At 40.8% G+C, this 287,479-nt stretch overlaps 7 protein-coding genes and 1 non-coding gene across 44 annotated transcripts; 4 read left to right on the plus strand and 4 right to left on the minus strand.

The window, feature by feature from the left end:
* Nucleotides 1–19,519: 19,519 nt before the first annotated feature.
* On the plus strand, nucleotides 19,520–19,592 carry TRNAT-UGU (transfer RNA threonine (anticodon UGU)). Its single transcript has one exon. It is a non-coding gene; the product is annotated as a tRNA-Thr (tRNA).
* Nucleotides 19,593–20,383: 791 nt separating this feature from the next.
* Nucleotides 20,384–40,146, minus strand: HHIPL2 (HHIP like 2). Of its 5 annotated transcripts, none has more exons than XM_075147151.1 (12): nucleotides 40,058–40,146; nucleotides 39,759–39,965; nucleotides 37,053–37,264; nucleotides 35,771–35,851; nucleotides 30,731–31,383; nucleotides 29,611–29,754; nucleotides 28,921–29,252; nucleotides 27,348–27,474; nucleotides 26,834–26,979; nucleotides 25,201–25,282; nucleotides 21,995–22,077; nucleotides 20,384–21,198 (listed from the first exon to the last, which is right to left on the minus strand). In XM_075147151.1, the coding sequence occupies exons 2-12, from the start codon at nucleotides 39,943–39,945 to the stop codon at nucleotides 20,825–20,827; spliced, it is 2,421 nt and encodes an 806-aa protein (XP_075003252.1). In that variant the 5' UTR covers nucleotides 39,946–39,965; nucleotides 40,058–40,146; the 3' UTR covers nucleotides 20,384–20,824. The 5 variants fall into 5 exon arrangements, with proteins under 5 accessions (XP_075003252.1, XP_075003251.1, XP_075003254.1 ...); XM_075147150.1 differs by having other exon boundaries at nucleotides 39,759–39,962; nucleotides 40,058–40,131; XM_075147153.1 differs by lacking the exons at nucleotides 35,771–35,851; nucleotides 37,053–37,264; nucleotides 39,759–39,965 and adding an exon at nucleotides 33,797–34,003 and having other exon boundaries at nucleotides 20,388–21,198; nucleotides 40,058–40,145.
* TAF1A (TATA-box binding protein associated factor, RNA polymerase I subunit A) lies at nucleotides 31,235–53,749 on the minus strand. 5 transcript variants are annotated; one of them, XR_012673160.1, is made up of 12 exons: nucleotides 53,396–53,749; nucleotides 51,840–52,009; nucleotides 50,533–50,646; nucleotides 49,406–49,604; nucleotides 48,473–48,603; nucleotides 47,421–47,579; nucleotides 46,205–46,271; nucleotides 44,819–44,939; nucleotides 43,280–43,440; nucleotides 41,945–42,094; nucleotides 40,058–40,152; nucleotides 31,235–31,383 (listed from the first exon to the last, which is right to left on the minus strand). XR_012673160.1 is itself a non-coding variant. In XM_075147156.1 (11 exons), the coding sequence occupies exons 1-10, from the start codon at nucleotides 53,514–53,516 to the stop codon at nucleotides 41,952–41,954; spliced, it is 1,386 nt and encodes a 461-aa protein (XP_075003257.1). In that variant the 5' UTR covers nucleotides 53,517–53,749; the 3' UTR covers nucleotides 31,235–31,383; nucleotides 41,945–41,951. The 5 variants fall into 5 exon arrangements, 4 of the variants coding, with proteins under 4 accessions (XP_075003257.1, XP_075003259.1, XP_075003260.1 ...); XM_075147156.1 differs by lacking the exon at nucleotides 40,058–40,152; XM_075147158.1 differs by lacking the exons at nucleotides 31,235–31,383; nucleotides 40,058–40,152; nucleotides 53,396–53,749 and adding an exon at nucleotides 52,539–53,389 and having other exon boundaries at nucleotides 41,783–42,094.
* Nucleotides 53,750–57,846: 4,097 nt separating this feature from the next.
* MIA3 (MIA SH3 domain ER export factor 3) lies at nucleotides 57,847–85,870 on the plus strand. 6 transcript variants are annotated; one of them, XR_012673161.1, is made up of 29 exons: nucleotides 57,847–58,062; nucleotides 58,801–58,934; nucleotides 64,238–64,324; nucleotides 65,212–68,161; nucleotides 69,092–69,376; nucleotides 70,985–71,094; nucleotides 72,378–72,509; nucleotides 73,737–73,758; nucleotides 75,922–76,010; nucleotides 76,165–76,242; nucleotides 76,331–76,441; nucleotides 77,293–77,364; nucleotides 77,580–77,684; nucleotides 78,483–78,605; nucleotides 78,719–78,842; nucleotides 79,701–79,756; nucleotides 79,838–79,928; nucleotides 80,061–80,199; nucleotides 81,938–82,039; nucleotides 82,139–82,199; nucleotides 82,290–82,325; nucleotides 82,417–82,484; nucleotides 82,777–82,874; nucleotides 82,981–83,112; nucleotides 83,314–83,382; nucleotides 83,511–83,587; nucleotides 83,727–83,798; nucleotides 84,413–84,606; nucleotides 84,988–85,870. XR_012673161.1 is itself a non-coding variant. In XM_075147160.1 (29 exons), the coding sequence occupies exons 1-29, from the start codon at nucleotides 57,909–57,911 to the stop codon at nucleotides 85,314–85,316; spliced, it is 6,063 nt and encodes a 2,020-aa protein (XP_075003261.1). In that variant the 5' UTR covers nucleotides 57,847–57,908; the 3' UTR covers nucleotides 85,317–85,870. The 6 variants fall into 6 exon arrangements, 4 of the variants coding, with proteins under 4 accessions (XP_075003261.1, XP_075003262.1, XP_075003263.1 ...); XM_075147160.1 differs by having other exon boundaries at nucleotides 84,450–84,606; XR_012673162.1 differs by lacking the exon at nucleotides 83,727–83,798 and having other exon boundaries at nucleotides 83,476–83,587; nucleotides 84,450–84,606.
* A 960-nt stretch (nucleotides 85,871–86,830) lies between these two features.
* On the minus strand, nucleotides 86,831–117,494 carry AIDA (axin interactor, dorsalization associated). Of its 3 annotated transcripts, XM_075147174.1 has the most exons (11): nucleotides 117,306–117,494; nucleotides 113,456–113,525; nucleotides 106,683–106,736; nucleotides 104,452–104,506; nucleotides 99,045–99,108; nucleotides 98,491–98,597; nucleotides 96,779–96,790; nucleotides 93,874–93,996; nucleotides 90,965–91,087; nucleotides 90,359–90,476; nucleotides 86,831–89,394 (listed from the first exon to the last, which is right to left on the minus strand). In XM_075147174.1, the coding sequence occupies exons 1-11, from the start codon at nucleotides 117,413–117,415 to the stop codon at nucleotides 89,298–89,300; spliced, it is 933 nt and encodes a 310-aa protein (XP_075003275.1). In that variant the 5' UTR covers nucleotides 117,416–117,494; the 3' UTR covers nucleotides 86,831–89,297. The 3 variants fall into 3 exon arrangements, with proteins under 3 accessions (XP_075003275.1, XP_075003276.1, XP_075003278.1); XM_075147175.1 differs by lacking the exon at nucleotides 96,779–96,790; XM_075147177.1 differs by lacking the exons at nucleotides 93,874–93,996; nucleotides 96,779–96,790.
* Nucleotides 117,495–117,504: 10 nt separating this feature from the next.
* BROX (BRO1 domain and CAAX motif containing) lies at nucleotides 117,505–133,498 on the plus strand. 9 transcript variants are annotated; one of them, XM_075147164.1, is made up of 14 exons: nucleotides 117,689–117,817; nucleotides 119,509–119,639; nucleotides 120,430–120,536; nucleotides 121,656–121,745; nucleotides 122,065–122,161; nucleotides 123,505–123,600; nucleotides 124,265–124,337; nucleotides 124,697–124,802; nucleotides 125,356–125,445; nucleotides 126,262–126,347; nucleotides 127,665–127,746; nucleotides 128,806–128,956; nucleotides 130,399–130,558; nucleotides 131,056–133,498. In XM_075147164.1, exons 2-14 carry the CDS (start codon nucleotides 119,539–119,541, stop codon nucleotides 131,140–131,142), a joined length of 1,326 nt encoding a protein of 441 aa, XP_075003265.1. In that variant the 5' UTR covers nucleotides 117,689–117,817; nucleotides 119,509–119,538; the 3' UTR covers nucleotides 131,143–133,498. The 9 variants fall into 9 exon arrangements, with proteins under 9 accessions (XP_075003267.1, XP_075003268.1, XP_075003265.1 ...); XM_075147171.1 differs by having other exon boundaries at nucleotides 117,725–117,814; nucleotides 119,507–119,639; XM_075147170.1 differs by lacking the exon at nucleotides 117,689–117,817 and adding an exon at nucleotides 118,016–118,462.
* An 18,515-nt stretch (nucleotides 133,499–152,013) lies between these two features.
* On the plus strand, nucleotides 152,014–245,751 carry DISP1 (dispatched RND transporter family member 1). 14 transcript variants are annotated; one of them, XM_075147181.1, is made up of 12 exons: nucleotides 152,014–152,174; nucleotides 155,092–155,289; nucleotides 156,346–156,485; nucleotides 183,626–183,815; nucleotides 209,939–210,475; nucleotides 220,974–221,039; nucleotides 228,872–228,901; nucleotides 232,975–233,098; nucleotides 234,350–234,477; nucleotides 234,919–235,016; nucleotides 237,110–237,207; nucleotides 242,096–245,751. In XM_075147181.1, the coding sequence occupies exons 5-12, from the start codon at nucleotides 209,970–209,972 to the stop codon at nucleotides 245,738–245,740; spliced, it is 4,695 nt and encodes a 1,564-aa protein (XP_075003282.1). In that variant the 5' UTR covers nucleotides 152,014–152,174; nucleotides 155,092–155,289; nucleotides 156,346–156,485; nucleotides 183,626–183,815; nucleotides 209,939–209,969; the 3' UTR covers nucleotides 245,741–245,751. The 14 variants fall into 14 exon arrangements, with proteins under 14 accessions (XP_075003282.1, XP_075003283.1, XP_075003281.1 ...); XM_075147182.1 differs by lacking the exon at nucleotides 183,626–183,815; XM_075147180.1 differs by lacking the exon at nucleotides 156,346–156,485.
* Nucleotides 245,752–276,726: 30,975 nt separating this feature from the next.
* On the minus strand, nucleotides 276,727–279,569 carry TLR5 (toll like receptor 5). The gene has a single exon (XM_075147192.1). It carries the CDS (start codon nucleotides 279,567–279,569, stop codon nucleotides 276,987–276,989), a length of 2,583 nt encoding a protein of 860 aa, XP_075003293.1. The 3' UTR covers nucleotides 276,727–276,986.
* Between the last annotated feature and the right edge of the window lie 7,910 nt (nucleotides 279,570–287,479).

Genomic DNA, 287,479 nt, shown 5'->3' on the forward strand with positions numbered 1-287,479 from the left:
CAAAACTTGCCCCCAATGTATTAAAATTTGTGTTCTGTAACACTAAAGTTCATAGACTCCAACCCTTGCAACACCCGAATGAAATAGTATAAGCATTTTACAGAATTGAGACCTATTTCAGCCTTCACACACTGCTCCAGAGCAGCACAGGGCCTGCATATATTTGTACAGTGCCACCATCTCTGTCCTTGGCACAGGAACAATGTCAGGGATGGGGGTGTGATTGAGGCATTCTGTGCTCCAGAAACAGAAGCAGCTGGGTAAAGCGTCTGCAAGAGCGCCCACGGGGGCTGCTCTAATTTAAACTGGCCCCTGAGCAGCTGAGAAGCTGAGGAATAGAAGCAGAGATGGCCTCAAGCCACTGTTGTACTCTCCTCCTGAAACTGCACCTTCTGAAGCACAGCAGAAAACAACAGCAGATTGTAAGAGAGCCAGGAATGAAGCTGGGCAGAACAAACAAAGTCTCTTCACTCAAAGTCTCTTTTACCCAGACACCAAAAACACCTCAGAATTGCAGCCCTGCTGCAAGCTAGCATTGCTTGCTGCATCACCCAAATAAGGATGAGGAAGAGGGAAATGGCTCAGCTTCCGATCATGTTTATCCCAGCTCTAGTACTGAATAGAATCATAGAATAGTTTGGGTTGGAAGGGACCTTTAAAAGTCATCTAGCCCAACCCCAACCCCCCCCCCGCCCCCCCAATAAGCAGGGACATCTTCAGCTAGATCAGGTTGCTCAGAGCCCCGTCCAACCTGACCTTAAATGTTTCCAGGGATGGGGCATCTACCACCTCTCTGGGCAACCTGTTCCAGTGTTTCACCACCCTCATTGTAAAAAATTTCTTCCTTATAGCTAGTCTGAATCTACCCTCTTTTAGTTTAAAATCTTTACCCCCTCTCCTATCGCAACAGGCCCTGCTAAAAAGTTTGTCCCCGTTTTTCTTATAGGCCCTCTTTAAGTACTGAAAGGCTGCAATAAGGTCTCCCTGAAGCCTTCTCTTCTCCAGGCTGAACAACCCCAACTCTCTCAGCCTTTCTTCATAGGAGAGGCGTTCCATCCCCCTGATCATTTTTGTGGCCCTCCTCTGGACCTGCTCCAACAGCTCCATGTCTGTCTTGTACTGAAATGTCATTTCACTTCCACAGCATTGCTTTTTAATTACCCCTAGGAAACCAGGAGCAGTGAGCCCCTCTTAGCACACAGAACTCAAAATTTGAGTTTTAATCTTGGGATCATCCCAGACAGTCAGAGCAATCACTTTTGGACTTTTCCTAATCAGAGGAAGAGGGTTAAATGGGTAACAAGCAAAGAACTCCACTGTGTCTTACAATTAATGAATCTTACTCAAGCACAGTGCACTGATAGCAGGACTGCCCATGTGTGATAGCTTAGATCAGTTGCATAAATGAAACTGTTCTTCCCTATTAATATATGTCCTCAATGGGAAGAGTTGGGAAAGGAGTAAGAAAGGGAGAGAGAGGGGAGCAAAGGGGAAGAAAAAAGCAATTCAACATTTGTCCCACAACATGGTGAATGTACAGAAGCTGAAGCAGGAAGCTGGAAGGTCTTCCGTGTCCCACGCAAGCTGTAAGACAGTCTCCTAGACACTCAGTCCTGCCGGTGAAAGATTCTGGCAAACCCGGAGGGGAGAAAAGCATTCCCTTCCGCCACTGCTGACTGCTGTACGTCTGACAGTGGGGCACAAGTTCTAGCTTAGCGGAGTTCATTTCTCATTTGGACTCTCTTACTTCGTATCTTAGAATTGGGAGGAACGGGATGGCCTCTAGATACATCTCCAGCTACAACTCAGGTTTCAGGACATGGAGAGTTCAGGATTTTATTTCAAACCAAATCAAAGTTAGGCTTCGCCTGTAAATTTAAAAGTGATTCTTTGGAAATTCAGGCCTATAGAGCCTTCTGTGATCCACAGCATTTCTGGGAAATATTGTGTATTCTTGGGCCTAATTATTGACAGATTCAAGCACACAAATAGATCTCTAGTCTCCAAGTAATTTTAAATAGAAATGCTTGGTTTATTGGCCAAAATCATCTTGAAAACTGAGTCTGCAGTGGCTGCACAATGCAACTGAAAGCATTTCTCTTAACTGCCGCTCTTCCCTTTCAGTATCGGTCACCCTGCCTCCCCTTGCCAGCACTGAATACAGATCATTACAAAAGAGAATGAAAACCTAGTGCGGAAGCTTTCTTATATGGAAAGCCAGCACCTTCAAACCCTCTGGGCTGGCCAGCACAGGGCACACTAAGCACACGATGAGAGGGCACAAATAAGCTCCCCATTGAAAGAAGAGCTTTCCTGAGCCCACCACACACCGTGTGCGCACACTTGGCCTGGGAACAAGAGGGGCCTCATGGCACCCAATCGCCCCCCGGGAATCTCTTAGCAAGTTATTTACTGAGTATCTCTGCCTTGGGGAAAGAGAGTGAGCACACAGAAACCAGCAGGCAAGAAACCAGCACTGAAGTGGCTTTCATGCAGCTGGTGTAGTCCTCAGTGAAAGTCACCTTCTCCTACATAACCTTATTTCTCTGTCCATCCTCCTGTTGCTACTACGAGGGTAACCATATTCCCTACATCATATGGGTGTTGCAAGAGGAAGCGCATCAAAGCTTCTAAGTGCTGTGGTAATCAACTAAACAAGTTTTAACTACCTAAAAGACAACAAGAATTTGTTTTGAAAGTGGAGTGGGCTTTGTAGATTTATAATAACAAATACAAAGCAACTAGATTAACAATGCTAATTTTTATGGTTTCAACTTGGAGGGGGTAACAAGTCTTTTTGCAAAGACAAGAAAGGCAAGAAAACTGTATTTTTAACCTGATTAATCAAAACTAATGAGCACCTAAAACCTTATGTTTCTCTCAATCAGCATACTATCAGCAGTGACACTATACTAGCCTTTCTCCATCAAAGAGCAGCCCAGAGGCCGTCTAATGACACTCCAGTGTGAGTGACTCAGAGTTTCTCCATAAAGTAAGGCTTGCCTAAATTTCCAGACCAGATGGTTGAACAGTGAGACAATCTGTCAGATGGCTCTGAAGTGTTTAATACAATTAAGGATATGCAATCTGGAAATGCCCTGGGCTCAGACAATTTGTCCACAAATTTCTGTAAAGCTTTCAGAAACAAATCTGCACAGTCTCCTTCTAAACAAGCTTAATGATTTCTTAGCCAACAGCAAGGGAATCAGCCATTAAGCGAAGCAAACAGAACCCCTTGCTAATGCCTTCTCGCCCCTGTAATGGGCAAGATAGCAAAGCAACAGAACATCAACTGTTGACAAACAAAATGAAACAAGATCATTTCTCAAGAGCAAACGCTTTGTGTGCACAGTGCAATGGAAAACATTCATTCTCTCTACACTCCTCAAAGACCTGCAGTTATACCTACTGTGCAGATAGGAAAGCTGAGGAACATTGCTCCACAGCTTGTCTTCATTCAGAAGATGGTAGGAGAACTGGGCCTGCCTGCCTTTTCCTCATTACTCACGCTCTTCTCCCTTTCTTTGGTTTCCACCTGCACTACCGTCAGCCTAAGTGAGCAGCTCCCAAGCCCCTAATGATTTCCCAAGCTCAGGAAGACAGCTTGCCTTTGACACCAGGAGAGACAGAGCACTCCCATTGGAGGGGACAAGCTTACACTTCTCACTTTAAAACAGCAGAGCTGAGTGGAGAGTGAGTGTGAACAGAACCACACCAATACATGGTCCTACCTACCTTTTGTCAGCCATCACACCAACAAGAGTATCTCGGTACCAGGAATAGGAGTACCTGGTAGCAACCATCCCACATGTGACACCCCCCACATATCTATTTTGTCTACTGTGGAGTGAAGGGAGGGACTTATTTGCCTAAAACATATGCCCACAGAGACAGGAGGAGGAAAGGAAATGGATGGAGGAGAGGCAGACTGAGAGGCTGAGCTGCTGTAGCACAAAGCTAAAAACTAGTACCCATGGGCTAGTTCAAGATTTCTTGCTTGATCCCTCGCACTGACCTTGCGGCCCACAGGTCTGACTCTTCCTACCAAAATGGTGCATGCCACACCGCTTCTGCCAAGCCCCATGGCCTCTTCTCTAGGCTCTTCATAGCACATAACATTTCCTTTTGACCCTGCAGCTCATGAAGGAGGCTGTTGTGTGGCCACACAAGTACCATACCTAGCACTGCTTAACAACCAGAGGGGAAAAAACCAGGTGACCGCGCAGTTGAGAATTGTATTAAGAACTGTATTTGTTGCACATGCTCAGGTGGACAAATGAAGGCCTTACAGATTAGCTTCAGCTCCTGCACCATCAGACTCCTGGGTGTTTGTTTTCATACATTTCTCTTCTGCTTCAGGATTTCCTTTGTGATATAACTATGTATCCACAGAATATCTTTTTCCATTGTGCAAGATTCCTAATGTAGCTATTCCTGATTAAATGGCTATGCACTACACAGCATACCTAAAAGCAAGTAAAAACCTACTACTACATATTTTATTATGTATAATAAATGGAAATTGTGCCTGTAAGAATAGAGGGGGGAATCTGATGCTAGAGTACAATCGAAGAGCAAACAGGCTGTAGAAGGTATTTCAGGGTGGAAGATCCCATATACCTAATGTCCCAGAAGGTCATAACTCAGTTCAGTAAGTCTATCTTTAAGAAAATAGGATCACCAAGCCTGAAAATGTTAATCAAGGGTACCTTACAGCCTTTAAAACCAGGGTTTGTGGCAGATCAAAACTAAAAAGATCACATGCATTACTGCCTTAAATATCATGTTTTATATCTCTCTCAGAATCCTGGGAGGATAAGACACAATGTTCAGTGTTTGGGGCGTTAGGCTTGCTGCTGAATGCAAGGCAAGTGCACAGGGATGCAACAGGAGCACCTACGGGGAGACTGCATGCCTCCTTCCTTGCATTACATTGCACATGAGCCCACATGAATCGGTCACTAGTTGGAAACCTCACCCGCTCAAAATGAGTTACAAGCCGCCTCATTCAAAGGCTGGGTATAGTATGAGCTCCCTTCCAGTTCCTACATCACAAATTCACCATCACACTTTGCTCGAGCTGGCAGATGCAGCAACAGACGCAAGAACTGCAGGAGCAGTTGATTGAAGTGTCACTGTTCCCACCAGAAGACGTTCCCATGCTTCTCCTGGAATCATTGTTGTACTAGACTGGCAGGTTTAAGGCGGTGAGAAGTGACCTGCTATGACCTTATATGTGAGCAAATTACTCCATTCTTTAGAGCTGTCAAGCAGTGTTAATACAGAGTTTTCACGCAGATTATTTGCAAATGAGTTCAATAGATACCGGAACTTTCTTCAGTGTTACAGTAGGCAGTTGCACAAAGCTTGGCAGAGCTTGAGATAAATTCTCCGATTTCTCTAATACATACTAGTAACCTTCTCACATGACCTGTCTCACACTTTGCTCACAAGCTCCCTGTGCTCCACATTCTCACCTCTCAAGATCTTGTCCTGCATGTAACATCTGCCAAAAAACCCTACACGCAGCTCCAGGTCCATTCTCAATCTGCTATACTCCCTCTCTCCCAAGCTCATGAAAAACATGGCAGCTGCTTCAAAGAAATTCTTGTCTAATGCTTTGATAAACAGCCTGTATTACCAGAAGGATGTATCTATTAGGTAGAATAACTGGTAATTCTGAGATAGGGTCCCCTGGTACACTTCCATAATGTTTTCTTACTGCTATTATTCAGCACAACTACTGATGAAAGTCAGTAGGATGATGAAGATAAATAGTAAAAAGCAAATAAAGTCTTCATGCATTGTGCCATGGTCTTTCTTTCAAAGACAGATAGCAACCTGCAAAATGCTGAGCTTCATACTATATGTGACCTAGTGGATTAGTGACACCATACATTATCAGCTGCCCAGGCTGAGGGCTGGAGGGTCAGAGAAAGGCAAGTGGGATTATATAGGGAAAAGACTTATTTGACCCCTGTGAGTAGTATGGAGGTCAGCAAATCACTTTATCCTGCTCTAAATCTGCAAGGTGTGACATTTTGGCTGACAAAGACATCTCCCTTATTTTCTTTTTGATAGCAACTTTGGACAAATTATCGTATGTGCAGTTTTATATATTCCAACTTTGGCAGTTTCAAATGATGTCCTTTCCTGTACAAGGACATTTTCAACTTCAGTGTGTAAATTCAAATCTCATCATTTCATTGGACAATTGCAGATTAGAGCTCTGAAGAGGTCTCACTTTCTTCCCCCTGCTTGAGATGAAAATGAAAGTCAGAGGGGAGCACTTGATGAAGATTTTGCTGATGTGATCACCTACAGTTTCCTCTGTTGGTACTGATCACAGCTTATAAATTCAGATATAAAGAATTATTTTTATTAAATAGCATCCCACAAGCCAAATGATTTTTCCATCCAGCAGCAGCTATGAGAGACAGAAAGGATGTTAAACATGAGCAGTCTAGTTTGAAATGTAAGCACCTCAAAAGAATGTCCCGATCCTGAATTACATGGCTCAAATTGTCATTTAAAATCATAGGCTTAGACTGTCACAGGCTCAGATTGTCATCTAGCATATATTAGAACAGCATAGTATAAGGCAGGATCTGGGCTTCACAGTGTAAACACAGTACACAACTTCCTCCGATTCGCTCCTAGAAGAAAGAAACTCTATGTCCTTCTCCTTTTCTGACCTGCTATGCAACTTCTGTAAATTGCTCATCCTCCACAAAGTACATCAATTGGATGTACCATAGCTCTCATGCAGGGACTAGTTGAACTCATGATCAGCTGTAAGAGCTCAACCTGCCATGTTAATTGAGTAAGAGATTCCACATTTACAATGTAGCATAATTCATGCTGCCAAGAGTACAAAGTGCCTTCACCTGTGCCTGTCACAGGAGCACCCAGAATCTAGGGTACACCCACAGGGACCTGCAAGGCAGCCACTGTCAGATAAGGTGATCATCTAAAGTCTGATAGCTACATCTAAGCGTAAGGAGCACTTAAGGAAGAAGCTTCCTCAAGGACAAAGTGTTGTGGCCTTCCACTGGTGAGGATTGATACCACAAATCTGGGACTCCTTGCACCAGGCAGTGCCCACCAGCACGAGTAAAACTGATGATATGGCATTCAAAACAGATGGGAGGACATACACTCTTGCAAACACTGTTCCAGCCTCTGAGACTGGATTTGGATACTAGGTACCAGAAAAACATCTGCACATCAATCCAGGCTGGACCACAACACACTCATCCACAGAAAGAATATTAGTCTTATTAATGCTCCTTTTCCAAGCAACGCTTAAAGAGAGAGAACATGAGCTTCGAGCTTCCTTCTATTGCACCACAAGAGAGAAGCTAAAATGGGAACTGGGAGAATGAGCCTGGAGAAGGCATTTAAGGGAATAACCCTAGGTCAGAGGGATGAGATAAAGGTTTTCAGGCTCTGCCAATTCATCTAAACAACGCTGTGGTCAGGGCCCAAGGGCCTTGGGATTTTCATCTACATAATCTTCAAATTTATTAGACTGGCAAGTTTTCAGGTTTTTTTTTTCTCTTGGCAAAGGTGTACTTGTAAAAGGAGGAGTATTCCAACTGAGGTGGAAAAGTGGTCCCTCCCTGCTTCCCCCAAACGCACACAGAGGACACTAAACACGCACTGCAGCAGCCAATAGCTGGTGTTACTGGTATTTTCTAACCTGTCCCCCGGCAGGTCAGGTGGAAAGGGTCACTCCGGGGTTTCTTCAGCTGAAGTTTGATTGATCAGCTCTTGCTGAACCAAATTGTTTCTGTAAGTGCTTCTGTAAACAAATTAATTAACAAACCCCTACTAGACTGTATTTAGTTTACACATTTAGCAGTGGCATCTGCACTAGCTAAATCAGACGGGAGCAAGCACACTACCTCTGGCACAGTATTTAGTGAAGAAAGCATATTAGAGTTCTTTTCGTTCACAATTTTTTCTCCTTCCCCTCAAACCCAGTGACCCTCTGTGACAAAGATTTATAGAACTAGCGGTTTAAAGGAGGTCACTGCAGAGCAGGCAAGCGTGAAATGAAAATGGAAGAGGTAACTGGAGATTAGCTTAAACCCAGATTCATGTCGTACTATTATCACTGTAAATTCAGGAGTTCAGAGGAGACAGCAATGTGCTATTACTTCTCACTAAGCATGTCAGAGTGATTTAGAACAAGTGACCATCAGTTCAGCTAGAAACAACAACTTAGTCTTGAAATTACCTTGACTTGCTACTTGCTGTTTTAAACATGAGCCGCAACGATCCACCTTCTGGTCTGCAATTCTGAATTCTCATGAGGAAGGACAGCAGATCTGAGATTTTCAGCAAGACATTTGTAAAAACATCCCTTTGCTGGGACTGCCGAGGAACATTCACTGGGGAAAGAAAAAGGAGAAATGAATACCAAAGAACAGAAATTCTCTTTGGATTGATTTATCCTCCAGTTCACATTCTTAGGCACTGAATTATCCATCTTCCATAAAAAATGATGTATTTATTACTATCTATTTTCCAGACAACCCACAATATATACCAAGAATTCTGCTTATAGAGAACTCTCAGCCCAAGGACACGTCTAAGGGGATGGGTACAAGCAAACGCTTCTTTGCCTTTCTTTCTCAGCTTAGTGCACTAAGGACAAGAGTGAGTCTCTCTACTCTTGCTTCATAGCCATGTTCAAGGACTCCAAATGTTAAACATATACGTGCAGCATAAGAATGGTTTAGGACTGACCATGTGCACTCCACACTAATGCAAAAGTATCTGGTGGACTGGAGATTAAACTAGTGCTTCTGCATTACTGCTGCTCCTTTTTCTATTCTCCAGAGAACTTTAAAAGTGTGTATATTTATTCTGGGAAGAATCCAAACAAGTTTCATTCACTTGTCCTATAAAACCACAATAGCTGAGTCACTCTTTAAAAGCATTTCTCTTTTTAGTGTTGTTTCCTTCACATAATACTTATTTATTTACCATAAATAGGAATGGATCAATTTTTATTTACTTGAAGATGTGACCATTTTTTTTTCCAGAACTGTTTGAAAGAGAGATTTCCCAGTCGTAATCTCTTGTACCATATTAATGGGTACTAGTGCCTTCAACACTGAAAAGTTAATTAATATTTTTTACAGGAAAACAACAATCCACCACTGGCCAGATTTATCCCACTGCCAGAATTGCTTCCACCAGAACAGCCAATTAAGCAAAAGGTAAGTGTAATTTTCAGCAAGTTTTTGCCTAGGTGGAAAGGTCACCAGAGCTGGGTCCTCTGTAGATAAGACACGTCATCCTTCCTTTTATGCAATTTTTCTGGAAAACTGATACAGAACTTTTCCACCGTGCAGAGGAAATGCTAGCAGGAAAACAAGAATGCCTCATAAACACACCCACAACACAATCCCACAATCCAGTAATGTCTTAACTGGAAGACTAAGAACATTTCATAGGTAAGCTGCTAAATTATTCCCTACTTTGTAAGGAAAGACGCGTTTGATAGCCCGGAAAGTATAAAGCCACTGTAAGACCTAACAAGTACCAGGCAAAAGGTATTCCATGTAATCTATGTTTGAATTGCCGGGCTGATAAGCAATGTGGTCTTAACACACTGGGTTTCATGCTGTGGGTCACAGCGGATGGCGCAACTGTTTCACAGCCTGTTCCTCTCCTCATTCTCAGTGGGAATGACTGTGGAGATTAAAAAAAGAAAAACAATCAATACAACAACAAACGAGGCTTCCTGAAGAGCAGCAAGGCATTACACCTCTCAGATGAAGACATACTAGAAGGCACAGAAAAGGACTACGGACTTGGTACAAGCCAGACATTTCAGCACACTTTTGAAAACCATTGAAAGAGACACCATTTAAATATTTTGCTGATCTGAGATATAAACAGGGTCAGATTCATATATACAAACTCTTCATCACCTCCTTTCAATCCCACTGGACATGTAGTGTCCTGTATTTACCAATATAACTTGTAGACTGATTTGATTATCATTTATTTGGCAGAAGTGCCTCTGCATCCTGACCCCGATCACTTCCTACTTCTGACTACACAGAAATATTGGCCCAGTCTTTCCATGGGGGTTGAATCAGTTCCACTCCACATTGCAGAAATCGTGGGCTTGATAAATCCACTTCCCTTCAACCAGTCCTGGCTGGAGGTTACAAATGAGTCACTTCTAAATTTACTGACATAATAGCAAAGTAAATTGGTACGAGCATTTCCCAACACACTAAAAGCATTAATACATCAGTTTCCTAAGTGAATTAAGATGCTTAAGATATCTTCTCTACCCTCTGGCAGGTTGAGGCATCCTTCAGATAAGTTTTGGTCAGGAGAAGAATGAATAGGCATGTACAAGCTTTGAAAGAGATCTGTCATGTATGAAGAGCAGCTGCTGATATTTATGCCCTACAGAGAAGCTCGCTTTGAGTTTGATTACAATAGTCTAATGTTCTGATTTGTGAATTACACTCAAGAACAATTTATCCCCTCATGCAGATGTGATCTAACCTCATCAGTCCTGTTGGACACTCTCAGTGGTGCTTTTAAAGCTTTTGGGCACATCTGATCATGGAGTCAGCTTGACAATTCTGCTTGAGGGGATTTGTCAAAGCCATCAGAGTGCAGATTGGATGCCAGTGTCTGAAGGATGTAGTATCACCTGCGTTAGCCTTCATTAGCTAGCCCAGACTTCAGTGACAGATATATCTGCGCTATCATATAGTGAGCTAATTTAAAAGAGACAAGCCTCAAACCAAAAGCTTTACACAAAGGTTAACCCAAATCCTCAAGATTCAAAACATTTTCATTCATTCTCTTCCCATTCATTTTCAGCTCTGCATGATGCCTTGCATTTGGGAAAGCCAAAGAAAACAGATAGTATCCTGAGGAAGGCTGTACTCTTAGTATTTCCAACCCAATCGAACGCAGGAAAAATGGCAAAGGAGACACAAACCCAACCACAAAGCTGAACTGTGGGTCCAAGCTTACTCAAAAGAAGGGAGGTTAAAGGGTCTGCAGACAGTTTGGTCCTTGAGAAGCAAAGGAGGGACTTGGAAACAGCCAATTACTCACCACTTTGAAAACCTGACAATACTTTGTCAGCAAAAGCATACTTTGAAACAGTAGCACCTGCCTAAAAACTGGAGGAGGTGAGATTTTCCATGCTCAGTAGGCAGGCTTATGGAAACAGTGTCAGAAGAGGAGCTGTTCGCTCGAAAGCTGGCCTTCAAACCTTTCCAAAATGTGGTTCAGGAAAGCTTTACAGCAGCAACTTTGGGAGGAGGGGCTTCTACCAATTACTAGCATAAGGCTGGGAGCAGAATCACAGCTTCCCAGCATTCAGGACTGGTCACTTCTCAGATTCTTTTCTGGCTCATTTCTAATGGAAACCAGGTCTGAGGAAAGGATACTCGGCTTGTTTATTATCCTGAAACAAAGCCATTGTTAGATTTTATGCAGTGAGGCTGCAGCATACCTATGTACTAGTTGCTATTTTTGTTCACCTCATAAACTGTAGATATTCATAACTTGGTCAGAGGGTACATAGGACCCTCAGCAGTTTGGCAGCTGAAGACAACAAAACCAGAGTACACAGGACTGCAGCCGCCTGCGCAATCCGTGTTCAAAACCTCGATCAGCAACGAGAACCAAGGGACTGGATTGCAGAGGAGGGCTTCAATATGACATGAAAATTCACAAGTGGGAAAGTATACAGAAGCCTTCCACCCAATGTTTTTCATTTCAGTTTGTTCTGTGGCATATGTTGGTCCAGTCCAATAACTGGGAAGATGAACGTATTCTCCTGGAACAGAACAGAGCTGCTGAGCAACACATTTCATCCACAGAACAACTGATACGCCTGTATGTAGACAGGACCATGCAAGTCCATCCAGCTTAACCCTAAAAACAGAGAAGGGAATCTGTAAATTCCCCTTCTCATTTGGTGTCCAGGGGCCACCGACCCTAACTGGGGACTGAAACACCTGGTCCCAGTCACTCCTCCAGACCGTGTTTTTGCTTCAGCAGAAATCTGCTGGGCTGCCCATCCTGGAGGATATGTCTCCCAACGCCTGGAGCTCGGAGCACGACTGTCCCCAGGCACACGAGGAAATGGGGGCAGGATATTATGAACTAACTGCACAGAAGAATAACACACGGTCACTTTTGTGACTAACTCACAAACTGTTGTCTCTAGCAGCAAACATATGGCAAAATCAGAAACAGAGCTGGGAACAAAACCATATTTTCAGTCCATTTACTTTCCCAGGAGGAAAAATACAAATCACCTAGCTCCAGTTATCATGTCCAGCACTTAAGCAACAGTTGGCTTTTCACAGTTTATGTATTATTTATTACACACACATCTTTCCTCCATCTACCTTAAGAGAGCTCCAGAACAAAGAACAATTTATTCCTTGATTAGCATAGAGACTGTCTGCCTTTGGGACTCAGATGTGTTTCACATGAAAGGGAATGTGAGCACTTGAGGAAGGTGCCTTATAGTTGTGACAGGTCTTTTATTTTGCCTTTCCCAGTAACTGAAACCCAGAGCAGACCCACACATTTGTGTCTCGCTTGGGTAGCTGCATCCTCAGTTGAGCCAAATATTCAAACCCTTGCAAACAGGCCATGGCTGAGACAACAGCCTCCCATCTACACCAGTGCTGGCCACACTGGGACACATTCCTATTTCCCCACCTCTCACTGAGCTTCAAACGGAACTTTGTACCTTTAGCTTTACCGCTCCTTGGAAGAAACCATCACAAAAAGTTTATTTAAAACAAGGATCCTGAATCTTATTAAGAAGTTTTGTTCCCTGCGTCTAAAAACAGCAACAGAAAAATGAACCTGTTCATATTTTTTTTTTCCAGAGGCAGGGCGTTTTGGGCCATCCTGTTGCTACATTTTGATTCCATTACAGCCCACTTGAAATCTTCTGAGCCTATTTTTGTGCTGATAATAAGATTTTGCATTTATAGAGCATGCTACAAACAAATGCATCTGCCATGCCTTTGGGAGGCTGCGAGGGAAGTGCTGGACAGCTATGGACACAGGGCACAGGGTTAAGTAGCAGAGTCCATATCGGAGTAAAGATGGGGACTCTGGATCCCTTGGTTCCTCTGCCTCACACTCATTCCTGAATTGTCTGTTTTCTAAAGAATTTTAAAAGCTTGCTTGGAAAATGTGATCAGTACTTTTTTAGCTTGGTTTTCCTTGGAAAAGGGTTCACGTAACAACACTGGTTTCCAGCCCCGCTACCAAGTAACTTTCAAATCTGTTAACTGGTTTCAGCCAAATTTGAGAGGCTTAACGGCCTCAAAGATAGTCCTACATTCCTGCACTTTTTGAAAACCAACAACTGAGCAGAGGCCTTCAGGTTAGTGTCTCCAGAGACAGAGAACACAGCTGCTCTAGGCAGTGCCTGGCAGCACAAGCATACATACATGTGTATATACATACACAGACATAAACATACATATTTAGTGACAGACGGATCAGCACATGCACAGCTACGGGTCAGCTGTTTCCTGCCTTGTGGACTTCTACAGGGGACATGCGAGGACAAGAAGCTGGGTGATGGCAGCACACAGCTTTCAACGTGCTGTCTCTTTTGGGCAGCTGGCATAGCTGACACGTGGACCAGGGCTGAGGGGCACTGTGCAGCCATGCTTCGTCTGCAGGGAGCTCTGGGTAGGTTCGACACAGTTCGGGGGGTGAAAAGCACACCCAGCCAGAGGACAGTGCATGCATCTTCACGGGTCAGAGCACGGCGAGACATGTGTTACAGCATTTTCTTCACCCACCTGCTGGAAGACGCTGATCCCTCTGGTGGCTCCAGGAGGGGAAGCCCTCCTGCTCTCCCAGAGAGACGAAGCGCTGGGTGATCTCTCTCTGTCCCTCCCCAGCTGGGCTCCGGGAGTGTCTCTGTCTTCAAGGCAAAGGCCAGGCATGGTCAAGTCCTTTTCTGCTCTTTGAAGAACACTATATCCTTCGGCTAAGACGCAGGCCTCCTAAATGTTTTCAACAAGGAGGAGATCTTTTTGATAGTAACATAAATAGATACAACTTCTTTTTAATTCAGGGCAGGAAAAAAGAAATATTCTAGCTCCTTCTCAAACTACATAGCTGTCATGAAAACATCTTTCACTTGCAGCCAGGTTAGCTTGGAGCAGGTAACATCTTGATTTTTCAAAGATGCTAAGGATCACCAGCTACCTTATTATCATAATCAGAAACACTTTATTATAACAAATAGCTTCAAATCTGATCTGGATCAGAGAAATAACTCTGAAGCAAACAAAATTAGATTACTCCTTCCTTGTTTCAGGAAGGAAATCATAAAGCATTTGAAGACAACATCCCTTCTGCTTGGATCCCCCACATTAAGAAAAGTGCATAAGATGCACGTTAGCATCAAGGAAAAAAAAAAGTAACTGTATCATGTTCCATAACAGGAGAGCACAATGAGGCAGAGACAGAACCGTTACTCTGGAGTATGACTTGAGAATGGTGATGGTTTCTCCACAGAAAAGTACTTAAATATGCTTAAATATGAGTGATGAGCACCTCAACACCCATTACATGAGCTGGCCTACGAGCAGAGAGATGCATGGAATATGATTGTCTTTACATTTCCCCTGTGTGCTATGTCACCTTTCTGAAGAAAAAAAAGAGAACTGAATTTTCATAGACACATCAGTCCCTGACTCCTCTTCAGAGCTGCACAAAATGCTGTTAGAAAGGCAAGAATTGTTTTTGCACATGATAATGGATGTTTGTCCAAAAGAAGATTATTAAGACTACCACAGTAATTTTGAAAGGTCGCTGTATCTGTTGCATGTTTGAACTTCTTTCCTATGGAAAGCAGAGTATCAGAGAAGGGGAAGGGTGCACACCAGTATCTCATGCTAGGATGGAGCAGGGATGCAAGCAGTACACAAGCTCAAACCTGGAAACAGCCTTCACAGCACCTCATCCAGCCTATGTAACACAAGGTTACTGTTAGTGGAAAAATCATAGGAGGTGAATTTTGCTGATTTTTATCTAGCTCTAGCTCGTGTTTTGTATCCAATGTTTCAAGGACAAGTGCATTGTTCCTGTGTAATTTGAAGAACAATGTTTTTTAAAAGGATTGATTGGGTCAAAACTGCAGAATAACAGGATATTTCCTCAGGCATATCTCAGTCAAACAGGACTTAAAGGTTCACATGCAGAAGAGAAGGCAGGCCTCAACCACATGTTGAGATCCTTCAATGCCTAAAATACCCCAAGGACCAGCTCTAAAAGCCACCCAAACTTAGCAGGAAGTGTTCCCCTGATTTTAATAACATTTTACCCAAAAAAACCCCTGCATTCGTACAAGACAAAGTAATCCATCACCACTTGCCAATTAAAATGAATACATTAAACTCAGACACCTTTAGGTTACTACAGAGTTTCTTTAAGAAATAAAACCAACAGTACTGAACCTGTCAAAAAATTAAAACGCCTAGAACATCCCGTTTCATAAAAAGACTGGAGCTGTGCTGCCAGTCCTTTCTCACAGAGGTTGAGAAGGAAAGGCAAGCATGCCAGTTTTGCTGATCTGTACTTTTGCTGAGATAATCCCAGGTGCACTAGGCTGCCCCCGGGACACAGAAAATCAGATGTGAAGAGGAGGAAGATAGGCAAGCCATGACAACCTGTTAGGAGACACACCATGTCTGCAGAGAAAACTGTTCCTATTTATTTCATACTGCCACAGCCCAAAGCTGGTAGCTGGTTTGTGCAACAAAGAACTGAATCGTGCAAAACACCAGCAAAACTGAATTCAGCAGGGAACTGGATGGCAAGCCAGGCAAAGGAGTTTAGAAAAAGAGAATACTATAGTATAAGAGAATTTCTAGGAATAATTCATGAACCAGCTGTCTGAAGAGTCATTCCTTTGGTTCACTTCTCTTGTTAGCATTTGAATGCAAGATATGGCAATAAGATCATATGGAATATGTATGAGATTAGCTCACTGCTCTTAACAGCAAGACGGATGTAAATTCACAGCAATACGGTTGACATCTGCAGACTGACACCAGCTTTACACACAGTTAAACACATATTTGTTCAGTGGGGCTGTTAAGGACAGTCATGGAGCTCATCAGGAACAACTGTCATTTTTTAATAACAGCCTTGGTCCAGACTGAGGGCAAAACTACATCTATTCTTACACTAGCCACCCTATTTTCTAGCTTGATGCCTGTCCGTGTAGAGAAGATCTAGGATGTATCTTTCAAATCCTGCTCCTTCTTAACAGCTTTCCTCAGGAAGGGGAAACTTTTCTGCATGCTGCTCCTAATAACCTTCAGCATTCCTCTCTACCTTGGGAGTGTCTGTCTTACAAAACTCTTCCAAATGAAAGAAAAAGCCAAATGTCTAACATCATCAAAGGGCCTGCCTGCTTGCTTTCACAGGGCCTTTACTAAACAGCTGCTATTAGCCCTCCACTTTTATCAGCATTAATTCACTGAACCAGGTGAATGCATGCTTGGGAAAGCCCTGATTTAGCAAGCAGGACACGCAACACAAGTTTAATCTTACTGCAAATCAGCAGAAATTTTACAGAGCATATATAAATGTGGATCTTTATGTGTTTGGCACATCTTTAAAGGTAAATTGTCCTACAGATTTTTTTAAAAACCTGTGTGGTAAAAATTCACTCTTTTCAGCATTTGAAGTCTGTTAAAACGTTTTCCTCATCCTTTCAGGCAGTACTTAGGTTCCACCTAGTGGCTTTCAACAGCAATAAACAGAAGACTAGACAGGCATTTTACTGCCTAAATGCTTAATTTTCAAAAATCTGTGTGTCTAGTTGCAGAAATATTCATAGGGTCTTCTTCAGACATGTAATTTATCTTGCCATGTCTTGGTCCTCTGATAGGAATTTTCCAGCTACAGTTATTCTAGTTTAAACATCTAAAGCAAAAGGGTATTAAATTAAACTAAAGCTTATTCCTGTGCAAATGAGACTGAGAGGACAGGCTGGCTAAGAGCATTAGCAGCTTGCAGACAGGAGCTATGCATGCTGCTGTGCCTGTTACATAAAGCAGCTGCTGTGGCCCTCCCCAGCCAGGTCTCAGCAGGGTACCTGCTCACTGGCAGAACTTAGTTGGTACAAACCTGTCACGCCCAGTGAGACGCGTCTTACTTAACTGCTGACATTTTCAGCATCGGCCCCCTTCACAGTCAACTGAGAAACGAGCACTTCTAGACTATGATTCAGATGACTTATTCTAGAGGTTTACCTTCAGGTGAGATGAATTGCATCCTAGAAGTGTCTCATTTCCTCATTTCCACTACAAAGAGAAGCTAGAGGGCTTACTGATAGCATGGTACCTCCGTCACACATCCTGAATCCCACCCAGGGTGTCTGACTAAGACTCTGTCTGCTACACAGCATTTGAAGTGTAGCCCACCTTGCAGGGAGCTCTAAGCAGGCAGCAAAAGGAATCTGGAAGCAGGGCAGCCACAGCAGTTACTTTGCACCCAAGTTAGAAAACAATAGTGACAGGTAGCCATACTATCCCAGAAAACTTGATTTCAACACTGTTCTGTTCTCAGAATGCGTCTCACCCTGCTGTTCAGCTCTGTTAGACTGATGAAGGTAGGTTTGTCTTAGAGCAGGAAAAGTATAAGACAGCTCTGCTCCTACCTACTTTAAGGTTATACAACAAGCTATGCTTGTATTTCAGTTCCCTGAGGCATTAGCAGAACACTCACCACAGACGTTTTAGCCTCTTTGGAAGGGCTTTACCAACTCTAAAGAGTCACTATCTTCAAAGGGAAGGGGAAAAAAGCAACCATCAAAGAAATGTGAAACTTCACGAATTTATCAGCTGCCACATTAGAGGTCAAAAGCAGGTATTTTAAAGTAATTTTAGTGTCTTACATAAACAAGAAGACAGAGTTCACCAGAACTGGTCTAGTTTGTCCACAGAGATCATATCCATTTAAAGAGAAGGTGAAATAAAAAAAAAAAAGGAAGTTGACCTAGTTCATGATTTGTGGAGTGTGGGATGGATGAAAGGTCTTTAACTCCTTAATGCAGCTTTTTCTGTCTATTCTCATTTCAAGGAGCTTTACTTTTGGTCACACGCAGTTTGAGGCTTGCACCCAGCAAATCATGTCTGCTTTTCCAGAATGCGACTCCAGTGTGCAGCAGAACTGCTCAGATTTATTATTCCATAGCGGTCTCTCTCAATTTCCTCTCCACAGCTTACCTTTTCACCTTCACCTAAACTTTCATGGAGGAGGGCTGCACGTGACAGACCGACTCTTTTATGCAAAGAAAAGGAGAAAATCTTCAATGGTTTCAAACTTCCTTGCTCTGTAAAAACAAAAAGAGAAACTAAGGCTACACAAACCTATCTTGCCATTGGGTTCATATCCTACTCAACCTAGACTTGTGGTTTATTTGCAAGATAATTAAACCTGTTTTTCTGTAACAGTTATTTCACAAAACCGGAGATTTACAACACCAAGGTGATTATAATCTCTCCATTTAACTGACTTTCTTTTTTTTCCCACTTTGCACAAAACCATATGTTGTACAGCCTTACCTCCCAAAATCTTGAATCAGTTCCCACCACGGGGAGCAACTGCTCCCTCTTTCACAGCACGGAGGACACTGCTAGATGGCCTGAGGGCTGGAGAACACAGCAGCGATCCTTCAAGCCATCCTCCCGTGAGCCTCAATTTGCCACTGAAATACTTCTCACTGCAATAGCAGTTTTACTCTAAATTTGCAGCAGGTGCAACCTGCCCATTGATAGAGGGGGGAAGGCCCCCTCTGTTACCCTTGGGCAATGGGCAATGCCGTACAGGTGAGCGTGCTGTGCTGGGGGGGGCTGGGATTTGATTCACACACACCTCCGCCATGGGTAGCTTTTCCCATGGAGGAAACGGCTGCGGGGGAAAATTTCAGGGGCCTGGCTCTGAGCTGGGGGTGTTGCAGGTGAAGTGTCCCCAGACAGCCCCGAGGGGCTGGAGGCCCGGTGGGGCCTGCCGCCCCTGGCCTACACGGTGGTGAGGAAACACGGGTGGGGCTTCCACAGCTTCGCCTTGGCTTGTGCCAACATGGGAAAACACCCGGGCAGGGGGAGAGGGGAGGCCAGGGCGAGGCAGGACACGGGGCGGGGGGCTGATGCCCACCCGGGTGGTGCCGTGGGCTGGGTTATTTTCACCGCCGGGGCCTGAGGCGCAGCCCGAGGCCTAGTGGGCGGCAGGCAAAGCCGCGGCTGCCGCGCAGCGCCCGCCCGGGCCCACGGGGGCCCAGCCGCCGCCGGGAAGACGCCTTGCCCGCCGCACCACGCTCATACAGCAAGCGGGGTGCTGAACCCAGCAGCCGCGGGCGGCGGCCGCCGCGTCCTCCAGTCCCCGGCCGGCAGCGCGGGCACCGCGCAGGGAAGCGGCCCGGGGAGAGGGACAGGAGCCGTCGGCAGGAGTGGTACTGATAGGCGGCTCCATAGCTCAGTGGTTAGAGCACTGGTCTTGTAAACCAGGGGTCGCGAGTTCGATCCTCGCTGGGGCCTCCCGAGCTTTTCCCTCTTTTTTTGTTTTCCTTCCCCTGACCAAGCGGAGAGTTTCGCTCCGCGGCCGCGGAGCCGCCTCCGCGGGGGCAGGGGACGGCGGTCAGCCGCGCTGGGTGGAGCGTTCCCCGCCGGCTGAAACCCACAGCTGCGGCAGCAGGATGCCGCTGCTTCTTGCATCCCGAAACGGCGCGTCCGGAGGGTGGCGGCAGGAGACAAACGTAACGTTGAGCCTGCAAAATGATGTCATTTGCTTTGGCTCCCTCTTGGGCCAAGGGTAGGAGTCTAAGCCAGTCTGCGGCTCTGCCACACAACTAAATACACTTCTCTGGAAAGGAACATTCGGGGTTTGTTACCGCTTCCCTTCTTTCCACCGTGGGTAATGCAACCCCGTGGTCCTCGCTCTCCCCGTTCTCCTTGCAGCACCCCATTGCAAATTAATTTCACAGCGTGCTCTGTGTACGAAGGAGCACCGCCACTGCCCGCGCCGCTCCCGGGGAAGAGAAGAGGCTCAGCCAGGGAGAGCTGCAGCCGGTAACCCTGCACCCGGCCCTTACCTGCTAGCCAAGAGGTGCTCTCCAGAAGGACAGCATCCAGCCTACGTTCAGTTAGAAGCCAGATGATGGTTCGATGCGATTGCTCAGCTGTAACTGGGATTTTCGAGGGTCACTTGGATTTTGTTTGTTTTTAAGATTTGCTGAACATTTGCAGCCCTTACTGAATCCTTTGGTGATCCATACCTTGAAAAAATACTGCTTTAAAAAAAAAAAGAAAAATCTAATTTCACTGTCTGAAAGACAACTACTCTTAAAATGTACTCATGACTGCATTTCAATTAAAGGAGAAAAAAAAAAAGAAAGGTAAGGTCATTGACATGGCTATTTCATACTCTTGGATAAAAGATGCAAGTTCTGAAAGTTGGAGGCACTTGGATTTATTAGATAGTCATACACAGCCAAATCTTACCAGTGAATGTCCATCAGAGGCTCTCATAACTACTTGTCAGAAAAGGACATCACCGCAGGATTTGCAAAGAAAGATAATATTAGGAGGCTGGTGCTGTTAAGGTTTAATAGAACATATAGAGAGAGACCGCTAACACTGACATTAATGGAGGCGCACCGGGGAGCACTGGCATAACAAGTCAGCTGATTCTCTTTTATTTGGTCACTATTCAAAACATTTGTTTCACCATCTTCCAAGTGACTTGCTTTTTTCTGGGGCGTCACTGAGCTTCAAAAGCGGCTTCTTAATCTACTCTCCTTCCTCCTCTTCTCCAGTTTTTCCTTAGCTAGTGCTGATTTCTTTGGAAGGAGTTTCTTGATTCTGGTTAGGTGGGAGCTCTTTTTTGGCAAAGGTGGTACTGGTGTAGTTCTGGAAGTGTGTGCAACCTTCTCTTCCTGCTTTGGCTTGTGAGGTTTAGCCTCAGCTTTGATTTTCTGTCTCTTTTTACCAGATGGAGCTGGTTTCACTGCTGATGCTTTTCTGTTGGTGGATGGGGTCTTTTTAGCTTTCTTAGAAGAAATTGTTGGGATGGCTGCAGTGGGGGTAGAAGATTTTTTTGGAGGCTTGGTTGTTGAAGGTTCATTAAGCAGCTCAAGGACAGTCTCTGAGGAAAGTAATTAACATGGTTCAGCATCCCTGCTTTAAGGCAAAAGGCTAATTCAGAGATACAACTGATATAAACTCTTATTAGAACTACAGTTAAGAAAAATAGCTGACATTCTGAAAGAAGAAATACACACTATATAAACCTCTTTTCTTCCATCAAAAGAGCGTTGGGTTTCTTGGAAATAAAATTTGTTTAATTTTAGAAATGATGAATGTATATTTAAGAAAAATAAATCCAGACAGAATATGATGAAACCTTACACACTTCTTTGGCAGACTTAACAACATGAATTTTTCATATTACACTAATATCCGAAAATCCCAGAAAAGATAACCTCAACTTGCTAAACACTGTTTCTACTCAATAAGATATAACCCCTGCCCTAGCTGCATCGGACGTAGGACAGAAAAAGGCCAGGAGAAAGGAAGATTGACTCCCCTAGAATTACAGAGAGGGGATTATTTGACTCGAGGAGTTTGTCACAGAGCCAGGGACAGGTGCTCAGAACTTCCCAGACCAAACCCAATGCCTGAATCAAAGCCATCAGTTCCCTTATGATGCCCGTTGGCACTATTACTTGGCAACACTTAGGGGAAAAAAAAAAATCAGACTGGGATTAAGAAAAGGCATGGCATCCAGTAGACAACAGAAGCACACATTAAATGTGATAACCTAACTTCAAGATTGCTCCTGCTCAGTGCTTTAGTTTTTAAGACTGCTAAAGATTTCAATCACATGCCTAAGAGATGGTTATATGTTTGCTTCTCAGCAAAATTAAAGCCTAACAACTTACTTGCACGTGGAACAAATGGTATCCGTTTACTCTTTGTTTTCACTGGAACAGGCTTGTATTTACACTTCCCTGGTGGAGCTCTCCTTGAAAAACAGAAAGCCATATGCAGACATCTGAGAGATTGTTAAGGAAGTTTATTTATTCCAGAGGCACACATCAATCCCCCGTTGTCATTTGCCTCTGTTGGAAGAGGCATGACAGCACTTTAGGCACCTGGAGTGCAACGGAAATGGAATTTAAGAGCCTAACTCAGGACTGCAAGCCATAAGATCCCTGTCTGAATAGCAATAGCAGCTGGAAGGCTGCAGCTTCTCTTCCACCATCCTTCTGGTCAACTTTCTGCCATCAGGCAGTCTGGACTGTCTTTATCCAGCATCGATAGCTGGTTGGTTTGTGTGTGGGATGCTGGCCTGCCTGCATGAACTTGTCGCCCACCACTGAATTCAAGGGTGCTGATTAGGCGTGTTCAGCTATACGTCCTGCTGCTGGAGGTGCAGTGCAACGCTGTTTCTAAAAGCCTGGTGGATGCATTGGTTGAACGTCAGATTATCAGTCACTTTGGGTTGTCCTCACCAATACTGTCTCGTGCATCCCACCTTGAACTGGAGGAGTCCCATTCCTGCACGTAAGGCTTGTAGTGACAGCGCTTTCCACTCGCTCGTGGTGCGGCGTAAGGATCTCTGTACACGCAGCAGAATATTCCCACACAGCCCCGCAAAAGTTAGTGTGACCTTCAAAGGGTGCCGTTTCGGACACAACATGGTGCTTCAGCAAGAGGGGTGAGAAAGGAAAGGAACAGGCAAAGAGGGAGGAAGCAACAACTGCAAAGAAAACATATCCGCGTTCCTCTCCTGCCGTTCCCTGACAGCTTCCCACAGTATAAAAGCACCCCCCCCCCCAAAAAAAAACACATTTTCCCTGAGGTAAAGCTGTCACATGTTAAATGGCAAGAAGGCGGGTACAAAGAAGAGCAACAGACCTGTGTTTTCTGTTACCCACCCAGGGAACTGCTGTAGGACAAATAAGAACAGGCTCTTCCAATTTGGCATGCTTGACAGCACAGAGCGAAGCGAAGCATGACCTAAGGCATCACATTCTCTTGTGATTAGCGTTCTCCTTCAGACAGGGCAACAGCCAAGTGCTTCCTCCATACCATTTCAATTAAAAAAAAAAGCTTACTAAGCTTTTTCTTGCCATTGCTTGTGGGGTGTTTTTTGGGGGGTTGGTGTGGGTTTTTTTCCCCTTCTCTCTCTTCTCTAACTTTCAAAGCACCTTCTAACACTTCTTTCCTCCGCTCCTGACTGAGGGGATTTATTGCCAATCCAGGCAGAGGCAGGCCAGCCACTCTGCTGTCCCCGAGAGCACTGCTGGAGAGGCGAGCTGAAGTGGGGACACGGGGCTCTGCTGCCATCCGTTTTCCCGGGAGGTTCCTAGGGAAGTTTGAGTTGCCATCAGGTAGATGGCAGTGGCCCTGCCACCGTTTTGAAGCAGGCGTTTTTGCGGCTTGCTGCCCTTGCCAGCGTCCTTGCTGAAGTGCGGGCAGGAAGCAGGGAGTGTCTGGACTGGGCAAACTGGGACTGCACCCATCAGAGAAGCCAGTTATCCCAGCCACCACTCACAGTGAGACGGAAATGGAATAATCCTATAAACAGCAAAAAAAAAAAAGCAAAGGAGAAAGGAAAAATCTCCACTTGTGATACAATCCGGAGGAGGGCAGAGTACAACGCAGGATCTGGAGGTGTTAGGACTCTCTGTTCCAGGGCCAAGCAAGCTCAGCAAGCTCCAGAGGAGCAGTCAGTGCTGTGCACACCCTGGACAAGCTTGCAAAGTGCTTAAGCAAACAGACAAGGGCAAAGCTGAGCAGAGCAGCATCCGGGCTCAGGTAAACAAGAGGAACCAGAAAATACAAGAATAAATTCCAAAGAGCCAAGGGAATAAGTGCCTGGTCCTGCTCTAGAAGTGGTGGTTATGAAGCTCCAAAAGCACAGGGAAGAGTGTTCCAGAAAGCCCTTCTGCGCAGTGAAACCATCGCACTCCTGGCAGGGGCTTGCTGCCCACCGTGGAGTCATCGTGACATGGTGCATTACTGCACACCAGTCCTCAGGCAGGCAGCCTCCTGGAAAGGCTCCGCAGGCTGCTTGTGAAACAGAAAGCTGCATTTCTCCTTTTACAGCAGGAAAGAAGAGGATTTATCATCCTGGTAGTCTTCATGGTGCATTAAGGAGTGGCATAGGGACTGCAGGGCTTTTTTTTTTTTTTGTGAAATAGAGCATGGTCAAGCTCTCGATGTTTATGCTAACTCACAAATTTTTTTTTTTTTTAGTTGAAAATGTTACATTTTGGTCAGCCACAGTTAATGCAGTTCAAAGGCTTCCTGGCAGACAATAAGCTGTTAAAGGCAGGAGTCTCCTCAAGTTACGGCAAGTAAAAGACTCAAGTTGCTATTCTCATCACCTTGGTACAGAGCTTGAGTTAACTATCTAGCTTTGGATTTAACTTCTCAAGAAAACATATCTTGTTTTCTTCACTTTGTTAGTGTCTGAGATCTTGGCAACAGCACAGACACATTAATACTGTATCTACTTTACAGGGTGATTTGAAACTCATTTAATGCTTTTTAGCAAGATCCAAAAACTTGGGAGGGGAAAAAATTACATAAGTATGCTTATTATTGTAAAAACAGACTTTAGCAGGATAACTGCTTAATGGGGAAAAAACATTTTGCTTGGAAAAACTCAGGTTCAGGCTCCAATTATTATTTGAACACTGCATGAACCACCAGGTTTCACTCTTCTTTGTTAAGAAAACTAAACTGTGGACTGCAATTTATTTATTTACATGAAAGGGCATCACAGATATTTGATGTCATGACCCTGAAGGATATGGATGGTCATTTTTAAAGCACCACTGTGCTATACTTCAGATATGCAACCAAGGAGACATTCTTTTGATCCTTACTGTCCCAGACCTTTAGGGTGTCTGAACTCTATTTCTGGGTGCACAGATATGATTAGTGAGGAATAAAATCACCAAAACTGATTAAAGTTGCACCAGATGTACAGTGGGTGAACAAATCCAAGGACTTGATGTGGAGGTCAGTGAGATTATGTATCAATAGTACTTCACATTCTTTCTACTGTGATAGCTGGGGAATGTATAGTGATTATAGAAGAATTTGGCATGGAAAAACATCTTTAATTACTAACCTTGCAGGATCAATAAACTTGTAGAGCGAGCCGTGTGGTGCGTAGGCACTGGGATAAGAAGTAGACATAAAATACAGCTCACCTAAATGGAGGTGAAAAAAGAAAACCAGTTTCAGATTCAAGTGCCCAAGCTGAATCCCACTTCTCCATTTCCCTCTCTTTCCTGACTCTTCACTAATTCACACGGTCAGAAAAGAAAACCCCTTCAGTCACTCCCTCAGTCGTGTCTTACTTTCAAGAAGTGGGCTTTGGTCTCACCCTTGCCTGCGCAGGTGGACTCCCAGGGACACCAAGTGATCTCCTGGTTGCAGCAGGGTTCCACGCAGAACCAGCAGCCCTCGATGGAGCGCAGTGCCTGAGCAGGACCTTCATTACCTCATGTCAGTGGCCCTCCAAAAGGTTACTTTCGTCTGTATAAATATGTATTTTTTTAATTTTGTTTGTACCAAAGAAGCAGCCAGAAGCTACAAATAGAGGGGAAGACCACACAACAAGTATTTAGCCATCTCACAGCCCTACCAAAAAAATTCAACAAGAGCTAAATTGACTAATCCATGGAAGACAGAAGCTTCTTTTTCCTGTATGGTTGCTGAGAAGAGCAACTATTCCTTATGCCTTCCCTTCAGCACCCACTAGAACAATATCCAGGCAAATTATAGTAGCTTGCAAAAGAGGCAAAACTGTTGTTTTTCAAGTCACATGATGACACCATATTGGTTTCTAAAAGAACAACCAGTAGAAGAGACATTTAATATCCACTCACTCCACATGTTGTTAGAACAGTTAAAAATTGCACATATTTCACAACAAAGCCTGCATCTCCCTGCATTTTTGACAGAATATGCTAGCTGGACCATCTAGGATCTTTTCATTACAAGCAAATCTCTTTTCTGCTAAATCGTGAAGCATCAGAGCTCATTAAAGCACATCTGGGCTCCCAAAAAATTTGCAGTTACTTTTTGTATTGCATAGCTCTTTGTCAGGAGACTAAAGTGTCTGTACAAAAGTGAACAAAGTACACCTTAGTATTTTCACCTTGGTGAGAGATCTGGTCATCGTGACCATAGCAATAATCCTATGCACTGAGACATTTCCACTCAACTTTCAAATTAGTGGCTTTCCTCATCCCCAAATAAAGCCTTGGTGTATAATCCAGTGTGAAGTGCTGCTGTGAATAAGACTGAGGAATTTCTACTAATGAAGAGGGGGAAATTCAGATAAGCTGTAGGAACTCAAGTGAGGATGAGCTGTTACAAGGAAAGAACAAACCGCATTGATATAGTCTTTCCATTAATGAAACAGCATAAACAAAGAACAACAAAAGGGCAGGGAAAGGCCGAAACCAACAGGAGTTCAAACTCCTTAGAGAACCTGGAGCGTTCAGACTGCAAGTTTATATGAAGATCTGTCTCCTGAGCTCTCCATCAAGCCTATCTGCAATAGCCTCACGGGGCAGGAGACCTCTCTGAACCCCATACCAACCCCGCCTGCCATGCTGAGATAGCCACAAACCTGCTCTGCAGTGCCCGCTCTCTAGTAGCATGCGAGGAGCAACATAGTTTTACACATTTGCCCCACAACACCGAACCGACAGTACAGTTTCCAATAAAGATATGGCTAGCACGATACCTACCTGCTTCATCCTCAGCAAATGAGATGATGAATTTGCTATAAGAACGGATCATTCTGGGGAAAGCACAAGCTTTGGTGCTCCCAATGCAGATATCTTGCTTCTTCCACTTATTTGTCTTCTCATCTTCCTGTAAAGCCATAAGTCGACTAGATGAAAAATAAAACCCTGTGTTTTATGTTTCCATTATCAAGATTAGTTCCTGTCAAAATCATGCATTACTGGAAAAAGGGATGTCAGTGAGGACCCTGACTGTTGACTGGCTTTAATGTTTGTCTTTTGGAAAAATAGATCTGAACAAAAGTAAACCTATCCTAAGGACTCTAAATTGGAGGAAGTTTAGATTCCAACCAAAATGTTGTTATAACGGCCAGAGCCCTTAATCTAATACACAGACATCTGGGATTCTCATTTACTCCAGCTGAAAAGGTTTCGGGATGCTCTAATATGCGTATTTGCCCAGTTAAGGCAAATGTGGGTGCAGAATGGGAGCTGCAGAGAAAACAATTCATCTCACCCGTTCATGAAATCACCAAAAATATAGAGACCGTTCAAGTTGGGCGATTCACATCCTCTGTATACATAACCTCCAGTGACTGACTTCCCCACATTGCGGCCATATGCAAATATTGGAAGAACGTCATCTGTTAAACACAGAAGAATAAAAAGCAAGAAAATTTACATCCAGAGAACATCAAAAAGTGATTGCTCAATGACACCAATGGGCACAAAAATGACTAGAAAGACCAGTACAGTTGAACAAACAGCACAGTTAAATTTCAGTGGGAATTCAGTAATTTGCTCCAGGACAGAACAGACCCAGGGGCTCTCAGGAGCTCTGTGTAGTTGCTTATCAAGACTTAGTTGTAATGAGCTTCCGTTACACATAGGACCAAGATTCTCTGCATCAAGCGAGCAATGCAGAAAGGTGTCAGCCTGCAGTAAGTATTATCTTACAGGTTTGTGATTGCACCAGTCATTTTAGCAGGGATTGTCGTTACAAATTCGAGTATTTTTAGAGAAGGGAATAAGATCAAACAATTGCAAGTTGACTCAACATCTTCATAGGTCTGCTGACGTTCTCAGCACAGAACATGCGTGAGTGTGCTACCTCCATTTTATGTCATGAGACTTATAAAATAAAGGCTTTGCCTCCAGCAATCTTAAAAATGAATTCATCCCTTTCTTGGGTTGAATATCAGATCACACAAAATTTTAGTCTTGTCCTCACTTTTTTCCCCTGGATCAAGTAGCTTGTCTTTAGTCTTTAATGATGAGGATAAAGATCACAAATGCAATTCGTTAAAAACCATAGATTAACGGCAAAATCTAATTCAGTTTTGTTGTTAATTGAGGATTGGGCCATTAAAAAAACCAACCAAACAAAAAAACTTAAGAGCTGTGTGGGTACCAGTATAGCAGAGGAGAAATGTTGATAACATACTCTACGCTTGCCTGCTCATACAAATGTTTCAGAAACATCTACAGGAGCTTGAGACCAGGTGTTTTCTTCCAACAGCTTAAGGAACATTATAATAATACCCAGTTCTTCTACCATGCTTTCCAAAGAGCTTTATGAAGACCATCAATATCTGCTCTTTTTTAAAGGCAGAAGTGGGTTTGTCCATCATGCCCAGTCAGACCCAAAGCACAGCTTTTGGGTGTTCTGCTGAGGCACCCTACTTGGTAGGACAGACTGCCTCTTCCACAGGATTTGTTTCAGGGTCTCAGCATCAGCCTGGCCCACTCTCCTTAGCCATAGCCTTGGCTCAGAGCTTCTGAAGAAAACACAATATTGCTTTCCTACTTAAACCCAATCCATTGCCTTCCTAACTTCACTGGGAAAATTCTGTCTGCAGAAGACACAGGCTTTGACCTTAAACAACTTGTCCAGTGCAGTGTATGACAGGGAATTCCCTGAATAAGCAGGGCATCATTTCATAACAACACCGCAGGGCTGGGGAGAAGGAGCATTCTGCTCATTTAACTCACAACACTGGATTATTTAGCTTCACCGGAAAAATGGAGCTATAGTCCAGTAAATACACACACATAATAAAGTAATCTTCTGTAAGAATCTTCGTCCTTACCCAAAGAGGAATTGTGGCAAAGCTTTGTGTCGTAGCATTCAAATCCCTCCTTCGCTCTCCAGCCGTAGTTCCCTCCTTTAACAACGATGTCGACTTCTTCAAACCTGTTCTGCCCGACATCCCCGCAGAATATCCTCCCTCTTCCCTTTTTCGTGACAGGGTCCCCTCTGTCAACTGCACAGCGCCACATATTCCTGACCCCATAAGCATAAACCTCAGGGCGGGCCTTGGGATCAGACACAAACGGATTATCAGGAGGGATGCGATAAGGCTTTCCATCGGGGCTTTTTCCATCCACGTCAATCCTCAAGACTTTCCCCAACAAAGCACTCCTAAAGAGAATGACAGAAAGAGACAAATCCCAGCATGAGAGCCAACTGAAAACGAACAATTCTCTCCCTCTTCTCCCTTTCCAAAGGAAAAGTTATCTGTCCAAAAGAGATAAACCAACAGCTGGTATGTCTTGCAACCTGTTGACAGTCACAGAAGACTTTTCCCCCTCTCAACAAATTGGGTTTCCTTAGCTTTCAAAATGTAAGATTTAAATTTTTGAAATACTGCATTGGACAGACTTGCAGATGCACAAGCACTTTTGGGAATCACTCTTACTTTATTCTTCCACATTGTCTCATTTTCAAACCCTGTGTCTTGGTGGACAAGCTCAAGGCTTTCAACTGCCCTCCTACTTACTTGTTCTGAGCATTCCCAAATTTCCCAAAAGGGTCTCCAGCTTTCCCTCCATCCCCTGTGAATAGATACATACAGCCATCCACACCGAAGAGCAGCTGCCCACCGTTATGATTTGCAGCTGGTTCTTCAAGTTCCAAAAGATTCCTAAAAAAAGAGAAATAACTCCAGATGTAGCTACTGGAAAGGACTGAGCATTCAGGTAGGCTGCAGAAATATTGCATCACTACTTCTACAGAAGCAAGCAAGATTTCCCAGCTGTACAGACCTGTCACCTTCGTCGAATACGGTGCCGAGTTGCATCCTGTTTCCCGTGAGCCTGCAGCATCAGGCTGTCTGCCTAGCTTACAGCAGAGCTCCTTTCAGTATGGCATCCCCTGAGGAAACCTGTTTCCCGGGAGCCGTGCGGCACTACGGCTGCCCCGTGCACTACAGCTCCGACCTGCACTGCATTAACACCTCTTGGGGTACAGAGCTCACCCACCGCCGTGCGCACAGGAGCGTCACAGCTCCTCTGAAAACTTAACTACAAATACCTAATGTGTTCATCTGCAGGGAACACTTGTTGTCCTTTAAACTTTGATTGCCACAGGTGGGTTCTGCTTTCTTACATGAGAAGGAGTTGGTGAATTTCAGGGCTTCAGAAGCATCTTAAGGCAATTGTGAAACTCTAGAAAAAATAACCGCTATTAACAAATTCTTCTCCATAACTGAGAATTAGCTTTTTTTCCTTAGTGGGGGGACAGGGCAGGGGCACACGTGTCAGATCAAATGAATGTATAGTACTGTAGCGAGGCATCCCTGTTCTCTTACAGTACAAAACTTCTAGGGCAGATGTTAATTCCACAATAGGCTTAAGGCTATTACTGCTCTTTAGAAGGCAAGAGTACAAGATAGAGAGAGAAGACAACCTGGAAGCCTAGATGCTGGGTCCTCTTTTCAGTTTCATTTCTAGCTTGCTGTGTGACCTTGAGCCAACCTGTCTCTGGTAGCTTCATAGCAGGCCAGTCACACACCTGAACCGGGGTGATGGGAATGTGCAGGTTCTGCAAGGGGGAAGGACAGGGACAAAGAAAAATAATTTCTCATCGTGGCATACAATAGCATTCAATATGAACTTTACCTTTCCGAGAGTGGATCAGCTTTGTTGACATCAGATGCCGAAACCTTCAATTCACTGATCCTGATCTTTTCCACTCGGTTCTTATCCATGTATGAGTAATAGATATAAAACTTCCCATTGTACTTGTACTTGGGGTGGAAAGCCATCCCCAGAAAACCTCTCTCATCCCCTATCCACGGCGTAGCCAGCACTATACTTCTAATATCCAGAAAGGGCTCCTCCAGCCGGCTGCCATCAGGTAGATAGACCCAGATCACGCCCACCTGCTCAGCTATGAACATGCGGTGGGTATGGTCATTCGCGTGCGCCATGAGCACCGGGTTCCGCAGGCCGTTGGCAACCTCGGTCAGACAGAGCTGGAGGCAGCCTTTGCGGTCCTCCACCACCGAGCCCAGGTTGCGGTTAAGGGCTGTGTTCTTCAGCACGTTGGGGAAGCAGTAGTCCTCATCGTGTAGGTGAAGGAGGTTGCAAAAGCGCGTCTTGTTTGTCTTGCAGCATTCGTGGATGTGCTTATCACTCGTCAGCAGGCTGATGGCAGAGCGGCAGTTGAAGTGAAACTCAGAGCAGTAGTCAAAACAAAGTCCTGGGAGGCTTCTTAGAGGGGTCCGGGGGTTTTCTGCGTCATAGAGATGTGCAGCGTATGGAGAACATTCCTAGAAAGTAAAAGAAACTAAATATGTGGCTATGTACACACATCCAGGAGAAGCCAAGACACCTTCATGGAAGCAAACCAGTTAATAAAATGAAAAATTAGTAAGGCAGAGAACATAATGAGTCATTTTTGAAACAGAGTAGTAGAAAGTCACTCAGAATATTGCTAAAGGGGATTTACAGGTCAGTAGTAGTTTCCTTTACCAAAGCAATCAGCTGCACCTAAATTATTCCCAACAGAAGTATGTCTATGGAAGCTGTGGATTCTCCATTACTAGGGGTTTTTAAGGAAGTGACAGGCAATTTCTTTCTGCAATCTCTTCTTATCTTTGCTTTTAGAAATCCCCCTTAGCTTCCCCTGCTAGATTTTGAACTAGGTACTTTGTAACCTGTTCTTAACAGATTGAGAGAAGAATTTGTTAACTCCCTCTGCCACTATGCACTGAGCAATCCTTTGCACTATATTAGCCTTCGTACTTCAGACTTCTCCAGACCAGCAGTCCTAAATCTGGACACATCTTTCACATCAGCCAGCATCACTGCCTTTTCCAGATGTATTGAAGATTTTACCTTGTTAAGCCACTTAAGCCCATACCTAGGTCTAATCAAGTGTTAGGAAAGAAAAAGAAAAACCAGGTACAGGTTCACCCACACCTTCAACACTATGCGCAGCTCTGGTCCTGCTTCCTAAAAGCAACATAGGGAAACAAATCCACAAGGACAGTCAAAGATACAGATCAGCTAATTAAGATGGGACTGAGCAGTTTTGCAAAGAGGTGATCAGAGTAGGGTAACAGCCTGACAGAGGTCTGTAAATATCACAAGTGACATTGAGAAGATGCATGGGGATCACTTGTTCACTCTTTCCCCCAGAAGAAAAATGAGGGAGGATTAGATAAAACTAGCAGGAGCCAGGTCAAAAAAGGAGGTGAAACTCCACCAGAAGAAAAATGAGGGAGGATTAGATAAAACTAGCAGGAGCCAGGTCAAAAAAGGAGGTGAAACTCCACCAGAAGAAATTGTAGGTGCTAAAGATGTACATTGCTTAAATGTAGAGGCTAAGTTAATCTTTGGTCTGATGCTGTAAAACTTCGATCATGTTTTTGCATGTACGGTATCACTGAAGCAGGCTGTAGTTGAGATTTAAAACTGTTTCAAATAAGTAGATATCATCTTATGCAATTCTTGTAGCTACCATTGATTCCATATGTGATCTTCAGGAAAAAAAATACCGCAGGCAACATTTTCAAGTGTTTTGTATCTAAAATCACGTCCCTTCAATATCATTAAGTTTTTAGCTGTGCAAAATATAGGTTAAATACTGAAAATCAGGCATTGAGTTTGAATTTGTACCTAAATTTGAACTCCTCATCTTGCAAAAATTCTGGGCCAGAATGTCTATAAAATATTTCCATTAAAATCCCACGTCTATTTTAATCAGCACAAAATTGCAGAAGTTAAAACAGAAGGAGCTAAATTCTGCAGAAAGATTATTTTGCTGGTTTTCATGCCAGCAGCCTGAAACAGTCTATCCAGAGTTTTTATTGGGCACATATGTGGGAAGGTAAGTACATAGACAGCCGAAGAATGAAGAACTACTACATTAGTATTTTTTCTGCCTCATTAAACAAGTTTGCTTCATTAAACAAATCTGGAGCAGTTATACAAGCACTGACTTTTTTTTTTGGTGCAAGTAGCAGCCTTTCCTGGATATTTAATGTGAAGGCTACAGACCTTCACTCCAAACTTAGCATAGCAAACTGTTCCCTTTGCTCACAGAACCCCCCGAGGGCTTTTGGCCGTACTAAGAACAGATATGACTTGTAAGTAGTAAAGCCCTTTCAACTCTTGGATGGTGTAATACGTTTCTCACTTTTCATTGCTGGTTATCAAGCTTCACAGAATGAGCTGGTTTCTGTTGCTTCTGCATCGCATCTGTAAGGAACCTCTCCTCTTCCCAAATCAAAAGTCCCCAGCCGGCAAAGGGGAGCCAAGTCCCCCAGGCCTGTCCTTGCAGCCTGACCCCAGCCCTAGATGGCAGAACCACACCATTTTTCCCCATGTTTAAGGTCTTCCCAGAATGAGGAAGGGCACCATTAGCCCCTGAGTGCCATCCCCAAAAGCCAAAGCTTCAGGTAAGTGTCCTTCTGTTCTCACCTTCTTGAAGGAGAGCAGCTTTGGTGCAGGCATTCAACACCACTTGGCTGGCATGTTCCTCCCCTGATGCTTACTGAGTCCATTAACCATTGCTCGCCCTCTCTGCTTTCACCAGTATACCCCTGAATATGTTGAGTTTCTAGTTTATCATAGTTTTCAAAATATGGTGCTGATCTCAAGTGACTAGGAGACAAGGAGAGGTGACAGCCTGATAAGGTGTCACTAAGGAAAAGCGGAGGAGAGTAGACAGAGCCTAACCTGTGTTGCATTTCGAGTCCTGGGCAGCTCCCCCATCCCCACTAACACGCAGCTGCAGCTGGCTCACCACTCCGTTGTGCACAAGTCACTTGCAGTCTAAAGCTCCTCTCAATTCTGTTCTGAAGTGATTACTTTATTAACACCTTTGAAAACATTTTTAATTTCTTTCAATAAGTGGGAACAGAGTCCAGCTCCCAGACCAGCAATCTGAGAAGAGAAAGAGAAAAACAGCTTCCTCTGAAACAAGGCAAATTCTCACCACCTCCGAGCTCCATCAACTCTGTTCTGCCAACAGTCTGCAGCATAAGGGTCTCCTACAGTTCATCCTCCTAAATAAGCATAGCCCCTGAGCAGCTGCCATGCTTTTCCAGCCGTTGGGCTTCCCCCACAGTGTTTGCCTGGCAAACAACGCCTGCAGCGCACAGACCCAGCAAGACGCATGAGATGGAGGCCATTCCCCAGGATTAGGTGGCCTTGCAGTCACTGTTGGTTTTCTGCTTTCATTTCACTCAAGCGTGCATGAAACAATACAATTAATCCCACTACTTCATAGAGTGGAATAACTAGAAGCTAAGATCAATTTGATACTTCTTTGCTGTTTTGTAAAAGTTTCTCTGCAAAAAGAGTGTGCATTCAGCAATCAAGTCAGGCCTCAGATTAAAACTGGCTTAAAAACTATGTTGCTTTACCCGCACTAGCTCCTATCCCATGCTAATATCATGGCTTTCAATCAGCTTGAACAAGGCTTAATTGGCCTTTTCAGTTTTTTAAGCCTCTCCTGTAGCAGTTTTCTGAACAGAGAAACATCCTCTGAGCCAGCAGCCAAACAGCTGTTCTAGTGCATGTAGCAAGGTTTGCATCCATGGCATTTTTAAAGCCATGCAACTTGCACACCTTCTTAAGAATATTACAGGCAGTTTTCAGAGTTCCATATCAGATTTTTAAGTTAAATCCTAGAACAGCTCAGCTGAGGGTCAGACTCTAAACCTACAAATGCTTAGAACAAGTATAGCTAGCAAAAATAGACCCAGATCTTGCCAGATGCAAGCTGAAGCAGCTCTACCAGCAGAGCCAGATTGCTTTAGATGCCTCTTCTAGCCTGTTAGTTTTCAAGAGAAACGTATCTGGCGTAGTGACAGCAGGAAATCCATGATCCAGAACACAACCCCAGCTAATCGTCTTCTATCTGTTAAGAAACACAGCTCCACCGCCAAGGGAAGGTGCACTCCACGGCATCCTTCTTGGGCTCTGTGGGACCAGTGAGACTGCTGCAGTCACCAAAACCAGCTTCCTCTGCTCAGCACGCCACTCGTTACCATATCAGGAAGGCTAGGAAAAAAAAAATTGTCTGTTTTTTTACTGTCTGCTGGTTTTGGCACTGAAGGAACACCTGACTCAATGAGCTGCTTTGTTACAACTCATCACTACTACTCTGATCTCTCCCAAAGATGTGAAATAATGCTGTTTTCACTAAATTAGAGCAGTTACTAATAATTCAGACTTATCAATAAGCACCTACACCTGTTTCTTGAAATTCGTTTTGTTCAAAAGACAAAAGCTAGTAATATTATTTTGTCTACCATTGCTTCTGAGTAATCTTTGTGTCCGTCCCAAGTTCTATACGAATAATATCAACAAAAGCACTTGTTACCAGCAGCAGTTTATCTGAAGTCCTGCTGTACATAGCGGAAATAAGCACTTGGCACAATAACATCTTGATCACATATATGCATCTGTCTTTTTGTATTTGATGTGGTACTAAGTATGTGTCAACGTTTCCCAGGTAGTGACTACAAGTTATCAGAATACTGTGGAGGTGGTAGAATGGAGATGTCCTCATTTTCCATCCCTTCCCATGAGACCATCAGTAAGAATTTGATCCAGCAGAGCTACATCACTAAAGCAAAACCATTTGGTAGATCTTTGCTCCTCCACGAATTCAACAGCCAAATAATATTTGCCAGAGAACCCAACCTTATTTCCATGGTTGTCACCAACTTGAACAGGAAGAGCAACACATAACACAGTCACAAGCTCCTTGCCAAAGATCTTACTCTAGAAAGAAAAGAAGAGTAATGGCTTATTACTTCGAAAATTTGTAATAAAATGTGTAGGTTGGTTTGTTTTTTTTGCTACAAAATACACTTACAAATGCAAAATTAAATTATGCCCTGCAGAATCAAAGAGGCAATAGGCACATTTTTATAGTGTTTTTTCTACCTGCAGCATGTAGAAAATCTTCATAACACCAACATCGGTGGTTCTGCTAGGACCTGTAACACATCTTTTTCTGGTGTAACAACTGTAAAATGACAAACAACACCGATGCTTTCTTCAGCCCTGGTGCTGAAGGGGTGTCCCCCCACACCTCAAGGAGATGCCAGAATCCTGCCAGCATCCAAAATGAACGGAAACATTTTTGTACACAGAAAATATTTTAGGGCAAAGGAAATACTAACTAGGAGCATTTTACATGTTCTTAGTAAGACTGTGTCTTTTGGCTGCTTTGTGTTTTGGCATGCAGTAAGTCCAACTCTGCATGACTAACAGTTGTTGAAAAGGCAGGTCAGTTCTGCCCTTTAATTATAGGGAGGCAGGGGAGCTCAGGAAGAAGAGTGCCTTCGGCCTTTTCTCACTGCACAATGCCCGTTTCCCTGAGCCAGGTGGGCAGTGGGGAGACAGCACGGATGAAAATGCAGTAACTGAAGCCTTGGGACCTTGCAGCAGCTGTGTGAAACCACTGCCTATTAAATTTTCTTCTACTTTAACAACCACATCATTTGGAGCATCCTCAGCAGGAACACAAGCAAAACACATCCCTTCATGGGATCCAGGGACCCAAACACTTTGCCTGATAATTCCCATATCATTTGATCCTGTAGAATTTGTAATCCAGCACCTAGTAGCTGCAAGCAGAAAATAAGTATTGATCTGTAACTCTCCCCTTCGTTATTAAAAAGTTAGCAGCGCAGCAGGATTCCCATCATAATCCGAGTTGGGCAATGCTTTCATAAATCATTATTGCTAGCAAATATCATTATATATTGCCAGATACCACAAAGCAATGCACTTTACACAAAGCACTTTGCAAAATGCATGCTTAGGATTAGGGACCATTACTTCACCAGCCCACTTTTCCCCTGCTCCCACACCTCTTTTCACAGCAACACAGCTAGCTATAAGAGGCTACCAGAACCACAACTGACCCCCAAATCAGCCCAAACCGTAGGATACAGATACTATTTTCCTGCCCTACCTGACACAGGATATCTTTGATATATGTTCCACACAGCTTATGCCCCCGGGGATCAATATAATCCATGATGTCCCAGTATTTTGCTGCAATGCTGTTGTCTCTCTCCTGGTCACAGCAGCCAAAATTTTCGTAGGCAGAGCAAAACTCCAAGTGAAAAGGGGGCTGGAAAGGCGGCCCGTAATCCAGACACTGAGGATGCCCCAGCAGACTGCCTATCAGGCATAATAAGGAGAGGCAAAGAAAGACATATGGGCAAGAAAAGGAAACTCCAGAGCTGCTGCTGCTCCTTCCAGTGCATGGCCAAACATTCACTTCCTTCAGTATAGGCTTCTTGAGGTCAAATCTATAGACATCCTGGACTTCGTGGTATGGTTCATTCATCCTCTCTGTTTTATTAATTGCCAGCCACAGAGCTCAGCATTCACACAGGTTTGCTTACATTCTCTCTGCCTTTTTCTCTCTGAAGTTTACTACTTGGGTGGAGAGAAACCCTCCGGGCTGCCTCTTTGGAATTTCACACGTCACATAGCTGAACCCTCCCCTCTGGACATTTCTCATGCCCCTAGAAGCACTTATAAATCTAATCCCTACATCTTAGTCTAAATTGGCTGAGAAATCCTTCACCAAGAAATATGAACAACAGATAAAAATACAACATATGATACCTATATACAGAACCTGGTAATCTCTCCCCATTTACAAAAACACAAGACGAGTAACTTTCAATTGCTAATTACTATTTTACTCGACTCAAAATGCACCAAACTGGGGTCTGGTTTCATAAAGACTGAATAGGGGTCATAAAATACAACCTAATTAAGGCAGCAATTAACCATAGGTACAGGTAATTTCAGACAAAAAGCTTTACAGATATATTGCTGTTACCTACAAATCCAAGTATAAATTCAGGGTTAAAATAAGAAATTCAGAAAGAGTGAAAAAGAAAACACATTTAAGGCACCAGAACGACCTGAGGTCAACTGATATTCTGTGGTAACCCTGTACTTAAGCTAATTGATTTTAGTGGGTTTTACCTCAGCTGACATTAAACTAATTTAAAGATGCACGAGATTTTTTTGCCCACTTTTCCCTCTAGTGAAGAATGCACGAGCAATCCCACCAGTCAGCTAGTGAAGTACAGCACCAGCTGCATACGCAGGCATCCCATGTTTGTAGACACTGTCCTCAGCCTGCCTTTCTGAGCACAACACTTCCCTAACTCCGCTCTTCCAACAAGCGGACCAAGAGCGCTTTGATCATAACCAAACTCCTTTATCACTCCACCAAAACCAAATGCTTTCCCCTGTTGTACACATTGCTACTCGTAACAAGGCACAAACCCACACGCACCCAGAGCGCTCATCACCACTGCGCTGTTACGCATCACGAGGCACTACACTTTGGTGTCCCCTGGCAATTGACTTATTTTGAAAGCACAATGAACAGCAAGGAGTGTAACAGTGAGTGAGGTTATTCACATACTCTTCATTTGTAACTACTGCCTACAAGTTCCCTATGCTTTTAATTCCTTTAGCATTACTGAGCTTTTTGGGGTAACTAACATTATCCACCCGTTCAACCCATTCCTGTTAAGAGAATGTAAGCGCTCCTCTCCCTTTCCTAGAGACGTGCCACTTGCAGACAAAAAACTCAGAATACTTATCTGTGTAGAGAACTGCACTTCCCAGTCACTTTGGACCAGGAGGCAAGAAGACTCCTTGCTGCTCTCTGATGAGAGCAGAAGAGCTAGAATAGCTGTACTCATTTGGCAAGGAGAGGACACATAAGCTCCCACAGAGCCTACTGCTCACATTACCCAAGGACTCCTTGCAGTGGGCAGGCTTTTTTTTCCTTCCTGACCCCACCTTCGGCCAACATACCACCTCCAGCCATTCTTTAAATGCAACACGACAAGACTTAGCAGAACTTTCCATTTACCATCGCAGATAAGAACACCAATTACAGAAAGCCCAGAAAGAACTGTAAATTCAAACCAGTACAAGGCACATCAACCCTCTGATTCTGCAGGGACTACTCCAGTGGTAACACACACACCTGTTTAGTGCTGACAATAAGCTTACACTGCTCTGAAAGCTAAGGCAAGTCCTGCCCAAGTCTCCAGTATGAGCCAGCTGCTCAGAATACAGAGAACATGGTGGGGAAGAGGAAGGAGGTCAAAACACACAGGGTCAACATGCTTTAAAAGCAGCTGACGCTTCATTAGCTTGCTTTTCTTGAACTTTAGTAAAGACATTTTTAAAACAGGAAAGCACAAGCAGGAGCATCAAAAACATGAATGGAACAACAGGGAAAGCAGAGGAGAGAGCTGAAGTGAATTGTGATTTTGTGTAATCATTATGTTAGTTTTTAATATTAAAAGTGCCAGAACAAGTGGTGGAATAACAGAAGGACAACAGACAGTGGGTCTGTGGACCAGAAGATGTGGATTCCATGAATAAGTTCCTTGCCTCTACATAAAGGAGATCAGCACAGAAGAGATGTAAGAGATGTGCTATTTGTTTCACGGAAGGAAAAAAAAAACCTCACAGAAGTTTTGCACACAGGATGAAGATGTCAAGTCATAAGAAAACCAAACCTAGACCACTGAATTCAGAGCCAAAGCAGAATATTCCAGTCCACTAGGAGTTACCATATTCAAAGTACAACACACAAGCTTGAAAACACAGTATGCACTGAATAACTTACACAGGAAATTCCACTCAGAACTTGTGATCTGCAGGTTTGTCTCAGTTGCAACTACTGTGGTGTCAGGAAACAGCAAATTTCTTGCAGGACATGAAAGAGCAATGCTTGACATAGTTATGTGAAAGCTGGGACTGTGCTGCTCTTCTACTTGCTTGCACATGATAGTTCTAGCACCAGGAGAGAACATGATCCCCGGCAGCAATCCTGCTTCCAGAGGTTATAGGAGAAAGCTGTGAGCACAATGGATTAACAGATTTTTCTCGAAGTCATCAAGCTCCTCTTTCTCTCATTCTCCTTACCTCCACCCCAATCTCTGCTGCTTTGTTTCAAATTTCTTCCTCAATAAAGAGATGGTTTCTCAGCTGCTGCAAGGCATACACATCTCCACAGGCAACTAAAGGGACAGAAGGAAAATTATATGGGAGCTCTCAACAAGCAGCAGGGGCTCTAGCATTCAATTTTTATGCTATTCTGTGTTAGGTTATATGATAAAAGCTCCTCTGCACACCCACAAAGGAGCACAGAGAGACAATGGAATGGGGAAGCCCAAATAACACCCTGCTGGGATGCTCCCAGGCCCATCACAGGAGAGTCACCAGCCCAAAGGCCTATCTTGCCAGCCCAGAGGAGCAGGCAGGAAGCCAAATTAAGGACTCCAGGGAAGGGACACCCTGCCTGGTTGCCTCCCAGGGCTGTCCCAGGAGAGCTTTAGCCCCATTGTCCAGGCATGAAACCTATCAAGATGAGTCATTGGGAGCAACAGTTTAGATCACCTTTTGGACTAAGGGGGGTTGTTTCCCAGGGGCGTGGGACACATTACAGGAGGGATGCAGGGCAAGACTGTTTTGAAACTTCACAATCTAAATTAAAACAGTCAAAACTTAGTTGAAGACCTCCAACAAAAAAGCCACACTATTACAGAATGAGGCAGCAGCATTCTTAGGGAGTCAGAACTAAACTAGCACACAGGTCTGGAATGACAGATAATTGCCTTTTTTTTGATAGAACATACAGTTATGGCAAGTAGCTCACTTAATGTTTAAGACACATTGTCTTAAGGCACATATCACAAGACCCATGTTAACCCAGACCAAAATCCCAGATAAACACTCAGCTTTTAAAAGCATAGCTGTACTTATCCATATACCACTATGCTATTAAAGAGATCTTTATTTCATTCCCAGAGGTAGTTCAAGCAGTTCATCCACCAGAGTTCTACAGACCTGTTATTAGAACAGAAGTAGTATTTGGAAAGCATTTTGTTGTTGTTTTCAAGCAAACTGGACTGCTAGTTTGTGACAACACCTTAACATTTGCTTTCCAAACACAGCAGCAGTGCATATTTCAACTCACAGGCAAGACTGCAAAAAGATTCTAGAAAGTCTCTTTGACCAGGCAGGGAAGTTTTCAGTAGCTCCATGCCTTTGCTCTTTCAAAGCACTGCAACACTAGCTTTCCTCTGTAGCCATGCAGCTACAGCAACCTTTCACTCTCTCCTACCAACGATGTGAAAACAATCCCTGAACTGGACACACAACCCATATGTATGATGTGGGAAAACTGCCTTTGAGTATGTTGAAGTGCATCACCTATTTGAACAAGCTGCAGTAGATCTTCACAACCTGTAATTCTTCTCAATATACAATGCAAAAAATGTGACACATGCCTCTCCATTTTCCATATACTTCAGGAAATGATCAGTTATAAGCAGCAAGCTATGTAACCTTTACAGGTTGAGAATGCATTTTCACACTACATCACGTACTGTTCCTAGGTTAAGGCACACCACCTATTATGAATGCCACCGCTAGTCCTGAATGGATTTTCAACTACATTCCAGCAGTCATTTAAATCACCATCCATGCATCTAAACGTAAGTAGGATCAACCCTACAATACTATTGGTACAGAAATTCCACACCATAATACTAAATATTTTTCAAGATGTATTTGAAATCAATGCTGTTTGCATTTCACACAGAAATATGGGGCTAATATTAAAGAAATTCCTCAACCTTATCAGTTGATTTATATTCATTTTATTATAAAAGAAATACAAACCAAAGCGTTTTTACAGAAATATATAAAAAAGTCTAGTACTGAGTCAATAGGGTCTGCCTAGAAGTTTTACAACACAGAAGTCAGTTTCACAGAGAGGAAAAAATACAGCAAGAACCTTAAGGGCACCTTCTAATCAAGGTTGTACAGAGGAATCTGAAAGACCAGATATACTCAGGTACGCAGGATTGTGCTTATTCACAAATTTCTTCAGTATCCGAAACCTTTTCACTCGAGCTTTGCAGCCTTGGTGTGATACATATTTAAAGTACTTGCAATCTAAGCAAAAAAAAAAAAAAAAGCACTGTAAGTTACACCATGATACAAGCAAATACAAAATGCTTTCACTGTTTAAATAACATGCAAATACCTAAGAAAGTTTTCAGTAATGAAAGGTAATAAAATAATCCAAGACATGCACATTAGAGACATAACTGCAGCATTAAATAATTTTTCCTCATTTGACCCATAAAACATTCTACATGTATATAACTGTATGCTGTGTTTTGCAAAATATTTTTTCTTTTGTTTTTACTTTTCAAATAGATTAGAAAGTAAAATTTCAAGACTGTAAAGCAGCATTGATTTCATACATTAACTTATTGTGTTGGATAAGGAAAATAGAGGCTCATGTTGACATCAATAAGCACAGAAACTTCATTAAAGAAAATTAGAGCTGGAACAATTTTATTAGCCATCTGGAACTAAAAGCTGGGAGACATCTGATAACATATTACTGAAAGCAAAAAAAGACTTTCAATATGAGAATTGTTTATGAAGTCCAAAAGATAAAGTTATAGAAAAGCTGACAGTGAACAAGTTGCCTATCAACCAAAAGTCCAAACTTGTATACGAGCCACGGCCTCCACACCATACTCTCATTTTCAATTTAGCAACTGCTTCTTGGCCTGATACTCCACTTGGTTTTGGCAGCATTTCAAAGAATGCTACTGAAGAGGTCATGATCTTCACCTTCTTATCAAACCACTGATGGTTTTCATCAAGATGCCCCCTCCTCCTATTTCCTGCATTACAACACCCCCATGGTCCTTAAGGGCCAGCTGATACCCAGTGTTTGCTGAGACACTGCCTAGACTGGCATCCAGCAAGCAAACTCTCCACAGTCCTCACAATATTCACTCAAAAGCATGTTGTGCTTTTTTGAAATTGTGCTTTGAAGATTAAACAAGATGATAAATAGTATTTTGACTGCTCAACAAGGCCAGATAAAACAGAACTCTAAAACAGGATAAGACAAGTTATGCAAAATACGCCCCACTGTCAAATATCAAACCAATTCAAACGTTTTTTCTCATGTTCAGCTTCAAAGACGACAATCTTTCCTAGAAGAAAGAAACTGCATTTCTTCCAGGGAGTAGATCAGCTGCATCCTGTCTCATTAGGGCTAGAACTAGACATTATTTCTGTTCTATGAAGTGAAAAGGAAAGAATATTTAGTATTACCCTTTCCCAGTAAGATTCCAGCCACCAGAGCTTTTTCACATGAAAGGCTTTCATTGTCCTGCCAATTCCTTTTTGCCAAGTAACGGCTAAAATGGAAGGCTGGCCACCAGTCCCTTCTGGAGTTCCACTCTTGCTTGATCCAGTCAAGATGCTTCTCAGAGCTGGAAAAAGGTAAAACAAGTTACAGAAAAGTTTGAATTGTGATGAAAAGATGATTAGGAGGCACTGAATTTTATAATCGGCTTGCTACAAGTCTCATAAATTGCTAGCCTAGACACACTGACCTTACATTGCAGACTGAAACACTAATCTAAACAGAAATAACCTTTTTTTTAATCCCTAGCACACTAGTGAGGCAGGAGGTGAACTCCAGCACTCTTATTTAGACTTGGCAATAACACAGATTACGGTGTGAAATGAGGCAAGCCTTTGACTTGTGTGCCAGTTTGTCAATAGTAATAAGAAAATTTCTTCAAGTTTGACAACAAATTAGTAGTATGAAGGGGTTGGTTTGTTTTTAGAAAATGTTTGTGTTACTCTATGCATACTCAAAGACTAACTTATCCCAAATACTTATCCCAATAACTGTTACGCAATAAAGACCTCAAACCAAGAATTTCAGAAATAGAAACTACCTACAACAAGGAAGTGATATTCCCATAAAACAAGCAAGATGCCCAGTATATTTCAAGATAGTCTGAAGTTGCATCTTCAAATACAAAAATGAAGGCAAAGTTAGAGTATCATACCATTTTTACTAACTCTATGCAACAACACTCATAGCTTTAATCCACTAGCTTCCAGACCTTAACAGCAGATGCTGTGTAGGTGGAGGTGTCAATAAAACAGCAAAAGGGGTCAAATTAAGTACTGAATTAATTTACTGTAAATATATAGCGCTTGAAAAACACAACACCCTTTTGGGTAAAATAAAGTCTAGGCATTAGAGGCCTTCTGGGCACAGATTGCCTGAGATGGCTCCTTTTGAAATCAGAGGCCATGTCTATCGGTGTTGGTGAGGACACATCAATCCCCAGGCATGTTGGCTCAGCTTTTAAGAATACACTGGCTGCGTTCTGTAACAGCTACCGCCATCACACCACACACCAGTCTATACAGCACCAGTCATGCCCCAATTGCAGTCCAGCAATTCTCAAACTAGCTTCAAATAATGTACACATAGTAAGAGAGCAGAAGATGCAACAACTTGTGTGTGTGTGTCCCAAAAGACAGAGATTAGTGATAGGCAGCAAATGCTACCCGAACATCTGAATAACTCTTTCTGCATAAGCACGTGACCTGGTAAAAAAACCCAACAACTTTTTTCAGGCGATGATAATACTGGAAATTTGGAATTCCCCTCAATAATTTCTCCTTTCCTCCCAATGAAAGCACACTGCAGCCAAGCACTGCCACAGAACTCAGGGTAGGCCAGAAGACAATGCTGAAGACAAAAGCTACACAGTGTCACTTTGTCAATTGCCCAAAGGTGGAGACTTGACACATTTGTTTTTAGCACATTGTATCAGAGATACTTACATTACAATTTGTTTCACCTGTCTTGCCAAACAGCTCCATGCTTTCACATTTTCCTTCCAGCCAGCATAATCCAAGGCTGCAAAAATAACTTCTAGCCCCAGACGACGTTTTTTTCTTTTCTCTGGAAAAAGATAAGGCTGATGAATGAATTACTTAGATCAGGCTGAACTCATTAGTAAGAAACAAGTGAAATACAGTTCTCCATCCTGCCTCCCCAAATGCCCTTACTTTCCCTATTATGAAGGCTTCCTCCATTGCCTTCTGTCTCTTCCAAGAGATAAAGTTAAGGAATACTTCCTGGCTCTAGAGCACAACTCAATACCAGAGACACTCTGTCCCTACTCCCATCCTGCTCACAAACTGCTGACTCAAGAGGCACGCACAGGACTGCTCACTTACCCCACACTGCCTTGCTTAAACAGTTGCTGTTTCCAAAGCTCCCTAATCAGTGCTTCCAATGGGCACTGCTGTTCAATGTGTTCTTCCCATGGGATGGGAACACAGTGCCTCTGGAACACTTCAAATCCTGAGGTGCCACCAAAAAAACCCAAAATCAAATCTGGGACTGATATGAATAAACCAGAAATTTCACATCAGCAGTTCTGTAGCAGCAGAGTTCTTAAAACAACACTTGAGCTACCACAGCAGGTAAATGTGGAAAAAGTTATGTTTATCAGTATAAGTTTCTTAAAAAATCAGATTGTCCTCAATAGCTACAAAGAGTTAGGAAACGTGTCATGCATGAACAGAAAAGTGGAGGTTTCAGCCAGGAGGTTGTTTTTTCCCCTCCCAAAGAGGAAAAGCAGAAGAGAGAACAATCTTGATTCAAAGACATTTCACCAATCTGCTGACTTGCTGGAACATACCAGGTTGCAAGAAGACACAATTGCTTGGAATGCAATTGATCAGAATAGAAAAACAGTCTCCAGGTTGGAAGAGTTTTCTACCAGCTTGAAGACAAAACTCCCTTGAAGAGGAGAAAGATTTTGTTCTTTGATCAATAACAATGAACTAAGGCATAGATCCATCTCAATTCCTCCAAAAGAGAAAGAAAAAATAAATAAATCAGAGACCCCAAAAAGGGAATAGAGACCCTGGCATTCAGAGTAGGGTACCTCAAAAAAAGAAAAATGTTAAGATCCTGGTTGTGCCTTACAACAGTTTGCTTTGACCAGCCTTTAAAATGAGAAAGGCACTTGTTTACAGGAGTTTGTAAATGCCTGCTCACACATCCAACTTAAAGGTTCCTATGATCGGAAAGTTGGGTTTGGGTTTTTCTTTAACAAATATAACTACTTCAAAAAGCAGAAAGAATGCTGCAGAATAATTTCAGAATATTATTCTAGATTAACACAAAGGAAAAGAGCAAGATATTTAAAGACTTACTTGATTTTTGAAGCATTGTATTAAAATCTATCATTAGTTCATGAGAAGGAACAATATCATGCAAGATCTGAAAAAAAAACAACCCAGATACATTATTTTAGTGTGAAAACTTTTGAAGGCTTCTACCTGATCAAGAGAAGTACAGGCTTCAGAGTTCTGGGTGTTTAAGGAAAATTAATTTGGTACCTTAGCACCTTGATGTAAAGAATGAATATCTAGGTCCATTTTGCACATCTGTGACACTACTCTGACACAATGGATGAAATACCTTGATGGCTGCTTTTCTGCAGTGGTAAAACACTGCATGTGACAAATACAACATTCTCAAGGAGCAGCCCAAATCCATATCCAGTGTTCCCTTTTTAGAAGGCAACATCATTTCCTTCCTAGGCCAGTTCTAGCTCCCCTGTCTACTGCTCTGTGCATTGGACCATGGTTTCTGGACCTATCAGACCAGTTCTTTGATTTGTCGCTATCTTGGAAGAGACTAGTGTATACAGCCACTGCTAAAAAGCACTGAGAAGATGGAATTTTATACATATATACTACAGTTTAAAAGTCTGAACTTTATGAAGCTGTTTTAAAACATCTGCCCTAACAAAAGCACGTTAGTGCCATCAAGTGGCAAAACAGATTGCAAAACTGTGTTTGCAAGAAGCTACAAAGATCAATGAGCAAGGGCAAGGAAAGCAGGAATTTAAAAGCAACTATACAAAAGCTTAACACAGCAACGCCTTGTCTGCCAACAGCCAGTAGAAATTAACTTCTATTTTAATGTGCTTAAATGCACAGCTCATTGAAAACAAGCAGAGAAACTAATTGCTAGACGGGATCAATATGTGAAAGAGCAAGCATCTAATAATTTCTTCAATATTGTAAAGATCAAACTGTAACAGAAGTCAATGCATGTTATGTACAAGACTGTTGGTATAGATTTCTGGAACTATGAAAACGTGTTCTCTGAGCTTGTTTACTGACTTAAAGAAGTTATACGATGTATCAGTTAAAGCCAAAACAAAGACTTGAATTCAAAGACAGTAAAGGATACTGTTTGCTCCACCCATTAGCATCCCTCCCACTAACTTTGCTCTAACCCTCTGCTTTCCACAAAGAATACAATAGGGTAAATAATGTAATAGGAGTTCAGCTGAACCAAACTGTAAGACCACCGTTCAACATGAATGACCACAGACTGTATCTACTATATAATATATACCTTCAGTGCAGATATGAGCGATTTCTTTGATTCACCATGTCTTTTCAGGAACCGATAGAGGTAAACATGAGCATTGGGATTAGCAGGAAACTTTGAGTTGTAGGCATATTCGTTTAATACTTGGCGTGCTTCGTTATGATCTCCATAGAACTCCAACAACTAAGAGAAGTTAAGTCTGTCATTAGTTTGCCACATATTCGCAATCAAACTCTTACAACTCATTTTGGGCTGCCGCAGAACTATCCAATAGCACAATCTGTATCTAAGAGTGCAGCCTATTAGATAAGACTAAGACTAGTGTATTTTCATTTTACTTGCTACTCTCTTATCACAGATAGACAAAAATTCACACATAGAAGCCACTACAGGAGAAAATTCCTTTAACACGTATTTAATTGTCAAGGAATTACCAGCACTTGCTCACTGGAAAGAGACATTAAAGCAGCCTGTCACATCTATAAAGAGAGAACTCAGTGAGAGAACTTGGCAGCTGTCAGCACCAAGCAAAATTTCGTAAGATCTGCTTAGAGAAGTCAGAGCTCATCAGCATTTACAAAAATTAAATAATTTCAAAGAGATTTTAAGATTAACTTTATTTCTTAATTACAAATTCTAAGCAGATATTTTAAAAAAAAAACACAAAAAAACCCAACCACAGAGGGACTGCATGTTTGGTGTCTTTACCATTTAGTGTATCCCAAAAAACACTGCTCTGCCAAAATGAGAGAACTTGCTTTCAGGAATTTAAACAAAGCAGCTGTGCTCCAATTTCTGAACTAGCACCATGAAAACAAAATATGCAAGCTGTTTGTCTATTTCTTTTTCTTGGCAATGCACAGATAAAGTCCTTTTTATACTCTGTGCAGGCTCTGCAGTTCTACCAGGAGTAAACTGTGCTCTAAATCAAAGCCAGTGAGATACATGTACAGATGTGTTGCTTTTAAAAAACTTTGTTGTCACGCACACACATATAAAAAAGCTGCAGACAGACATCTTCATGAAAATTAGACAGGGAAACACAAAAGGAAGATATCCGTAAAACATGCCCTTACATCCACATAGCATTTCACAAAGAGATCCCAGACTCCAGGTATTTTAATAATCTCCCTTAAGTTCACTGCTGCCTTCCGAAAGCAACTGTGCATTTCCTGTTCAACAGACAAGTCTTCAAATCCATCCTGACCTATCAAAACATGAAAGAATGCCACAAAGTTAGCTCTGCTAATCAAAAGGGATCTTGAAGTGGTGCACCTAAGAGATGATCACATTTTGCTAAGCAAGGACTCCAGTCAGAGAGCTTTTAAGAAAAGATGCCTCAGTTTCCTCAGTATTGAAACAAGAAATTTTCACTGCTCTTCATTCAAATTTATTATCATCCAATTTCAACTCACAGGGCATGACAGGTAGTATTCCAAGACAAGATGCTACCAGCACAAGGTCCATAAATCAAATTCAATACTTAATTTTCACAGAAAACAAGTAGAGATCCAAGGTAACTGATAACGCACAGCCAGCAGGTATATGCAGAATTAGACACCACACACAAGTAGCAACTTATATATTTTTAAAGAAACTGAAATTCAAACACAAGTTTTGGGGGCTTTTGCTATTACTCAAAATTCTAGCAGCCGTCAAGCACTTATGCACCTATTAAGCCACTGCTATAAGTGAATACATTCCTTTGATCATTATTTTAGGTGATGCTGGCTGTATATAAGAAATGTGATTTGGGGGGAAAAAAGTTTCAGAATAGCATTTCAGGACACTTCAGAAAAATGCAGGTCAGTGTGCCATTTTGGCATCACCATCATTACTGATATAGAATTATGTACCATCCATACCATCAAATTTTGAAGTCTAGTATTTCCCTTTGCTGTCTTCATATGCAGATAAAGGCAGAAGAGCAGCCCACCTCATTGCAAACCACGGTGTTTGCAAGCAGGTTGAAGTTTACAGCTCAATACAAAAACAACACTAGGACTTACCATGCTCTAACAGGATGGTCTTCTGCTTAGACCAGCTATAGTAGTCCAACAGTCCCCTGTAAGCCTGAATCAGTTTCATTTCTTTATCCTGAATGGCTGTTTGCTCTCCAAACCTCCAGCTTTCTGCCAGGGACAGGTTTTGGTAAGCTTCATCTATTAGTCCATTACAAAGGAGATGAAAAGCATGCTCTAAACAAACCTGCAATTCAAACAGTCCATACCACAGCATTTCACATCATAAATAGAGAGAATCTCAGCAATGCAGCAAAGTTCTACACAGATGTGCAGGGAAAGAAGACATTCATTACTGACACGCATATAAAACATTGCAAACGGTTAGTAAAGTATTTTAATTGGAAGAGCACTTTACCTATATCCTTTTATCCAAACAGTATCTTTACACGGAATTTTGAAGAAAAACACAAGAATGGGAGAATACAAGAGAATACAATGAGGGCAGGGAAATGAGCCAAGAACCTAAGAAATTTTTTCTGTCTGAAGATGCTGGAGAAACATTAGTAATCAAAAGCATATCTGATACACAAAGATGTATCCCTGGGAAGGGAAAGGGCTAAAGCTCTTGACACCTGTGGGGCAGAAAGTCACCCACCGGGTGGTAGACACTCAGCAGTACTTATCAAGGCAGCAGAAAGCAGTTGTCTCAAAAACCTGCTTGTCATTAACAAGTGCTGTACCTATTTAAGAAGATCCAGAAATGACCTGAGGAAATCCACTTGGGTTACATTTGCTGATTTTTCATTTGACTACCCAACTGCAGAACACCTGAAAGAGGGATGTCCTACCACCCTATCATGCTGATTAGGCACTGGATAAAAGTCTAAACCTTCAGTTAGCTCTAGTAAACTCTTGTATAGAGCTTCCATTAAAGGCCTTGACCAAATACAACAGAATGAAAGACAGAAGCATCGTCACAAGTGAGAAACAGTCAAGGAAACCAAAACAAGATAGGTTTGAATAAGCCACCACAGGGAAAAAAAACTACAGCTGGGTGACACAGGGGTCCACTGTTTTATATACACTTCAAGAGAGATTCAGAAACTAATACTCAAGTAAGTGCTCAGATAAACCTGTAGAAAAATCATCAAGACTGCATTAAGTACACTCACCTTCAAATATCTTTTTACTCCTAAAGTTTTCATCTGTTCTATGAAAGAGTTGAACTCTTTCATGCTGCTATGGGAATGATGGCACAGAATTTCAGTTCCTATTCTCCAAATCATCTATTAATGAGGAGAAAGAGTTTCAAAAATAACTTTAGTACAAAAAATGGGAACAGTCTTATCAAACTTGTAGTTACTGTAACAGATAAAACGTACATTTGAATTGCAAATAGAAAATTAATACTAAGTGTCATCTATTGCTATATTTACCTACATATTCATCTAGTAGGATTTTTACAATCATTCAGTGGGTGCTTCACAATCGCTCATTATAAATGCAGCACCCCAGCAGAGCTTATGAAAACTGCATTTGTCAGAAGGTTTCACCTTCCTTACTGAAAACAGGATGTTTCAAAATTACTGAAAACTTATGTTTCCTTTGATATGTTCCCACTGAGATACAAGGTATATATAATTCTTTGAACTATAGTAATAAAGATTATCCAATTAGATGTAGCTTCCCATCTACATGCACTTGTTTTCAAGGTCTGCCTACACAATGTAACCAAATATACCAGCAGGCTAGCCATATTCAAGCGCTCTACTTCATTTATTTAACAACTCTGATCCCTTTCCTCCTGCTTCTATCTTAGTACCTGCAAGGAGTTTCATAAGTACTGGAGGAGCTGGTAAAGACCTAAATAAGCCACTAACTTCCAAACAGATTCTGACTGATGGCATGCCAGCGGCAAACACATTTACTGCTTGTCCATTTTAGAGACTACACCAACAAAACCCCACAAAAACAGCCCGCGAGCCCAGAGAACTTTTCTGGGGCACTGAGCACTCTGTCAGGAAAAACATCAGACAGCACTGCAGATTCTCAGCACCCAGCAGAATTCAAGCTCCAGCAAGATTGGTTAAACCCACAGCAGAGGCATGCCTGTGTAGAGGCAGACTTTTGGTGAGTAATTGGACAGCATATTGCCTTGAGCACTACCAGTGATGAGGTCTGCTGTACTTTCTGCGTCCTGCCATCCAAGAGTTTCTACATCAGCACCTTAGTTGCTGCTGAATAGTTGCTTATTTGTTTTTGGAAGCGTCAATGTCTTTTTTTTTTTTTTAGAAACAAGTTTAGTTTATGAAAGTTGCCTAACTTCTCAGGTCTTAACCTCTGATACTTTTTTAAATAAAAAATTAACTAATCATAGGCTTGATTTTTTAAGACAAATGTTGGTCCTGAAGTATTACAGATGCTTCTCGCAAGTGTTTTTTCAACTGCAAAAGAATTCTGATAAGGGACACTGGCTTACCTCCGATGGACCCATGTATTCTGTAGAAAAGTCTTTCTCTAGTGACTCAATATAGAAGGTCAGAAACTCTGCAGCCCTTTTCCACTGCTTTTGTAGCATGGCATCCTGAATGTAAGTTAAACACACTTCCTTGCTCTTCTTGAAGTTTAATTTGTGTTCATGGGAAGATGCTAAACAAACAAACCAGAAAATCAACCAAGCCCACAACTGTCACAGCCCTTATTCAGATAACAATGTGCCTACCATTTCAGTATCTCTCTTATATGATCTTTCTCGGACACTACAGAAAGGGATCTTAAGCTATGTGGTTTTGAAGTTAAACGCACCTACTAGTCTCCAGGGAAGCAAGACGACAGCAAAAGCTGGAAATATAATGTGAAATGGCATTTTCCACAATAAGCACACAGCTGCAGACACTTGAAACAGCGACAAGCCAATTATTACATGCTACTGCCCTACCAGAATTAGAAGACCATGGTCCTTTGATAACTTCACAGTACATTTTGTTATATTTTGGGGACCACTCTCTTCCCTTACTAATCATCATCTAAGTTTGTGACCCCACTGTGCTGAAGATTCGCATACACACATACAAACAGGCCATTCCAGTACCAAAGGCTAAGCAATTCCCACTAAAAACAAAGACACATGTAGGGAATTATTCTCTTTTGAGCACAAGACTGGAAGGAGGCCACTTACACTTTTTACGTGGACAATGGTTCAACTCCTGTTATAGCACGAAACTGAATCCTCATGTCCACGCTTGTTTAAAAATCATGGCTATGTACTAGCTGTATGCCACAGTCTAATGTGCCCCTACAACAACACTCAAGCCACAAGAGCCTTCTGATGGACACGCAGAGCTCACCAAACCACCTCCTACCTGGACGATGTAGGCAAAGGAGTAACTCAAACACTGGCTTGAGGCAGTTTTATTACAGTGCATTCTACAAAATTACCTCTAACCAACCTACCTATAGGTCTAGTCTTCACACCTAGTGAAGGTTCCAAGTACTAAGAAAATAAAACCCACTGTGAACACCACAAGATTAGATATACCAAGGACCTGGCTACTGTAGGTAACCCCTGCTGTGCAAGTTCGAAGTCATCTGATACGGACAGAGTTGATGTGAAGTGTTTCGCTACAAAGCTATTTTGAACCAAAAGCTTCTCCAGAGGTTTTGCGGCCACTGCATCCACAGTGCTTTTATCAGTCACCTCATTTTACCAGTAGCGTACACGCCACCTTCAAGCGCCTCACAGGCTGCCAGGCAGCCGGGCCGCCCGCACGCCGCAGCGAAGGGGGACCGAGAGAAGCACTGAGGGCACCGGGAACCCCAACCGCCTCCTCGGCGGGAGAGCGACGGCGAAGCGCGAAGGGAGGGGGCAGGCCGGCCTCACCGGCGCCGGGCACAGCGGGCGCAGAGGGCGGCGTTCCCCCCGCAGGGCCGGAGGGAGAGAAGGGGAACGGCGAAGCACGGGGAGCCGCGGCGGGAGGGCGGGGACGAGCGGGAGCCGTCGGGGCCGCGCCCGCCGCCGGGCTGCTTCGCCCTTACCCGGTCGGTAGAGGTGCGGCGGCAGGAAGGGCAGGTGCAGGGCTGGCAGCAGGGCGCTCCCCGCCTGCGCGGCAGGGCTCTTCGCCACCGCCTCCTCCTCCTCCTCTAGGAAGCTATCCATGGCGCCGCGGGCAGGCCGTCACTAACGGCGCCTCACCGCCCGGCTGCAGCGGCCATCTTTGAGCCTACGGGGCGACCTCGCCGCGGGGAGACCTCAGGAGCCTCCGTCCGCTCCAAGCTAACCCAGCCAAGCCGCGCTCCGGCATCCGGCCACCGCGTGGAAGAGGCGGCCAAGCGGGCTCAGCAGCAGCTCGCTTCAACACCGACCGCCCCCTCACACTGGCGAACGGCCGGGCTCACAGCGCGCATGCGCCACCGGCGCGGCGCTCCCGGCAGGCGCATGCGTCCTGAGAAACATGGCGCGACTGCCGCCATGATGGGAGGGAGGAGGAACGACCAATCGCTCCTGCGCATGCGCACTGAGGAAGCCGGGCAACGCCGTCGCCATGTTGGAAGAGGCACTTTTCCCCGCGCGCCTGCGCGATGGGGGCGGGGGGGGGGTCACGGTGCCGGTGGCCGTGGTGGGCCGGGACAGGCCAGGCTGGTCCCGTGGGTGCCGGGGACGGAGGGGGCCGCTGCCGCCGTGCCCCGGCCTTTTCGCGCTTGGCTTCAGCCTTAAAAAAGGTGTCGCTCGCCCTAGGTGCTCAGCACACCCTGGCTGCGGGCTCCGGGGACTGGTCTGGGCAGAAAGCGGTGCAGGCCGCGGGGGAGCCCCTGGCGCCGGCAAACGTGCACCCAGGCTGGCTGGCTGGGTGCTGTCGGGTTAGGCGATGAACCGAGGGGCTGACAAAGCTGGGCTCGCTTCCATACGAAATAAATCCGAAATTAATGGAGAGTACGGATCTATCTGCAGCGATCGGCTGGAGCAGGGCTGAGGGCAGCAGGGTGTAAGGATTATGTGAAGGCACAGTTGTTACAGCGCTGCGGCAGAGGGGCTGGAGGCTTTCTGAGCCCCTGCCGAGGAAGCGCAGCAGGCTGCCCGGGAGCCGGCTCCTAAGCCTGTGCAGCTGTTGTGGGCGAGGCGTGCTGGCTTTCATCTGCGTGTGGAAGTGGGGAAATAAGAAATGCTAGCAAAGGGCGAAGCAGGAGAGATCAGGAGGAGCATGGGAGGCTAGCTGGATGTGTTCAATAGTGTGGCAGGGAGGTGTTTAATTCTACACGTAGCGTTACTAGAACCGTGACTAATGCAATGGTTACTCTAAAAGTAGATAGTTAACTAGATCCTGTTGCCACTTTTTCCATTAGCTGTATTGGTACTTTTCTGTTAGTTTGTAATTTAGAACATCATGTTCTACAGAAGAAAAGGATTCTGAATCAAAATCTTGTGCGTTGTAGAGCAATAATATTGCCTGTGCTCCTGCAGAGTCCCTGGATTCTAGAAATCCGTCTGCCTCAACCACAGAATCTGGTTTGTACAAATTTGTGCTGGAACTTGTTTCTTTAAATCAGTTTTGGCAACTGGCTTTGCCATGGAGTGTTTTGGTATGTGTAAAGTCCAGTTTTCTGAGTAAGGATTTACAGGTTTTTTTCAGAACAGCTCTGCCATGTGAGGGTGAGTAAATAATAAACTGGCTCAGATTAAAGGTTCATGTAATCCAGTATCCTGGTTCAACTGTGATCAATAATGAGTGTCAAGGGAATAGTACAAGGCAGAACGGCTGTTAACAGTTAGCCTCAGTATCATACCTTAATATGACATTTAATAAATCTATGTGGGGATAGCAGAAGTCTCCCTTTACTTTTTTTTTTAATCCTGTGTTCTTCCAATATATGACCAGCAGTTCATAAGTATTCTATATTATGAATTGATAGTTAACTTATTTGACTAACTTGACGATAAATTGTTAAATAGCACCACTTCTTTAACAGTGTCATCTTCTTTGTACTTTATAATCTGTACCTCGTATGAGTGTCTCATTGATCATTGATATTCCCCAAGCGTGGTGTCACTTCCTACAACACTTCTGATCTTTTGTTAGGTCAGTACCCTAATTGCACTGTTCAGCCAACTCCACTTCATTTCTTTAGGTTCTCACTTTTGCTTAGAAGCACATTTACTTTTGGCTTGTTTTTATCTTCCTGTGTCATACATGAGTGAGAGTCTTTGCTGATTCTTATGTAAACTTAGCCAACTGATCTTGTTAATGGGTATTAGTTACTTTAGTAGATGCTTTAGTGCAGGAGAGATGGGAAAACTGCTTTGTAACTGTAGACACATACAAATGTTAGATTCCTTATGTACAGTGGGACTGCTCTCTTTTTTGTCACACATTGAGGAAAGCTTTGGGTACATTTACTATGAAATACTTGAAATTGTAGAGAATGCTGGACGGTTGCAGTGGTAAACTTGTGTATACCTATCGACTGCAAGCTACTCGTTATTGCACAGTAAAGGCAATGACTTATGCAAGAAGTATGTGATCTTGTTTCTCCTCACATCTCCCTTTCTTGCCCTTGCCTTTATGACCACAGACACCGTTGCCTTTTATCTTGGTCTTTTAATAAAGATAAGCTCAGTAACCTTGCACTGATGAGAAATTACCAAACAGCTGTCTTCACAAGCAGGTGGACCTAAAGATGATGCTGGGAATTAAGCCACAAGAAATGTTAATATCAAGGGAAAAATGACTTGTCTTTCATTCATACAGTTATCATAAAACGACTTGAATATATTTACTTCCATATTGTAAATTGTGATAAAATTCACCTCTAAATTTTATGAGTTAGGCTTTCTTAGAGCTTTTTATCAGCCAATATCAGCAATGGCAAACGGGTATCACCTCATTTTACAGGATGTCAAATACAAAAATGTCAACAAAATTCCAGGGGGGCTGTCAGCAATACTGTGTGCTACAGCAACGATACTGCGCGAGGCCTGGGGAATGTGTGTAAGCACTGGGTGAATGAATCGTTGCATTCCTGTAGTGTGTGGATGTTTCCTTAGTCTCAGGATGGACCGGGCTGTAAGAGACAGCAGGATGTCCAAGGTGTGTTTGGCAAAGAGGTACCAAAGCCGTTCATTGCAGCACTAAGGAAGATACCTGTTTCTGCCGCAATGCTTTTTCATAATGTGATTAAAATATTAAACTGCTCTAACTGGGGTTTGAAAATGAAATGCTTCCATATTTTTCAGAGATTACGTAGCAGTAACTAAGCTTGTAACTCAGGCCCTGTACGATGGGGGCCATGGAAATTAGAGTATGTAGAGCAAAAATCAATGATCAAGAGGATATGATAAGAACATGAGCAGTGCCTCTAATGCAGTTAGCAGTGGTGATTGCTAACTCTTGTGATATATAATTTAAAATGGCTCTTAAAAAAAAACTCAGCTGTCCAGAGTTATCCTTTGACATGCACAAAAAAGCAGAGTCCTTCACCTTGCCTATCAGTTCTGCCAAGTGCCTATTCATTTTGGGAGCAGCTTCAGAATTTGCCCTTTGGAAACTGGAAAAAAAAAATTTTGACCATTTGATAAACCAGCAAGAAGACTCTCTTACGTTACCTATCCCTTCTTGGCTGCATCTTTTATTCTCTTCGTCCAGTCAGGGGCTGTGCTGAACAAATAACATGGGTCTGAAAAAGAGGAGGGAGAAGAAGTTTTGTTCATTTTTCTCCTGTACGTGATCATTGTGACTTCTGCTGTTATTCTACCATTTTAGAACTCTCAAGCAATATAAGTGTGATGGATGTAAAGAGGAGCTAATAAAAAAGTGCAGGCATAGGTGTAAGTAGCACATCTTTTGGTTTGCAAACATTCGTAGTTAAAACATAGCAGCAAGTGGAAGCTGAAGCTACAGAAGGGCAAGAGTAGGCCTGTTGGGGATCCTGCCTTTTCAGCAGTTAGGCGTGCAACCCTTCATTTGCCTGCACTTTCCTCAGCGGGGCTACGGCTGAGTGCTTTCCTACGCCCGTGTGACCGCAGGTTTAACCTCAAACTCTCAGGAGGTCTCCGGGAGAGATGAGATGCTTGCTTGGTGACCATTGCTCCTCTCAAGCGGAGATGTGAACTTCTCAGAGGGCGGGAGGGAGAGCAGCGAGATGGATGTTTGGATCTGTTGCATCCTCACCCTTGTGGGGGGGGTGCACGGGGGGAATTACACCTTTCCTGCACCGCGGTCAGACCGCTGGGCCGTTCTTCTTGCTTCAGCGATCCTCTGCTAGAGAAAACCGCCATTCATAAGCACAAATTAGGGGCAGGACCTTCCCTCTCACCCCTCCGCTGGGAGGCAGCCTGAAACAGAGCCGGACTCTGGCCCGGCGCAGGCGGCCGGGGGGTCCCGTCTCCGCGGGGGCGGGATCGGGATCGGGATGCCGCCGGGAGGGAGGGAGGGTCCGGGCGCTGCCCTCCTCCCGCCGTGGCGGCGGGGCCGGGCCGGTCCCTCCCCCGCCACATCGCCCTCCCGCCGGCGCTGCTGACGTGTCTGCTCCCTCCCCGCCGCCGGCGCCCGCCAACATGGCCGCAGCCCCGCCGCCGGACCCCCGGCTGCTCCTCGCCCTGCTGCTGCTCCTGCCCCCGCCGCCCTCCCTCCTCTGCGCCGCCGCTGCCGGGCCCGACCTGGGCCGCCGCTTCGCCGAGCGCAAGCGCTGCGCCGACCCCGAGTGCAGCAGTGAGTGGGGGCGGCGGGGACGCGCCGCGCCCCGGGGGGGCTGGGGGTGGCGGGCGACCCCGGCCCGGGGGCGCCCGGCGGGGAGTGGGTGGTCCCTGCCGGTGCCCGGCGCTCGGCGCGGCCGGGAGGCCGCCCCCCGCCCCCGGGAAGTTGTTACGGGAAAAGATGCAAACGTCGCCTGCCTGACGGGGGCATTTCCCGAACCCCCCATGGCTCTGGCACGGAAACTGGGGAGAATCGGGAAAATGGAAACGCGGCGCCGACCTGCGCCGTTCCTCGCCTTTTCACCAAGTTTTCCGATCCTCCCAGCTCCTTGGGTTGTTGGATTTTTTTTCCTCCCCCGCAAAACCCTCTTCTCTTCTAATAAACCCACTCCCTGGGTGGTGTTTGTGCGTTGAAGAATTTCAGGGTGATTCGCCAGGACACAGATGTCATCTTTCAGCCTGTCTAATTTAATATTAATAATTAGCTTCATAGTGCACTTCTGAAATGTAATTCTCAAGTGCTTTGTCAAATGCTTGTTTTGATCAGTGAGGTTGCTTTTTTTTTTTTTTAAAATAATCTCTTATTTTAGTTATACTTTCAGTTAAGTTCTTATCTCTTGACCCAATCTGGAAAATAGGAAACTGGTGCATGTGGGGAGGTCTTGTTTTCTGTCAGTTAGCAAAGACCCCTTTCATGAAACTGTTTTATTATTATTTTTAAAGTGATACTCTGCTTTTTGGTTTTTTTGGACAGTGCTAATGTGCCGAGGGAAGGCAACTCAGGATTTTAAAGGTCCAGATTGTCGCTTTGTGAATTTTAAGAAGGGAGAAGCGGTGTATGTATATTACAAACTAATAGGAAAATCAACCGAGCTCTGGGCTGGAAGTGTAAGTACTGTAAAGCATTTGTTCTCTTTGCTCTTCTTGGCGCTTTTTGTTGGTAATCTTTTTTCCTTCCTTTTGCCTCATAGAAGAACACTTAGGGTTTTGAACATAGCTAAATAACATAATGAATGCCATTTTGTCTTGAGACCAGTGTGAAATGGGATGTGGTTTGATCAAACCCAAGGCATTAAGAGCTGTGAAAAATGGGCAACGCTAATGTGTGTTAAAAACTGTTAGAAAACTGCCCTTGCGTTGAAAACCTCCCGTTGCAGAACTGTAAGTGGTGGCCCATGAGCCTCCCTTGAAGCTGAGCCTCCCTTCCCATCTAGGGAGGCTTAAGCCTGTGCTTGTGTTTACCCCTGACGTGGCCTCATCCTGCACTCTGTGTAATCCTGCTAAAAATCATTCCGTGTACATGTTCTAATCATGTTTCTCTTCCTAATATTCGGCTGCTGTCTTCCCCTTTTTATCTAAGCTGCATGCAGAATTGGAGGGAAAAAAGTAATAAAACTAAAAAGAATTAAGGTAAATTTGATTTTTAGAAGGTCTGTCTCTCTTTCAGCTTTAGTAACTCATTGTAGCAGCTTGCAGAGTAGTGGCTTTGTCCGAGTCGTCGTCGTCTTTGGGCAAAGAGAGGGTTAATGGGAAAGGAGGGTCCCCATACTTGCAGTTATTTCATAGAAAACTCCTCTCGGCTTTCATGATAAACACCTTATTTGCCTGACAGAAGCAGAAGTGAGATACCCTGGAGGAAGAGCAATTTTTGTGGACTTCCCTTGAAAATGCTGGCAGTCTGGAGGTTGCTTAGACCTAGTCTCTGTTGCCCCCTCCCCATGCTTCCCCTACATACCCTTTTGTGTCCAAATCATTTACTTCAACCTTCTTTCTTACTCTGGTCTTCTACAAGGGATAGCCAACTGCCTGTGACAGTGGTCTAGGCTGCTCGTCGCCACACCTGGGTGTTGACTGTGGGACTAGTGGTTTAGTGAAAAGCAGGATGTATCACTTTCTCTAACCTGTTCAGGCTGGGTGTGGACAGCCAAGCTCTCAGCAGGAGCTGAATCCAATTAGAATGATACAGAAGAGAGCAGAAAACTGCAGCACGTGATTAAAGAAGAGTTTATAATTATATCATGCTGGTAATTCCCTTCTGACATGTACTGTACCATAAATAATCTGGTTAATTAGCCGGTACAGGTTTCCAGGGCTGCCAGTTCTTGAGACACAGAGAAGCAATGTGGGGCCAATTTTGCATCTTCTAACAAGGTATAATGCAGGCTGCAAGATCAGACAGCAGGTTTAAGGTAATTGCTGAGTTAATATTCAGTTTAACTATTCACTGATAGGAAGCTCATGCAACAGTTAGGTGTGTCTCCAAGTTAAAAGGATGTTTGCTTTGAGTTTAACAAGTAAAAGCTGAAGTTGGCAGATCTAAAAGAAATGCAAAGCTCCATTTTATTTGTTGTAATTTTTAAATTGTGTTACACTATTTTCTGTGTTCCTTTTAGGGCAGTGATGACAGACTAATTCCTTTCAGTTGGTGGCTGTAATCCTTATTTCTTTTTTCCCCGGTTTGATTGACTGCTTTTGCCTTAATTGTAATACTGCAACAACCAGTTTGCAAACGCTGCAGTGGGGTCAGAGGTGCCTACCTTTGCATGTTGAATAGGGCACTGGCACATCTGACCCTGTCCCTGACTTGCAGATAGCGCTGGGGTCTCTCTCCTGCAACGGGACTTCCCATGCCAGATTGGGCTGGGCAACTTGATTTATGCAGACCAGCCGTGCCTGCTGTGTGCAGTCTTGGAGCTAGGGGGAGGCTGTTGCTTGCTAATTAAAAACAGGCTACTTAGTGAGGTTTGCCTTCAAACAAATTCCAATGAAAGGCACGTTACCTTCTGCCACAGCCCTTTTGGGATCTCATCGTGTGACTTTGGGTGCTCGTGTGTGTCACTTCATCTCATGAATCTTCCCTACTGCCTTTTTCCATTCCCCAAAGTTTTGGGGGAAATGTTAGGGCAGAATGGAAACTATGAAATCAAGGCATAACTGGTATTCTGATCTTTAGATGGATACAGAGGTTAGGGGAATGTGTGTATGAGAAGCTTCAACTACTGCAACCTGGGGCTTATTTCAAACAAGTTGTAAATACAGGCTCTAATCCTGAAATTGATTTTGAGGAGCCGTGAGAAATACAATAGTATTTTTGACCTGAAGGGAGATGATCTGATAAAAAAGGAGCCTTTCCCCAAGCCTGAAAAATCTATAGCAGTTGGGTCTGGGCTTTATTTGCCTTTGCTTTTCTAATTCACTCTGCCTTTTTCAAGCCATTGTTGATTTTTTTGCCCTGTGCCAGCAAACATGCTGTATTTTAACAAAATAGATCCTTTATTTTATGATCCCAGTCTTGTATACTTTATTGCTTACAGAACTGGCATTGAGCTTAGTGAGTATTTTGCAGGGGAAAAAATTCTGGAACCCAGCTATAATATATATTCTATACATTATGTGGCACGCAGTTTTTAGCAGAGCTGTCTAAGCCTCATTAATAAAGCAAAGCCAAATGCTTGGACAATATTCTATGACCATTACTTAATAGTGATTTTATGTTACGAATTTCACAAATTCCTCAGTTGAAGGAAAATACTTGATTTTTTTCCCAAAGCCGAAAAGTGGAGCACATCTGGTACTCTCATTGTCCAGTGCACCCTGTCCTGCTCTAAAACTAGTCTCTTCAGCACCCACCTCACATTGTTTACACTGTCAAGTTGTATTATGTAGACTTCCCTCCTATGCAGTTCTGCACTCTGCCCTCATCTTTAGCAGAGTCCAGAACTCCAAAACTATTTCAGATAATTTAAATGAAAGTGCTGCTTTTTAACAAAACATTTCAGCAAAGACACTTTAAATTCTTGCTGCAGAAGATTGTTATTTTATCTTGCAGCAAAGGGCTGAACTTTATTCCTTTGATTCAAGTTGAGAAAACTATTTCTGATTTCATCTTACAAGAAATGGACTTGGCTGCATGCAGGTCATGTCTTTTGTGCGGTTGATTATTTTTTAGTTTGTTTTCAAATCTTATACGTAGGGTAGTAGAAAGGAAGACAGGTGGGGTAAATTTAAGGTAAGACAGAGTATGTCTGGAGAACCCAGAGGATCAGGGAATTTGTTCCTTTTGTTTCTGTGTTTTCTTAACAATGCCAGTGTTCAGAAGGGGCAGACCAAACCGACTCCCTTCTTTGACTGATGTTCTGCAGTTTTAGGTACCTGTGATGCCTGTGCTTTAAGGATGTGGGCATTAAGATTAGAAACATTTGAACACCTTGTTTCCCAGCTGTCTGTTTTCTGTCACTGAGGTAGGTGGTGTGAGAAGCTGGTTTCTTGCTCGGTGGTGGTCAGTGAATCTGCCGCAGCTGGCTGCCACATGTGGGGACAGATGCTGTACGCACAGCCATGTGTTTTGTCCACCCACGGCATTTTAGCTGGGAAGGGAGTGGAACTGAAGGATGCACTCTTTTCTCCCATATTTACTTGGCATTCATAATGCCTTTCCTCTATCGTATCTGTAGAGAATGAAGAATGTTTCCTTTATTTGCACAATGGGGCATTTTTTCCCTTACAAGAGAGGACTTGTAGGGAGAGGAGCAGATGAAATTTTGGGCATGCAGATCCCATATGGCTCATAAACCACGTAAGTGGCAAACTGGGTCACTGCAGAGGCTTTGTGTGGTCAGCAGCTTGGATTACACTAAACGAGTTTCAGATTGTGATGCCTAATTATAATGGTAGTCACGGAGATTAGTCTGTAAGGAGGCTACTTCGAAGCTTTGGCTTTTGTTTTCGGAAAGATGATTTAAAACTGGAATAGAAGTTTGTAGAGAGAAACAGGCCAATTTAGAATAAAACTGTAGTATACCGCACAAAGACAAGCTTTTGATTTGACTTAGTTTAATTTCCCATTCCCAATAATAAACCTGCATACATTATCTCTTTTCCATAAGAGAGTATCTCTATGTGTTTACAAAACGTGGGGAGGTAATAGATTTGGTTTTTTATATATGTATAACTAACTTCAGAGATCTCAGCTATGGAAGGTAAGATTTGAATGAGAAATAGTTAAAAAAGGAAGCCTCATAATGTATCAGTGCTTACTTTGTTTGCATAACAAAAAAAAAGGTATTAGTACATATTGTTTACTGGATACAATTTTCTTTTTTTTTAAATCCAGAAAACTTCAGGTCAGGTGAGCCTATTTCAGTGATACCAATGTAACAATACATATATCTATATATCCCTAATTATTTTGACATAACTGGCTTCCTTTTTAATTTGATCTTTAACTGAGTGCTTTTACCAAATAAATTTTTCAAGAAAATTGGCAATTGTCGTCTTCCTCCTATAACAAAACATTGAGGAAATGACCAACAATTTTTTTTTCCCCCGGATATTTTGGTCGTCTAGGAACTCTGTACCGTTCTAGGTGTGTCCACCAGGCTCTAATTGCCTGCATTATCTAATCTGCACAGTGATAGCATGCTATTAATATTGGCTTCTTGACAGCTGTTGTCAGAACTCTCAAGTGAGAGCATTACTGTGTAGATCTTATCCAGTGAGTGATAAGAGAGATTCTTGTCTTCCACTGTTTGCCTTGGCTTAGCAGGTAGACTTGCTTGAAAATAGCCATCTGCAACTGATTTTTGCTTGTATTAGTCACTGAAGAGCAATGATGCATTTGCAAAGGTATATTTTCCACACAGGTTTTAAAACAGATTATTACCTGAGGTACAATTTTGCATTTTTCTAAAATCTGCTTTAAGAAATTTTTTTTTTTTTTTTGCTTAAGCTGCAAAGTGAGCGTATTTCAGGCTATAATATTGTGCGTGGATGTAAATCTTCTTAGTCAAAGATCCTCTTCTGCTTACTCCTTGAGAAAATACCTGAGGCATATGTGGTGCCGGTGAGAGCGCACGTTAGCAGTTAAAGCATGTGAGCCGGAATGGTTGGGCTTCAATCCCAGCTCTCCTAATAATTTGTATAAGTCAGGCTTTAAAACACGAACAGTGAAGTTGCTAAGTTTTACAAAGGTGTTGTGAAATGTAAGTATAAAACCTCAGTGAAAACTCTTGCATAAACAAGACATTGCTAATCTTTTTCTTCTATTCACTGTGTTAAACTTCATCTAGAAATATTTGAGAGTGAGTGTGACGTGTTTGTTACTAGTGTCTGTAATTAGGATTTTAACGTAGTCATGTGATCTCAAAAACTTCTTTACTTCTTTTTGTTTGCTTGTGTTTGTTTTCTGGCAGGTTGGAAGTGATTTTGGATATTTTCCAAAGGATTTACTTGAAATAAATCATAATTATTCCAATGAGGAGCTAGAGTTACCAACAGATGTAAGTCTTATTTGTTATTTCTTAATTGGGCTGCTTACTGTTTCTTACCTCAGCATTCAATAAGATCCCTGAGGAGGAGAATGGGAATATCAGTGATCCTTAGATACCTTTTCGTAGGAAGCAGCTACATATGTGTAGAGATGCGCATATGTGTTGGGGGTTAGAATGTTTGTGCAAATATGTATGTGGATGGGCTGTTTGGTATGTATTCAGAATTCTTTCTTTTCCCAAACTTTAAAAGTTTAAGGTATTCTCAGAAACAAACAAAACCGGATGCAGTTAGCCCTTTGATTCTAGAATTGGTCCTTCAACCCTTACACACATAAATGGCTTTCATGCACTAATAGTAACTCCAGAGTTTGTGTGGATAAGGCCTGTTTGTGGATGCAGCTTCAGACCCTTATGAAATCCTATTCGGTGGTTTGCACTGCTGTTTAATTTATTTTTCAGAAATTGTGTGAGAAGCAGCTCCTGCTTGGAGGACTTGGTCATTTGAGGAGAGACCAGCTAAAAGAGGCTGGGACAAACAAGCTTAGTGACGCTTGTTCTCTTCTCCTTACTGGCATTCAGCAATAGATTTGTTCTTAATTTGGGGTGTATGTGATGAGTGAAGTATAATACTGTCAACTTCATTGCTGACTTCCAGTTTGTTCCTCACTAGGAGGTCTTTGACGGGGCTAACCCATGAGCTTTTTATTTAGGGTCGTCGGGCAAAACTTCTACTGATTTCAAAGAGAGTTTTGGTTAAGTAATCAAGGAGTTAATTCTGCATGATTAATATAATTTACTTTGCTGCTGCATCTCTCTCTAACCAACAAAACGGATTTGGTTTCATGACTGTGATAAAGAAAATAATATTTGTGACTACATATTGTTTTTCATTTCAGGAAACAGACTTTGTTTGCTTTGATGGCGGAAGGGATGATTTTGATAATTATAATGTGGATGAGCTTTTGAAGTCATTGCAAGAGACAATAGCAAATGAAGGGGAAACTGAATCAACTGATTCAGGGACAAAACCAGCTGAAGAAATCGAAAGGGATGAGGAGATTGAACAGGTTGATACAGTAAAGTCCCTTGATGCTTTGGAGACAGACAATCTTGAGCTAAGCACAGAAGAAGACAAGGAAGCCCTTGCCGTGACAGAGGAAGTAGACAGTTCTCTTACAGAAGGAACTGAAAATACTGGGGGAGACTCCAGTGTCAATAGTCACAAAGAAAACTCTCAGGGAGATCAAATTGCACATGAACACTTGAAAGGAATGCTACATGGGAAACTAAAAGGGCTAGAAAGTGAAAATACCAAAAACACTAGTATTCCTCAGGGTGAAACCAGTCAACTTGACAAAGAGAGTGAAGAAGACAATGCCTATACACTTTTAAACAGAGAGCTCTCTGTGAACTTAAAAACAAAATTTGGCTCAACTGCAGATGCTGTTGTATCAGACGATGAGGTGACTCGCCTTGTTACATCGCTGGAAGATGATGTTAAGGAAGATTTGAGCATTAATACGCATGATGCAGAGGAGGAGCCAGACTTTGCAGATCAGTCTGAAGAAATCCCTTTGCTGTCTTTTACGGCAGAGGAAGAAATTGCATCTCTCGCAGATTTAGATGATGATGAAAATGATGACATTGAGTCACAAAATCATGAACTTGGTGAACATGCAAAGGGTGCTACACAGCTAAATAACCAAAGAGACAATGAGGAAGAACCCGATTCAGATGCATTAATTCTTAAGGATGCCTTCAGTAAGAGCAAGAAGTTGGGTGACAGTATAAGTGTGGACAGGTCCGAATCTAAACAAACAAAAGAGAAACAGGATGAGGTGATGCTAATTAGTAAAAGAGAAGCACCAGCAACAACTCAACCTGAGGATCTCTCCAAAGAACTCCTTAGAAAGGAACCTGTAGGTACAGGTGATCTGGGTTCAAAAGAAAAAACAAACAAAAGTGAACAGTTTGAAGAGCAGCTCACAGTTGATGGAACTGAGTCACGTACTGAAGAGGTGAAGAGTACTGCTGTGCCCGATCCTCATGTTTTGCCTAGTCCAGGAGATGATCTGGAGTCCAAATCATTTGTTAAAAGCAAGCAAGATGCTTTAAAACCACCTGTTGGGGATATTAACGAAAGTCCAGAAAGAGTGCTGCTTGCTCAAAGAGAGAAAGATGAGAAAAAGTTTAATGATGACACCTTGGAAGACATCTTGGAAAGTGATTTAAAGCACAAAATGTTATGGGAGAAAACAAAGGAGAAAGGAAGAGATGAGAACAAGCCTTCTGTTGATGTTCCAGCCAAACCAGTGAAAGAGGTAAAAAATGCATCTCAAAGTGACTTACGAGATACTGACCTCTTGAAAGAGAAACTGGAGCATGGAATGTCCACTGTGGCGAAAGAACTTCTGAGACATGAAGAAGATTTGAAACAAACAGGGGAGACCGATCATGAAAATCAAAAAACCACCTCTCTTAACAAAGAACCTGAAATAAAAAGGAGAAACGTGAAAGAAACCCCTGTAGGGGAGGGAGACCCAAGCCATAGAGGAGCTGTTGAGCAACCTAGGCCATGGGAAAATGAGACTGAGTATTCAGGAGCAGATGTGAAAGAAGAGCTTCCAAGAAATCTTGGCAAGATGACAGTATTTGAAGAAAGCATTGAGAAAAGTTCCCCTGAAGAAAAATCAAAAAACACTACACAGAATACTAATACAGAGAATCCTACTCAGCAAGGAACTGCTCGTACTGAGGATGCAGATTCAGACAGAAATCTTGGCACAAATTTAGCTAAAGAAAGAACACTAAGACCAGAATTGCAATCTGAAGAGCCAGATGCTGAAGACGACCCTGACCTGAAACAAGTAGAGGAAGAGCTACTGGAAGATGAGAATGCTGCAAGTGCAAAGCTGTCGCAAGCAAGGGCTGCAAATACACAGGGTGATACACTAAATGTTAAAAGTACAAACCCTGAATTAGAAGTACTAAGTGAAGCTGTTTCGGGAACTGCAAATCCTACTTATAAAACAGGAGAGGAAACAAACGCATTTTCTAAGGAGGCTAAAAAAACGATCAGCATGCAAGATGCAAGTGAGACTGAGAACAAAGAGGCTGACGTACCAGTGAGTGAAGATGCTGAACTGGATGAGATGGAACGTGTCATGGAAGATGATGAGGAGTCTTCTGAAGCTGAGGACCCATCAGCTGTGGAAGAACATGATTTCCAATCTCCTGACACGGAAGACAACAATGACTTTAACCAAAGGAAAGATCATCTCCCAGAGGGCATTTCACAGAAAGACTCAAAAGAGGTGCAAAATTTAGAGCATACAAGAAATGACTACCAGAAATCTGCACGTTTCCCCAGCCCTGCTGACAGCTCAGCAGCCACAAATGACACTGTAACAGACTTCAGTGAGTCTGTGAAGCGGCTCACAATAATGAGAGATTTTCTTGATGAGAAGCGTGTAATACGTCTACAAAAGTACCTTGGGCTTCAACACGTGGTTAGGATAGAAGCTATGTTTCATGACATGAAGGTAGAGATGGAGCTTGCTCGGAAGGCAAGCCATAACAACGAAGATCTAGAAAAAGCTTTGGACCAGATACTTGAGTTTTCAGAATCAAGCATTCTTGATGTTGTAGGAAAAGTTCTGGATTCCAGAGTGGCAGAAAATAAAGAGGAGGTGGTGAAAGAGATGGATTTGTATGATGAGGAGAGTGCACTGATGGATGATGTTCAAGAATTAATATATTCTTTAAGGAGTAAATATTCGTCTGCTAGTGAGAGTGTCCCACTTGCATCTATTCCAGAACAGGAAGATGATCAGCTGCGTGTTCCAGGTAGGATGTTAAACCAGTTAATAAATAGATAAAATGGAAGTAAAACCCTACCCCAGACAATACTATGTAACCCTCTTTAAGAAGAGGGCAAGGGACCAGAATTGAAAGAGGCCCTGTGGAATCTGCTGGGTTTTTGCTTATTTTTAATGCATATTTTTGGCATTGTGATGGGTGTCCCAGGGACAAATCCTGAGAGAAAACGTTGAGCTCGGCATGTCTGTTCTTATGGGCGAGGTTCTGTGTAAGATAAGTGGGATCCGTGCATGGATATGGCTGGAAGGAGCCATTCAAGTCATGTCTATACCTCCTCCTCTCAAGAAATAGGGATTCACATATATTAATGCACTGAATTTTCTGGAGGGTTTAGAGCAGTCTTTTTTTCTGAACTAGGTAGCATCTAATTATGAGAGATCCAGTGATTAATGCAAAGTTCAGGCACTAAATCCATGCACCTAAAATGTCAGGTGTCCCTATCATCATATTTTTGTCCACATTCATAAAAGACTGCTTAAGTAGAAATACTGAACAAACAGATCTTTTGATGGGGGAAGAACCGGCGGTAGAGCCTGCTGCAAACTTGCTGTTTTTTCTAATTAATGTGCAAGGAGGTAAGATACGCTCTTAGCAAGGCTCCTTTTACAGTAGTATATGTTAAGTATGTGATTTCTGATAAAGTCACAAACAATGAAAATATTTCATCTTGCAGTATTTCATTGTAAGGTCAGTGGTTGATACCTTGCATAAATTCGATATAAACATTTAATTAGATGTTACTGAAAGTTGATTGAGAATATATTGGAAGCAATACACAAGCTGAAGTATTTAAAAAGTGTCAAAGCTTTGTCAAATGCAATATTTCACTGGAGACGGACGTGGGTAAGAAATACACATTAGCTCAGTGCTTAATTCATCTCTCCCTCTCTGTCACAGATGGTGCAAAAGAGGCTGAATATGACAGAGTTTCCATCAGAAACCCAAATGCCATTGATGAGAGCAATCAGGAATTTCATCAGCTTGAAGATAGGAGGCCACAACAGCCTATTGAGGAGAAGGAGGAGAGGGCTGTTAATGTTCCACTTGAGCATGAAGAGGCCAACTTCTCGCATAATAGAGAGGCCGAAGAAGGGTACGATAGTGAAAGAGGATCGCTACTGGAAGATACTTCCTTTGAGTCAATTGATTCAGGACAGAGTGCCAGGGAAGATATTGCTGCAGGTAAGCTTTTGGAATTGGGTTATTTTGTTCTTTTACTCTTAAAGAGGAGCATGGTTGAATGGTTTTTAGGCAAATACCAAGGTTTTTCACTAATATTTTCATTGTATGTTGTTGTAATCCTAATGGCTTTCACTGATCTGTGACAGTCCCTCTAGTGGCAGTTTTGTCTCGCTACCACTCATCTCAGCAGAGAGGTTTTTCTACTACCTTTTTGCACTAGAGAAATAAGAAAAGTTCTCCTGTAAGTATTATAGTCAGAGCTCTGAGCTCAGGCTGGTGGACTCTGTCTCAGGATGGTAGTGGATAAAGAGCAGAAATCACTGGAAGCATACCATCAGCCCAGGTTTCCTCCTCCTTGCAGGGGCACTGACAGTCTAACCATTAGGCTATAGAATCATGTGCTCTGTCTGCTCGCTCTTTTTAACCTGTGACTCCGGGCTAAATTACTTTCCGGGAAAGATGGAGTGTAGCTTCCCTCAAGCAGTTCAATAATTTCTGGCTAAGGTGTTTGTTGAAGTAAGAGAAATACTTGACTCTGTTCCGTTGAGGCCTTCTCCCTCTGGAGCGAGTATGCTGACCTGTGCTGACTCATCATTATGCCGAAGAGGGATCCCATTACCGTCATGTTCCCCAGCTCTGTTTTGGCATGAAACTGCCTTTGACTCCATTCTTGGTGCTAAGCTTAGCTTTGCTGTTCTGCATTCACCTCTGATTATGCTTAATAAATGCGTCTTCACTGAGCATTTAGAAAAAATTCAGGCACATCTTGCTTAGCTTTTGTACGCTACTGAGGTACTGTACTGTCCCCATAGCCAAGCACTTTTGAGCAGCTTCTAAGTTCTGAGGGAAACTCTAGGTTAAATGCAAAGATACCTAATGAATTTTAAATGGCTGGTGGATTACGTATGTGATTAAGCAGTTGGATGTTCAGTTGTATTTTAGACCATTTTCCATTCCTTCCTTAATGGTGGTTAAATGATAGGAATTCCTATGAGGACTGCTAGAAGTGCTGAGAAGAAACAGAGCAGATGCTCTGTAGAACCACTGGTCACAACAGCTGTTCCACAATGTAACAACAGGCTGGGCAGGTGGTTATTTGAATCTGCTAGCCTGAATTCATGGCAACAGTAGCAGTGAGAGGAGAAGGCAGGCTTCAGATCAGAGTCGAAGTAAAGATGGTTTAAAGCTTATGCCATACTAACAGTGCTGTAAACTTACTAGAAGACGTAGGTTTATTGATTAGGAATTGAATAGTGTGTGGGTTTTTGTTGTTGTTGACTTGCTGCTGAAGGAGTTGTACGTGCTCTGTCTGAGGCAGGCTCGGCAAAGTGACTTTGTGTATCCGTGTCCCTCTCTGCGGTACCTTTTCTAAAGCAGCCTGTGGAATATCACTATCCTTTCTAAGGACTTTTGACTCTTTCTTCAATGCCCTGGAGAACCGGGGGCCGTAATTTCAAACCTCGCCTAAGACGCCGCAGAAACCGCGGTGTAGGGGGGGCAGAAGTGGGTTCCCGGTTGCAGCCCTGCCCTGTCAGCAGGCCCTGCTGGCGACGGCTGACACGCGCGCGGCCGCTCCGTCAGGTAACACCTCTCTCCCTCTCCCTCCAGACCCCGACGAAGGCGCCGGGCGGCCCGCAGGACGCGGGGCGGAGGCAGGCGCCGCCTCACGGGGAGCCCTCGGCGAAGCGGCGCCGGCGGCCCGGAAGCTCCTGCGGCGGGTGAGCGGCGGAGATGGCGGCTGCGCATGCGGGCGGGGGCGGCGCGCGCCGATGACGCGCGCGCGGGCCGGTGGGAAGCGGGGGCGGGGGGAGTGTCAGTCTGGGCTGACGTGTGCCTGGAAGTTGGCTGGCGCCGCCATGGACCCCGCCGGCGGCGGCGCGCGCCTCGTGGAGCCCCCGGCGGGGCGGCTGCTGCAGGTGTGCGAGGGAATGGGGGGGGGGGGGTGGTGGTGGTGGTGGTGAGTGTGTGTGTGGCTCGCGCCGGGCGGGGCAGCCCCCCGCGTCGCCCGCCGTTGGGAGCCGTTAACGGCCGCCGGGCGTGACAAGCGGCGGAGGAGCTCCGCCGGTCCAAACCGGGGGACCCGGCACCCCAAGTGACATCCCCCGCCCCGCCCCGAGGGAGACGGGCCGAGGCGGATGTTGCTCCGCGTCCCTGAGGGGGGTCACCCCTGCCGTACACCTGCCCCGCTCCCTTCGTGAAGGGGCTGTTTTTCCTCGCCCCCGCCCCGCGATGTGGGGCAATCCCGCGGGAGCGGAGGCGTCTGCTGGCGTCAACACTGGCAGGGATCGCTGCCTGGCCTCTCGGCGCTCCCCGGCGCTTGGGGGGAGAGGGTGCCTGCGAAGACAGCCGCTCGCCCCTAGGTCGGGCTTTGCAGGGGGAAGCGTGCGCCCTCATTTTAATCTCACCCTTCTGCCGGTTGCAGCCAGGGAGAAGGCAGGGATTTCTGTGTGGCTTGCACAGTTTATTTTCCGAGCGCCATGTCTGTATCAGTCCTGTAAACTGTACCAGGTATTCACACCTTTTTCAGGCAGTTGGTGCTCTGTGGCCTTCAGAGAGACGTGTGACGAGACACATGGCATATGACCCTGTGACCAGGGGAAAAGATCTGAGCCGTTCTTACTGGATTGTTACGAATGTCCAGCTGTAAAGCTGGGTTTTTTCCTATGTTTTTCCATCTTTATAGCTTTATTTGGAAACAGATCAACTGACTACTAGTACTGTGTAACACAAAATGTGTGTATTGGCTTATTTTATTGTAACTGTTCTTTACCAGCAGATTGTTACTGTCAGGTGTCTTCCAGATACTCAGACTTTTGAGTTGAAATGCAAGCATCAAGCTGCTTTGTGGTTTTCTTCGTTTTCAGTTTACAGAAAAACTGCAAGAAAGCTCTAGATGGCTCTCTGGTTTTATGAGAGGAATAAAAGCATTTGGCAGGCTGCTTATTTTGCCTGAGTATTTAATAAAAACATATTCATAGTTGTCAATGTTGTTGGTTTTCAGTTGGTTGCTACCCTGCCGGAGGAAATTCGTCCTGGGCCTGATTTCCATGGACTTCCATGGGAGCCTATTATTATCACTGCCTTAGTGGGAATTGTCACACTTGCTGTAATTTTCTGGAGAACCTGCCTTTCAGTGAGTATACTTCATGCTTGCAAGCCTGCTGATATTTCACTTGCTGAGCGGTCTTCTTGTATGATTAAACTGTTTCAGCTTACTAGGGTCAAAGAAATATGTAGTCTTTCGCGGTTTTGCTTTTTTAGAGCATTAATGTGAACTAAATGCTGGGCTTAATAGCTAAAGTAAGTTGTAATTTTCTTCACGCTAAGAAGCGTTTCCTTTAAGCTATTAATTGAAGATTTTTTTTTTAGTAAGGAGCAGTTTCGAAATCAAAATAAGGGAGTAGATGTAAATCAAGAAGGCCGAGGAAAGAGTCAGCATATCTTTGAACTGAGAAGCCCTTCCATGTGTTTGTTGCTGACTATCTCCAAAACAAGCAGTTAATCCTTCCCCTGTCATATTGTCCAGCTGCTTGTAGGTGCTGCATTTAGAAACCTAAACATCTGATCTTAATTCTCACTGGAGAGCCCTTTCCCCAGTCTGCTCCTCACTCTGCATTAGTCCTCCTCTTTCCTACACGGATAATTTTCTGTGCAAGAAAAATACCATCACCAGCTCTTAAGTATACCAGTGCATCTCCTTGGAAATCGATAGATGAGAATCAAATAGGATAGTTTATTTTACAGCTGTCCAGTTCAGTGATTATATGCTCTGGAAGTCTGTGGAATACTTTATCTCTGCTTGACAAAAATACATTAGAACTAAATATTATCTGTAATAACACTGGTAGTTTTTTTCCTTGCTTAGTTTTGATACTGAATAGGCTAGATCAGTTTCAAATGCAAAATAGTGTTAATATAACAGCATAAAAAGAAAGCTTCTGCAATTCTTTAAAGGTGTTAGTTTCAAAATGAGCAACTGTCATGTAAACATATATTGCTTTAAATGGATCAGAACGGGGATGCAGGTGTTTTTTGTGTTTGCAAGTTCATGACTGTTGTTTGATGCAAAATGGCTTCATTTTCTTTGTTGCAAATTGGATGTGGGCAATTACTGCTATCCTTTTAGTGACTAAGTAAAGTTTACTAAGGCTCTAGGACAGGGCATTAACCTAGAAGCTTTTATTAGAAAACAGCTTAAGCTTGTTTGTAGTGTTATTCAACACTCTTGTTGGCAGCGATAGATGTGTTTTCCATATGCTTCTTTAATCCATGTGTAAGTGGTGACTTTTTGTCTATAGGAAAAATTAATAAAATTTTTCACTTACCACTTTTATGGCTAATTTTTTTTTTTCTTCTGTAGGTAAAGAGTAGAATATATCAAGGTAAGGTTTGGGGTTTTTTTTGTGCTTTTCAGTGTACTTGATGCTTAGGCATGTAAAAGTTTTGAAGATTGTTTCAGAGGACTAAGTGTCAATTTTCACTCCCTTTCAAGGAGGATGTTAAGTCTGGGGTTATGGTATAAGCTAGGCTGGCAGATGATACTTATCTGCATCTGAGGATTTCAGTTTTGCTTTTGATAATGCTTTGATTAGGAGAAACAATGCAGCTCGCACCTGCAAATTAAAGAAAAAGGCAAGGGAAAGCTCTGGCTTGTTCAACATAAATGTGATCCATTGGTTTACTGGTACAGTGGCAGTGGGACAGAGTTTGTTTTGGTTTTCTGACTAGCAGTGAATCTGCTTTTGCTTGTTGCTTCTCATAAAAAGCAGTAGCTAGTTCCTCTTGCCTTTTTGGGTTGAGGGGAGCCTGAAACTGCCTGCTGTGCAGTTGCAAAGAGACCTTCTAAATGGAGACCTAAATATGCAGATATTCCTGTGGCTAGCACGTCGCTTTTTAGAAGGGCATTTCTCCAGCTTCAAGTACATAAAATTAGTTACCGAATGGAAAGGAAATAGAATTCAAAGTAGGGCAATTGCTGAAATTTATAATTGAATACAAAACAAAAATATGAAAGAATTGTCTTCACATAACTCTCTGCCTGTTTCCTCTTCACAAACCGTGCTTGCTACTTATCTGTCATTCCTCTCTAGTTTCATTGTAGTTATACTGCAGTTTCCTTCTATATAATTAATGCAGAATTGGTGAGCTGAAAAAATCCATCTTGGATCTGTAAGGAGATTTCGGTGCTGCAAAACAAATACTATTGAAGGGGGAAAAAGATTGGTATCAGAAATCACTTAGCAGCCCGCCTTAAAAAAAAAAAAAAGGAGGAACATAGATCTAATCCCCCTTTGCTTTTTCCCCCCAAATATTCTTCTGTATAATACTGTATAGAAACTACTAAAGCTAAGAGCAAAGAAATATTTTTCAAGCATGATAAAGTTCATGTTGTTATTAAAATCTTTATCTAAAAGGGAGGAATATTAACAGTGACAAAAATGCATCAAGAAATAGATTGCATTCGGAATCCCAAAGATAAAATCTATTATCCACTCTTTCTCACAGTAGTAAAATTGGGAGACGAAGCTAATGCAGGGATTCCTGCCCCCCTTAAGCTGCTGAGAACTATCTTGTACCTCAGCAGTCTCTTGTTGGCTCTCCCCTCCCCAGAGCAGGAAGGGCTGTGGATCCGCTGGCCCAGAAGCCCTCATGTGGGAGGGGAAGGAGGAGTAGCAGTTGCCATTGCATCCTGTGGGATGCAGTTGGAACAACCAGTGCTTCCTGTTTGTGCTGCAGGATTTGGTGTGAGGCAAATGGGGCTTGGGATGTTCAAATATGGGGGTGGTTAAGGACTTGAAAAAGAATGACAATTGGATGTTTCTTGAAATTAATTTGCAATAAAATAATTTAAGTATGTTAATGATTTTTGTTGAATCCTGAGGGTTGGTTGGCGACTTGTTTAGGTTGAGAAACAAGTGCATGCCTAAAGAGCTGTTGCTCGGTCACAGCCCTTTTGAGGTCTGTGAGCAATAGTGTCTGTTAGAAAGCCGTGCAGTTCCTTGAGGCTTACTGATGCTGTCTGCTAGCTGACGGTCTCTTTTCTGTTCCCAGTAGGTCTTTCAGAGCTTTCAGCCTGTTGTCCTTGCTCACCAAACATTCAGTTTCAATACAGCAGGAAGAGGTGGTTGTTAGGGAAGGTGTTGCATCTCCCTGAGTGTCACAGGGGACTGAGACTGCTCTGACATCCTCACTGCCAGTTTTTCCCTTGAACATGCCTCATCTGTGTGTAGCCAGCACCTTACTCCGCTCTGCTGTGCGTTCTCTGACCAGCTTCTGTGAAGTGGATGCAAGAGCTATATGCTTTGTGTCAGTGTTCAATGCTTTACTGTCTTGTTTTCAATCCTAACTTTAAATGAAACCTGGAGATGCTTAGACTCCTGCAGAAAGGGCTGACTGCCAGGGAATTGACACTATCCTGATTTGTGCTTTAGTCCTTACCTGAAATGTTCCCTAAAGTGGTAGCAATGATAGCTGATAGCTCTGATTCCCCCTTCCCCCACTCGGATATGAAGTACAGTTACTGTAAGCTTTCTTTTTCTTCCTAGTGACTGAAAAGCAGCTTGCTGAAAAGATTAAAAACCTGCTACAAGAAAAAACAGAAATCTTAGAAAAGATGTCAGAATATGATCAAAAGGTATTGTTCTAGGTTCTCGTCCTTTGCTTCCTAATTTTCTGTTATTGGTTTAATGACACAGTCAATGCAAGAGCTAGTATATTTTTATTTTCTATTCTTACTGAATATTATATTAACAATTCCCTCAGTTCTGTTTGGTTGTTTCTGTGCTTAGATAAAGGAAGCAAAGGAATCTGTGAAAGTGGCCCAAGAACAAAAAGACATTCTCTCCGATGAAACTGCAGGGCTTAAGGTAAGAAACAGTTAACTCTTTCTGTACTGAAAGCAAAAACATCAATAAAATAACTTGCTTTAGTTGGTCCTTTATTCTTTTTTTTTAGGACACTGTCAAAGGACTGGAAGAAGCAAATCGTCAGCTAGATGACAAAGTAAAAAATCTGCACACAATGCTTGAAACAGAGAGAAAAAAGAATGAGAAGAAACAGAACAAGGCAAGAGCAATCATACTAATGTCTTTTATTGTTTTTAACTTAATGTGCCATAAAAGCTGTTCACAACCTAATGGGTAAACAGATAGAGGTAGAGCAAACAAGATGGACCATCTGAAAAAGAACTGAAATGTGATTTCAGGTTCATCCCAAGCTCAAGGGGGAGAATCTATTGATTGCATGGTGGTTGGTTGTTGGTTTGTGGTGGGGTTTTTTTTGTGTGTGTGTAAGATCTTGATGAACTTGTGTGGTCGTGAGCTTTCACACACAAATGGTTGTATTCAAGTCATGGGCTAGTCTAATACTTCCTAGCCAAAGCCAGGAAATTCCTTAGCAATATGGGTTGAAGGTTTCAGGTTGGTAAGAGACATTTTCTTGTACTTAGAGGAAGCATCTAGTTCTGTAGTAAGTGTGAAGATCTCCAAGCTGCCTGTCACTCTTCTTGTCTAGAGGTACTTCTTTCTCTTTTTTTTTTTTTTTTAAAAGGCTAGTTTTCTGTAGTAATGGTAAGCTCCAACAAGTCCTTTGGTGCTTTGATCAAAGGTTGCTAATGACAGCTGCACGTGGTACTTTCGTTCTAGACTGCGCAGGTGTACCAGGAATCTTCCTAGCCACGGACAGGCAGAGTCACAGGAGGAAGTTGATTCTCGTGTGCTGTGTGTTTCTATTCCTTGCTTTGCTGATAAGGCAGCGCTGTGTTGCTGCTAGTCTAATGGCTGCTCTAAATGGAAATTTGTTAGTGTTTTGGCTTACCTGTATATTTTGGAAGTATAAAAGGAAAGGTAATTACACATTTGGGCTAAGGCACGTACCAGGCTAATACAAAGTCACTGCTCATCTTTTTTTTCATATAGATCTCTGAAACCCAGAAGTCCTTGGAGGAACTTCAGGAGGCTATCAGTGTGCATTCTGTAGAGCTTTCAGAGGTAAAGCATTATCTACACCCTCGTAACAGTCACATGTACAGGTTCTTGTACCAGGAAAATTCGTATCTAGGATGTAATTGAAAATGCTAGCTTGGCAGATTCCAGGTTGTTTGTGCATATATACCTTTTTCTTTTCCATTACTAGGTAATATGTAGCTCTTGCCCCATTACAGTTTGACTTCATGTCTTTTTGTTCCTTTTTGTTTCATATGTAGGTGCAGGTAGCCCTTAATGAAGCTAAACTAAGTGAAGAAAAGGTGAAATCTGAGCTTCATCATGTGCAGGAAGAGAATGCTAGGCTGAAAAAGAGCAAGGAGCAAGTAAGTTATGCCCAGGCCAGGCAACTGTGTTTCCCTTTCGAACAAAATATCGGGGCTTTATTCCTAGTTTTCTTGAGTATAGCTTCGAGGTGTCTCCGTTTTCTTAACATATCAGAATTCCATATTTCATGTCATCAAGATAAAATTTAAACCCCTTGCGCCTGCCTGCACAGGCTTTTTGCGCTGGTGAGCCACATGTCTTCAGTATGAAGGCTTTGCCAGTTCAAATGATTCAGTTTTTGTCAGCAACTTCACAGAAAGTCTGTGCTGATGTGGTGGTCACTGCATGGTCAGGAGATTGTTGCTTGGGATCAGGACTGAAGGAAGTCGTGGTAGAGAATTGCCAAAAAGCAATTCTGAAGCTAAGCTAAATGGGGAGGGCCTTTAGCCCTGAAATGTCATGAGAGTTCTTTTACAGATAATAGTAAATATCTGTCTGTTTTCTTTCTCCTTATATGAAGCAGATGGCCTTTTAAGGAATGTGGTTTGATTACCTCTGGAGTGCAATTAATTCCTCATATTTTGAAGTGTGTGAGCAGCTTGGTTCTGATGTTAGGATATTAGCTGAGAAAATGTCGTATTTGTAAAATCACCTAATAGTAAAAATTGCAGAAAGATTCCCAGCATCCAGTTCTACCAACGGACTAGTGTTGAGTGTGATAACAGAGAAGTTTACCCTTTATCTGTGATCTGTGGTGATCAGTGACCACCAGAGCTGGTAGTAAAATACACTTTAATTGCATATATCCTTTACTAAAAATAAAACAAGTAATCATCCTGCCTTGGTGCTTCATATAGCTGCTAAAAGAAGCTGAAGGTTGGAGTGAGAGGCATACTGAGCTCAGTGAGCAGATCAAACTCTATCAGAAGTCTCAGAAGGACATAGAAGAAGCACTCGCCTACAAGGAAAATGAAATTGAAGTAGGTTCTTTATAACAAGCTTGCTTTAAATATTACATATCATAAAATACTTTGGAATACTTTACAAAATGCAGAGCGATTCTCCTTCAGTGAATCTTTGATTTCATTACTAGGTTTTAACTAACTGCATTATGCAGCTGAAGCAGCTCGACGTGGATTCAGCATCTGAGGCCAAGAAGGATGGTGAAGGGTGTGAATGGAGCACAGGAGACGATCTGGCCAATGGAGAGTTGCCAGGTACAGTAACCCTACCTGCTGGCTGATATGCCCAGTGGCTAAAGCATAGGTGGCGGTATGTTTGTGCCAGGTCATACAGGGAACGAGGGGAATCCATGCATGTAGCTGCCTGTGAGTTAAGAGACTGCCAGCTTTAATCCTCAGACAACACAGAATACCCCCTAACAGAAGGGAGAGACCATTAAAAAGGCCTATAATTGCTTTTAGATTACTGTTTAGGTGTATCGTAAGTGTAATGACAGAGGTTTAAAGATTGCGTATAAAGGTTAGCAATTAAGAACATTCCAAAAGCTGAGAATCTTAGCCTTGTTGTTATGCTACGTTTATTTTTCATATGCATTTTTAATTAGTATTGTGCTTACCTTCCGGTTAGATAACTACATTTACATAATCGCATCTTTTAAATCTGAAAGACTGAAATAGACATTTCAAAACTGTTCAGGAAGTTTGTCATTCCTGATGTTACACATGTATTTGCTACATCTCTGGTTTTGAAGTCTTTTTTTAATTTTCCTTTTTTCTAACCATACAGTATATGTGGGCTGGAAATTGGCACTTTTTGATTTTCAGATAGTATGTCCGATAACAGATACTGCATTTGTATTAGTGTTAGTCTGGTGGCTAGAAGAAGTGACAAGAAGGAATCTTTTGAATGCCTTTTGGAATAAATCTAATAGTTCTGTTACGCTGGTTGTGGAATTGCTATTGTGTTTTGTTCCTTACCTCCCCCCTTTTTTTTTGACCACGTAAGGAGACCTATCCCAGATTAAAATGTAGGGAGTGTTATTTTTAACAGCTCTGGGGTCCACAGAATTGGGGTTAAGAAACAGGGAAAACAAATATATTTTTCTCTTCTAGATAATGAGAGTGAGAAGATGAAGACTCAGATTAAGCAGATGATGGATGTCTCCAGGGTATGCTGCACAAGATATCTAATAAATGCAGCCACGTTACTGCTATGCCTAAGATGATAAATTTTCTGCTCCTCTTTTCAGGTAAAAACTATGTTATCCATAGTTGAAGAAGACAGAAATCTTCTGCAATCCAAACTGAGTGATGAAGTAACAGCAAGATATGAGCTCGAAGGTAGGCTTAGCAAAAGGATTGCTTAGGATGAAACGATGTTTGTAGTTTAAAAAGAAAGAGAGCATTTAAGTGGCATAACAGTTCTCATTGCAACTTTCTTAACTTCCTCCCCTACCTTTGCTCCTCCAACAGAGCAAATAAAAAAATTAGAACATGACTCCTGTTTGCTCCAGTCAGCCAAAGCTCGGCTGGAAAATGAATGCAAAACACTACAGCAGAAAGTGGAGATTCTTGGTGAACTTTACCAGCAGAAGGAGATGGCACTCCAGAAGTAAGCCTTTCATTACTCTTCCAGAACATAGCGTATTATCTCATATGCACTATCCAAATGCTCTTTCCTCAGTGGGATCAAATAACTTCAAGTTGTGTTTGGAGTGAACGGTGATGTTACTGTTTCAGTACTGTTGAAGGCCTTTTTTAATTTTTCCACTATTCCAGAGATGCTAAAAAGACTGTCACTCTGCGCACACAATATTGCTTTCTACCATTAAAAAAAAACCCAAAAAACAAAAACAAACAAACAAAAAAAAACCAAAAACAAAAAACCTCCCACAAGTTTTGGAGAGGGGACATGGGTGGCTTCGTCTGCAAATTCTGTGGTTGCTATGTCACATTGTCCAGAAATGTCAAGGAGAATAGAGTGACCATTAAGATTTGTTTCAGTTACTCAGATCTCAGTTCAATAAGTCTAAATCTCATACTGTAGACACTTAGTATTTTAGCCTTGTGAGCTTTTTGCGTTCTCAAAGGGCTAAATTAAGGTTGAGTTCATGGTGGTAGATGAGATGAACGAATTGCTAGCAGTGAAGAACTAGTTGTGTATCTGTGTTCATTCCTCACTTATTTATTCATTTATTTACTTACTGAAATGTCTGTAATACCATCTCAATGTTGTGGGGAAAATTTGAGATAGGATTCAGGGACACTTTCAGCTAAAGTCCTTAGGAAAACTGAAATTGTGGTGGAGAGGCAATTGAAATTTCCAAGGTGCAAGTGTGGAGGCTGGGGGAAGCACAGGGTTAGAACAAGCTAAGGAATTGAGTCTATACAGCATCTCAGTAATGAAACTGCCTGACCTCGTAACTTTAGGATCCAGGTGTAGTAAACACATAATGGAGAGGTGAAGGACAGCCCACCTTTCAAGGAAAACTTCCTCTTGACCTCTCTGAAGGATTTCTATTCCTTCCAGAACTTTTAGGAAGTTACATTGCCTGTTACTACTTCTTGATTCGAATGAAGGACTTCCTGAAACTTTTTTCTGGAAAACTGTTTCCACATGTAGCCAAGGAAATGGATTATGTTGAACTGGCTATTAGCAATAGTCAACTTACTACTAGTTTAACGGTTCCAATTTTGTGGGATAGCTCTTGTAAGTTAGAAACACGTTATGGACCTCTTAAATACTTCCAGAAAAATGTCAAAAATAAAAAAATTAGTGAACAATGAGGTTATAAAAAGACTGTGGAAATTGCTCATGTAATAAACTGGTGTGGAGAATGCTTGGAAAAAAGCTTCTTTCCACACAGTTGATGACTATTGAATGTGTTTGTCACCTGGGCCCTAAATTCCCCCTTTTTCACTACACATTCATTTCTTCATTTCCCTTGGTTAGATGTCAGTTCTGCATATTTCCTTGTTTGCACCTTTCTAAATCTGAATTACCATTTGTAGAATTGGTAAGAAAACTACAGGATCTGAAGAGATGAACTGTTCGCAGTTGTTAGATTCTGACAAATCTTTAGATGCTGACAGAACTTCCCAGTCAAATCTGCGTCCTTAATTTTCAGGTTTTATACATAAAGGGTTTGTCTGTTAGTTTCAAAAGACAGTACTTCTGTCTCTTTTTCTAAAAAAAAATCTCTCTTTATTCTCTCTCTCTATTCTCATGCATTATTATAGATTCTGATATTGTTGTTAGCAGGGGACTGCCTTGATTTTGAGTTGTAGTAGATGTAGGATGGTGGAATATATCGTGCTTTTTAATTTTTTTCCTTCCCCCCACCCCGCAGAAAACTAACCCAGGAAGAGTACGAGCGTCAGGAAAAGGAGCAGAAATTGTCTGCTGCAGATGAGAAAGCTGTGCTGGCCATCGAGGAAGTGAAAGTTTACAAGTAACTTCAGTTTCTGAAGACTGTTGTTTTCCTTTATTTCAGCTATTGAAGAAAATTCATTTAAACCTCTCTCCTTCCCCTCCGTTTCCTTTTGTACAGGCAAAGGATCCAAGATATGGAAGAAGAATTGCAAAAAACAGAGAGATCTTACAAAAACCAGGTACATTTCCTGCCTGCTGGTTCTTGTGTCACCTTTTACTGCATAGTAGTAGTTGGACAAAATAAGGTAAAACGCTGCTTTTCTTCTCAGATTGCTGCTCATGAGAAAAAGGCACATGACAATTGGGTAAGAATGTTCTTCCTTTTCTGATGCAAACAGTTTGTATTTGACTTCAGGTTGGTGCAGTTAATGCAGTTGGCAAAATTTTCCCTAATAGCTTATTGCCCGCTCTGCCGAGAGAGCTCTGGCTGAAGAAAAAAGAGAAGCAGCCAACCTGAGACAAAAGTAAGTACAGTACAGACCATTTTTATTGCTCTTTGAAAACATTCCGTGTTGCTTGGGAGAGAAGGAGCTCAAACAATGCAAGGTGCTCAGTTAACGTGCTTGCTCACATGTGCAGTGCTTATTTGAGTTACTAATTTTAAACTACTATTAAACTGTTTTGATGGTTAAAATAAGATTTCTTGGTGAAAGCTGTAACATTTTACAATGTAGTTTGCCTATGATGCTGTCACATTATAACAAATACAACTTGTATGTATTATTTGAATAAAAACCCTTTATTTTTAAAAAATAGATTAATAGAAGTAAACCAAAAAATTGTCATGCTTCAAAGACCATTAATTGTAAAGCCAACTCCAGGCAGACCCGATCGCCAAGTCCCACCACGACGAGGTAAATGTTGCTGTTTCTCACAAAACTTTGGTCTTTGAGTCAGTATATCCTAAAAAAATAAGGCTATGATAAATTTTAGAAAAGTGTTTTTTCTTCTTTGGCATAGGGCCCTTAAGCAGAGATGGCTCTTTTGGCCCATCACCTGTGAGTGGAGGAAATCCATCACCCACACAGATGATAGAAGTTCCTGCTCGGCCCCTTTCTGCTCCTCGAAGGGAAGGCTCAAGAGGTGAATTTGGTAAGGAATGAAGCTTCCCTTTTGTGATAACTGTCTCTTATGCTACAAACTCAAGAACGCTAAAGTCTGATCTTGGTTCTAGGGATAGTGGTAAGTATTGATACCTGCTTTATTAATACACAGAGGGATGACTTTTTTTTTATATAGAAATAGCTCAAGCACTTGTTGATTAGGATCTCTGGGGTTCTTGTTTCCCTTAAGGTGCAGTGGTAGATGGCCCCCCTGCTCCACGAAGGCCACCGGAGTTACCTGGAAGAATGTCTGTTCCTGGTAAGTTATGTAGCCTGCAACCAACTGCAACTTACTCAGTTATTCTTTCACTTCAGAAATGTGATTTGAAAAACCATGTTCCTTATCCCACAGCAGGGTGAGACATGCATTCGTGACTCTCTTTACAGATCTCGGGCCTGCTGTAGCATCCCTGATCGGTAGTGGGCCAAGAACCTCCTCCCCTTCCACAGCAATGGATGGAGTGGTAAGCTGAAAAAACCCCAACCTTCAGGAAGCATTTCTAACACATGATTCACTGTACTTCCTGCTGCTTCTTTAACTGTATCATGTTCTGTCTTGTCTATATCCTGTCACTATCCTTATTTGCTGTCCAAAAAAAAAAGCAACCCTCTCCCAAAGACTCTGAAGCCCCCTGTGTAACTACTGATTCACCTTCATCTATCGAACCAGCTACAGTGAGTATTCGGAGGCTGAACATGGCGTTACTCTGCTTTGATGGAGAGGAATAACAGGCTTGGTGTTCTGAACTGCTAAATAACAAAATGCTCTGCGAAACTAACCAAGGGCTTATACCTCTGTCTCAAAAGGTTTCTCTAATGATGAACAGTTGCTGTCTGGTTTTTATGGAATTGAGGAAATGAGATCTTTCTTGTTAAGGACTGCAGGCAAACACTTTGGAGTGACTACAGCAATAATCCCAAGAAGCTGACTTACCTGTGGTATTTAAACACAATTCCATACGTAATTCCAGGTGCCAGGCCCTTTACCAAAGGGGTGTCCACTGAGGACACAAAGAGTGTCAAAGAACTTTTCTTTAGTACAGCTTCAGCTAAAGAAAACTTGTCATCTCAGAAGGTACACTAAGCATTTACTCCTAGGTAGTGCAAGCAGCGTTCTGGGTGAAGGGACAATGATGGCACAGTAACTTTCCCTATTTGCTACTTGGTTAATGTGTTTTGGGGTGTGGTTTTTTCTTTTCTTTTTTTTTTCCTGCCCTCCTCTCTTCCACCTCTTGGCCTTTGGGTGAGTGGTTGTGGTGTTCAGCAGTGTCAATACTTCTCTGATGCAGCGAGTAACACACTGAAGTATAACCTAATCTCGCACAGGCGAATCCTAGTCCCAAAGGCCCACCTTCTTTCCCTGGGACACCTATCATGACCTCCCCAGTGATGGGACCTCCACCTCCACCGCCTGTTCGCTATGGACCGCCGCCAGCTCCTCTCCGTGGGCACTTTGGGCCTCGACCTCCTCCCGTGCCCCTAGGTACGGTTGCGTTGCCGTGTGCTGAAACTTAACTTTGCCCACTGTGCTTCTCAGAAGCCTGTTACGGAACTGAGATCTGCCATCCACTAGCACACAGCTTCCCCACGCTTCCTGGGGTCTAGCTGTCTTGTTCAGTCAGCTTGGACAGGTGGGTTGTTTCAAGCCTCCTTAATGCCAAGGTGTTTTTCCTTGTTTAGTCTAAAATGGAAACCAGCAGCCAAAAGTCGCTAGACTATAATCCACGGCCTGTGAAGTCTGCATGGGACAGGGGCCCACCCCCGAGCTGCTCCAAAAAACGAAGAAATGAGGAACAAGTCAGGAGCTTCACCGTTTAGGTTAAAGCAAGATGTCATTTAATTCCGTGTTTTCCTTTCCTTCTAGTTCGCGGTGCTCCCTTGCCACCTCCAGCTGCAAGAGATTTCTTACCTGGCCCACCCTTGGGAATGAGAGATCTGCCTCCTGGCCCACTACCGCCTCCTCCAGATCCGAGAGGCTATGGTCGTGGGCACCCTCCTTTTCGACCCCTAGGTCCTCCTGGCCCAAGAGATTATCCTCCAGGCCCACGGCTACCCCCACCTGGTTCAAGAGACTATACGCCTTCTCCTAACAGAGACTTGCCTCCGCCAGGACCTAGAGACTACCCCGCAGGCCCTCCACCACCACCGGCAGGCTCAAAGGACTACACACAGCCTCCAGCGCAGAAACCCTAACTGCAGCGCCTGGTCAGCAGCTCAACGGAATGGACTCTAGCGCACTTCCTGCAGTCAGGATTTTAGGAAATGGCTCTCTGTTTGAAGCCGTTTGTCTCATTTCAGTATATTTCAGCTTTTGCGGGATTAATTTTTATCCAATTGCTACAGACTTCTTATGTGCATTTATGATCACCTTAAACTCATCCATCCTCTTGGGCTGCAAGAACTTTTTTGTGATGGACTTGAACCTACTCTAAACGTGCAATAGAAAGGAAGTACCTGTGTGGCTAGTTTTAATTAAATGTAGCCTCTGTAACCAGTTGGTGAATGAACTAATTTCGTGAAAAATGTAAATCAAATCATTTCCTGTGGAAATAATTTTTAAGTAAAATGCTATCCTACCTGCCTTCTCCATCACATCATTAAGCTGCAGTTACTGTAGGCCAGGGGTTTACATGAGGACCGTGAGGTGTTTAAAAAAAGATGTCTGGTCAGAGATCAGAAGCACAAATGACACTGTATTCAAAGGAAAGTTACAATAAAAAGCAAAATTCCTTTTGCTAAACCCTGAAGGCTTTGTTTCAGTGCCATTTTTTATTCAGAAGGGACACGGGTTCAGTAATTTAACCAGAGAATGCTACAGCCGTGACCAAGTTCAAGAATTGAATCAAGGCTGAATAACTGCTGCTGCTGCAAGATTAATGACTGCATTACCCTTATGCTGAACCAGCCTGGCGCGTTACGGATTTGCTTCACGTCATGAGGACCATGGGGGATACAGCCCTCCCCAGCTGAAGGGCAGTACAGAGCTGGAAACCTTTACGAAGCTGTGTAGTTAGTGTGGAAATATAGGTGAATGCTCCAGGATTCTAGAAACTAAGAAATTTCATAATCGCTTGCAGCATTAAGCAAGGTTTGAGAGTTGAGTTTTCATCTTACTCAGTATTTAAGACTGATTCAGCTTCCTAGTAGTAAGGCTGTATTTTTACAGCCTTTTTCACTTACATTAATTAAAAAAAAAAAAAAGTAGTTTTCCATAAAGCACAGTGGGTGTATGTAAACCATATTAACCTGTATTGCTTTAAATCAGTTTGCATACACAGAACATGGGATAGTTTTAAAAACACACCCTACACTTGCAGATGTTCAAGGAAGTCCCTGAATGTAAGTGTTAGTACAAGGATGAGTATGTAGTATTTGGCACAGCAGGCCACTTACTTACCTAGACACTAGGGTTTTTCAAAAGTGCTCTGTACAAAAGTAAGCCTTAGGGAGGGGGAAAAAAAAACGGAAAACAACTAGGAATAATAAAAAACCCTACTGAAAGGCCATTACAGCTTTACTGCCAGAGTACAAGCAGCCATTAAACTTGCCATCTCGGTGTTACATTCTTACAGTACAAGTATTAAGCTTTAGATTTAAGATGAAAGACAGGACAGGACATCACTAAGCATAAAACAATACAAGAGCTTGTGTTGTGGGGAGCAGTAGTCCTTTCAGTGAAAGACCATTCACAGAAAAAACACAAAGGATAGAAGCAACTTTAAAAATGGTATTTCACACTCTACAGACATTAATTCACAATTAGTTAAATACAAAGCTCTACTTGTGTATTTAACAAAAAATACTTCAAAGTTGACATTTCATATAACTGGAGTTAATACAGACGTCTACAAGCTGGGGAAGAGTCAAGGTACGCAGCTGAAACAACGGGTTTGTAATTCAAGCGAACGTGTTCAATTTGCGTAGTGGCTAATGACACGCACGTTGATGAACATTCGTTTGAAAGTCGGGCTCTCCGAGTTCAGGCTCTGTTCTTCCCCCACACCAAGCGCTGTGATGTTCAGCGCCTCCTCCCCTGCCCGCCCCTTGACAACTTGGGGCCGGATGGAATCGCCCTCTGGGAGCACCCGGAGGAGCAGAGGACGCACGCAACTGCCCGCAGTGCTTTCGCCAGGCCCTGGGCGACACCAGCAGAGCCGGGACAGAGCTGCCCAGTCCTCCCCCAGGAGGACGGCAGAGCCAGGACAGAGCCGCACAATCGTCGCCTGCTGAGCGAGACCAGCTGTATGCGCTGCAGGGCGCTCGCTGCTACCCATTCTTGGGAGGTCAGAAAGAGAGCGGAGGCAGCCAGGGAGCACAGGCAGGTAACACAGCGAGTGACCGAGCTCAGATTTATTTGTAGCCATAGACTCACGCTTTGTTTGCTCCATCCTTGTGCAGAGTTCAAACGATGATTTTTATTTATTGTTTAAGAATGTATGTATCCTCCTTTTGTCTGGTATCCAGAATGCTGCATTCAGAGGTATTTCCGTAACTCGCAGGGGTATCTTTTCAGGGCTTGATATTCAATGTATCAGATGTAATACCATTGGGGTATTGTAAAGACCCGTAAACAGGAAAATTCAATTGCACTTTTTTTTGTTTTTCCCCTCCAACCAGTAGTGGAATTTGAGGACGTGTTGCTGACTTTTGTTGTAACACCTAAGTAATGTCATCCCTAGTTATACCAGAACAGAGGGAAGGCAAGAAAGTTAGGACATTCAAAAATAGCTTTTTACCCTAATCAATATGATAAAGCCAAAAATAGTGAACACCTGCCTGTAGACAAATATCATGAGGAAAAGTAACATCCCTTCTATTAAACCATAATGTAACATCTTGGGGTTACATGACAGAAAAGAGGAATTGGTGATACATCTGCACCCAGGCTGTTTAAAATAAACCTAATATTTGACACTATTTTGGGAGCTGGGTCTTTTGTTAGCGTAGCAGAGTATTTAGGCACTACTTAGATATGGAAGAAGTATATCAAACCTTAAAGTATTGTATTAAATATCCACGCAAATATATGAAAGATTTACTGGGTTCTACTTCTGTCCCTTTATTAGGTCAAAGGTGAATGCAAGTGTGTCATTAATAAGCCAATGTCCTGCAGCTTATTACACACCAAATCAAAAATATAGAAAATAAATGATAATCCTATCTACTTACATAAAAAGGTAATTTTTAGACTAAGTTTCCAGACTTGCACAAAATATGCAGAAAACTGCATACAATCAGTTTCGATAAGAACAGCAGTTTCATGTAAAAAGGTGGGTCAACCTGCTCGCCAGATCTACTTTACCAAAAGCTCTGGAAAATTGACGCTTGAACACTGAGGGGCCTGTCCTGCTGTCACCGAAATGGTGAAACACCCACTGCCACGAGGACGAAGCCCTGGAGAAAGCCCTTCTCCGTCCCCTACCCACCTTTGCAAATCGCTCTGTGACAAGATACAGAAAAATCAGCTCTATTAGGGAGTAACGGTGATTTTAAGGATCATAACATGTATTGTATCCAAAACTCAGTACAAGTGGATCAGGCAAGGCTGTTAAAATCATAGTTCAGTGTTCTCATCTGCAGTTGTCCTCCTCCTGGCCCGACCAAAGCAGAACAGCTGACTGAGGAGCTCTTCTGTGGCCACCCCACTTGACCCAGCATCCTCCCCTCCCTCACTTTAAATCACTTGCAGTACCTCAAGCTCCTTCCCGCCCCACCTCGTCTTTCTCCCGGTCTTCTGCCACCCAGCCCGCTACAGAGGACTCCGAAATGCAGATGAGAGGAACTACAATAGCATAGCAAGTGTAAACAGGTTAGTAGGCCTGCCGCATCTTTATTGCTACGGGTTTGGCAAAGGGGCAGTCTCCATCCTGGGGTGGAGTTTGAGGCAAAAGGATAATAACGGTTAAGATAAAAAGTGATGAACAGCGAAATTAGGAAAAGCAGTCAACATATTTCAGGGCTCTCGGAAAAACCTGTATCTGGAAAGTACTGAAAGAGACTTGCAGTTGAATGGCAGGCTTGCCTCTGACCCTGAAGCAGTGCTGTGCAGTGTGTGATGGTCCCGTCTGACCTACTGGCATGAATACAGTCGTTTTCCTGCCCCTCAAAGGCTAAGGCTACTACACACAGCTACCATGACTTGTGGTTCAGTTCACAGAAGTCTCACAACGAGGGTCATTCCTTGTGCAATGTTTGATGGAGGTGAAGGTAAAGTGGTTTCTTGGTCAACAGTTGCAATTTCTTCCTTTTAAAATCAGTGGGTTTTTTGTACCTATAACCACAAGAAAGTGAGTTAATCCAAGTGCTAACGGCTGCGTAGGAAGATGAAAGCACACTAGAAAGCTTGTCCTGTACAGATCTTATGACCGTAATCTTTTAAATACATCTGACAAGACTTACTGGAAATAACAATAATGAATAGATTTACAGGACAAAACTCAAACCAGTGTTTGCTCTGGATTATTATTTTAACAAAACAAAGATTTCAATTTTTAAATTAATGTGAGCTTTTTGTAAGGAGAATTCATGGTATAATACTCTGGACTGTAGGAAATGCAGTATCCCCTACTTCAGTACTCAGTATCTCAGAACTTCAGAAGTATGCCAGCTAGCACAGACTAAGCACTCTTCCTAGAGATATCCAGAATTGCAAGGTTCACCCTCTTCCTGAAAAAAACACACTCAAAAACCTCTCTCAGACCGTCAGCCACACAGTGAGGGTACGACACACATCATAACCACTGCAGCATAACTGACTAATCTATTTCTTTGTCTACTTAGAGCAGGGAAAAAAACAACCACCCAACAATGCTGTGAAATGTTCACAAAATTCAACTGCAGATCAGTATCCCAGGTCTCAAATCAGTTTTCCTTTACAGAAGTTCTGCACCAGAAGACTGTGGGAGTTGAAATTTTTTTTTTTTTAATATGGTTGGTCTGACACTCAAGCTAAGGTCAAAATTAAAATCTCCCAATTTGTTAACTTCGTACAAAATTTAGTTACAAACACCAGCATTTTAGTTGGAAATAGACTAGTTTTTGAGAAGAGTATCTAGCCATTTTTTATTTGCCTAAAAGCATTTTCTCTTCCCTTCTTCATTAAAAATGGAATATTCCTTATGGAAGTCAATCTAATGAGTCCAAGAAACCTTCCTTGATGCAACAAGCCACACATTGTAAACTGAAGTCTGGGTCATTTCCTCTGCCATTGGCAGCTATAATTGCAAGTCACTTACAGTTCTATAACAATTGCCCCAGGTTTAATTTCGTCCATCTCCATGAAAGCGAAGCACTTGGTGCTAGTAAACCTTTTCTTAGGCTTGTAGTGTTTGAATTCAAAGAAAATAGCTGCACCTAGAGTGGAAAATGGTTTAATAGAAAAGTTAGCAATTATGGCCAACAGTTATCTGAAAACTTATCTGCCATTAAGATGCTCTACATACATTAGACGGAATTATCTCCAACGCTTCTGTTATTTACTCAAAAGCTATACCATGTTCTTACAATGCTCATCACACTCATGAGAGCTTGCACTCTTCACTCAATTATTCATATCCAGGTAACAGTTTGTCCAATGACTAAGAAAGTCATAAAGCAGCTCAATACCTGTGAGGCAGAGCAGACTGCTGCATTTTTATCTCTTTTCATTCCTCCCTTGTCTGCAAGTCATCACAATGACCGATTTGAAAGAGACAGGATGCAAAGGTCTATTTTTATCCTTGTCTGGATCTTGAGCCCTGCAGCAGCAGCTCAGGCACGGCCTGTTTATTAGATCAGGAGCAGCCTAGTGCCTACACCTTCAAAGCTCCTGGGCCCCGTTTCAAGTCCCTGATGCTACGTACCTTTTGTTAGTTTTTCAACATGTTTCTGAATCTCAATGTCCACGTTAAAATGGACATACGTGTCCTCCTTCCTCAAAGCCACAGGAGTATCTTGCACAGGAGTCAGATCTATCCCATTCAAATCTGTAGGAAAGAAACAGCATGAGAATGGCAGAAGCTTCTCAGACTTTAAGGTCCTGCTTTAAGAGAGTTATGAATCACTCCTAATACTTCCACAAAAAGTTAATGCACACCTGGATTGTCCCCCTAAACTTAAAAAAGGGGCAACCATGCCCCTTCACAGCCAGTGAATTTTCTTTTTGATTGCAACATGGAAGCAGGTAAAGTTCTGACAATATTTAAGATGAAAATTTGAAATTATCCCTCTTTTTATTTTTAAGAGCACATTCCTTTCTGCTGCCATCAAAGGATTCCATTCCCTCTGCAAGCAGGACTCCAGCAGGGCTTCAGAACTGCCAGCTGAAGCGGCAGAAAGGGATACACACCAAAGACTCCCCTCCACACAGGGCCTGCAGGGCACGGCTTACACAAGCTGTATTTGCCCTGCTTTGCTGCCTAGACTCAACCTGCATTACTCCTCTTGGTTTTTCCACCGGCAAAGGCACGGTGGGACCAAGGGTTGGACTCCAGCCGTCAGCACCAGCCGCTGGTTGTGCTGCTCAGGCACAAGCCACCACGGACAACATTGTTTCTCACTAAGCCTCCGCTGTTTACACGAGTAGATTTGTCCTCTTACTCTTTCTCCTCTCATCAGTGATCCCTTTCCCTCAGGTGGAGCAAAGTTGCTAACCACATGGCCAAGATTACAAGTACGAGGCGCAGGCATTGTGCCTGGGGTACGGGCTGAGGCTGGGGCCCTGGGGCACCACTGATGCACGGGAGCGGGCTGGGACCACAAGTGTTACATCAGGAAGAAACCTCTCTCCAAACCCGCAGAAGAGCAGCCTGCTACAGAACCAAGGAAAACAACTACTAAGCATCTTGAGACTCCTAATAGGGACAAAATGACTTTTCAGAGTTACTTTTCCTCACCAAAAATCTTGAAAAATAAAGTCTAAAAAGTCACCATTAGCAGACTAGGTGGTAGCCTGCCACATACACAGACACTTTTTGATCCTATTTTCTACATCATTACTTGGCAGCACCATTTATAGGAGCTTGCGGACACAGTGCCACATATTAACAGAAAGACTTGTTGGGAAAGCAAGCCTAGCAATATATAGTCTCCCTTAGCTCCAGAAAGGAAATGGGAGCTAGGTCTGAAGGCAAGCAACAGTTTTAACAATATGTAATAAGTTAGGAAAGGCAAACACTTCAGTGGAAAGGAACAACGAATGTTTGCTTTACAAGTTCTGATAAGTTCCAGGATCCAATGTTAGAACCCCGTTAGGGCTGGTATTTTCCTGTTGGCCAAGAGAAACTCAGCATGAAAGAATTCAATTTGATTAAACCCACATCCATCCAGCTAGCATCACCACTGAGGTCACCCGTCCCTCAGCTTTCTGGCATACTAGAGGCAAAGAAAGATCCACAAGTGACTAGAGAAATGGAGCCCAAAGAATAGTTACACAATCTAAAAATAATGCTGCAAACCTAAGGCAACACCATAAGCAAAGAAATACTGCACATTTCCAAGACTGAAAACACAAAAAGGCAATTGTATCAGCTGGGGAAGGCAAGAGTCATGCTCCAGCTTCCACCTCAATCAGGTGAGCTCCTCAAAGGTCCAGAGAGAAGTGGAAGGTTTCATCGTTGAAAAATCATCACAGGAAGCGGGATTAGATAAAGCTTTCTATCTATATATTTTGGCAAGTAACATTTGAGAACATCACTGGGATTCAAGTGACTTTCAATACCATGACCCTTACTTCTGCCAAAGACCTTGTCCAGTGGAGGAAGCACCTGATCACGCATCTAACAAGTGTTTTATCCCTATGTTTGGTATCCAATAGCACATCTAAAGACGACACATACAAGGCCGCTATCACAACTGAAAATAACTGGAGGCTGTTGGCTCAGCTACAAATTTTTATATGATAAACAAACAAACAAACAAATCACACATCTCAAAAGACCATGAAGATAAGTAGAAGTCAAGCAGGGCAGGTTAAGGGTAAGCAAATCCGATTACAGGGGCTTCCTGCTAAGAAATGCAAAATGGGGAAGAGGCAGATGCTCCCATTAGAAAGAGCCTGAACACCAAAAATCTCAGCCTCAAGCAAAAGCCGTCAACCATGTTGTCATCTGAAACAGTGAGAAATCCTGATATTGCCTATCCTGGACTGACAGAGAGAGGTTCCTCCAGATTTATGGAACCTCTCAGAGCGGCAGGGGCTGTTAGTCCACCAGGCTTTGGCCAAAATATTTCGCTGCCAAGGCTAAAACATATTTTATATTTTATTTCACTTGCAAGCGTTGCTTCCCAGCTTCATACTCATTCCTCTAAACCTTAAGCTTCGGTAAGATGATCTTTGTTTTACTAAAAAATTAGTTTAATGACAGGGAAAGAATGGAGCCAGCGGGCTGTGGTTCACTGTCTCCAGAAAGCCCAGAGACCAACATGTGTTGGGGAGCACAAGCAAGTCCAAACAGATCTGTATTTAAGAATCAGCTGAAGAAGCTGGAATAGAGAAGAACAGTCTGCCAAGTCACTGACGCTCAGCTCCCAGCATAGGGCAAGCACCCCGGAGTGCACAGATAAGCACGTCTACTGCAGTGATTCACCTCCCAGTACCTCTCAAATACAGAATTTTTCCACCCTTGATTAAAGCAGAAGCCGTAAGTCCACAATAGAAAATGCAAGTACCAACACATATTTTTCCCAGCAGGTTGAAAAAATATCAATACAGCTTTCAGAAAACACACTCTCTCCAAGCTAGAAATGAGGAGCCAGGAACAGAAATCATTACCCTTTACACTGACTGTGATGTAAGGATCAATGCACTGCCCAGCATCTTTCAGACCAATTTTCTCTATGTTGATGGTGAGTAATGTCATCCCGGGTTCAGATGGCAATCTGGGTAATAAAGTACCTGGAAAGAGGAAAGCATATTATTAACCCTTTTGTGTCATCATACAGCAGAGGCCTTGCTTATCCCATCATCTCTCATGGAAGATGCTGTTCTCCATAGGGGGTTCAAAGCCCAAGGATTCATATCCCAATAGTACACAGCGCTATGGGAAAGTCTGTCTGCACAGACACACAACATCATTTTACAGATTTCAAAGCCCACACCAAAAAACCCCAGGACTGCCTGAAGTCAAATGAATTAATAAAAAACTAATGTCATAAGAACATTAGAGAGGAGCTTTGTTTAAAGTGTTCTTTCTTGCTCTCATGCAGAATAACTCATGCATGGAACTGAATTTATATCATTTTTAAGGATTAAATTTGGGAGGCTGGATTCAATCTGCAGTTGCAGGAAGTGCAGACACTTAATCAGGAGTCCCACCCCATTGAACATGACTTGGCTTCATGTTGAACATTTAGGCTGGGAAAATAAGGAGGAAAACGGCATTGTTGCAAATCCCACTGGACATAAGGGAACCAGAAAAGAGATTCTTAATATCCAAGTTCTATTGGCCTCTACTTAAAGGAAGGAGATTAAAAAAAAAAGTGTTTGCATCCCCCCCAGGTTCCCTTCTGCCTTAAGGAAGGAGTTCCCAGCTCTGCATCAAGAACATTTATCATCAAAACCTCACGTTCACTGCAGATGAATCCTCGCAGTGCTGAGGAAGACAGTGCAGCTGGCAAGAAATCCAAACTGTTCAAACTCACTAAAAGCCATGAGATTCTGTCATCAACAATGGAGTAGGTTTCTTCATGCTGATTTTAGCAAAAACTGGCAAGCTTCAAGTCTCTCTCCAGTATTAGATGAATAAGCACCAAGACAGAAAATGCTTAGACTCATGAGCAAGTTTCATTTAAAGTTATGGTTTTCTAATTAGAAAAAAAAAAATGTTATCCCAAGGCTTGAGATCTAAACAAATAGTTTCCTTTGGCAAGTCCAATACGGGTTTTCCTTGATACTTTTTTTCCTCTTGATCTGCTTGAGGAGCTGGAGAACTAAGGAGTTTTTGTCCTATTAGAGAGACTGGCTTTGCAAGAGGGGACCACATAGTCTGCTCTTAGAACTAGAGAGCCACAGCTTCAGCAAGATTTCATGAGCACTCCCACACCCAGTCCCTCTTTCAGGATCATCAGCAAGACTTGAAATCACATCTGTGATGCAGAACATTTCTGTATTTCCTGCCTTGGCTGCTAGCAGACTCATGACCTCCAAGGTACCGCACCTGCAGGCGCTTCACAACATATCACAGCTGAATTCAACCCACCGTTCTGAAGTAATGGGACAGGCTTCTGACCATAGTATGAGAAATGTTAAAAAGCAAACTTAGAGAGCACCCATTTCTGCAAAGCAGCATACACGCTCTAGTTAATCTTGCTGTCTCTCTTGACCAGATGTTGGTCTCTCTTGACTCATCTTGAACAGATGTTCAAAGACAGAGTTCTTATTTCAATCCAAATGAAGGTAGAAGCAAGCCCATCTTCTGTTTGGCACAAAACTTTGCTCTGCCATCTTTCAGTTGTCTCCTAAATGCAGCATGCCCCCCAAGAGCCAAGAACAACTGTAACTTTCAGTTTTCCTATCCATCAAAGGGACTAAGTGATGGGATTCTTGACACAAAAATCACCCAAAAGATGCATCAGACTGGCACTTATTATAAAAATAGTGGCTTAAGAAAAATTATTCTGTTCTTGAAAAATGCTTTCCAGAATGTGCAAAATTGCAGAGTTGCAATGAACAGAAAAGTCAAGCTCACTTCCAGCAGGTAAGAGAACAGTAGGACAGATGGTCTCCAAGGAACACGGTTTCCTTTCTCCCTCAGCAGGAGGAACAGTCAAGCCAGCAATGGACTAAAGCAGCTGACTCTAATCTGTCTCATGCAAGCCACAACCACCCAAGCAGGTCTTTCACTGAAGCCTCTGTAGACCTTTCGCGTAGGAGCCATTAGCTGACAGTAACCTCTCTATGGTATAACTTTACTAGGGCTGGGCATCGCACTGCCAGTCTGCCACCGTGGCTTCAGCAGGCTCACACTGAGGCTTTTCATGAGAAAACTGCCAGCCATTTCAGACACAACCACAGGGCATCATTGCCAGAGGGGGAAGGGAGCATCTACAAACGAAATAAGTGTCCTCCTACAAGTCCATTTCAGATACATAAAAGCGAGCCAACCCAACAGCTCACTGACACCAAGACACAGGCGTTCAGTCTCTCCATTCCCAAACCCCGACTCAGAGAAAGGGGAAAAACTGACAACCCTGTCGGGTTCACAAATGGAAACGGTTCACAGAAGACTCCATTACCAGCACAGCACTGGAATAAAAAGTATATAACCAGGAGAAAGGCAGGAAACCTTTGCTGTTAGAGGCAGCAAGCCATTGGTCAGTTCAGCTCCATACAGCACAGAAGCCTAACTACATTAAGTACACTTTGTGTAAGATTTCCTATCAAATGTGTATTCCATCACAGAAAATCTAGCTACGCCTACCTTTGGCTACACTGCAAGTCAGAATGTCTTTATTAGCATAGTAGGACTTCTAGAGACCTATATAAGGTGCGTCACCAAGTAAGACCTTCCCCTTTTCTGGTACTGAAGGCGAATGAAGATCAATACATAGAAGCCTAGTACCATGATTGTTACCAAGGATTGTATTTTGAGGGTTGAAACTAAGAGCTGAACGAAGAACATCACAGCTACATGAACATGATCAAAGAAATAACTGTATATACTAAAAGGTTATCATACCTTCGTTGGCTCCTGGATTAGATGAATGGTGCAATGTGATAACGATGAAGCCATGCATGTAGAAGACAAGACCATGGTCAGTTAGACAATACAGTTATGCACTATGGATTAAAGGCATATAGAAGCAAAGAGTGCAACACAGTTCTATCAATTCAATACGCAAAGTCCACTTTACTTATAAGGCTCACCTCAGAATGCTGCAAACTGCTTTTGTTTAAGCCTCATCACCCAGAGAAAGAGCAACAGACCAACCTCCCATCAGGTAAGAAGCATCACACTAATTTACATTCAATGCAGAAACAAGATCTGTGTTCAAAACCACCTTAGGGGTTTAGATTATTGTAGCTATGGGGAAGTTTACCTCAATGTAAAAAAATTCAGAAAAATCAGATATGTAGTTTATCAAGTAGATGACAACGTAAAATATCAGTAAGTTCAGGAGTTGCTCTCACCTCCTCTTAAAAGCATGGGTTAACTGAGGAATAATTCCGTAAGAAAGTATATACCCCAAACCTCTCCTCTTTCCGATTTGGCTACCCTACTTCTTTGAAAGTGATTTAACTGTAAACTCAATCTGTCTACCATCAACTTAGATTCTTTCTTAAGTACATACACAGCTTCTATGTCCACTATATGCATACCGCTCTAACTGTTGGCACTATGGTAATGGGCACAGCCTTAGTGATTCGCTACCATACCAAGAGCTACTCAAGATTTACAGACAGAATACATCTTCATAATGGATTTCTCATGGTGAGTAACAAGGATCAAGATAGTAAATGTCAGCAGTAAAATATCACAATATATTATAGCCTACTTGTGAGCTTAGCATAAAAAACTGTAGACTGTGCATACCTACATCAGTATAACCTGCAGGGATCATATTCAGTAGCATGCATTGGCTCAAATCTAAGGACAGAGACATGTTTTCTCCAGACATAAGTAATGCAACATCCCAGCTCTTTCGACCATAATTCCAGTACTAGTTTCCCTACTTGTTATCTCCTTCCTGAAATACAAAGTGTGCCAACCTGCTCTGAAACTAGAAACTTGTTTCTTCTGCAAAGAAACTACACCAGGAACCAAAAGAACCTCTGTTGGAACATCCTACCCCTTTACCCGGTAAATTGTCAAAAGCTGAAGTTACAGAAAGACCTTCTCTAGAATCTGTAGGTATATCCAGTTTGACAAGTGCTTTCACATGGACAAGGACTTAAGCTATCAAAACCAAAGCTACCCCCTCTTTATCCTCTCAGAGCGCAGGTTTAGTCTAAGCCATTGTCTCACCATATGATGCAACACAAAAATAACCAGCAACAACTTATCACATCTCTAGCAGGATGTAATGCTTCTTGCAGGAGAAACATTGCCACAATTTACATTTGAAGGCATTTGAAACACTTCACGTAGTACAGTTAAGAAAGTGCATGGAATGAAAACACTGAGTTTGAACAAGGAATAAAGGCTAATTATCTGAGGTAGATGGTACCACTCTCACAAGTTATCCATACAACTATTTTGCAATAAGATATTGTTTGCTGAGAAAACAAGAACTCCCCTGGCCACCTTTGTGGTTCTCCAACACAACATTAGAGCTTACACTAGCCTGTTGCTTCTCACCCAAACTTTCCAAATCACAGGAGAAAGGGGCTTCTCAGAGACAGAACTTACACATGCTACACAGGCTGGCATGGCAAGGCTAGTGCCCCTACCTGGAACTCTAGCAGGAAAAGAGTCTGGAGACCCTGCTCCAGCTCCTCCTTCCTCATCATCCTCCTCAAACTCCAAGTGTTCCTCTTCTCCAGGTGCTAAAATCTTCCTGTAAAAATATGAAAAAGAAGAATGAGACCACAGATCATTCATCATCTGGCTTTCAACTCACAAGTCAGCAACTGAGTATAAAGCAGGGGCAACATGCTTTAATGTCATCTCATGCTTCTGATTAGCCACTAACTGCATCTACAGACCCCGACAGAGGTTGCAGGAGCTCAGCCAACGTAGAAAGCACAGAGTCTAAAACGAAGAGACAACACAGAGAGATGTAGCAGCCTACCAACTACTGATTTTACCAAAAGCATGGGCTTGATTTTTAGTGGTACCTAGAAAATCAGAATTAAAAAGGGGTTTTTTTTTTACGAGTTTACCCAAAGCAATGCAGCAAGTAGGTAGCTCTAGAAATTCCAGTGTCTCAGAGGTACACCAGGTCTCAGGCTATGCTCCCTTTTGGCTACATACCTGTACATGAAGTGACCCAGTTCTCTCTTACCTGAGTGGGACAGGCTGAACATCAAAGGGAAACTCCTTATTGTAAGTGAGGATATTCTTTAAGACTGCAGGCAGGAAGAAAAAAAAAATCCATATCCATAAACAAGCATTAATTCCACTACCTTGCACAGCTATGTCCATCCTCACAACATCTTCACACATACAAATATTAATATAAAAAAATCAGATCATGGCAAAAAAATTTTCTCTCATATTTTAAACACCAGTACAATCCTGATCAGAGCTATATCACTATAATATTCAGACAGGCTAACTGCAATTCCAGCACGTAATCACCACCACATTTACACAGGCGGGAAAGATAAACATGGCAATAACCAAAAGCATCATGAGAAACAGCTACAGACCCCTGGGGTAATGGTAGCAATCTTTGGTGGTTACTGAAAGGAGGGTGGTACTGTTACTGGCATCATTTCCAAACAGACTGAAGTCTCCAGAACTGACACACTTAAGCACACATGTAGGCTGCGCATTCAGAGAGCCACCGTGGGAGTCCAAGCATGCTGGTAACACATAACTTAGAAGATATTTCCTACTTCTTCATGCATGTGTTTTGGTTTTTTTTGTTGTTGGTTGTGGGGTTTTTTTGTTTGTTTGTTTCTTTTTTTCTGCCCTCAGATGTCTGGGAAGATTGGCAAAATTCAGAAGAGATACAGTGCAACATCTGAGCATCAAGCCCCAGAGACACCAACTAAACTCTCCAGCATTCGGTGGAGAACAGCTTTTCCATTTGTATTGGAAACTTACTCAAGTTTTAGTAATCACAACTTTAGCTGTTATTTCCAAAAGCACTTATGAGTAAAAGCAAAATTTCCAAAACCATGTGAAAGAAATAAGCATTTCATGATGGCTAAAGGGCCTCAAAATTTACAAGAGAACGCCTGCAGGGAGAGGCACTCTCTACCAGACAATGAGTATCCCAGACTGGGTAGGGGGAAAAGGAGGTAGAAAAACTGAGTCCCCTCACTGAGTCTCACTTTGCAATAAGCCCTCTCAGAGCACATTTTAGAAATCTCCCCTTAGGACTACTGAACAAGAACAAAACTGTTTTAAAACAGTGTTAAGATTACACAAACACCCAGAGGTACTTAAATACCAGTTATGTTTAAGGAACCACTGCCAGGCCCCTCTGCCTCTGCACACTACAATTCAGCCAGTGTAGGAGAGCTTCCCTGTCTGTCTTCGTATTCACATCACTCAGCGTGGGCTCCACCATTAACTTACCAGACACCATCCGAATGCTACAATGAATAAAGAATCCCTCAGGGAAACTATGAAGAACCCTAGAAGTCTTCCCAGTCTTTGCTCATTCTGATTTTCTTTTCTGATTTCTGTACCACCACCTGAGAGGTTAGGTACTGCCTGATTCCAGCTGGACGCAATACATAAATACATAGAAAGCTTTAAGTTGCCTTCAAGCCAGAGATGTGACAGACAAAATCGATGCCAAGTCTCTCTCTCTCTCTCTCCAGAGACTTCTGCTCTGAGGAATCAGTAACGCAGTTCTCAACATGGTGGCGAAGAATTACAGCCACTTCCCAACAGAAAAGCAGCTGACTAACAGCAGACAGTCACCTTCTAGCGCAGCTGAGGTTCAGGAAAAGAAGGGGATTTTTATCACACTCAGAATTCCCCAGCTCTTGGGAGAGCTACATCATTCCAGAGACAGAAAGTGAAAGTGCCCCAGGCAGAAAAATCTCAGTAAAGCGAGATCTCTTACAGATCATAGGCAAGTTATACAGAAGCAATAGAAACTACAGTAGTTCTGCTCCCAAAGGCTGGTAAGCACTAGATTCCTCTCTCTTCCCAGTAACCAGTTTCTCTCACTATCTGAATGAACATCCCCTGAAAAAAACCTTCTGGTAATTCATTTCAGTCATCACTAGAGGGCACAAAATACTCCACCGATACGGGCGCAGGAAAAAGGCAGTTTTACAGCGCTTAAAATCTTGATGCTGCCTGGAGGCACAGCTGAGCATACACCCTCCTGCACAGAGCCGCAGCCACGCACACGGGCCTTGGTACCGGACCTGCCCACGGGAGTCCGCTGCTTTCAGACACCCTGGGGGTGCTGGTAACAAAGGTGATGCTGAATGTTTAGCTCAGAAACGCTTCTGGAAACACCATCCAGAATCTCCTGCTTTTTGCCACAGAAAGCTGTGGATGGAGTTTTTAAAAGGCCTTCAACTCTGTCTCATCACCAATAGCAAATAATTTTGCAAAGTTGTAATACGGCGATTTACTAAAGTGCTCCTTTAAACATCGTCAGGATAAGAAGTGGAACTACAGCACTCAGCCTGGTGAAATACTTATTCAAAGTCACTAAGAAAAAGCAAACCAATAAAACAGCAATGCAACAATCATCCTCTGAGGAAAAGAAAAATCCTCTTTGCACCTATCACAAGTGCAAGTTTCAGTTGATTTAAATAAAAATAACCAGATCACAGAAAAAAACCCAATAGGTTACAACGAACAGGAATCTCCCTTGGAATACTGCATAAGACACCCAAGCTTTAAGAGGTTGGTTTGTGCTTTGTCGGTTTTTATTTTGTTTTTAAAAACACACATCGCCTCTGGGAGAAAGAGCACTTCTCCTCTGTAACACTGCTGATGAGAACACAATTCACAGAAAGTTCTCCATGTGTGCAACTTATGGGCAGATCCCAGCATGGTGGCCTGCATTTATGTTGCTTTTCCAACAGAAATCTTTTTAAAATACTGTTCTGCGGGGTCTCATGCAGAAGCTGCCTTTTCTTTTGTGACATTGGACAAAATCACATTGATTTTATCAGCAGTTGGCACTCTCTTGAAAGACTTCAAAAGAAATTATCAACATGAGCAGTAAGACCAGTACACGCTAACTTGGTAAAGACCACTGTCCATTTAGATTTTTAGTGACAGCCTATGATACCTATACTGATTTTTTTTTTTTTTTAAATAAACACCACAAAATAATTCAGATATCAGGCTCCCCAGTACACCCAGTATCTACTTCTCTTGTAATAGATATACACTGAGTTTGAAACTAGTCGCTTAGTGTCTACAATTATCACACATGAACGCAGGCACATGGGATGTCCCAGCCTATCCGTTTGTAGTGTGTATTGTAACACTGGTATAAGCTTTCACAAGAAAAGGATTTGTGAGATCCAGTGCGTTAGCAATGATTTCACACAGTGTGGTCTCAAAAGAACTATTTCTATGTATGGACCCTCTTGTAGCATTATTCTAACATAAAAGATTCAGTGACAAATCCTATAAACAAACAAAACCAGCCAACTGCTTCACTTTCCAAACAGTGTGAAATGCGAGCTTAAGTAGGAAAAGTTAGAACTTGACAACACAAGGCGGGGGGGGGGGGGGGGGAAGGTTAAATCTAAGGGCCTTGGTTGTTATAACAACACCCAAACCAAATTTCTCAGCCATTTTGACAGCTTCGGGCACAAAAGTAATTAAAACAAGCCAAATTGTGTGAATAGCTGTTTTCGTTCCACCCTAACAGAATGGCTTGACCTAACAAAGGAACTGCTTATTTGCATTGCCAGCCCAGATTTTTTTAGCTTTTTCTGGTGGAATGCAAGAGAAAATCAACAACACACAAATTAAAACACTTCACCGTGTATTTTATGAAATGGCTGGTGTTGGCCTGATTAAGATTTACCCTATTCAAGATATACTTAAAAACCACAAAACAAAGGCACAATTCAGAGAGAAAGAGGCCAGAACAATCCAAGTTAGACAGCAGCATTAAGAACATCAATGTTCAATTGTTGTCGTAGAAGCACCCGTTCTCCTCCAAGGAAAATAACTCAGTGTCTTTAAAAACTGATGGCCACACACTCTTCCTCAGTTTTAATATGGTTGCTTGTTGTATGAAGCGTGGGCTGAATGTGCTTCATGCTGTTGAACAGTTTTTTGACAGCTAAAAAATCAGTTCTCTAAGGGAGGGCAAGATAAGCAACAGGACTGTTGTACAGCAACTGAAATTTTGGCTTTTAAGAAAAGGAGGCATTTCAAGGGAAGCTTTATGTCTGTTGTCAGAATGTAAATTCTGAGTAAACCCTTCAATAGTCACTTCCTTTGATTTGTAGAAGTAGAACAGTTTGATCAATTAAAACATGATTCCTCTCCCTCTTCCATCATTCAGTCACTCACAGCACATTTGCACAATGGAGTCTAAAATCCACAGTCATTACATGATTACAGAGAGCAGGAGTATCTATACAAAATAATCCCAAATCAGAGGATGCAGAGGCCAGACATGCAATATGCAGACTGAGAAAGACTTAACACTTCCAACACATAGTTAAACCCTTTCCTGAATTATGGTCTTCACAGCCCTAGCAGTCTTGTAATGAAACTTCACTTTCCATTTTCAGGGAACAGTTTAAAAGCATTTGAATGCTATGTTTTGGTAGAGACATTAGGAACCTCAGTTCAATGCCCTGCTTCTTGACAAGCTTCCATGTAGGATCGTGTGCCAGTTACTTACAGAATGGGAGTGCAGAGAAGCTCAGCTTATTCATGAAGTGGAAACACCTGCCTGCCCGTCATGTTTATCCCCAACATCCGCCTTAATGATACAATTGTGACAGAAGCAAAATAAAACCAGCTTTTGCCAGCAGAAAAAAAGCTCTTCCACATCTCCTGTTCCCCAAGAATAGCAGAAACATTTGCATTCAGGATAATATTGCTTAGATGTGGAAGCTCTGATCATAAGGATGCTTTGAGAATAAAGCAGCCAGTGTTACGGGAAGGAAAATGTAGCAGATAAATAGTTACTTCCTACATGAAAAAGTTATTTGTGGATTGACATACCAAGAACTGACCCAGGATCAGTTGGGAAAAAACAACATCACACAAAACCCTTCAAAGACTGACTCACATCCTCACTTCGACTCTTAACTTCGTTAGTCTGGTAGCATTGGAGTAGTAGGTGACAGGTGATTGGCTACCACGAGCACAAGTTAAATATTTTCAGAAGAAAAAATAAATTTCATGCTGCGAGGAGGAAGACCACAAAGTGTTGAAATTCAGTTCAAATAAGAAACGTGCAGGTAGATTTTCCATCTGATTATATTCTGTACTACTGATAGCTTAAATTACTATTTTGTGCAAAAATTAGCAGCACCCAAATAATTACTTATTTGAGAATAAAGATGAATACATTATCTGAAACATTAGGACTACTATACTTTGAAGTTACCCACATTACATTCCTTAATACACATCAGGTTTTGTCTACATGGTAACAGATATTTGGAAGAACCACCTAAAACCAGCATTACTGTCAAACCACATTGTGGTCAGTCAGTATTCATGCCGCTGTCGTATTTTCCACTGTAATGATAAATGTCACTCACTTAAAATACAAAGATGCTACTTACTTGGTTCCAACTTCTTCAGATCCTCAAGCTTAAATTCATCCTGTGATTGGGTGGACTAGGACATTACAAAGAAAGAGTTAGAACTTAGTATGCACCTTCCTCTCAGACAGAGCTACCAAATCTTAGCATAAGCATGCAAGGTGCTTCCTTTGTTCAAGCATACCAAGTCACTTCAAAGCTACATCCTAAAAAAACCCAAACAAAATCTCCCCAACAGAAGCTAGGTTCACAGGTGAGGCAGGAAGTACATTACTTCTCATTTACTGAGAACAAACTTATCCCATGTTCCAAGCTCTAATGTAATATAAATATTTTTAAAGCAACTAGTTGGTCTTTCCTACTTACTACACACAGGAACATTAAGACAGAGGGACTTATTTTAATTATTCCCCAATCAAGTTGTTCTGAAGCAAGATCAGCTGTAAGACTGCACTGCAAAGTGATGCTCCAACAGGAGCATTCACACAGTTCAAGACACACATCCAATGTTGTAACACTGGCAGAAATTACAGTACACAGGATGAGCTTGACAAAACACTCAGCTAAGAGCTCACTGCAAATGGAAGAGGGATTCCCATCTCTCCTTTCTCCAACTCTGATGATGCAGTTTCCTCATCTGGCTGTAGCACACGTCTGCTTCTCAGTAAGCCTATTTGACTTACTAACTCAACAGAAAAGTTTTTAATTTTTTATTCTGAAGTAGTTCACCAACAGTTTGGCAAGCTGAACTAGCCTATTCTGAGATTACAAGTGGCAGAGTTGGCATAAGAAAAGTGGTGCAAATAAGAGGATCGACACTGAACATCCTCTTTTAGGCAGAGGATCAGGTCTTACCTACTGTGTCATTGCACCCTTGGCACCTCTCAAGATTACCCATTGTTTTCAACATTTCTTTAAGGCCCAATGGGTTGTTTTTTCTTGATTTTGCCCAAGTGTCAAGAGGGACCTTCTGCAAGACTACAGAAGGACAGTAAAGCAGCTATACTCATACTGTTAGAAGAATTGGAAAGGATGAGCACACTCACTAACTGCTTTAATCTCTGCTAAGAAACTGTAACAAAACCGCAGCAAGTAAAACACTCCCCAAAGTGAAGTGGATGAGAAGTTCTAGTACCCTCACACGAGGTTATAAAATCCTTGAGTTACTGCTGAGGAACCAACAGCAAGGAAGGCTGTTCTTGCAAGATGTCATCTCTTCAGTTAGGCAGGTTATGAAATTACTGCATCTTCTGCTGTTGATCCAAGACATGACCTGACCCACGAAGCTGTCCCACAATGGAACATGCCTGCCCTCGTCACAAAATCACAGTGACTCAGAACAAATGCAACGCTGTTCAAACAGCCCAGGTTAGATCATAGAAAGACAGGTAGAGCTAACCAAATAATTCTTTAAACGCTGCACAGCCTTGAGACTGGTCAGCCCCCACCTCATTAGTCCAGCATGCTGCCTAAATTGTCACTGTATCCCAGCCTCTCATACAATTGAAGGCAGCACAATGGAGCTGCTGCACCTTGTACACCAACATGAAGTACTCGGGAGCGCTGCTGTGATGCAGAATTTGCCTGTCACCACTCTTTGTTGGTAAAGAGGTGATCCAGTAACCCAAACTTTGGTTCAATTGATTCATCCCTCCCCCATCCACACTCTTTTGGAAATTTCTCTCGCTTCCCTTTTGTTTTGGGGATAACATTGTGCTGAGAGAGAAAGAAATTCACTTCCATGACATCTACCTTCAGTCCAGAAAAAAGCCCAAGGAGTAGCTTCTAAATCATTATTTTCACACACTTGCCTACAGCACTGCCAGTTTTCATGACTGCTGCAAAGTAATTTTTATTCTACACACACATTCTTCCTCATGCTCTATTATGTTTTGTGAAGCAGCTGAATTAGTGCAAGGGTCACTCTGGGGATCTTTTTACCCTTGCACACAGGTTAGGAAGACAAACTAATCAGTTCTGAAGGAGGAAAATGAGGCAAACAACCAAAGACACAAGACCTGCCGTTAAATTTCTGTACACCCCTCTAATACATGCTCATATAAGCACTTAAAGGTTTTTAAGGCAACCACCTGGGGCATCATGCTGACGACCTGGAAAGTCCAAGTGTTCAAGGGTTTGTTCACTCTGTTTTCAGAAGTTTTGATTATGTCTGAAGACACTAAACTATCTTGAAAAAGCTCTAGAGTTACCTATTACTAAAGTATGAAGTCACACAGGAAAAAGAGCTATACCTGTAAAGCTGCACTTCTCAGTTCCAAGCATGTTGCAATTTTAGCTATGGTTTTCTGAAAGGGAAAAAAAAAAACAACCACCTTAATTTAGTACTGAAACTGTATTCTTCCATATTCACATTTTTTTAAAATATAAAAACGAACAATTCCTTTTTCTTGCAAAAATTTCAGATCTATTATTCAGTACCAGATCATTCAGCATCAAAAGCTTTTTTATACACAAACAAGATTTTCTGAAAGCGCAACAGATGAAACAGACATCTGCCATTTAACTCCCCTCCCACAGCTCATCAACACAGATGGGGGTCATTCACTCAGCAGAAACCATAATAATGCCTACCACATCATAAATTGTTTATAAACTCAACTGCTCTGAAGTGATAGAGGAGAAAAAGAAAAAAAAAATCCAAACTGACCAGTATATTACCTTCTGAGAACTTGAGCAGTTTGTTCTAATCTGCCCTTTTAGGAAGCATGTCTATGTCTACAGTTCCTCTATCGGGCTTTTGTGGGTTTTGGTGGGAGAGGAAGTATAAAGGCAGATTATTTTTTTAACTTTCTATTTTTGTAATTTTAAGACATTTAAACTCTGAGCAAAGCATGAAATAGATTCTTTGATTCAAACTTGTCAGCTATCTGAAATATCCCTGAGCAGAACCTGTGAAGTAATATCTCATTTTTATTTAAAAATGTAGAAGAGGGAAGGGCTTCAAAATAGCCCATTACTAGCAGTCTTACTTTGAAGACAGTGCTACTTAAGCTTTCGTCTCACAAAGTAAGAAGCTCCAGCACCAGTCACATTTGTTTCTATTACTACCAGCTGAAAAAAATCAAGAGGAATTCAGACTACTGCAACTGACATCAAGTGGACACAACTGCACAGTGTACTTTACCTTGCTTGACCATCACAAGTTTGTTCATTAACTAAAAGGTTTTAGTGAAGAAAAACTAAGTCTATTTGCAGAGATAAGGCCCAAATATAATTCAAAATGCTCTGTGGAACATTTATAGGGCAAGAAAAATAGCAACAATGAAGCTATAAAGAAAAGCAGGTTATTTTCAAAGCAAGATTTCCCCTCAGAAGGAAGATAAAAGTTGAAATATGCACCTGTAACTCATTCTCTCCTTTTAAACCAGGCAGTATAAAAACAGCTCCCCCCAAGCTGGCTGCAAGGGGAAGAAAAGATTTCCTAGAGCACAACTCTAGCATCAAAGAGCTTCAAGAGTATGGGCATCTGGCAAGTTATGCGGTATCAGTCAAAAGCCAAAACTTCCCTTTAAAGGAGGGTTACACTTCAGGGCTTGAAGAGGTTTGTAGCAGCAGATAAAAACTGGGCGTGCTTTCACAGCTACCTTCCCCAGTCATCTGCCTTGACTTTCCCGCAGTCAGAACTGCTCCTCAGTCAGCTCCTGGGCCACCACTAGTTTCCATAGGCTGGGCTAATAACTAAGTGGCTCCAGTTTCAGTTCACCTTACACCACACTGAAAGTTGAAAGAGTTCAGGAGCTGAATCATAAGCAGATCAGACATCCATACCTCAAGGGCAGAGCCAACAGCTGGAGCGTGTAAAAGCCTTAGATATCTGATTTTCATCTGCCACCACAGGCTCATCAAAGCTTTCAAAGCCATTTCTCCCCAGTTGGTATCTCCTCTCATCTTAAACACTCTATTACAACATGGTATTAGCCCAGACTCTATATCCTCGTAGTTTATATTACCGTCCATTGTATGGAGGTCTTATAAAAAAAATTCAGTTCTTTTGAGCATCTTTCAGGAAAGTAGCGAGTGATGCATATTAGCACAAGACACACATTGTTTTCTCTTTTGCCTAGGATGCAGCATGTGCAGCAGTGTGCTGCTTGGGAATTTTAATATAGAGCAACATGACCATACGCTTGCATGCAACATGGCAGAGTAAAAATATTACAGTTCCATTTCTGTCGAGATTCATTTTGTAGTCTAGGTTCAGTCAACAAACTTCTACCTCCCTGAAATAAATTCTGCTACATAGCAAAAATCCATAGCTGGATCTCCAGCACAGCTTGAAAAAACACAGATTTTTGAAAAAGAAAGGAGTATGTAGAGTCCTGGATTCATTTTGACGCTTTCAGACCCACCCCCCATACATGGGTGTTGTGGATTTACATGTACCTTCAGGCTGGATAGGAGGACACCAGGTAGTACTACAGAAGCAGATTCTCAGTCCCTAGGGTGAGAGTGCACTACAACCATCTAATCAGCTGCAGTGTAACAAAAGGAATTCCTTTTTATATTTGAGAACATCTGGAAAGATACATTTGCAAAGGTAGAATCTTAAAGAGGAAGGTGTGAAGTAATGGGTAAAAGAAAGGAATCCAGAGGTTCCCTAGGGAAGGAAGGGGAAATCTCTGAGGCTTGACTACAGCTCTAACATTTGCAAAAACCCAGCTGTTCCGATGGTTTGGGTGCTAACTGCTGAGCAAAGAGCATGCCCACTCTGTGTTAGATCAAAATCCCTCCGACTGCACCACAGAAAGAGGGCTACGAGTTTGCAGGGTGCCAGCACACAGTATCCATGCCTCACCGCAGAATCAGAACATGTGAACAGATTTTCACAAGCCTCTTCCCCTCCCTGTCTCACATGCAGAACATTAAGCCCACACCATAAATGAGGTCTCAAGAAGCACTGCTCAACCCCTATCTCCTTTGTCAATTCACCGATAAGCTCAGCAACACCCCTGTTCCCAATCCTGCAGCTTCCTAACTGTTCATTCTTACAACTGCCTGAACTAGGTACCTCCTAACAGGACAAGCAGCAATATGAAATGTGTGTCCTCTGGCTCCTGGGGGCTGAAAGGCAATAACGGCTCTAGAAACAGATTAACTGAAGAGAGTTTGGGAGTCTTAAAATAGTAAAGAATAGGTTTTATATGGAATCTATTGAAATATGGCAAGCTCCCAGCAGGCATTATTCATAACTATTTTTTTAAGGGACCACACCCAACCCAAAAGTTAAAAATGCAGCTAAACACTGCTATCATTTTCAGCTGCAACTATCCCATGCAAAGGCTCATTTTTGCAGCAGGGAAAACATTCTGCATCTCATTAGAAAGACTGAAGCCATAATTAACTTTGCTAGTTTAAATCGTTAAGATTCAGTTTTATGTAAACTCGTGATTAGAAAGGGAAAAAGTCAGTTCATCTCGTAGTCAAGGTTTCTTCAGTGCAGTTGTGTGAGTAATGACTGTGCTAACTGTAATGCAGTCAAAGATGTTTGCATAAATACAGAGCCAGAGCAGAGTTTGGCTTTAAAGAGAGGTCTAGGCTGTTAGGAGACCAGTAGTTTAATGAATCATGCTAAGACTGTTCAACAGTGCTCTTATTTCAGCAAATTACCATTGCATAAAAAAGCATGATTTTCAAATACTGCTGAAAACTCAGCCTAGCACAAAAACAGTTACACGAGAAGCAACAACTGTGAGGGCTTTAAAGGTCAAATTTATTGCATAGAGAAGTGGGTGAGAGTAACTACAGCCAGAGGCAAGCTGACAACCATGGCCAAACTTAACTGGAACAATTCATGTCGCAAAACACAGTGGTTGATCATGAATGAAGATGGGATGTTTAGAGAATGAAGGTAAAATAAAGAACAGCAGGATGCAGACGTTAAGACTAAGGTAAATCTACCAGTAACTCTATCTGTTAATATTCCATACACGCAGCGTCTAGGTGCTGGAACTGTTGCACAGCCTCCTTAAAGCTGTTGCAGGGTGACTAGATTTAAACGCAATGATTTGTTGTTTACAGTATTTATCTGCAGAAAAATTCTTCAACAAAATTCAAAATCATTAATGAAGAGTCCAGCACTGTCAATTATCCAAGTCAAGACAGAGCCTTCCCTAAGGACTATAACTCCAGAATTATGACCAGCAGTAGATATAAGACGACAACCACCCAGAAGCTGAAAATCCAGGAATGAATGGCAAATTCTGGAGACTAGTCTGCTCTATCAAGGGAAAGAGCATACAGTGTTTCAGAACAGACTCCTCAGATCAATAGCAAAAAGGCAAGATATGAATATTTAAAAGTCCGAATTCTTACCATAAACAATACATTTATTATAAGATAAATGATAACTGGCTCACAGTACGCCTAGGAAAGAAATTGGTGGTATCTGTCAAGTCTTGCTAGATTAACAGATTGTATGATTACATTAGCAAGTAACTCACCATCAATTATGGTGTGGCCATATCTGCATTGTAACACCACCTGTGATGCATGAAATAAACCCAAACATGGTAAAAGTTTATACAGGCAGATGGGGCTGAGGATTTGAACCTAGCCTTGTCCTTTCCCTGTAGCTGTAAATCTAGTAGTTTTCCCTTGGTACAGAGGAATCTGCTGAAATCCATCTTCCCCACAGAGTATGTCAAGTAAGAAACAATAACAGCCTCATAGTAATTCTCAGCAGTATGTATGATCCTTTGGAAAACTGTAAATCTACACAAAGACTGGAATGAGGGTAGATCAAGCAACTGGAAATCATAATTAGCTTCATAGCCTTGCCTTCTCCAATCTATGAAATTCTGTGCACAGTCTTGGCCAGTAGTATCAGATAAGCAAACCCTGAAGTTTACACACTGTTCCACATTCAGAAAAATAAAGAGGTGGCTCTTTATATGACATAGAGAACCTCAGAAAGACAAGATATTAGGGAAAGAGACTTTCCAGAACCAGGAGGAAATAGCATGCTGGTGGATGCATTGGCAGGAACTTAGTTAAGCAGAAGTAGCTGTTTTGGTATGTAGATTTTTTGAAGGGTAGCGAGAGAGAAGATACACTTCTATTTAACCAAACTGCTTGAAAACCCAGAAGCGTGCTGAACTCTACTCCTACATGCCAATTGAGTGATACTAGTGATGACAGTAATTGGTCATGATCACTAGATTATACTGGCCGAGCTCCTGCAGAAATAGGGAAGGCCAGAACAGCAAGGAGCTTAACATCAGACTAAAAGATTTTGCTGTACAGAGTTTTAAGAGCTTCTTTCAAAGCAATAGCAAGACCCTTATTTTTGTTGCAACTAGCATTCCTCATGGTAGAGGAGGGAAAGAGAATGTTGGGGAATTCAGCTGTGTATGTGGCTAATGAAATAGGCACCACCATCTGATAACCAGACTCAAAGTTTCAGTGCCTCAGCCCCTTACTGATCAGCAAAAAAAAAAAAAAAAAAGTGATATAAACATCAACCTCTTTTGTAAGTTATATCAGCTTTAGAAACAGGTATCACTCTTCTAGGATTCAAAACAGCCACTCCTTATTTTTTCTTTTCAGAACACTGTCGCCTTAGGACATGATCACAGTTGCACATCTAACATCTGAGGTCAGTTATCTCTGCTTCCTGAGCCCCCCAGGCCTTCCCTCATGGCTGACCTCACTCACTTCCACAATCTGGTCCAAGGTCCTTTCCACAAGATTCAGGGAACATCTGGAAGCAAAGCCCTGTGTGGTTCTGGTTTCCATACTCACAGGAGATGATGCCTCCAGAAGTGAGATTAACAGCTTCGACTTCGTGAAGTAACCATATTTTCAAAATGAGGGGAATATGAGGGGAAACATGCTGTAAAGATGACTATAGCGGAGAATGATGGAGAAAGCTACCAGGAAGGGATAGAGAGCAGAAGCAATGAAAGAGTAAACAGCTGTCCAACGTTAACAAGGCTCCCAAGCCTTCAGGTCAGGAAAGGTGGATCCAATCCTTCTCCAAGATTCTGACTCAGTTTAAGATGATCGTGAGCCTTATCATCTTCTTTGCAGAAGGTAAACAGAACATGGAAGATGGCTCTTTGCTCTTCTTATTGGTACATTTCAAGGAAACAGTTACAAATCACTGCCAGACTCTATGTAAAGGTGTATTTCTTTGTAATGAGTTTCTTCAAACACAACAAGTTCATCTCCAATTTCTGTAGTCAGGACCTGTTTTCAGGACCAACATTTCCAAACACAGACCCCATTACTCTAGCACTCTATTACCATAGGTGGGATTCTGGGCTAGCAAATGCCAATCTTCAGGCAACGTCATTGCTCAAACAAGTGATCTTATGACTTGGAAATGTGGAAATACAGGGCTTCTCTAATTTAGTATTCCTAAGAAAAAACATACCTTTAAACAAGACACGAAAATTTAGCAAGGCCTCATATCTCAAAAGATTTTATTTTGCTGAAAGTGCTTGAGTGTATGAGACCTCAGCCAGCATTTTCCTCTTAAATCCTGTCACAAAATTGTATAATATGATGCTGAGACAAGAAACTGGCTTTTCAACTGAGGGGAGGGAGGAAGGAGTAAAGTCATTTCAATATTTTGAAAGATTATAAACAAATAACATTCTAAGAGACTAGTAGGGAGTATTGTGCCAGGACCCTTCCCAATCAGGTGCTACATGTTAAGCTAACATCCCCCTCACACACCCTCGATGTCTGCAGTTCAAGACATTTTGTATTCAGACTTCACAACACAAATTGGGCTAACATTGTATAAGCAAGTTATCAAAAGGTCACCCAAAAAAAGAAACACTCAGGTTATGAAGGACCCTGGCCAGCATGCATGACATTCAATATTACACAGCAAAGCATCTGTCACATCCAATGACAGCAACTGTTTTAGCCATGCTGGGCTCTGTTTCTGTTTGCATATATTGAGGGAGGGAAAAAGGTCTCATAAGATAAAAAAAACCGTAATACACATCAACATCTACGAGTTAAGCTCCTTGACTGAGCAAACAGCAATACTTACCTTTTGATCTTCTGTGAATTCTGAGTTGTTGTGCTGAGACTGCGCCTCTTTTTGTAGATGCCTTGCTAATCTGGATGGAGGGGAAAAGAAAATTGTAGAGTGGGAACTCAACGCAGAAACACACACACACACCAGTCTCCAGAAAACGTGTCAGCCAAAAGGTCCACAGACTGCTGCTCCAAGTAGTTTGGTTTTGGGTTGTTTTTTTTGTTGTTTTGTTTTGGTTGTTTGTTTTTAAACAAAGACATCTATAACCATGGTAGGCCATACTTAAAAAAACACAGAAGATGGACAAAGTATGCAACTACATTAGGCAGGAAAGACTACATATGTAATGTATCACGAAGGGAGAACAGGTAAGAAGGTCCTTCTAGCCAACAGCCCCTTTTATAAGCACTGACCTTTTTCCTCTCCCCACCCCCTTATTTTATAAGAACAAACCATACCCCCTGTGAAGACCCACTGTGGTATGAGCCCACATGCATTTCACAGGGAGAGTTTGAGGCAAGAGGGATTGCCAGGAGGTGGGGGTGCGGGCACCCCAGGCGATGGCCGCACGCTTTCCCAGTGCTGGAAGCCAGGCGCAGAGCGGCTTGGCCCAGGCTGCCGGGGTGTATCCGCTCACATTTGCTCCTGTCAGCATCCCATGCGGAGCAGAGACCCCACCCCTTGTCACCACGGAGACAGGAGTACCAAGGGGTTTGGAAAGTAACAGTAAGCAAACAGCTCAAGAAAGCGAAAGGAAGCCAGAGAGGGAAGCTACGGGAAGAGTTACAGTTTCCGTCCGGGGAGGAAGGAGAACATTAAACAAGCAAAAAACCTCCGGGCAATTGGTGCCATTCCCTGTAAATAATTTTTTTTAAAAAAGGAGAGTGGGAGGGGGGCAGGGGTTTGAGGGGAAACCCAGGGACAGCAGCATTACTTGGGGCATCGCAATACACTTCCGTCTGGAAGCTCACAAGTTTGCATTGTCAAAGAGATTCAGCTGCTTGCCACCACTGCAGTGGGGATTAGCCTGGTTTTTGGGGGGGTTTAAAATACATACACCAAGATGCATACATCAGATTACCGTCAAAGCCTGTGTCACAAACAAAAATCAGAACTCAATTGCTTTTCCCAAAAATAAACTCTCTTAAAAAGACACAAGGATTGAGGCCACTGTAGCTTTTAACTAGCACCCGTGAAAACACAACCAAACAGGACAAGGTAACTGCACAACTCAGTGGCGTTGCCCCCCTTCATACAGGGGGAAAGATGGTGGCCGAGAAGAGACAAAAAAGCACAAACGTGCTTGAACCCAAACGTACACTCCTTCCCTACCATCCTGCTGATATGACACAAAGGACATATAGAAAGGGCATTTAAAAGTGACGATTTAAGAAAACATATCACCATAGCAGCAATATGCCACCCACAACAGGCAGCATCACAGTATTAACATTTCTGCAAGCATCAGTAACACAACTCTCTTTCCATTAGTCACTAATACAAAAAACCCACCCTAATCCAAATAAGCGCATCTGGCACCCCACTTGAAGCTTGCTCAAAGTCAGGTCAGACCAAGTTCCACAGATGGGGACATTCAACAGGGAAGGCGCTGCCACCAGCTCGGAGGGCTCTTGCGTGAGTAAGCACCTGAATGACCAAGGGCCAATCTTTGCACCAAGCTTCCTGCACTTCCGGGAGTAACATAAAGACCTGAGCAGACGTAGGTCTTCTGGTCACAGGAGGCGAATAATTGTGTTTTATATCAGCAGCCATTAAATTCATAGAATGAAGTAGCTTAGATTCAGGAAGATATTTCTCAGTGTCAGCAAGCTCACCGTAACCAGCTTCTCCCCTGCCTCCCTGTGTTGATCAGTACAGACCTTGCCAACATTAGCAGCACCTGGCCAACTGCAGCAACACACTTGTTCATCCCATCTCAGGTTGCCATTTGAGAAGGCAACAGCATAAAGCCATGCTGTTATGTCTCTCCAGAGCTACAGGTAGGTATCTTGCCCTGTGCTCCTTATTTGCAGCTTCTGCTCTATAAATTGAAACTGTTATTAGTTTACCTGTTATATCTACAAGAAGCAGATACGCACACTGAAAATGTTCCACTCCTTCCAAGGAAATATCTCCCTGTAATCCTTTGATCTTCTCTTGCCTTTCTTCTCCCTCCTGGAACCACAGAGTTCATCTACTGACAACTACTCTATTCAATAGAAACCTCACTGATAAGGCTTGCAAGAGCAGTTTACAACACTACTACCCAAAAGGAGCTTTCTTACAAAGATATCACACTGCTCCAAAGTCAGAATAAAGCAAGGGCACAGAGATCACCTCAGTTCTCATCAGACACAAGCGATGCTGGGAGGAAGGGAACAAAAGTTATACTTCAACTCTCAAACTGGACTGTCTGCGAACGTTTAGTGACCTTAGTTCTCAACGAAGCAAGCCCAGAACGAGAAGCCTGAAGACTTTTCATTCTAAAGAAATGTCATTACATGAAACTGACTGCTGAGACTGCCAAGACGGTTTGAAACATTAGGATCCTACTGGACTCCTCATAGATGTCCACATAAGGGCAGTTATTAAAAATATCTTCTTTTACTTTCCGATGATTGTTTTTTTCTTCTGAGATACAGATCTAGAAGAGAACTTCTTTTCATCCCTGTGCCAAGGTTTGTAGTAACAGCTTGCCCTGCTCTAAAGACCATCAGCAAACTGCAAATAACTGAACTTGCATCATCCTGTCTGGTGAGTGAATGAAATGATGAGATTATAGCATCTCATGACTATGCTGTACCCGGCCAGCAGTTTACTTACTCTGAATGGCAACTGAACTGGTAGCCAGTGTGGTTATAGCCCGTAACTTGAATAGTCCTGAATACCGCTGGAAGATGTCTTGGAGAGCATCTCTTCAGCTGACTCTCTCTTGGGGAACAAGTGCAAACCCTCTGGATTTCTTCCAGAAAATTCACCGTAACAAACTTAGCCCACGATACTCACATTACAAGGAAATAGCTTTCATCTTCATGGTGAACAGAGTAGTAGTAGCTTTGACTAAAGCCACCAGGTGTGTTTCTAAGGATACCATCAACAGTGCCCTACACTGTCAATGCTTGTTGGATACCAAAGGATTCATGGATGGTGCGGTCTCACCTCTCACCCAGTGCAAGCCAGCCTAACTGGGGTTGCTCCAGTCACTGTCCTCCCACCCCAGTTTCATCAGGGGCGAAACACACAAGTGTGCAGTGGATCAATTTTCACCCTGAAGGGTTGTTTGGGGTTTTTTTGGGGGTAAGGCTGATGCTTCGGCAGCCCATTTGCCTCAGCCGGGTCCCCCCCGCCCCACAAGCATGGTGCCCAGGGGCACAGGGCCATGGGATGGGGTCACCCCGGGCCAACGGTGACTGTGGCCGTGGGGCTCCACCAGCCAATCGCCTCGACGGCCCGCGCCTGGGGGGCCCTGCAGCTCCACGCTAGCCGGCTGCCACCCTCGCGAAAGGACGGGCCGGCTCCCGCCTCGCCCCTCGGCGAGGGGGGCAGCGCCCGGCCGAGCACCCGCCGCCGACCGGCCGTCTCGACGGGGCGGCTCCCGGCGGGCTCGGGTGACCTCCACCCCCCACCCCCGGCCCGTCTCGCCTCAGGGGACGCCCCGACCCACGGCCCCACGCGTTACATAACGGCGGGGGACCCGCCGGCGGGGCCCGAGAAGTAAGGGGGGCCGCGGCCTAGGCCCGGCGGGGGGCCCCCCCCTGCCCCGCCCCGCTCCGCCCGGGGGCAGCTCCCTCCCCCCAGCCCCTCGCACGGGGCTCTGGGGCCGTGCCGGGGACCGGCGGGAGCCGCCCGCCCCCGCACTCACATCTGGTACTCGTCGATCGCCTCCACCAGCTGCCCCCAGGAGTCGAAGTCGGTGCCCTTCCTGAAGCTGGCGCCCCAGCGCTGCAGGAGGCTCCGGGCCGCCTCCGACATAGCCCCAGCACTAGGGCACCATGCTCACCCCGGGCCGGGGTACCGCGCCGGGCAGCCGCTCCCGCCAGCCCCGCGCCCGCCGCCGGCCCAGCCCAACCCAGCCGCCGCGACAACCAAACGCGGCGAGCGCCTCCCGCCAGCGCCGCCCAGCGAGGTAGGCTGCGCCGGCCGCGCCCGCCCGCCCGCGCCATCGCTACCGAGGCGGCGTCGACCCGCGGCTGGGGGAGGAGCCGTGACTTCCGCCTCGGTATGTGTCATGGCGGCGGTCACGTGGCTCCTGAGGGAGCCCGCCCTCCCAGCTGGGTCTCGGCGGCAGCGCCCGGGCGGGGAACGCTCCGCTCCGCTCTCGCTCCTCCCCTCCGCTCCGCTCCCGGCTGTGCCGCCGCGGGAGCCCCCCCCCAGGTAAGCAGCAGCGCGGCAGGCGGGTCACCCGTTCGGGAGGGACGGTGCTGCCACTGGGCCGTGGGCCGCCATCCCCTCCTGCTCTCGCCTCTGTTTGTGGCGTTGAGGGGTCCCTACCGGGGGAGGGCTGCGGGGCCTGGCCGTGCCTCCGGCGGCACCCGGGAGGAGACCCCAGCCGCGGGGCTGGCGCCGGCGGCCCAGGGGCACCCGGCGCGGCGGGGGATAACCGGCGGGATCGATGCGGGCGATGACATCGGCTCTCCGGTGGTGCTGCCTGCGGCGGCGGATGTGTGACGCACCGCCGCGAGCCGGGGCAGGGCTGGGCGGAAGTGGCGGCGGGCCGTTACCGGGAGGGTCCTGGCGCTTGTGAGGGCCGCCGCTGTCCGGCTCGCTGGTGTCGGCGGGGCTCGGAGAGCCGGGCGGCACCGCAGCAACTGCTGCGAAAGGGGCCGCACGCCGGGGCGGCCGTCCGTCGGTGTGTGCCGCTGGCGGTGAAGCAGCGGCGCAGGCCTGAGGCGGTGGGCACCGGGCAGGTGCGGGGGTGAAGGCGGTTTGGACACGGAAGATCTCTGGTTAAGTGCCTGCCAAAGTGCCCCCTGCCTTGGGTGCGACTGAGCCGTGTGACAGCACCTCTCCTCTGTGCAGGTGGGTGAAGATGTCGTGATAGGTACTGTCATGATAGACAAGTCACCTGCTCGGTCAGGAAGACCTGGACGGTGGCAAGGGGTCGCTGCTTGGCAGATCTCCTTTTTTCAGCAAAGCTGCAGAGTGTTTTGTAATGATGAACTTAAGAGGTTCCAAAAGGATCATCAGATGGTGGAGGTCTTGGAGGGTCGCTAGTCCAATGTCCTGCTCAGAGCAGGGCCGGACCAGGTGGCTCAGGGCTGTATCCAGCGAGGTCTTGAAAACCTTGAGGATGGAGACCGCACAAGCTCTTTGGGCAACTTGTTCCTCAGTTTGACTGTCCTCACGGTGAAGAAGTTTCTCCTTGTATCCAGTACAGACCTCCCGTGTTTCAACGTGTGCCCATTATGTTTCATCCTCCCACCACGCACTGCTGTTGAAAACTTGTAAAAACATCTCTTTGGAGTGCTTGTGTTATATATGTTCTCTGAAATGGAGATAAAAGAGAAAAGATGGGCTGTTTTAGCTGTACTCTACCAAATTTCCAGGTCTTTTGTGTGTATGTAAATATATCCATGTTTTCAGCAAGGGTTACTGTGTAATCGCAGTTTCATCTGTATCAGTGGTGCCGCAAGAAAAGCTACTAATAGATTGACCAGACATAATATAATGACCTCAGTGAGTTGAGATATACCTGTAAATGACGTGGGAAATATTCAGCCTCATGCAGGAGGTAACAATTGTGGTTTTTTGAATAAGAAAGTATACAATAATATAGAACAAAGAAGGTTATAGCTTTTTGCCTTAGTTCAAATAGTTGCCTCAGAAAAAATACATATTTCAACAGAGTGAAATTCTCAAACCAAGCATGTGGATGATGAAGACAAAGCCTGTGAAAACTTAATGTTTCAAATGGGAAAAAAATCTAATTTCTTCTATGTAATTATATACAACTTCGCAAATTAATTTCTTTCCTAACTGTTTACATGTAGAATATATTTTTGTGTGCTGAGGGGCATGACAGCTGTACCTGTTCTTATAGCTATTCATTTCTTTCCACACGTTAGATTTGGCATAAACAACACTACAGAAAGAAAATGACCCACTGGTTTCATCGCAACCCTTTGAAGGCTACAGCTCCAGTTTCATTCAATTTTTATGGGGTAGCTACCACTCCAGCTGCAACAAAGGTTTGCAAGTAAGTGTACTTGTGATTAAATTCTCTCTATCTCTCACAGTTTGGAGGACATCCTTAAAAGTAATGGTTACTTTTCAATTTTTGAAGATGACTAGAAACCTGTAGGCTGGCAGACAATAAGACACTCATAACACTGAACATTTAGTTACAAAGAATGAATTATCCAGTTTTCAAGTCTCGGGAGTGTATAGCAAGGCCTATTATAATAATGCAGAGGCAAAAGACTAAACATTTCATTGTCTTTCTGATGACTGTGCATTCTTCTGCAAAAGATTACTTAAAGTAATCTCCATAAGTGAATAAGGCATGAATGTTTTATTGTAGATAGGAATATAATGAAAAGAGATCTCAACTTATTTTGCAGATCTATTCTTATCTCGTCATACGCTCATCCTGTTCTAATGTTGAAGAATGTTTCTGCTTGTTACTTCTCTTCCCTCCCCCTGCACTCAACCTCTTGGTACATAAAGGCATAGTTATTTTAGTTTGTGTTAGAACAATAGATTGATAATGAATACTGATTATCCATTGCTGTCGTCCAAAATGGATTGTACTTTAAACTAAAGAGTTGGTTGTGTGTATGCAGAGGGGAAAGGAAGATTCTTCTGTATTTATTGGTATCTTCCTCATAAAGTACCTTTTCTTGCCTTCAGATAGCTAAATCAAATACTTAGCTTCACTTTCTTAGCCAAAAGGGTGGTGGTATACATGGGTGGGTACTTTCTTAATAGTACATTTTTGGGTAGAATTTCTTAGGTTTATTTTTTCTTTTTTTCCCCCCTTCATACAGTGATTTGAGGTTATCTCGAACACGACTATTGGAGCTGTTTACAGACTCGAGTTGTAATCCAGAAATGATGAAGAATGCAACTGACTTGTACTTCTCACTCTTGCAAGGTAGGAACATTTATTAGCAATACTGCTAATACATCAAGAGGTATATAATTTGAGTTTTAATGACACTTCTCAGAATGTGTATCTTCTGTAAAGAAGCTTTGCACTTCTCAGGAAGGAAAGTATCTTAATGGGTTCTATGCTTGATATCAGTCATGGGTACTTGCCAGGCTCTTTTTACAAGTTTCAGTGTCCTTTGTGACCCTGCCAGTACTGAGTGTTGGCATTCCTGCCCTCTTGCTTTTAACCTCATTCTGCTTCCTGCTGGAGGAGAAAATGTTTATTTGTCTCTTAGATTGTGGTGAATTGCTCCTTAAGTATATATTGAGTCTATTAATTAGTTGATAGGAGTCGCTCTTCAGTGTAAACTTCTGGTTTGTCTAATGCTAGATGATAGACTTGTTGCAAGTTTACACTTCTGCTGCTCCTTGTCTTAGGTGTATATATAGGTGCTCATTAGCATAGTATCTACATTTTCAGTAGATGGTCACCTCTGATGATGCGTTCCCTTGAAACCTTCCTCCTGCCAATATTTTGGTAACTCTGTCTTAGCAGTCAGGTGCTCAGACAAGTTTGTTAGGACTGAGTTTTCAGGAATCAGCTGATTCTTGGAAACTGATCTTTCAGTCTGTGGGAAGTGAAGAAGCTCAAGTTGGTGTAGTTCCCTCAGTCCCTGGGAGGGTGTAACCTAATGTGACATTCTAGATAAAGGTAAGATAACAGTCTGTGTTGCTGCAGACAAGATTTGGAGAGTTTCTTCAGGAAAGCATCGTGCTTGGTCACTAAAATCTTCTGCATGTGAAAGGAACAAGTATTTTCTGTCTTTCAAAACATGTGACAGCACCTAGAGCTATAGCCCCAATAGCTGCTGTTGCAAGTCTTGAGTTCTGGAAGTCTGTAAGACCTGATCAGACTAAGGCCTGCCTTACTCCTCCTGAAAAATGCCTTGGGCCTGCATATGCTAGCATTTGAACATCCCGTAGCATGAGCTTCATCTCACTGACTGCTACTTTCTGGGCTGCTGGACATAAAGAACCAATTTCCTGTAGCCCTGGAGACAAAAGAGATGACGACTAGGTGAGTCCATGCTTACAAGCCCTTTTCCCTCTCCCTATCGAACAGGCAGCTTTTCCTGGAATTTCCCGATGTCCACTATGGTGGCAGGGACAGTCACTCACTCACCTCGAGCAGCTCCAGCTGTCCCATACCTGGGTCAGTCCAACTCCCAACTAGTCACCATACGGGACATGCAGACATCTGCAAGGTTTTCCTTGAGCAATCAAGACTCACAGGGTTGAATTTGTAACCTGCTGGGCAAGGAGTTTCTTTTAGTAGTCAGTTTGGTTTTTTCCACATCTTGTTCTCAAGATATTGAGGAATAAAAGCCTCAGGAAGTAATATGGGGTTTTGAGTGATACACCAAGAAACATTCCTTTAACTATACTGTATTCTCATTGATCCCCATTCTTTCATTACTTTTTTCAGTTTCTTACTTTGAGATTGCCTGTCGGTATATTTTTTTATTCTATAGGTTTTATACTTTCACTGGATGACTCTTCCCAAGAATGCAAGTTGAGATATATTCAGAATTTCAAGTGGACAGACACATTGCAAGGACAAGTTCCAAAGTATGTATGTTTTTATGATTACAGGGTATGCAGCTGTTTTCTTCTGGTCTGTTACGTATATGCACGTGTGCCAGCACAGGTGTGAAGAAAAACTGAAAAGTGTAGCAAAATGTTGAACACAAAGTAGTTTCCAAAAACTTGTTGGTTTGCATTTTTGATCATTGCTGTACTGTGTTAGGTGTTCTGAAGCATGTGTTGCCTTTATGTAAGGGCGTGGTAACGCATGGTAATGGTAGAAAGATCCATTGTGTCTTAGTTGTTCTACAAACTGTATCTACAGTTGGCTAGAGCAGTACAAAGAAGAACCTACAGAGTATTGCTGAATTGAATATGGTAACATAAATTACTACAGTTTAAAAGTTTTTTGTTTAGCACTATTGGCTGGCCAGTATCTTCTGACTTTTTTGAAATACAAATGTTGCTGAAGATCTGATTTTGTTCTTGGCCTCTGAAGCTCCTAGTACATGTACTCCTGGTACAAACAAACAAAGCTTCTGTTTTAAATAGGAATAGAGATCTGTAACTTTCTGGATTATTCAGTCATCTCTTGCTATTGTAGGTAATTGTGTTGTATAACCACGCTTAAAAATTTGTCAGGCTTTATCTAGAAGAAGTGCTCGACTTCCTCAAAGCTTTTATTCCCCTTGGAAGACAATTTGTTGATTAGGACTTTCTTCTGATTTTCTCATGGTCATACACACTTGTTCCTGTGCCAACATTATTCTTCCCACTCCCACACCTTTCTTTTTAAAGATTACTACTTCCTAAGCTATGCTGAGCTTGTGATTGCAAGTTCACTCTTTTCAAAGACCATGTTATTAGCTTCTGAAATTTCCTGCTATTTGCACATGCTGTTTGGCTGCAGTTACATAAATACTTGCAATAACATTCACTTGAGGGAGATGTAATAGACTCTGACTTATTAGCTTAGCAGCTAAAACTTTAAAGTAGACATTCCAGAGCAAGGCTTTCCACAAAATGTGCAATTTAAAAAAAAAAAAAAAAGATGGAAAAATGTCAGCCACACCCAAAGCTAAACAAATCTCAAGATACTGTTTTAAAATAAAAGTTCCCAAATGAAGGGTAGGCATCTCAATGTGGGAAATTATAATTATTAGCTCTTAAAGGGAATAAGTAAAAATTGAAGTCTCGCTTGGGTAGTTCAGCAAGTAGAAGGTTCTGAATTGGAAATTGTTGACTTCTTAAATGAAAAATATTTTATGGAGAGAAATGTTGACTTATGCTATGTGAACTATCAGCAGAAGAGAGCTTGTCAGAACAAAATGGAAAGCATTAAATTGTGTGGGGCTTTGTTTGAGGGGTTTTTGTCTGCTTTTCTTTAGTGCCCAGCAGGATGCAGTGTTTGAACTGGTTTCCATGGGATTTAATGTAGCTCTGTGGTACACAAAATATGCATCAAGACTCGCTGGAAAAGAAGAGTAAGTGTTTTTCTTTTCTTAGTAATTCCATTACAGCAATATTCCACCAAAAAATTTAGCAGGTTCTGAGTTTTGACTGCTGCAACGCATGTTCAGCTGAGACAGTAGGAGTTCAAGGAGGCAATTGGCCTTCATTCATGTGCTGTAATGTCCAAGTGCATTTCAGTCCCTTCTTGCATCTGTGAAAAAAGTGTACTGGTACCATGTGACCGTGGTATAGAGAAAGTGTCAGTTGTGAATAAACCCTTCATCAGTCCTGCTCTAAATGTCCAGGTACAAAATTGAGATTCTCAAAATCACAGCTCTGCTGACTTCTAGCCCTACAGATTTTTAAACCTTTGGCTTTTAACACCAAGGCTACCTTTTGTTTGAAAGTCATTACAAGGTCTTATGTTTCTTTTTTCAAATGAGTTTTATTTGATTATTTAATGATTGGACGCTGTAAGAAACTTCTTTACTGTGAGGGTAGCACAGCAGTGGGACAGGTTACTTAGAGAGTTAGTGGACTCTCCATTCTTGAAAGATTCAAGATTCATCTACACAAAGCCATAACTGACCTGATCTACTGTTGTCGATAGTCCTGCTCCAAAGCAGGAGGTGGGACTAAATGACACCTAGAGGTCCCTTCTAACTAAAATTTCATTGATTCGTTCTATATTCTTAGTATAACAGAAGATGAAGCAAAAGACGTTCACAGAAGCCTGAAGATAGCAGCTGGGATTTTTAAACACTTGAAGGTAGAAAAACTGTCTTTGCTGTCCGTTCTTTAAGTTGTCTCCAAGTACTTGACTTTTTGTCTTAGAAAAGCCTTTGCTTTTCTGATGAGGTTACAGAATAAACAAATACCTCAGACTATCTGAATGATACAGGAAAAAGAAGGGTATTAATGTTTTGCTACTACTCAATCCCTGCTACTCTTTCCCAATGGCAGTGGAAGAGTTACCAGTCTGCCTGCCCAGTAGCACATGCAGCAGTGCAGCTGGCCTTCTTGGGACCTTCACTCAGTGTCCCATCCATTTAGGAATAAGGGACTTGCTTTGCATTGGCAGCAGTGGTATTAAGCCTAAACTAACTTTGAGACTTGCTTTGTACTTAGGAAAGTCATATTCCAAAATTGATTACACCTGTAGAAAAGGGAAGAGATTTAGAAGCTCGACTTATAGACTCTTACATCATACAGTGCCAAGCTGAAGCTCAAGAAGGTATCTTCAAATATACATGTTTGTTGGGGATGGGAAATGACAGTCTGTGTGGGTTTCTTTGATGTCTCTTGAAGCCTGCTTGGCAGCAATGCTAGTTTTTTCTTCTCCTGAAGTACTGTGGCTTAGTGGGATGGGTTGCTTTTAAAGAAACTTAAGTTACTGTTATAGGAGGAAAATGCCAAAAATCAGTCTGATATTACAAATTTAACCACTTTGGAAGAACTTGTGTGTGACATTCCTCCCCTCTTCTTTTTTCCTGTCATGCAGTCTCTTCACCACCATGCTTGCCTAACATAAATTCCCAGTTTCTTTACTTTAAAATATTTGCAGCTTCTGTTTACTAGCTAGTCTTCAGACTAACCTTCCTCCAGCTTTTCTATTAATTTGGAATCGTTCTATCCAAGAAACAATCCGCCTTTATTCGGCAGTTTGCTTGACTGCACAATACTTGTTTTCTGCTCATGCAGAGGTTTTAGAATGCTAAATGCCTCTGGTGATTTGATGTGACATTTTCAATTAAACTTTAATACTGTGGTGTGGAATTTTTTTTCAGTCACAATTGCTCGGGCTATTGAGCTGAAACACAATCCAGGACTAATAGCTGCTCTTGCTTATGAAACAGCTAACTTCTACCAAAAAGCTGGTAAGTGTCTTGTTTTGTATCCTTAGTGACCTGGTTTATGCATTCTTGCCAGCAGACATACTTCACCCGCCCGTCAGTTGCAATATTAACACTGTTTCTCAGTGGATATGCTTTGTATATTTAGCTTCTACTTAGCGCATTTAAGGCTTCAGTTGTCACTGTAACAGATATATTTTGATAAGGCCTTTTGTTTTTGTGGGAATCTTTTTCTGTAGCTAATGTTAGTAGGAAACGTTAGTGAGGGGAGACAGAAGAGAGAGTAATGTCTTGAGAATATGTAAGAGCAGCAAACACATGGCTAGGTGTAAATGGAGTGTGTTTCAACTGCCTTTGGGCAGCAGATTAAGATGCAGACCGTAAAGTGTGTAGTGGGTTAATTATGTACATCCTTCCAGAGGAGTAAGCTGATCTGTGGGCTTGCTGAGGCAAGTGGGAAAAGTGCAAAAATATGGGAGTCAATGTAAGAGATGGAATATTGTAACATACGTAGGCTTTTATAGGTCACTACTTGAAATTAAACTAGGAAAAAGCTTTGAAATGCTGCCTAAAAATACTTAGGAAAATTAGTCTTCCAAACTTAGTGGACAGCGATTTCAAGGATTCTAGGGACAACTGCATGGTAGCTCAATAAACTGCATATTTTTCTTTTTTCTCATAGTTTCTCTGTGCCTTTGCAGGATTAATTTATGTCACTTGTTTCTGGCTACTTTATAGTTAAAATCTATTGCTAACTTTAAGAATTCTGGTCTTTGAGTATGTGTGGAATTTTTCTTTTTGGAAATGTCTTGAAGAATAACTTTACATATGTGTTCACAGATCAAGCATTATCCAGTTTGGATCCAGCCTATGCAGGTAAATGGAGGAAGTACTTAAACTTGAAGAGCTGTTTCTATATGGCCTATGTAAGTATTTTGGTTGACGTCAGTCACAGTTTTTAATGTTGTCTAAGGGCTGGATAGGGAATGGGGGCTAAGTATTGCCTTGACTTTCTTTCCATGCTGTGAAGAGACTGTGCAGTGTCAGTGGCATTTGAAATGTTTTTCTTAAGCCAAGTGAAATTACTGCAGTATGGAATTTATTGTGATCACGTATCAAGTGAAGCAATTCAGGGTGAGCATAATACTTGTCTTCCATTATCTGCATCACAGTCTCATTCTAGGTGTAATTCAGAGCTGATCATCTTTTTGAAGGCCCTGAATGAAACTGCATCAAATAATGTTAGGTACTATTCCAAGTGCTGTCCCTTTTTGCGTGACTGATCTCTTAGCAAGTGCAGTGGCACTCTTGGGATCATCAGCTGCTCGATTTACTGTTTATTTCTTGTAGCCTGCCACAGCCTCTCATCTGGCTCTTTCATACTGCAAAAAAGGCCTAAACTAAGCAGTTAACACCATTGTCGTTCTCTTATCTTAAACCTGTAGCTAAAAGCTGCTTGCCTTATTAGCAAGTTTGAGAGGTGAGGGAGGGTCAGAGCTGTGGTACTTTCTCTCTTTTTTTTAACTTGTGTAATATGGGCAATGGTAGATTTAGATAACACTTGCTATACTGTGAGAACAGACATTAAAGGAAGATATGCAAGGTAGGCATTAGTTCATGGGATTGTTCCTTTACCTATAGTATTTAGTATTTAAACTCAGCGACTCCTGGTAATAGAAGAGAGGCCATTCAGTTCTCACTGGAATACAGTACTATCTTCAAACATAATTGTGAAGGAATGGGACTTTTTGGGGTGGAAAAGTTATTTGGACTATGGCAAAATATCTGAAGCGGCCGAAAGCCTCATCTCTTCTGCATTCAGTGATGTTTGTTGCTGATTCGGTTTTTGAGTTCGGGTAGTTTTAGGTTTTAGAGTCTTTGCTTTGTAAACTTGACTGGGGTTCATCCTCATTCTGTGATGGGGCTTAATGCTGCACATTGATACAGTGAGAGAGAGAGGTTTGAATTAGACTATATATTAGTGCTTTTGGTAAAACAGTCTTCATGAAGCTCCAAGTTACTCTTGGCTAGACTTGAGACAGCTTGCTTCATACCTACTTAATGGTTTTCGTGTTGAACTGCATTGTTCGGTGAATGCTGCTTTGACTTGCATTCCCAAATTGTCAGCTACCTGCAGGGAATGGCAGCTTCAAAGAGATGCGACTGATGTAAGGAAGAGCAGAAGTGAATTGGTGCAGGAAGTGCCCAGTGATGTTGGTAATGGTTTTGTCCTCTCCCATTAGGCATACTGTTACCATGGTCAAACTTTATTGGCAAGTGATAAATGCGGGGAAGCAATCAGATCTCTGCAGGAATCAGAAAAATGTAAGTGTGATTGAGACTGGATTACAGGGTCTGGTGATGACATGCCTGTTTTATTTTGCCTCCTGTGTTTATTTGGTCTCCCGTAAACTTAAGATTTTATCTGTCACCTGATGAAAATCCAGCACACTTTTGAGTAGAGACAGTATATTCTTTTTTTGTCATACCAAAGACTGTCTTTCATAACAGTACTGCAGAAAATTTCATCTTCACTTCTCAGCCTGTTAAAGTCTGGCTTTGAACTGCCTGCAATACAGTGTAAAAATCAATTGTCTGGTCATTACATTTTCTGATTTGGATGTTAAGTTACTGCAGCCTTTTCTGTTTTGGAGCTTGCTCTGTCTTACATTAAATAGTAAATCTAGACCATGTTTGTTTGTTTGTTTTTAAACGGCTTTCAGTAATTTACTTCATTTCTATTCATTTGAAAGGTAGATTAAGAGAAGCTTGCAGTAGTTCAGGGTCTTCTGCCTATCCTTATCTCTTCAAAGCTATTGCTACATCAACGGCCTGCACTGCATAACTTTACCACAACGTGTAAAAAATGCTCAAATCATCAAATTGGAAACTTTTAACATTAATTTTAAAAATAAATAAAAGGAATTTATTAAGAAAAACTAAGTTGGATTACTTGCAGTAAAACAAATACTGTGGTTTTTAGTGTGCCTGCTGTTCAGAGAAGAGTGCTTCTTTTCCCACTCCATATTAAGTGTTGTTTATTTTTGGGCATCAACTCTGCATGGACACCTTCATATCCACTCTTTTTCCCTACCATGTGGTGCTATTCTTAGGCTTACTGTTGCATTTTGCCCCACACGTAAGAATGCTTTCTTGCATCTTCCCTACACAAAAAGCTGTCTTTTTTTTTTTTTTTCTGTTCCTAGTCACTTTTGCAGTAAATCTTGTCTGGAAGTGCTGCCTTTGAGCTAGTTTATTTTTGTTTCTAAGAAGCAAGAAGCCTGAATGGATTCTGGTATCTCCTAAAACTGAAGCACTGTAGATCAGAACCATGATTTAATAGACTCGTGTAAATGATTTTTATTACATTTCTTCCTTGCAAAGTTTTTGCCAAGGCTGAAGCATTGTGCAAAGAATATGGAGAAACCAGAGGACCCGGGACTACTGCCAAACCTTCTGGACATCTCTTCTTTAGGAAATTAGGAAGTTTGATTAAGAACACACTAGAAAAATGCCAGAGAGAGAATGGATTCATGTAAGTAATTCTTGGTTGGTACAGTACTCTATATGAACTGTTAATACCTCATTTGCTTTTATTTCCAGATGGGATGGTAAATTTTACTCTCCAGTTCTTATGTTCATTTTGGCCATGGTATGTAACTTACAGAATTGCAAATTTCTCTTTGATTTTCTCATAGCAGATTTGCTATGGGTCTATGCTATCGCTCTCTCCATTTTCTATCCCAGTTTGGCCGAGTAGGTTGGACTGACATGCTGGAGAAGTTAAGCAGTTTTCTTCCTTCATTCCTCAGCCACTTTGTTCCTTTTCCTTCTGCACAAGAGAAAGTCCTGCAGAGGTTGCTGTGTTGCTCTAATGCGCTCTTCCCAGCTGCTGGGATCTAGTAGGCAAAAGAGGACAGAGGGGAAATGGAGAAGACTGGTAGCTGATTCTGCTTTGCTAGCAGGGAAGTCAAAACACAGTCATGCTTTCAGTGAAGAATATGCTTAGGGTGCTAGGAGCTTTACCAGTCTAAGTATAATTAATATTGTGAATAAGGCTTGCTGTTAGTTAATGCCCCTTCCAAAAAGAGTTTGGAAGCAGTTTAAAATAGCAAGATTAGTTTGGCTTTAGAATTCTTTTGCTCATTTCTTTCTCCCCTCCCCTCCTCTTATGACTGAGTATTCCATAATAGGTTTGTTATTTCCTTTTTATGATATTTAAAGACCTGCATAATAGGGGAATTGACTAAACAGAAAGGATTGTCAAGCACATCAAGCTGAACAGCAAATAGGAAAAGAAATTCTCTGCTCTGCTTTGGTTCCAATAACCGTTGTCATAGCTTACAACACCAGCATACAGGAGATTTCAACAAATCCATGTCCCTCTAGAAACAAACTTTGAAAGAGAAACCAGATAGCCAGTGACTGTTTTGGGAGATGTGCCTGCCACAGAGCTCTGCTGCAGCGCAGGAAGTAAGGTAGCGTGTGTCAGTATTTGTCAGTTTTCAGCTCTTGTTGGTTTGCCGAGGGTAGATTTATACCCTCGTTCAGGCTCTGTGTTGTAGCAAGTCTTTGTGGGTGTTGCAGTGTCGTTGCTATTATGCACTGTGGCACATTAAGACTGATTTAGGAAAAGAACTGTCCTCTTCATCTTTCTGGGGAAGTATTTTAAATCCTCGTTTGGATTTTGAAGGTCCTTTTGGACAAAAGGTGCTCTTCTCATTGAAGTGCTAGGCATAGTGGTTATCAAGTAGGAAAAAACCCACCTAGCTATTAGGGGATGAATACCAAGAAGGAATTGCTTTTGTTCTTGTGAATCTTGCTGACAGAATGCATGTTGGACAGTACCTTAATGAAACGGAAGAGAGCAGCAATGATTGCCTCTGTAAAACCCAGATTGTTTTTCTTTAGAATTGCAAACGAGACTTGCAGAGATAGTGCATTGTGTTTTAAATATATTGCTGTATTCTATTACAGCTATTTTCAGAAGGTGCCAGCAGAGGCTCCCCAGCTGGAACTGAAAGCAAACTATGGCTTAGTAGAGCCTGTTCCTTTTGAATTTCCTGCTCTGAACGCACACTGGACTCCTGAAACGCTTGCAGCATTTGATCTCACCAAGAGGCCAAAGGATGACGCTGTAAGATAATCTTATGTACTGTTCTTTCCCGTTAGCTTTATTCTGTGTATAATACAGAGTTACTGTTTTGCTCTTCTGTAATGCTCCCCAGCTCAGTGCAGGACGTAGACACAAGGCTACCACCTGAGCTCACATTTCCGCTGTGGAACGAGGCAAGTCAGTTAACCTCTCTGCCACACTGTCAGCATCTGGAAATTAGGAGTAATTTTTTTCTAAGTGCTGAATAGGAGGAAATTCTTTAATGTGTATAAGATGCTGAAATGTTACAGGAGTGAATGCTATAGAAAGATTCTTTTTTAGAAAAGGATTCATTTAAGGATGCTGAAATAGAGAATATTTGGCTTGCCCCCCTTGCTTGAGGCTCACTCAAAGCCTTCAGCCTTGAAAAGAAAGGGGACTGTTAGATTAGAATATGTAAAGTTAGCCATGCATAAATACTGTGCAGACACAGTGGGTTGTACTTGTGGTATTTAATTTTTTTTTCTTCTTGTTTGCAGGCTAAACCAAAACCAGATGAAGAAGTAAAACCTCTGAAGGAACCAGATATAAAGCCTCAAAAAGACAGTGGATGCCAGATTTCTTAAGTGCCACAAGTGCTTTGAATTCACTTTAAAACTGTATTAACTGGACTCTGGGGCTTTAGTTCTGATCTTCCTTTTTCTGATTCTTCTTTTTTAATTTAGAAGACTAATGTAATTTACTTTTGTTAGTATGCATCTATCTTGCTTGAGAATGTGGTGGATTTCTAGGAGTTTATTTATATCTGACTTATTTTTGGTTTTAGTGGGATATCATAGAATGAGTGGGCTTAAATGTTCCTATTGTGCCTCTAGAGAGTTTCATTTTGTGGGTTTAGTTTCTACCCACAAATAGCAAAGGAAGTATCAGGATTGTAACACTTGAGGATTTTTCCATTAAATTATATGCTATATAATGTCAAATTCTGCAAACAAAAGTTTGCATGAACAGTTATATTTATTCAGGTTTTGTCATTCAGGCTTAACACCCTGTTGTGTTCTGATTCACTTAATTGTAGCGAGCAAAGAAAATCTGGGTTTGGTTTGTAACACCCCTATGGTATTTCACGGGACTTTCACAGAACTTGGAAAACCTTAAGTTCTGCATAACTGGAGCACAATTTATATTCTTCTGAAACGATTAGTCTCTGTTCTTTCCTCTGTAGATTAGGGTTCTTGTATCAGAATTTGTAGTAAGGTACTTTAGCTTGTCTGTCCTTAAATTAAAATCCTTTAGTATCAAAGTGTATATGTAAGTGATGCAGCAAGTAATATGAAAGTGCTTAAAAGTAATGCATCACGGTGTCATTCATTCGAAGTTTTTGAATCTTGAAAGATTTGGTAAGTTTGAAAGCTGCAGACAGTTAAAATCTCTTGGCACTAGAAAAGCTCCATTTGAATTTGTGAAGTTGTCATGCATAAGATAATGGAATTGTAACTAAGACGCTGTGTTTCCATCTGTGTAGTGTCTATAAGAAGCTGTTAGGAGGACAGGGAGGAAAGATGAGCTGGAGAGCTGATGGCACAACTGGGAAACCAAGCTCTAGATTTCCTTTATGCCATATGTAAACAGTGCTATTTCTCACTTTTGCAGTATTGCACTGAAATCAGTTCCTTATGAAGAGAACTTGCCAAAAGCCAAGCCCAGTCAAGACTGAGAAAGAAAGTATTTTGTAGAACTTGCTTCTTCCATTCTGCCTACTGTGGAAAATGTGGTAACATTCTTTAGTGCTGAGCACTCCAAAACACCCATGTCAACAAAAACATAGCTTTCTGATTTGCTGCAAATGCAAAAGAATGTGATGCATGTGTTGAAGTGATGGCCTTGCAGTCTCTAGGTAGCGGTTGCTGCACTTCACTTTACCTGAGAAAGAAACTGAACAGCCTGAAAATGTTCCCGTTTCAACAAAACATGATGGCATATGCACTTACCATGACGTATACTGTAAACACATTCCTCACTTTGTACTGTTTGGATTGGTTCATCTTCCACTGTGGTGTAATTCAGTGCTTCTGTTTGAAATCTTTCATGGGACTTAGAGTAACTTAGCTTAGAGGGCAGGTGCGTAGCTCCTTGAAGGCCTGTGGAACAAAAGCTGTTGAGGAGGTTAATAGGAAACTCGAGACTCTTCCTGAGATACTGGACCAAACTACAGAATTCATTGCTGCAAAAGGCAAAGAGGATCTTAATGTTGGCTGTCATGGGTGAATCAAAGGCAGAACTCATTGCTTCCGGTGACGGATTTTGCTTTCAGCCAGTTTTGCACACAAAAATAAGTGTAAAATCAGCTGATTTGCTTTGGAAGAAGTTTCTGTTCTGCAAGGGCTTAGGTGGGTAGAGGGTAATAAGTATTAAGGGTAATAAGAAGAATTTATATCTAAAATTGGTCCATTTCTCCTGATGCTGCACAGGGGCCTTTATGAAGAGTTACTCACATCTCATAACTTCAGCTCATAACTTGATCAGCTGACTTTTAGACTTGTTGCATTATTAAAAGACCAGCTTAGGTTTTGCCAGAATGGAGTGTGGAGCTACTTTGCCTATGCAGATTTTAATTCTCCTAAAAACTGATCACACCTGTAGCCATCTACATTTGCTTAGCCTGCCGCCTTTAAGGATCAATATGCAGTTAACTCAGTTTCATAATCAGGATTTTTTTAATTACTCATTGTTTTTTCAGATGACTGTGTGTGTTAATACGTGCATGTCCCAACCTAATTAATTTTCTTTCTGTGCAGACTAGATTCCATTCTCCCTCCTCCCCTCATTTTCCCTTCTGTCTGCTCCACACTGAGGCACAGACTTACCCTTGTTCGCTAATGCATGTGTAGGTGCTGGGACTCATTTCCAATGAGGCTTTTGCCCATGGGTGTATTTCAGTATATGAATATCTTAAAATAAAATGAACAGAACATGACTAAATCATTCCCAAACAACTTCTTAGGAAAGATTATTTTATGGACTTGCAATTCTTAATTCTTTGGATGCTTTCTTAAACTGAATGGTTTGTTTGAATCAAGTTCACTGTAAATAGTTTGGGGCATAACCATGTGGATTGTGTCAGATTATGGCATTTCTTAAGGCTAGCTGTGTAACCTCTTAATCCATAGCTGTTTCAGTAAATATGATGTAGTAGTTTAAAAATAGACTAATGGAACAAACTAATTCACTTAACATGTGTTGCTTTTCAAGACAAACTTTGTTTACTTGTAGTTAAAATTCTGCGGCAAACACTGGATAGTTTTTCCCGAAAATAAGAAACTAGAGACTGTTTAGTTTGCAAAATATAGAGAGCTGCAAGTCAACGACCAGTTTTCTCTTTGGTTTTGTTGGGTAGTAGTAAGAATTATTGTAAATAATATGTAGATTAACTGTCGAATAGGCTTAAGAATATGGATTAATTGACTGGGAGTTTCAGTTAATCTGGAAAGCTAGCAGCCACATTCCTTCTATTATGATTTCCGTTAGTAATTTTTAAGAATGAGGTATTTTGAATGGTGACTTTTTAATACTCTAATGCTGCAAGAGCCTGTTTTTGTGGTCTCTGTCTGGTTTTAGAGGCTGTCACGGCTAAACCTGCAAATCTTGTTGGTGTAAATAGTCTTTAAAAATTTGTGCCCAGTCTGAACTAGGACAAAACTGCAGCTAAGTAAAATATGGAGTGCTGGGCCCTGTATTTTGTGCTTTTAAAAATGCAGTGATTGTCTTTAATCTACTATAAAAAAAAACATTAAGCTTTTTGTAAAATTTCTATTTAAATACCTTCCTCCATGTATTTAAATACACTTCCTCCATGTTTCGTGTTCCTGAGTTTACAGTAGTTAATCTCCATCTGGTATGTGACACTCCTAGAACTGAGGGACTAAATTTGGCCCTTGGATGCTGATATCTGCCTCCCACTGGATTCGGTAGAGGAGTTTTGCCTGTCAGCCTAAGGATGACGTTTGGTCACTTAAATGTTCAGCATGAATACGTGGTGCGCCTGTAATGATGGTATTGGTTCATAGTATAAGCAAGGAACAGATCCCTGTATCTGTGTAGAATATAGCCAGCTTTGCACTTCAGAGATTTCTGATCTTGCCATTTCGGTACAATACAATGTAGTTGTAAATACTCCTTCCTGTCATTTTAATTTTGTTGCACTGATTTCAGTACTGTGCTATTGGTAAGATTTTTATGGGAAACATTACTAAAATGTATTTTTAATTGTGTATAAAATAAACTCATGAAGCATATCTCTACCTTTAGAATTGGGGGAACATGAGAGGAGGCAGTAATTCATTTGCTTTCCATGTCAATTCAGAGAAATAAAAAGTTTCTGTCAGTTGGCTGCAGGATGATACATTTTATCCCATCCCTGCGCCTAGTATCTAAACCGAAGTTTCAGCATTAACATAAATCCTGGTTTGTTTTTTTTGCCTTTTTTTTCCCCTAACTGGCCCAGTTGAGTGAGGAATAAAGCACAGCGAGTATGACTGGCATGGAAAAGCCCCTGTAGTGGTACCTGTCTCTAGATTTTAAGTGCAGCATAATGGCCTTTCCACAATAACCTTTGGATTCGCTCAGATCTTTCCCCGCTGGTGATGCTTTCAAATTCAACAAATGACACATGGTAACTGAGAGGGGCCTTGATCAGCTTTTTATGTCGGAAGGCCGACCTCCTTTGGTGTTGGTGCCTTCATGGATTACAACCTTCCTGAAGCCATCCTGTACTCTGAGTAATCAAACTTCAATGGAATCAGCCCTGATGAGACTGACTGAGCAGCCTTATTTTGTGAAGACAGTCACCATGCAATCTTAAGCTTCATAGTTTGAAAATTTGTATATAACCATGAATTTCAGAATACGATTTAAAATAAACAATCTTAATGTATCAGTTTTTGTTTCATCATTTACAATTTTAAGTATAGGAGCAAGAAAAAGAGTCTCTCTTGAATGTTACTTTCTCCAATTTAAAGCAAATGTAATAATTATAGAGAATACTTTATCCTTTCAGTATGCCCAAAGGAGGACTTAAATGAGAAAGATAGTTACATGAATTGGGTGCGTATGGAAGTAGTAGCTACAATGAAGCACTTCAGGGTGTGGGGCAAGAAGAGAGGAGGTGGAATTTCCAAACTTATCTTAAAAAAAAAAAAGTAATTGGGTATGATTTTGTATGCCTATACAAAATCCTAAATATTGCAAAGGTCTGTGACATTGTAGGATATTCTATATACTATGTGAAGGGGTTATTTGTGCAGGTTCCTGGCCGCTTCTCTACATTGCCAGCAGGTGGCAAGCAGATTTGTAGGAAACGTGGTTTTTCATTTTCAGAGGTGTGGTTGGCTCTTTCAATTTTTAGTGTAAATACACACTAACGCCTTTTAGCCCCTCAGGCTTTAGCACAGTTTCTAGGAAAAAAAAAATAGCCTCTGTTGGACTCCGATGTCTATTTCCTTCTGAAATAAATCTTTTTCCCTCAACAAGGTACTTTGAATAAACCTACAGAAAAGGTGTTTTCATTCATGCATGTTGTGACTTCAGTAAAAGTATCTATAACTGGTCCTATAATATTTTTCCTCCTTCCTAGTGATTTAAAGGATTTCAATTTCTATGTAGTCCTTAGAGAATAAGAATTGTTTGGCTGTCTAAAACTATCTTCTACTTAATTTTGATAATATCAAATAATGTTATAGGAATGTGAAGACTGGACTGTTTTGAGCATAGCGCTGGGAATTTGGCAATGTCCTGGATATCAACTTTAAGACAAACCTTCCTCCCCAAGTTAGAACCTAAAATTTTTCTACTTTACAGGGGTTTTTTTTGTCTGACATCAGTTTCATCCATTCAACCAGGGAGCCAACCAAACAGGTCGTTACATTTGGAGAGTGCTCATAATTTTAGCATGTAGTTGCTGGACTGGGTTTTTGTTTTCCTTTCCTCCATAAAGAAAGTAATCTTTTCAGCAGCAGTCTCTGCTGAAACAGATTAACTCTGAAACTGATTTCCAAGTCACAGAAGGTTGCTGGTTTGTGTTGGGAACTCCTGAAGACCCACAATTTCTTTCATGTTGGCTTGAAAACAGCTGATGAGTTCTTCAGACTTCAGAAGCTGAGCAGCTCCTTGCATGTGAAAGACCTATCTTACTGCGTGCTTTTCCTAGTGCCTTGCAGGCTGCTTTTCATGCCTACTTCTAAGTGACAGGGAAAAAAACCTAGATTTCTATGCTTTATTGCTTTCCTTATTTTCTTGCACGCTTGAGTAAGAAGTGAAATAACCACCAATGATGCTTATAGCTTGGGATAAAGTGGATGAGTGGACAGTTCAAACCATAAAACTGCCTTTTCAGATTATATATAGATGTCTACACATTGCTTGTTTCTGTTCATATTTGGAAATTTTCCGTTGAAGCCATAACAAATAGAGACTTGGCTTTATGAAAATGAAAACTGAGATTCTGGTGGGCATCTGAGTGGCAAGTCCTATACTCATTTGTTTTCAATAGCTTTGGAAAATGCAAGGCTGAATGTTTTTATCCTGGGCTGGATGTTGTAGGAAAAGTCTGCAGGATTTTTCTCTAAACTGTGACTTCAGATCAGATCAAGGCTGATGGGAAGCCTAAATAAATCATTCATCTCCTGTGTTTGTGACTAGGGGATTCATGTCATGTAGGCTGATGATTTTGGTCAGATTTCTAACTTGATCACAAATCTTACACCGCAGTACTTTTTCCTGAGACTGAAGCAAGTTGGCATTCTTGCATTTTTTGTTGTGTGCTTGGTGTGGGAAATCCTCTGACAGCACAGACTGACTTTCTTAAATTATTTGCCTTTTTAAAACATAGCAAATCTTACAGTTTTCGCCTAGTTCTCGTGGGCAGCTGTTGGATAATTTTAAAGCAAAAAAGAGATTCTCTCTTGTGCAGCTCCACTTTCCACTATATCAGACATGCCTAGTAGTTAGTGTTTTAGTAAAGTCAGATTAAGTACAGTTTATAGAGGTTGCTGTCTTCTGTCAGTGAAGAAACAGCTTGAAGAAGCACAAAGATATCAAATGTGGTCTCCTGTTGGTTGCTTGATAAGCAGGTAATGTAGAGGCCCCGTTGTGAAGCGCACGGTAGCTCTGAAGTTCAGATGAAGACAAGTGGTGGGATGGCTTTTCATTACTGCTGCAACACCCAGGATTTTAAGGCAACTGAGTTCCAGTTAGGGTGGAGTTACTGGTGTACTGGCAGAGGCCAAAGCAATTCAGTGTGATTGACTGGCAGAGATCCACTGCTGCTGCTGGGGTGACCTGAGGGATGTCGAGAGGTCACATGATGTGCTCATGCTTTTGAGAGCTATGGAAACGGTGTCCTTGTAGAGGAGTTAGCCTGGAAGCGTCGGCTCTGCTTGTCTTCTGCAGTTGGGAACATCTGTTTACTGTCAGTTGGCTTATATTGAGAGCATGAGCCATTTGGGTAAGAAGCTATCATTCGGGTCTGTGTTTCTGTAGCATTTATCATGATCTGACCTGTGGTCTGGTCTGTCTCTGGGAGATCTTGTGAAGAGAAGCTCATTTTGGGTAGGTAGCGAGCTACTTATTATACCTTTTTGGTATCGATATATAAGTGGGCGCAAGACATCAGTTCCCAGAATAGTTGTTGCTGTTTTCCTGGAAGGTCGGTTCATGATCACAGTTTCTTTGTCCTGCACTCATCAGGGTTTCTTCTGTCCGGCCAACTACTCCCCATCACAGAGGTTTCTGCTGAGCTTATCAGGGGTGTCTCGGAACTCTGGCTAAGGAGGTATCCTTAGCCTTTGTGGTGGCGCCCGTCAGTCTTTAAGTTCCTCTCATAAAATAGGTTTTCAGTTCCCCTGATCACCCTGAGTCCTTATTTGCATATTCAAATTCCTGTTTCCTGATCCTTGAAAGCCAGACTTGTGTCTAATATCCTAGATGAAGCCTCACTAGCACAGCATGTTAAGTCTTCACTATCGGAACAAGACATGCATCTCCTGGTATCTCCAAGAATCACATCTGCCTGTCAGAGCCATGTGGTGGTCTCTAATCATTTCGCTTCATGCCTCCAATCTGTCTGCCTGTGTTTCCCAAAGAGTGACTCACCTTCAGTTTACAGTGTCAATTTTGATAGCCCCTGGATGTAAGATTGCATTTGCTCTGTAGAATTGCCATAAAATCTTAAGGTCAGGTACCTTCTCCTCTGTGATACCCAGATCCTCTTCTCTGCTGACAGTAGTTCCCCAATTTTTGCCCTCAGCAAGTTAGTCAATACCTTCCCCCTCAAAAAAATAACACAGTGCATAACAGCACCAGAACAAGAGCACTCTTGAATTTATAAAAAAATTCGCACAGTACTGTAGTGGAGTTATGGCCACTAAGGGTCAGCAGAGCTTATATTTTCCCGCAATTTTGTGGTTTCTGGTCAACAGCATGAAGCTGGTACAGGCAGCAGGCCCTCTAGATGGCTGCGTAACAGAAACGGTATGCACCCAGGAGAGGTATTGTAGCTTTGAGCTGGGAAGAGGTGTAACAAGTTACATCTTTTACATCAGATTACACTGAAAAGGACATCTTTGTAATTACTTACGTGGTGATATCCAGGAGCCCATGCATGCTCTGTGACCAGGTGAGCAGCTACCCTTCCATAAGGCCAAGGCCATGGAGCAGGAGCACTGACAAACTCTGACAGTCTCTTGCCCTGTGTCCCAGGGCCTGGCAGCCTCTTCAAGGCACCTGCCCTTTAAGAAGAAAGTGGTGTGATGCTGTGCACGCCTGTGTAGGCGTTCTCTGAGGTCACGTACTGGGTTTACGTGGCAAGGATTTGGTAGTGGGGAGACTGCAGGGCTGGCTTCTGTGAGAAGACACCAGACGCTGCCTCCATGTTGGACAGAGCCCGTTCCAGCCGGCCCCAAGATGGACCCACCGCTGGCCAAAGCTGAGCCCATCAGCTGGCCTCCTCATGGCCACAGGGAAGGGGCAGGGTGGGGGGATAAAAGGCCGTGAGGTGGGCAAATGAGGCATTCTGCAGCTGGAAAAGTAAACCAAGGCCTTTTCTGCTCCTCAGGCTGCCCCGCCAGCGAGCAGAAGTGCACGAGACACTGGGAGGGCACACAGCGGGGACATCTGAGCCCCACTGACCAAAGGGACATCCCACGCCACACGGCGCCGTGCTCAGCAAGAAAAGTGGGGAGGAGGGAGGTTGCAGGGGCCACCCTCCCTTGGGGACTGGCCGGGCATCGGTTGGTTGGCAGTGAGCAACTGGGGTTTTTTGCATCACTTGTTTTTTTTTGTTTTGGGTTTTTTTTTCCTCTTTGTTGTTTTCTTTTTCTCTCTTCTTTTTTTTTTTAATTAAGCTAATTAATTTAAACCCACAAGTTTTCTCCCTTTTACCCTTCCAGTTCTCTCCCCCATGCCACAGGGTTCGGAAGTGAGCGAGCGGCTGTGTGGTGCTTAGCTGCCAACCGGGGTTAAACCACGCCGGTCCTCTGTAAATCATAAGAGTAACGCCCCAAGCACGCAACATCTGAATGATGGGACACAATTAGCAGCCACTGAGCGTCTGCAGATTAGGAGTGCAGCAGCATACAGGAGGATTAGCCATGGATGTTTAGAAGAAATCACGAGTATGACAAGAAACGTCCACGCAGCAAAACATCAGTATTAAAAACAGAGAAAGTCAGAAATATAAAAGGTGTGGTATTTACAAAAACAGCCAAGGTCTCTTCCAAAGGACACATTTTACAATACCCAGAAAGGAGCTCTCTTTGCTTTTGGATATCTAGAGGCAACCTTAATGCGAGCGAAAGAGGAATCTGAAAATTATAGAAAAACCTGATTATCACACAGGTAGGTAACAACCAGGGTGCAGTATGTTAGGTATGTTATGAATTTTGTGCAACCTTCACAGTTAGACCAGTGTAGCAGAAAGCACTTGCAGAAGAATCAGAATAGGATGATTCTAATTAAGGATGGACCATTTTGCTTGGCTTCTTGCCCCAAGAGAGATCGAGTAATCCTTGACAGGCTTGTCAAATTTATTCTTAAAGACTTCTAGTAAATGGTTACTGCATCAGCTCGCCAGGTAATCAATTGTAGTTTTTGAATCCTTTCACTAACAGAGTTTTCTTTATTTCACGTAGATCATGTTGCCTGCATTCCAAGTTCCTCTCTTGTCCTATTGACAAACTATCCTTTCGTCTTTCACGATCTTTTCCTATTTGACTGTTACCGTGCCTCCCCTTAGCTTTTCCATCTGTAGACTAAACAACACCATCCCTTTGCATCTTTCTGCTTTAGTCTTAGTTCCCGAGATATTTACTCATTCTTATTGCTGTCCTCTGGACTTTATCTAATTTGTCCACGTGCTTTTCAAATGTTGTCATGTCCAAAACAGAACAGAAGCCTCCAGCTGGGGCTCACCAAGACAGAGTAGTGCATATCTGCCACCTAAGCAGCTGTTTCCCATCTTGTCTAAGTGCAGAACCCTGAAATTATTTCTTTACAACTTGGTTGTTTTTCAGAATATTTCTTTTATAGAAATTCTTTTGAATTGTATTCCTATTTTCCATGTTACTCTCAGTTGTTGCAAAAATACATTTATAGATATAACTATTGCATCAACCCATTCACTAATGAAAGTACTAAGTATAAATGTCCAAGCAGACCCCTGCTCTGTATATCCCTCTGTGCTGACAGTGAAATATTGGTAATTTTCTAAGAAAAATCAGACTCATGGCTGACCTTTTTTATTTGACGCAACATGAAGCTACTTGCTGCCATTCCATCCTCTCAAATTAAATGTGCTTTTTGCTGCCAGTGATTTTTTAAATAAACATCACATCTCCATATATAGCATTACGGCAGATGCTTAGATTAATTTTTGTTTATTACCATGTGATGTATTAATTATAAATAAAAATTATTACATTGCAGTTAAACATCAAAGAACAACTTAAGATGGCAAAATTAGGTAAGCAAAAAAGTATGAATAGCTATATGAAATCTTAATTCAGTCCTCGGTCCTTATGCAGCATGATAGGCTTTAACTACAAGGCCACGCACCACTTTTTACAGAGGACTTCATGCATGGAATAGTCACTCATTCAAGAGAGCATGGTCTACTTTCAGTGTATTTTATATATCCGTGCAGTCTGTCCTCTTCTATTTGCTGTGCAACATCAAAATGTAGTACAGAATGGGGACTTGTTCACCTCCTCCTGGGTTCTTGTGCAGTGGTGTCAGATAAGTATCTGAATGCTCTGCAAATACAATTTTTTACAATACTAAGCCACGAGTCAAGACGGTCAGCAGCCAGCTAACTTAGAGTATCTAGCTAGAAATGTCATGGGACATTCAGCATTTTACACTGTGGATAGTGTTCCTACTGTGTGCATCTGTAGCGATTATGAATGGTCAACACCCCTGCCAAAGGATGGCAAGTGTTTCGAACCGGAGCCCAGCAAGCACACATCATGCAGCTATGAGCTGCCAAAATTCACACAGGGATCGTATAGAAGCTGTAAGGCAGAGGCTGCCATAGTATCTAGCACTCTGTTTCACCTTTCACCTGCCTTTGTTATAAAACTATCTTTTCTTCCTTCTCACTCCTCAGTCTTCTGTTTCATTCACATTTTCCAGGCTCTCCATGACTGAGGGTGGGGTCCTATAGACAACAGCTTTCCTCGCCCTGCATCCTGACCTGCTCCAAAGGCAGTGCTCCAAAGTCCCCTCTCTCCAACTGATAAGGAGGCATGAGTCACAGGGGGAAAATGATACATGATCACAGCATATACCATCCCTTTTCCATTATTAAACATAAGTAGGGGATTTAATGAAAAAAAAGTAATGAAAAAAACTCCAAAGCATGTGTCCTAACTTGGAACTGCTGGCTCTGCCACTCAGCCTTCTTTTAACTAAGTTCACTTTAAAGTAGTCTTTTCAAGAAGTCTAAGCATGCTGGGGAAAAAAAAAAAAAAGTAATTCTGTGGCTTGCCCTATGTCCCTTCCACACACGAATCCTCTCTCCAGCTTATATATTTGGATCCTGGGCAAATGTTCAGAGGGACAGCAAAAGCTGAACCAGTGACCATCTCTGTCAAATCTCAAGACTCTGAAACGCTCTAGTTCCTCTGTGATTTACAGCAGTGAAGCAAAGAATTTTCTTAAAATGGACTAGAGAAAAAAACATTATTTTACTCCTACCCATGTTTTCAAACATTTGGAAGTCTTTTTCTTCCCCCTATGGGACAAAATACTAGAGCGCTAACAACAAATTATCAGCAACTAAAAATAAAGTTTCTGATAAGCGTCAGTGACCTTTACTACTGTATGGCAATCCATGTGACCTACAATACAGTATATTAATTATGAGCTAAATCTATTGCAGTTTTATGAAAAGCAGTTGAGCATCTGAGAAGGCATAAGTAAAGGGAGATAATGGTGCAAATGTAGAGAGGGTGTAAGGACCGCTGAAGCAGGAGAAACTGGCCCAGAGGCAGGAACTGAGGCCATAGAGAAAAAGAAAAAGGGTCATGGCAATAAGTGCTGCCAAGAACATCGTCTCAGAAAGCTGACAGTAGGACTGGGTTGGCCGAGGTTTACTCCAGGCGATGTCCGTTGGTTTGCCGTAGGCAGGGCAGTGCTGCGTCTGAAAAGGTGGGGCTTGACAGTATTTGCAATAAGTTCATTTTCTTTAGCAACTGCCTAAAATATAGACGTACCTAAGGAGGTAGAAGCAGTAATTTTTCTGAGGTAGTAATGAGGTCGTGTAATGAATTAAGCCAAGGTAAACTTGTTTGATTGAAACATAGCGTGGAAGACATTTTTTAGACAGGGGCTGGAGTAAGTGAGATATGGCTATCCTAGAAATGCTGGCCAGACCTTCGGCAAAAGTTTTAAAGGCTGGATTATGAAGGATGTTTCTCAAGCAAGGAGACGATTTTCACTAAGTAAATAAATTGTGCCCTGTGTCATCTCATCTGCTGATCCTTTATGTTCATGTGTATGATTGCTCCATATAATTTTCTGCCATCATGTAAAATACTTATTGCAAAAAGCCCTTTAGTAGAAGGAGCATGTTCCAGTTATTATTTGTCTTTTGTGTGTTTTCAGTTTGTGAATCCCTTGCAAGCCATGCTGTTTGGACTCAACGAACCCAGATACAAATACGCAGTAGAAGAATACCACAGGACACAGAACCAGGTAAGATCTGTATCTTGCTTAGGAGAATGGAGAGGATGTGCTTCATTAGGCTTTATTCAACTCTACTATTATGCCTTATGCCACAAAACATGTTAAAGGCTGATTTCAGCACTGAACAATCTACCGTCGGACCAAATTTGGCTCTGTAATAATTTTTTCACTGTTTTACTTAAAGCTATTTGAAAGCTTTAGTAGAACTTTGAGTGTGATTATCAGTTTATGTATCCTATTACATGTACCAGTCCTCTTGTACTGTACGTTCTGAAGTTACTGCATTTAAGCTGGATTTTGATTGCAAATGATATTTGAAAGTGAACAAACAAGAGGTCAAGACAACCTTAGGAGTTTTATTCCCCAAACTGATGAGGTGGAGGTGCACGGAAAAGGTGGTGTAGATGTGTGGCCAGATTGTTCACTTCAGTATCACTTCTGGTAGCAGAATCAGAAATTAATGTTGATCTAGACTTTGGGGACAAATATTGGCCCCAGTTTTGGGTCCAAAGTCAGGGTATTGTGTTAGCAGTACCTCCTGAGGAAAAATCTCAAGAAATAGAGGAGCACCTTAGAAAACTTTGTCTAACCACAACGGACTCTTGGGAATGCGGGTCATATAAAACCACTCCCAAAAACCAAGTTCTGAAATGTTTTTCTGTCACCAGCTCACTGAAAGTCTCTGAAGTGCATAGCTCTGTTGCAACACTTCTGGTTTTTTTTTAGCGTTGTTGGGTAATCCAGCTGAACAATGTAACGTAACTCCATTTATCCTTTACTAATTCCTGCCAGGAAGAAAATAACCTGTCCTGCTTTGTTATGCTGACAGACTGGTTACTGATGGCTGCGACAATGGTTATTGTACTGGACGTTTAGCTGATCAAAGGCTAATATCCCAGTGCTTCTTGAGGAAACACTGCATAGATGATCAACCAGATGAAATTTTGTAACCAAGCATGGATGAAAATTTTGGTGAAGTCGAGGTTTGCTAGCAATAAAATTCTACAGAAAAGATGGGATTTTTTTAAACATGTGGGGATAGAAGATTATAAACTTTGTCATTTTAAGCTCACTTTGCATTGCTGAGGATTGCCTACAAATGAAGGGGCCCCAAAAGTTGTTGAAACTGTCTGAGTCTGTATTTCAAGTTCTAGTTTGATAATTTTACACAGAATTTTAATTTTAGAGATGAAATGAGCGTGAGCTCTTGCAATTTAGGTGCAACACAACTTCCCCGAAGGCCTGAAGTGCCAGCTTGTGCCAGTTTGTTCTTTAAAGTGAATGTCTGCTTTGAAAAAGGGGATCTGTAAAAGTGATAGTGTGGGTTTCCAGATTTTAGTTGTGTTATAACTGAATTTTAAAAGGGGACCTCAGCCCCTCAGCATATTCTGAGTTCTTCCACTTGAGCTTGATTCTCTTTCATCAAATGTTATTCATCTTTCTCTGTAACTGTCTTAAATTTGAACCTTCGATACGCAAATTTATTTAATTGCATTTTATCAGGCTTAGGTAGGGGAGGAAGTAACATGAGAGTAAAAGGGTAGCAGAGAGGGCTTTGCAGTTGGTACCCTGCTTGAAACATGAGCCAGAGGCAAATGCAGCTTAGCCATCCTGCTCTAACACTGACTTCTTGCAGCTTTTTGCTGCTAAAGCAAAACTGGTCCATTTCTAAAACACAACAGCAGATTTGTCGCTGGTGTTTCCACATTGTTGCTTTTCAAGATTTATTTTAAATATGTTTTGTGGCTTCTGGTATTGCAAATGTCTTGTTATTACTTCACCACATAAGCTACAGGCATAAATCAGCTGTATGTGATGGAGCCTCTAAGCTCAAGGTAACTAGAAGCACTGGGACAACTATTGTTTTTAAGTGCTCCTAACAGAAGATACCAAAATTAGTTACCTTTTATCTAATGAATATTTTACTGTTTTGTCTTTAGGAACATGGAGATGGTGGAGAGAGCTCTGAGAGAAATGACGTGGACTCTTTGAGTGAAAAAAGCCACCTTGGGGTACAGGGTGTTGAAGACGGATCAGTTAAGGATACAGAGGGTTTCTCCCAAATTGCTTTTGCAAATATTAATGAAGTTTCAGAACGTGACCCAAAAAGTGTCTCAACTACTAAATACTGAATGTTGCTGTTCCAATATATCTCTGATTAAAGTAATTTATAGGCTATGAATGAACCATTAGCACGCCACGGCATTAAATGTCTCCTCCCTTTGCCCAGCGCAGCACGATTTTAATGTTCAGTAGAGAAAAAAAGCAACACAATCATTGAAGAGAAAAAGGAGTTTTGTGAGGAAGAACATGGCCTCTGTGGCATCTACTGCTTTATTTTAGCTAAGGAGATAGTCAGAGCTTCTGTCATCTAGTTCCTATTTAACTGAAACTCTTATTTTCTGATGCATGGATCTAGGATCTGTTGTTAGCTTATCACTTCTGAATACAGAAAACTTACTGCTTGGGGCAATACGGTGCAATTCAGTATCCTGGTACACCTAAATCAGCCTGCAAAGTCCTCTTTTGTTCTGGGCAGCTCCAGATTTTTTCCTCATTCATCAGAGCAGCAGAATGAAAAAAAAATAATGACTTTAGTTGACTGAAAACATGTCAAATTTACCTTTTAAAATATTCAGCAAAGCAAGTGGCTGAACACTAATAATCATGATTTTATTAATTCTTGCTCTCCAGATTCCCTGGTTTTTTTTGCAAACTAAAATGTTGGTCAATATTCATAAGAAGGTAAATTGGCTTTATAGATCAACCAAGCTAATAAAAGAAGAATATACTTATCCTAGTTGATGTGCTGCTTCAGTAATCTCCTTATGAGATACTGAGTATTGTCCTAAGCTACTCTTCATTGCACTTTTTCGATTACTTGTATGCATGAAGTAAGAAGAACATCTGGAAGACTGGATTATGGAAAGTACTATGCAAGACAAGTTTTCTGGACAATACTTTTGAAGAGATGTCTAGATTATGCTTTTCCATGACAGTTTCGTGGTAGTTGAGAAAAAGCATGTCCAAAATTTGGTTTTATATGGGCCTGTTTGGTTTCTGGCTGGCTAAACGGACTAAAAAAAAAATCTCCAGTCGCTGGGTTGTCAGTTGAAAATGCAATTCAGTGCTGATCTATTGCGTGTGCTAACCTTTTTTCCTTCTTAAAAAAAAAAGGTTAGACTGATTGCAATGGTTTAGAGCATGAGGATTTTTTACAAGAGTAATATTCCCCCCAAAAACCTGTTTTCTTTCTCTACTAGTGAAACCCACATTTCAGAAATACAATCACTGAAAGCAGATGTTTCATTCATCTACATGCAAATCGCCACTATAAACCATGCTTGAGTCTCACAGGGAAGATTGGAAGTGACACAACCTCCAAGCAAAACTGGGAGCTCAGCTTATTTCTGCAGAACAAGTGCTGTAAATGGTTGAAAGCCGTGAATTTTCCATCACTTTCTCAGTGTCTCTTTTCCTTGGCATTTCTGTTTCTTCCTGATTTCAGAATTGGAGAGTTGAATTCTTCACCTTTCAATTCCTGCTGTATAAACCAGTGGTCAGCATCAATAAATGTTCCAATTAAGATGGCACACTCCACAGGCCGTCTGCACTGCTGGATGAAATATTGAAACTTAAATTATTTCCATTACACAGAACTGTTGTCTTATGATAATTCTGCTGCATATTAAGTCCTGGGATTTGATAATGTAATGCTGTGGTCAAAGCAGTGGAATTTATTCCTATTAGTCATTCTCTCATCTGTTTTCTTTGTTTGTTTGGTTGTTTTTTTTAAATTTGACTTCTCTTCAGAATCGTATGCCCACTGAGAGACAACTTATAGCTATGCTGTTCCTTGTTCACATTCTGAGTTACATCTGTAAGTGAGGGCGCTGATTTTTTTCTTTCAGCTAGTGCCAATGCCAATAACACTGTCTAGGGGAGACTACTGTTCTGCACGTAGCTCAATAAACCTTTGGGAAGGAACAAACATTTCCATCATCAGTTTTGACGTTTCACTGCAAGGTAGAAAATGCCCACACCATCCCTTTGCTTGCAGAAGCTGCTCTTACTGGCTTTCTCCTGATTTCATAAGTAAGTGAAGCACAACAGAGGAGGCTTGCAATCAGCTGTTTCTGTCTGGTAATATACACAGGAGGCTCCATTTCCACCCTACTCAGGTTTTGGCAGGTTGCCTCTCTTTGCTGCTTCTAGTTTGTACCTGATGATATCTATGTTGGCAAGTTGGGGGTAAAGGTGAGATCTGGAGGGAATCTTTCAGTGAAGGGCGCCTGCTGTGAACCTGCTTCACCAGCTCCGTTGGGTTCCACTTGTTGAAAAATCAAATGGAGTTGTTTGCTTTACGTCTTTTTGGAAAGCAGCTGAAAGGAGCTTTTTCTCTTTCTGTGGCATTGTTTTCTCATATTTTGTCATCCAAGAGCAATTATGACAACATGCAAACTACCGCTGATAATTGAAGAATAAGCCCATGGGGCCCCAGCCTAACTGCTTCCCTCTGTCACTCCAGGGCTTGAGGTTGCAGGGTAGGCAGCAGACTCCTGTTGCCGACATCTCTGGTGTCTGGTCTGATGTGGCAGCAGTTCTATATGTGCCTCCAAAAGAGAGAGCTGAGCTATGATCCATCCACCAGACTCCTGTGCTCCAGCAGCTCTAATTGGGGATCAAGCCCTGTTTTGCCAGGTGCTGCACAAATACGAAATAAAAGATGGTCTTTACGAGCAAGAATCTACTTCTAGTTCACAAGAGATGAACACAGGTTGTGTGCTGCGAGCGAAAGGGCAGCGCTCATGCCTCCGTATGAGCTGGCAAAGGCAACGCAGCTGTGAAACAGAGAGCTGAGTCTTTGGTACAGCACGGCCTCGCCAAACCCCAAACTTAAACCCCTCGTGACCTAACTGGCTTTGGGCTCGGGCAGTCTCCTACAGCTTAAGGGATGACAGGTCATTTCTGGCACTTTTACCCCCTGCTGAAAGACAGATATTTTCTAGCTGTTGACAAAAAAGAAAGAAAAAGAAATTCTGGATCCCAATCTATGTCCTCGTTAAGCATTTAAAATATCTCTTCTGAAGAACAGCTAGCTGCTCTTTCATCAAACCTGCAAAGAGGGGTTCTACTGTGACATTATAAGAAGTCTGTGCTAAATGCTTTGACAAAAACCATGCACGCTCCGAAATGAAATCTTATTTACTGTGGTGCTATTAAAGTGCTAAATAAACAGACAAACTCAGAAGGGCTCTAGGATGTGGGCGGGTGAAAAAATGAGCTTTGATGCTAATGTCAGTCAATGCTAATTCCTATCCTTTGAAGAAAGTGTGATAAACACAGCTGCCAGAAGTGTGATCTGAAATTGCTCTAATTAAATCAAATTTTCACTGGAATGAAAGCAGATGAGCACCTTGCTTTGTTTCCCTTTTAGCTGGGCTAATTCAGAGAATGATGACTTTCCAATTCTTTCATGACCAGGTAGGGAGAGTAAGGTTTTTTAAATAAATATAAGGATCTGAGCATGCACAAAACTATTGTATGAAATTCTGTATTCATATTCCTTTTATTGTATTTGCTACTCAGGATTTGTATCTTGATTTACAATCTGAGATCTTCAAGGGGGACTTATCTGTACTGGCTACTAAACACTTTCTTTACAGAAATATGGGGAGATTTTGTAAGTCCCTCATGTTTGTCTCTTAATTAAGTTTATATGTTAGTAATAAAAGAGAGACAAGGGTGTTTCAATGGTTATGAACTACTAAGACAGACAAGGGTGTTTCAATAGTTATGAACTACTTAACTTGTGATCATGGACTGGGGATGAGAATAAGAAGTCACTGTAAAGAAAGACATCAAGGGAGAAAAGGTAAGAAACTGAAGACAGATGATCTCTGGATAATCCTTCATTTTTTGCTCCTCCTTATTTCAAAAACCACCTTGCTCCTTTTTGTAGATGGATTGAAAGATCTGTCACTCCAAGCTTTGCAATTTTACTTTGCAAGTAAAATTTTGATTGGGCTCTGATCTGGATGGCTACTCCTTTTCGGGAGAGCTGAAAATGAAGCAGGGTGATAGATTATTTCAGCACTTTTTTTTTTTTTTTTTGGTGTCCAGTATTTTTTGAAGCAATCGGATTAGTTACAGAGAACAGCGTAGCCAGAAGTAAATAACTGAGATATATATATATATATATATATATATATGTTTGATTTGTGAGTGCTATTGATTTTAAATAACGTAAGAGAGAGGATCTATGTCAGAATTTAATGCCATAAAATAAAAATATGACTAAATATACCTCCAGAGTTTATATATAGAAATATTTTATTAATTTACAAAGATACGTTCTATAATGCCATCTATCAATTTCCAAAATGTGTTAATTATGGCAAATCGATCTGATGAGAAATTCCATTAGTTACAGCATCTCTTCCACGCGTGAACACTAGATGGCACTGAAAGACAGGAGCTGTGATGTGGAAAAACGGGTATTTAAATTTCTGGAGGTTCGTGTACTTCAGTGGAGGATCACTGAAGCACAAATGATATCCTCCTGTAGGTATATTTTGTGAAAAAAGGGAAGGTGTCATAGGAATTACAGAAACTATATTACATGACTCAGTAGTCGCTTGAGCTGATAGAAGAAATCAGCACAATTAGAGATTAAATGGCATAATACGATATTGAGCAACCAGGCCTGGCGGCAAAGTCCCTCTGCAGCCGGAAGGGCTGGAGCTTTTCCTCTTCCACTTGCTCATGCTGCTTTACAGAAAAGAAATCTCCTCTAAAATTCATATGCTCTCTCCCACTCACAGTTGTGCTCCTTGAATGCAGCTCTAGTGCCAGACTTGACAGAGTTAAAAACATTAACTTCCACAGCATTTCATGCTCTGATCCTACCCTGTCTGACAAAACACAAACTCCTGGGCTGATACAGGAGGCACACCGTTGGTGTTTAGGATGAAGTCTGAGTCAGAACTCAAAATTATAATGAGCCTTTAATAAAAACCATGTCGAGTGAACTCCAGAGGAAGAACTAAGAGGGAGGGAGAGAGTCGGTGTCTCTGGCTCAGGCTGCAAACTCTGACTCTCAAACCATCGACTGCCTGACCCGGGGTGTTTCACATGCTTCAGAACGACTTTTAGAGAACCAATTACCCTTGCGATGGGATGAAAGTGCCTGTCATATGCAAGGGATCACTGCAGATTATCTAATGTTTTATTCTGGTCTTAAAAATTACGAAAACCTACTTTTATTCCAACTTCAAAAGCAAGCACTCAAAGGTTAGGAAACTCCACATCTCCGAGCAACAACGCAACTGTATTTCAGCCCATTCTGTGCACTAAATGAGGCAGAGGTCCTTTGGGACAAAATGGTATGCAATCATGTAATTAAAAACTAAAGCATATGCACAAGACGGCACAATTATGGCTGTAGCAAGCTTTTCTTAGCATTCCAGCACTGGATTTACCCATCTAGGTTGAATTCTTTTCTATATGTAATTTTATATTCAATATTAACATTTTTTAAAAGATCAAGGACGGTCCATTGCGTGCACGTGGACGCTGCGGGCCCCACTGCAGGGGCCAGAGAAGCGATCTGTGTTACAGCCTGGGATGAAACTGTCCTGGGGCCATGGTGCCCCACGCTGTGCCCCGGGTGGGCCGGGCTGCGGGAGCCGTGGGTGAGACTGAGGAGCTAGCCCTCATCGCGCTCCTCTCCTCCCTCCTCTTCCTGGCCTTTCCGCCATGTTCCCTGTCTCACTGTGGTGCCAGAAACCCTCTGCGACTGCCTCAAGTTACGGGGTGGCTGCTGAGTGAGTCAGGTTTAGTTTCTTTACCTAATTCCTCCAGAAAAAAAACCCCAGATTTTCTGCTGGTAGCATCATGCTGGTTTTCTTTTCCTTATTGTAATTTTTTTACACTGAAGAGAATTGTCCCAACCCCAGATATGACTCTCCCTCTGCTTGTATCTCTTTTTAAAACTGCGTGTATTAGGCTGTCGTTCTTTGGAGTTTTTGTAGTTAGAAAACCTCCATTCGTAGCACCTCCCCGACATAATCCCTGCCGGCTCACGGGGCTTGGGCCCAGGGACCCACCCCAGGGAGAGGACGGGGACAGGGACTAGAACAGGCCCTCGGGCGAGCTCTTCACCCGCACCGTCCTGCGGCCGCGCCACGCTCAAGATGGCGGAATGCAGGCGCCGGGCCGGGCGCCGCGCTCAAGATGGCGCCTCTCCCCGCCCCCTTCCCCGCCCTCCCGGCGGTGACTTCCGGAGGGAGAGGGCGTCCGTCCCATGGTAACTGCGCCACGGTGGAGACGCCGCCGCCGCGGGGGCTGCTCGTTTCCTGCCGCCACCCGGGCCACAACAACGGGCAGCCGCCTCCGGGGCCCCGCCGCCGGCAGCCGCCAGGTACGCGCCGCCGGGCGGGCCAGTGGCTTTTCCCCGCCCGCCCCCGGTCGTGAGGTGAGAGGAGCCGCCGGAGCGGGCGGGCCCCGCGGGGCGGTGTCTCCGCGCCGCCGCTGAGGTGTGCGGCCCCCGTGGCGGGAGGGCGGTACCGGCCGCGTCAGCCGCAGCCGGCTCCGGCGGGCACCCGGCGCGGGCGGCGGCGGGGCCCCTCAGCGCGGCGCGGGGCGGCAGGCAGCCCTCCCCGCCTCTCGTCCGCCGGGCTCGTCGCCGGGACGGCTCCCCCCGCCTCCAGCCCCTCAGGACTCCGGGCCCCCCGCCCCGTCTCCGTGTGGGGGGCGGCTCTTCCCGCCTGCGCTTTCGAGTAGGTCGGGCCGGCGACTTGGGGGAGGCGGCGGTGGCCCCGTGCTCCACCGGCGGCTGTAGCGGGGAGAGTAACCCTCTCGCCTGGAGGTAGAGCTCCTGAGGGCGGGCCCGCCGCCGGTGGGGCGAGCTCCGGGGCCCCGTACCTGCGAGATACCGGCGTCCCCTCAGCGGGGGAGGGAGAGCTCTCGTTGGGGCGGAGGTGTGCAGGCGGTCATGGTTGCCCTCGCAGCCGCTGGGCAGCCAGCGATGCCCTTGTGTGTTTTGAGCCTTGTTTTAGAACACTATGTAAAAATTAATTCTTTTTTTACGTTCACTTCTGAATTTTTGTGTTTATTTTAGTGGGATCTGGGGCTTCCCCCCACCCCCCAAAGGTGTTCAGGCACCTAACTTTTTTCATTCATTATGGACTGAAATATGACCAGTCTTTCGTGTGCTTTCGGTCTTTGTTCACACATATGCTGCCTGTAGTTGCCTAGTTTATTTGTTAGGAGCAAAGACACTGTGAGAACATAAGGTCTCCAGGCAGTGGTTTCTGAAGGGTACTCGTGTGGCACCCTTTGTCTTGGGAAATTAAGATACGGTAACTCTTGACTTCTGTCTGCACAACCGGTGTTCTGATAAGCTGCTTAAGCGTTGCTTCCAGTGGTGGTGGCAAATGCTGGAGATGTATTGGAGAGACCATTAAGGCAGAGGTCTGTCCAGAGATATGTACGTTATGAGTAGTGCACAAGCCTCTTCCGTTTCTGGATCCAGTGCAAGTAACCAGTTTTCATGTTGTCAGTGACGGCATCTGCAACCATTGCAACTAGTTATCACTGTACTCCACTTACTGAATGGGTTAGCTCCCACGTGAAGGACAGCTCACCTGGTGATTTCTTCCCATCTTTCTCCTAGTAGAGGAGGAGAAGATATTAGAAATTTAATTGAAAACACTTCTGTGAGGAAGGTAATAGGACGCTGTTTTCTCAGCCTCTGGATAAGATTGAAAAATATGATTTTGCAGAATAGTTAATGGTTCAGGTTGCATGTCAGCAAATGAGAGCCAGGTCTCTTCAAGAGAGGGATGAAGAACTGTAGTTACTCAAAGTGTGTCTGTAGCCTGTGTGTATTTTAAATGAACAAAAACTGTCTGATCAGAATTGTTAGTTTGTTATAGAATATCTGGCTTAGACAAGCCTGTAAAATAGTAACAAAAACTTAGGATAAGGCATCCAAACTGTCAGTGGGCTTTTAAATGTGCTCAGCTTTAAGAGTGTTGATTGGTGGAATTGCAGAGGAATAAAGGTGCAAGAAAGCAGTTGGGACAGATAAGGACTGGGAGGAGGATGGGATTTCTTAACTGGGATAAGAGCCTGAAGCAAACAGCCTGCAGTGATGGAGGTAGAAGAGATCTAGTGTGAAACAGCCAAGGGGGGGGTACTAATCTTTGGAGTGGGGAAATGTGTATTGGGAAAATAGAAATACTTAAAACATCAACATTTATAGACTCTTGTGGCAAATACTTAAGTTTGTAATCACTAAGTTGTTGACTCTAACAAATGGTAATGCTTATAAACATTCACAGTATGTTAAAATTTTTATAACATTCACAAGTTGTATTTATTTTACATATATTTACATTTTACTCTGAATGTAAAGTAAATATGACTTGTGCTTCTTAGTTTTTCAGTAGCTCCCAGAAACTGTAACTAGTATTGGGATGCTGTTGTGCTGATTGCTGAATGTACAAGTGAACTGAGACACAAATTAAAGAGGCAAACACAAACATCCAGAGTTTTTATTTTTTTTTGCTTAAGTAATTATCTTTAAACATTAAGCTTAAAGTAACAAAACACAACAGCCTTTGACACTAATATTCTATTTAGGAATAGAATGGTTGAACTACACCATGATTGTAGTATAAAATATTTTGGAAGTCATTAAATAGAAAGGAAAATAAAATTCTGCAAAAAGATTTATTTCCTCCGTTACAGCAAAGTGAGTAATATCCTGTAGTAATATAATAGCCTAGTTTGAGGACACAGTTATTTTGAGATTAGAAGCTTAAATGTGTATGTCAGTTAAAAGCAGATGGATGTTGAAATTGGGACCTCATACTATGGTGGTGCAAAATATGGAAGACTGCATTAGGATTTGAGGTTTTGTAGCACAACTCAGGAGGATTTTTTTTTTTCACCTTTTGGGAATGTAGGGAATAAAATGCAAGGATTGGGTTTTCCATTTTTTTTTAACCTGCTTTTGAACTCATTGTAGCAGAGTTAAGATTGTTTGCAGGTTGTATAATGTGATAAATAAGGCTGCAGCGATGACTGTTTGCCTTCATGGAACCTAGGAGAGAGCAGTGTCGGTGGCTGGGCTTTCCTGTGTATAGGGCAGTCAGTACCTCTGCTTCAGTTTGATTGCCTTCTCTTGCTCAGTAATGCATGAGAGGCATGACTTCAGGAGAAAGCTTGTTCTCTATTTTTCAGCAGACAGGCTTACAACATTGCTGAGAAAGTAGGGTTTTTCCCTTAATGATTTTTTTCCTCACTCCTTTCCAAATCTGCTACCATTGCAGATTCCCAACTCTGTTGAAGAATGCCATGTGAAGCTATTTTTGACTGATCAGAGAATTACTGTAGCAGGAACAAAAGACATTGATGGGAGAGAGTGGTCCCAAGCGGCCTTGAGAAGAAAGAGATGGAATTCAGATTAGTAGCCTCCAAAAAAATCTTGCCGTAGAAGAGGTGAAAAATAAGACTATAAAAGAACAAAGGTAAAAAGAACATGTGAAAACACTTAGTTCTCATAATGTTACCCTTTCCCATGAGGAGGGTTTCTGAATGGCTTTCATAGTAATGTTTCTCATATGTTGACCATAGATTTGAGCAGTAAGCTTTACTTTCCCTCTAAGCCTTTAACAGAGATGATTGATTTATTAGCTTTGATAGAAGTATAGAAAAGTATAGAATTACTTTTAAACTTTGAAATACTTAATAAGCACCTCAGATAATTAGGAAGCTTACAACTATCTCTCTTTAAATTAATTTGGTTTTGTAACCATGGCTATTTTCTTGTTTGGCGACCGTATGGTATTTCTGAGTTTAGTGTGACTTCCTGTGAGCAGTTTTTACAAAGTCAGCTGGGCTTTGGTGTGAAGTGCAGCAAAAATTAAACACTATGGGAAAGTGTGAAAATGTTCTTATATTAAAAAAAAAAAAAAAGAAAAGAAAAAAAGCAGGTTGCTTTTCTGCCCTAAGAAAGCAAGTTGCTTTCACTTTGGTGTAAGAGTGGATTGTAGCTTCTAAATCACGTATTCGGTGAAACGCTAATGCTAAAATAGTCAAAACTTGTAACTACTGCTTGTTTGATGCTGAAGTTTTTAATACAAATAACTATTAACAGATCAATGTTTTCTTGTAAACAAAATACTTTCTAGCTTTACTGTAAAAATGAGACCCCTGTTACGGTAACTTACCGTTTTAAGGGGATCTCTTCTTGAGGTGTGATACACTAATGCTGTTGTTACATGTGTCTTGACATTAATAGAACAGCTACATGAAATTTCCATCTGAATTCTGATTTTTGAGGCTTGCAGTAGTCAAAGTGTGAATTTTATCTGTCACATAAATTTTGGAACACCAAATCCAACAAGTCAAGAGCTCTTGAGAAATGTTCTGGGCATCAAGGAGCACAGTCTAGCTGAGTTGGTGAAAGCTTGAATAACAGAGAGGATTCCTTGGTTGGGAAGCCCTGAGCTGTGTTTGAAGTGATTTTATAAAGATGAAAGGTGTGTTTTTTAAGCTGACTGTTGCTCTCTGCTTATTAATAGCAGTTCTGATTGCTCCGTGGGAGATTCTCCAGCATGCAAAATTAACAGAAATAAATCTGGCTGGGAGAATTGTGGGGAAAGAGAACTTCAGATGGTGAACCAGGGAGGAAAAGATCTAAAAGTAGAAGCAATCGGGCCAGGTGAGTGGGGCAAAGGAAAGCAAGGAAAGAGGTGTTGGGAAATGGAATGGAGTGAAGCCAGGGTCACGGGAGACTAGAGGTTGCTAGTGGTGATGTAGGTTAGCACAGACCTTGCAAGAATAAAGTTTTCTGGGGAGGAAAGGTGGCACTGAGGAGAGACAGAGGGAGGAACTGGTTGGTATATAGGCAGGAAAGTGTCACTTGACATTAAGTAGAAATACATCTGAAAGGAGTGACAGGCACCAGAATAACAACTAGAGGCTGTAAGGTGAGTGGTCTCGGAGTGTGTGGATGGAGATGAGAATAGGGACATGTGGAGCCCGTCCCTGCAAAGGGAGACCTGAGTGCTGAGGTGGGGAACTGATGGACTTGTGGTATGGAGACAGCTTAAGGCATGCAGCCCAGAATGAGAGGAGATGTATGGGTACCTTCCAGAGGGACATGGTAGGGTGCCATGCTGGGTGTCCTCACTGATGCAGAGCCCAAAGTGGTAGTCACAGTGTGCTCAGCTTACAGCGGCTGTGAATGAAGCACTCTTTCTGCCATCCCTGTTCTTATTCCTCCCCCCAGCTTTATCCTCTACGGTAGAGGTGAAAAACTTGCTTTCTGGTGGGTTGGTATAGTCAACCTATGACTGGAAATAATGTTAGCTTTCTGCATTCGAGTCTCTGAAGAAAGGTCTTGCTGTGTATCTTAATCTATTGCGTTGTTGTTTTTGTAGAAACAGACAAACGCAGCATGATAAAACCATTCTTGTGCTGTCTGTAGTACAATATAACTCTTGTGCTATGTAGCACAAATTAATAAAAATTACTAAATTAATCCATAACTATTAGCAGATGGGTACTGTGTTTTAGTCTTGTGTAGTCTCTCCTTGTTAATGAACTTGACATGCAGATAAAATGGGAAGGAGGTAGCTCTGGCTTTAGTAGGAGGAAATGTTTTGCTTGTCATCTGAAAACACTTACGTTCCTGGGTGAAGCGTGTATGCTCAGCAATAGCGCTTTCTCGTGCAGAACCATAGCATTTAGAAATTAAACTATTGTTTTTCCTGGATTGTCAAGAACCTCAGCCCCCCCTAGAGCTTTCATTCTTTACCTTCTGTCTTTATGTAACCAAGGTTGGTCAAGGGCTGTAAACAGCCTTGTTTTAGACTTCCTGGTATTTCTCTATGCCATTGCCATCCTTGCATGTGATAAGACATGCCTCTTGGAGCTGTATCAAGGAGTAGATCTCAAAGGCAGTAAGTTTTATTGCCACAGCTAATAGTACTGTGCTTGTGGCTTGCTTTTCAAAAGTATTGCATTTGCTGTTTTCCCTGAGTGTTTGAAGAGACTATTGATGAGCATTGTTTCAGGTTTGAATGTTTAAGTACAGCAGCAGCATCTTCCTGTGACTTGCATCTGTCTGATCAATGCTTTAAAAATATTTAGACATAAAATGGCTAACTTAAGAAATCGGTTCTTCCAATGCGTATCTCTTTAAGGCTTCTTTACCAATGTCACATTCAATTGTATGTGTAACATAAGAATTTTTCTATGTTTTAGCTTAGGGAAGGTGAATTTACCACTGATGTGTGTTCAAGCTGCCTTTCGTGAAGTGCTTGTCTGTGATTAAATATTTATACACAGGCTGGAGCATCAGTAGTGAGATTTGAGAAGACACATTTTCTAAACACAAAATCGATTCTACCTGGAATGTGAGTGGAATGATACAGCTCAGATTACATTTGTGCTTCAGGGTAGTGCTGGAATTAAAGCTGGGTTTTCAGGGTTTGTTGGGTTTTTTTGTGAGGCCTCATCTGTGGTCTTCTGAGTTTTGCACTTTCCTATTAATGGTAAGACATAGTGGGTGCTTGATACCTATAGACTTGGACTGAAGATGCTTCTAGACTTGATGTGAACTTAAAAGAATTTCTTAGGAATTTTGTCCCCTTTCTGTTTGCTGGAAGTAGTTGCTATGCTCAGCAATACAGCTGACAGGATCCATTTCTAAAGGTAAAAATATTTAATATTGAAACACCCTTGTTTGGGCAGCAGTTCTTGAAGTTGCATAAAAACTGGGTGATGTGGAGATATCTTTGGGTGGGAGAAAGGAAGAGGGGGATTTTGAGAACTAAGTAAGTAAAGATTGCTGCAGTTAATGATGTTTTGGGCTTAGAAAATGAGAGAGTACTATGCCACATAGTTTGAATATGTAAGTAAGTTAAAATATTTTCTTTAATACATATGCTGTTCAAAATAATTATATAAAGCTGAAGGGAATTTTTGCCTTTTGGAATAAACTTTACCCTAGTCTTAAACATATGTTCTCACTTATTGTTGATAGCTTCTTTAATACCATAAAAAACTACAGCAGGTATTGCAAGAATTCAGTAACTTAATCTTAACCCTTTGAAGTTAAATCATGTGAGATGTATGTCATGCTGATACCTTTATAAAAATATAATAGAATTAAAACCAAGATCATTATTAAAATTAAAAATAAGATCATTAATATAGTTTAGAACTCCCTTCTGTGACAGTAAAGTCTAAGATCCGGAATAGTCCTAGAAATTTTGTGGGCCTGAATTAATCATCATGTATTTTCTTTGATGGTGAAACTTTACAAAATGAAAAAGCAAGATTTGTATCAAGGTTTTTGGAGTATTGTATTTGTAAATGTATCATTGTGTAATAATGTTTATACATTAAGACAGCTGAAGAAAGTGTTATGGTTGACTGTGAACTGTAACTGAGGTTTTTTTATGTGTAACTGCTTAACTGTTGTATCGGTAAACTGTTTTTCTCTGCTTAATCTGCTGTCAAGCAAAGCCAGTTTAAGATCTGCTGCAAACTCATTACTTTGGCAATTTGTTCTCTGTTAAAAAATGGTAGAGATGGCATTAGTGGGAAAACAATTACTTGCTTTGTAAGTAGTGCTGTTGAGTTATGACTAAGTATATTGATTTGCCTGGCCAACACAAACTCCGAAGTTTGTTTTTTTTATGGCCTTTCCACGAAAGGGTCACATGGCTGTTTGTTATTGCTTTGGAAATGGTTGAGTTCTACAAACCAAACTACTTTCTGGGGAAATGGAGAGGTTTTAAAATTTTTTTTTTTGCAAATAGGTTTTGATCACTGATGTGTGATGGTGGATGGATTTGGGGGGACTTGTCCCTCTCTTCTTAGCTTTTCAAAATCTGTTACTTTGCAAAGCTCTTTAAATTCTTTGTCACGGCTTTACCAATAACATATACAATAAAGAGGTTATTGACTTTCAGAAATACATGAATTTCTAATCTCTTTTTACTATCTAGGTGGGACAAACCAGCATCTGTTTGCTTGTGCCAAACACATTTTTGTTTTTTCTTAATTTGGCTTCTTTTCCTCTAATCCCCAAAGGCAATTTGAATATACTGTTTAGAGTTCCTTGCCGCATTTAGAACTTAGGCTGCTAAATATGTAAAACCCACAAACTGAAGCTGTAATAATGGGATTAGGAGAGACTGAGGCTTCTTCCTACTTTTGAGGTCCAACAGTAATTAACAGAGCTCCCTTTTGCCTACCCTACCTTTCAGTATTGCCCTCTCCGTTTCAGGGAAGGGTCCGGTGGCCACTGCCTTAGTGCCAGAATGATATCCCAAAATGATTATACTGCTTTGCTCTTTAAGGCTTAATGCCAGCTCTTTTGTCAACCCTGTTAAGAGGATGGTCTGTGGTATCTTGTTTGCCTTTACTGGAAACTTGTGTTCATATTTTTGTTACAAATTTTCTCTATTGTATTACAGCTCTAAGCAGAATGACTGGGGCAAAGTAGAAAACAGAAATACAGTAAGAGAAAAGATTGAACCAAGTAAATATTTTAGTAGTTCTTAATAAGATGTAGTTAGATCTTATGTGTAAGCTGCTTCTGGGTAGTCTTCTGGGCAAAAATAAACACTTGTGGTTATTGCATGGAGGAGGGCAGGTGGGGATGGTAGGAACTGATGCAGCAATTTTGTTCCAGTACTTAAATTTTTCTTTCTCACAGTTACCTTCTTTCAGTGAATTTAGACTTGTATAGACTAGCTTCCTGAGAGTCTGTCTATAATTAACAATATCAAGTAGTTTTAGTTATAGATGTGGCTGCCATGTGCAGCAGCTGTGCTCTTACTGTGGATAATGTTCTAGGTTGGGATGACAGCACTTGTTGGGAAATACAAATCGGAACTTCCTTCTACAGCATGCAAGCCCAGTAACGTGGTCTTGCTTTCTCCTTATGTGTTCATGACATAAGACTATACAATTTGCTAAGCCAGCAGAAAACTACTGGCTTAGGTTAGCTTTCTGGTTAGCAAGTTGAATGAGTTCAACACATGGTCAGACGTACAGCAGCATGATTGGTACAGCTCAACCAGAACAAGAGGCAAGAGACCTTATTTAGCACTAATGAGGTATTTGGTGATCAGTTAAATCATTTCGATCTGTAACGTAAGACTTTGTTTTCCCAGTTTACCAAACTGGACTATTGATAACTTGAATGTGAGATGCTGTTGGGTATTTACTGAATTAGGGTGCAGACAATTAATAAAAACTGAGTTGTGAAAATATTCTAAGAAATCAATTGGTTGCAACCTTTTTGGAAAAGATTTGGATGAACCTTTTTTCAGAAAAAAATATTTAAAATTTCTGGTTTTATATTTTCATTAAAGTATGGATTTCTTTCTATAAATTTGGTTAAGAGCACATATTGTTCTGACACTGAGACAATGTTAAACAATTTCAGAATAAAGATTAAAAGGTAAATATGGTTAAATAATAAAAATTCATGACACAAAGGGATTATACTGTACAACATGTATAAGTAAGCTGTTTACATTAGTGTGTACCTGTCTCTAGAGAGGTTTTTCTACAGGGCCTGCTCTTCCTCTGTATCTGTTCAGGAATGTTTTATACTAAGGACATCCTCTTATATTACTGCAATTAAGATAGTGTACTTCTAGAATAGTTTATATGGTGATAAGAAGAATAAGGGATTGGGCTGCTACTGAGTAAAGAAATGTAACATGATGCCGAGAAAACTGTATGTTTAGTACACTTGTTTCTTCAAATTTATCTTTATTGCAGGATAAGCTGCAGTTATACCTGACCCCAGAAACAGAAGTGTAGGAACTTTCCTTAGATAAGGAAAATAATGAAGAACACTCATAAAAGTGCTAATTGGAAGAGCAGGTGAAATTCAAACGAGATTATTTTGCTTCACCTAGTTCCTGGTGAAGGAACCATTATCAGTTTCCATGTTGACAGATAACTCTTTAAAGAGGGGGAGAAGCCAAGCCAGTACCTGTATCTAAGAGGGGCAGGTAGAAAAGAACCACTAGAGAACTGGAGACCACTTGCAAAAACATTACAACAAATATGAACTATTTGATAAGCTCTTCAAGGAAAAAGTATAAAGGTGTTAATTATAAATGTGGATTTTCTCAAAACAAAATTCACAAGCAGTCAAATGTCCTTTCATGATGTGGTATCCAGTCTTGTTTGGGAGGAACCAATATGTTTGTAGTTTAATGAACTATTCTAATGATTTTGTCCATATGAAAAACAAGAAAATGTTTCTCTAAATACTGTAAAGTTGGTTAAAAACCTTAAATAGTTTTGTGGATCACTGTCAGACCAGAGGATGTCTAGACTGCATGGTCTCTGCGGGGTTCTGTCACTAATTCCGACTTAAGTGAAACATTAAGGCTATGCAATATTAGCAGCAGATGGTACCAAGCTAGGAATTGCTGCAAGTGCATTGGAAAACGTGGTTAGGGTTCAGAATGATTTTAAGAAAATGGAGAAGCAGTCTGGGGAAGAATATGCCTTTTGAATGAGGACAAGACTCAAGATCATTTATTGATTGGGAGTACAAGTAGATAATGGGGGAGTAGAATGAGTTTTGTACAAAGAATCTGGGGATGTTGCAGTTAAACTGGATGTGATTCTGTTTACACAGATGTTGCAACCAAGTCGGATGTACTGTGATATGTAAGCAGGGTAACTCTCCATAAATCACGGGACAGTCCTTCGTTCTAGGCTTAGGCATTTCACCTCAAGAAAAGCTAGAGTACTTCGAGAGAGTATAGAGGAAAGTAAAGAGAACAAAGTCTTGAAAATGTAATTATTTTATTCACAGAAAGATTTAGAACTCTTTCCCTTAAAGAACAGAAGATTACAGGGAAAAGGAAGAGTTGTCTTCAGGTGAGATATAAACAAGAAGAGAGGAGAGCATTTTTCACTCTAGCCCCTCCACCAGTGGTTCTGTTGTCAATGTGCTTAAACTGCAATAAAGATGGTGTAAATGGGCACTAGAAAAATTGTGAACCACTGGAACAGATTGCTTGGGAAGACTGTGGTATTTCCATTTGTAGAGTGCCTTGTAAGGCACAGATTAACTATGTCTAGACTGTGCTTTTCTCCTCCAGTCCTGCGAGGGTGTATTAGCTGATTTATTGAGCTCCTTTCCAACCATTATTTTGTAGTATTAGAAAATCCTAGAAGGGTTTCTAGAAGGCAGGGGCATTCAAATTAAAAAGGTATCAAAGTGGTTAATAGCATTGGGCCCATGTTAATCACTTTCTCATTTTGGGCTAATGGGTCTTGCTATCGAAATCGCACATCTGTACTCCCTCATTTCCACTCCCTGCTCTTCAAAGAAAAATAATACTGCATTGGGGGAGAGGGGGGAAATACTTTTATAAATCTTCTGGCTCACTTCCATTTCATGATGGTAAATATCTTCCAGTTGATACACTAAGTGTATACTGGTGGCTACAAACTTCCAGAATGATCTTTCTCTCCCAGCTTCATATAAAATTGCTTTGGGGACAAAGGAGAAATTACTCTTCAACCCCCATGGTAAGTGTGATATCAGATTCTGAGATTTCAGACTGCTTTGCTTATTACTCTGAGTTAAAGTTAAGATATAAAATAAAACATTCGCTCATTAGCAGATACCAGCCTTTATCTTGCATGCCCTTTTTCCTAAAACTAGCAATTAAGATGCATGAATAAGAGTCAGTGTAGTCTGGTAGCAGGAACTTGGGCCTGGGAGACAGAACTGTCAGCATCTTAATCTCGGATATGATGTTGAATTATGATTTGCTGAAGGGCATGTTTAATTCCTGGCCCTGTTTTCCACACACTGCACATAATGCTGTAAGGATTAATTTTTGTCTGTAGCTACAGAGATGAAAACTCTTTCTGCATTAAAAGTTAGTATGTAAGCCCAAGGTTTTCATTCATGAGTTCTTAGGTTGTGTTTGACTACTTCTGCTACAGTATCTTCAGGTTAAAGAACAACTGTTTAAAATTTTGGTAGGTTAAAAATACTTATCACAGTAGAATTTACTGTGGTATTTTCCCTAGTCTTTGTATATGGAAAATGCAGCCTCTTGTTTTCTTCCTTTGCTTTTTTTTTCTTCCTCACTACTGTTGAAGATAGCTCCTTTCTCAAAGACTTCAAACATACAGCATAGTTGTTTGGCTCCGTTCATGATTTATAAGGGTGTAGAAAGCTTGCAGAATTTGAATTTTATTGGAATCCCAGTTCTGTTTACTACCTAGCTTTTCTAAGTGAGGAGGCTGCATCAGTATAAACTGATTTGACTTTTAGCATTGTTATAGCAATACAACTATCCTATGGATTTCTTTTTAAATTTAAGTTCATTAAGAGGCTGGGGGCCATGCTAGTATGACTTCATTCTGGTTTGACAAACCAGCAGTGTTGAAGAGTGAGAGGGCTTGTGGGGTCTTTAGGGTAATGAAATACCTTTTTTTAAAACTGGTAGCATCAGACTGAAATCCCTGCGGGCTTCTTTCTGCAGGTGTGGGTTTTAAGCTAGGCCTCCACTGACGTTTACATTTAAATTTATTATTACAGTGTCACCCTACAGGGTTTATAGTTCTTTCAGTGAATTCTTTGTGAAAGAACTGGCATCATTTTTTAAAAGGTTATGTTGAATTCTGGTTTCCACAGCACAAGTTGCCATGGATATGTCAGGTTCTTAATGTTTGTTTACAGAGGAATGAGGTAGAGAAGGTTCATGCTAGCTATTTTCAAATGAATGTTCTGCATCCAAATGATGCTGTTCTCATTAGGAGTTAACTGGCCAGTGAAATTCTCCTGTTTGCTTTGAAAATGGATTAATTCACTTTGGAATGAGTTAATGCAGAGATGTTCATGTGTATATCTTCACTTTGCACTAGGTTGTTGGTTGTTCAGGTTGCCTTTTTTTCCCTCTGCAGTAAAATAAGCCTGCTGATTTTGTGTGCCCTGCAGTACTTTGGAGTCTTGTCAATCAGCACTTAAATAGGCAGACAATGTATATGCATTATTGCAGTGTCCAGGAGCTGAGGAATGCAGCATTGCCACTGCAAAACCTACTGTATTTCGTGCATCTTCATGAAGCAAGGAAGGCCCTAGACTTCTGTGATCTGGGAAAAGGGGATGGTGAATTTTTTTCTGGCTAAGAGCTGGCATAACAAGGAAATTAAACCATAAAACTCCTGCATGCATAGATCAAATGTCCAGGAGAGACTACTTACATAATACAACACTTGAAGTATGTTTCTGGTCAGTTCTGTGCCTTCTAAACCATCTGTTTTGCTCCTTCCTAACTACTCATTTACTGTTCTCTTCCCAAATAAACACATTCATCTTTGTGATCCTTATGTAACCCCTCAAATCTTGATTCAGAAATATGGACTGCTGAGTTTTAAGCCCATGCAAACTAGCTGCACAGCACACCAGACTGTGCTGTTAAGTAACCACTAGAAAAAGTATACAATTAAAACAGAAGTCAAACATTAACTTGCTGCTTTCCCAGGTCACACTGGAAGAGGCGTGGGCAGGCATGTTTGAAAGCTGAAGAAAGTGAACTCTGTCTTTGTTATAGTGAAGACACAAGTAGACTAAATACTGCTCATGTCTCATTCTAAGCTGTGCAGTCCTGAAAGACAAGGCGAATAACTGCTGCAGGACACAGGATTAGGTTTTTGGTCAAATAAGCCAAAAAAGAAGCCAAAAGTCAAGAGGCAACATAGTAGAAAAGAGTGAAAAGGTGAATGTCCTCATGTGGAAAGTGAAAGATGACTAAAGAAGAAAAACACCTATTAAAGAAGCAGCTTTGTGAAAGATAGATGACCGCTTTTAATGGGGCAAAAGAAATAATTAGCAGCAGTTTTCGTGGTAAAATTGAGCCTTTTGTACGTGCCGAGATAAACTTAATTCTGGAACTGTACAGCCACAATGGCTCTGTCCCTTTCCACTTCATAATGAAAGGCAGGTTTCTTGAGCAGAGGAGAAGCCTGGGCATGATCTTCTATATGAAGATCTTCTATCTGTGTAGCACAGTGCTGTGTACCAATCATTTCCCATACTAGCTCTACTGTCAACCTTGTTTTAAAGTTCTCTCACTTGTAAAGCTTATTAAAGGTATTTTGACAGAAGTATAATAATCTTATACCTTGTGTGTTCTACAAACCTGAAATGTCTCTACAAAGGAGTGTCTTGGGTATTTTAAAATGTGTAAATAAAATACCCTCAGTGTGCTAATTTTAGTGCAGTACATTGAGCTGAATTTCCAAATGGAGGTAACAAGATGTTCTAGGGGTTTGGTATCCGTAGCAATAGGCAGAGAGGTGTCTTTGTGAAGTGATAGGTACAGAGGTAGATGTATTATAAACTATGCCTGTTAGTAGAAGAGCTTTTTTATTGCTTTTATAATGTAGTGCAAAATATCTCAAATGATTCATGCAAGATAAATACCACTTAGCAGCTACCACCATTAAACATCTTCATTTTCCATTCAGAATCTGAAACACATATTCTGTACTTTCTGCACGTGTTTGGGAGATACAGTTTAGTTGGGTCTTTCCTCGTAGCCAAACATCCAGTCACGAGTTCTGTCAGGGAAGGAACCTTTATCTCGCAGAACAGCAAGGCAAGCTGTAGTCTAGTTTTCTTTGACACAAGTTCAACTTCTTTGGGAAGAAAGTGGGTATGGATTTGAAGAGGCTAGTATCACGTGTCTAGGATTAAATGAAGTTGCGAGAATAGTCATTGGAATAGCTGAGAAACAGATTTCTAGCTAAAGGTTTTGAGGCCTGATATGGTATGGTTCCTCTTGCTGGCTCTGTTATAGCCCATATACCACAAATGTGCAAATCCAGCAGGATGTTATAAAATGACAGTGCTTGGGGATGAATGCCTTTTTCAGTCTATGCTTATTTCATTATATTAGGTGTTGTCTTAACAATACCAAACCGTCTCTCCCCTGGTGATCACCAGCGACCAAACGTTCTTGGGTTAGTCTGCTTTTATGGCAGTTCAAGCCTACTTTCCAAGTAGTAGATTTCTAGGTAAAAGCCACCTTGTGTTTTTTTCTAATCATCGCATATGTCTATTTTCCGTACTTGGAAATTGTGCTGTAGACAGAAAAGCCACTTGGGCTAGTGACAGGGGAAGAAAACCCAAAGCGCTATATACATCTGCTGGATTACCTCATTTTCCATCAATCCTCTTGGCCCAACCCAACAGTTAGCTTCCAAAGCTGACGCTAACAGCCATCAAGATACTAAATGTTCATGGAGCAATCTCTATTAAATGTTTTCAGATTAACCCTTAATGCACAGTGAGAAAACATCTGAGATGCAGTGTGTTGGGGGAAAAAAAGGAGGTACTAACTCAGAATCTTGTTCCCTTATTCCAAAAGGGGTGACTGCTTCTGTGAGTGTGTTGATACGAAGGAAGCTGAGCAGCCACCTTGTTGTTAAGCTATGCTTGCCTCCATATTACTGTTCTGGAACAGCTCATGTGATATGAGGTGTATTTTGAACTAAACAACCGAGTAGGTGAGGCTCAGTCTGTGGAAAGTGTTAGGTTCTGCTTCACTGGGGAAGACTTAATATTTATGCATTTTTTCCTCACAGTGTGTTCACATAAAAGATTCCTAAACTCATGTGAGAAATTAAAGCTTGTTCTATGAGCCATAAAAACCAGTCTTAATACTCTGAATTAGAGACTTAATTCTTCGGTATTGTTTCTCCATAATCTGCTTTTGATGTGATTATTTTCCTATGAGAGAGGAATGAATGTGTATTACTGTTCAGTAAATTCACTTTCGAGAAGTTTGTCCCAAACCATAGGTTAAGTTTAAAATTTAAAGTTCCCCTGGTGTGCAGATGGGATGTGGGAGTCTCCTGAGAGCTCATGATTTGCACTTCTATGCTGCTTTGTGCAAATAGTACTTGATAGCAGGAACTTCTCTCCAACCGTGTTGTTGCAGGGATTTGTTGTTCTTGATCTCTGGGGGTATTGCTTGTTTGATCCACATGCTCTTTATTAATCTTCCATGCTGAATGCCTGAGATAAATTAAGATAGGTAGGTATGCTCAGTTTAATAAATGAAGGCATTCTTGAATCTATCTGAAATTTCAAAAGAGGACCTCTTTACTGGCTAGAGCCAGTGACTGTTCTGTAAGGCTGCCAGGTTTCGAGAAAATTCATACTGAGAAATGGTATTTTTATAGTTAGCTTCTTGAAGGGTGTGGTTGAATTCATACTGCTCAGTCTTTTCGCTCATATAGTTTTCTCTTATGTGGATAAATGTTATATCTTGATTCTCTCTTAAAGCGGTGAAGAGCAGGTGTGTGGATTTACAAAAGAAAGAGAAATAAGAAACTATTCTTAACATACTTTTTCATTCACATTTAAATAGCTGAACTATTTAATCATGTTGGCTGTTTCTTTTCGAGGTAGTGTAGCTGAAACTCTAAGAAAGAATTCTTTGCTTCTGGTGCTCTTGATGTGATGTCCATCATCTATAAACCTCAAAGTCGTGACTAAGGCAGAGACCTAAGGCCTTGGATGCCTTTTATGTTGGGGTTTTTTTTTTGTGAAACCTAAGTGTAGTAGTCTAAAGTATCCCTTTTTTCTGTATTATTCCTTTCTCTTCCTTTTGGGATTAACAGGAAAACATTTATCAGCTATTTAGTACTAGAATTCTGTCTTCTAATTTCTGTAAAAGGAACCTTTTAAATATGTGAAATTAATTGGATTACTGTAAGCATGTGATGTTTTTGTGAAACTCTGAAATAAGCATATAAAAAGTTACTCTTTCCATGTCTTGACATGCTAGAAAGAAGGATGTCTACACAGGGAGAGTCCTACATTTGAAAGCATGGCAAGAATGTCAGTGTTCATAAGTAAACTTTGCACTTTCAGATAAAGTGGCAATGTGTTTAGAATTGATATTATAAAGCCTACTTCCTGGTGATCAATGATCTATACCTTTAATTTCTTGCTATATATCAGTTTTTACATATTTTAGGGAACAAACAATTGATTTCTAAATGACTGAATCTCAACTTTTCTTTTTGGATTTGAATTTGTGCGCTTGGTATCGTCTCTCGAGCAGGTTTTTTGCTCTGTTTTATACGTTCCTGGCTAAATAGCATGGATGTACATGTTAGGGATGAGTATTGGAAAGTCTCTGCTAGGGATTTCTTAAGTATGTACAACTCTGGAAGTGCACAGACAGCTTGCTCACTCTCCTGTCCTAGGAACAGTTGTTACACGCACACTCTGGCATTCTTGCAGACAAAAAACCTTAACTTTAGAGTTGTAATGGTCTTGAAGAGAATGCTGTGAAATGCAAATATACGTTACTAGAGTATTGTATGTACTATAATGACTCATACTTAGCAAAAGACTGGCTTGCTTCAATCCTACATAGCTGCTGTTAAACTTTTATTTCTTTTCCCTGTTATTTTAGACTTTTTAGCAGCTGTCATTAATCGTGTGGTTGAACAGTTTGAATGCTAGTGGGAAACAGGTGGTGCATGCTCTAAATATCTTGAGATACAGATGATGGTCAACACTGTTGTCATTGAAAATGTAGATATTTGTGTCAGCCTATGTTGTTTTTGTTTTAGCAGAACTTCGATATTCTTTGTTGTGGAGAAGTATGTACAAAGTGTTCTAAAAACAAATTTGGGGTAAAATGTTGCTGAAGCATCGGTTCGTTATAGATTGCTAAGCCTCTACAAAACCAGCATAGAATTCGCTGGCTTAATTGTAGAGGGTATGGATTAAACCAGCAGCAGAATGTCATGACTCTTAGCTGAAAGACAGCTTTGTATGAAGCATTTCATTTAGTATTCTACGATTCCCACCCAGAATATTCCTATGTTTGCTGAATGTGGCATGCGTATTAACTTAGATACACTTGCATAACACAGTGAAATCTTCTACAAGCAGACACTTTGGGAAGACTTAAACTTCAGGCCAGATCTGTTATTGTGTACCTTACTTGGATAGTAAAAACATCCAGTTTGCAGTAGCTTATCCGGTAGTGTAGCATTAGTTTTGGGTCTTAAATCTGTTTGCAAATTGAACTTTGTAAACTTGCAGCTAAAAGTGCATAGTTTTGGGTGCACTGTAACTGAAGACTTTGGAGAAGAAGAATCAAATTGAGGCAATTAATCGGGCCTCCTTAATTAAATCTGTGGCTGAAACACTCTTATAATTAAATCTTTTTAAATTATTATCCATATCTCTGTACAATGTTGTACTGACTAGTCTATTCAGTTGGGTAAATGAGGGTTGATTCAGACCTTTCTCTTAAGCAAAATCCCTAGACCATTAAGCTAGCTAAAATAAATTTAGACATTTGGTTTTCATTAGTGTTGTAACTGAAACAAAAACATTTTAATGACTGATCCCAGAGTATTTTGAAGTTTGTGCAACTTTGCTGGGAAGGTATTTAAACTGTAGTATCAGTTGCAAGTTGGCCGTAGGCCAGTTTTTCGAAGCTGTTTCAAAGCAAGATGTTGGATTTCCAGAGTGTTAGGAAACAGGAAAACTTTGAGAGGGGAGAAGCAGTGGGAAGGTAGTTATGGTAAAATTTGCACCGGTGAAATGAAATTATCTGCTAAAAGGAGACAGTGACAATATTCATGCTGTACTACAGTTTGCTGCTTTGTTAAAAAGCTGTTTCAGTTATTTGAGATAAAATTTTGAGCTTTAATACTCGTATTAATAAAGAATCAACTACCTAAGGAATCGGTGTGCTTTTTAGATGGGTTTTTAGTATCTTGAACCTGCACTAAATGGAATCCTGCTTCTAAGGGAAGGAACTTACATGTTGCTTACAAGATCTAATTTTAAAAATACTTCTGGGGAAGAATATTTGAGTTGGTCTTGGGAGAGGATGGCAATAAAATCTGATAAAAATTAGCGTCTGGACTTCGTCTTTGACAAATAAAATATTAATCCATAGCTTTACATTCATGGGAGAAGCTGGAGACTGTTTAAGTGCTGTAAGATGAAGACTGCTTATTTTGTATCATGCTGTAGTCACAATAATGTCTCATGGAAAACCTGCTGAAGTTGTTGAAATGTTCTGGGTGATCAGGGGTCAGGAGGGGGATCCAGGGACTGGGTATCAAGGGCTTCATCGTGTCCAAACTGGGTTCTTGCGCTTGCTGCTTGTCCTGGGTACACAGAATACCAATAGTGGTGTTTACCAGAGTAATCTTAGGTTTTGGTGTTCGGTGTTTTTTTTCTTTTCTTGTAGGTGATTTGGGATTAAGTGGCAATTAGAAAAAGACCAGATTACTTCATTTAGGCTATTAAGAAATTGATAGTGATTTGAGCTAGGGCAAACTAGCACTTCTAGCAAAAAAATACTGCTCGGATGGAATTACTGAATTGTCTGTCTAAGCAGGTGTGTATTTTGATGAGTTCATCTGCACGGTATAACCTTAGTTATATGGTGATTTAGCTGTAATTGATGAAAACAAAGTGTTCCTACAGAAATCCACCTGTTACAAGCAAGAATCAGTGATCTGAGAGTGGCTGAAAGTCTGGGCAGCTTCTGAGAGTTTCATCCTGATTTTGCGATTGATATGTTTGTACTTGATTTTATATATTGACCTTTTAGGAATAATGTTCTTATGTAGAATGTGTATAGCCAAGCTGAATTTAAGTAAATTATGGTTGTATCTTTTGCAACTATTATGTCGTTGCGTGTCTGTTCTATTATTTCAATTTACAGTGTCTCATGTACAATATACACTTTTTTCCACTAGCTTTCTAAGAATTCTGTAACTTCCTTTAGTAAGTTTTTTACAGAAATACAGCATTTTGCAGCATAAATTTTAACCAAAGTTGTAAAGTGGTCCTCTGTCTCTTTAGGAGACTGTGTTCTGTACATGTCACGAAAGCTTTATTTGAATGCCTGAATTAAAGGTTTTTAGAAATGTGAAATAACACAAAGTTGCTGCTTTTCTGGGAAGAGTCTGAAAGGCACTATGCCTTTCCTGTTCTCCCATATTCTGCCTCTGGGATGTTTCTTTTGTGGTTTCACTGTTGGGATGGTCTAGCTGAATTGTTCTGTCTATTAAAGCTATAGAGAGTAGCTGCAATTCTCAGACTGAATTAAAGGAGTGGCCCATTTCTCACATGTGTGCAGTGCTGAAAACATTGTATACTTACACCTTCATGTTCTGCAAGTGGAAATAATGGAACAGATGCAAATGCGTGTTTACTTTAGTACCTTTAGCTACGGGTTAGAAATCCAATACCATATTCACATGTCTTTAAGTTATTTTTGTTAGGCCATGTAATAGTTATCTGACCACAAGATCATAATAGAGACAGATTTTTTTACTACCTCCTGTGGTTAAACTGAAGATACCTTGTCTGAGTTGAAGATTTTAGGTAGTACTAGTTGTGTGTTGTTCAACACATGAGAAGAATTTGAATACTGAAGGTCTGCATAGTTTGTCATAATTCAGTGTAGGGAACATAACTTCATTTTGTGATCATGAAATGCTAGAAACTCTTATATAACTGATACTGTGCTTTGAAACTGCTTCAGCCAGATGTCATTTTTTTCATATCTTCCCCCATTCTAATAGTCATTAGAGGTTTTTAAAAAATTACTATTTTTAAAAGATTAATTTTAGAACTTAATTTCTTGATAATATTGAGACTTACTACTGTTTGGTAGCACCATCATCTTGACACTGGAAGTAACTATTAACTTGGTGTTGGTGCTAACATGAAAAGAAACATCAGATCTATCCTAAGGCATGAAAAGGCTTATTAGTAAGGGGAGAGCTGTCCAGTACCCCTTTGCTATACCACTTTATTCAACACTTTGTTTTAACATTCTGGTAGTTTGAGTAGAGATGAGATAGAGATGGCAGAGGAGTAAGTATTAATAGTAGTGAGCAGGGTTAAATAAAGTTAAGTCCTGATTGGAACAAGGCCTGTCAGAATGCCGGGTATGTGTAGGAGGAACGATGCTTTTGCAAGCATAGAGGAAGAGAATAAGCAGGAAGAAAGACAGTGCACCATTAAAAACCTGGAGAAAAAACAAGTTTAGGAAGAAAGAAAGTATATGGGATGTCTGAGGAGAAGTAGCAACAGAAAATAAGATCCGTCCTTGATAGAGAGAGGCATTTAAAGAATATAGGAATTTGACTTGTAGTCTGGCTGCTTACTGTGTCATCTCTGGTGTCAGCTACTGCCAGAAGCTTCAGGGTCTGTGGAAAGTACTGTGGTAGGTAGTTGGGAGAACCTGTTTGTTGGGGCAGCCTCAGCTTAATAGTTTAGAAGAGAGCTCATCATAGATAAGTCTAGCTGTTTCAGTGGTTAAAGACCTAGTCAGTGCTAGTCATCCAGGTTCCCTTTAGAATAAATGAAGAGAGACTCGCACCTTTAAAACGTGGTTTTCAAAGACGGCATTAAGACAAATGTTTCAGCAAGCAGTTAAACGCTTCCTGTTCTGGGGGTGAAGTTGCACACTGCAGCTAAGCCAGTGCGATAGCCTTGTCTCTGCACCAGCTCTGGCATGCATCAGGTCCACCTTTGAGGCAGGCTCAGTTTGCCAACCAGGGAGAAGTATAACTTAGTATGAGGGAGTCCGGGGGAGAATGGTTTTCCGCGATTTTTGCCAACAGAAGCAGCTTGGTTCAGGGGCTGAAGAGCACCGGAGCTGGTGGGGCAGAGATGGAGCTGGAATCTTATCGTAAGGAATCTTATCACCTTAGAGAGGGTGAAGTTATTTGTTATGGTATGAGCCAGAGGCACAAAAAGTTTAATATTTTAAACACCAGATTTTTATCTCTCTTCCAATAGTCTTTCTATTGGCATTAATAGTATGAGCAGCTGAATGTTCTTGTCAACCATAAAAATTTGCAGTGCACTGAATCTTGCTGTATTCCATGTTTAGCATCATGTGGTAGTGAATTCTAAAGGCTGATCGATTTCAAAGGTATCAAGGTGCCAAATTTCAAATTTTATTGAACGTTTTCTTGTCATGAGCAGACAACTTGCTTTACTTCTGTTGTATTTCTTTCCACTGTTAAGCTGCAACTGGGAACAATACTCTTTCTGATGAGACTCCTGAGCCTGGAGCTCCAGTAAGAGCAACATCTGGCTGTAATAAGGCTTTGCTCTATTTCTCCTGCTTTGTGATTTCCATGTGCCAAATGCTTGGTGGCTTCATCCAGCTGCATCTTGCTCACAGGACATGAGGTGTGGGGAAGAAAATGAAGGTGCTTGTATGCAAATGCATAAGATGCAGGCAGCTGAGAGGGAAACAATATAAGGTGGGAATGTAAAATGCAAGTCTCACAAATGTGTGAGACTACTTAACTCTTTGAGACAATGAGGACAGAAATTCCCAATTCTAGTTAACTTCTGTGTGCAGTTATTCTCCATGTAGTTTTTAGTATGGTGCACTCCTTTTCTTTGGAAGGTAAATAATTTCTGTAACTTCAGTGTCTCTTGATATAGATGGGGTTTTTTCCCTTTGCCTTCTGGGAAAGTAGTATAGTCAGAATGGCAAGAGTGTTGTTTTACTAGGGAGAGTTAGGATGGAGTTTAGATGGAAATTCTGTGCCTGGGAATCGGTTTCTTGATGCTGGCAGCAAAGAATAAAAGCAGGGGCTTAGACAAAGATGCTGCAACACTGACAAAACTTTCCTTTGAGAGAAGGACCTGAGGAATCAATCGAGAGCAATGATGAAGAGGTCTCAGGTGGCAGATGCATTAAGATGCATTTTGCCGGTACAGTAATTGACTCTCTAAATAAGAGCTGATCGAATGAGCCATTAGTGTCTCTAAAGAACTGGAAGCAGAAAAGTTGAATGAATTAGATTTAAAAGTAAATGAGGATTCTTTTTACTGAATCTTTTCACTATTTTAATTATTTTTCTTTTAATGATTGTCATATCTTATCAGGTAATGACTCTCTTACAAAGCAGGTAGAACAACTAAATGAGTTAAAATATAGTGCAAACATAAGTGCATCCTACTGCACTTAATGAATGTCCTTGTACCTTGGTGGGTGGGATGGAAGTTGGGTAGAAGCTGTGGAGGATGAGGTCCTGCAGTAGAGGAGGGTGTGCCTAATTTAAATATTGATCATGTCCTTGGAAGCAAAATAATTTCCGTGTGATTCATGGATTTGTTGAGTTGGGCTTTTTCCTTCTTCTGTTTGCTTCGTTGCTTGGATAAGTGATGGAGTGAAGTCTGGAGATGAATGTAGGAACATTTACTTGAAATTTAAAATTAAACCTTTTTTCATTTGACAAAAGGAAAAATACAGCTGTCTGGGTGGAGATACTGGCACGGTTTCTCCATAGAAATGGAAAACGTATGGGTTTTTTAGGTGATGGAACATGGAGTAAAACTTGCAAATAAAACTTGCAATGTATGTGTTTTCCTGCTTCCCATGTTCACATTACCCAGTTAACATCTTTAAAGGGACAGTGACTGAATAGCAGGCTAGAAATATTTATCTTCTGCATTTCCAAGCAAAAAAATACAGTAGTACCTACAGATTAGAAATCTCTTCTCTTGCTGGTCTGACAGCTTTTTGTCTTTGACAGCTCTTTCTGAGTAGCAGTTTTCATTTGTGGCTCTCTTGCTGTTTGCATCCCAGTCCAGTGAAAGGACAAGAGGCAACGGGCACCAATTAAAATACAAGAAACTCCATTTAAACTAAGAGAAGAAACTTCTTTTACTGTGAGGATGATCAAACACTGGAACAGGTTGTTCAGAGAGCCTGACTGTCTGTACCCGTCTGTGCTGATATACTGTGTTCTTTGTGAATGCCATGGCAGTTTTAATAATTTAATTGCAATGCAGTACTATGATAGAGAAAACAGTGTCCAATACTAACCACTTCTACAAATTTACTCTCTTTATAGTAGTGCAAAAATTGCAGTTCTTGGAAGTATGAGATGGATTATAAGGGGCATAATTTGTTTGGAAATGAGAAAATTTGGCTACATGGTTGCAGAATTGATGTTGTAGAGAGAGGGCCTCTGCCATATCTGAAACTTATCTTAAAAATATATTATGGACTCCAAATGTGAAATTTTACTCAAACAGTAAAAAAACTTTCATAGTTATGAACTTATGGCTCAAATAACTTTTAGGGAAAACATTCCCCACGGAGTTGTCCGTCTTGTAGCAGTCATACTTTTTTCTGAAGAATCAGATATTTTCTCATTTTTGAAGATTGAGAAATCCATTATTTTGTGGATTGATTCAGTACAATCATTCCTATATTTCAGTCACAGAAATGTAAATACTTACAGTTGTATATACAATATATTGTATATACAATATTGTAGCTAGTTTCTACAAGAGAAATTATTTCATGAGCTACAGAAGGCAGTAATGCCTCTTCTAATCCATAAATAAGTATGCTTCAGTACCATTGCTAATGGTTTCTCATAACTTGATAAATGTTGGAGAGAAGTGTGTAATTTCTGTACCGATTTACATGTAATTTGTCTTACTATAGGTGTACACCTGTCTAGAAACATGCAAACCAAACTAACCTGTCTCTAAAATTCTTGAGAAAAAGGACTTCTGGCTTATCTTCTGGAGCAAGGAGATTCTTCGTTTTCTTTTTCTTATTGAATATTGACTTTCAATAGTCCACTACTGCCATTGATGATGTTAAAGATTCCAGAAACAAAATTTTAACATAATTAACCTGAGACACTAAGCAGAGGTAAGTTAAAACATCTTAAGCAGTCTTGGTTCATGGAAAGTAGAGCAAATCAGCAGACTGTGAAATAGCAATTGGTCTGCCTCGAGGTTTTAAGCTAGGAGTGGGAGTCGTGGAATGCCAGACTTCTGCCTCCACCCTGACTTTTCTGTTACTTTTTGAGGCTTTGTACTGCACTTTTTCAAAGAAAGGTCATGAGTAGGAACATAGTCCTCTGCTGTTCCTAAGTGCTCAACGTCCTCTAGAAAGGGAGAGTGAGTGGACCGATAAACTGTTTTCCTTCTTTCCATTACCTCATCCTTCCACCTCCTTGTTTTTTCAGTATAAGCCAGTGTTGCAGACACTACTTTTTTTGCCTACTCTTGTAGTGGACCTGATGGGCAAATTGCATGTTTTGATGGTTTAGTGCAAACAGCCTAGTTTTTGCTTGTGCTGTGCTGTAAAATGAAAAGTGTGCACTTACAATGTTGCTGCTTAACTTAACAATTACAAGAGAAAGTGATATTTGTATTAGTTTTTTAATTTCTCAAAGCTGTATGAGTATCTTTTCATAGCTTGTTACGGGCCTGAGGGGGAATAACTAACCACCTCACTACTTGCATTTACTTTCTACCCCATCCAGCTTTGCTGCAGTTAGTAAGAGCATGTCCTGCCTGGGGAAGGGAGCAGAGTTTCTCAAATGCATTTGAGCTCTGCGAGATATTTAGTGGCAACAGCTGCTTCCATCTGTGTACATGTGCAGGAAGAGATGTTCAGCTGAACAGGCAGCATTCTCTTTTTATTGTGGTATGCATAATGCTAGCATATGTTCTCAGTTTGCAAATCTGCAGAATATGGCATATTTTTTCTGAAGCTCATTGAACAAAATATGACTGAAAAAGAGTGTATATATTTGTATTTTAAAAACAAACAAAACCAAAAAAAACACTCTGAATTTTGTTGTGGTAATTTGAAGACATGACCTATTTGGTTACCTATCAAAATTACTTTCTGTTGTAAAAGACAGATGTAGTATTTTCCTTTCTGTGTATTCCATCCTGCAAGTGAAATATTGCCTTCTGTATAGGTCTCCAGAGAAGGAGCCAGGGCTTTTGGTTTGTACGCCCAGTTCTGACAGCGCACCTAGAATCTATTCGCAACTGGCTGACGTCATCTCAGGCAAAGTTTCAATTCACTGAGCCTGTGCACCTCAGTACACAAAATGTATTTTCAATGCAAATCTATCTGGGCATTGGGATATAGTCGTCATAAATTCAGAATTGCAGATTTGTTTATTAAAAAAAAAAACAACACAACAGAAAACAACAAACTGAAAAGTAGGAATTCTATTTTAGGATAAAGACAAGTAAATTTCCCCTTTTCCTCCTTAAAAATCTGGAGCTTATATAATAGCTGCAACTCCTTTTTGCCAAAATAGTGTTCAGTTGCTGTATTGCTTGTGTTAGCTTCTGTTTTGCAACATAAGCTAACTTGAAGCCCAGCAGCCAACTCTTTTCTCTGACACTGTGATGTAAACACTTGTTTCACTTGTGCTTGCAGACTGAAGGGAAGGAATGGTCTAAGTCCCGCTTCTGCACCAGACAAACTGGATAAAATTAATATATTGACAGCTGAGCTCTTGTGGAGAGGAGTTTTGACTTGGAAATCTTTTGAGGGAGTCAGTGAGCATGAAGGAAGAGTTTATTAGGAATAATCAATGTTCAGGGCAATCCAGACAATGTAATATATGTATGGCACAGAGTAGTGTTTTCTCTTGATTGTCTGCAAAAGCTTGGAGTTTAAAAGTAGAAAATTAGCAGACAGAACAGAGAAGCTGAGATGTTGGCACACATGATATATCAACAAAAGTAGTATCATGTATGATGTGAGCTGGAGGAGAGAGATTAGATACGCACTCGTGAATTCAACCAGGACTAGTTCAGGTGAAGTACTACCTCAGGTCAGCTAGAGAGAAGACAAACTGGATTTGCAGTACCCAGCAGTCTGCACAGGAAGATTAGGAACCATGGCATAACTAGTGTTTAAAACTATTCTAATTATGTTAAGGTATTTGGAGCAAACAGCTAAGTTATGCTTGCAAAGAAATATTTGTATACAGGCATAAATAATGTTAACTGAAAAAAATGAAAAACAGACCTGCTCACATATTCTGTCAGTCTGCTGTTATTATATTTCTTGTAGAGTACAGATTTTTTAAAAAAATCCATATCTTATTCAAATGCTGTTTGAAGTACTGACTTTCCCCTTCTGCAATACTGTATGTTCCAGTGATCAGTATAGACACGTCCCACTTTGAAGTGGTCTATACTTAATTACCTTGTTAAAATTCCAAGCAGAGCTCCACTTAGAAATTTATGCTGAGATTCCTTCCTGCCCTCGTGAGGCTAATCAGTTCAGACACTGTTTATTTTCAATCCAGGTACAACTACTGCTTTTTAACTCCCTTCCAAACTTTAAGAAAAATTGGATTTTATAGGAAAAAAAAAAAATTTAGGAAGTGTTAAGTGGCATGATATTCTGATACTCATAATGAGAAACTTTGTTCTGATCTCTCTTAAGTATCCTTTGCAGTGGTGTGATCTTGGCAAATGAGCACAAATAGTTTGTACTAGTTAATTTTCCACCTCAAGTAAAGAACGTATAAACATGAGATCATATTCCTGACATAAATTAGGGTTCAAGAGTATTAGAAATCTGCCATCAGCTTGCACACAAATATTTACCTTTTGCTTATTTAAATTATACAGATTTGATTACATTTTGGGTACTGAGTAAGGTACTTTATATTCATGTAGTAGGCAAGATCAGCATGACTCTTACAGTTCCTCAGACTGCTAATTCATATAGCTTTCTGCACCCAGTGCAAAATGCATAGTAGAGGCCTTGATTGGAGTATGCTGTCCTGGTGATAATCTTCAGGGCATGCTGAAATAACATCAGGGCATTCTTGAAAGCAAGTCTGCTCCCTTGCCATCACTCCTGAGGCTTCTACTGAGTAAAAGCTTTTTACTGTGGAGAAATGAGATTTCTATTAAAAAATAAAAAAAAATCTTGATGCTTCTCTGCAACGGAAACAGACTCCAGTGTGCCTAGAAATTCTTGACTTTTTGAGACCATCAGTTGAAATAAAGCCATCCAATCAATTTACATGAGCAGTGAAGAAGTCTGGTAACTTTTTTAGCGGATACTGCCTGAAACTGGCTATCAACTAGCATGTTAGAGAACCTTATTTCTCACTCCTAATCTCTAAGCTGTATCGTTATTTTCTGAACCATTCCGCATGCTGTATACTTAGTGTTTCGTATACTTAGTGTTTTGGTATCTCATAATTTCTCAATCCTTGCTTTCATGTTAAAAAGCTATTTAAAAATTTACTTATTTTTAATACTCAGAATTATAAATATTTAAATAGCTACTTGTTGATAATAGCTTTGTTTTGTTGGTAATGTCTAACATTAAAGACAGTTTCACTTTGTTTTTTATATAAGAGACTTGAAAATTTTTGCTTGAAGATACTGTAGATGAAATAATAAATCTGTAGCACGGATAAGGGCGGTATGATAATATGCCTACTAATCTTGTTATGTAAAATTGCATCTTGGTCTAAAAGTCCCAAGTTAAACATTGTTCTGACAAGAAGTCACCATCCAGGAAAAGTAGAAGTTAGATTTTTAATTGTATTAGACAAACTAAAATAGAGGGTTACTGGTGAAGCAGCACAAAAGGAAAAAAAATCAGTGGTACCTGTTTGATAGAGGGGTTTGCAGGAAAATTTTGAGAACATCGTAAAGATGTTGGGCTAGTAGTAGTAACAGTAGAGTGAAGTTACTTGTAGCTCTATTGTTGGCTCAGAAATAGCAAAAGAATATGGGACTTTTCTGTTGAAACACCATTGATATGGCCAGTTTGGGTGAATGATCAATGAAGTATGTGAAGAGAATGACTACAAGCCTAAACTCTCCTCCGTTCAGAGAAAAGCTATGCCATTTCTAGGGCCCCAAGTAATCACTGCTCAAAACCGATTCAAGTCTACAAAAACTCTGTAAGAAAGCTAATGGATGCCTCCAGATGCTACTAGCCATAAAGCTTTTGGGAAAGGAAAATGTCCATTTCTGCCTTACTCTTCTGTGATGCCAGTCCTAGTAGCTCCAGGACAGACATCTACTTTTCATTGTCAAAGAACTTCTTGTCTGCTCGTCAAGACTGACAGATGAGGAAATTGATGTGACTGTCACTTCCAGGTAATTGAAGTTATCCTTGCATCTTATCACTTTAGGTGACTTCTCCAAGACAGTGGTTTTCTTTCATAACCTACATGACATATAACCAACTGCTATGGCAGTAGGGATGTCTGCTTCATCCTGACTGCAGTCAGTATCACCAGCCAGTGTACATTTGTCCCATTAGGTGATCCAGCTGACACTTTGCTGCTCAAACTCATAAAGCAATATCTAGATATAAGAATGTCTGTACTCAACAGTTGTCAGAAGTTGAAGGTAGCTGAAGGCAGCAATGTTCTGCAGGCAGGCAAACTTCTGCTGCCAGCCTGTTCAGATGGCACATTCAGTTCATGTAACGCGTTCTCTCTATCATTGGTAACAAATAGAAGAATGGAGCCAAGAGCTGCTGGTAGGAGTGGTCTGAAATAGGTGAGTCGATTCCAAGGCAGGATGTGCAGCTCTCCTAGCCGGGTGGTGTAGCAGTACAGGGGAAGCAATGGATACCCTTTGTTCCTATATTTTTTGGGACAAAATGTGTAAATAACTGGTAATTTGACTTATCAAAATTATATGTGCCGAAGTTTTTCTGTTTCTCTGTTCTGAGAGTTTATGAAAAGCTTTGTTTCTCTTCTCTTCCCTCCCCCTCCAAGTACAACGGGTTGTATGAGGGGAAAGGAAGGGAGAATCTGCCCTGGCAAAAGGAATTTCTAAAACTCATCTTAAGCTTTTCCTGTGCAAAAAGCATAATCAGTCAAGAGTGGGCAAAAGTTCATGCTAACACAAACAAGATGCTGAACTTGGATGCGGAATGTTGCATGTGACAGCAGTCTCTTCAACACATGCACGCAAACAGTGAATCAGCAGTGTCTAGATAGCAGACAACAGCAGTGTCATGGGATTTCTTAAAACTGTGTGTCATATAATAGATTTATGACTTAGAATGTCTCAGTGCTTTAAGGCTATTTCTGATGTACAAAAAACCATGCACAGGTTTGCATGTTGAAATGGTCAATATGTTTGCCATGTTAACCCTTCTTGGGACAATGAACTTCCATGTACAGCAGTTGAGACACACAACCTTGCTCCATATTCAGACTTAATGTTCCATTTTGGAAACTAAGTATATGTGTATTAGCATGTGTTTCTGTGCTACCTCTGTCTCTTGATATGCTGGATTTGTTCTGCTTATAACTTCTCAAGTAAAACAGACATAACTGGCTAAAGACCCTTAATTTTTCCTGTCGCTTGGAATCCATTTTGGATTGCCTGGGATGTAGGAATGGAAGTCAAATATTGCACAATATTCTTCCAAGCTGTGACAATGAATGCCTGATAATCTTAAGTCTCCAATGATCGAACCAGCAAAATCCTTCCACGAATATTGTGATTTCTCTCAAATTGATAACAAAGTTAAGTCAACTTCTTACCTGTGATAGGCTGCTTTGGGGATTTTTGCCTCTTTTTGGCTTTTCCTTTTAAGGAGGGAAGTAAGTTTTGGGTTTTTTGTCGTTATTATTCCCAGCCCATATCTTGGCCAAATCCTTGGGTTCCAATCTGATGATGACGTTCAGTCTCTCTGCTCTCCAGTAATGTTACTCTGGTAGTTACCTAGTTACTCTGGTTACTACGCAGATTCACCCTCTTCAAGTCCTTTCATTTTCTTCTCAGAACATTTGTCCAAAAGGCCGAAAGAAAGTACGTACTTTCAAATGTGTAACACTTTCAAATGCACACCACTTCCAGCAATGCTGGGTGTTGACTGAGCTTTTCACATTAAGGACAAGTTGAGGTCCTGCTTTGTCATGTGTATTTTCGTTTTTATTTGTCTGATCTCTATTTGGTTCTGACTTGCTCTTGTGGCCTTATTGAGAGGCTATCCTGTAGTTGGCATACCAGTTCTGGTTTGTCTCCTGCTGATCTCCCATCACAAATTCACAGAGGATGTTTGACCTTCTGGCTGGCAAGCCACTTCTGGATGCTGAAAGGTGATATCCAATTTGGTGTCTGTTTTGTTCTGCATAGGTAGTAATGTGGGGAACTTCATCAAACCAGGTGCTCAGAATATGAGATATTTGTGCGCAAATAGTGGCAGTGGTTGGGCTAAAACCCTCTAAGTGCCTAAATATAGTATAGTGAAGACATGCCTGTAGCTTAAACCCTATGATTCAGTTTGCAGCATAGCTTCCATTAAGTTCCATTGATATTTAGGATTTTTCGTGTGTCAAAACAGCAGTGCCCAATTCAGCTATGGAACTCTCGTTGTTTGGATTGTTTCTACCTGCCTGAGACTATTGCTTTAAAAAATATTTTAAAAAGGAACACTTTCTATGGCACTATAAGGCAATGTTCTGTTTGACTATATCATGAATAGTTAAGATAATTTGCTTATATTATCAGTAATAATATTGGTATATAAATTTTGGTATTTATTTCTTCAGCGGTGAATACACTTTTATAAAGATATTTTAGAACCTTGTACTGAAAAACTGCTAAAGACTTATCTGCTTCATTTTTTCCTAACTTTACTTCTGGAAATGCAAAATATGTAGATACCCAAATTGCATTCCAGCATGACCTACTCGCAGGCAAAAGGATTTCCGCTTCAGTGCTGCAGTTCATTAAACAGTTGTAAACAGAAATGCTGCAAAAGTGTACTGTGGGCATGTGACAAGAGATTTCTGATAACCTCAAGGCTGGCTCCCAAATGATCTTATTAATTCTGTGAGTAATCCGGGGAAAATCAGTAGGGTTTCTTTGACTTTTGCCCTCTGAGGTTGCAGTTTTTACAGCTTGGAGCAGCTATTAGTAACAATAGCTCTTGAAGTGTAATTTAAAAAACCCCAGGAAATGTGTTCCTGTTTTTCTTTTTGATGCAGTTACAACTGACAACTCTTCCTTTAGCCCCTAATTCACTGTGCTGCTGTTCCTGGAAACCTGTTTGGAATGTTATAATGAAGTTTCTCACTTGCCTGAAGTACATCAAATGTAACACATGAACCTGGTTTCCAGTGGCGACTTCATTCTGCGTGCAGTCAGCTGTTTCTCATGAGTCACACCGTTGGCTGGGTAAGGAAGGCAGGGGTTGCTTTATGCAGGCTCTGGGAAGTTCAGGATTTTAATTCTTCTGTATTGGGAAGGCTTCTGTTACAGTTGTCAGCTCGTTTGTGACCAAGGTAACTAATCCAGGACCAGAAAGTGACATTTTTTCTAGCTGTTAGTGGCAATTAAAGCATCATTTAAAATTTAGACTGTAGGAAATCTGGACATAGTGTTGTGTTTTGTGGTGATGGATGGAAGAAAAGTGCAATAAGTATTTGCATATTTTCTTGTGAACATGTTCTCTTTTTTTCTAGCTTGAAGTTTATTTTTTCTTCAGTTTCCCTTTGAGAATTATTTTCAGTATCATTAAAAACTTATCTTGAAGAGTAACATAACAAGCTATTTCAAATTGCTTTTCTCCTTACGCAGTGCCTTTCAGAGTGGCATCATCCTGCCTAGAACTGCGCTACCTCTTTCCAGGTGCCTTTTCTCCTCCTGTTCCATTCTGCCTCCGCTCCTTAGAGTTGACATTATACAGTCTGCATTGGAGAAGGCAAGATTCCTGAGAATATCAGACATTAACTGTTTTGAAAGGCTTGTATCTGTGGCCTGGTGTCTGGTTGTTACTTACATACAGAACTGTTAACTATATGTATGTATATATATATATATATAAAAACATTTCCCATTTTAAGACTGTTCCTTACTATGCAAATTAACCTTGGCTGTTCTTTAAAACTGCCACTCTCTAAAACTGCTTTTCAGCTTAAAGTAGGCATGCTTACCTTGCTATTCAGTGTTAGCAACATATTTTTTTGATACATATCCACATAACTTTGACACTATTGTAGTTTTCCAGTTTAGCTAGCTGCCTTATCTTTCTGCTTTTAAGTCAGATTTAAAGTATACCCTTTTAAACCAGATAAATGGGAAAGCACATAATTTGATACAACAAAGAGTTTTGAAAAGTTTGAGCCAGTCTTCAGTAGTATTTGACCTTTGGTTACTGCAGTTAAGAGATTATGAAAGGTTCAGATTTTTTCAGCTTTTTAAAATTTTCTGGTAATTACTAATTTTGAAGCCAGCAGCTGTGTTACTCAATGCATCAAACAAGTAGATAATATCATTGTGATTGAACTTACCTTTGGAAATATTTTCCATTGTTTGGTATCTGTTAAGCCTAATAATACCAAAGTCACGTTATAACCCTGAAAAGTCATAATATTCCTTATAGCTGGTTAGTATTATTTTCGTTATCAGCTTAGAAAAATCACAAAATCCAGTAATGTTATTAGGAAGCATGTTTTTTTCCTCCAGATAGTTTTGATTACAAAAGCTACCTTCTATAGATTGCTCATGAACTGGATAAATTGAGAGTTGATCCCCCCCCCCCACGCTAGTTTTCTTTCACTTCTGTCATTGTTCTTCAGAGACTGAAAGATAACAACAGTAATGTCTTCATTCCTGATTTCGGGCAAAGGCAAATACAAGTTAACCAATGTGTTGTATTTGCATCCCAGGACCAGGCCATAGGATACATTTCACTCACTCTATTATATATAGTATGGCTGTTGATGGTTTTTAGGCTTGTTTTCCTTTCCGCTTCTTACTTTTTCTAGTTAAAAGAATATAAGGTCAATCTTATAAAATAGTTTCTTAAGTACCGTTAGAAACATGTTAAAGTATGTGAGAAATATTTACAAATTATATATAGTTAGTGACATATAACACACCTTGGCTTACCTGCATTGTAAACCAAACTTGTGATACTTGCAGGGTTTAGGTAATCAGAGGAGATACAGCATTTAAAGTGTTTCACAATTATCAGTCGTTTTGAATTCTGGTACTCCTGACTGATCACAGATCCCATTGCAGATGGGGTTGGATAATGTGCCTTTATCCCTTCAGTAAGCGTATAGGGCAGGCTTCTAACTGTTCAGCGATGAGTTTTAAATGGTAGAGGTAAAGAATTTTTCTTTTTTTTTTCTTACGACTTCTAAAGCAGCTTTTCTAAGTATAAAAAAAAAGTTTAAGAAAAATAAGTACCTACAATTTGCCAGTATCCACTGTTATTTTTAAAGTTCTGTTTTCAAGGGTTTAAAATTCTAGTACTGGTTTTCAGTATTTTCTTTTAGAAAGACAGGGGCTTTGGTGATAAATAGTGTTTGTTCAGTGGTCTTTTGACAGTTTAAAGTAGTTGACTGGCTTGATCTGAAATTGATGAAATGTAACTGTATTGTAACTTACCAGTTGAGTAAGAATCACTTAGAAAAGGTTTTCTGAAATATTTTCTTGGTGAAGTCAGTCTGTAAAAACAAATCATTTTAATGACAACTTTGAATATTACCGTTTGTCATGGATCTCATGAACAAAATTTCTGATTTCGTCTTCCAACTGTTTCCCTTAACAGGATAAATAGCTTTGAAATAATCTTAGCCTAAATTGGAAAACTTGAGACATGCCTCATCACTGAGCTTGATGGTGCCTGACACTTCAGTGTGGTGGAAGGTGCAAATGCAGTGCAGGTCACTGCAGCGATAAAAAGGTGAAACTGGTTAATGGAGTCTGTAGAACCTGTGTGCCCACAGAAGCTTCTTGGTTATATGTTAAAACTGTCCTGCACATCTAAACTTCTTGCAATGATGAATCGTGTTTATGCAGATAGGCATTCTACACAGTAAGATTGCCTACAGGACAGATGCAGAGATTTCTCCTTTCCTATCTAGACTGCTGCTTCTAGAAATTAATCTTCCGAGTTTCTGGTTCTGCTGATTCAGAAGACTTCGTAAGTAGGAAAATTCAGGAACAGAGGAGGTAAATATAAAAATAGAAGCAGGAGACGAGAAAGAAGCAAACGTCCGTATAAAGAAAGAGAAACGGTGCTGTACGTGGATCATAGAGAGAGACAGTTATTGATAGACTGGCAGAGTTATGCAAAATGGGTTTGGTAGTAACAACCATACCTTTGAAGTATTTTTTTTTCTGGTTTTATAGAGATTGACTTGTTCATAATTATTTTGCTGCCTTAGACTGAAAAGCAGATTTTGGCAGCCTCTGCTTTCTTTCCTCTTTTCTGATTTGCCTGTGTAGCGTTCTGAGTTGGATATTGAGGAACTGTAGCTTCCCACTGTGCAGAAAACTGTTTTTATTTTAAGTTTCATTATATTCCTCTGTCAATTACTACATATACTTGTACAGATTCTTAAGGAATTCTGGAATATATGGGAACGATGATCTCATTTAGATTCTTATCCCCCAAGTTTTCAGCATCCATAAGGGGGGGCGAAATCCAATTTTATCAATGGAATATACACACAAAGAAATGTTTGCTTTGATAACAAAAGAGGCTCAGTGCTCAAAAAGATTTTCTGGAAGGATTTCCTTCTAGTTAGAGTGCATAATTTGACAACTTTAAAGAATACCTGACATATTGTTACTTTTATTCACAGCTTCAGCTAATGGCTTTAGCAGGTTTTCATTAGCCTTCTGTCTGTTCTGTTGCAACAGGAGGAATAAATGCCTTAGCAACGTATTTCTGTTAAGTAGGAGAGTTTAACTGAGTGTGTGCTTACAAAAAGAAGAAAAGGGAAACTGCTTTTGTCTCAGGTTACTCTACAGTATCTTCTATGTTTACATCTCCTTTAGATTTACTGTAGCTTAACTTGTTAGACTATAGGTTTGATAATAAATAAATGGATATGGAGCATTTCTCTCGTAGATCACTTTGCTGAACGCCTGTGATGCCAGCGAAGACCAAGGTGGCTTCCCCCTTCGGTAGTAGTGGCTAAGCTGTCCCTGCAGAGGCTCCAAAACATTCATTAGCCATAAAACTGGCACTTGTTTTCCTCTTTCATGTTGTTTAATACTTGCATTTTGTTTGTCTTTCCTCAGGTTTTTTGATTAAACTTTTACTGAATCCTTATCTATAATGACAGTTTAATTTTTTGGAAGATAAATTGAAGTGATGTATATAGTAAAATAACTTTTCGACAGCTTAGTGCTAAATGCTTCCAGATACAGAGGCAATTTAATCACATCTATGCTTTATGAAAAATGTAAATCTGCAGTTCTCTAAGGAATGTTTATTAATACCTTTAATGTTTATCATTGTACATGAGGAAAGTATACATAATCCCTCTGTGTTAGAAAGACCCTTCAATTTAAATTTATTAAAGATTACTTTACCCTGTCATGAACAAAGTGTCCCCTAAATCCAGTTCCCTCCCATGAAAGCGTGAGAATTTCTCCACTACTTGGGGTCTGTGCAAATCATCTGCACTACAAAAGAACCCTGGCTCTTTCCATTTTAGGAATCTGGGAAGGGTAAATATTTAGAAGTGCTGGCATAACAATAGCAGAAGTAGAAGGAAATTAAAGTTTGGGATCCAGTGCAGAGATGCATTTGGCTTAAACTGTGGATGGAAAAAAGGAAAGCTTTTTAGTAAATTGGTGAAAGGTTATGATTTTCATTTTTGGAATAAGAAATAAGCAGAAAGAAACTACCTAGTTTCACAGGCAAGAAGTCTCAGTTTTGAAGAAGTAGCCTTTTTAGTTCTTGTTTAGGTTTTTTGCTTTTTTTGTCAGACCGGCGTATTTTGTTGTTCAGTTACTTTCTGACAGGTCGCAGGAACTAATATTTCACTGAGCCAAAGACTAGCACTGTTAAGTGAACAAGTCTTTTTATGGAAGACTACTGCTGGTATGAGAACTTCTTGAATGTAAAGCTTAGAGGCTGTAGGTTGAATGAATATATGAAGTAGACTGAAATTAAGACCATGGCATAGAAATTGATTTCATTATAGAAACCCTGGTGTTTAGATCGCAAAGATTTTTGCTCTAGAAAAGATTTTCTGTAGAATCTCTTAAAGAATTTCCAACATCTGTTGTTTGCAACAGCTGTTAGATATTGAGCAGAAAGATTCGTCTGTCCTCAGAATAGCAAAAAAAAGGTATTCTTTATCTTGATAAATTCAGTTCAGGTTGAGTAACTCTTCGGATATTAAAACCAGTTTTCCTGGTGTATTTCACTTATCTTTGGGAGATTTTTGGCACTATGTTCAAATACCTAAACATGTATGTCCTAAAGACTGAAGTCTGTTTCTGCCAAAATTTGCCGTGTGACTTATGAGCCTTAATATAAAGACCATTATAGTAACTTAAGCTGATACTTGGCTGGTGTTTATGCAAGACAACTCCAAATAATCCTTTAATTTAATTTTGAACAGGGCTATTTTTTTCAGAAAGAGACCATATAGAGTTGGCTGGAGAAAGGGAATTGTATTTTTGCAAAAAATTTCAGTGTTTTGAAATTTGATTTTTTTTTTAATTTAAAAGTTAAAACAAAAAATTCTGGATTTCTTTGGAGAAGGAAATAGAGTTTATCTCCAGGGTGTTTATCTCCACAGGTAGGACACCCTGCTAGGTAGCCTCATCTGATGCCTCAGGGCTCTTAGCTCTCACTCAGCTTGCTCTAAGTTGTATGGGTCATCAGAAAAGGCAGGTTTCCAGTTAGTTCTCTTGGAAGATTGTCAAACTTTACCATCACCATCATGTTTTTGAAGTATTTTTTCATTACCCTTCATATAATTTTGATTTTTATGGTTTCCAGATGGTAGATAATTCAGTGCAGCCCCTGACAGTTTGTTGAATTTCAGATCACCTAGTGTCTTGAAGGCTAGCAGAAGTTGCTCTTCAGATTTAGGTGCCAGTTGCTGTAAGAGGAGCTAGACCCATAGAACTTTGGAACTACAGTGAACTACAGTAAAATATATTAGTATTAATGAAATATAGTATAATAGTATTTGGAAGTAGAGTAATTTAGACCACTCCAGGACTTCAATGCCTGAATTTTCTTACAAATTTCTCAGTATTTTGGTTATCTAGTTATATGGATATGTATTATCTTGACGTTTCATTTGCGGGATGACAAATACTTCAGTATTTAAGTGCCTGTCTCCTCTTGGCTGACTCTTGCTGAGAGTGCTCTGCAAATTCTGCAAAGGGGAGCAATTTGAAGAAATTCTTATTTCAGTAAGGTCATTTGTTCAACCTAGACATCTGAAGAGCTAAACCCAGTGCTCAGGAGGTAATTGAACAATGTGATCTTCCTCTGTACTACAAAGGTAGAGAAACTGGCACAGCAGAGAAGAGGTGGTTTGCCTGCTTTGTTCAGAAGTAGATGTGCCCTGCACAAAAGGTGATATTGAATCTCACAGTTGATTAATCAAGTACTTTTCCGGCCTTTTGCATCATTGTCTGTTACTGGGTATCTCTAGTTACTGCATAAGTTGTGTTAGTTGTTAAAACAAACCCCCTTAAAATATTAAGCAGAAAAAAGAAATTACAAAAGGAATTGTATTTATAGTAAACTGAATTTAGACCACGAAATCTGCAATCTATGGCAAGTTAATATCAGTCTACTTCAGATTGAGAGTCTATATGGCAACTGTTGAATTTTGGTCATAGTTCCACAGAACTCGTGACGAGGGTCAGTGGGATTCAAGTATTTTTGCATAATAGCTTTCTACTGGTGAAATAACAGAATATGTTTTTGATCTATTTAAGGCTTGTGGAACTATGAGAACTTTAGTAAGTTACTGTTCAATACTAATGAATGTGGCTTAGTTGTGACAGTGAGGTGGCACGCATTTTAGTGTGAGATTTACCATGACCATTTTGTGGGGTGTTGCATTTCTTCCCCAGTAATTCAGCTATAGGACTGTTTCACCCATCGGTTCCTTATGAACCAGTAGACTTAAAGATGTTTATTTTACCCTATTTAAAAATGGGGATTCCAAAATGCTTTTAGCTAGGATGGTGTCATTACTTCTAGAGGTTCTTCTGACAAAGTATATCAGAACCTAGGAGGGACAACAGGGATGAAGGCCCTCATTGCATGGGAGAGGAGTGGAGAGCTTGGTATTAACAAATGCAACACTCCAGACCCCTTGGTGTCCAAGCATCAAGGTATACCGATGTGTTGTAGAGCAGAGGCTGTGCCCGGTGCTCTTCCTACTAATGCTCCAGTGTCTAAGTTCCACTGCGACAGCAATAAAGAAGTGTCTCTGAATGCTTTGCAATACTTGGATATAATTGCTGGGCAACTGTATAACAACTCTAAGAAAAAGATGTGGATTTTACATCGAACTCCGTCTGAAGGATTTCAAGCTCAGGTTTCTCACCAAATAGCGGAGACTTAACTACTTAACTACTCAGCTGTTTACTAGATTGGAATCAAGGGCATCCTTTGTACAACTAGGAAGACAACATTTAGGACCAGAGTGGGGGAGAGCACAAGCAAGAGAAACAGGATTTTGTAATCCAGTGATGAGGTCACTTACCTGGGAGTGAGGAAACAGGCTGTACTTTGAGAACTGTGTATGTATTTTACATGGAACAGTACACAGAGTTTATTAGCAGTCTTGGAAGCTTGAACAGAACTAAGCATAGCCTATAAAGTGGTGGATTGAACAATTTCTGTCTAAGGTCCTTTGTAAATAATTGAATGAAGCTTTAAAATGGCAGTAATAAACTTAGAATGAAAGTAAGATTTTTGTGCATGTGGTTTCTTGTTTTTTCCAGATTCTTGATCTTTGCAAAATTGATTCATTTCATAACAGAATTTTGCATGGTGAAAGCTTCTGTTTCATCCTATTTTAAGCCTCTGCTTAATCTTATTTTAAATGTGCTGATCAAGCTACGGTTTGTGTACTTGCCAGAGAAATTATTCTTGATTTGTGTTATAGTTTTAAGAGAAATGAGCATATTGAAAATCAATAGAAATTCTACATCCACATGTGTGGATATAAAATGTTGATGTAATAGTGGTGCATGCCAGCACTCGTGTATTTCTCAGTTTATAACTTCAAAGTGAAGAAAATGCAAATGTATTGTACTTCAGTGCATGACTAAATTAGGGTATTAAAACACGTTCTTTATTATGTTTACCTCTAATTTTCATGGTTTAAAAAACTCACTTGTTATTAGCTAAATTTACAATGGCAGTTTTAGGTTTCTAGGAAGCTCCAGTGACCTCTGTAAAGAGGTAATTCAGTGAACCTGTCACTAATAATTTCATTCTGCAGCTAATAGTAATGGGTTTAATCCAGAAATTATGAGCTGGGCCCCCCTTCCCTGAGGGAAGTATTTCTTTCCATCTTTAAATGTAAGGGGGTGGGCATAGTAAATTTAACAGGACCTGGCTGTTCTTTTATTTTTGAAGTCTGTGAGGCTTTTGCTAAGTACTATACAGAATTCAGTAATATGCAGCACAATTTTCTTGAATTACCTCCATCTGAAGGCAAACACATGTGTTTCACCCATGTTGTTTTAATGGAATACAGCTTTGTTTGCTGTCCCTGTTTACCTGTGGCCTTGCAAACTAGCTCATGGTGGCTGATATCTTTTAGATGTGTTCCTGTGCACAAGAAGCCTGACCATTTCAATCATGCTCTAACTGATAATCTAAAGAGTATCGATGCTTCTGGTCAGTGTTTACAGTAGCCATGCAAGTAGATTAGTAATGCAGCACTTGTGAAGGAAGTCATAGAAGATAATGACGTTGTTGAACTGTTGACTTGTTTAGCTCTGAAAGAAAAAGTGCAGTCATTCAACAAGAAAGCAAGAAACCTGGGAAAATGCCTTCAATGGCTTTACTGATTGTACCTGACCATGTTTTAATATTGAGTTAGAATGCTAATCACAGAGTTATTCTCCATCTTGTCCTAATGAAAGAAGTTCCTGTATGTAGGGGGCTGGAATTTCAGTTTGTAAGCATTTCAAACACAGCCCTTTGTTTCTGCTTTGTTATTTTGTGAGAATTCGAAACTAGTTCAGCAATAACTTGTTTTATATAAAACTTACAACCAGAAATTGTCATTTAGTTATATTGTGTACTACATGCTTTTTCTTAAGCAGAATTTTTTAAAGTTTCTATTTAGTGCTAATTATCAACTCTAATGCCTATTGTTTTTACATTATGTACTATAATATACACATTATACGCATACATTCTCCTAAGTGGACCTAAATCATCAGTGCCACTGAAAGAAGTGCATCTCCCCACTCCTGCTGTTTTTTGTTGCCTATTATGGTCGCCATCCTTACGCCAGCAAACAAGCTTGTGCAGGTATGTGGTGAGTTGAATTTAGAAAACTTACTGGGATTAAAACTAGTCTATGAGGAGGAAGTGTGTGGGTGAGCTTAGCCCATGTTTGCGTGATAGGCACTTGCCTCTTAAAATTATCGCCTAGCTTTGAAATTCCTTGTCCTCGGGCTGAGCATTCCAGGTTCCTTTTCCTCCCTTCTTCCCTGCCCCCTTCCCCTTGAAAGGCGCAGCTTGCTCTCACCCTTGGATTATAATATGCCATAACCAAGGAGCTCAGGGTCACCTGTTTCCACTCACCATGCACAAATACTACTGGTCCTGCCTGACATCTCGCACTCGGTTGTACTGGAAAGGTGGGAAGAACGCTGGCAGATATTACAGTATTTTCTAATGTCTAGCAATAACTTTGTATGCATTTGGCTTTGAGTACTATGACCAGATCCATATGATACCTTTGTTCACTGTGAGGAAAAAAATGTAGTGGATATGTCATGCAAGCATGAAGAACAAGTCGTCCAAAATTTATTGGGATGCTTTCCTCAAGGTTAGATTATTTTTTTCTTATCTTTGTCTCTAAAGCAAACTCTTTGGGAAAGATTTTCTTGCTGTTAAAGTTATACATAAGTTGTTTCTATATGCAAAGATGAGTATCTTCTGACAAATGGAGCAATCTTTCTGTGGCTGCTCTTTTGCTTTCGATAACTCATTGGGCTGTGAGTTCTTGCTGGGAAGGTCAGTATCTTATGCATGCATTGCTCATATTAAAATAGTATCTGGCTGATGACTTTTAAATACTGTAGACTAAACAAGGCTGTTCTGTTAAACTAGATTTAAAATTGTAAAAAGAATATTCAGGTTTTAATATCTGAACGCTGCTATAAAGGCTTAATGGCTTGGTAGTAAACCGATTTCTTAGCTTTATTAAAATTAGCAGTGCCTGTGCCCTGGAACAGGTACACAGCCCAATTAAGTGAGCTGAAAGGGAGGGAGTTGCAAAGGGACCAAACTTTTCTCCTAGCCACAGAACGGCTGTGCAGCTGCTGCTGCCTCAGGGCTGCCAGAAGTCTTCGGCAGCTGTTGTATGCCTGTCTCCTGTCTGATACGGAGGTGGTTTACCAGTGCTGACTTTGTACAGCTGTGATACTGCTGGCATACACCCATCACCTTTCTTTGCCAGGATATAAAAAAATATCTTCACGGTTGTACTCTGTAATGACCAAAAGTGACTAGTGTTCTCTCAGTTCCCATAGCCTGGTTCCTATGCAGAAGTCTGGTATCAGTCCTGCTGCTTCAGAGCCCTGGAGTGCTTCATGATCCTAAATGCCTGGGTATGGAAAGAAACTGTATTCCTAAACACACTTAAGCACTGACCCTCTTCAGATTCCTTAATTCTTATGCGAAGAGAGTTAATCTGATACTACAATTCATGTAACCAGTAGAGAACCAAATCCTGTTCTGATGAATGTTCTAGAAACATATATAGTACATATAAAATGGGTAGCCTGTAGTATTGGAAAAAGCAATATTGTTTCATAGTTTAGGCTTGTCTCAAGGTTTTTGACTTAGAGTAGCAGGTACAACAGACATGTATCAAACTAACTTTAGTGAACAGCTTTGGAAATTATGTGACTTGCGTATAATAGGCAGTAACTGTAGTTTAGTCTAAACAGTGCGAAATCAGAGGGTCCCAGAGAAATCTGACATCTCCTCCTAGAGCTATGGAGGTTGGTGCTCTGTGAAAGGTCTGGTTCTTGATTTATCTGAACGTATGAGAAATTCCCAGGCTCACATCTGTTTGCTAAGAGACAGATAGAAAAGATTGACTTCCCATTGCAGGAGCTGTGTTTGGGTAACCCTCTGGCAGGCAAGCAGCCTAGTGAGCAAACATTGAGTTTGTGCTCAAATAGCATTTTCTCTTGCCTTGTCTGTCAGGCCTTCGTCAGTGTGTCAGTAAAGCTCACATCAAATAAAAGTTCCTCTATGAGCTATAGCAATGGTTGTTTACTCCAAACGCTTAGATCTTTTTTTCTGAAGAAAAAAAGATCGACTTTGGTGCTTACTTCAATTTCCTGATGAGGAAAGGTGAAGGTGTAATGTGGGTTGTGCACAAAAGCGGGGGAGCCCTTTCATGCGTTATTTGAAGGTTTAGGCAGTTAATTTTGAAAATCCTTTAGAAAAATGAGTAATTAAGGAGCTGGTAGGGGTTTTCTCTCCAGTTATTTTTATGAAGCCAAGGGAACAGCACACTAGGTTGAACGTTGAACTTGCAATAGGTAGAAGAAATGTTTCAGAACTACAGTTGTTACCTAATTTGCTCTTAAATGAATGGCGAGAACCTTCTCGCCATTCTTTGGCTGTGGAAGTGAATGAAATTAACAACAAAATAAATTACTTTCTGATATCTGCAACATAAATGTTTATTTTGCACATAAGTGTTTATATTGTGCATATATTATATGGCAATACTTACGCAGTTGCAATAAATATTGATGTTACATTTTTAGTTTCCCTGAAATTAAGTGCAAAACAATGGTCCCTATCTTAAAAGTAATTGATACTGTTTTAAAAGAATCACTTACATTTCAAGACTTTGCTGTTTCCTAAACTAAGAATATGAATCTGAAAAAGTGACTTCTCCTTTGCTTCTCTAGCTGAAATAGAAATAGTGGTAGTTGTGTTTTCTGGACTGTTGCTCTATGAATGCCTCTAAATGGTGGGAGAAATGCAGTTTTGTGTTATTTCTTTGATTATAGACAAGTTAATACGGTAATTGCTGTAACAATATTGGTAAAGTGCATTTCTCCTGTGACTTGGAAAAAAATTACACTGCAATAGTTGCTTTCACTGTAACATCAGGGTAGTGGTTGTAATTTAAATACTGTCATCGTACAAGTGATGGAATTACTGCTTTTTATGTCACTTGTTTATTTTATGTTCAGATAAAGCATTCTGTTAGTTTTTCCCTCTGGTCAGTCTGGACTATTTTACAAGTGACATTATACATGTGTGCACTTATGCAAGATATACTTAAGTGTAGTTAGTTCATAGTGGAAAAGGTACACCTGTGAGAAAGGAATGTGAATGAGAAAATGTAACTGTGTGTAAACATGTTTATGCAGCTGCATTTTAATGTAACTTATTATTGGAGCACTGTTTAAAGAATAAAACTGTTACAACTGAAGACATGCTATTAAAAATTCCTTAAAAACATTTTGAGCTGTAGATAAATCAAAAGTATAGATCTTCAATTCTGCTTCCAGATTTATTTGGAAAACTTTTAACAAGTTTTCTTCATATTAGTATCTGAAAACTATTTGAGATACTAATAAAACTGTCTTACAGGCTTTCCATAGTAAAGCATTTTTGCAGAGTATTAAATCTGATTTTTTTCTGTTTTTCATGATTAATATACAACTTTGTTTTTTATTTTAGTAATGTAAATAATTACTTCTAACGTGGGGAATTTTTTAAATTTAACAGCTTTTCAAAACTTGTGTGATGGGGGAGTTGTGTTACTGTGGAGCCTCAGATATCCATTTCAATTCAGAGTACATGTGACTTGGAAGCATGCAAATTAAAATATTTGTGTCTATTAGATCTTCACTGAAAAAATCACTAAATTGGTGTTGTTCTGTAAGTAGGTAAAACAAGGCAGTCTTACATTTCATAGAACTCAACCTTCACATGACCTACTTTAAAACCTCAGGATCTCAATGAAAAAAGTTAGAGATATACTGCTAGGGTGTCTTGTTTCAGTTGGAGGAAAAAAAAAAAGACTGGAAAATGTCACTATCATACTTTGAGAGCTTTTTAAAAAAATCAATCGAGGAAATAGTTTAGAATCCTGCTGTATTTGTTTGCAATATCATACTGAACTGACTCTTTTAATTACACTAGGGACTGAGAGCACATTGTTCTAGACATTCCATGGACAATGAAAGACCCTCTTTGCCCCAAGAAATTTATTTCTGTGCTTTGACTTTCGGTGTTATTTAAGATGATGTGACCTTAAATGTCCAGTTTCCAGAATATTAAAAGAATGTGTTGGTATCTGTTTTATTGAATGTAATGTGTAAAGTTTAAATTTCCCAATTACAAGCCAGAAGTCCTTTGTTTATCTGAAAAAAAAACACCAAATAGAGCATGATCAGCAATCATGTCTAACATTTCCCCTGTCACTAGTGCTGGAGAAGACTGCTTTGCAAGGCTTAAAGATTTTTCAGCCTCTATACTTACTTAATTCTCAGCCTTTCTTGAGGATATCAATTATGAAAGATTTTGTGATGAAGTATGGATGAGTGGAAACTGGAAAAGGACAGCCAATTTACTTCACAACATCTATTGATCAGACAATGTTTCATCCTCATGGAGCTAGCAGTCTGAAAATGGAAGGCTCAATACTTAAGGCTTCAGCCATAGGTATATAATGATACTGAATCAGTTTTGCTTATATTATGACCTATATTTATATGAAGGTTTGTCTCCTCCACACCCGGGGAGGGGGAGGGAAGTGTATAGAAGAATGCCAATGTAAGAGGATGTGAGTTTTTATGTTTAATACCTTGTATTTCATTCACTTTTCTTCATCCTGTATCTCAAAGAAATAAACGCACAGTTCTAAGTACAGGCTTTTTTCGTTGCTGGGTGCTTTTGTTTTTATCTCTTACAATATTCTCTTTCACCTCTGGAAGGGTAACACTGGTTGTGAATTAAGTCCACTCTCTGTTCAGAGGCTCTAGAATGCCAATACTGAGAGTTTCCATCTCAGGGGTGATGCCTGATGAACACAGCTGTTCTGTTTTCAGGCACAGTTTAGGTCTAGGAGCAAAAGACTCACACTTGTGTGGCTGCAGTCTCAGATAAGTCAGCTTATGTCTTCGCCTTGTATTTCTGAACCCAAGAGCGCTTGCGAGCACTGTGCAGGCACTTGGATATCTCTGCAAAATTGTCAGGAGTGGCACAATCAGTAGCGGTCTAGAACTAGTCATTTCTGATGGATCAAGCTGACTTAGTCTGATTTAACTTTTTCAATACTGCTTCTGGCATGTCCCATGTGCTGCTATAATCTGGAAGATGCCAATATGTGCCCTATGTGCCTCTAAGTAATTAAAGTAGCTGCCGCTATCTCAGTGTTACCTCAGATGTTGCATGAAAATATACTTTAGTTTGAAAAGTAGTAAATAAATGGTTGGTTCCCTACCATATTTCTCCCACTGCACTGTTTGTTTAAAATGTCATTTGGTAAATTGCCTATTGCAAGTACTGTGCTATAGCATCTAAGATGCAATAGGCAGTATTGTGTCCAAGAAAAACACAGCAGTCAGGAAATTCTGTAGGTGAATAGGAATTGTAATAAAAATTCAGTGTAGCTATAATAAAATACTTGCAGAATATGTGTGCCACGTAAAGAACTTGTTCTGTCATTTTAAACTTCAATTAGCTCTTTACTTCTATTCCGTATTCCCTTATTCTCCCCAGTTCATTAGCAATTCAGCAGAATTTCTACAACACCTCTGGTGCCCTCTGTCTGGCCTTCAAGGATTTCAAAAGCCTCTGTGCTTTTTCCCTGAGCACTTGCATAGTCCTTCAGCATCAATTTGTCCCCAGAGCACCCAGAAAGGCCACCAGCTCTCCTATTAATGTCCAACATTGTCAAAGTCCTTCAGCTCCTGAATCTCTCTCTTGTTAAAAGACATGGCTCTGACAAGAGGAATCTGTGATTAATGTCACATTAAGCTCAGAGAGGCATGTGAAGGCATCCAGCCAAGAAAAGGTGTAGAGAATAGCTGCAGCTACGGTGTTGGAAGGGTGGTAGCTCAGTAGCAGCTCTTGACTATGGGCAGCCAAAGCTAGCAGAAGTGACTGGAGCTTGATGGCATTGCCTGGTGTCTTCAGTTCAACCTCAGGAGAGGCCATGAAAGGATCATGGCCAAGAATTGCAACTCTTTGTATCTTGTTTGACTAGAGAGAATGGTCAAACCTGATACGTTACAACACAGTATGTCAGCCGTACTTTGTAAATACAAATACAAGCTTTGATTTTTTTAGGCTTATCTTATATATTATACAAACTATAATTCATTTGAATATGTAATATGGTTATCATCATAACAGTATTCATTTTTTCCTAAGGATTGTATATAGAATTCTAGGAACTGTAGTAGTATTTCTACTACTGCTTAATTTTATTAGTTAAGCATACTATGAAAAATTTTATTTTAAAATCTCAGTAAAAAAAGCTGCTTATCATCATAAATTATGATAAGAGATGGTTTGCCCATTTTTCTAAGTTTAAAGGATTTTCCTTTGATCAGAAAACGCAGAGTAATTTTGTTTGCCCAGAGCAGCATGTCTGCCTTCAAGGGCTTGAAGTTCAAATCACAAATTTTTAAGTAATCTGTGAAATGTAAAAATAATAATTAATCTTCATGGTGGTATAATAGTCAAACTTTATTCTGCTCATTTTCTCTTTAATGCATAGTGAAGCTTTGAGAGTTCATTTTATTTATGATAGAAATTCTGTCGCTTGTAAAAATGTATTGATAGATCCATAGGTAGATGGAACGTCCTGGTGGATTGAGGATCGTATTGACTTGAACCAAGGCTGAATTAGTAGTGCAGATGTCCTGCAGGTTCTCTGTGTATATGCATTTATAAGTGGTGCATAGAGCAGAGTGTTACTCATTTATCTTCTTGAGGCCTCCACAGGCCAAATTTGACATCCCTGATCTGCCTGGAATTGGTCTAAATTCTTCCATCCTTTTCCACCTTCCCCCAATTTTCCCGTACCTGCACTCCATATGCTGCAGAGCTCAGTTGTCTTTCCTAATCACTTACAAATGAAGAAGTCGGCATTTGTGTGATATTGCTGGAGATGAACAGTGGGATAATTAGCAATGTTAAAAGTTGAATGTAGTGCAGAAGGGGATGTTCAGGGGTGTATGATAGAGATGTCAAAACCAGGAGTGTGCTGGGGGGACATTGGACTGTTAAGGCTCTGCAGGATAGAGCGTAGCCTGGGGGAAAGGTTTCTCAGCACTCACAGTGCTGAATTTGCTTTTCAGATACTGTAAAGGCAATAATTGACTACAAGTCTATAATTCAAATATATGGTACAGTATTTAAATCCAATTTCATAGGAATCATTTTATTAAGAATAACCTATGAACATACATTATACATTCATTTTACCATCGTTCTTGGGAACAAAGTAGCTGCAGTAAGTTGATGTGCTAAGATATAGTAACACTATTTTGTGCAGTACATATAATCTAAGAGCTTTAATAGATTGTAATCCTTTAGATTTTTATAGTACTTTTCCTCCTAGATATCAAAGCAGTGAGCAAATATGTGCCTTTTGTCACTTCCTTGAGGTGGTTAGCAAATACAAGTGATACAGTATCTGTAGTGAACTGACATATGGTAATATTTACATATTTAAGAAATATTTTTCTTAGTAGATAAGTTTTTCAAAAATACGTAGAGTTTTGTGACTTTGGAAAAGTAGCTTTGAGATTATTCTTGTGATGCTTCTGGGTATCTATTATGCATTTCAGATATTCAGAAAGTGAATACCGTTTTGTAGTCCTACTCCCATTTTGAATTATGGTTCAAAGTTACCTGCTTTGTAGCATTGCTATTTTGTTCAATAAATATATCTGAGTTTCTTGTATAAGAACTTTCCTGGATCATTAGCACTGAATGGCACTACATTGGATGGAAAGCAAGTTTTCTGTTAGAGAATCCATTAATGTTAGAAAAATGGTGTTCTAAATAGGATGCTGATGGTGTGTGGGAGATGGAGACAGGGCAGCTGACGCCAGTGAAATTTTCCAGTTGAAACTAAGTGAGAAAGGCAAGGAACACTGGTTTAAAAAAGAAGTTTCCCCTTAGAAGTGTGGAAGCAGCACAGTCTCTTACCACCCATTGAAGACCAGATCCAATGAGCAGGAAGAGCTGCCTTGCGTAAAAACTTGGACCAGAGTTAGAATGCATAATTCTAAGGTCACACTGAGGGAAACTGAGCCCCACTGTTTCCTTTGGTAAGATTTTTTTGCTTTGCAAAGAGTGAAGATGCTTGTGGACGAGAAATTCCTTTTGCTACAACCAGCTCAACTTGACCCTTAAATCAGAGCTCCTGTATTTCAGCGGAGGGGAAAGAGAGTTCTTCTAAAAAGCCAGTCCCAGGTGGATTGTGACCTACTGTGGAGTCTCAGCGGAATGGTTTATAAGATTTGCCCCAGGAGGATGCCAGTTCTGAGGTTTGCATCTGAGATACCCAGAGCTGAGGAAAAACCAGGAGTCACCTCCCAAAACATGAGGCATGTGAGGTTCAGGAGTTAGTTCGAGCATACCCTGGTAGAGCAGGTTGAGACCAGCTTGTGGCATTTCCCACAGTAGTATTTTTAAAAGTTCCTTGTAATACAGCTTTGCAAATTGAGTACAGTGTTCCCCACCTTAATACTGAGCTCTTTCTAAACATGACCTGCTGCTTTATTCTTGAGATCTTAGAATTGAGCGTTTAAATATCCCCAGAATTTGGCAACTTCTGTATTTTGACTTTGACTTGTGGCCAGGCAATCTTCTCTGCTCCTGGATTTTTCAACTTTTTGAATTACTCTAGACTATTAATGCAGTTTGTATTTATAAAGTCTTTTAAACAAATATATCTGAGGAGTATGTGGAGATGTTCACTTTTGGACTACCAGGTCCTCAAGTGCAAGGTGTGAAGGAAGCTCAAGAAAAGGCATTTTGGCTAGAAATATTTTAAAATCTGGTGGGGCAGAAGCCCTGTTTTTCCAAGTCGGTTTTTTTGTTGTTGTTGTTGAAGTGTCAGGGATTTGTAGCCATGCAGAGATATTTTGTAAGCAATGCCTGACAACCAAACGATGAAGTCGAGAGCTTGGGGCTGGGGGACAAGACATGTTTGCCAGGAACTAAGGAGGACTGAAGTGAGTTTGAAAAACACTCCCAATGACACTCGGTGCTATTTTCCGTGTCCTGCCTTCCTTAGCTCTTTCCATTTCAAAGACGCTGGTGGCAAGGCGATGCCACTTGTGCTTTCCACGTAAGCACGCGTGTCGAAGCTAGAAGACGAGCAAGGCTCCCCTTGCCTGCAGGTCCCGCGGCCCCGGTGGGCGCAGGCAGACGAAGCTGCAGAGCGCGGCTCTCGTCTCCAGATCAGCCTTAACCAAACCAGATCAAAGGGGGCTGGAACCAAGGGCGGGGAGCGGCCCCGGGGCTCCCGCAGCAGCAGGGAGGAGCCGGCGGGTCGCTGCCAACTCCCTGACCTGCCGCGGGGAGGGGCAGCCCCGGCCCCGTCTCCCCGCGGCCCCGCAGCAGCAGCAGCGGCGGCCGGCTCAGCTCGGCTCGGCGCTCCCCGCTCGGGGCCATTGTTGGGGCGAGCGACGAAGCGGGCCCGGCTCCCGGGTGGCTGCGGGAAGAGGGTGCGGGTAGGTGGGAGATACCTGGATCAAGAGGGGGCTGCTTTCTCCTTACTGCTGATCTTCTCCGGCTTGGGTCTGGTAAGTGTTTAGAAGTGTGTTATGTTGGATTGCTTCAAATCTGGCCCTGCGTTCCCGTTGTGTGTCTTCAGTTACAGCCGAAACAAGTAGGGCTTTCAGAAAGCGTTAGGATGTAAATTTAATGAAGACTATCGTGTACCTTCAGTTTATTTACACTAAAATGCTACTTTGTAATGGAAGTAGACTCCTGGGCTTGTGAAAGACTACAGCTGGGTAGAAATGCCGGAGAGCTTAGAACAGGACCCTGCTAGCGCTGAAGAGCTGGTGAGAAAGAAAAACACCCACCCCGCCCCCCCGACTCGAGATCCAGCTATTTCAACAGATGCGCTATTATAGGAGTGGTATATGGGGTTTATCATTTGGCCTTCAGAGCGCGGCTCAGCAAATGGGAGACTTAAAACCAATGTACATTCGGGAAATGAAGCGGGGAAAAAAAATCAGTTCTGGCATGCTTAGCTTTCGAAGAAAATGATTGTTGGACTGCTAGGGTAAAACACTTTTGCTATGTTTTCTGTAGCTGAATGCAAAGAACGCCCTGTTTATCAAATATGTGCAACTGCTGATGTATACCTGCTTGATGTGCCCTGGCATTCTCATCGAGTGTTTTGCTTGTTTAATATACAGTCTTAATATACAGTAGTTGTAAAATTGTATTAGTGCTTCTATTAAAATATGAAGGAAAAATGCTATTATTAGTAACAGGTTCTTTAAAGATGTTCAAACAGCTTTTAAATTTGGACAGAAAACAAAATCTGCTTCTAAACAGATGGTCGAGAGGTTTCTTAACCTCTTACGTAACGCTAATATAGTCAGGATGATGGTAAGCATAGCTGGAGCTGTATCCTAAAGAGTATTGCTTTTGTGTCCCTTTACAGCTGTAATAATTTAAATGTTAATCCCACAGCATGATGAAGTAAAAACCTGTGGAACTTTCAATGCAAATATCTCCTTTTACATCCAGAAGGAGACATATTTTGGTTTTCCCCCCTCCGTGTAAGCAGGATAAGAGCTATCTTGGATCAGAATATTTGCAGTTACAAAAACTTAAATGTCTTTCATATGGTAATGGAAAGTCAGTAAGTTGTGTAAATAAGATTGTGTGATGACAGTGTCGCAGTTGTAAGCAATGTTTGGGGTGGTTTTTTTTAACAACTTTCCATCCTCAAACTGTACTGAGGTATACCTACTTTACAGAACGTTTTTTTTCTTGAAGTAGTATGTTTTGTTCCAATCATTTCTGTTTGTAGCTGTATCTCTTTCCAAAACTCAGCGTATTTGAAGCTTTTTTAGATTTGCTTCATACATTTTTTTTCCTACTTCCTCTGTGTATATATGCTTAAGTTATTTTTAAATAAAATTTTAGGATTATACAAAGCTTCTGGAAGAGAATTTTCAGGGCTTCTTGTTGTTTCTATCTATATTTTAATTATATTTAGTATGAATTCTGACTTTAAAAAAGACTTTGTAGTTAAAGCACTGCAATTGATTTCTTTAGTCAAAGCCCTGCAAATGATTTCTGTAAATGGTCTGCTGCTGTTTTACTGTTTGTGCCAGGAGAAGTAACTTCAGCTTAAAAGCAAAGCAAAATCTATTTCTGAAGTTCTGGAGAATACTTTCTTTCCCAGCCTTTGCAGTCTCTCCCAGCTCCCTCACCCCACAGCTGTCGCTGGTGGGTCAGTTCGTGTGCCAGCTTGGCAACCCTGGTTCGCTAGTGCCCATCTGTAGCATGAGCTGTGGTCCTGGCATGGTGACATCTGGAAACTCCCCGTCACAGGAATTGCAATTCCCGAGCCAGCCTGTGACGCAGGAAATGAACTCATCGTGTCTCAGGTTCAGGACGGGACAGCTTCTCGACCTCTCAGGCTGCGGAGAGGGGTGGAAGGGCTAGGTGGCTTTTGAAACACTTGCTACAAAATGGAGGAGGGGAGATTTCCCTTCGGAAAATCTCTTCTGCTTCGTAATTGTCTTCTAACTACTACTGCATGGTAAAAGTACTTAGATTGCTGAAAATCTGCTCGTTAACAGGGGGACATTAGTTGAGAAAATGGGTGTTTATAGACTGTGCAGAAAATAAACTGACTGTAATGGCATTTCTCAAAAATAGGAGCTATATTGTATTGATCCTCAAAGTGAAGCAGTTGCATTAATAAGTATATCACCTAAACTGGTGTGCTGGTAAGATAAGAATTAGAGAAACTGGTGTGCTGATAAGATATGAATTAGAGAATCTTCTTGAAGATGAAATATAGACTTTTTCAAGTATTTAAAGTGTATTTTAAAAGAAGTGGAAAGGACAGGGAAGGCTTGTTCTAGTAAGCATCTATATTTTGTATAGTGAAGGCTTTTCAGGGAAGACCTAGCGGTTAACAGCTGAAATGGAAAAGCAAGAATCAGGGTATTGAGAGAAACCCAGCACCACATATGAACGCATAGGAGTAAGAGCTAGAGAATTTGAAAAATGTCTAGCTGAGAGCCAAAATGGAGATCAACAACCATAAAACATTAAAAAGCTACTTGACTTGCTAAGGACCATTGCAATGATAGATAACTAGTTGTCTCACATAAAACCCAGTATCAAACACCAGGCACCACCTGTTACTCCTGCGAGCACTGAGGAAAAGCAAAGATGCAAAGAATTTTGGTGAAGGAGGAAAAAACCCTCCTTAAGAATGACTGTGCACTGGCTGGCACAGCAAACGAAGTCTGGAGAGGATTTAACTGAGTTTACAGATTGAGACCGTGTAACCCATTTGCCACATTAAAAAACTTTAGCGTCTTAAGGGACTGTAAGTCCATTATAATTTTTCATCTGGAAGGAGACTTAATAGGTAGCACTGGGATTGTTAAATGTTGCTTATTTCAAGAATGCACTACTTTTAGAATCCAACTGTTTTAGATGAACATTTGACATGCAAAGACATTTTTGTTACTTTAGACATCATGTTCATCTCGGAACCATGTTGCTTTGTAGCTGACAGGTCTGCAAGGTCCCGAAAACCTAGACTGGTTCAGCTGGCTGAGTGGCATGATCCTGACTACAGCTGAAAGGCTTTAGGTAACTTTTAAATGAAATTTTGAGTTTTGTCCTACCTTAAATGAAAAATGTAAAGTCTTATAACCAGCTTATTTTAGTGCAAGGTATAGATTTTGGGGATTTTTTTTTTTTCCTTATATGGTTAAAACAACCCTCAACACTTTGCTGTTTTCTGTCATCTTCTAAAGATCTATAAATTATCTATACTAATATACTAGGTTATACTAAATTTCCACTACATCATTCCCTCTTGAATTTGCACTTCTGTCATTCTCAATTGCAGGCATTATGAGTCCAGATGGGATTTGTTGAACCAATGTTTTTTTAAGTCTGTTTTTTTTTTTTAAAAGAAACTTTAAAGCAGAGGAAAATTCTTTCAGTTGCAGCCAAAGGAACAGGTGAACTTAATCCAAGTCTAAAAAGAACATGCTAGTTAGGGAACACCAAATCCTACATAGTTTCAGTGTGGTACAGCATTACTTTATTTCCTGAAAGGCTTGCAATGCAGATGGCAGATGTCTGCTGGGTAAGCTGTGTTCATTGTTAGCTCCACAAATAATAGACAGATTACTCCATAAAACTGTCACTGAGAAACATTGCCTCTACAGACGTGCGTTCCAGATATGACACTCTTCCAAGCTGTTGTTTTGAACTGCATGGCTAAAGTGCTTTCTTAGCAGTTACTGTTATCAAGCGTGCAGTAATTAAAGATAATTCTAGTTTTCTTTCCTTAGCAGTCCAGCTGGCATAATTTCTAAATAGATGTTAACGTTTAAAATACTGTGTGTCCAGCTAGAGAGGGGGATACCTACGTGTGATGTATTAAACATGTAGGTTAACACTTTTTGTAATTGTATTTAATCTTCTGTTAAGTAGGGCTGTCTATATTAAAACCTGTATTATTTACAACCTCATTATTCAGAATACCTGTCCATTGCTTCACAACCTTCAGATGTAAATTGGAATAAGTCTGAAAAACCCCACTCTGGAGAATACTAAATCCTAAAGCATTCTGAGGAATGCAGCAAAAATAACTTTCAGCATTGAGAGAATTCAGAAATATCAAAGACTGCATTTTGAAAAATTCTCGGGTTTAGATTTTTTTTCATTATGAACAGGTTCTTTTTTTTCCCAGGTCCATATGTTATTAAAATCTTACTGTGCATTAACTTGTCCGTTTGTGCATCCTTTAAAGGGGAGATTCTCGGTTAACTGTTTCCTTGGGCCGTTACATCTCACGGTAAATTCCCAGTCACTGCAGTTGTGGTAGAGGAGACAAAATACAGAGAGATAAGAATATATTCTAGGAATATATTTTGGTGCGATAGCTGCAGGTAAAGTTTTGCTGTCAGTGGAGTTGCAGTCGCTTGTATAGAGCGTGACACAAATGAAGTAGCATAGCACATAATTTTTCATACCCTCAAACATGAGTGAAACAAAACCTGGATAACATTAGACTTGTCAAGTGACATCAACTATCTTACATTTGTTTAAAAAAAGAAAAGCTACCAAACCAAATGAAAAACTACAGCCCAACTCATACTCAAGAGAATTGGTTTGAGTCCCAGTTCTTCTTAACTGTGACTGAATAAAATACTTAATCAGATGGCTACCTTAAGCATGCAAAGTAGTTTTGCTTACTTTAATATGGCATTGAAAGAGCTTCAAGGTAAGCAGGTGCTTCCATTGCCTTGCTCAAAGACTCCATGCAAATGGACAGAACTCAATAGTTTCCCAAGGCTTAGGAAGAAAGAAAGAATCAGCTTGATCTGTTAAAATTTTTATAGCTTGAGATAATTCATGAATAGCCTGTTCAAAAGGAGAACAAAGGCAGAATTATATGTTGTGGTACTGATGATGATGATCTTTGGCTTTTCTTTGAATTTACTAGTTTCTAAAGAGTCTTTCTGAAGATTGTGTTTAAACTGAAAGGCATGCAGGTAAGTATTGCATCTGCTGAAAATAAAGCATTTTATCTTTGATCATATTAAATGGAGGCTGCTGGGCTGTGTGGAACAAAAGTTATAATTCCTGTGTTGATATTCGTGAGGGGTACAGACACAGTGAAGGTCCCAAGCCTGTGTGTCTGCTGGGATTGCCCAGCTTCCGCGGGTGTGAGTTAGCTTGCATCTCTGTCTGGCACATGTGTGCCTTGCGTGTAAATGTGTGGTTTCCTTTATAAAGTGATTTGAAACAGCTACTAAAAATTATGTTGTGTTATCTCAACTGCTGCACACTGCAGATGTTCTGGGTTTAAAGCAAAAAGGATGGTGCATGTGTCGTCTTGAAGGGCTAGATATTTGCAGTATCTCCATACTTTATTTTCAGTTATAATAGTAGTCTGTGGAACAGTAACTTTGATCAGTGTACAGCAGCTTCAAGCGATGATATGGATATGTCAAACTAACTTAGAAACAGAAATGTAACAACATCACCATGCAGCCGGTCTCTTACATGAGTGAATGTGAAAATAAGCAGCCAGAAATTCCTAAAATGTTGCCAGATGACTCGAGAGGAGCTTTCTCTGCCTTGATGTCCAGCTCTTGCTCTGTGCGCTTCAGCAGGCTTTGAAGCTGCCTACAGTGTGAGAAAAAAACAGACTGTTCAAACACAGCAGTATTTCAGATAACTGTCTCTTCAGACTGAAACAAAGTTTAGCCAGCCACTTGAATTTACTCTCTGTGCTTAGTGGAAGGTCCTCCATGGGCTTGACTTGCCTGGGCCAGGGGAGGGGGTACCCGGCAGGAATGTGTGGAATTGGAGGCTGAAAAAAATATGCTTGTCGAGCAGCATATTCTCCTGTTCTGAGCGGTTATCTAAATGAAAGTGATTTCCCAGGGCATCTGGCTCTGCACATGATCTAGAACAAATAGCAGAGGATTAATTTTCATTTCAGAAGTGAAGGATTTAGCTATGTCTAGGGGAGATGGTGCGTGGGGGGGGCTGCCAGGGGTAGCATTCCACTCTGCAAAGCACTTTCTGCTCAGAATTAGCATTCAGGCAATTAAATAGCTCAGCTGGCTGGGCAGGCTTAGCTCCCTGAGCACTCAGCAAAGGTATTGGGGAAGAAAACGAGTTGGAAACTTCCTTGCTTATCTGTCTTAATCTGTATGTTGTGTCTTTCTGCAAAGTTCAGTGTCTGTAATGCAAGCCTTCCAATTTGGACTTGGAATGTTGTTGATTAAATTCCGTATCAAAAAGGTAACATTAGTTAGCCAAAGCAGTTGTAAAAACTGCTGTTTTTTAAGCAAGTGTTGATTTATTCTTCTAAATAGTACATAATTAGTGTTCTTTGTTCCTTGTTCTCCTTTCTCCTCCTCCCTTCTCCCCATGTAACTTGGGAAACGAATTCTTATCTAAGTGTGATGTTTGACCTTTTGTGTTATTTATCAAAATAATAATCTCCAACTTATTGTCAAAGCTTATTAAAACACAATTATAGTTAACACAGGGGAAATTGGCTGCTGCAAGCACCTCAGACAAGTTTTGATTTTGAGCCAAGCTCCTCAGTCACCTTTCCAGTGTTAGTAGTTTACACTTATTTACATTTTGCTTGAAAAAGACAAGACTTTAGAAGAAAATCTTTAATATGCTTTATTTACAGCACAGTGCATTTCTTAACTGCCTTTGGAATATGTATCACTTAGAAGCACGAGCTTCTACATCAGCAGTAATTTAAGCTTGGGAACAACGTGGTTGTATTCTGTCTTAGAATCATAGAATCATTTCTGTTGGAAAAGACTTTAAGATCATTGAATCCAACAGTTAACCTAACACTGCCAAGCCCACCACTAAACCATGTCCCTAAGTGCCACATCTACATGTCTTTTAAATACCTCCAGGGTATCATTTTAGTACTCGTAACAGTTCATTTTGAGCTTCTTGAGAAATTTTGACAGATGTCTGCTGAAGTGGCTTCACGTATTTAAATAAGGCATTTTAAAAGAATTTCTTCAAAAATACAAATATGCCTCATTTTCAACAGAAATTGGAGATAGGGAAGAAGGTTACTGAAACCAGCACATTAATGATTATTAAACAATCTCTACTGTGTGATCTTGTCTCCTACTGGCTTTCAAAGCACACAAGCAAATTGCAGCGCAAGGTGTGGATGGTTACACAGTTTATACCAAAATCTGTTTTCATAAATAGCGGCTATAACTTAGTCTTGTGCAAAGTGATCTTGTTTCTCTGCGTCTCAACCATTACTTGTTAGCTGTGACCCAGAGACTGTCAAATGTCGTTTCATTTGATTTATATTTTGGTTTAATCACTGAGCATTTATGTAACTTCACTCTTAACTTTTTGTTGAATAAGTAAAAGTCCTTCAAAACATTCTTGACAGTGTGTGTGTGACTCCTTTCCATTTTCCTGTAATGTGGAAGTTGAAGATGAGAGGGGAGCTTTTCTTATTTTAATCTAAAGTTATTTCTGAGCATCTGAAAACACCGCAGCTCTGTAAATTTTGCTTTATTTGTTTCTTCAGGAACATCGCGTATCCATCAAGAACTTGGAGCATGGCTATGAGCAACGTCAGTGACTCTGTGGTTCTGAGCAATGGCAGCATCTTGTCAAACGCTACTGGCGCAGGTGTTGTTGCAGCTAATGATGGAGATGTCGCGGTCCAACAACTCCCATCCAGGGAAACACCAAGAACAAAAGCGAGTCCAAATGGCTGCCTGCAACTTAATGGTACAATCAAACCATCCTTTCTGCCTTTAGACAACCAAAGAACTCAGCAGATGATGTCGCAATGCTGCCACCCTTGTCCATACCATCATTCCTTAAGTAGCCATAATAACAAGCAAGAATGTCATTCAGTGGTTGGCAGCTCAGCACCATCTCCTATGACTTCGTGCTGTGTGCAGCCACATACTGAGTATTCAGCATCTATTTGCCAAAAACACACCCCAATATATCAGCCTGCCTGCTGTCTTCAGCCCTCCCCATCCTTCTGCCTTCACCATCAGTGGCCTGACCATTTTCAGCATCAGCCTGTGCAGCAACATATAGCCAGGATGAGGTAAGGAGATTGCATTATTCGTTAGCTCTCAGTACGGGTAACCTTTTCCATAACTGTTTCATTTTCTTACAAAAGCAGAAGATCAAAAAGGAAGATGAACCAATTTCTTCCCCGGTATTTTTACACATTAATCTTTGATGCATTACCAACTTTTTCTTTTTTTTTTTTCAGAAGAAACCAAGTCAGGAAACTAGTTTTGCTGTGCTACATGAATATTCCTGAAGTGAATTAGTTCTTTCTGGGGGAAAAAAGGCTGTTTTTTCTTCTTCTTGGGGATTGTTTGAAAGCTCATTAACTCTTTTACAAGAGAAGGTGTACACCTACATTGTGTGAAGCAAACCAATACAGAGATAGCTAAGACAGCACTGAAAGAACTGGTATGTCTGTATAGTCTAATCAAAACTCATATGTCCTCAGAAAGATGCATTGAAAAATACTTTCAACAATTCTGTTCATAAATGTACTGCCTGGTTTTTCTTTGTCAGACCAGCTGGTTCAATGAGTTGCTCCCATGTCTTTCAGTGTATGTATCTGCTAAACTCTAAAGTTGTGCTAGGATTGAGAAATTTTGGATTGTTCTAGGTTTTAATCCTTTCTATCCTCCACATCGTACGGACTTGCCTTTTTATATCTGTTAGCTTTGGAGTTCCAGTGACAGTAGTCCCAGCTACAAGGAGCAACGATCACAAGGAAAATCTTTTACAGCCTGCTGGTCCTGGGCAAAATCAGTCAGTCCAAGAGGCAATTTCTAAAAATCAAATTCCCTGTTGCACTAAGACACTTTGAAGCTTTTATGCAAAGTTATTTTTTTCTGAGTTGCAGTTGAACCAAACTGGATGAATTTTCACTGGGGTAATAAAAGCTACCCTTTTCCCTGTCATCCAACATCTTCATCCTTGCTCTAAAACCTGGAACAACAAGTATTTCTTGGTCAGTTATAATGATTTTGTCTTGATGAAATATATGGCAGACTAATTTTAAACTTCGGAGACTATCAGACTGGGACAAATATGTAACGTGGAAAACGTCAAAGTGAATAAAGCTTTTTTCCTTAAGGTGAAAGCAGATTAAAATAAGGATAATAATACAAAGTGCAAATCAGCTTTCCCCTGCCAGTTATTCCTCTTACAAATGGAAAAAAATCTTAGTTGTTGGAACTGCTTACAATCAGACATGTTTTTTCCACCCCATACTTGTTTAAATGTTAAGTAGAGATGAAAACTTTAATGCAATTTTGTAGACAAAGGTATGCAGGAGATTGAGCCATTACAGAACCAATCAGTCATACTTTTCATACTGTCAGAATGGGTGCACTAATTTCACTGTTGTTCTCTCTGTGGAGCAGGACTGTTAAACTTCATCTGTATTCCATAGTCTTGAGGAAGGGAACAAATGTGATCCATAATCTGTGTTTCTGTTCTTAGTCTAGAAAAAAGAACAGTGAAAAGTTCTTCCAGATATGATAAAATGTTTTCCATAGCACTTCTTAAATATGAAGACTTTATTTTAACTGCTCTGATTGGGATCTTGAACCAAGATGCTTTCTTTCATCTTGCATTTCCTCACTGTGGTGTACATTTGTACATAAATATACGCAAATTATAAATAATGATTTATGGTAAATGTTCGTCTTACTGTTAGCAGTCAAAATAAGCATACAATTTGACCTTTAAAACACCTCTACTTATTAACTCAACTGTATGCATTAGTATACTCTACATATCCCTATCAAGTGGTTACTGTTTCATTTCTGGACTTCCTTCTAGCTAAGGCAACTGAATTTTCTCAGCAGAAGATACTTGCAATATGCCTCATAGGTCAGCAAATCAAATGAGTCCATCTTTTAAAAGCCACCTAGCTTCTGGTTGCTGTTACCTGTTCTTTTAGCTCTAAATATGTGGTAAATAGGACTCTGGTCCCATGCCATGTTGGGGAAGCTGGACGTCTTGGGTTCATTTTAACTCCTTAAACTGGCCGTGGCTGCATTAATGGACAATGCATACATCTGACTGTATCACTTGCGTTACTAGCATGGAACCAAAGATTTCTTTTCTCTCTGAATAGTCTACAAGGTGTGTCTAAATGTTATAGCCTCCCGTTGTACCGTAATTCTAGTTTATCATACTGAGAGGCCATTGTCAATGAAGACGTTGGTAGACGGTAAAAACATGCAACCTTGCAGCTGGATGGCTGCATGCTCAGGAGGAAGCAAACTCTTATTGGTAGTTACTTTGTAGTGCTAAAGAGAATAGATGATAAATGTGTATTCATATTTTACATGCTCGGATAACTTTCTGTACACAGAAGAGTGACACTTAGGTGTGTGATATTTTCATGTGATCTCTGTTCCACACTCTAATTTTATTATATTTTGAGCCTATGATCTGCACAACAGATATTTTTCTTACAAGGCTAATTGGAAATCATCCAGCTTTAATAACATATGCGTGTTTTAACAGGGTTATTTATAATGCAGGTTCTCATATGATACATTATTTAAATTCAGTGTGTAGTCAAACTAGCTTTCATTTTGGTTCTTTGTATTTTTAAAAAATGCATTCAAATATTGTTATAGCTTTAAGTTTAAGAGGGGGGGAAAAGATGTGATTAGATAGAGGGGGGCGAACACTTTTTGCAAACTGTATTGCTAATGCTTACAGTTCTGGGCAGGTAACCAATTGTTTCAGCAGGACAGGTTTTGTCAGGTTTTAAAGCCCAAGGCTTAACATTTGTCAGTGACCTAATATTAAAGGAATGTGGCTCTGGTATATCATTGTGGATTGGAGTGTATAAAGAAGACAGATTGAAATAATGCCACACTTGTCCGATCCTCTTAAAGCTGGCTGGATCTGGAATTTTGTAGTTTAAACTAAATTACATGGAAATGTCATCTATACACCATAACTTGAATGTCTGGGCAACTGGTAATTTTTTTAGATAAGTGAAAAAGGCTTGTAGCATAAAAGAAAGTATTTTTAGTGGTTGGTGGTTTACAATGTGATTGTGGCAAAAAATTCTATTGTAAAAGTAGGTAAAATATGTCAGCTGTTGGTCGTAATGATTCTGATGATTTTTAGATACTTTTCGGATGGATATTAGGTATTTTATAGATTTTAGATATTTAGATATTTTTCTTTCTTTTGGAAGATCTTGAGCAAAGTTTGTTTTGTTATTTTGTGCACATATTTAAGGTGTAATTCATTCAAACATGTTCATACCTCTTTTTTTAGTGGGTGTAGTATCTTGACCGCACAAACGCTCCCTGGGAAATTCCAGACATCTCTCCATATCAGAATGCAATTGCCCAGGGACTTGATTTGCTTTCTGACAAACGGTTTCTAAACTTACCTATTTGGGGCATGGTATGATTAGTTCTTCTTTTCAGGTACTATTGGAAGATTTTTTGTTTTTCCCACCCTACCCCTTTGGAGGGCTCATGTTGAAGTAACCCTTTTAGCCTGAATGCACTTATGTATCTCAAGAAACCTGGGGGGCTTAAAGCCATTGGGAAGGTGGGTAGTTATTGCTCCTCTCTTGCTACCATCTGCTTCTGTAATCATCAGCAACCTTCAGCGCGTAGACAGTAGAAATGAGGAAGAGGAACAACGTAAGGCTGTTAATGTGAAGAAGTGGAAGAAGCATGAAGACTTATGCTTGACAAACTGGAAGCACCGAGTTAGGAGTCACTAGTGAAGAGTAAAACTATGCAGCCCAGCAGCATGTTTAGTGGAATGAAAGGAGGATAAAATATATAATGAAGGGCTGCATATTCTAGCTGAACTAAACACTACAGTAAAGAAATGTAAAACCAGAAAACTCTTTAAATCGTTCCTGGTATTTTTCAAAATCTATTATTTATATAGGAATGTACGCATGTAAATAGGAGCCGAAGAGGAAGAATATGCAGACATCACTCAGTAAGTCGTCTCAGGGTTGTGGAAAGCGTGGGGTAACAGTACTGTGCATGGCTGTTGTCTCTGCTACCAAATTGTGAATTGCTTCTCTGACTTGTATGTGAACTTTTTGATGGGAAAACGCCAATTAAAAGCTACCTGTATCCTTGCTAATCTTGATGCCAACTCTTTTGGAATCTCTCTTTGGTGATACAGTTTAGAAAACTTAGGTCTATGGACTCGGAGACAAAAGGTAGGGGAGAAGAGGTCAGGGAGCTGTGAAAGAACCGATGATCCTGCTGGTAAGGAAACTGCTCCAAACTGCCAGTGCGTGTAGTGCTTGCACTTCTGTAATATTGAACCAATAAATTCATACAAGTACTCTTCGCTGGGCGTAGACCTGCTCTATATCACCTACCGTTATTTACATTTCAAGACTATACTGTTAATGCTTTTGGCTAAGGCAATAAGTAAAGAGAACTGTTCTAAAAAGCATCTGAATTCTCTCTGGTAAAAAAGACAGGATAAAAGGACATGTGGGATGATCTCCCCATGATCATGCAGTCATCTCAAGCTAGAACACAAAAATAAAATCAGTTTAAAGCCTCACAAAATCATTAGTTTGGCTAAGATTTAAGACTTTGGGATGTATGTACATCACTCCTCATCCCCCACCAGCCTAGTTTGGAGGTTTTAGCTTCCAAAGCTTAGTTTGAATTGCTGGATTCAAAGTTTTCGCTTGCTAGACCAATTTATGTTCTAAGCATTTATGTACATCACTCCTTATCCCCCACCAGCCTAGTTTGGAGGTTTTAGCTTCCAAAGCTTAGTTTGAATTGCTGGATTCAAAGTTTTCGCTTGCTAGACCAATTTATGTTCTAAGCAAGGCAAACACCGTAGTACTTCAGAGTCAGGAAACTGGTAAAGCGTTAATATCTTCAGACTTACTGTACATCTTCCTTTCAGTTAGATTTAAGCCTTCTTTTGAACAGTTTTGGCATTGCGGATTTGTGTGATGGTTCTGGGATTCTGAGTTCTGCTCTATCTCAGAGTTCTGTGCCGCACACTGTTTAAACAGTATTGCAGATGTACTTCAATACTTACAGTTTAATTAATACTTTAAAAAGGAGATCTATAAAAATTAAAAAGCTGTGAAGTGAGGATAGAACATTACAGCTGCCTCTTACCCATTTTATATTTTCCTTCTAGTTACTTGGCATAAAGATTAGAACCAGAAAGAAATAAAAAGCTTTTGTTTTTTTTCAAAAAGCAAGGGAATGTTTGCCAAATACCAGTCTTAATAACAAGACTTTGTTATGAAACAGCTCCCTGCTTGATTCCAGGAAAAGGATAATCGTTATCTAGTACATTCTGCGTGGCTTGCAGAGCTGATTATACATATACATGTGTATACAATATTTTCAAATATTCTCATTTCAGCAACATTAACTGTTCACAAGAACTCCTACATGGAGTTTTTTAAACAAAGTATTTTCCACCTATCTAAATCTTTTTCCATTTTTAGAATTTAGTATTTAGTTTCTGCTGTATTTGATGCATTAAAAGATACTATTTTTTGCTTTTTATATGAAATGTGTACTAATATCTTTTGTACAAAATACATACGTATATACTGTGTTATAGATTAATAAGAGACTTACTCCCTTCCCCTAGGAAGATTGAAAATAGGTATCTTTTAAAAAATCCTTTAGGTCAGATTTTTGAAGATTGTTTCTGAAACTTTTTATCAAACTTTAGCAAGTAGAAGGTAAAAGCTGTTACCATCATTTCATTCAGTGTTCAGGATGTTGCAAATATCTTGATTCGTGCTGTAGGTCAGGAGTTCCTGCATGTTGGTAATTTGTATGGAAACAATACGAATTCTGGCTCTATTCTCATTTAAGCCATTTATTGCATGCTAAAATAGGAATTCTTGATCCAATGGTTTCCCAGAATGAAGAGGCTGGAGGCACATGGGAACCACAAACTAGATGCTTCCTTTCGTGCTGCAGCATTAACAGCCCGGTGACATACGTGGGGATTTTGATGTAGTTGAGGAAAGGAAAGGGAATGTGTAGCAGTCTCATGCATCCTTCTGAATCTGAGTCTTTACATGGGATTCTCTGTTGTGCACGTGTGGAGGAAGAGCTATCCCTGTGACCAAACAAAATGGTTCTTTTCCTTTCTCTAAAATTTTTTACGGCAGTCAAAAATTTGAGCTGTGCTTTCTCATTTTTATTCTTTTTACTCATTTTTACTTTTAGTCTTACATTATCCCTGAGTGCGATACCTTAAGAGGTTTATTCCAGTTTTATTAATTCATTTACTCTTCCCATGATAATTATTGTGCGTTGTCAGCTATGCAAACAACATGCTGCGCTTTCTGTTAGTCTTGCACAGAGCTGAAAGCAAAGGACTGACACGCAGAGACCGGAGTACAGATAAAAAATGCCATTTATAATTCAGTGGCTGGCCAAATTAAAAATAACATGCATAGAAAAAAAATTAAGTGCACTTAAAAAAACCCAAAAAACTCATTCATTAGGCAGTCCAAGGGCAGGCTTTTAATTGTACTAATTAAGCATTAGTATTTGTCTAGACTTCAGATCGCTTTGAAGCAAGCATTTCTGCAATAGCAAAAAAGGATTTTGAAGGTTCCTGCTCTGGTCTGAGTGCAGCTGAGTACCAGCCTGGCTGAATTTTGACCTTTAGTCTCTGCCACTTACAAACTCCAGGTTCTGTGTGTGCTTAAAGATGAATTTCCCGTGCCCTGTATCCCTCACCTTTCCTTGAACAACAGAAGAACTAGTACTTAACTAGGAATCTGCTGGGCCTTTGAACTGCAGTCTTCAGAAGACATAAAGCTGATAATGTGAGGGAAATGGTAAAAAACATGGGTCTTTTCTTTTGTACTAAATTGACTGGAAAACCAGCATCAGCTGTGTTCATTCTTGAAAAGGACTAATCGTGTTTTTTGGGACGACTTTTAAAATGGAGCATTTATGTACATGTATTTAGAAGAAAAACGTGACAGAACAGCCAAAACGATAGCAATTTGTTGGAATGCTTTGACCATGTATAGTTGTTCTCATGCACTTTTAATTTAATAGTAGGTTATAATAAGGTTCAAATGTGAAACAAGACAACGCTAGACAACAAAGAGCAAAAATCTAAACTAAATGTGGCCAGTGACCTGTTTTTTAGCACTCTTAAAGAGATGGAATTTGAAAGATTTGGGTATTCCTAGTTCTTAAAAGTTTTCAGTCTTCCGTATGATGGGGGGAAAGTGCGGAATGAGGAGCATCGACTTTGGAAAGCTCTTTGTAAGTTGCCATAATTGTTTCTGTCTCTAGCTCCTTCCAAAGTCACTTGTCTTTCCAGTCTGATGATATTTTAGTGTTGTTTTCATCTCCTAGTAAGTAATAATTGATGTGCATGCTTTTAAATAGTCAGTGGTGCTTGAATAGTAAAACAAAACAGAAAAACCCAAACACAATGCAAGAGGGAAATACAGAGGGCGCCTGAGCAATTTGGCATTAATTTTGCTACACAGATTGCTATGAGATTTCTGCCCAGGATATCTGCTGAATAAAGAAATCTTTTAAAGCCTTGACTATCAGTGCAAAATAGAAATGAGATGGTACCGCTAACAGACCAGTACAGCTAAGGGAAGTTACAGGTAGAAATCCTGATCGTATTTCAGAAAGCCTGGCCTCTCTATTTGGAAATCAGTTTTTTTAATAAAATCATAAACAGGTGAATGTACTAGACTAGAAAAGCTTACATGCATCACTTCTCTCACTTTTCCAGTATTTTCTGTGATGTTAATGGGATACCTTTCCGCAAAATCTTTGTGTTACATTTCCAGTTTCTAGGATGTTTAGTTCATTCAGTCAAGTGGATGAACTTTTACTAACTTTTTGCTGAACAGTTTTGATTATATTAAATCTGGTTTACAGTCTGTTTAATCTTGCAGTACTTTTTTGGTGTCTTAGCTACAATACTGAAAACCTGTAAATGTTCGGTAAATATTCCCCTTTTTGCTTGCTTCATACTGAGCAAACAAATTTAATCTCAGGAGGTACAGCGGTGATGTTGCATTATATATGTATAGTTTTTCATCTATGTCAGCCTAAGCTAAAGAGCTGCCTTTTTGTAATTACTTACTAAATCCTTTTAAATCTTTTAATTGTGTTGAATATCCACTTGTTTTATTTCATTTAAAATTATGACATTCTAAGTCACTAAATTCACAGACATTGGAACAGCAGCTCAACACTGAAAGGTATGTTCAAAGTGAAATACTTTGCTAAATTTAGAACAAAATTGCTTAAGTAACAGTATTTTCATTTGCTGCAAGAGATTAAATATGTAGAAAGATAAAAACTAGCATTTGCCTCCATAGTCCATCTAATATTTTTGGAGAAATTGTGAGGGATTGTGGTCTATCTTCAAAAAGCTCTCTGGTCAAGGAGGTTTTCTAAGAGCAAAAATGACCCCCCTGGTGACTTACGTTCACAAATTCTTACATCTGCACAGGAAGGAAGACTGAAGCATGTACCAGTTGAAGCATGATATATGGCACTTTGAAGTCTCCCTACGCCAGAGTTAAACTTACATATGCTTAATGTCAATCATTAATGCCTATAATAACATGGATTTCAGCCTTTGTGGAGAAATACCTTGATAAAAATAAGTGCTCTTGTACATCTCTCTCATTCTCTTTGGTATCATGGAATGGAGTTTTTCTTATGTGCATGTTGTGATTTCTTGGGTCATGTTAATTTCCTGTCTGTGAAAGAAATACAAGATGTGACCATGACCTTGCGTTGCTCCATTCAACTGGGAAGTGAAATAAAATATTTCTAGGGAAGGAACTTTTTGCTAGTAAAAATGCTGAAAACTACTCTAGTCATCATTTAAATCCCAGAACCTATCTATTAATTTCACTGTAATTACCGAGAAAAGAAAAAGACTAATGGTTTTAGACTTGTGAAGGATCTTGAAATAATATTAGTCTGCTCTAAATTAGCTGTTGGCTTGTTTTCAAATAGTGATTCATGGTGGTATTTTACTAAGCCTTTTTTATTGTCTTGAATAGTTCAGAACTTTTGTTTAACTTGCCAAGCAGTACTATTTGTGGTCCTGCCCTTAGTGCTTCAGAAGTTAAAGGAATATATATCTTCAATTAAACCTTTTGAAGAAGAATATACTTTAAATTATGTATAAACTTTGCCATTTAAAGCTGGGACAATCCAGTTTACATTTGATGGCAATTTTCTTATTGACAGTTTGAGAACTGTGTTTAAAAGTGGCTACATTCATTAGAGAAAAGTTTAGGGAAAGAAGAATACAAGAAAAATATTTTTAGGGTGTATATTACTTGGCTCTTTCATACACTGTCAGATTTTCCTACAGAGAGGATAATTTACTTCCTATACAAGACAAGTGAACCAAGTAGATGCTATTAAGGAAAGAGCCAGCTTTCCTAGTAGTTGATAATGGTTAGTCAGTTGTTGAAGATGAAAGAAGGGAAGGCATTAGAAGTCAGTATCACAAAAATGAGTTTGTAAGGAACCTTAAACTGAAGACTTTGTAAGTAAGTCCTTGGCTCCTGCATGTATACCATCCATATGGAGCAACGAGGTAAAGGAGTGGGGAAAAAAAACAACAACCCCCAAACCTTGGAAGTGTTTATAGGGGCATTTCAATTTCAAGTCATCTGTATGTTATAAATTTATAGAAGTTTTAATTTCAGCATATAATGAATCATGCTGGGATAGAATAGAACAGACTATTTCAGTTGGAAGGGACCTACAATGATCATCTAGTCCAACTGACTGACCAATTCAGGGCTGACCAAAAGTTAAAGCAGGTTATTAAGGGCATTGTCCAAATGCCTCTTAAATGCTGACAGGTTTGGGGCATCGACTACCTCTCTAGGAAGCCTATTCCAGTGTTTGACCACCCTCTTGGTAAAGAAGTGTTCCTTATGTCCAGTCTAAAGCTCCCCTGGCGCACTTTGAACCATTCCCGTGCATCCTATCAGGGAGAAGAGATCAGCACCTCCCTCTCCACTTCCCCTCCTCAGGAAGCTGTGGAGAGCAATGAGGTCGCCCCTCAGCCTCCTTTTCTCCAAACTAGACAAGCCCAAATCCTTAGCCACTCCTCATAGGACTTTTCTTCCAGCCCTGATACTAAACTTACCAAAATAACTTGTAAATGAAAATACATACGTGCAGGATGTCAATATGATTGCATTGACATTTTCTCATCTCTGTTGACTTGATGGAAACATATTTTCCTGTTGTATGTTGGCATGAGCTGGAAGTTTGTGACTGGGGATGTCAAAACTACCTGTTACTTTTTCAGAGTAGGTTAATAAAGTTTAATGTTGATTTCATAGCAGAAAGAAAGTGAGCAAAACCTTGGCTTAGTTGACTATATAGGGTTTGCCACTGATATTCAGGGAATCTGGTTTACCTAATGTGCATGTAGGTCAGTAAAGCATACACTTTTATGCTAAATTTAAATCAGATAGAGCAAGAATCACTTGGACAATGATTTTATTGTTAACGCCTTCCTTATAATTGCTTTGCTTGCAGAAAGGCAATGTTATTTGCGCATATTTGCTGTGAACATAGAGCAGATCCTCAGTTGGAACTGAAGAGGTAGGTAAGAATACAAGAAGAGCAGACAAGAACCTTTATAAAGCTTGGTATCTCAACTATAAAAACGTGAATTGACATCTATAATACAGTTGCCAAATAGCATATTGATTTTTGGTCTCTCTACTACAAAGACTTTCATTTTGATTAATTTTGTGCATAAGAATAGTCTTAGCAGAAATAATTCATAAGTATAAGGTTAAGCAAAGCTGCAACATTGAGATTTCACTCTTTTTAACGGGATGAAATAGCGGTGAGTTTCAGATCATCTTACCCTGATAATCTAGAGATGATAAAATAAAATCCTTTTGGATTGTTCCGTGACATTTTATGTGGGAGAGAACAAGAAAATTCTTTGCATTTTTCTTGCTTTCAATAAAACCTTAAAAAAAGCAACTTATCAGAAAACTGAATTTACAACATCCTCCTCCTATGGAAAAGAGCCTGTTGTCCTATTCTTCCTTTATAGATGTAAATAAGTAAAGCTAAGTGCAGACAAATACAATAAACACTACCTGTTTAAAAAATATCTAGAGACAGTTCATGATTAGAATCAAGGAAAACTCTACACATCATAGCAAAAAATTAAATTGGGAGGCTTGTGAAAAGTTTTTTGACAACTTAATCTGTTGGATTTGTTACCTGAGTGATTGTAGTGATTGTTAAAATGATAAAGCACGTAGGTGTTATACCTGATATAGCAGCAAAAGCCAGCTTGATATTTAAGAGCAATTCAAATCGTTCTCACGGGTCAGTGCCATTCTGAAAACACAAGGATTTTCTTCCTCTGCCGGGATTTAGTTTGTATTGTGTGTTCTAATGGATGGTGTACAATATGATGCATATCTCATTCTATCCTGCAGGGATTTAGCTTATCCTTGAGTGTAATAATGACAAAAGGCTATGTTTTATCGCTTCTTGTAACCAGATCTACCAACAAAGGGAATAGTTTCCCTCTGGCAAAGTAAAGCATTGAGGTTAAACACCTCATAATCCTTAGACAGGGGAGTCTTTATATTGATTTTTTTTTTCTTCAGTAAGTACAGCTATTTATTGTAACTTAACATTTTTGACTCAAGTGAATCTTTAAGTGAAAGGCAAGAGTGCAAAATTAGTTTTTCTGCTATTGGCTTTTTAATGATTTTTTTTTTTTTTTGGTATCGCTGTGTTTAGATACCTGTGGTATACAAGGTGCTTCGGAAAGAAGATAGTTTGTTTCCTAAAGAGTACACTATATCACAAATATGTTATGTGTTTTTATGGATGTAATGTTATTTGTATCAAGAGAAATAATACATCCCTTTTATGAATACCTGCATGAGGAAAGTAGAATTAAGATTATGTGAAACAGTCTGTTTGTCCATGCTGCCAGAAACCAAAGGTGTTACAGATTTACTGCAATGTCTACAATTTTCATTTATTCTGGATCCTATTCTGCTGGAGCAGTTGTCATGATTGGTTCTGCTGCTGTGTTATCTGCAGTACTATTAGTGATAATTTACAGCCCTCTAACAACTACTTTATTGTAAATAGCTGTAAGCTATACATTTATTTTCAAAATTCTGTGCAACCTAGTGCTAAAATGGAGACCAGTCACCTGACCAGTTAGTTTTCTCTGAATGATTGTTTGGAAAATTGGACTTTTCCTAATCTGTCAAGTTTCTGTCAGTGACCATTTCCACTACATTTGCTCCTGGGTTTGAGCCCTGAAATTATGGTTGGCTGTCACTGGTCATATTCAAACGTCACTGAGCATAGATCTCAGCTGGATTTGCTAAGGGATGGCATTTATCAGCAGTCAGTACTTTTTCATCTGAGACCAGTTCCTGCAATGAAGTAGGAAAAGTGGTTGCAAAGACCAGTGCGTATCTTTTTGAGATGCTTCTAGGCCATTCACTGGGGGTGCATGATAAACTGCTTGATGGCAGTATGAAGAAGAGCAGTGCTTCCTCAAGTAGTGCTGGTTCCAGCTGAGAGATGGTTGCTTTCGGCCAATGCTGGAAACTGGCTCAGCTGCAGCAAAGCACCAGAATTGGTGGATATTGCTGCTGGGAGCGCAGCTTTCTGCTTCCCTTAGCTGCTGTCTCCCAGGAACAAAACAGAGGAGAAGCACCTGTACTGGCAGTTTTGGATTTATCCGTGATGCTGTTAGTTGTTTTCTTACACCTTAGAATAGGACGCAACAGTCCCAGGCAGTGTCTCTGTGCTGCCCCATGTCAGGGTGGTAGCCCCACAGGCATTAATTTTAGCTCCAAGTCTAATTGGTTTGTTTCTCCTCCAAGGAAAAAAGGGGAAAAGTCTTTCTACATCCAAGTCCAGTCTCTACATCTGCACACTGTGAGATAGAAATTAATTGCATTTAAGTGGCATGAAATAAATCAGAAATCAAATATTTAGCCAGGGCAATATCCAGAATTATAGTAGGAATGTAAAATGTTTTAGGAAGGTATTGTTTGGATAAGTTAGTACAAACGTATGTTTTGGAATGTATTGACACTTTTTCACTGACTTTAAAAAAAAAGTTACTATCAATGTAGGCAGGAATGTTCTTGTTCAAAATCATATTAGTATCTCTTTCAACCTTTTAGGTTATTGATAGCTGCTAACACTTTTTTAAAATGCTGGTTGCTCCACAACAGGTAGAAAACTCTCTTTAAAATATGCTTCAAAACACAGCCTGTTTTCCTAATTTGCTATTTCATGGCTACCTTCTGCAGGGTTTCTTGCACCTGCTCAGGAAACAGCTAGCATTGATTCCTTGTGGAGGCAAAGGGGGTTACTTAAATTGATACCTTCCTCACAACTGAGGTTTGTGAAGAAAGACTGCAAAAGAATGTCTTGGAATATCTAGGTACTTTGACACATTCAGGTTTGTATTCCCCTGAAAGACATTAGATTAATGAAACAAATACACTGCAAAAGCAGTAAACCACCCATAATTTTATTATTAAGTGTTAAATTAATTTGGAACAGTCCCATGCTGAGGAACATGCTCGTGAAACATTGCTTGTGCCATGTAATGTCTAGGTAAAATGAAGGTTATAGAACTAGATTTAATAATATTTATGATTTCCAAAAGCTTGCTCTTCATTGTGGTTCTTGAAATTAGGACCAAACTCCCCTCTCTGTTATACTCATGCCAATCTATTAACTTTCATGAGAAAACTCATTCAGTGCTGTAACTGAACGGAAACTTTGGCTGCATTGAGAACCTTGAAGGCAGGATGTGGCCGAATGGCATGGTGTGTTCCCCTTCAGGAAGCTAGAGCACCAGTAGTCCTCTTTCTCAGATTGAAAAGTATGTAAAACAATAGTATTTTGTGTGTGTGTGTGTGACTGCCCCTATTCCAGTTAGTATGTACAGAAAGGCACAAGTGTTTTCTATTACCCCCCCGTTCAAAATATTGGTAGAAACACTGAGGTTAAGTGCTTATTTAAGCTGGAGAGATGAATGTTGGAGCTGTAGTAGTCCAGTCCAGACCCGTGCCCTGATCCATCCTCCTGATACTCTTGTTATTTCTTCCTACAGTAAACTTTCAGATATTATAGCAACACTTTTTAAACACCATTTGTCCTTTTCACCATGTTGCACAAAAGGATACTAGTCAACCAAATAAATTTCACATTGAGAAACTTCTGGGTTTTTTAACCAAACTAGTTATCCTTTCTTTATGTAGTTCCTAATCGTATGATGCTCAGTCCAAACTCACCATTAGGAAAGGACAGTATGAAGCAAAGCATCTGTTTAGTAGGGGCTGAGACTTGCAGTAAATGGTGGTAGAATAGAGCTTGTCCTTTTCTTCCCTCTTCCCTTTTCCCCCCGGCATAGTATGTATTAGATTTTAATCAGTGACTGTAATTTATGTAATAACTTGGTTGTGCTAGTCCCGTCACAAACAACAGTGATTGTCACTTTCCACTATTAAACTTGTGAGAACTAAGTACAGAGGTAATTTAATACACAGATCAACTTGGCTTTCGTCCCAGCACAATTATGGAATTCACCATTTCTTTCTCATGAAAACTGATGAGGATTTTTTTTTGTCTAGACTTTTTTTTTGGAGGTCAGTGGTGTTATTTAAACTGGCTAAATGAATGTATAATACTTCAAAAATTAGACACAGCAGCATTAATTAAGTGGGAAAGATCTGGTTTTGCCATGCATTTCTGTATTTTAGAGCATAACTAAAGAATTTTTTGGGCATAGTTTTCAGGGATAACTTTTCCTATTGACCGATATAATAGAGTCATCACAACAGCTGCAAGGGATTGGTTACACTGCTGGAATTCACCCGGGTGTACACAGGTTTTTTTTTTTTAATGCATGCCTTTCGAAACAAAACAGTTTGATAGCAGGTGTGACCTTTAACCCTCCCTAACTTTGAAGAACTTAATCATCATCATTTGTTCAGCACTGAATATATTTTGCAGGTGGAGGAAACAGAGGGAAATGTAGTTTGGTTTTGATGGCAAAGGGGGAGGATGAAGAATGGTTGTGTTGGTACTTTTACCCCTTTTGCATAAGCCAAATTAGGCAAAGTTAATCTCTGAAAGTTCTATCTAAAACAAATTTTACATTCTGTTGAGAAAAACTGTTCTGCCATATAGTTACAGAGACATAACTGAAAGACAGAGTAAAGCTTGAAGAACGAGAATTGAAATATGCCTGTCTACTAAGATTTTGCATGCAGAAGGGGCTGGGAGAGCTGTGGAAAGAGTGAATACACAAGAAGATACATTGAGAAGGTGCCTGCATGGTCCCCAGAAGGACCCCCACGTTGGTCCTTCCCAACAAATGTTTGTCTTGCTAGCTTTTTGAGGACCTCAAATAAGGTTCTGTACCTCACTGTCCGGGCAAACCCTTGTATTTGGGAGGAGTGCGTAGCGATGTGGATGTGGCTCTCTGGATGAACCGGCTAACCCTTTATAGAGTCATGGAGATCACGGTAACGATCGTACAGCATGGTGTATGATGAGGTGGATAGCAGTGCTGCAGGCCATGCAGAGGAAAACATTGCCTCTATGGGAGTTAATTCTTAACTAAAGCACCTGCTTGTTTTTTCAACCTTGTAGATTAACTTTGTTGTAAAAGTGGGTACTAAAATTGACAAAGGATACAGTAGGGAATTTTATCTGCCAATATAAAATGGAATTGTCATATAAACCTGTAGATAAGTAAGCATAACTACAAAGTTTGTACTAGTTGTTGTTCTTGGATGGCTGTTGGTTGTGCCAAATAGTTTTATGGTATTGTTGCTCATGGTAGGGTCCATTATGACACAGATGAAAACGGGACTCGCTTTCACAAGTGACTGAGCATATATAGAAATTGAGATCTTTACAAATAAAAGCTAGAAATCAATGTTTGAATCACCATATTAACAGTAAATGTCTGTGTATATTTCTCTTTGATCTGTAAACCCAAGAGCATATGCTGCAATTACAAAAATGTTACCTGACTGTGTAGCTTCGTCCCCTTTTCCATACAGGCACGGAAGTACGCATTCGGTTTGCACTCTGCGTTGGTGCTGAATTAGTCCATGAACGGGCTTGTCTGTTTAAGTATTTCTCTTTATACAGAGTTCTGTTGCTACTAACTTCAGATTCAAGTTTAGTGAGTTCTGACTTCAGTACCTAGTTCCTTATCGTCCAGTCTAGCCCGAGTTGAGAAAAGTTGGTTTTGTGGTTGAGGCTGTAGATAAGACGGCAAGAAGTCCCCTGAGCCTGCCACAACTTCTTTTCAGCCTCAGGCAACTTACTGTTGCAAAATCATTTCAGAACTCGGTTTATCTGGGTTTCTGTACGTTTTGGCTGCTGACAAGTCTGTTGTTCTTGTGGTGGTACCAGAAGGTTTTGGCATTAGTTGTGAAATTGAGTATATTCAGTACCTCTGAAAGTCAGGTTTGTGCATCTTGGACTACAAACTGAAGGCTGGTGAAATTTCATAAATTTAATCTTAATTTTTGTGCCTGGATTTAACAGAAAATCCTTGTTTGTACATTTTCTTAATCTTTGAGTTACTGCAACTGCAGATTGGTTATTCTGCTTTTCCCTTCCTTTTCTCCAGCCTTCCTCAGGGCTTCAAGGAGCACTTTTTACTGCTATGGTACTACCTACGGGCTAACTGTCCCAGTTAGCAGCTCTACCACTTTGCCGTGTTGGAGCATTTCCAGACAGTGAATTACAGCTGGTAGAAATTTGCTTTTATACAATTCTTATTTCTTATAACAGTTAAATTAAAATGGATTTATATTCTTGAGGAAATATATTAGCTTTATATTTCTTGATGGAATGTTGCATCATAGTTATATTTATGTGCTATATAGCTTGAGACACATCATGGATGAAGATGAAGAGTAAAAGAGGGCTTAGCATCAGTGTTTAGCTTTGCTGGTTTAACTTATTCTTCCATCCTCCCTGCTGAGGAAAGGGATAATAGGAATGGTCACATTTATATTACTCTATGCTGTAAATTACGTTTTCATCACCCTTTTGCTATCATATTAGTTAGCAGTACTTTGAATATATGTCTGAAGTGGCCTGTTACTGCACTAAGAGGTGGTTTGCATTGGATTATACTTTTTGTTTTGGTGTAACAGAGCATGGTGTTCCTGAGGCTCAGTTTATATTATATGGATTATTTCCCCTTTACCTTTACAGTTGCTTGGAGTTAGAAATAGATATAGTCTAAGCAGTACTGTCACCTAGTATGGGCATGGCTGCAGCTACCTTGAGATGATGATGCAAGAAGATTTTAGTTCCCCAGGACTGGAATTTCAACCCAGTGTGTTGAATCTTATGCTTTGAAGGACAGCAAATCTCATTCTTGAGCACAGAATTAAGCTTTAAACTTTTGTGAAAATCTCTAAGGAGTCCAAAGTTGGAGCTGTTAATCCGGTGGTGTGAAAGCATGCAAATCTTTACTCTTTTGGAGACGTCAATGTAGAAATACTAAGTGATCTATTTTATGCAAGCAGCTGTTTCTTAATTCATTGTTTTCGATATCTTTTTAAAGAAGCAATATTAAATATGTCTTTGATGGTAAAACAAGTCCATAACTTAACTGAAGCCATAGTATGGGTACATCGTTGGAGTGATTGTATGTCACAGTTATAGACAGGAAATTCTTGAAAGCACTTACACATTCTTCATGGGAATTTTTTTTTGAAATTTATGTGAAACTTACTGATCCAATAGCTAACAAAATGAAGTGCTCCCTGAACAGCGGCAGATATGAATAATTTGCATTTGGGTTTGCGATCTCCTCATCAAAGTGATGTTGTTTGTATTAGATTTTTAACAAATAACAAAAACTTGCATAGAAAAGCTATTTTATATAGGTACCTTTGTCATTCTATTTCCTTCTTTATGACAAGACAGAATTTATGTCCAAAATCATTTTTTGTAGTGGAGTTACGAAGGACAATTAAGAAGGTTCGTGAATTGCAATGTCAGAACATGGTGTTTTCGTTGTCTGTTCCCATTATATGCAAACTTTGTCATGGTTTTCAATAGTACTGAATTTTCATCGTGTTAGTTTATTTGGTTTCTTGTTGAAAACTGGAAAAGCCTCTTAAACAGTAATCCCAAAAATCAGCTGCATAAAATTCCACTTTTGAAAACCCAGCTGTCTGTAGCTGTAATTATTCCCTGAATTACTTGTTTGCAAAGACTCAATTGAATATGATTGTATGTCTTCTAAAATAATTCATATTCTAAAATATCTGATTTTTATAATGTAGCTGCTTATCCATGTATGGGAAGAATTAAATCAATTGGCAGGTGCATGTATATTTCATATATTTTCAATTACTCTCTTTTTTCCCTCCTTCCAGGCCAGCCAGACCATTCAAGTTACCAAAAAGGTAAGGTCTAATACTGTCACATGTGAGGTTTGCAGAATCATAAAGGCAGTAGATAAGGTGATGGCAAAACTGCTATTCCCCACACAATGCAAGAGTAAGGAATGTTCAAGGAAAATAGTAGGCAATCAAGTTAAAACAGATTTTTTAAAAAAAAAAAAATGTATTTCTTTACACAGTGGGTAGTGAATTTCTGAAACTGCCACAGGAGATTGTGGAGGCAGATAACATCAGCAAGTTCAAACAACATTTAGAAGAATTGATCTGCAATGGGTCCCTAAGGAAACACTGAAAGGAGCTGCCAGGGACAAGCTCTTTAACATCCCTAATCACACATCTGTGAATCCTGGGAGAGCAGGAAGGGGATAGATCACGGATGGTGCCCAAACTCTTGTGCTCCCCCTAAGTAGTCTTTCTGTAAATAGCTTTTTTTGGAGAGGCTTTTGGAGGCAGTATACTGGGCCAGAATTTTAAAATCTGTGCGGACTTCAGTGTTCCTTTTTGGCAACTATTTTATGGTATTTTTTACTACAGTCCATGCCATTCTCTTTGTGTGTGTATATACACTTTCTGCACAAGCATAAAAACCCTGTGACTGGGTACTTTTTTGATTAAGGGTTATTCTGAGAAGCAGCTTGGTTGTATCATCAATAATGATAAAACAACCTGACAGAAAAGTTCAAAAATTTCATCATAATGATCTTTTTTTCTTCGTAAAATCAGAAACCCCACACAGTCAAGAACACTAGGTGTGGACTGCATATGCTCTGAAGAGTGGCAGGGTCAGAAAAAACAGCAGAGCAACCTATCTGAAACTGTTACGACTTGCCTTCAGTAAAGAACAAGCCTGTTTGCTAAATATCTGTTTTGAGTTACATAAATCTGTTTGTTAATATGAATTCAGCTACACAAATATCTATTGCTCATAGTGACCCCTTTATGATGTGGAAACTATATATGGTATGTTTCTGTCTCTTTATATGAGACTGGGTTGTGGTTTAACGTGAGTATGTCTGCATATAGGTGCTGAATTGAAAAGTTTAAAACTATCCATGTGTTACGCTATAGCTTAAAATGAGAAGGAAAAGTGGAGCACTATCTTTTTTTTTTTTTTTTTCCTTTCTACTTTTTAAGAAAGCATCTGAGCTCTTAGATCACTTTGGGGCAAATTGCTTGAACCCAGTCTTTAGTGGTGCTAAATGGGTGAGATAACTATAGATTGAATTAATTACTGTATCTTCTATGCATTTTTAATCGTTTAAAACATGAAGAAGAAAAAAACAAACACCAAAAAACTCAAACCTTTTTCAGGTGTGTGAAAAACAGCAGAAGAAAAGAAATTAATGAAAATTACATGCATCTTCGTGGTACAAGGCAGCTTACAGTGGTGTCACCATTCTAACAACTAGATTGAAAGCAGGAGGTGAAATGGGATAAAAAAGAGATTGCAGTCAGTGTCGTAGTTATTGAGAATTCATTTTTTAGTGCTTGAATGCTTTGGAGGAAGAAAAAGAAATGATAATGTATCAGCATAGCCATATGCCCAGCTCATTGAACAACTGTAGTTTTAATTAGGCATCAAAAAGCAGGATTTAGAAAAGTACTAAAGAATGTGCTTAGCACTAAGGATGTGCTTTCTGAATGTGAGTGATTCCTTGGCTGAGGAATTGATTTAAATGCTTTCCTCTTGGCCTTGGACCTTGTCAGGCAAGTGGTCATTTACGCAGAATCTTAGTCAGGGCAGTGGCTTACTTTTCACAGAGAAAATAACAAGTAACTGATCTCATTTTATGGCTTTTTAATGGGTGAAAAATAAAATTACTGCCATCTGTTTAGCCGCTTATAGTGGGTTGGGATCTAGGCTGACTGTAGGCAACTTGGTTGGAGCCAGAGCCCTCAGCAGCACCAAATGATGCTCAGACAAATAAGATTAAAATACAGCGTGGTTAGTCCTTTTTGATGTGCTAGCCCAGGTCAGCTTTGCTTATCTGAATTTCAGTATGTGATACAAGAAACAGGACAAATTTGCAGGGGTAAACAAACACTTACTGTCTTCTGTATGTGGCTTATTAACATGTTAAACCATTCACCTAGGACATAGTTTCTTTTACAGCTAGTGACTGAAGAATTTAACGAATTAAAGAGCTGCTCAGCTGAGAATGGAAGTGTAGAGGCAACATGTCAAAGCGGTAAATCTGGCACTAGTGATGAATAGGAAAATAAATCTTTTGGGTATAATTTTTATGACTTCAGAGCAAATGTCTGTAATAGCTAGTCAATCTAGCACTTGGTGTTTACAAAAACATTTAGTCCTATAAATAGGAAAATTCTATTAGGTCATTTACTTCCCTTCACTTTTACTTTGTACAATTGCTCATTTGGCAAGCTGCCCCTTTGTGATTCACTTTAATAAAAACTTACACTTCAGATTGCTTTTCAAGCTTTTGCTAATTAACCTCTTGTGTGAGAATGTAAGAATTATTCCACATTTACTTAATGGGAAATTGAGATACACTCAGTGCTTTGGACTTCCTTGCTCCTTAAAGCTGTACTTAGACCCCTAGACCATACCTATTTCCACATGCTATGGAAAGTCAGCAATAACCTTGCTCACTGCCGTTGATTTTAGAGTTAGAAAACTGGGAAGCTGTTGCTAGAGTGAGGAGTTGGGCATTACCTCCCTTCTTGGCAATGGGACAGAAAATTTCTGTAGAGCCAATAATTGAACTGTGATTAGATGATGAGTTGCTCTGAAACTGGAAAAGAACCATAATCTTTTAAGACAGTAGAAATAAGTAAAGGAGTGCTCTGATATAAAGATTCATGTTATGTTGCATGTAAGTTGAGGAGGAAATAAGAGTATAGATCTTTTTGATCAATATTTAGTGTGTACAGAGACTATTGGTATGGAATGATTCATAGCCTGTAATTATTTTTCTAATGCCTTTTAAACTTTGTGGGACTTTCTGTACTTTCTTTGCTCCCAAGATTAGACAATGTTGCCCTTGAAACATAAACCCTACGAATTCAAGTCTTTACCATAAGAAAAATTAATAAGAAATTAAGGTTTCTGGGTTTCATTTTACTTTCTGATACTTTGCTGTCAATTTAAAAAAAAAAAAAGTTTTATGGAAATGATGAAAATTAGATTTGCATATAAAAATTCTTGCACTCTCAAAATTTAGAATGAACAGAGTTAAAATCCAAGGACATGTGTTACTCTAAAAGACTAAGCAATTAATGCTGATTAGTTTATGTATCCTTGCACCTTTGAATTTGCAACAGATTTTGTGGATCATTAGTATATAGGGTGTGAGTATTTTTTTTAATGACTTTTAAATATAGAGGAAATGTTTTCTTTTGGGTTCTACTTCAAAATTGATTTTTCGTCACTTTGATATTTTTCTTAGAAAAGCTTAAGCGTTCAAAGAAGAAACTGCTATGTTTTCTATCATTAAATTTTTAACAAAGCATCCACTTTCTAGTGGTCCCCAGTCATGGATAACATCCATGCCAAAAGTTAAGTATAAAGTTAAGGAAAAAGTATTTATATTTAAAAAAGTGTTTAGTCTTAAACAACAGTTTTTACTTCACATATGCTTTTTTTTTTCATTTTTAATGTAAAAACATTCTATGTAAATTATTGCTATGGCAGTTTTAAATACTAAGCGTGTACTAAACAACAGAAATATCTACTTCAGTAGCCCATAATTAATCACCTCTGTAGCAGAACAAAGACAATCTAAGATAAAGCCTGCATTTTTGTCAGAATCCTGGGGCGGGGAAATTAATAGTCTGATATGAAAAGCTTTTCTATATAAGAATAGAAAGTTTCAGTATGGAGATTTGATAGAAAGTGGGGTTTTTGTTTGTTTGTTTTCTTACTTTAAAAAAAGTGTAGAAATAAACTGTTTCCAAATGGTTTTCATCCATGTGTAATAGCTAGCTTAATTTCATGTAAATAAAATGATGAAAACAGGTCAGTGTTTCAACATGGCTCTTTAGAGAAGTATGGATTAATTTTGTGTATAACTTTTATTTCTGTAACATCTTTTTCTCTGCTCCTCTCCATGTAGCTATGCTGCCCTGATAGCCGACTGGCCTGTGGTGGTCCTGGGCATGTGTACTGTGTTAATAGTGGTGTGTGCGCTGGTTGGAATATTAGTTCCAGATCTTCCAGATTTCTCTGATCCATTGCTGGTAGGTAAATATTAATCAATTGTACTGTCAAATAAGTATTTTTGGTTTGCTGTTTTTTCAGTGATACCGGTAAACAGCAGGCGCAAGTACAGCAATTGGTACATTCCTCTTAAATTGAGATCTGCCCAGAGGAAAAAAATGACTCTTAATAAGCCTGAAAAGGTTCCCTGTACTATGAATCTGTTTGGGAATTAATTTCCAGAGATTCAATTGGTAGTAAGCTTGCAGAAGCAAGTTCTGTCTAATGAATCCATGAAAGAAATGAGGTGTTAAAGAGCCTTGTAATTCCTCTAATTAAAAAAAAAAGTATTAAATCATGACATTAGAGCAGCTAATGGTGATACAAAAAAGCAGTTGCCGTCAGAGAGTGTTATCCACTAGTTTAAATTCCTTCTGCGTTTTGCTATTGAAAGCTCACATGTCCTTCAACAGAACTGCTGTACATTGAGTAATGTAAATTCATCCCAGTTTTAGATGTACAGCACAGTACAACACAGACCATACGTTCTAAATCAGGTTTCAAAGAGTGAGGGCTAGGATCTGTTAAAGGAAAGGGAATTCTAAGTGCCTTCTGGGGATGAAATTATATCCATATTGAAAGACTGAAAGTAATTTTTATCAGATTCTGTTAAATACTACGCTTATTTCTTACTTTTCATCAGCTATCGTACCCATCAGTAGCTTTCAGGACTTCTATTGAAAATATTGCATTTAATTATTATCCTCAAATAAAAATATACTGTTCCTATAAGTTATTGTTATTTATATTATAGTAGTGTATATCTGTACATATCTATATGTAATGGATATTTCTTGAAAACAGCCAAGTTACTAAAATTGTTTCAAAGTCACTTTCAAAATTATTTAAAGATTTGCCTTATTTTTGGAGAAATAGAGAAGACACGCTTGAGTGTTTTTAATCAGTAAAGAGTGATAATTGAGATACAGAAGAGGGCTTTGTAGAATGCCCTTGCTCTGCAAACTAAGTGCTGAACGTTTGATAGACTAAATCATCATCACTTCTCAGGGAGAGTAGTAGTACGTGCAAGAATTCTTAATCCCTTGTCACTCTATACAGTTGGTCATTATTTTGTCTGACCTGTCATAAAGCATTTTACCTTTAACAGTAGATGCCTGGAGTAACTATGCTTCATAATGAAAACTATCCATCACTTTGATCTTGTTTCCACTTTCCCATTTGAGCTAAAGAATGAAAAGTATTAATGGAATTTTGTGATGCTCTTCTCTTAGGGTTTTGAACCAAGAGGGACGGCCATAGGACAGAGATTGGTCACATGGAACAATATGGTGAAAAACACAGGGTACAAAGCAACACTTGCAAACTATCCTTTCAAATATGCAGATGAGCAAGCTAAAAGGTAAGAACTTGTATTAAAAATGCTTTTTATTTTATTGGGGGTTTTTTGTATGTACATAGTGCTTGCTCCAGTACCCTCTGAAGTTAATACATATACTGCCACTGATTTCAATAAATATTGAATCTGATCATCTGCAATTCTCAAGGCCTTTCACATGGAACTAGATATTTCCTATTGCAAGCTCTTTAAAAAAGTGTATAATTTTGGTTTTCTCTTTGAATTACGGGTATTTTCAGTACTGGGCTCAATGTAATTTCCTTTGAAGTTTCTAATTTAAACAAAAAATTCAATGAATGTTTCAGCTTTTGTATACCAAAGTCACATTGGTAAAAATATGTTTTCTCATATGTAAGAGCTATTAAGATGTGTGACTTGTTTGGATGCTCCTTTTATTAACAATCTCTTTGCTTAGGTAAGGTAAAACTATTTATTCTATTTTAGTCATCAAGATGACAGGTGGTCAGATGATCACTATGAAAGAGAGAAGAGGCAAGCAGACTGGAACTTCCACAAGGATACCTTTTTCTGCGATATTCCAAGTAAGTGGAGAAATGGTGTAAGGAATGCTAAAAAATTCTGCCAGTTGAATGATTTCTGAGCTTTTCTGTGTATTGTATGCCTTATTAGGAAAATACGTTTTGCTTAGTATATTCACAATAAGCGCCTTCTTTCTGTGTGCAGAAGTCTGAAGAAATTGGGCTGAAATGTTGTGTTTTATTGGTTCTTTCTAGAAGCAACTGTATTTACTTAAAGTGCTTCCTTCAAGTGGTTCTGTTTCCTGTAAAGAATTTTATTAGTTATTGGTAATGCTGATCATTGTAAAAGCAGTGTTTTGTGTATGACTATAGAGGTAGCACTTAATTCACATTAGGGAAGAAGGTGTGTTTTATCTGTGCCATTAATTTAACTCTAAAAAACCTAAATCAAAGTACTTTTCCTGTATACGTCCTAAAAGACATCCACAGGTCATATCTTGTACAGACTTTACGGTCTGTTTAGGAAAAAAAAAAAAACACAAAAAAACTATACACACACAAAAAACCCAAACAAAACACCCCCCTCAAAGAAACAAAAATTAAAAAAAAACAACCCACCTTAAAGTACTGAAGGCTTATGAAGCTGTCTAAGTTAAACTCGAGGACAAAAAAGACAAAGAAATCTTTACTGACCTTTTACAAGGCATACTGCAAAACTTTGATAAGCTCTGTTCTAGCAGAGAGCGTGCATTAGCAGATGTAGATCTTGCCTTTATTCATATAATGACTTGGGCTTTTTTGCAGCTACTTCGATATGTGAGGACTGATAACAGAGCACAAAAACATAATTGTGAAATTATTTGTTTATATTACTTGATCTGAGAGAGTAATGACCAGTAAAAACCGGAGTAAAAAACAGATTTATGATTTCTTTTTTTCAATTACAGTATGGTCTTACATCTAAGTGAGAGGATGTGAGCAAGGTTATCATTTCTGCTCCTGTGAGCAGAACCAAATTAGATTGAGCCGACCTTGTGTAAGGAAGAGGAAACGTACTCGAAACTCTACTGAGCATTAACTGCAACTTGAAGCAGAATTAACTCCTCTTATCCTGTCTGTGGCTTCTGCATAGTCTCACTCTCATTCTTTCCACTACTGTTTCTGCGTACTCTCAGTTGTGGCAGTCATGAAGGAATTGCGCTTCTATGGGAAAGTTTGCCAGGTCATTATGTAAAGAAAACAGTTGATTTCCTCTTGACCCGTTTTTGTCATTCCTGGCATCTTTCTTTGTCTGCTCCAAGATCTGCAGATTTCAGTTTCCTTCATCCTAAAGCACGGTCAGAGATCGTAAAGCACTCACTACACCTGAGTCTTTTCATTACAATCTTGTGAAAGGCAAAAATTCTGCACATTCACAGCAGTGGGAAAAATTCAGCCTTTTGGTTTTTGGAATATTGTAATTAACATGATAATGTTTTTTAACCCAAAGTACCATATTGTGTTACGCAGTACCGTATACTTCTGTTTGTGTATATGTTTCCCTTGATAGCTATGCATAAAGATCTCACTGCCACTAAGTAATTATTTCCTTTCCTAAAAGCTGTCTTCTAATAAATGTGATTTAATTTGTAATTTAAGCTGTATGTGTCTAAACTGTAGAATTTTTAAAAATGGCCTCAAGGATATCACAAGAATTTCCACTGCAGTCATCTGCTTCTAAAGCAAAAACATTCTTGTAGAAACAGCTTTATAATTATTATTTATATTCCCAAATGAGTTACTAAATCAGCCTTTGATTACTATTATCTGTGTACTGCCATTATGCCGTGCCAAGAATTTCATAGTTTGCTGATTAGATCTTTTGATTTTTATTTGTTTGTCATATTTCAGAAGATAGTTTGCTTGAATAGAAGTCTGTAGAGCTTCTAAGTGGTATATAGTATTGAAGATGCCATATTTACTATAAGCACTTTAAGGAAACTGAAACTTTCATGTGGACTGAGTTTTACAGATAAATAGCTCATCTTGAAAAGGAGGTGGATTCCCATGACCTGACAAAGATTTCATCTGTGTCATTTGAATGGTGGGATTTTGCCTTGGTCTTTGATACTAGACACACCCAAACAATCTATAAAACCCCTCTCCTGTAATTTCAGGTGATCGCTATTCACGGGTAGTGTTTACATCAACAGAAGGAGAGAATTTATGGAATTTGAATGCAATTAAGTCAATGTGCAATGTAGATAACTTGAGGGTAAGTAAAGATATCATTTAATTTGTTTAACTTGCAGATATGAAGCATGTATTTGAAACTTCATTTTGCTGCCCATTGCCATCCAGTAGCATATAAGAGGACTTCACATTGTTCACATCCTTTTCAAATGTTCAGTCAGCATGCAGACGAAGTTAAAAAACAACTTGAGTTTGTAAATCAGATTATATGGGGGAATTTATTTGATTTTGCTACTAATACCATCCAGAATAATGGGGCGGAGGAGGATTGCTTCGGAAGTTTCTTTGCAGAGAGGACTATCTTAACTTTTGCTGTGTGTTTCCTCTTAAAATACTATTCCATGGATTTTTGTTCTTGTTTCCCAGCAAATAATTCATTTTTCTTGCTTTTTCACCTTCAGGTGAACTACCTGCATCCTCATAGCATACACAGTTTTCTCTGACACCCAGTGGGTCACTCAGATTTATTTTTTTTTTAGGTCAAAAGAGAATAGGTTGGCAGATGGACATTAAAGGAACATAGATACAGTAGCCAGAAATATAGCCCAATTAATTAGATGTGGATAGTGATAATTTCAGAGTGATATTAATTTTCGCTTTAGAACTGAGAAAATGAAAGGTGACGTTGTGGCCTTGTCTGTCTGGCCTTGTAATTTTTCTTGGCTTTCCTTGTACGCAATGCCTTGCACAGTCAAAATAACCATTGTAATAGCCACCTTCAGAGGCTACCATAGCTTCTTTTACATGTGTTAGAAAATAATTTAGCACTCTGATTGAAATCGATGTCCGGTTTCAACTGATGGAAGTTAACTAACAAAGGCTAAAATAAAATAAGTATTCAGATGGTACATTTGTAAAATATAAGCTTGTCACTTGCTGGAGTGAACTCTTTTGAAATGCTGAGTAACCATACATTTTTGTATACTAGTGACTTTGGAAATAAAGCAATATGTTTTTCTTCTATTAATAATGATCCGTTTATTTCCAATTTTTTCCTCCAAAACAAAAATAATCATAAACAATTAACTTCATATTATACCACATTTATTTCATGAGGAATATTTTCATTATTAGATTTGTTTATCATTGCCTTTTAGACACCTGTATTAATTTAGTGAATTCCCAAACTGTTCTCCCTAGCAGCTGGCATTTGCTTGCTTAAAATGTTGAGCTGTAGTGAAACACTGTACAATGAATCTCCCTTGGCAGTCTGCTGACAGGCATTTTGTCCTGGTTGGCCTCTGTTGATGTAAGTGGGTTTTGTCCTCACATGCTCATGAAATGTTCCTTATTTCTCCATCAGAGATTATTGCACCAACAGGATGGCTCATGTGATTACCCTTTATCTCTTTCAATCAGAATGAGCCTGGTGAGCAAAGTACAGTATTTAAACTAACCCAGCTCAGTTTTGAATGAACTGAGGTAGGGAGTAATCATATCGCCAGTTCAATCAGGAGATACAGTGGATAATAACCTTTTACTAGGGTAAAAATTGAGAGTTAGGGAGGAGATGCTAATCTGTACGTTTAACCGTGGAAGTTTAGTCACATGAACAGCTGATGCAGGTAAATCTGAGGTAATACAGATCGTTGCAAAGCAATGCAGTCTGGAAAAAAAAAATTCCTGTATAACAGAATAAAGACAATTAATTACCTCTGAAGAATAATCTTTGTAGTGGTTGCGTTACTCCTGTGGAATTTTTCTTTTTTTCCTCCCTATATGCACACTTTGATAATAATGTATTATTTCAAATACTGCTTTACTGTGAGGGCAGGATGAAACTACTTTACTTTAAAAAACAAGCACCACCGATCTTGTATCTATAAAAATAGCTCTTCCTTTGAAATAAGAAAATTAAATGTTGGCTACTTCAGCTACATCCACAGTTGTGTAGATATTTATAGAGAATATTGTTGCAGATAATGTTTCTATGGATCTTTTTTGGATTAGGTATTTACTTATTGCTGGTCTATGTATGTAAATTTATAATAAAAGTAGATATTCAGGGCTCAGAACAGGCTGAAGCTTTTTTCATTAAATTTTTTAAAAAGTGCTTGTTACTTACAAATAGTATGTTTAAACGATTTTAACACTTTCTAACAATTTCTAAGCACTTTTAACACTTTTTAGAACTCCTGAAGTGCTGCAATATGCGCCAGTTCCAAATGCTAAGTTCTGGTAGCAGGCAGTTGCTGGAGAGGATGCTGACCTGCACTGCAGCTATCGGAAAAAATTGACCTTCAGTGACCTTCTGGTCTTACAGACTCTCTTCTGGCTGTAGTTTTTTTTGTTGTTGAATTCACGCTTGTTTAGGGCCACAATTCTGTTGAAATAAGTGGCAAAGCTTTCTGTATTCAAAGACACGAAAATCAGACACTTTTCTGGAAAGGGAAACCTTAGAATTTATGTGTTTTTCTGATGATAAGCAGGATTTCAGCACCAACTAGTATTTGCTTTAGTATGAACTAACAATATATCCCCTATGTGTTAGATGTATTCCCATCTGCTTGTAACTACTTTAACTATATGTTTTACTGACACTTAGGGGCTCCATCCTGCAGCTGCTCAGCATATGGTAGTCCTATAATCTTCATGGAAACTTTATATACAAAATAGCTATAGGAGGTGTTTTAATTTTTTACTACTTGGATAAGAAGAGCCCTTTTTTTCACCTGTTAATTGCAGACTGTTTTCCCTATAAACTGTAAACAGTTATTTTATAAACTTCAAAGACTGTAAGAGAGCTCCTCAGACTGCTTCCCCAAAACTGTGTATTTGTGATTCTCTGTCACTGTGTAGATCCGTTTGGGCAGATCTGCCCACAGATGCAGCACGTGCACAGGTTGCACAGCTTAGTTTCCTTACTTCTTCCAAAATAAATGAAAATGTTGCCAGTGGCAGACCAAGTCTGGCAACAGCAAAATGGCCTTTTCAATTCCTTTGGATCACCAACAAAGCCCAATGCTACAATATATTAACATTTTACTTAGTATTTTAATGAGCTATCCGGAGCTAAATTTTGTATTTTAATTCCTAATTTCCAGCTGCCAGCTCATATTACTTTATCTTTGTCAACAGTTACTTTACCAGTGAATGTTTATGGCCTGCAGCAAGTTTTGAAGAACAGCATATAAACCTCATTGTCCCATCTTGAACTTGAATACATAGAGAAGACAATACAATCCTTTCCTCCCAATTTGCCTATTATGTCCTCATAGGATTAACCTGGAGATGTGCCATGAAAAATACAGATATGCTATTCCAGTGCTTCCTTTTATTTAGTAGGTTGTTCAGTTTTTCCTGAGTTTGCATGTGTGAGTGTTTTTATCTGGAAACAATCAAATGTGAATTATCCTGTTTTTTTGGAATGCCAGTTTGTTATTGTTCAGAAACTGGTTGACAAAATTAAGTCCATATTAAAGCTTTTATAACTGCCATGAGAATCCCCAAGTGCAGGTGTTTTGTCTGCATTATAAAGGATTGCTAATAATAAACCTGTGCAATTTTGCTAAAAAAAAAAAAAAAAAGGCAAAGTGGTATATTTCAGATCACCTAAATTTAAAACATACATGGATCATAGTTTCAGGGCCCAATCCTGTAAACTCTTAAGCACATGGCTGTATTAATGTGACTGTATTAATATGTGTTCATTCTATGTAACTTGATTAAGACTGAAATTTTACGTATATCTATTTGAAGGTTTAATTCTAATTTGTCACGTATTACAAGTCAGAAGTTCTGGCTTTTAAGACTTATATTCTCTGTGCCCTATCAAGATTGAGTTTTCCCAACTTGAGAAAATTTCCTTGATCTAAAGCTGTTACTTAAGAGTTTCAGTTCTATTTTATAGATACTTTCAATTTTGCCTTATGGTGGTTTAGCGAAGTCATGCTCTTACTGGCTTCAACAAAATCTGGAATATTCTTGAAGTGAGAGAAGACTATCCACATAAGAGATTAACACCCATTTAGCTGAGGAGAGTCCTTCACCAAAATGTTAATATTGCTATCATTTTTGTAAAGATCTGGTAGGAGTTCCTAGGCTTTGGGCAGTGGCTTGAGCTGACAACAGCAGTCCTCCCCCATGACCCCGCTCTGTGCCCCGTTTGCCCTTGCCACTGGCGCCTGCTGGTCCCCGTGACTTCTCTGGCCTTGCTGCTGCTGCTTCTTCCTCCACTCCACTCCTGAGTCAACTCTTGGGACTTCGTCCCACGGTGGGGTGCAGCATTAGAGGCATGGCCGTTGTCTCTGTGCAGCAGGGCTTATTTTGGGGTGCTTGATGCCACAGCGGAATTATCTTATGCTTGTGCCTTGGAGATCCTGCATGACTTAGGGACACACCACAGTGCCTGGGTGGCAGGCTGACCTGGTCGGGGGAAATATCTGTCAGCTGTACAAGAGCTAAAAAAGACTCAAAGTGAGGGTTGTAGAAGAGAGGTCAGATGATGGAAGTTGTAGTAAAGCTGTCACATCCTTTCTTTCTGGATGCTAAGTCCCTGCCTCTCCTAGGAACTTAGTATGTGATTCCAAGCAGAATGAAACTTCATTGATATATGGCTGATTGTTTATTTTCAGGAATATAGTAGAAGAGAGTTAACAGTCCTCAGTCTGGGGAAAAAAAACACCTGAGTGCATCTTCAAACAATAGAATTACAATATTCTTAATGCTTCTGCCAAATTTATGCTGCTGTGACAAGTCAGTATACTGAGTTACTGCTGGTTTAGTCTGCTGCATGTAAGAGGATACTGATGAAAAACAATGTGTGTGGAAATAAGAATTTAAAATATTAACACAAAAGGACTGTAAGCTGAATTTTCACCACTTCGGGATTTTTTTTTGTGGGTGAACGTTTCTAATAATTCAGTCTATTATTTTAAACTGGATTTTTTGCCCTGCCTGTCTTTATACAGATCAGATCCCATTCCCAGTTTGGCGATCTCTGCCAGAGAGCCACTGCTGCTTCGTGCTGTCCCAGCTGGACACTGGGCAACTATATTGCTATTCTAAACAACAGGTCATCGTGTCAAAAAATTGTAGAACGGGATGTCTCTCACACCCTAAAGCTGCTTCGCACATGTGCCAAATACTACTACAATGGAACCCTGGGGCCGGACTGCTGGGATATGAATGCCAAAAGGAAGGACCAACTCAAGTGTACAAATGTGCCTCGCAAATGTACCAAGTACAACGCTGTTTACCAGATCCTTCACTATGTAGTGGACAAGGATTTTCTAAGCCCAAAGACAGCTGACTATGTCTTACCAGCTTTAAAATACAGCATGCTCTTCTCTCCGACTGAGAAAGGGGAAAGCATGATGAGTATTTACCTAGATAACTTTGAGAACTGGAACGCTTCTGATGGTGTAACAACCATCACAGGGATTGAGTTTGGAATAAAACATAGATTGTTTCAAGATTACCTGTTGATGGATACTGTGTATCCTGCCATAGCCATTGTAATTGTTTTATTAGTTATGTGTGTATACACGAAGTCCATGTTTATCACGCTGATGACTATGTTTGCAATAATTAGTTCCTTGATTATTTCTTATTTTCTTTATCGGGTAGTATTTAATTTTGAGTTCTTTCCATTCATGAATCTCACGGCATTGATTATTCTTGTTGGGATTGGAGCAGATGATGCTTTTGTCTTATGTGATGTTTGGAACTACACAAAGTTTGATAAACCTCATGCTGGAACCTCTGAAACAGTGAGCATCACGTTGCAGCATGCTGCTCTTTCCATGTTTGTCACGAGTTTTACTACCGCTGCTGCCTTCTATGCTAATTATGTCAGCAATATCACAGCAATCAGGTGTTTTGGTGTTTATGCCGGCACTGCCATTTTGGTGAATTACGTTTTGATGGTTACATGGCTACCTGCTGTAGTTGTACTACACGAACGATATCTTCTCAATATTTTCAGTTGCTTTAAGAAACCTCAGCAGAGGGTATACAACAACAAAAACTGCTGGACAGTGTTGTGCCAAATGTTCCACAAGATTATTTTTGCAGTCTCAGAAGCATCCAGGATATTTTTTGAAAAAGTTTTGCCATGCATTGTTATCAAATTTCGATATATTTGGCTTTTCTGGTTCCTTGCCTTAACAATTGGTGGAGCATATATTGTGTGTGTAAATCCAAAGATGAAACTGCCATCATTGGAGCTCTCTGAGTTTCAGGTATTTAGGTCTTCTCACCCATTTGAACGATATGATGCAGAATACAAAAAGCTTTTTATGTTTGAACGTGTCCACCATGGAGAGGAGCTCCACATGCCAATTACAGTAATCTGGGGTGTCACACCTGAGGATAATGGTGACCCTTTAAACCCTAAAAGTAAAGGAAGGCTGCAGCTAGATAGTAGTTTTAATATCGCTAGCCCAGCTTCACAGGTTTGGATTTTACGTTTCTGTCAGAAGTTAAGAAATCAAACATTTTATTATCAGACTGAAGAACAAGACTTCACAAGCTGCTTCATTGAAACGTTTAAGCAGTGGATGGAAAACCAAGACTGCGATGAGCCATCTCTTTACCCCTGCTGCAGCCACTGGAGCTTTCCATACAAACAAGAAGTTTTTGAATTATGTATCAAGAGAGCTATAATGGAGCTAGAAAGAAGCACGGGGTACCATTTAGATAGTAAAACCCCAGGGCCTCGCTTTGACCTCAATGACACCATCAGGGCAGTGGTGTTGGAATTCCAAAGCACTTACCTCTTCACGCTGGCTTATGAGAAAATGCATCAGTTCTACAAAGAGGTGGACTCATGGATTTCAAGTGAGCTTAGTTCTGCTCCTGAAGGTCTTAGCAATGGTTGGTTTGTGAGTAACCTCGAATTTTATGATCTTCAGGACAGTCTGTCTGATGGTACTCTGATTGCCATGGGTCTTTCAGTTGCTGTTGCATTTAGTGTAATGCTTCTCACAACTTGGAATATAATTATAAGCCTTTATGCAATAGTTTCAATAGCTGGAACTATTTTCGTCACTGTAGGTTCTCTGGTTCTTCTTGGATGGGAGCTAAATGTGTTAGAGTCTGTCACTATTTCAGTGGCTGTTGGCTTATCTGTAGACTTTGCTGTTCATTATGGAGTGGCTTATCGCTTAGCCCCTGACCCTGACCGAGAGGGAAAAGTCATTTTTTCTTTAAGCCGTATGGGTTCTGCTATTGCAATGGCTGCATTGACTACGTTTGTAGCTGGAGCAATGATGATGCCCTCTACAGTGTTGGCCTACACGCAGCTTGGCACTTTTATGATGCTTATAATGTGCATTAGTTGGGCTTTTGCAACGTTCTTCTTCCAGTGCATGTGCCGATGCCTTGGACCCCAGGGCACTTGTGGCCAGATCCCACTACCAAAAAAATTGCGATGTAATGCCTTCTCTCAGACCTTTTCAGGAGCCCAAGGAGGCAGAGGTCAAAATAAATCACATCCTGTTAGCAAATATCAGCTGGACTCCAGAAGTCAAAAACCAGAAATGGAGCATGAGCACTATGAGCTCGAGCCTCTGGCGTCACAAACCGGTATCTGTAACCCTGCAGAGAAAGTGACTTATGAAGAAACTCATATCTGTTCAGAGCTCTTCAGCAGCAGGCCCCAAAACACATGTATGCCTATGCATTCAGCCTATAATAGTGAAGTGAGTAAAAGCATAAAAAATGTTGCTAGTTCAGCTATGCTACAGACATCTATTGACCAACACACCATATGCCCAATTTTCTCTCAGAACAGGCAGTGTAGCTGTCCTGATGCATATCAGCAAGTGGCAGTGAAGTGGAGTCCACACTCGTGTCAACAGTTCAGTGACACCTTCTGTTACCAGTGTTCTCCTTCACCGGGAACCGTACAGATCCAAAGCTCTGTAGCTCCTATAAATGCTTTACAGCAAGCTGCCGAAGGTTACATGCATCCAGTCCAGCATGTTCTCCACTGCAGTTGCCTTCAAGGAAGGCTCAAAAGAACGATGACACAGAACTCTCTGCCTAAAAATTTTTTCCTCCAATCTGTGCAACAGTTTCAGGCACATCAAAGAATAAGTAGGACAGATTCACATGCTCATCAAAACCCAGAGGAAAACGTAAGAACTGTTCCAAAGGTGATGAGCTCCTCACAGTTTCTGTGCCGAAACGCAGGACCTCTAATAGTGCGTTGCTCTGAATGTGAGAACGGTGTATCAAATAACCAAAAGGGATTCTGTCAGCAGACAGACAAGTGTGATGAAAAGGGTGGTACAGCAGCGAACGGGGTTGAAAGCAAGAAAGCCTCTCTGTCAAAGCCGAAAAAGAAAGCTGAGAGCAAGATAGATCAGCGTTCTTTGCAGAATGACCGGGTTTTGAAGGCTGACCAAAATGATAAAAAACATCTGCTGAATAGGTCGGTGAGAGAGGCTCGCTACGAGGGTTGCCGTGAAAATTCACACTGTTGTAGCAAGGCTATCACAGTGAAGTGCAATTCTGTTGACTGTCAAATGCCAAACATCGAAGCCAATGTGCCTCCTATGTTAATGCGCCCAGAACTTTCCAATGAAAGTTTGTTAATAAAAACACTATAATAAATCTTTAATTTGGCAATCCTGTGTCTTTCTTTTAAAAGTAAGTTTAAAACACTAAAAAGGAAAGTCCTGAATAAATATGAATTATAATTTGCGTTTTGGAATGAAAAATGTATTTTATAGAACAGTAACATTTATACATTTCATAAAGCCATTACATGTAGTAAAACCTGATGTTGTCCAGAATGTTTTTTTGCTGTAACTCATAAGCTGGATTATGCTTAATTTAGTTTTTGTCTCAGGGTATTAGAGTTTGAATTCTCCTTATATACCATCTCAAGAAATAAAGCGTTACAAAGAAACACTCCCTTTTCTGAAGCCAGGGCTTGTGAGATTGATAGCATTTGGGGCAGACCGAGATTGCCACGTTTTCCAAGTACATCATTTACTTTCATTCTACTGCTGCCTTGGCGGCTTGTACGCACCTTGAAACAGCGGCAGGACTATAACTGTGTTCATTCAGGATTGTCTTAAAGAACAGCTCTGCAAGGTAGCCTGTTTTGGGAATATTTTTAACTATGTATCCTAACAAAATCTAAAGAGAATCTCTTGGAGGTCAACAGCACTTGCACCACCATTGTTGAGTATCTGTGTATATAGTGCAGTAAAACATTTTAAACTGCCCTTCCTGGCAGTTACTGTATAGACATTACCATTAAATACCAGAGAATACAGGTGGAAACAACAGTAAGTGAACATTATTTACATCTCAGTGATGACAGAAAAAGTATAATTCATGTGTATGACATATGTATGTATATAAAATCAGGAATTATAAAATTGGGCATGAAGTGCCTTGCAATACTGAACTTTTTCCCACAAAGTATGGAAATTAGAAGTAAATCTACTGTGGAGAAAGGCATCGTTAATGCACATGTTCTAGACTTACTGTCAATAGTATCAGATTAAGTCAATTCAAAAGGCTTAAATACATAAATTAAAATATTGTGCTCTGAGTTTTCTTACCCAGAGAAGTTCCAAGATGTAGTTACAAATACTGAACTAAACCATGTAACCAAGACATCGGATTTCAGACATTGTATTTGTGTAACTACAGGGTTTAGGCAAATGACAGCTATGATTTGGTCATGGGAATACTTGCTGGTCTCATCATTCAGGGAGAGTGGATTTGAGAGCTGGAACTGTGTAGTATGTCATAATTGCTATGCACCTTAATGACAAATCTCTCTTCATATAATCGCTTGGTTATGGCGATTATTTTGATTTATTATACACAGATAACAGAAGATAGATTTCATGGACTGATACGATATCATGTACTTGGTGTGTTACGAATCACTGCAGGAAAAGCCTGGCTTTTTCTGTTCTAATGTTCATGTTGAAGGGACACAGAAGATTAGTGCCGTACAACAAACCGCTTTGGTTTGTCTGGGAGTAGTGATGTTAGTGCTTATATATCCCAGTGACTGGAACAGAGTAAGAGATTGAAACCTACATAAAAAGCTAAAATAGTTTTACATGGTTTAAGAAGAGTAGCATTCTCTCTTAAATATAAAATAAAACTCACTCTTTTAGTTCTTTTAAAACTCATAACTCAATTTAGAGCCAGATTCTTTCTAAATGTTTGTAATGAGAGCAATTCAAGGATTTTCTATGCACCATAGAGGCTGTTAATTATAAAGAGCTAAGACTTGCAGTACTAGCAATCTAAATAAATTAAAAGGGATAAGAAATAAACTGGGCTGTTGCTATTGCCCAACTTTCTTCCTGACCACTGCACCTGAGTGCAGTTTCTGTGAGGGGTGTATGTAACACGCTAAGCAATAAATCGTCCTGAAATAAAAACAATGATATGATAGTTTAATTGACCTGCAGTCAGACCTTGCCAAAGGAGTGTGTAATGCTTACATAGTGCCTGTCACATCAGCTGCCATTCACAGCTGTGCCTTTGAGACATGGGCCTTAGCAGAGGTCCCCAGCTAGCGCATCTACAGGACATAGGACTTTTTGAGCTGATGAGCTCAAAGTGAGTTTTTTTCCTAAGCCAGTTTTCCACAACTGTGTTCTGTATAAGGAAACCCCTTTCGACTGCTTATATTAATAACTGCCTTTATAATGGTGAGGTAAGCGATAAAGATTAATGTTGTATTTTTGTTATGATTTATATTTTCTTAAAGGCTGATATAGTGAGAAAAATGGGGCAGATAAGGAGCTGTGATGTAATGTACTCTTAGAAATGATTAAAATGAGCTAATGCACTTGGCTAGTGAACAGTATTGCTGTTGTATTTGCCTTTTGTGACTCTGCTATTGCCTCCCTGCTAACTGCTTTATTCTTTCCAAATCACTTAGCTGGACAAGGAGCAATCATTGAAACAGATAAGTTTAATATTTATGTATGTAGCAGTGTGTGTGTGTGTGTGTGTGTGCGCGCTGCATCTATGTCAATTCATGCATAGACTCTAAAATCCAAGCCAGTACAACTCCTGGAGAGTGGAAGAGAATAGGAGTTGGTTCCAGTGACAGTTGAAGGCTGATGAGGCTATGCATTACTCTATCCCCAGAAAACTCATGAGAGGAAAAAAAAAAAAATTAATAATTTAGTTTTTACAGGCTACTAGGAGCAAGCGAGGAGAGGTGGGATCCTGTTCCACTCCAGGAAATCTTATCAAGGACCATTACATCCTACTGAGACATCTCTCTAAGACTTGCCAATGATTGCCAAGTCCCAAGGGAAGCTGATGAGCCTAGAATACTCTAATTTCCATTAACTGCTTTGCTGTCACTGAGGCCCTCCCTTGCATTGGGATTGCATAGTGAATCTGGATGTGTGCACGCCATGCTGGCCAAGTGTGGTGCTTCTCTTGTAGGCTGCCCACTTGGGGTAAGGGCCCTACCACTGGCGCTGGCTAGTGCTTCCTCTGTGGAGTGACATGGTCTGGCCTTTAGAAGATGTAGAGCTTTATTTCTATGGATGATCCATGCTGGGGTATTTACCAAATCGGGCATGGTATTTGGTAATGGTTCTGGCAGTGCTCACAACTGTAGCTCGGCACATGACAGACGAGCTTTCTGCTGTTTCAAAGTCTAGGAGAGACTTTATTGTAACTTGTACATGCAGTGAGTCTTTAACGTGACATCTCTTTGATTATCCAAGGGAGGAAAGAAAGACTTTATGTGGGAAGACAGCGACCTGTTTGTGGCTCTGAAGTTGCTAGTACGCTTTCTTCACGAATAAAGAATACAAACCAGAATCTTCCTGGGAGTGGGACTTGCATCTGAGACCAACTCTCTCAAATTCACCTCACCCAGGGAAAAAAAAAAGATATTTAACATATTAGATACCTTAGTTGTCTGTATTGTCCTTAGGGTCTGTGTTTTTCAGATTACACAAATGTTTATTGTGTGGGTAATACAGTGATTAGGTTAACAAAAAATGATACAATAATTTACAATAAGTCCTTTAAAATATTACACCAGGCTCAATGTATAATCACTTTGAATGCAGCTACCTCATACAAAGTATTGGTAGGTGGGTAGGTAGCTGCTATAGTAACGTAAAGGGTTTTTTTAAGTTACTATTTCATTGTTTGTGTTTTCTAAGAAAATTAAAATCCATCTTTTTACAATCACCTGCAATCACTTTAATTTGATCTTGTTTAACTAATGTGGGAGAATTGCTTTGAAGTGCTTTGGATTAGGAACATCTCTAATTTTGCCAGATGGAGCCCTGGCAGTCAGTCCAAGAGAGCTCTAAAAATACAGGTTGACAAATGACAAAAATTTTAGCACTGTAAGAAATGTCAAACGTGATCAAAATTGAATATATTTTATTTATAGAGAGAATGTTATACTACTTAATATAGGTAGCAGATGGGTGATTCAGGCCAAAATCACACTGACTTCATTGAATCGGACCTTAAATTTTTTCCATATGCTGGCAAGCTATATTAAATTTTACTTCTGCCAATAATATCTGAAGTGCCTATATATCTAGCATTTGATTTATGACGGTGAGTTGGGACACCATCCTACCAAGTATTGCGTATTCCCACAGTGTGAAACAACACTTGCCTTTGCAAAAAAGCTCAGTCAGTAAGAGAGACTGGAAGAAAGGCAATTAGCTTCTCTGAGTTCACAACAGATCTCCGCAGACTCCTGAATTTGGATCCAGTGTCACTGTCGCAGAACTACCCTCGCTTTAATGTTGTTATCCTTTGACTGTTTACTCTCTACGTAGTATTGGTCTGGCGTCAGTCATTCCAATTCTGTATATCTCACTGGTTCACTCACTTTATCAGAATAAGGTCTCTGAGGTCTGGGAGAGCCTGTAAAATAGATGGTGCACAGCTTAGAGAGGCTGCAGTTTTTAGGTACCACTGTGCTATAACTTCTGAATATTAAGTAGTCTTACACACCAAGGACTCTTGACTTTGCTGTTTCCCTTTACGTGGCAGCTTGTATTCCAAGTGTTTTTCCTAAGGTCTCCACTTTAGAAAGTTGCATAGACTCAGGTGCTTCCTGGAGACATGTAATTTTCGCTTGGTTCCTCAAATGTATTAAAGGTAATATATCCAACTTGGGTTTGGATTCCATTTTTTAGGTTTTGATAAATGTCACTTTACCTGCAAATGGATAGACATATTCCAGAGGAGCAGCTGGTTGTTGCTTTTATTTAAATTCTGTTAGTTAAAAATGTATGTTGAGTCTAGTTTTCCAAACCATTAAAGTTAATTAAAACTGGTGATGATTTGTCTTCTTAAAAGCAGCAAGGGTAACACTTGCTCTCTTGCTGCAGGCTGGCCACAATGATGGTAGTGTTAGAAGTTGAACTCTTTCAGCAATGACTCTTTAGAGCAGATGGATGGCTTTGCTTTGAGGCCTAAACAAACTTTCTTAAACCCTTGTAAAGCCTTAACCAAAATTGTCTGTAGATTTATCTTAATAGCAATTCTAGCACATTTCTCCCAGGCTTAGGAAAGGGGCAGATTATTCATAACTGACTCGTTAGTAATGCTGGCTATATTACAGTGCCCTGATCCTCGGAAAAAAGTATGACTAAAATATAAACTGAGTCATGTCAGACCCTTAGAAATTTGACCTATAAGCCATGTCTTCTGCATACAATAATATTTTTTAAATACTATTCAATAATAGCAAATGTCATAGTTTAAATTTTAAGATGGATGATGTACTGAGATTATACTGAGTTTACGTATATTTGAAGTAATTTTCAGGACAAATGAAGGACACATGAGGACAGCCTGGCTTGGGATGACTGACGAGGTGGCACCTCTGGTTGTCTGCCCTCACCCAACCCTAGCAACAGGTTGCCTGAAATCACCTTGCTGTGACGGCAGCATTCGGGAGCTGACAGAGGAGCAGCCAGGTACCTGCAGCGTGGGGGGGGGGGGCAGGGGGGCAGTAACTGCACCAGCCGCCTCTTCTCCCCTTCCCTCACCGGTGAAGTTCTTCATTTTGTAATAAGAAAAACCTTCTGCGTGTTGTGTGCTGGGACAATAATTCAACTCTCGCTTTAGTGGTATAAATCAAAAGTAAGTTAATTGGAGTTACTGGAGCTGTGTTGGTGTAAGAAAGAGTAGTATCAAAACTGCTGAGTTCTTGGCTTTCATAAAAATTCCTAGTATGCTTTAGTGTTTGGCCCTAAATCCATTTTCAAAGAGAGATGTTTATGTGCAAAAGCAGAACCCATGGATGTCCTTACAGTCCAGGTAAAAATGAACAGAAATAGGCAACTGAAGGCACATGAACTCAGTACTGAAAAGATTGACAGCACAGAAAAATGGGTTTAGCAGTGCTTTGAGTGGAGAGTTCTGTTGGTGCCATCCTGCAGTACAAGGTTAGATACGCTCCTTTACTTTTTCTTACAAAAATAGTCTGTTTAAATATATATTTTTAAATCTATGTTTTTAAAGTTGATGTTTTAAATATCTATTTTATAATATATGATAGTATTGTCCCAAATATTTTCCAAGTGATCTGATATGGCATGGCTGAACATCAGACCTTTTTCCTAATACATGCTCTTTTCAACCTGACAGAACTTGAACTCGTGGCTGTCATAGCAGCAAAGCTGTCCAAGACCCTCACTCCTTCTATTCTGTGTTCTTAGTTAGGCTTCTGTCTCATCTGACCCTAAAATTTTGGACTTTTCTTCGATGCCCTAACAGCTTGATTTCTTTCCTGACATAGTACTGAATCTGTTAAGTGCCAAACGTAGCTCATTTTGACATTAATGTACACTAAAGGTAACCAATTTTCCCTGTATTTCATGTGTTCATAAAACTGCATGTAGCAGGCCTTCCTCTAATTTTGTTGATTCCCATTTTTCTTGAGTTTTTGAAATACAGCTTGTGTAGTTGTGTAGCATAATCTCTTTGATCCTTTCTTATTAGAGAAGCTTTATTTACATTTGGGGAGTATAATATGTCAGCCTTTTAACACTGCACAGCAGTATTACACTACTAAATAGGGCAGAAATAGAGAGTACTGCGTTACGCTGACACTAGTTTGACTGCTTCTAGCAGTACATGTTACTTGATTTGGAGGTGTTTTATTTGGCGTAGCACTGAAAGAGTATAATCTTCACAAAGACGGGCATTATGAATTTTGTAACGTAAATGACAGATAATGACTTACTCTCATCTTTTGTGTAGCATTATCTTCACACAAAGAAACTTAAAAGAAGTAATTCAGGAAGTATTAAGCAAAACAACATAAAATTGAAAAATGCTAGGATTACAGTGGCTTGCCAGGAGGTAAATTCTGCTACTTTCTCAATTCTATAAGGACTTTTTAAACCACCCAGCTTAATATGTCCCAGGTGAACAACATGCTGTTGTTGAATGAGAATTCAAGAAACAGTCCTCTGCTATTTCTAGACGGTATCACTTTCCAGACGAGTTTGAATATGTGAAATAACAGCACTGGGGAAAGATACCTTACCAAAATAAGGTGGTGTAATGAAGACTATCACTCAAGTGTTACTCAATCTGGCATTTTCATCATTTGCAGCTGAGAAGCAATATGGGACTTGAACTAATATATTTTAACTGCAAGATACTCAAGCCCGTACGCAAGAGTTTGAGACAGCTCAATAGGTGCACTGGATAACTTAGATATATAACCTTCAATTAGCCTAGTTAAGGCAGAGCGGGGGGGGGGAGAGAGAGACGTACCCCAAATCCTTCTTTGCATTGAAATACTCTTGTACACGATACAGAGGGAGTAAATGTCCTGAAAATGTGTGTAAACCACAGTATTTGAGACCAATAACTTTTATGATCTCAGAGTAATAAGCATGAAACAGAGTTGCAAACAATAGCATGTAAAAGGTGATGGATGTTTAATTAGGGAATTTAAATTAGCATTTAAAATCAGTAGTATTTGAAAAGAACGCATTCCATGAACCTGCAATAAATGTTGGTACTTGTTCAAGATGACCAGTAACTTAGTACATCCAAGTAGTTTTTAGTGCTGTAACTTTGATATACTCCACTTGGCATCTATTACACAGACTCACAGGTGCATCAGTGCAGCGAATTTGGCTGTCAACAGTGAGGAATTTGGATGGAGACTGAACTGCCTCCTGAATGAGCAGCTCAAAACTGAGACCATCTGTAAAAGCAGAATGTGAATATGCCTGTTTGGCTTTTGCCAGATACTGGTTTGTTATGGGCAATGGGGGAGGGAGGTTGAAATCTGTACTTCTGTTTGTCCCCTGAATACAGAAGCTGATAACTTTGACCAGCATAGAAGTCTCAGAATTCAAAAGGCGAATGAAGTCCTTGTGATGCTGTGTACATGTAGCTGAAACTGTGTGTATGTGCTTGGATTCTTTGGTGTTCTAAATACATACTTGGATTTTTGTAGCTAAGAAGTTACTGATATTCAAACTGATTGTTTAATTTTTCACTTCGCCCTGGTTAAGTGTAAAAAGTGGCCTGATCTGTTTCTGTTTTGGCGCTCTCAAAGAAACACTATGTCCTTATGTTTAAATTAATATTTATTTTAAATCTATAAAATCTAGAATAATATGCCCCAGCCTTAAACTCCTATTATTATAAACTGATGTTTAATGTTATCATTACTTCAGTATTTTTATAAATGGTCCAGCACATAGGGACATATAAACTCTGTTTTCATTTACCATTTTTAATACTTCATGATTGTATTTCATGATGCCTTTAAAATAATGAATTTGGAATGCTAGGCCTGGATGCATAGATGATTCAAAGTACCTACAGTTTGCTTTAAAACTGCTTGAAACAACTGGGGAAAAAAAAGACAAAACACCTGACCTGTAATAGTAAAACAGAAGCCCAATATCCTTCATTGCTAGCGAGTCTGTATACACGTGCCTCACGTCTAGCTTGCCTTTTTCACAACCCTTCTTTCCAGCCTACCTCCAGCTTTGTTCTGTCTTCAAGTTCTTCTTTCCAGCTCAGCTCTGGTTTCCTTGCAGTGTCTGAACACACATCCTAAAGGACAAGAGCAGGTTATCGTACTGCAAGGGGCCAGCCAGTTCGGAGGGGCTGCAATTATGCCATTGTGTGCCTGCTTTTTAAGTGTATGTTCCCAGACACAGACTTGAATAAGACCCACTATTATATCTCGCCTAGTTCTCTGACCACGAGGGAGTGATTGATCTCAAGCAGCAGAGCAGGTGTGATGGCCTATGCAGCAGGGGGGCACTGGGCCGTGCAATCCCTGAGGATTAGTCTCCAGTCATAAGAACTCTCAGCAATTTATCTTTCTGATATTAGGTCTAAATTTGCCTTTTGTCCATTGTTATTGTGCTACTCTGCGAGTTACTCCCCCTCCTTTGGGCAACCGAGAGCGGCTCCCTCCTGGTGCTTGTGTTCCTCAAATCCTTGCAGTCGCTGCTGCGTGCAAAGAGGCCCTGCTGAGGAAGGAGCCCCTGCTGCTTGTGTACAGCCTTGTTTGGAGCCCCTTGTCAGTGGAGGAGAGCTGGCGCGATTCATTTATTTAAGTGGCCTTGCCCCAAAGATAGCTATTGTTTGTATTGTAACCTCCTCTGCCACCTGGGGACTGGGAACGAGGCGGGGGCGGCGTGAGCTTCTGAGGTGGACTGTAAATCTAAGGGCTGTGGATTTAAACCTGTTTTGTCTTCTGACTATGCAAGAGCTCAGAAATCATCCTGACATCTAACATTTGCTGTCTCACTCCTGGTTTTTGATACACTTTAGCCTGAGAAGCCTGATTGATGTGAAACCCTGCTGGAGTCGTCAGCTTTCACACTTGCTCTGATTTCACATTGTTGTATTTTAAGATCAGGAGAGCAAAGATTCATGTCAGATGTTGTTGCTGCTAGCGTCTTCCCCCTTCCCTCCACCCAAGTCCATGCTATCTCGAAATGGGTCCACCCTTCCTTAGGAAACCCAGACAGCGAGGAAGCCACAGTCTCTTCATGTTTTTACATTTAGGTGTGCCTGACTGAATGTAGATGTTCTCAAAGCTATCGCAGCTCGCAGATTGGTTTGTTTTTATTTCAGAGGATTTGAAGGTCGTATCTCAGTGTATCGAACTAGACGCAACTCTTGTTTGTAACCTCTCCTACAGTTGGAGGGGAAATGGGGAAGACAAACTGGAACTGTGTCAAAAGATACATTCTCAATCTCTTCCACCCCTTCTCTATAGGACAATGGCTGATCTGTAATTGATGATCTGAACTGAGAATTTGGCTCCCGGCTACCAAGTTTTGCCATGTACAGAATTAGTTCCGTCAAGTGAGATCTGAGAGCTCCAGCCTGCCTGGGTATGGATGCAGCAGACAATAAGTATGTCAGCACCTAGAGCTGACTGCTGCCACTAAGAAAAAGCACGTCCATCCTGGGCTGTGGTGTCCTGCCTGAAATCCCTCTGTTCTCACTGCAGAAAACCTCCAAATTAAACGTGGGACAGGAAGCTACTGACTGTGTAATAGCAATCTGAGACATACTCCCACTGACTTCTTCAGGCATCCAGTCCAGGTGCAGCCTTCTGGAAGCACCTGTGTCTCTTCCCAGTGACTGTCCAGAGAGCCCAAGATCCTAATTTAGGAGCAGTGAATTGTACCTAACTTGGGACATCACCCTCTGAAGGTTTCCAGTCTTTTTAGCTGACAATGTCTTTCCAATGTCTTTTTAGCTGACAATGCAATATAGTCTCTTTCTTTCCTGTTAACTAACGTACAAGTGGATTGAAACCTGAAACTGGAATAACATGGGAAAGTTGGACAAGCACAGGAACAGGTGAAATATTTCTTTCCTCTTTGAGGTAGCAAGCTTGGCAAAGGGGCTACTTCGCTTTCATTAATCTTTTTATTTGACCAGGCAAAGGAAAGGGTTGACAGCCTTACCTGAGATACTTGCCTTGCTCCCCTTAGCCACCAAACAAATCGAGCTGGCCTGGCTTATTTATCCTGCCTTCAGTACTCAAGCTACCACATGTATCTCTGTGCTGTGCTGTGATCTGCAGTAGGAAATTAAGCCATAAGCCAATGTTGACTTCTGTTGGAAGTCATCCTATACAATAGTCTTTAGTAGTTGCCTTTTACGGACAGAGCACCTCCTTTTCAGGGTAACTGGTTACCTATTTCATGATTGGGTAGAATCAGCGGTTACAGGAGTCCCTGGGCCCAGTGCTCTGAGCCCAGGTCTTGTCTCTTGTCTTCCCCATGCTGATGATTTAAATCCAGTTCATCTTCTTGCCAACCAGTCAGCCATCAGCTGTGTGCTGGCTTGGGAAAGCTTAATTCAGTTGACTAATCTATTGTTCCCATTTGTGTAAGTTTTAACAGGAAAGGGCGTGGGTTTTAGCCTATGGCAGTAGACAGTACTCACCCAGGATACCTAGTAATACTTCTTTGTGTGCAATATGCATATTAATAAAAAAGTTATAAATCTTGTGTACTTCTTGTGAACTAAAATACTGGATTTCCAGTTCAGAGTCTTCCAGTATATTAATATAGAGGCTAGGAAATACAGGTGATCTATTTGTGTTCTTACAGATCAGTAGTTTTCTTGCACACCTCTGTACTTACACATAGGAGCCACCATTTGATTTAGGTTTTGAACAAACCCTCTGTGACCCTGGAATTTACAGTCATCCTTTCTTGTAAGAAGAAATGAAGTGAATAATTTCCAGTGGGAAACAGTTTTTCTGGTAAAGTTCTAGCATCATATACATATATGTAAGTGTGTGTATGAAAACCCAAAATAAATAAGCAGGCATAAACCCCGATTTCTTTAAAGGTTAGCTCTGGTCATAAAGGTTGAGGCTGTTTAAAAAAAAAAAAAATGTTCTTACAGTGTTTACTTATGGTGTTTAGGCCAGCTGAAGCTTTGAGACACATCAGCATTCTTTACTTGAGGAAGCTCAGGTTTACATTAGTTTCTAAAAATGTAATCTTTCACTTCCAGCTTTCTAAGAAAGTTTGGCCTTTCTTCCCTTACACAGCAGCTGGCCACATTATGCCAATTCATTCATCACCTCCAGATTGTGTTGCTGTGGTTCGTTGTATCTAAAGCTGGGTTTGAAGACAATGCACAGATTTCAGTGGGGACAGCATGTGATTGCCTGCCTGCCTGCCTTCTCCGTGCTTCAGGCCACAGTGGGCATCTAAAGCCTGCTCTCTGCTGCTTCCTATTTAGTTTCAATACCAATTTAAAGCACTGATCTAGTTTTCAAATCAATAAATGGATCAAGCTTCAGCCACATTAATCTATGTATGACTGGCTGCTGCATTCTTGTAGGACCACACCGTACACACAGCCCAGACAAACCCATTCTCTTGACGATTGACATGGAAAAACTTCTCAAAAGGTATTAGATGAATCTAGAATCAGAACTCCCTGAGGATACATTTCAGAGCTTCCTTAGAAAGCCTTTTTATACTTGGGTACTTAAATTGTGAACTTCATTCTTGTATCTCTAAATCTTCTCCCACCTGCCCTTTCTTGACTAAAATATTTACCGCAATGAATGTTGACCTTCAAGAGGGAAGACTGCCAGACACTACGTGGTATCTGCTTCATTTCTGCAGTATTACAGATAGGGCAACAGTGAAAAGAATGCCAAAATAAGGCAGATAGTTTGGTTGTCCAGCATTTTTACTTCTGTAGCCTTTCGTGAATTATCCAGGATTTACACATAAATGGAAGGCCAACTCTGGATGGCAAGGATATTACCAGAGAGGAATAGATACAAGAATTAGGGAGAGCCAGGTAATTAATATACATATTAGCTACTCCTGATTCAGAATTTGCACAGCTCCAGGAAAAGGCACAATCTCATAAATTACATCTCCACTGTGATTGCATGATTATTCTTATTAAAAATGATGTATTAAATAAAAAGACAAGCCTAATTCTGAGATTATGTGTTTAATCTACAGCACTGGCAGCCAGATAAATCCTTCTTCTGCCTGGTAAATAAAGCAGAGACAGAACTAGCTACTCGGAGGTGTATTTAATATTGACTGAACAAGGAATAAAAGGGACATATGTAGAGACAGACTAGCTGAGCCTGAGTTGTACATGTGCCTCTGAGAGTGTGTATGACTGTCGTGTTGAGTAGTGGACTTCAATGCGTTAAGAGTTGAGTTAGGAAGAACTGCCAGACTTAACGAAGGCAGTTTGACCTTGCAGGACCAGTGATTAGAACAACTAGAATTAAACAGTGTGTGCAGAACTGCAATACGGGTCCTTGGTGGATGTGCAGACAATATGCTGTGAAGCAACTGTAGTACCTTAGCAGACACTCATTAATGTGTTGGCATGAATTGCAGCAAACAGCCGTATGTGGCTCATCTGCCAGCATTTCAAGAGGAAAGCCAAAATTCCTTTATCACCTTGGTCTGGATTGCTACCCTGTCTATTTTTTGTACTGCTATAGGAATTTCTGAGGCAAGTGAGTTGTCTGGTCAAGTGTTTTCTTTCCAGTGCTTCCAGTTGGGGCTGTTCCAAAAAAGGTTTAAATGCTCATTGTCTTCCCATTGTAATCACATTGAAGTGTTGTGTGGGTGAGGGTGGGGAAGCTATTTTTGTTGACCTCAGCTGGCGATCAGTTTATCCCCTTGAAACATGACAGTTGATGTCTTTGGACATTTTTCATTAGATACTATTCTTATTCATACGAATGTCTAATCCAGCTTTTGTTCTCTGAGCTGGCTCTGCCAGAGGATATCCGAGCTGAAGAGAGATGAAGAACAAGGAAGACAGTGTACTGATGCGGTGTGACTGATGTTACAGGGAATGCATAACAGTAATTGCAGGTTTTTCCTGCCCTAGTTTCCTCTTCCTGTTGGTACCGAAGTTAATGAGGATTTGAAATAATTCTTCAATATTGTGTTTATATAAGAATTATTGATATTATGAACAATGAAGGCTTTAAACATGCAACATACTGACATGGCATCAGGAAATTTTAAGTGTTTGTTGCTGTGGGTGGTGGTGGGTCACACAAAATACAGTGCAAACAATATTTGTTCAAGTGAGGCAGGAAGTCAAAACCTTCCCTGAGCCTTTATAGTTCAAGAACTTGTTCTAAATTTTGCCAAGACAGCAACTTGTCTAAGAAAGCAGTTTCTGGAATAAATCAAAGTCCTTGTTGCCCTTAGGGCCTCACTGAGATGCTCTTCTCAGATATCAGCTGCATGAGAGATGAAAATGAGTGTGTCTTTCTGACTGATTGCTGTTCTACCTTGTCCTTCCAGCAGCCTGGAGAGAATTAACAGAATCACGGTCCTGGAATAAGTGTGGAGTTGTCAGAAATCTCAATATTTGGGAGGCCTGAGCTTTAAGTGAAAACCTCAGAACATGGCTGAACTAGAAAACTCTTAAGGAAAACACAAATACAAGAAATTTAGCCATTTAAAGAAATAAACCCTGTTTATCAGCCCTGGAATTTACTGTCTTTAGCTGTGTCTAGCCATGGATTGGCAGTAGCAAGTGCTAGTTTTGTTCTGCTTGGCATTCAGCATAGGACACTGGGCAGGTATAAGGAACAGTGAGCCCTGTACTCCTGTAAATGGTGTCTTTAAAAAGAGAAGCTGGAGAGAGAATAGGAACAAACAATCGTGTTACACGCTTTGTTTTCAAACTGATGCTGAGTGATACCTGAATCCGGAGACTAAGACCTCCAGGATTATTGTTTGTTTAACCTGTTATTACTATGATTTTATTCAAGCACAGTTTGGAAAATCTTGAAATGTCAGAAATGCTTTGTAAAACTCGGAGTGTTATTTTAGGGCTTGTGAAATAATGTCGGTAGAAAAATTATCTTTAAAAATCTTTTAATTTTGAAGGCCTTTGCATACAGCATGAACACCTTATTAATTCAAAATATTACACCAGCATTTGTACAGAGATGTCCAGGTTTCTTTGTGGCTGCTTGACATTTTCTCTTTTTCTCCCTCTCGCTGAATCTTTTTATTTTGCCACTGAAAAAGTGAAAGAAGAGAAAAAGGGATAAAGGAAGTCAACCAAACAAAAAAGACAAGAAAACTGAAGCTTCCTTAATCCAGGGTTTCATTTTTTCTGGAAGATGATTCTGACAATAAGATTTTTTCTGGAAATTAATATTTTAAATGTTTCCTGAAATGAAAAAAAAGCCTCAATCTGATAAGGATAGCTTGTTCTGTTTAAGAACTTTGATCTCTTTCCTGCCCCTGGCCTTTGTGCAGCTTTGTCTCCCCTTTGTATAAATCACAGGCTGGTCTTTTCACTCCAATTTGGGAAGAATGTCAGGTATGCCTGTGTCAAATTGCCCACATAACCTTCACTGCTTTAAGGCACACACTGACATTAAGTTGTCTCTGTGTGACAGTGTCTAAGGTATCTGGTTTAGCTCTGTCACCTCAAGGTAAAGTCACCTTCTGCGCTGACTTTCAGGTAACTCGATTAAAATCAGTATCTGCCCAGACTTCTCAGCTCTGCCATGTGTGCCTAACGGCATGGCAACACGAAGGCCCTGCAAATAGAGACCACAGAGGAATTGCAGCTCCAGTGAAGTCTGAATTCCTGTTAGTTTTAGCACTGTAGGATTTAAAGAAAAATGCCTTTCGTTCTCCCATATTGATAAACTTTCTATGTGGAGATGACTGGATCTCCAGAATCCTTCACCTTCTTTCCTTCTCTTCTCTTAGGAAAAGTTGCATCGTCTTTCAAGTGTTGGCATCCCCGCAGCCTGTCAGTGCTTAAAAAAATCCGAGATCACTCTTGTGGTTTCAGTGAGGTTATTTGGGCGGTTTTGATTCTCATCAAGATATTCATAGAGTGTTGTGCCAATTTCCCTTGCTGTATACCTTGATTTCTGTTTGCAATTTCCTTCTCTTCTAATCTCAAATTAGTCTATCCCAGTAATTCTGCTGGGATTCTTCTGCTTCTATCCCAGAAGTTCTGCTTCTTTGCTTATTTCCATGTTTCACACAAAAACTGTTTATGATATTTTGCTTAGCAAAGGTAGTTGGAAATTAGGGGCATTGTAAGAATAACTGTGCAATGCAATGACTTTTTTTAATCTAAACAAAACCTCCCTTCCTATGAAGCAAAAGCTTCATAGCTTTTACAAGTTGAAGAGAGGCAGATCATCAAGACTGTACAGTGAAACCGCTATCACAGAAAATTGCTTGTGTTCCCCAGTGATGTGTTCGGTGTGTCCACCCAGTCCTTGGGCAAAAACTGCATCTTTGGATTTGTCTTCTGTTGGAGCACAGATTCAAACCAATATCATGAGTTTTGGAGTGGGGTTTTTTCCTGAATGAATTCTTTAATTATTCCCCAAAATTCTGTAGTTGATTCCGTTTCACACCTTGCACCTTGCAGCTCTTCAAGTTCTCTATCCAGTGTTGTCATACTTGGAGATACATGTGAGCTTAGATTCATCCCATATGTCAGATATTGCTTGGAAATGAGATAGAAACCACTGCGCTGGAGCATGACTTCTTCCACATGATACTAATGCTATATAAAAAGAAATTATAGATGCTGAAAAGCTTCCATGATTTAACTGATCTCCCAAGGTACTGGCACTTAACCATCCTGTGAATCCAGTTTGTCCTAAGTCAGTTGTATATGTGCTCAGCTTTTGGAAATAGTTTTGGTTTGTAGCATGTGCAAATGGCATGGAAGTCACAGAAGCCACTCATGTATAATCCAAAGCCAAATATGGTACTCAAAACTCAAAAGAATTTTGTCTTTAAAGTGTCCTTGATCGATTACCCAGTTCTTCCTGTTCCAATAATAGTTCCTCTGATTCTTTCTCTGAAAAATGAAATCACATTATGAAATTACATTAGTGTGCATTGAGAGAGTACCAGTTATCTGATCTGACATTTTATATATTGATTGAAATGCTAAGAGACAAGGAAGTCATGATTTATGGCAGTACAGTGAAAAACTGAGAAACAGATGAGGTAAGCTCACAAAACATGAACGGTAAGTGGGAGCTGAGCGCACTCAGCTCCTGTGAAGCACGAGCCTGACAGGGCTGCTCTGTGATGGTGAGGAAGGATATGAGGGGTTCTTACTCCCCAAACCAACTTTCGTTTCCTTAGCTGTTTTATTTTTCTATGTAGTCTTACCATCCTATATGGAATAAAAACTACTGATAGTAAGAATATATAGAAATACCTAATCCAGAACTTCTTATTTATAGTTCTCAAAAATACTTCCAAAAGGTAAAGCAACAGAGATGTCCCAAGGTAATTACCTAGCAGGTTGGTGGGGGAGCCAGGACAGCCCCCAGCACTCATGAACCCCAGTCCAGAAGTCTGTCCTTTTGGCTGAATTGCCTTAATCAGGAGAGCAAGAAATGGTGATGTCAAGATTGTGTTGTTGTCCACAGTTTGAAATAGCTGGGCAAATTACATTTAACTTGAACTGGTTTGTGTGGCATGTTTGCCTTTGTCAGCCTGCCAACCTTGGCCACTAGGGAAGAGCACAGAGTATCTTTTAGGGGAGGGTTTTTTAAAAACAAGATTTTTGTTTTAATTGCTATTTACACGTTCCACCCTTTGCCCTTTTTCAGCTGCAGGGAGATCGTGTTCTATTTTAAAAGCTAGGGCAGGAACTTGAGGCTAGAGACTGCAGCCAAATCAAACAGGAATCTCACCAACCTAATAGAGGGTTGGCTGGTAATAAAGGCTATCTTCCCAAGCCTTTAAAGCTCTCTTCTTCCAAAGACACTCCCTTATCTGAAGCCTCTGGCTTCCCATGAGAGGGTATAAACATCTCCCTATGCAGCAGGGTACCCTTTGACATTAAGAGGAAAGTACAACTCAAGATAAGTTGAAGAGGCTTTTATGTCTAATCTCAGTAAGCATTCAGAGGCTGTGAATGTCTTTTTATCCTGCGTTGTTGGGGTTGGTTTTGTTTTTTTGGCTGGGAACACATTTTGCTTGGAGTTTTATTACATCCCTCGTGGCTTTTTTTTTTTTTTTTTTTTTTGAGCTGAGCTGTCAGTGCAGTACTTGTTTGGTCAAGACTTGTGTGTTTACTTGGCATCTTCAGTATATAAAACTAGCGCTGTTCACATGGCTTCCATGCAGACGATTCTGCTAATATTTTAAAGCTCTGACTAATGCGGCTTGAGGGTAAATGTTTTCTGACTTTAACATTGTGCCTTGCTCACAGGAGCAAGTTTTGATGGCTTTTTTTCGTTGGCAGAGGTTTCAATTTTGTCAATTCACTGCTATTCCTCGTTAGAGGTTTTTTTTAAAGAGGTGGCAAAGTTTTAATTCTTTTTTCATAGGTGTTGGGATCCCGTCAATGAACAGCTCATAGAAAGCCCAGCTCACTTTCATACAAATGTGTTAGTATATCCATGTGATCGCTGAAGGCAAGACCCCTCCACTCCCGCTGTAATAATAATCTGTTCTTCCAGGAGTGCTGGGCTCCGATGTGCTCTCCGGGACCTGTTCACTGATCCTTGTTTCATGTCCCTTCCCAGCCCTTGCATCCCAACCACCAGTCTCCTGGCTGATGCAGAGCAAATGGGATCTCATTCAGAGCCTGGCATAAGCGGCCCTGTTGTCGTGCTTAAGGACTGATGCTGAAGGATGTCAGGTGCTTTGTGCCAGCCCAGGGCTGCACACTTTGCTTCTGCTGCACTCCAGAGCGTCTGGCTGGGAAGATACTGGAATTGACCTTTCCCTCCCAGCAGCATTGCCAGAGGCCTCTCTCTTCTGCTCACTGGGAGCCAATTAGCGAGAAAACAAAGACATTTCAGCATAAGATTTACCCCTGTGGTTGGCAGCAGCAGTGAGCATCAGCGGAGGCTTTACTCAAAGGCTGTCTTGAACCTCCTCCTTCTATCCCATGAATGAAGACTGGGAGCCCCTCACATGTTCCCAGTAACCACCAAAGGCCCTCCACACTGGGTGTTCCCCCATGTTCCAGCCACCCTTCAACTACCTTCATTTCTTTCAAAAGGAAAACGTCCCTTGAGGCTCATGATGCGAACTTGTTTTTAGATAAAGCACATGTATTCAACTACCATAATTAACCTTCCAGTTTAAAACCTCCATTTTCAGATCAGCTCCCTACAGGCTAATTTTTCTGTTTGCAGGAATGTGTGAGTGATGCACAGATGCTCTGTCGGGATACTTTACCTATTCATTAAGTTTGATTAGATAGCATTTGCACTCTGCCATCTAAGAGTGCGCCACTTTCTGATATAATTAGTGTTCCTCCAATTAGGATAAATGGCTGTTTCATTACTTTTAAGTGGGTCATTAAAGTGCCATTCCTGTCTCATGCCTCTAGAGCTGACAAGGGTACCTGCACCCTCCTTTTTGCAAAGTCAAATCTAATTTCAGAAGGCTGATGGAGAAGGTAATGTACCAGGGCAGATGTTGCTCATGACTCCTGCTGAGAGCAGTTCCTGGGTAGTTGATTTTCCTGTGTGCTTGATACTCTGATTTACTGACGAAACAGAAGTACCTATTTGCTAAGGCACCTTTTGAAGAAGTTCCTGCAGGCATCAAAAACGGGAAATTATTTAAAACACGTATTGATAAGCTTCTGTTACCATATTAATTCCTGTTATGACTGGAAGCGTGTGGTTATCACAGGGAAAACACGGAGATTGTGCCTTATCAAGAGCAATCCTTGCATCTTTGTTTTCTGATCCCCACATTCATCCACAAGCATGCCTTCTCTCCGGGGGTCATGCTATTTATTTGCTTGTAACCTGGGTGTAGCATCCCCTTCTATTTCTCAAAGAGGCCTTGCAATTCCTGAATCATTAGATACTGCAATGCTATAAACACCATTTTCTGAGAATTGGAGGGCAGATTTCTGGCCCACATTAGAAAATTATGACTCATATTTTGGGAAGGGATAGAGACATCTTTTTAGCAAGGGAGATTTGAGAACAGTGAGTCACCATGGTGGTCTCTTTCTGTGACTTCTCCTTTTTAGATGTGGAATTCATAGACAGCTGCATATTTTAAAAATGTTTAAGGCCACATCTGCAGGAGAATAATCTTGATAATTTTGGACGCTGTAAGGCAGAAGCTGGTCCAGGGCTGAGATCATCTGATTCTCCCCATCAAAATCTAATACTGTTTTAAAAATTTTTCAAGAAGGGCTAAGATTTTGGAAAACAAAGATTATACTTCTTGCTGTGGGATTAATCTACTTGAGATGCAGTAAAAATGCCTTTTTTTTTAACCAAAAGATTTATGGAACTCCCTGGGTATCTTTCTATTGATGAAACTGGGTCAGATCTTAGATTGCTTACAATATGAAAAGCCCATTTGTTTTTCTCTGCATTTTTTGTTTTTCTCTATTTTTCTCTGATTTTCAAGCCCTTTTGTTTTCTTCTGCCTTGTGGTCCCTGGTTCTCCTTTTACCACAACATAATTGTGTAAGACTTCTCCTCCCCGGTTCATCCAGCTTACAACCATCTAGATATTTCTCAGGCTCTCATCTCAGATGACTCATCAAAGCCAAAACACCTATTAATCAGTCACCATCTTACTGATTAGGTTTATTTCTATTAAGTGTATTAGTACTGAAGAAAAAATCGTTCAAAGATGTTTTCCCCATCCTCCTCAAAGTCAGTGGATATAGGGCAGGCGGGCTGCAACCATTATCCCCTTCAACTACTTCTCAGTGGGTAGATCGAAACATGCAGAGGAGTCACAAAAGGCAAGTGGGAGCTAGGCAGGAGGGATTAGGTCTTGAGGAATTTTATTTAATTAACCTTCCTGCTAAAGCAATCACATCTCACTTCTCAGACTTTTACCCTCCTAGGTCACGTTTTCTCTATCAAACTGTGAAGTAACACACAATTATATAGCTTTCTTGGTATCTTTGATTTAAAAAAAAAAAAATCTGAAGCGACATGAAAGTATAAATAGATGGAGTATGAAAATATTTACTACTGCATAAACAGTTATCACTCTGACAAAAATCTATGCAGCTGCTGGATCTCTGTGGGAGGCAAGCCTGAGTCTCACACCTTGAGCCACTTGTGACAAAGGTTTGCTTTGATCCCAGATCCTACTTTGAAAACTGAGGCTTGATACATCTCTAGCCTTTGCAGGAAGCCAGAATAAATCCAACAGCTTCTGTCTAAAATCTCTGCTGTTTTTGCTGTGGATGGTGTTTTGGTGGCATAGCAGCTTTTAGTGAAGATTCTGGCTTCAGATACACATCCCAGGAGAACAGAATGATATTTTGCAAAACCGAATTTTGGTGACTAAGGCATCAAGCACATCGTGATAGTTCATCAGGCATTATTAATGCATGTATCCCCGAGCTCTAAAGATGAGGGTCTGGCCAAAGGTTCATAGGTTCAGGCAGGATGTGCTGCTTTGTCATGCCAGTGAAATACAGTCAACAGGATATGGGGAGAGCTCCAACCTGAGTGTAAGGGCTACCAAAGGGTCACTGAAAGAAAAGCTGCTGCTTCGGTATGTGAAGTACAAGCTGTATCCCTCCAGAGCGTCTCCTGCTAAGCTTCTTCCTTCAAGGGGGTAAAGCCAAGGTCAGAGAGCAGTAAGTTGTTAAGTTAAAAAACTCTGTATTCTGAGGTCATCTGAGAAGCAGCAGAATCTACAGCATGGCAGAACGAAGGGTGAGGCTTTGCTGAGAAGAGCCGCTGTTGTGCTTCTGCAAGATGTAGGTCTGTTTGGTGGATTTCATTACCCATTGCTGCATCTCATGTATGTGAAGTACGGGCCAGTTTCTTGATAAACAGCCTGCTCCCATAGGAGAACAGACATATGAGAAATACCACTTTTCTCTGAAAATTGAGAAGGCAGAACAGCCCAGCCATAGTGGTTACTTGCAACTACCTACTTTGTAAAATATTTTTCTGCAGATGTTCCTGATAGGTCCCTAAGTTATAGTGCCAGGCCTCTTTCCTAAGGGCTTGCAAAGACTGAGTACATGGAAACCTCAGGTGAGTCAGGGGATCCTTCGTAAACCATGGATCCTGCAAGGAGCCTGTGGAGAGTAACTGAGCGGCAGAAATTGTTTCCTGAGAACAGTGTCCCTGCTCTCTGAAATCAGTCAGTGGGGTCTGAGCAGGTGTCACAGGTTGCCTGTTGAGTGAGAACGATAAAGCTGGTAGAGTGGCTGCTGCCACCTCCTCACTCTGTTCTTTACAATTTTTATTTAAGTAGCTTCTTAAGTTTGGCAACCCCACAGGATGGACTGTCCCTGGGCACCTCTGCTGAAAAGGTGCCTCTCTGGTGCCTTTGGCAGCTGCCAGCAAATATGCTGGACCTGCTGTGTAGAAAACTGCAGTACCTTACTTGCTCTTCTTCCTCAGGCTTCATAGGACTGGGCAGCCCTTTTATCTTCTGACAAGTTTAGGACCATAACATGTGCGCTGACATAGTGGAGTTGTGCAGAGGAAGCGTCAGATAGGCTTCGTAGCTATGTGCTTTATAGCGCTGTAACACGAATAAGATAGTGTAGTTCTGTCCCTTCAGCTAATACCAAATTAAGTTATAACCCATCCTCAGACAGGCTAACATTTTCTGTATATGCTGGCCCTTCCTCCTCGCAGGGCACAGTACAGGTAGCGGAGCTGCGGATGGGTCCCCAGCGTGTGCATTGCAGTTGGCCAGCTGCAGCCTGGCCTGCCTCTCTCTTCAGGGTCGGGCTGTTAGCCGACTGGGTCGGTCTTCCCCAAATTATTTACTACAGCTACTCTCAAGCATTTTATAGGCCTTCCTCTTTATCTCTTAGCTTGCAGGTAGCTTATTCCTCCCTCACGAGGTGCACAGCACACGTTCTGACAGCACGCATGTCCTGATGTGGAAATAGTCACGGTGCCAAATCCTCTAATATTGTAAAATTCCAAGACCCAGTCCAAGTCTCCTAAAATAGCATGTCTGAACAAACTTCCTGGGGCTTTTTAAACAGCCTTCTGATGTGTGTGCTGGGGTATGAATGGAACTGCGGATTTCTGAAGTGTCAAGGGAGCAAATGTGTGTATACCCAAATGAGAATATTATGAATGAGTCTCTTCAGAGAAGAACACTGATGAAAAGGACACTGTTAGCAAAAATGACCACAGAAGTATGAGCAAATACTCGAAAGGAAGAACACCCAGGGGGAGTGGGTTCCCACTTTCTAGTGAACTACATTATTTTCTTTTCAGAAGTCATGCTAAATAGGAAAGATTTTCTGGTTTTAGCAAAAAACTGAAATAACTTCTGTCCTCAGTGAAAGTTCTTCCGGGTGTGAAGACAGGAGCCAGTGTACTTCCATGGCTGTAAGACAAGCCTATGGATTCCTCTCTTAAGAGGAGAGTAAGTTAAAAAAAAGTTAAGCCCTTATCTGTCTTCTGTGTTTACATTGCTCCATCAGCATAGTGTTTAAATGTCTCTCAATTTTAATGTATTTACAATTACAGCACCCTTAGGGTAGAGGACTTGTGCTAGTCTTCCCACGAAAAAGATGAAGAAATGAGGCATGAAGAGGGTGATTTGCACAAGATTCCTTAAAAGTTGAATTTGTCTCCTTTATTTCAGGTTATTGGTGTCTCATACTAGTCTTTACCTTTAATTTAGTCCCTGCATCTACAATATGAATACATAGTGAGTTGGCAGGGACAGCAGCTCCTCTTTCTTCACACTGGAAACTTCTAGCTTCAGATATAATTTTCTTGCAGCCATTGTTGTTGGTAGTTCTTTTGCTTCTCCGGGTTCTTCAGCTCTTTCAAATCAGACTACAGATCTTTTGCAACCTGTCTTTTCTTTCATGAAGTGATTTGTTTCCATCTTCAGCCAGAACCTAGGCCAGGAGAATTGCACAAAAATGGAAAACAGGCAGAATACAGGGCAGAAGACTGGGCTTTTCTAAAGCCTGTCTTAAGTTTTAGGAACAAAAAAGAAGAAATTATTTCATTATTCAAACTAACCAAGCTCTGTCGTTCCCAGCTAGAGTCTGTTCTCCATCTAGTCACATTCCAAATTACTCCTGATAAAGAATTGTAAAGACAGAACTGAGTGAAATACCACTAGCTTTGTATTAACCAACAGCCTACATTTTCCCATTGCTGGACGCGTCCCTGAAGAGTATCGAGCGATTTTTGTAAAGGTGCTGTGTGTTCTGGACTTCTCTTTGTTCCACACGAGCTTGTATTTCCTCTTGTGCCATGAGGTCTGGCAGGGGCAGCACTGGCTGCTACAGCTGAAGGCAGAGCTGGCATCTTCTTAAAAAGTTGTGCCTCTGGCAGGAAAAGTGCAGTCCAGACTTCAGAGACATGAGGAAGGGCTGTGACTAATCCGTGAGTTTTATCAGAAATCTGGGTTGTGAGTATGGTAGACATACCTAGGTAGATTGTTCCTAACTTGTATTTAATTGTACACGCATTCCTGCCATGCAGCGTACGTGTCAGCTGTTGTCAGTCCTCGCTGGCAGCGCAGGACAGTCCTTTCCTGGGTGGGTACAAATCCATTTGCAACAAAAGATGTTCCAGGGATGTTTTACAATGTGGAACTAGGGAGGTGATAAAAAGGAGTTACAAAGCAGTTGAAGTTTGAAATTAAAGAAGATGATGATACTGAGAATTGCAAGATGCTTCCAACAGGAGCAGTTGGAGTGCACTCACTTTGCAACTTGAAGGCTATTCTTCCTAGGAAGAGAGTGAGAAATCCAAGGCCGCTGTTTCAAGAGCGTTGAATGTTTATGTCAGGAGGGCTGCAGGTGCTAACACTCTTAGGAAAAGTAAGTGATTCACCTTGGCATTTCTCACCATCCCGAAAGGAAGGCTGGGTGCATGGGCCTGGGGTTTTCCTTTCTGATGAGCAGCTGTAGGAGTAAATTCAAGAACATCAAATCTTTGGAAAAATGAAGTTATAGTCAGAATGTGTTTGTGCAGTTCTTGTACTTCCTACTGTTAATTCTCTTACCCTTTTTTTCCCTTATTCACATTAAATTCTTAGGCTTCATTGTTTTGAAGCAACGTATCCAAATGGCTCATTCCAAATGATGAAATTTTAGTATCTTGGAGTTCTCAAAAGAGAGTTAATGTGTTTAAAAATACTTTGCTTTCTCCCTATTCTCCCTACTCCATTGCTGGCATTCACACAGGTACTTCTTCATCTGGACTAGGCCATATGTCCTTCACCTTTTTTCCCATTGTTCTTAATTTGCAAGCCCTCATCAGAAATACCAGTCCATGTGGCTGCCTGGTAAATGTTAGCAATTCCCAGTGAATTCTTGGTCCTATCCTGAATAGGCCCAGATCATCCCCACATTACTGGCAACTCTTAATTAATCTTCAGCTACCTTCTTCTCCCTGTAAAACGAGTTCTGCACCACACAGGCAAACTGGTGGCACCTTAAGTGGAGACCTTACGCTATTAATTAGTTCTGCGGATAAATAGAAGACTTTAGTTTCCAAGGTAATAAAAATGCATTTTGTAAAACTCCTACAAAACAGATCAAACAGACTTAATAGCTTATCCTTTGTCAAACCTGAGTTCTCTTCCCAATGCTGCCCATGACAAAAGGTACATAACTTCATTCTCTCTACCTCAATTCCTCCATCTTCAAAGAGAAGATAATAAAATCATTACAAAGCACTTCCAGCTTCACTATTACAAGGTGACACGTGTACTAAACATCTATGCTTTGATACTGCATCTAATCACAATGCTGAAATTCCATTGCCAATTCCATTTTTAGGAACAGCATCAACAGACTCTTGTCTGAAGTATTGAAGTATTTAGCTTGTCTGAAGCGGCTTGAAGTATTTAGCTTTGGGTGGCAACATGAAAAGGTTACAGCCTGGAAACATCCTGATGCAAAAAACCCTTGCCACATCAAACTGTTGTTTTGTATAAGGTTTCTCTGTTTGCCCCACTGCTCTCTATCCCTGCTGTCCATGCAGGCTTGAGGCAGCCTGATACTGCTGTTCTTACACTGTGGAAGCTTGCAAGAAGCAAGCATACAGGTGATCAACCCAGTACAATGTCTGCTCATAAATCCATTTTTGCAAGAGGCTGGTGAGCTGGTAAAGATAAAGATACTCTAAACAGCAGTGTAGCATTTGGGACACACTAAATAAAGACTGAAGCCTTCTTTGATACTTACTGATGTTTACATACCATGTAATTATTATTATCATTGAAAATCCCGACTTCCTTTCTTTGAACATAATGTCTAAACAGGAAAAAGCTAACCTTCCTGTTTGGAGAATTGTTAGTTTCAGAAGAAATATATTTTTCTCTCTTACTTGCATTTTTAAAAGATTTTATTTTTAATACAAATGGAAAAGACAAACAATAGACTATCTAAAAGGAAGGAAAACCGCATGTCTGAAACAAACAGAATCTGCTATGAATAGATAGTCTGCGCTATGAAATAATTCATGTCATACCTATATACTGACTTTTGCATATTGGGAAAGGAAATGTAGACTTATTTTTGGCACCCACTACACTGTATGTACACAATACAGAAAGCAAAGGTAAGGTTAGAAAGGAAAGCGAAGCCTCCTGTCAATCTCTGTGCAGACAGCAAGACAGAATCATGCAGGAGTTGGACTGGCCCAACAATAATGCCTAGCTGTGATACAAGGTTGACTAACAAGGCTGAATTTAGAATTTCTGGTACCTGTTTGGCATCCAGCATTCCCTGCCTGTGCTCACAGTGGCCTTCTGGGTAAATCTCAGCTTTTAAACTTTGCTTTTGCAGTTTCTGTTTAGTTGAAGGAAATACTGGTGGAGCAGTGCCTGCACTTCTGTTCCACGTATGTGGAATCTTTGATGGCTACCAGGAGCAGCACAGTGAAACTGAAGACCAAGATGCTCAGCTCATCTTTGTGAGGGACAAAACAGAAAACAGGTAACTAAAGGCTATGTATGTGCTTGTACCCAAAAGCAGAATGAGCTGTTTGGCATCCCAAAGGTGTTTGATGCCTTCTCAGAGCCTGACAGCCTAATGGAATAACCACCAGAAGCGGCTTTGTAAGGACCACTGATGTAAATTTGTCTGTATGGGAAGTCTTCATATCATCACTTCTCCTTCAAATTATTTCATTGCAGTCAAGGCCGAAGCTTTGCTGCTCCTATTTATCACCAACAACTACAAAATCTTGCAAGAATGAAGGAGGATATGTGTGATATAAGACCACCACCCAGGGCGGACTGGGAAGCTGGAAAGGCCAGTCTGCCTTTTCTTTACCATCTTCCTAAAGCTATTCTTTACTCAAGGCCTGACTAATTTAGCTGTACTTCACAGTTAAGCAGAAGTCCTGAAATACTTGGATTATTTCTTAAAGCCTTGGCTCTTGTATTCATGGACTGCATGAATATCCACCTTCTTATGATCATGAAGAAAGTGTAAAAATGTGGTCTTACAGGGTCAAATACCAGACATTTATAATTGTTTTCTAATCTTTTGGGTTTTTTACACCAGTCTTCTGATTTTGGAAACCTTATTTCACAAAACTGCATGCTTGCTGTTGGCAGTACTGTACGGTGCAAAGAAACCTTGCAAATATTTGCTAGTGCTGGTCCTATTTTAAGTTAATCTGCTTACTGTACTGGGGCATTACTTTTGATCACGTTTGTAGAGTCAAAGCCTAAAGATGTATCTTGTTCCTTGTCTGTCTTTGCTTTCTTCAAGTTTCTGCTTCTCACGGAACGCAAGTCCCCTTTCGATGGCAAGATGCTTAGACAGCCATACGTACCCTTCCTAACTTTGCTGATCTCCCAGAGATTCGCATGTGCTGCTTCTGCTCCATTTGCAGCGTCTTCACCACTCACTCCTGCCACTCAGTTTTGTATTGCTCTTCGTCTGTAAGTATTTTGCCAGGTATGGGCCTTGCTTTGTGATTTAACTGGACTGCTGCTATTCACAGTTCCAGCAAGAAGAGAACATGTTAAAGCCATTGTAAAATAATCAGCACCACATGAAATCGAGAAGGTAGGATGCAATAATCCGAAACCCAGATGGTCTCTGGCAGTGAGGAGAGCTGTCATGCTGAAAAAGACCCAGACGTCAGCAAATGAGCTGAGTTAATGATGTGACACAAGAAAAAGAAAGGCAGAGTGATTCTGAGCAACATATGTAGGACTGTCCCACTCAAGACATTGGACTCTCTGTATCTTATCTATGCTAGCGTTCTCCACAGAGGTAGTACAGCTATTGGGGTGGGAGCAATGATGGATACTATCTGTAAATTAACAAGGTGAGAGATCTAGCAGTATGTTGAACAGTCTCTCTGAGGAGGGATTAGCAATTGGGATTAGCAAATATAATTGGACAACACTTGCTGAGACCAGTGTGCATGTTGGATGGGAGGCGGATGAGAAGCCTGATTTCACTGTATGTGAAGTAACAATCATGTAAAATGTGAAATAATATGTGGGCGTATCATTGTTGGCTTCTGTTACCCTCCATAGGAATATGTTTGTAGAATCTGAGTGCTGGTCCTGAGTGCCTTGATTTCGAGTAGGAGCCCATGTAATCTTCGGACTCTGACAGGTTGGCTAGCTGTTACTGTTGAACAACACTGCCTGCTTGACCAGTTAACGTTTATAATATATGTTGCAGTGGTGGGGGTGGGTTTTTCTATTAAATATCTGAGCTGATACCATGTGGCACTGAGTCACTGTCCTCTGAATATTCCCTGTGCTGCTACTGCAAATAAATTCACCAGCTTCCGTCTTAATAGCTTGCTTTAGAGCCAGTGTCACACTTCACACGCTATTCTGGACACTATCTGGATAGTGTCCAACAAGTTAATGTCTTTCACTGAGGAGGGTGAGTAAAACTGATGAGAGTATCCTTAACTAAAGAGCCATAAAATCCTAATAGAGCAGTAATGTTCCCAGTGAGCCTGAAGGGAATCTGATCAATAGTTATGAGGTTGAGGCTCAATTTATGGCCTTAATTCATCAAGCATAGTCATTCTCCATTTTTGTACAGCATGCTTTTGTGGTTCCTGCTGAGCAGAGGAGTATAAAGTCTGCACAAGCCCTTTCTCGACAATTCCCCAGGCTTTGTCATTTAAGGAGAGGTGACTCTATAGAGGTGGTGATCAGGGTCCTATAATCTATTTGAAGTCAATTTTTCATTGTATAGGACAGAGTGTACCAACTGCTTTTGTTCTGAGAGTCTCAGGCTTGGAGTGGTTTCACAGTGAGTAAAAAAGTAAGTTATTTCGGGTTTCTTTAAAATTTCACACTGCACTTATTCATATACCTGCAAACCACTCCACAATCAGGAATGGTTCAGTAGCATGTTCTCCAAAAATCCCTTTACTGCCTTTTATTGATCCCTTGCAAGAGAATTTGCAAGGGGCAGATGGGGGCTGGGCTGCTTCTATGTTTCTGAGCTACCTCTGTGGTAGAAAGTTTTCCCAGCTGCTCCTGACACAGGTTTGATCTCTTTAAGTTTCAAAAATGGTATATAAGCATGGAGGCACACAATGAAATTTTATCCAAAGGTTTTATTAAAACCTTTATGTAAAAAGTCAGACCTTTCCAAAGACTGAAGTAATGCAAGTTTTATGTAGCCGCCTCGCACCAGTGGCATTAGCATGAAGAAGACAAAAGCATTTCAAACAAAATGGAAAAGCCTTGATTAAAGCTGCCTCGGTAATCTCTGTATCTGCTTGTCATTCCTGCATACATACGTTAGCAGAAGTAAGTTTTAAGTATCTGAAGTGATAGGAGTGTCTTGTAAGTACACAATAAGGTCCTAACTGAAGTGGGCTCTCAATTAACACTTGACCAAAAATGTTTTGTGACATTCATTCAAATATAATTTCTTACGCATGCTTTTACAATCCCATCTCTTACGCCATATACAGATCCATAGGCTAACAGCCTAGAGCTGCACATGATCTTCATTGTACAGATTCATTCCTGCTTTGGCTACCTGTCAGTGATTTTTGATGTGAAATCCTGGTACAGCCTCTGACTTTAAAGGATATCTAAAAATATTTGCACTGGTTGGGGAAAAAAAAGGAAAAAGGTTGGACATTTTCAGAGAACTGTAAGAAATGCAGAGAGTTGAAATGCAGGTGGTGGCTCTTCTGACAGCCCACGGGAGCTCTGGGAAGCCAGGGCTGCTGGTTCTTTTTCAGGCCTCCCTCTGCAGCAGCATTTTCTCCCTGACGCCAGCAGCTGCAGCGGGCGGGAGGCAGGAGGAGTTGGGGAAGCCCTGGCTGTTACCCGAGCCAACAGCGCCACCCAGGGCTTCTTCAGCACAGGCCAGTCCCTCTTCTAATCCGCCTGGAAAATTTTCCAAGGTTTAGCCCTTTTCTGTTCCTGGGTGGCTACGCTGATTGAGAAGGAAGTAATATTTTACTGGAGTAATTTTATCAATAGAAATCCTGTATACTGGTGCACTGAGAGTAAATTAGATCAGCTGCAGGCACATCTATATTCAAACAACTGCATTCACATGAAGTGGATTGTGCTTTTTCATCTCCATCAAAATAGTTAAGATGGTATTATTTGTTTGCAGCTACGGTCAAGACAGACAGCTTATAAAACCTCCCATTCCTGCTTCCTCACTACAGTGAAAAACTCAGAGGCCATACTGAAATTATTTTGGTAAGCTTTTGTTGAATAAATGTATAAACTGAGATGAACAGTACACTCAAAGGAGTATGTCACCATGGAAATAATAGGTGCAGGTTCTGTAACAGTGAACAGAGTGAGACTTTTATTAAAATGACCCTGAACAACCCCCGAAGTCACATACCTGAACAAACAGTGGTAAAATGATTAGAGAGGTAAGAGAGTATTAGGCACTCACGACTCTAGAAAAATATTTCAATAGCAGCAGAAAAACACCTTCGAATTGATCAGAACGCAGGATGTACAGAGAACAACCCAAATTACACACCAGTTGTCCGTACTTTCCACTCCCAGAATGTGAAAGCTGTCTGGCAGTCACTGGGCTGTTGGCCATGTCACCGGTGTACAGCCCACGTGGCCGCTGAGGTAGTTTTTTGTTTGCTTTTCAAGCCCAGGCTTGCTTCAGATCTGAAGGGGGGATACCTGTTCCTCTCTGCAGGGCAGGAGGCAGCTCAACTGAAAGAGCACCGGGCTGAAACAGCAGCAAATGAAGTAGAGCGATGACCATAGTTTTACCACCAAGCACAGAAGTTGTGGAGGGGAAGGGGATGAATGAAGTTCAAAGTTTGTACGTTCCTGTTGAGAAGCTGAGGCTAACTGAGTAGAAAACAAATAATAATTGAAATCTGTGTTACACCAATTTAAAGCATAAAGGTGCAAAGCACTGATTCTACTTTGAAACAGACCGTGAAAAGTTACAAAGTTCAGAAAGCACAGGAGTAAGTAATGCATGAACTGATGGTCAGGCGAGGCCATACATGAAAGCATACTTGATCAGTCCCGTACAGTACCATTGGCTCTTTTTAAAGCAACAACCATGGGCATCCTTCTCAAAGAAACAACCATGGGCATCCTTCTCAAAGAAACAACCATAGGCATCCTTCTCTAACTGAAACAGACCTGTAAGTAAGTAGTACTCCAAAAATCAGGACTAAAAGCGCCTGAAGCTGAGCATCCAAAATGTGAAGCATCTGTGATTCACTTAATTCTTCTGAAAATGTGTCATAGTCCATAAAATAATTGCACTTTCATATATTTGCTGGTTGCTTTCAAGCTGTCTGCATGTTTAGTAGGATTTATACTGAAATAGTTATCTTTTTACCTGCTTTTTCAAGGAAAGATGAAGCAAACTTCTGTTTAGTCCTGCCATGGCACAGCTGGAAATGGTATATTTAGAAAGCCAGCAACCCATACACTATCAATGGGAGAGTGTTGCTACAGTCTGCAGCTCTATACCACTGGCTTTCCGTTGCACTTTTTTTTCCTTCAGAATTTGGCAAGAAAGGTTATTTAAAAACCAGTCTACATCCTGATAATCTTCAGGCCACCGCAAATATTGACTCCTTTGTAAAAAGTTTCGAATTGGTTTGTATTTCATCAGTTGATACTGAGAAAGTGACCCAACCACTACCATAATGAGGACATCTTTCAGATCACAAAAGTACCTGCTCTGGGCAAAATTAAAGGCTTCCACACACCAGCCATCTTTGAGAAACTGCCTGGTCACAATGCAAATTGTTTTCCTGCTGTTCCAAATGGCATCACAAATATTGTTGATACGTTCTTCCCCAGGCAAGAAATCTCTTTCCTCAAAGCACAAGGTAAATCTGTTTTTATCAAAATACTGTGAATCCAGGCGCTTTAGCAAAGAATTCTGGACCCATTCAAAGTCATTTTTGCTGTAGCACAAATACGCATCATATTTATATTCACTTTTATCTGCTACTTGTGGATGGCTGTCTATCATTTTTTTGGTGATAGTTTTATACCAGACAAAACAAATCCCCCGACAGCGAGTACAAATGACAACTGCCATCAGAAACAATAGAAGAGTGATGAAGGTGAAGATGAATACTGAGAACCTGAGTGTCTGCTGGAGTTCATCTTCGTTGCAACCATCATATGTCAGAAACGACAGTGGTACCCCTGCAAATGCAGGTGGGTATATACAGTACCTGTCAGATTGTGAGCCAGCTAGGGTTACATTGGTTTCATTTAGCCACGCTAGCAGGCTCTTTAAGGTACAATCACAGACATACTTGTTATGTGTTATATCCAGAATACTCAAAGTCATAAAGACTTCAGGCTCAGGGGAAAAAAGTTGGTTTCCAGATAAGTTTAGGTTTGTTAGGCTTTGTGGAAAAAGCCCAGGAGAAAGATGAGACAATAGGTTGGAAGCTAGATTAAGTCTTTTTAGAGATGTTAGACCTCTAAAAATCTCCTGTGGAAGAGCACTAAGGTAGTTGTTATTCAGATGTAGAACCTGAAGTCTGGACAGTGCCCTGAACACATCCAAACATAAATCTCTCTCCCACACAAGCTGTAACATATTTTCACCTAGATCCATATAGATTAACTGATTGTTTTCTATAACATTATCACTTTTCTCACAGTAAGAGAAGCGGTTCTGTTTTAAGAAGATATACTGCACATCTGGAACTTGGAAAAGAATATACAGGTCACCCAGGTTGGCCAACCAATTTCTTTCTAATTCAAGGTGTGTTGCTGCTATTGCTGTGCCAACTACAGACATTAGCTTATTATCACCTAAAAAGGCAGAGGTCAGATGTGGAAAGGAAGGGAGTTTTTTAATGGCGTTGTCTCGGAGATCAATTATTTTCAGACTTACTAAGTTACTGAATGATTTTTCACCAATCATCCCGATATGATTTTGCTGTAAATCAATATACATTACACTATGTAGACCTTCAAAAGTATAATCGTACAACTCGCCTAAAAGATTACTTGAGAGATTGAGAGTTTTTAGGTTTCCCAAACCAAAAAATGCTCGCCTTTGGATTTGATTTATCTTGTTTTTGAAAAGGTTCAGCAATTCCAGATTACCAAGGCTTTGAAAGATTAAAGAATTGAGAGAGAAAATGTAACCATTTGAAATATCAAGCAATTGAAGATCACTTCTTGCTAGTCCTGCAAACGTATCATTATCTGGATTTTTTAAGTTGTTAAAGCCAAATCCCGAACCCATTGTATGAGAGCTAAATACTAAAGAACTGATTTGAGTCCCTTTAATGGCTGTACAGAAATATTGGACTTTCTCTGAGCTCCAGCCATTGTCACTAAGGTCTAGTGAGTTAAACGTAATATTTCTGAAAGGATTTGGGCATTTGGCCCAGGCCATTTCATCTGTCTTGTACAGAGTATTAGAACTGATGCTAAAAAATAAAAAGTGTTTTCCTCGGAAGCTGGTGAGATTGCTTTCACACAGGTTGGATATCTTGTTGAATTTCAGGTTCACAGTTTTCAAGACTGTTAGATTATAAAATAAGGGATGAGGCTGAAGTTTTGTTATTTGGTTCTCTGAAAGATCCAATTCTTCTAATGAGCTCAAATCTTGAAAGTAACGTTCCTCCAGGATGGAATCTCCAAGGTGGTTCTGAAACAGACGGAGTACAGTCAGACTTGGCAAGCCCACAAAAGCATCAAGATCCAGTTGAAGAATTGTATTGGATCCCAAGTCTAAGACACGAAGGTTTGGCAGGTTCCTGAAAGCTCCTTTTCCTATGGTAACAGGATAGACATACTGCGTTCCGATTTCCAACACCAACAAGTGCTCCAGCAGTGGAAACGAAGTTGCAGTCACTTGTCTGATATAGTTGAAAGTTAGCAAAAGCTTCACTGTATCCTTTGGCACAAGTGGAATATCTGTGAGGTTGCAGAAATAATATAGGGAGACTTGGGCTTCTGAATAACAGCTTCTAAATGCACATGTATCACTAGCTAGTGATATTCCAAAGACAAGTAATAGCTGCTGATGTAACATCACGGATCTATGCGAAAAAAGTGAAAATAGTAAGCATTAATTCTGAAGTTGGCTATCTATGTAGTAAGTTGTAGAGCACGTTTTTAACAGTTGTAGCATAAAAGACTAATGTCACACTAAAAATTACTAGTGATTTGGGATTTATTCTTTCTCTGAAGTCTAACAGGCATCATCTGATAGGCTGGCTGGTCAGAAGATGGGTCCCAAAGAGATGCAAGCACCTCCTACGACCTGAAAAGTAACCCTCCTTTATGCACCTTAAGGGCGGCACCAAAACCCCACTAGGTAAGTGTGAAAATCTTGGCCTAGCTGTTTGATTTGCGTCATGGAACTGGTAATGCTGGTGTATTAGCTTAATTCCTTAATCCAATCCAAACAGGTTTAAACAGTTTGGATTACCAAAGTAAAGTGCAGTCATCCAGTCATCTCAGCAGAGCAGGCCAACGCTGCTCTTCCCCTGAGTGCTCTCCTTGTGAGGGCAATCACGTTATTTGGAATTCAGATGGCTGCCACACAGAAGTGCCAAACAGACGTAAAATTTTAAAAGGGGGACCTCTTTTGGGGCTCCTTGAGCCTCAGATTAACCCTGCAATGTGAAATTGTTCTTGAAAGGGTTGTAAAATAGTTTTGAAAGTATAGGCAGGAACAAGGCTAACAGCGAAGGAAAAGAAAGAATGTGGTAGCCTGAAACTGTGCTGCTGCAAGATTTCACGTTTTGTGAAAAACTACATTTCCTGAACTGTAAATTCTTAAGTTAAACAAAAAGGTGCATAACATAACTATTGAGCTCACTGATGAATCCATTTATTAATTTATTCCCACTTTGGATTTTCCTTGCATTATGCCAGCTGTCTGCCTGTCTCTATCTGAGACAAAAACCTCTTCAAAGGAAGGAAGGTCTTTTTTTATTGAGCACGGTAACAACGGAGCAAATTATTAGCCCTAAAGTGGTTGTTTAAAAAAACCTTCTAACTAATATAGCAACCATCTGCTTCTCCTTTTAAAAAAGCATTTATTGAAATGAAATGACAACCCAATGGAAGAATTTGTGTGACCTCCAGCACAATCTGCTTAAAAATTGGTAAGTGTAAATCCTTGTGGAATCAAGCCCTAATGGCCATGTAACAGCTGCAAAGTAAATCTACTTCAGAGAGGAAAAAAGTTGGGCTTTGAGCCAATAATTAAAAAGAGGTAAACACCACTAATTATTATTATGATTTGAGCACACTGCTTCTTTAAAGCACAAGTACAAAATTCTATGCAGAATATTGCGCTTGAACTAAAATCGTCTTTTGCTTGTTGCCATCATACAAAGTGATTTCTGGGTAATGAAAACAACTGTGACTACTAACGTGAGTCTGCAAAGTTTTATGATGGTTCTTGCTGACACCATAATATAAGATGTTTAGCACAATTACATTTATATTTCAGATGTTTACATTTCCATTCCTTGTATTTGCCCAAATGCTACAGTTGGTTTTTAAAGTTTGGGCAAAATCACAGCATCACCAAAAGCAGTGACAAATAGAAAGTACTCTGGAAGTCAAAATCTAATAGACATGTGTATCAACTTACCACAAGAAAAAGCTCAAAATATTTAGAGTGGAAGAATTAGAAAACATTGTTGTTGGTTTTTAATTTAAAAATGTAATTTTATTTTTATTATTAGATAGTAAGAAAATGATGAAGTATTTCTAGCCACCTTTGCTTTTACACTTACCTGTTTTTTCACGTTCTTGTAAGGTAAAGAAATCGCTAACAATCTCTTAACAGTTGTTACATTCCAACTCTGCTCTGGTTTGGTGACAGGGAAGGTTTCATTTGTAAACTCTTTGCTCCCTCAATTTTTTCTGCATAAGTTGCTACCTTTTCCCCCGAATCTTGGCCCTCCATAAGCAGGAGGAGGATGCTGGCAGCAAGTAATGCCTCTTACTGCTCCCATAGGACAGCAAAGATTTTTAATTTAACAGAATCCTTCCATGTAGCATTTTATACAACCCTTCACCATTGTACATTAGCACCTAAGACCTTTTGGGAAGAATATTCTTCCCACAAAATGACCATCATCCCATTCAGTTACATGCCTGTGCATAAATGCTTCATTTGTTACTGAAAACTGGAGCAATGAAGTTTAGAGAACCAGAGCTCAGCATGCAAGATTTTGTTTCCTTCTACTGCGTTCATGTCAGAAGGGGTAAGGGATAAAGGGAAGGGGAAAAGTAGGAGGGGGAGGAAAAATGCAGCAAATGCTTTTGGGATGGAAAGTCCTAAGCAGAGTATGTTTCTGAGCAATGGAAAGAACTTTTACAATGCAGGGTGGATATTCTACCTAGATCTAAAGGCAGCAAACAAGTGCATACAGAATGCAAATACGCAAGCTCTGGTCTCAGCCTCCTTAGGAAGTGTGTGTCTGGATCAGGGAAGGCCAATGCAGATGCTTTGAGTAGTCTGGAACTGACCTACGATATTGTACTAACTTTTTTTAAAATTCAGTTTTGTTAACTTGGTTTTACATCACCTAGAAACCTCCACTGGCACAGCAAAAAAGAAAGGAGACTGGCAGTACCTGAGAGTGGATGTTGTAGTAGTGCCTGTCCATCTCAGCACTGCTGTGTACAGCTTAGGACATCCACAGAGGCTGTCAGTAAGCAGGGCTTGAAGTATAGCTCAAGAGGATGACTAAGACTATCTCCTTTTCGATGTACACAAGCCAGGAAAGAAGTTAGAGTAACAACTTTCCCACAGAGAGTTAGAAAGCACTTGCCATTCACCTTTCCACACACCCAACAAAAATGCACTGGAGTCCACATAAATAAAGAATGGGTTACAGACCCTATTTTTGTCCTTGCTGATGGCCGAGAGTATTTGCTTGTGTTTTAAAGGAGTGATCTGAAAGGAAAATTTTGGTCTCAGAATTGGTTTTGTGCAGCATTCAGTAGCATGCTTACTGTCTTCAGCAGCCTCCCGTGTTTCTGCCACATAACCCTAGGTCAAATATGAACCAGCACACGCCAGTGGAAGTGAACAGACGTGTACCATATGTGCTTATGAAAATGAGCAGCGGGCCTACATGGTTCTCAGTTGTCAGCCATGTTTTGAAGAACTAAGCAGCAGAAGCGCTGGCTATCTGGGTGGACTCTAGAGAAGACCAGTCTGACAATCATCAATCAGATTTAAAGATTTTAAAAATCTGGGTGGACTCTAGAGAAGACCAGTCTGACAATCATCAATCAGATTTAAAGATTTTAAAAATCTGGGTGGACTCTAGAGAAGACCAGTCTGACAATCATCAATCAGATGTAAAGATTTTAAAAATCTTTTCAGTAACCTATTGCAGTGACCATGATACCCTCCTAAGGAGATTTTTCCTAGATGACGACTCAGTCAGCCAGAGGAATTGCGTGCCCACCACAAGCACAGATTGCTTGAAATAATTCCACAAAGATGAAGTCCTGTGACCAAGAATACCAGTCATTTAGGTGTTTGGGATATGGTCGGTGGATAAAAAGGTAAAGACAGAGGTAAAGCTGGTAAATTTTTCATTATCTGCACCAAGGAAAAAAAAAAAGTAAATGTTTTGCTTATGCTAATTTTCACAAAAACACCCAGGCCGTTTTCTGTAGGTCACTGAATCACAGATGAGTAGGGTATATATATAATAAAGGTAGCAGAATCTTTTGATGAGTGTGTGAGAATCTCATCTCTCATTGCTGCAAGCCTGCTTTAGAATTAAGGATTAAGGGATAAACTTTAATCCTTCTGCCCAGTTGGAAAGCTTTTTTTCCCTTTACCTCCATAGCTAAGGGTCTTGCTGTTTGGACAGCAAGATGTGAGAGCTCACTTGGAGCCTGCATGAGTGCTGCTGTTACCCTGATGCCTTTCTGTGAAACACTGCTCGTTGTCACAGGTAGCACAAAAGCTCGCCAGAGAAAAGGAAAAAAGATAGAATTAAACAACTTCAGGCTCCATTTCTTGCCTGTAAAACCAATGCATAGAAGATAGTCCTCTTTCTCCCCTCTATACCCAAAAATATTAGGCACTGAAGAAACAAAGACCATCTTAATTGTCCCTTATTGTTTTTTTTTCTATAGTGAGATGCGTTTGTGTATAAAATTACACTGATTTAACTTAAAATTTGATATGCACACTGCTTTCATCATCAGTGTACAACTTTTCTCCTGAATGTTTTGAAAATATATTTAAGCCAACTTCTATGTGTATATGTCCAGAGTCCAGCTAACTGAATAGAAACTGTTTTATATTCATCTAACCTAAACTACACTGAGTTTGCAGCAGTGTTTATGAATAAGTTTCTAGACAGACTGGTGCCACATTTCTGCCTTCTGGCAAATTCTAAGATTTGAAATAATTCTCTGGTTTCAAATCTAATCAGTAATAGATGTTTCTGTGTAGAAAATCGTGTAATTTAAAATGTTTTGCTTCTGATTGTTAGATACTAATATAAATACATTCTTGCCAACTTCTGTCCCTCTCTTTCTTACTTTCACCAGTATAGCTGTCCTGCCTGATAGGGCTGGACACGTTTACAGTCGTAATATAATGAATTGGGGGTCCTGCCCATATGCAGCTTCTGAATTCTGCTTGAGGTAGTTATGCTCTTAGTCTGAAATTGTTCTGGCGTACTGTGCCTCTACATGGCATCCAACATTACTGACAAAGGTTACAGGATGTCTTTCCCAGACCAGAAACAACAGTCAGTTGTTAAATCCTTTTGGGACAAGGGATTAACCAATTCCTAGAAGAGTTAGTTAACCCCAGACCTTCCTGCCAGAAGCTGGCAAAATGCAGCACTCACAAACAGTATCAATAAAGAAATCAGCTGCAGGTACAAAGCACATGGGCATGGAAGAGCCATTGGGAAAGGCGGAGGAGTGAACAGGAGGAGCTTGGAACCTTTGGGTAATTGAGGACATTTTTGCTTAGTTTCAGGTTAAGACTGACTCTCAGTATAGATAATCTCGGCTATGAGAACTCTGAGATTTCAAAGAGCTCTTGATTCAGTCTACAAGTTCTGGAACAAGAATCCCGACAAAGTCAAAGAAATCCTTCCTTTCTTCTCTCCTCCTTCCTCTTTCAAACCCAGTTTACTTTTGAGAACAAATGTTAGGAAAATGTTCATGTCCTGATAGTATTAAAGTTTAAATACCTGATCTTTGTACATCTGTAACTGATCTTTGGCGATGTTGCATATAAGGTGCTTGGAACGGCTCCAGGAAAGGGGTTATGGTGGATACAACAGTCTATTACCACTCAGCCATGCTGACAGGACAAAGCTGAGCTGTAAGATACAAGGAAACACACATATAGCTTGTTGACAGTTAGGGCTGAAATGGTCTCTCACAGTTTAGCAGTGTGGGACGGCTAAGCCAACCCAGAAATGCTGCAGGAGCCTATGCGAGACTCTGCTCCTGACCTGAGACTTAATATGTCAATGAATGATCTCAGTTCCCATCTCCATCTTTTTTTCAGTCCCCTTCTCTTTTCACTATACTTTGGCTTAGGCATGGACCAAATGCACCAGCATATAAAGGGGGTTTAACTCCTACATTAGTATGACCTACTGCATCTGTCCTCTTTCCACATTGCTATTTAGTCTGAACGTAGAGGTAAGACTTAAGTTATCTGCCTGGGGAATTTTGGATGTTAGCTGCCCAGTCAGAAAAGTAACCCCTGATCCAAGTCTCAGAATGAAGACTAGAAAGCAGGCCCAAACCTAACGCAGCCCACGCACAATTATGTGCCCTATCCCTGGTACATGGCTAGTGCAGCTCCTATCTTATTTGGATTGCATTGACCCTTCTGTGGAAACACTCAAACAGAATGAAGCAGTCTTGACAAAAAAACAGGGAAAAAAAAGAGGAGAATAACAAGCATGCATCCTTCTTCCACTTCCTTTAATGGTCTAACTGGGTCATAATAGGAGAGACCTCCCCTTTCCTTGCCTAAAGTTTGAAAGAAAATGTCCAAGGCTAGTATGCCCTGCACTAGACCCAAAGCTGCAGCTCTGCTGGAAGTGCTCTGTGCAGGCTCCCCCGCGGAGCCCTGCTTGGGGCCCTGTTCTTCGTATCGATCTCCACAACATCTGCAATCGCTGTGCAAGGCTCCTCACCCGGGGGTGCTCCTGTGCAATGGCTTACACTGGGAGCAGCCCCAGAAATGGTGGTGCCATGTGGGTTTATGACTGGAAGGGCCTTTTGATCAGATTTTGGGGACTTTGCTGCCTAAAATCTACTGAAATTCACCTGAACAGACAAATGTGTCTCAGTCTTATTCTTCAGTTCTTGGGTCCCTTCCTGCCATCCAAATGAGAGTCTCCCTGTTGAGTTTTCCCTATATATTCACATGTCACAATTCTGTAGGGAATTAAGAGTCATTCCGACTTCCTGGAGAAAGTGCAGAACAAGTAAAATATCCTCGTCTAATACCCTAATATCATTAGTCTTTTCTTCACTCATGGCAACAATTATGGGCATCTTTCCCAGAGGCTGGTGATATACACTGACTGTGAAGGACTATTTGTATTTGGTGCTTGGTAAAATTTCTCAGAAAAAACCCCAAAGACAGTCAAAGGGCACCCTTTTTCTTTTAATCTAACAGAAAGCCTACTGACAAGGAATTTGTAATATTTATCTAGGTCATAAAAAAGATCTTGAAAGATATATCACAAACAGTAAGCCTTTGTTCTTAGACTGGCCAGCTAAAGGCCAACTGCTATTGTGAAAATTTGTATTGCTGCTGTTATCTGATTAGATCAAATCTACTTACTGAAACAAAAATAAAACTCCAAGCTTTTGGCCAGGCTCTAAGTCATCATAATATATGCATTTGTGCTCATAAAAAGCTATGCAGTGTAAACACACTTTTCTTCATGGGGTCCCTGTAGCCAATTACAATCTAAAAAAGAAACAATTTCATTCATCAGATGATTAATGAGTGTGCCCCTTCCCACCCCCTCAGGCTCTCCCTTAGTTGCTAGGATGCTTAACTCAAATACAACATATTCCAACTTAAAATCAGGAAGCATGTTATAAGGCAAGTGAGTACTGTGACAGTTCTTATCATTGATAGGGAAAACCTAAGACAATAAGGCATTTAATGACCTGACAGAGCAGAAGGACCACAAAAAACAGCCACTGGTTTGGGTAATCAGAAGCTACCTATGGGATATAACGATCTAGTTCTTGTTCATCATCTAGATTTATTTGTTTGTCTTTATTTACTTGTTTTGATATCCCCTCAGATTATATGACGAGATGCGGACACACAAAGACAGTGTGATTCCTCTATTCTTATTATATCATAACTATTCTTTAAAAGAAAGCAGTCTCCAGAAGGATGGGAAAATAAACTTGAAAATACAGACTAAAACATGCTCTGGGCTATTTCTCTGGGGGACAGGAGTACACAGGGAGGGTGCTGTAGCCCCAGACTCCAGCCCCTGGCCCCAGCTCAGTTGTTTTTAGCCGCTAGCGCTGTTGCGGGTGTCTCCCTCCTGAGCAGCCAGCTGGGCTGGTTGTTCCAGTAAAGTGCCCCAGCCCAGGGCACTGGTCCATCTGCCAGCGCCGGGCAGCCCAGCCTCCTCTTCCCCTGTGTCTGAGAGGGGATGATGAAGGCAGACAGAACCTCAGCGAGGCTTGAGAAGAGGACCAACAAGGTTTCTTATGTTCTTCCAGGTCCTAAGGAAATGAGCTTCTCGAGGCTTCAGTGAGGACAGTGAAGATTCCTGGGTTTTTTTCCAACTGGGTGCTACAGTTGTGTCCCAGCAGAGACGGTTGTTCAAAGCTGCACAAACCACCCGTGGGCTGTCACAGTCACCGCTCAGGTATTCTTGCCTCACACCCTGAATCCATGTTGACTTTCTTTTTCTTTGAAAATTGTCATGTGATAAC

Source organism: Calonectris borealis, chromosome 3, assembly GCF_964195595.1.
Source record: "Calonectris borealis chromosome 3, bCalBor7.hap1.2, whole genome shotgun sequence".
Lineage (NCBI taxonomy): Eukaryota > Metazoa > Chordata > Aves > Procellariiformes > Procellariidae > Calonectris > Calonectris borealis.

What these genes read in the sequence shown, in the direction of transcription:
- TAF1A (XM_075147156.1), bottom strand. Translation starts at nt 53,516, where the DNA reads ATGGATAGCTTCCTAGAGGAGGAGGAGGAGGCGGTGGCGAAGAGCCCT. An exon ending in GAGTAAAAAGATATTTGAAG is followed by an intron (nt 49,605 to 50,532) that starts GTGAGTGTACTT and finishes TTTGAATTGCAG; the next exon opens with GTTTGTTTAGAGCATGCTTT. An exon ending in TGGAATCTTACTGGGAAAGG is followed by an intron (nt 42,095 to 43,279) that starts GTAATACTAAAT and finishes TTTTTTGCTTAG; the next exon opens with ATTGCAAGTACTTTAAATAT.
- TLR5 (XM_075147192.1), bottom strand. Translation starts at nt 279,569, where the DNA reads ATGTTACATCAGCAGCTATTACTTGTCTTTGGAATATCACTAGCTAGT.
- DISP1 (XM_075147184.1), top strand. Translation starts at nt 209,970, where the DNA reads ATGGCTATGAGCAACGTCAGTGACTCTGTGGTTCTGAGCAATGGCAGC. An exon ending in CAACATATAGCCAGGATGAG is followed by an intron (nt 210,476 to 220,973) that starts GTAAGGAGATTG and finishes CTTTGCTTGCAG; the next exon opens with AAAGGCAATGTTATTTGCGC. An exon ending in CTTTTTCTGCGATATTCCAA is followed by an intron (nt 235,017 to 237,109) that starts GTAAGTGGAGAA and finishes CTGTAATTTCAG; the next exon opens with GTGATCGCTATTCACGGGTA.
- HHIPL2 (XM_075147151.1), bottom strand. Translation starts at nt 39,945, where the DNA reads ATGTTCTCTCCTGGTGCTAGAACTATCATGTGCAAGCAAGTAGAAGAG. An exon ending in TTCTGAGTGGAATTTCCTGT is followed by an intron (nt 37,265 to 39,758) that starts GTAAGTTATTCA and finishes TATGCCTGATAG; the next exon opens with GCAGTCTGCTGGGGCATCCT. An exon ending in TTTGGGAATGCTCAGAACAA is followed by an intron (nt 29,253 to 29,610) that starts GTAAGTAGGAGG and finishes CATTCTCTTTAG; the next exon opens with GAGTGCTTTGTTGGGGAAAG.
- MIA3 (XM_075147160.1), top strand. Translation starts at nt 57,909, where the DNA reads ATGGCCGCAGCCCCGCCGCCGGACCCCCGGCTGCTCCTCGCCCTGCTG. An exon ending in AAGGAGATGGCACTCCAGAA is followed by an intron (nt 80,200 to 81,937) that starts GTAAGCCTTTCA and finishes CCCACCCCGCAG; the next exon opens with AAAACTAACCCAGGAAGAGT. An exon ending in GAGGAAGTGAAAGTTTACAA is followed by an intron (nt 82,040 to 82,138) that starts GTAACTTCAGTT and finishes CCTTTTGTACAG; the next exon opens with GCAAAGGATCCAAGATATGG.
- AIDA (XM_075147174.1), bottom strand. Translation starts at nt 117,415, where the DNA reads ATGTCGGAGGCGGCCCGGAGCCTCCTGCAGCGCTGGGGCGCCAGCTTC. An exon ending in GCGATCGACGAGTACCAGAT is followed by an intron (nt 113,526 to 117,305) that starts GTGAGTGCGGGG and finishes CCCTCCATCCAG; the next exon opens with ATTAGCAAGGCATCTACAAA. An exon ending in CATCACAGTCAGTGTAAAGG is followed by an intron (nt 91,088 to 93,873) that starts GTAATGATTTCT and finishes TCTTTCCTACAG; the next exon opens with ATTTGAATGGGATAGATCTG.
- BROX (XM_075147166.1), top strand. Translation starts at nt 117,665, where the DNA reads ATGTGTCATGGCGGCGGTCACGTGGCTCCTGAGGGAGCCCGCCCTCCC. An exon ending in GCTGCAACAAAGGTTTGCAA is followed by an intron (nt 119,640 to 120,429) that starts GTAAGTGTACTT and finishes CCCTTCATACAG; the next exon opens with TGATTTGAGGTTATCTCGAA. An exon ending in GTACTTCTCACTCTTGCAAG is followed by an intron (nt 120,537 to 122,064) that starts GTAGGAACATTT and finishes TTTATTCTATAG; the next exon opens with GTTTTATACTTTCACTGGAT.